The sequence below is a fragment of the Lycorma delicatula genome, chromosome 4 (genome assembly GCF_047948215.1).
Source record: "Lycorma delicatula isolate Av1 chromosome 4, ASM4794821v1, whole genome shotgun sequence".
NCBI classification, from domain to species: Eukaryota; Metazoa; Arthropoda; class Insecta; order Hemiptera; family Fulgoridae; genus Lycorma; species Lycorma delicatula.
Genome location: NC_134458.1, coordinates 100,755,678 through 100,995,326, shown reverse-complemented (window position 1 = coordinate 100,995,326; position 239,649 = coordinate 100,755,678). Strand labels below are relative to the sequence as shown.

General features: G+C 31.4%; 1 protein-coding gene across 1 annotated transcript; it reads right to left on the bottom strand.

Moving 5' to 3' along the window:
- Positions 1–13,238: 13,238 nt before the first annotated feature.
- Positions 13,239–159,276, bottom strand: LOC142323697 (inactive hydroxysteroid dehydrogenase-like protein 1). The gene is made up of 6 exons (XM_075363802.1): positions 158,874–159,276; positions 41,510–41,632; positions 34,518–34,628; positions 31,494–31,714; positions 26,236–26,463; positions 13,239–19,196 (listed from the first exon to the last, which is right to left on the bottom strand). Exons 1-6 carry the CDS (start codon positions 159,037–159,039, stop codon positions 19,068–19,070), a joined length of 978 nt encoding a protein of 325 aa, XP_075219917.1. The 5' UTR covers positions 159,040–159,276; the 3' UTR covers positions 13,239–19,067.
- Between the last annotated feature and the right edge of the window lie 80,373 nt (positions 159,277–239,649).

Below are 239,649 nucleotides of genomic sequence, written 5' to 3'. Positions count from 1 at the left end.
CTTATTATTTTTATGTATATGCTCATCTGAAGTGTAATATTACCTCTTGAGGTTTCCTAAAATAGTAAATCAAATTATGTTTGGTGGCTGTAAGTATGAATCATGTAACTTGTAATTTAGAAAATTAAAAATGTTAACCTATCCATGTGTTTATATTTATCAATATGCAGTTTTTTCTAAAAAGACTAGCCACTTACTCTTTACAAAATATCAATTACATCTGTCAAACCAGTTAACAGAACTGTTTTTGTGTATCTTTATACAATACTTTGACCTACAAGAAAGAGCCTTATTATGCTTCCTTTACTATTTTTAATAAATTGCTAAAACATTTTTTAAAAATTCTACCAGTTTATTTGAAATACAATTAAGGAATATTAATTTACAGAAACATTACTACTTTATCGATTTAAACAATACTAATTTAAAAATTAAAAAAACCCTGAATTATTTTGACCACATTCAAATGTATGTAAATATAAACTCATCATTTTCATTAACGCCTTCTAAATTTGTATCATCTTCAAATTGTTTTTTATATTTAGTATTATTATGCATTTACATTAAGATTATTTTATATTTTTATATTTTAAATAATTAATTAAATCAATAATTAATCACATCTATTTTATACTTTATTATTGTGTACTGTATATTACTCTTTTCAAAGTTTTATCATAGTTTTCCTTGATCCATCTAGGGAAATACTGGAACAATTTTTTTATTTGGGGAATAGCTTATTTAACCATTTTAAACTTTATCTATATAACATTATTATGTACTGATCAGAATAAAAAAATATTTATTTATGCAGGTATAGATTTCATTTAAAATGAGTTATCCCTATCTTCTCTTCCCTTGGAGTCAAGTGCCTTGCAATTTTAACAGAATAAAATGTGTACCCCAAGATTCCTAATTATTCTGCTTTGATAAAATTTCATTGTAAAGATAAAAGTTTATTTTTCAATATATGAGTAGTAGGGCATATTTTGTACGAAGTCGTTGTTCTAGTATGGTGGTTACTGAAAGATTTAGTCAAGCATGATTTTTCATCTGCATTCATATTAAAAAATCTATTCAATAGGACAATGCACAATTGTTTTCATAAATTATCATACTATTTAGTATTTTAAACATACTAATTGTAGGATTGATAAGGTTATTATGTCAATATATATTTTTTTGCTGTATATTACTAAAACAGCTTTCATTATAAAAAATATCAAGTTCTATTTATGGGAAGTTCATGTTATTTTAATATACTGTATTAATAATGTTAGAATATTAATATAATACTTGACATATATATTCATAATACTTGAACTTTCTAATGGTCAAATAATGAAAAACATAATACACATAACTGAGGATGGTTGCAAAATTGACTGAAAACATTTTTAAGTTAGTCTTTAAAAGCATTTTATTATAAAATTTGGTTTAGTTTGTCATTGTTAAAGATTTTATAAGTTTATAATTTTCTATTAATTTGTTACTGACCATCATGGGCAAAAACAGAAAAAAAAGAAAGTATAACATTTGTAGATCAGCATTAATACACAAGGTTAAACATTTTTGAAAGGAAAATTAAGCATACTAACTTATTTTTATATATATATATATATATATATATATATATATATATATATATAAGGAAATGTTCATGCAGAAGATCATGTAGTTCTTTTGCAGTTTTTTTGTCACTGTTGTTGAAGGTAGCGTTATGGACGCTTATTTTTATATTAATAAAGCAAACTTTTTTTCAGTTTTGTAAAAAAAAGATAAAATTTATTTCAAAATTATTACTACTTTTAATTTCATTACTTTAATCTTTTGCATGTATAATCGCAAAATAATAATAATACCAGTAGATAAATTTTTCGGCCTGGGTTGTTTCTTTATAAAAATTAATTCCTTATTAATATATCCTCAAATTATATATATATATATATATATATAATTTTTTTCTTAAATTCAATTAATTTAAACCACCTAGAACAGACAAATTACCTGAAAAACAGATTGTTGGGTAAAGTTAAAAAATAAAAAAAAACACACAGCTAGTATTTGCCAAAAGAAATTGGACTTTAATGAAAACAAATTAATATAAGTTAATTATTATAACCTTAAAAACTACTTAATACATCAGCTGAAATCAGCGTCTGAACAATGATAGTTAAATGAAAAAATACATGAGTACACGCTTCTAAATACAGATTTTGACAATATACGTTTTTGACGAAGCCTGAAAGAGAACATGAAACACCTTAATTTTAATTATAATTTTAGAAAAATATAACATCAATAAACATAGTGTGTCTGAAAAACGATTGCATTGCTGACAAATGCTGTAATATTGAAAAATTAGGAATGAGCGAATGTCATTAACTTAGAAACATCAATTACAGTAAATCTTAATTGGCACTAGCCTTTCCTGATTTGTGAACCGCAAACTTAACATTAAATAACGTAAAAATGTAATTCTAGTTTAACGTAGAAAAGGACACAATAAAATTACAGTACAAAAGAGTTAATTACAATATAATCACACTGAACTTAATTGAGCACATGAAATAGGTTGCAGCTGAACAATGACAGCCTTCTGTAAGTGACCTGTCGTAACTGTACTAAAGTGAAATTGAAACTTGAACGGCATAGGTATGATGAACGGAATGTTCCACAAATTTGAATGATACCATAGTGGTTTAACGTAATGAGTAATGAAAAACTGAACTTGCCTGTAGCACACAAATATGAGCCAGAGATGAACTCGTAACAACAAGTACAGAAGAATACCTATGTAATCCTGGGCGTAGTCCGCACGGTGAATCAGGAATACAGAGGTGTGATGTGGTGTGGTGGTAGCGTGATGTGTAGAATCTCAGATGTGTAGTGATGAGTTTGAGATTCTGCTTGAGTGAGGAATGTTACCACAAAGTTTGCAGGAGAGTATTGCCCTAGGCGACTGCAGTGGTGAGATGTTGGATTTACTCTGCCGAAAAGATGGCGAAAGAAAGCGGGGGTAACCAGATCCAGGTAGTGGACAGGAGAGTGTGTGTATGTATTAGTAAGGGGACGAAAAAATAACGGGTGTATGAAAAGGGTAGTCAGAAATAACTCGATAGAATAATGGGCGCGGTCGCTAAGGATGACGGTGGGAGGGTCGAACACAAAAACAATAATAGACGCAGGTGGACTTTACAGACCCAGCAATACGAAACCAAGTGGGATTTAAACATTCCTTGTAACAAAACAACGGGACCCACCCTAGCTTGGAATTCGTAGAAAATAACGGAAAACTTTATGCCAGAATGGCGTAAACATACTGGGGGGGCGAGCGAGCAGAATCATGAAGAGAAGACCAGAGGATGAATCTTATTTACAGGACGAGTGATGAAACCAGAAGAGAGTTTGATACGGACGACACGGCAGGTACCATCCTTACCAGGAAATGTTTCCGAGATGACACCAATGGGCCAACGCAGAGGAAGAGTATTGGAGGATTTCAACATGACGAGGTCACCAGCAGCAAGATTGGGTTGGGCTTTGTTCCATTTGGAACGAGAGGTGAGCTCATGAAGATACTCCTTGGACCATCGATTCCAGAAATTTTGAATTTTTTGCTGTAAAAGAGTCCAGCGAACACGAAGAGAGAGGTTCGAATTAATGGGGTTTTCGGTAAGAAGATACGGAGTTGAAAGAACGGATTTGAGAAGTCGTTTTCTTGGGCTTAGAAAGAGGTATGCGATTGAAAGGAACGTGGAAGGCGGGTGGATCATTCCACCAGGAATCGCGAGAAGGAAGCTGTGAGGCAGAAGTTCCTTGAAACGCGATGTCAGAGCGTTATTTGAAGATTTTACAGAAGGGGGAGAAGTAGTTTCCAAAGTTCGTTTAACACGGTTAGCCTCGTAGGTCCGTAACCTGTATGATCTGTTGCGGTTGTTAGCCACGGTCGTAGCATCTGAAGAAAGAGTTGAAGCGACAGCGTATCGTTTTTCAGGACTTCGAGTGGTTTTAGAATGAAAAGGATGCTCATATCGTAGATCGTCCGGATTGGGAGGCTGGGCATACATAACTTCCTCGGTTTCCCTACATTTATGAAAAGTGTCACCAACAGAGTCTTCTTGTGAAAATAGGGTGTTGAAAAAGGAAGATGATTCTTCAGACGGCGAAGCGAGAAATTCGGAGGTGTTGCCGAACAGGTCACTGCCAATGAGAAGGTCAATAGGCGAGGAAGAGCAAAACGTCGGGTCAGCGAGATGGAGATGTTGAAATTTGTGGGCGACTGAAGGGGACAAAGAATGCGAAGGAAGGTTACCAGAAATATTAGGAAGAACAAGTGCCTTAGATTGAAAGGTCTTTTTGAATTGAAGTAAGGAGTGAATTTTGATGTTAGCGGTACCAAGAACAGAAGCATGGGTAGAGGAAATACCGGAAAGGCGTATTTGAGAATTTTCCAAAGGAAGGGCAAGACGGGAAAGACAATTTTTGGTAATTAAGGTGCGTTGCGAACCGGAGTCCAAAACAGCACGGACCGTATGCAGTTTACCGAATGAGTCTTCTAAAGAGACGATGGCAGTGCCAAGCAGCACAGTCGAAGACTGTTCACAAGAAGAATGACAGGAAAAACAAGTTGCGTTGGGGTCAGACTGCGGTGAAATTGGAGTAGAACTGATACGAGCGGAATGAGTGACGGGTGAATTATTAGAGAGAAAATTAGGGGCTAGAGTGACGGAAGGTGTCGTGGGAGCAGGTGTGGTTACAGAGGGTGAGGGGCAAGCGTTATGAGCAGAATGACAACCAGATAGAGTGGGGGTATGTGGGCGTAGAGACGAGTGGTGGGACGATTGAAAATTACTGGAAGACTGAGAGGGACAATTCTGTGTAATATTTTGCCGGGAAAAAGTGGGAGATGGAGGAGTGGTACAATGACCTGAAGATGAAAAGCGTTTCAAAGTGCTGTCGTTTGAACTTCCGAAGAGAGCGATGTTACTCTTTTGACACAGTAAAGTATGGTGCGAAGAGTTATTGCAGTTTCTGCAGTTGAATTTTGACATACAAGTTTTCGGCGAATGAGAGCCCAAACAGCGGAAACAACGATCATTTTTTCGTAACCAGGCGATTTTTTGTTCATGTGACAAAGTTTGAAATTGTTTACAGCCATAAATACGATGAGCGTCCGCACATACCGGACAGCGGCCGGACGGAGTGTGATTTTGAACAAAGAAGGATTTTATCGGTTTGGAGAATTTTGATGTTTGAGGACTAGGGTTATTAAAGTACGTAGGAAATTTTTCAGAAAAGGTGACATCGGCGTCAAGGCTTTCGGAAATTTTTTCCTCAACCGTGAGGAATTCAATCAGCTCTTCGTATGTGGGTACGCTTGACGAGGCGATACGATTTTCGAAACGCGTTCGAACATTGGGGGTGAGTTTTTCTAAACCAAGCTGCAGAAGAAGAAAATTTTCTAAGTTTATGTTGAGACTTTTCAACGCATTAATGGAGGAAATGTACGTTGCTTTAAAATTAGAGAGGTAATTTTTACGATCATCGGACTGAAAACATTTAATACGGCTGTAAAAGCTATTTAGAAGAGAACGTTTGTTGTCATATCTAGAAATCAAAATGTCATAAGGGACTTGATAATTTTCCGCAGAAATTGGCAGAGATTCAATGAAGAGATTCAGAATGGCGTAAACACAGATCTTTTTGTATAATCAGTCACAGATTGATGATATTGAAGAAGAAAAAGGATAAATTTTCTGTCAGCTAGATAGCTCTCAACCAGATTACAGCAAGCTTGTTTCTGGTGCATTAAACATGGGTTTAAAACAGGTGGATTGGAAGAGGAGGACTGATTGCATAGCTACCAAGGAGCCTAGCATGATCCTACTAGATTTCTTTTTGTGGGGACATATGAAAAATATTGTTTATTCAGAGAAAATTAGTGTCATCAATTGCCTGTGGGGGAGGATTATTGCAGCGTAGCATCCATTACACCTGACATGCTGGGAAGAGCTGGATTACTGTCTGGTCATATGCAGGCCAACAAATGGTGTACATATTGAAGTGTATTAAACACCAAAAAAAGACTTCAGAATTTACCCTTTTAGAATATATACTTTTGTAAGTAACACTTTAAATATAATGATATTTAAATAATACCTGACCCGCGGAGTTCTTTTATAAACACTTTTTATTTACATAATAATTTAAGTTAGAAAGTTGAATTTATCCATACAAATAAATAAATTGTATGGATAAATATTTATCCATACAAATATATGGAATCATAAATTTGCTTAATCGTCTCCAATGCCGGAGAATAACACATATAATATGTGTATTTAATTTTAATTAGATGAGGTTAGCAAGTGAAGCGAGTGTAGGTTACATTAATTTGACCAAATATAACCTATGCTTGCTTCACTCGTTAACCTTGACTAACTAACAGTAATATTTTGATTATTTGAATAATAAATTCAGTAATTACTGCTTATAGTCATGTTATTTTAATATGTAAAATATGTAACATGACCAATTTAACAATTTCTATATATTTATTAAATTCTCCAATATTAGAGGCAATTAATCCAATTCACCAGTAATTATGCATAATCAACGGATTTTTGAAAAAGATGTAAAAATGCAATAACATGTGGACTACACCAATATTCATAAATAATAGGTGCTACTTCATCCCCGCTGGGTTTGTAAATTTTAAGTTATAAATGAAGAAATATACTGTTAGAAAAAAATATAACGTGTCAACACGGAATATTTACACTAAAAAAATTGCATCGTGTTGAAGCTAGCAACCACAAATAACTAAAAATGTTATGAAAAAACAGATGTTTCTTTTTACTTATTACTTGGTTGCTAAACAATTTATATTATTTATTTTACTAATTTGACAGTGGTCTATCTCCAACATGTTGGCCACCAAAAAATATATTTTTATATTTTTTTGTTATGCTAAAATAATATTAACATTGAGTTCATAAAGATAACAAGATATGCAAAAATAAATAAGATTAGAACAATACAATAAACTGATTAACAAAGATAAAGTACATAATATTATGTCACTGATAACGACAACATGGTTCATGTCACAATAATAAACACTTGTTAGTTAGTAAAGATTTATTCAAGATAGGCTTTCAGGCAGTGGCAGTTTAGACAATTTGGCAATTGGTCTTTTAAAGGTGCCTTGATTGTTATGTAATGTCACTACCCGCACAAGACTGTCAGATCCATCATATGTTTGTTCCATGATACCCAGCTTCCAACGCAGGGGTGACATATTATTTTCTTTTATTAGAACTACATCGCCGAAGTTAAGATTGGCTTCTTCAGTTGTCCATTTTTGGTGCTGCTGAAGAATATTGAGATAATCAGCTGGCCATTTTCGCGAGACATGTTAAGCCATTTGTTGAATTCCGCTGAATTGCTGCCAATATTTAACCTGTTAACAGCTAAGTCAGTTAGGTCAGGATCAGGGATACTGGTTAAAAGTTCATATCTATTTCAGAAACACATAGTTCACCATTGTATCTCTGGTTACAAGAAAATGCATACAATATGAAAGAGTTCTTTGTAATTATAAAAGTTTTGAAAATTTTGAAATAAAATTGTAATCTGTATCCACAGGTATTAAACTAAGCTTATGTGTTTGCTCAGGAGTACCCTCTTCTTCTGATAGTTTTTTGAAGTTGGCCACGTCAATAGGTCATGAGTTAACCATTTGGGGCCATTCCACCAAAGCAAACTATTGATATGATCTTCAGCATCAAGACCTCTTGATAACAAATTGGCTGGATTACATTTCAAGGGTACATGATTTCAGTTCTCTACATGCGTATTTTCTTGAATTTTGCTCATACTATTTGCTACAAAGGTTTTCCATGACAAAGGGCATTTATTTAACCAAGCTAACACGATATTTGAATCTGTCCATAGGTAGATTCAATCAAAAGTGAGACTGATGACGTCAAGAACTTTTGATGTCAATTGCAAAAGTAATACAGCTCTGCACAGTTCTAACTTCAGAAGTGAGATTCATTTCAGAGGAGCTACCCTTAATTTTACACATAATAGTCTGACTGTAAAGTTTTCGCCACTGTCTGTGGAACATATATATATATAAACAAGCACCATATGCCCTTTCAGAGGCAGAAATACGAAAATAATAAATGGATATGCAAATCCCGCATCGAGAAATTAGACTGAGTGGATGCAATTTCTACAGACATTATGTTTAGAGTTTGATGTCAAACTGTTAAAAGATTCAATAGGAACTGGGTTTCTGAAGCGTTTCAGTTTCAAACTTGTACTAAATCTTCAGTAGCAATATTTAGCTGCAAGCCATTATCTAAGATTGCTCAACATATCTGAAAATTACCAGAACTGTCCTGCACTTTTATGAGTGCAGTTGGTAGCAATATTTTGGGTTCCCAACATTTGTTAGCGTAGCAACTCATTTTGCCTTGATAATGGTTTGATTGCTTGTTGTCAGCACTTGGTTGTGAATTTGAATTACATTCGACATGAGCTTCATTAAAATGAAGACTTATGTGATGTTATACATTACATTTAAACCAAACGATAGTTGATTTACATTCCTTGAATTTATGGTTGGATTTCAAACAGTCAGTGCACAAATTGTTACATTTAGCTACGTCATATCATTCATTTGGTTTTAAAGACCAGTATTTCAGACATTTATAAATGGCATGACGTCCCTTGCACACTACACAATTAGTGTCGTGACATGTACAATAACTTAATAGGTTTAGACGGAGACTTAGTTTTGTTAACCTTATATGATGGTATGTGTGAATCGTCATTTATAATAATTTGGTCTGTCTGACATTTCTTTTCTAAAAATTTAATTAATCTATGTAAATTAGGAATTTCCTGATCATCGCAAGAAGATTCATATTGAGTTGGAGTAGATAAATCAACCCTATCAAGAACAATCCTAGCCAAGAGTAGCTCTTCTAGTGGAACTTCTATATCTAATGCTCTTATAGCCTTACAATTGCTAGTTAATTCATTGATTAGTGCCTTAATTTGACTAAATTATATATAATAATTCGTCAAAATGGCTTTGACATGCCTAGAAACAATTAGTTTTTTGTTGTTATAACGACCGCATAATAATTTGTATGCATTATTAAAGGTAGCGTCCGTTAAGGTGTTGTTTTGGTTCTCCTTTGAGTGAAGGAGAAGATAATGAAATTTCTGGATGTTTGATAAAGAATTTATATTTAATATTAAACTTTCAAATGTATCTTTAAAATGGTACCACTGGAATAATTGCCATTAAAACACAGTAACTGTATTGTTGGTAATGAATAGGCAAGTGCTCTTTAATGGCTACTGAATTTGATACACTTAATGACTGATTAGGCTCATGTTTGATTTGTTCTATTCCTAATACGAAATATCCTAATTTCTAACTTAGATGCTACATTATCATAAAGATCTTCAAACTGTGCTCTGTAGTTTGAGTGTTCATCCTCATCATCATCATTCAATTCTAAATAGTTCTGTATGAAGTAAAATTCCTTTTGAGTGTTGGGTAATCTACGATATTTTGTATACAATAACTGAGTGTTTGAGTGATTTTGCAGATTGTTTACAAAGGTAATTATTATTCTTGTTTAATGAGGTTTTTATTTCCATCTTTGTCCATGATTAAAACAAAATTCTATAAATTACAGATTAAATTTTTAAAAATTGATGCATCTCAATTTCATGTTGAAACACTACTGGCAAGCACTGATAGATAAGATGGCAACTCGATGGCTAGTCGATTAGTTATGCATGGTACAGCAATTCACAGAAATACAATCGATAGATTACAACTTGAAACACAATACAGCCTTTCACGATGTGCATAAGAAGTTATTCGATGCATGGTGTTTGCAATTTTCTCACTTATCAAAATCACAAGAACCAGAAGATTTACAAGACCCGGCCTAGGAAGACCAAAAAATGTTAGAGAAATATGTAAAAATTCAATAACATGTGGACTGTATCGATATTGATATATTAATAGTTTCTTTTTATTTATTATTTGGTTGCTAAACAACTTATATTGTTTATTTTACTAATTTGACAGTGGCACTATTTCAAACACCAGATTAATAAAATTTACTGTAACATATACCAAAGATGTGAATAAAGATCTGTTGTCAAACAGATTTAAAAGTTTGAATGCATTTGTTATTTTAATTAAAAAAAGGTGGCCGTTTATTACTAAACAAATAGCAATACCACTTTTTTAAAATCTGACAACAGAAGTGTTTTTTATAACACGGCATAATAATTTGGTGTGTAAGAAAGGAGCTTACCATGCTCCATTTGCATTTGTAATCAGTTACTGACCCTGTCAAAAGATTCCCCCACCAATTTATTTAAAATAAAAATAAAGATGATTTTATTTTACACAAACAAATTTATTTTGGTGCTCAGTTTTTAATTCATTCTAACTAAGAAAAAATCTGAATTCTTCAACCTAGTTTAAAGTACTCAAATGATTTCATTTAACAATTTCTAAATAGTTACTTATTTTTACTGATTTATTTAATTTAATATCCTTCACATATTTGATTGATTGATTATTATTTCTTACATTTCTTACTTTTATCTCTTAATGTAAACTTTAACTTCTTGTATACATAATATATATATATATATATATATATATATATATATATATATATTAAATAATAATAATAATGTTAATTTTATTTTGTGATACTCTCTGATCAAGTATTGTCATAAAATGTGATTTCTCCTTATCTATACAGTGTTACCACATATATGCCTAATTTAATATCAGCGGCCGAACGCGGTGTAGCAACTCAGATGCGAACTGGCGCACAGCATACGGACGCGCTGATACAAGCATCACTACCGCCGCCCAGATGACCGCGCAGTTCTCCCACCATAACGGCGCTACAGCCCCACCACTCTCACGTTCCAATAAAAGAGCGCGCACCACTAGAGTGAATGTAAACCCTCCGCGGACCGTTATATTTTCTAGGGCTAGACCAGCATCTGCATCAAGTCAAAGTTTATATATTTAATGAGGGGGGCGCTTATTCAAAATTGTCACCACCGCGGCGCACTGGCGCTCGAAAACAACCTGCGTTATGTATGTCTCTTCTGCCTGCCCTTACGGCGGGCAGACATCTAATCCTTAATAGAGGTATATCGCGCTCAGACTAGTAAATCCTAATCCATACTCCTACTGACTGAGATTGCTCTGGGCCGCAACGCCTCAGAGCAATCCATCTAACCGCATTTCCTTAATTCAAACCAAGTTAACTTGAATTGAATTAAGTAAATGATTAAGTGTAAGTCCAAAAATCGCCTCCGACGTCCTTTCCTTATGAGAGGACGCCCCCTTAAATGAAGGATTTCAGCCCACTCTTGGCTGAAATGGAGCGGGTCACGGAAGATAAGCTTATTAGCACATCGTTCCGTCGGGCCCCTACTGAAAACCCTCCATTGGATCGGAACGCAATCCAAACTTCACAAAAGGAATAAACGTCAGCCACTATTAATAACCGTCAGTCCATTAGAATCACCCAGCAGCAAAGGACGTCACAAGTCCGTATACTGCGAAAAGTAGGAGGGTATTGCACCCTCCGACATCCTTGCGACATCCATCGTCAACTACTACCTGGAGAAGACGAAGAAGAAGAAAAATATGACAGAAGGAGATTCCTGGCCGGCTCAACGTGGGACCTCCCGGCTGATGCCAACATCCTCGCCGGAGCAGCAGGCCTGGCCGGCCGGCCGAGGGAGTCGCTGGACGCGGACGCTACCTTCCCGCTCCAGCTCCAGCTCGCTGGGCTTCAATCGCCATGGCCGGCGGACTCGGCAGCAGAAGCCAGCCTAGCGTGTGATCGCTCGGGGAGAACCGCCTCAGCCGCGCCGGCGAAGTACGACCGATGCTGACCCGACAGGCTCTGAGGGTCACCACTGCCGCTGAGGGAAAGCCGTTGGACTTCAATGGACGAGTTGCAACTCTCCGACTTGCCGGAAACCAGTTTTCGGACCCAACAGCACTTCTCAGAGCTAACGCAAAAAACGGCCCTTTTCAGGGCCACCACAAGGTTATGAATTACGAACCGTCGAAGCCATTCGACGCCAACAGCCTTTCTCAGGGCTACCCTAAGGTTAGCAATTACAACGAGCTGTCAAAGCCAATCGACGACAAAGAAGGCCTTGAAAAGGGCCACCATAAGGTTAGTATGTGCCACGTGCTGTTGAAGCCATTCAACGACAATAGGAAAATGATCATCCACTTAATTTGTAAATACGTAATAATCTGAATGTAATATTTTTTTTAAAACACATATTTTCTTACTTTATAATGATTGTTGTTAATAATGGAATTATGATTTCAGCCATTGAAGCTTTTGGCTCATTTTTCTCCAAAAAATAATTCTGGAATTTTTAATAAAGTTGGTAGAATTTATCAATTATTGTACTCATGACCTTAATAAAACAATAAATAAACCATCATTGCTTTCTTCCCTTTAAGAAATATTAAAAATTTTTCTACTTTTTGCTAACAAATTACACAGCTATCATAACAAATAATATGCTATCGATTTCTTTATCAATCTGAATATAATTTTATACATCAGCATTCCAAGTCCACTGAATTGCAAATAATATTTAGCTCTAAAAATGATACCTTCATGCTATTTACCACATGGGCTGCCTGTGCACGATTAAGTAACTCTGATTAGTTCCTTTTGCACTTCAGATGCTGTACATGTCATAGTCGTAAGAAATACCAGAACAAGTATTTAAAGTAGATGATTAATGAAACCCTTTATGTAAAGAAACAATAGTAATTGATACAGTACCTTTACTCAGGAGGGGAAGTATTTCACATAATATGCAAATATGCTAATATATATAACTAAGATAAATAAGTAGATCAAATTAATTATTGATAAAGTTCTTTGTTTTTTAAAATTTAAATTTATATAATGTAAAATTTTCAAGCACTAATGGTCGGTTTTGGAAGAATAATAAATGATAGAGTTTCTTTTAATGCTAGAAGAAATAAACAAAATGCATACAACTCACTTTCTGTAGGTTTTCTGGTAGAAAGATTTCTTCAGAGAAATAAGAAGACGAAGAGGGATAAAGAAAGAGATAAAAAAATAATTAAAACTATAACAATTTTTTTTAATTAAAAAGAAAAAATCAGTCACATATTTTTTATTAAAATACAAATTAAAGTTTTATATATTAAGTAATGTATATATTATTATAGATAAGTAAATATTATTATCAATAACAATGGAACAAAGTATTGTTCTATTGTATATTACAGCAAGAATAAACAAAGAAATATAGTTGATAGATAAATTGATTAAGCTATGTATTTTTGAAAAAGTTATTAATTATATTCATAATACTGGTACACTAAAAAATATTTTTATCTGATTTTACAGGTTAAAAGAAAGAAATATTTTACTAAATTTCAGACTTATTCTGAAATTATGAAGTTTCTATTTAGAAACCCTATACAATCATATTTGAATGAAAAACGAAATAAACAAATTAACAAAAAATAATAAAAAAATGTTATTCTATTGATAAGTTTCAATCACTATATTTTTAAAAGCGTAGAACTGCCTGAATTTTCTGTGAAATTAATTTAATTAGAAAGGTAAACTGAGTGTAATTATAATTATCAAAAAGTAATAAATTTGTCATTTTGATTCTGGTATCGCAGGTACTTTGTTGGTACTCTTACAAGATTTGTTCCTGTTTTTTCTGGCAAAAAGAATTTAATTTCAGATTGCGCAATGGAGTACAGATGAAGGGATCTATCTGTAGATCAGCTTTTCATGACTTTACATTGAAAGAAAAAAGATTTCCCAATAAAAACAAAGATGACTGTAACAGCCAGTAGGCCAAATATGGTATAGTTGGTTGGTGTCAGGGCAAATCTAACACAGATTTGTCTGCTGCAGTGGATGTCTTCCCTTTTTAGTTACAGATACGTAATATTAAAATAAAATGTACATTTTAAAATTTCATCAAGACAACTGAGATATGCAGGACACCAGTAACTAATGAAGTACACAGTCACTATTTATGATTCTACAACAGCATGATCCATCCATTATAATTTTACTTTTATTTTACAAAAAATTATTGTGCTTCTTGAATCATAGCACTATACTATTTTTATTACATCCATATAAAATAGTAAATGAACAGGTATAAATTTAATATCACTGGGTTAAGAACCCTGTGCCTTAAAATGGGATCTTGATTGGGTATGGTAATCCCAACAGAATATTCCCTGTTTTCAAATTACAAAGATTGATTTTAATGTTAACAGCTCTACACCAGAAAAATAATCTCTATACTTACAAATCATGGCCATGGGAAATAGGGATAAAGAGAAACAAAATAACATAATTATAGCAATATAAAATGCTTAAACCAGAATATACAAAGAATGTATAGAATGCTTAAACTAGGTAAAATAAAGGAAGAAATAAATGTTATGTTAAATTGTACAAATGTGAGGAAGAACAGAACTGGTACAAGAAACAGAGGTCTCATAACGGGCTGGGAGGAGAAGATGAGAGATGGGTGGTGCTGAAGGCTCATAGTTGAGAATGCCAAGGTTATTCACAACTGTAGTACTAAAAAAAAAAGACGAGTTGCCTGACCAAATATCAGACCATAGTAAAAGATCAATAAATATATATATAATTGATGATATAAATTATTTAGAGAAGTTTTCACTATTTAAATTGTCAGACAGATATTTAATAAAACTATAATTAAATAATAATCTACACTTAAAGTCTATTGTTTTAATTGTTAATGAATAAAACAATTCTAATCATGGCACTAAAAATTAAAATAATATTCAATTGATTTTATAAAGCACAATAAAAAATGAATTTGAAAAATAATGATTAATAAATAATTTCATTCATTATGTCTTATGTTATATAACTCAATTTTTGTTAGTAATATATACATATAATAATTATAAAAGAGTAATGTAAAGACCCATCATGCCAAAAAATTTAAGTGAACATATATGTACAAGAATATTAATTACGTAAATTAAATATAAAGTTAATTGTAATGAAATAATGCATAATGTTAATATGACAACATTATGTAATTAATTATTTATATATTTAACATTTATTTACTTAACTATAATGTTGGATTTTAATTACATTATAACTGACCATAACCTTTATGATATTATATAAAATTATAATATTATTTATTTATTTAAATGTAAATAATATGATGAATTAGAAAGATTTAAAATTTAATTAACATGTCCTCCAGTTTTTTTTATAAAACAAAAATTAGTCATGATACAATGTTAAAAATTTCTTTTAAATTAAAAACAATATAAATTAGAATGATTCATTTATAGTTTTTTGAGGTTGCATACTTGAAGTTCAGAACATCTTTTATATAGCTGAAGTTGCTTATTAGTGGCAGTATTAGCACCACTTTTGAGTGGTTAGCTGTTAGATAGATATATTTATTACGTTGTAAACATCTCCATTAAGTGTGCATAATATAAAAAAATCATTCTTTTGAGAATCTTAATAATAATTTATTTTTTTTTTTAAGGAACTACAGGCAAACTGTCTATTATAGATGCTGATGAGATAAATTTTTATAGCATGTGAACAATGCCAAGCTGAATGGAAATTGAACCCAGGAGCTACTGGATGAAAGGCAGAGGTGCTACCACTCTGCTGTGAACGTAGGCTAATAATAATAATAATAACTATCCATTTAGGCATTTAAAATTTATAATCATCCATAGTTTAATGTAGACTGGATGCTATCAATACAAGACACAACAAAGAAAATAAAATATAAATAAGACACAATTTTAAAGCTTCAAAATATTATGAAGACAGAGTAAATATAATACCAGTACATTACTGGAAGTTCCATGATTGCATGCATATAACTTTGACATGAAACATTTGACAAGAAACATACTTTGACATTATAAAAAGAAAACATTAAAGTAATTTCTAAACAAAATGAGCATTGAATCAAGTAGTTCATCTCTTCACATATTTTCCAGTATATGAATTATATCATATCTGATGCATGCGTAAATCTTACTCTTGCATATCATCTCAGTAAGGAAAAATCTTGTGAATAAATTAAAATTTTGATTATCTGGTTCATTAACATGAAGATTAGTCAGATCCTGGCTGATAACATCAGCTATCCTAAGTATAGGACATGTACTGTTTTATGAGAAAATTAACAAGATTTTAGGCTGTTAGTCATTGAATTCTCCTTTTTTACTAATTTTTTTGATTTCAAATTATTTGATATTACCTTCATTCTTACATAGGAGTTTAATTTTCATCATTACTTAAGGTTTTTTTTTAATATAATCCTCTACAAGTCCTTCAATTAATAAATTACTTTTTGAAATATTAGTTCATCATACGCAAAACAAGGAGAAGACTGAAGAACCATAAATAAAAGTGTAAATTTGTAAACTGTTAAAATTTCACTGTTACTTATAAAAAAATGAAAAATATTTATAATTAATCGAATAAAATTTTGTTTGTTTGTTTATTGATTAAAAACATTTGTAGCTGTTGGTTTTTTCTAAAAAAATCTAATGAATAGTAATAATGACAATGATTAACACAAAAATACAGTCATACATTTAATTTTTTTGAAGTGATAGTTAAGTATCTAGTATTTTATTTCAATAACCATTTACTTTTTTGTACAATATTTTTATCTTAACATATGATTATCTTAATACATGGCCCAATAATATAGTTTTTTTTGTAGGTTATTTTTATGTAATCTACCAACTGGAGCCCCAGCTTGTCTTAATTCTTTTCACTTGTGTCCTTATCAATTCTTAATTTTTAAAGACTTTTATTCTTTCCTTTTTATGTCTTCCTTATTATTTATGAAACATAATCACAACAAAAAGCAGTTAAAACAATACTGACAATACAGGAACTCTCCTGACATTCAATATTTATAGCTGGTGCAGAGGATATTCTAATTCTACAGTGATCTGACTGAAGACAGAGTCCCTGGTTGAATACATCTTATAATTTCATTCCAACTGATCTTGTGTAAATTTTTGCTTCTACAAAGCTATCATTCATACATATAATTTCCAAATGTTAATAGCACCTTTTCATTAAACCATCTGATTCTATCAACAGGTTTATACATAGTTACATTTTAACATATATTTTGGTTAATAAAAAGTAATTTTTTATCAGTTATTGTAGTTATATTATTATCGAAAATTGTAAACGGTTATTATGAATGAAATAGCTAGCAAGATGAAAAAGACCTTTAAGTTACATAAGCAAAAGGAAGGTTGGGATGCAATAATAATTGGGTTGTAGAAATCCAGACTCATTTGCTATACTACAATTTTGAATTGTAAAGTGTGTTAGAATGTATGTGCAATTAATTAATGAAAGTAATGTGAACTCATTAGAGATATGGACTGTTCAGAAAAAGGTTCACTGCATTTTTTGGCATGCCAGATTTGTTTTAGCAATTATAGTGCAGTATTAATATTGTTGCATTTTTAAAGTAGCACCATTGTATGAAAATAATATTTGCCATTGGATATGGTATTTTATGGAGACTGGCGCTTGTTAGGTGCAAAATGTTGTGGCAGGTTATTTATTAGACAAGTTAATTTAAAATATATGGGAAGGATGTATTCCTACAGCCCAAAGAAATCAGCGTGGAGTGTGATCAAAATTTAGATCTTAAAAAATCATTATTCACAAAGTACTGAGAAAAGGTTTCTGTTTTATAGGTTACAAAGTAACCACTCAGTCGTATACTGCTTAGATGATAACAAATTATGTCTTTTTTATGAATATGTTAAATAAGACGGACAAGGGGAAACAAATTTTAAACAGGATAGTTTTAAGCACTGATATTATGTTTTAAGCCTCTAATCATGGTCATCTACATAATTTCTGGCTAGTGAATGACTGCACCAAAGAGAACGTGGGGTATAACCTATCATTATAGAGTAATTGACTCATATTTCTTTTCAGATGCTAGTGTGTAATGAAATTCACTAACTATATTAGTAAATTTCAATTAATGCAGTGTCTCAAATTATAGCTGAAAATGTCGTATTTTAACATGATATACTTCTCTACATTACAGTAACAACATACTTGAGATATAGGATAACAACTTTCTACAGTGAATAATAAGAAAGGAATATGAAGGCATGGTTCTATGGTTGCCACATCTCACATCTTTATAGACTTTCAACTCTGGCATTACATCAAACAAATAGTGAATAATGTTGTTATTGAAAGAGACCCTTATAATGTTAACTATACTATCACACTTTATATGTTTTAATGTATACTGCAAAAACTAAATTATTGGTTTGATATTTTTTAGGGCAAAAGCTGGAAGTTATATCTAATTGTATTAAAAGTGTCAGAAAAATGTTTGGTTAGAAGCTTTTAAATTTACCTTTAATTTGAAAATTTCAGTATGTATGTTTTAAAATAAACAGTTCTGAAACCCCACCACGATATATATTGTACTAATTATTGATATTTTCTTATAATACTATGATTATGAGTACTGTAATTATTTTATTGCATTACTTATTCAACAATAAAACTGGCTGATGGCCAATTACAGTTTCTTTTGATGAATGATAATGAATTTTTGTAGCTTATAAAAAATACTATGTCTAAGTTGGAATTGAACTCAGAACCTTTGGATGAAAGGCAAAGATAATACCATTCTGCCACGAAGGTTGACATGCAGATAATTTTCAACAAACTATGCAGAAATAAAGTATTAGTACACCTCACCCTTTAAAATACCAATAAATGTATTCTAATATTTTCACACTGTGGTGTAAATAGTATATCAAAATCAGTGTCTTATTTTCTAATATTCTATTTACATTTAATTCTGTTTCAGTAATTAATAATAATTCATTATTAATTTATTACTACATAAATATTATTATATAATTATTTAACTGCCAACTCAACACCTTTTTCTGATTTAATTTTATTCAGATAATCCCTCCTGAAGACTTGATTTAACATACCACCTGTATACTTTCTCATCCACATTGGTGACATCATCATAAAAAAATGCTGTAACACAAAAAACCATTTAAAATGAACAGTTGTTATTGATAAACTATGAGACTGAATGACCTAAATTTAATTCCAGTATACAGTATAGTAATTTTTAATAGCTATATGTTATCTATTTACCATTATGTTACCTTTCATAATAATAATAAAATATGTTTAATCATAATAATAATAAAATTATTATTTTAAACATTTTTACAGCATTTTAATAACACTGGGAAATGAAAAAGAATTTTTTTTCATCTCAGTAAGAAAAATAGTGATTGTGATAGTATTTTTTTCTTCTGATTTCAAATATGATATCAGTTTTTCTCCATCATGCAAGGTTTCCGAGAAACAGACATTTATAATTTCAAAAATTTTAATATTTTCTGCATTCTTAACTATACAATATTCAAACATTTGACTCACTAGAAAGTAAGAAATGACGATTTTCTGCTATATTTCACCTGTGGAGCATTCCTCTTAATGGTCCAACAATAATCGGCCAGCATATTAGGATTCCATTTGCCTTGATATCTCTTTTCCATAGCTGAAATCTCCTGATGAAAGTGTTCCTTGTGCTCATCACTCACTGCGCCAAGATTTTCCAGGAAGAAAAATAGGTGAAAGTGCAGGAAGTGTACTTTTAAGGACATGTTAACCCAACCCAAATTTTTATTAGCTGTTATAAGATCGTTGACAACATCACGGTAATTTTCTGCCTTTCGATTTCCCAAAAAACTCTGAGAAACATTTTGAATGCTTCCAAGCTGCTTTCTCCAGTGGCTTTTATAGTTTTTCAAACTTTTCATCATGCATTCGTATTTGTGGACCCATAAATATTACTTCTTTAATTTATGTATCACTAATTTTAGGAAAATTCTTCTGTTTTAAGTACATGAAACCAGGAGTATTGTCCATGGCCTTGATGAAATTCTTCATTAATCCTAGTTTGATATGTAACGGAGATAGATACACATTTATAGGATTACACAATGGGTCATGTTTCACATTTTTCTGTTCAGGAATGAGTGATTTGCGTTTAGGTCATTCTTTTCTAATGAAATGGTTTTTTCTGTCCCTACTATCCCATTCACACAAAAAACAACAGTACTTAGTGTAACCAAGCTGCAGACCAATAATAAGTACAATTACCTTCAAATCACCATAAATATTCCATTCATGCACTGCATATTGAAGCTTTTCCAATATAAATTTAAAGTTTTCATATATTTCTTTTGTACTAGCAGAGTGAGCCACAGGTACTGATGGGAATTTATTGCCATTATGTAAAAGCACAGCTTTTAAACTAACTTTAGAGGAATCAGTGATCAAGTTCTATTCTGTTGGGTTATGTTCATTACAAAGCGTTTCCATAAGAGAAGAAATGTCATTACAAAACACTAAGCCATTTTCTTCAGAAAAATAGTTTTTAAATTCAGAATGACAATTACAATAAGTACATATCTTTGTATTCTTTTGAAGAAGATTCCATCCTTTTAGCTGGGAAGCAAACATTTCAGACTGTTTTTTGGATAACTTTAAATCTTGTAAGAGATTGTTAAGATTTTCTTGAGTCAGTAAATGAGGCTCAGATGAACTGCTTTGTTCAAAAGTTGTATCACCAGAAGCTTTTCTTTTTCTTCCTTACTTCCATCAGAATCTGAGCTCTCTTCATTTAATGTCACATGTACTGGAGGCTTTGATATGGGCAATTCTTTGCAGTGTGGAATTGGTCTCATTGAAACTGCAAGTTAGTGTACATCACTGTATGTTTTGATTTTGACATAATCCCTTTAATGTTTGTTAAGCAGAAATAACAGTCAGAAGAGTGAGTGATCTTTGGGTTCCCTCCAAATCATAAGGATAGCAAATGGCATATGGCGTGTGCCATTTTTCCATGCTGTGAGAAGCCTAGAACACGATAAACAACAGATATGTGGGGCCTATGCCCTTGTTTGGGCCTCGACTTTACACCCAAAATAAGGTTTATAACACTCTTTTATTAATGGAGTAAGGTTTTACCTTTGGGACTTGAGCATCACTTCACCACATTATAACAAAAATTGATAAATGATTTAAACAAACTAGGTATTTTGTAATTAATGACTAATTGAAAGAAATAAAGTTGTAAATATGTATTACACAATAATTCAGACATACAAAGGACTCACAATGACGTGTTTACTGGTTCATTACTATCTCACAACTGGCATCGTTCTGATGAATTTTTGCTACACTAGATCATGTTTGTACATGTCTATACACATCTGAACCTGCACAACAGTAGTAAAACTACCCTTTGAGTTAGCTCATTTGGTTCCATCATATTTACAGTGCTCTAGGAGCGTTCACTTGACAAAAGACAAATGGACAAAAAAATGTTTTAAAATATCTAAAAAATTAAAATTACAAAAAAATTGTGGGTGGTGGAGAAATTCTGAATACATAATTGAAAATAGGATAAAAAACTGCATTAAGTACACCTATTAGTACTCGTGAGACAAGAATCATGTTGACCAGTGTAATCAGTCATTTAATGGTAAATATAAAATTAATCACTATTCTGATTAAATTATTTAAAAAATTTGCTGATGGCATGATCCATCTATTCAAACACAATTTCAATAACAGATATTACTTGAACCAGAACAGCGACTGTTCTCTACTATTAATGTAGGGTAAATATTTTCTACTGAATGAAAAATCAAATTTTTGTGGTTTCCTTTGCTTAAGTCAGTTATTCAGTGGAAGTTGCTATTTTGACAAACTATGTATTTTAAAGGGCTGTTTGGTATGAAAATATTTATAAAGTCATATATTGAAAAAGCACGTACTCATAAGATGATTTATAAAGTCAAAATTTGCAATTTAGGAGATATATAGAAAAAGTTAAAAGAAAGACTGAAACTAGAATAAAGAAGCATTTATTTACTTATTGTAAATGTAGAAGGAAACAAAAATCAACTAAACCCCAATATTGCCTTGAAATTACTCTAAAAATTAGTTTATCACAAAAATGGTTCTAAAAAATATCTGTAATAAACAGGAACTAGATAGTTAGGAAACTTACTTTACTAATAAAATATTGTTGAGAAATATCGTTATTTAAATAAACACAGAACACAAATGTCTAAAATTGAAAGTTTTTTAATTTTTTTGTGAACGTTTTCTATCTTATGAACATTAAATGGTTTTTACTTCCTTAAATTTTATTTATGAAAGGATATTCATTTGATTGGTTTAAGGTTCATGATATCTCCATTGTTATTTAAGTAAATTTTTAACTTATCTCATGAAGGGCTGTGTAATAGGTCATGCTGGACAATCTGAGTTTGAAGTTTAGAAGTTAAAGACTATCCTTAAGCTAACTTTAGGATTGTCTGAAACAATACTGCTTGCTTTATTTTTTGTCAACAGCTAGAGATACTTAGTTTGTAGTATTTCAGTAATATTTATTTGTTAATTACCATTACTATCTGTTATTATCATTTATTAATTTTTTTATAAACTAATCCCTCAATATTTATTGTTATGGTTGTTTAACAATCAAAATGGACATCTATTTTAGGTTTTTGGTAATTTTTTGTCAATTAACAGTTTTTACTATAATTTTCTTGTTTGCAAATTTTGTTTGTTTTTATATAATTTTTTTAATGTTAATTTCTTTTAATGTTAATTTTTTTTATTAATATTCTTTTATAATTTATCTCTAAATTTTTTATGCAATTAATTCATGTTAGCATTTCTTAATTAAATTTATTTCATATAAAATTGTACTTTATTTTAGGAAGATTTGATAATCTAATTTTTTTTCAGTTTTATATCTACAAAATTAATACTTTTTTAAATTTATTTATTTTTTAAATATTTTTATTTATAGTTTCATAAACAATTAAAGACATTAGTGACTTATCAGTGTACCAATAACTGTGTAGTCTTGAACAACCTCAGGCTAGCCATTCCTGAGACATATGGTTAATTGAAACCCAACCACCAAAGAACACCAGTATCCATGATCTAGTATTCAAATCTGAATAAAAGCAAGTACCTTTATTAGGATTTGAACCTGAAAAATTTTGGCTTATTAGCTGATTTATGATAATAAGTTTACCACTAGACCAACTCGATGGGATTAAATTAAATTATTTATTATTTTTTTTTAAATTGAAATAATAATTAATGTTTATTAAATGACTTTTAAAGTAAAGTAGGAGATTTCAATTCAACCTTTATTTTATTTTATATCTTCACTTTTATCAAATAGCTTTTTTATTTTATAGCTTCACTTTTATAAATGATTTTATTTTGTTGAGGATTAGCTGTCATGATTCCATGATAACTTAAGTGAAAGTTATAAAAAGATTTCTGGAGGAAATCTCCAGAATTGTGTGGCCTTACAAAGATGATTTGAAGATACATATATTTTTATTTGCTTCTAATCATTTGCATAAATGTATGTTGTATATTGTACAAGATAAATCAGAAAATTTACTAATTGTGATACAAAGCATTTCACTAATATACCACTTGATAATACTCATAGTTTGTAGCCAACTCTTTCTTTTGATTGTTTGTTTTGTTACGTAACCTCCAGGAAGTAACTTCCATGCATAACTCAATTGGCATGAATGTTGTTCCTCAGAGTTCTTTGATAATCCCTTTGTGTATTATAATACTTGTTAAAATTAAGTTTTTGTTTTATTAGTAAAGTATATTCAATCATATTTTTTTTTACAGAACTATCGTACATCCAGCAATAATAATTTAGTGCTGGATTAGTGATAGTTCTAAAAAAAATAAATAAATATTGTGAATTATCAAATATATTTCAGTAAAAGAACAAAAATTGCTCATTTTGGATGTATGATTGTTCCAGATCAAGAAAGTAATATTAAGTCTCTCATGAGTTACATTATGTCCATGAAAAAATTACATAACAATCTCATTTGATAAATGTGTTTGGATAACACAAAAAATTGAAATGTTAATTTTTGTATCACCTGGTTAGTTAACACAGAATTTACATAATCTAACATTGCAGAGAGTGTTAGTTCACATTCAATGATAACCTCTTTCTACCAATAAATTTGTTTATTTTTGTGAGGATACAGACATCTTAACTTTTGTTTTACTTCTGAACCGTTGTTTTTACATAAGGGCAACATTTTTTGTATTATATCCATATTTAAAATAAAGCAAAAAATGTTAAATAAAATTATTTTAAAAAACTTACAATACACATCACAAATTTAAAAAAATAAATTTTTAAAAATTCTTTAAATTTTGACTGAAATAGACACACTTAACTAATAAAGTTTAAGCGATAACGTTTTTATCAGTTCAGTGTATTTAATTTTAAAAAGAATCATTGTATTAATTAAGTTTACTACACTTTTCTCAGATCTGATCAGAGTTGATTTGTTTTAAAGCATTGGACATACTGAAATTGGGCCAAATGCCTGTAAAGAAATTGAAAAAAAAACAAGTAAATGAGTATGACATTGACAGAAACAGTTCAAGAAAACTGGTTTTATTCTTTAATTCACCAGTTTGTTTATAAAAACCCTAGTATTTACATACTAATTATGTAGAAGGTTATCGATTAAACAAATTGATATAAAAGTAATTAAGATGATTAACTCAAATGTAACAATAAATAATTAATTAGATTTTACCATTTGCAAAATAAAAAAAAATTTATTTGACAGTTTTATATTATTTTGAGAATCAACTTTTCCACCTCCTACGATATTTTAGGATGGAATTCCTTGTTTGAATAACTCTCAGAATTAAAATAAGCTGGATTTAAAATGTTAACCATGTAGAATAAATATATTTTATTTATTGGGTAAAATGCATTTGTTTGAAATTTATTTTTATTAAAATGGTATAAGTTTCTCTTTACTAAATTAGTGCTACCATCTGATTTAAAATAAAATAATATTAATAACAGAATCAGGGAGATTTAAAATAGTATCTACAACGTTAATCACAAGAGTTTGTTAAAAAAGAAACTGAACTTATGAAATAGCATGCTTACTTATTAATACTTGCTATTCTATTACTGCCCATGTGTTTGGAATTCATTAGAAATTCTGTTTGCTGTGTCATTCTATGTTGTTTCATTTCTAATCTATCATTTTGTTAAGTGTTTATTATTTTTCACACTTGTGGTAATTGTTTGATAAAGAAACGAAGATTCTTTCTGAGTAAGATTTTTATGAGAAACTTTGTTTCAAATCAGATATTTACAGAAACTCTAGAAATGTTTTAAGAAGCTTATGGGCAAAAATCTATAAATATAATACTAATTGGATCATCATTTAAAATAAAATAAAGATGCTTAAATATGAAGTCGATGCTGATTGTTTTTTTTTTTTTTTTTAAATGCAGTGGTTCATTATTATTTCCACACAGTAATAACATCAGTAATGATTTTTTATTTAGAAGTAGTATGTGTTGTTTGATGGAGACAGTGAGAAAAAACAGACCTGAAATGTGGTTAAATAAAATATGAATGGTATAACATGACAACATTTTCGTGCATTTGGTGCTCTTTAATAAAACTTTTAGAGGAATTTATGCTTCTCCAAAATACTGTTGTCTCCTAGGCCTTCCTATTTGCCTGATTTAGCACATGCAAAATCTTTTTGTCTCCAAAGATGAAAGCCATCCTTAGTGGATGCTACTAATAGATGATTAAAAAGTTTAAAGAAAGTTAGATATGGGACCAGTAGACTACTCCATGAAATATATATCAAAAAACACTCCAATAATGAAGAAAATTCTGGATTTGATGTATTAAAAGTCAAGAACACTACTTTGGAAGAGAATAAGTTAGATTAAATTGAATAAAAAGTAAAATAAGAATGATTTTAAAAATTTCATTTTTTTGGACAAATACCTTAATAATTTACTGTCAACTACATTTTGTTGATCAGGAATCAGTTTGCTTTGTAAAAATAAAATCAAGAGCAATGTAGCTAAATAGCAACAAATATTGAGAGTTTTAAAAAAGGATCTAGGGAATGTTAAAAAAAACATAAGATACCTGTAATCCATGTGACCAATATCCAGTAGTTTCATTGACTTCACCCAATGTGTTAACTGCATTTTGAGCATAAGTTTCAGCATCAGGAACAAATAAAGTACTTTCTTGTAAACGATGGCTGAAAGCATTCATTTTTGTATTGACAAATAGTGGTGAAAGGTTCTGTATTGTTAAACCTTGACTTTGGTATTCTACACGTAGTGCATCTGTGAAGCTTTTCATGTACACCTGGAATTATAACAACATATTTAAAACAGATTTTAAGTTATTGTTCACAAGATCTCAACCACAAAACAGAGAATATACCTGGGGTAGCCTCTTAAAGAAAATATATGTATTTTATTTCTATTTATACATAATCATGGGTCATATTATGACGGGGGGGGGGGGGGAGGTTCACCCTTGTTATTAATTTCCAATTGGAAACAGTAGTTTGGATAATATAAATTATAATTTATTAGGAGAAGTTTTATTTGTATTCAGTATATGTGTAGAAAGAATACAAGATTATCCATTGTGATGACCAGGTATAGTTATGATTTTAGTGACACTGGAGAAATATTTAACAATATATAAAAACATGTTATTACAGAGACTACCTATGTATGACATCTGTATTATATGTTATATGTTAGCATAACACAACCTGTTAGAATTCAAAACCATGTTAACATTGGTTGTGTGATCGATCACACAACCAAATATACAACTGCAATAATTAATCATTATATAACTGTAATAATAATAATTATTTTTATTATAATGAAGATCTGTTGTTTGCTCGTTAGTAATGTAATTTTCTACAGATAAACTAAATTAGTGAAAATATTTTTTTACTACATTAATAGGCCAATTTCTAAAAAAAATCTAATTAAATTTTTTTATAAATTTCATCCATACACATCAAACAACTTAAATCACATATTATATAAGGCTACATGTATTGTGAAAATTGTTAATTCAAAATGAAAAAATTATGTTAATGTTAAATAAAAAATTTATTACACGATTCAAAATGTGTAACAGCATGGACTTGAGTAAATTTCTTTCACAAAAAAGCCTGTAATGACAAAAAGAATAACATTTGAAAAAAAAACACAAATGAGTAAAGATGAAAAGTGGTATCAACATCCAAGAAAATTGAATGTAATTGGAAAATTTTTTAACATAAGCTGAATTTGTTTTTTTTTTACAGTGAAACTTTAATATAAAACTACTTTTATTATTAATAACAACTTGGATAAGAACAAGTAATGATTTAAATTCTTAACAATTTAGTACCACTTTTTTAGATATAGAATTCAAAAATTGAAATCCAGATGCATCATACATACATTTTTTAAAGTGGTATATAAAATTAAAACTTGTCTCATTCAAATTGCTACTGACTGATTCATTCATATGATACTTCAGAAGTTTCCAGATAAAATACAGGAAAATTAATTTGCAGCTTTATCAATTGATTTATCTATAAGGAACTGTTTCATTTGTTCATATAATGACTACACTTTTAACTTGTTATATTTCTCATTGCCAAATGTAAATTGTGTTATTAATTAAAACCCAACAAGAGAATAGCAACTGAAAACAGTACTGAGAAACTATTAATGCCAAAATAAAAAAAATTCAGTTATTTTGTATCAAACATTTTATTCTATAGAATAAAACAAGGAAAATTATGTCCTATCTTTATTTTATTGGGTTGACAAGAAATAAATTTTAATATTGTACTGGGAATTAAATTAATTTTTTTTTATACAAAGAGTGAACTTTAATCAATTATATAGTTTTCATTTGTCCTAAAATCTTTTGCCATCTTTCTGGCAACTTCAAGAGTATATGCTTATAGAACTTCTGGCCCTTATCAGCATAAAACTAAACCGAGTGCGATTTCAGGTCATCATCAGTAGTAAATGTTTTACCATTCAAATAATTTTGTAAACTACAAAATAAATGGTAATCTGATAGTGCAAAATTATGGGGGGGATGAGACATCACTTCCCAACCAAGTTCCAATAATTCTTTACGAGTTACTACAGATTTGGTGGAACATGACTCCTTTGTGATTTGCCAGTGCTGGCCATTTTTATTTCATTGCTTCTGCCAGTTTCATTTGTTACTGACAGTAAACATCGAAATTGATCGTTTGGTTCCTTAGAAGCAGTTCAAAATAGACAACACCTATGTATTCCCACCAAATTGACAGTGTGATCTTTTTTTGATGCAATTCAGCTTTTGGTGTGGCTTGTGCTGGTTCATCATCTCGCTTCAACCATGATCGTTTTCAGTTGTTGTTATTGTAGACAATCTATTTTTCATAACCAGTGATGATTCTTTTAAAAAAAGAGTAAACTTCATAGTGTTTGAAAAGCACAATTTTATTGGTTTTTATTGGTTCTTTGTGTTGAGTGAATCTCTTTCAATTCATGCAGAACCCAAATATTCTTCTTAACTAGTCTAAGACATTTGATGTGATTTTCAATTGTTGTGTGAGTTACAATTAACCTCTCTGCAATCTCTCGCTTAGTTATATGATGATTCAATCCAATTACGGCTTTTATTTGGTCTTCATTAACTTCAGCAGGTCAACCAGAACCTTGGTCATTTTTTAATGAAAAATTTCTTGAATGGAGTTCTTTAAACTGATTCTGACACATGCATTCTGTTAGGCGATCAGCACCATAAACTTCACATTTCTCTTTGTGAGCCTCAGCAGATTTCTTGCCTTTACAGAAATAAAAAAGTAAAATACGTCAAAAATGTTTGCACTCCATGTTTTGGTCACTTTTAAGTGACCAAACTAACAATTGCAACAAGAATTATGTTCAATCTGCTTCTAAAGTAAGCTAAAAGTGACAGCTATCAAATGCTAAAAGAAAAAACATAAAGCTATTTATTTGTGAAACAGAAATTACTTTCTTGCCAACCCCAATAAAAAAAAGTCTGTATAGTTTATAGGTAACACCCATTTTTTTTATTTTATAAAAGTATGAATGTTAATCAGTAGTTCTATGAACAGTATACAAACTAATCTTGTAGTGAATTTAAAATATAACATGAATATACCTGGCTAACATGAGTACTGTGGGGACAGGGAAGTCCATCCGTGTGGCTAATCAGTGCCCTGTCATGGTGTTACACTCTTAATGGTAGTGGCGCCACCTTAGTATCAGCAGGTCTGTTTCTGTTTGTGCGGGTTTATGCCTTTAAGAATGGGGAAGGCTTGCCTCATCTACAGCTCACCAGTGACTGCTGAAACTTTTGCAGGTTGATCGTTGCTCTTCGGTGGGTGTGTGCCAACTACACTCTTAGTTACAATCAATTGTCATGGGCAGTTTTGTGATTACGGTCAGGGCTTTTATATGCCAAGTACATGCTGACTTGTTGGTATGTGCTGTAAGAAGTTACTTCCAGCTTGAGGTCTGAGTCTGTATGGATTGCGGAGTTGTTCTCCAATGTTTGAACGGGTGGGCTGTTGATCAGCATCTGCAGTGTGAGACGGCTGGGAGGCCTGGCCGGCTTACCAGACTCCTCCCCAGGTGGGAGTAACTATGACTCTCTTAATAGTTATAGTTGTTGTAGAATATCTATAACTCTATGATAAAAAGTAACTTGAAAATAATAAATTATAAAAGTATTCTTTTATTTTTTTTTAAATAGAAATAAAGTAAAAATGGGATTGTCAATCATAATTGATTATATAAGGTTTAGCCACTACCACAAATAATAACCTTACTCTCACTAATTGATGCCTGTTAACAAAATATTTCCACTATATCCCTAAATATGTTTTGTATTTTTAAACTTTTGTGTAAATAAAGTGTCTGAGGAAAAAATAATAAAAAGTATAAGTTTGTCATTAGGAGCAATCATAGAGAAAGTTAAACTTTGAATGTTAAATGAAATGTAACATAGGTGTAGTAATAAATCTACTGCATAGCAGCTAAGTAACTGATTGGAAATTGTGATGTGATTTTTTTTTTAGGGATTAAATCACAGGGTATTCAAATGGATGATTTCAAAATTAAAATTATAGTAATGAGAATAGGAGACAACAAGCTAATGAATGTCTGTGGAAAAGAAGGAAGTAAAACAGAAAAGTAGAACAAGTAATACAGTACAGATATTTAGATAATATTTTAACAGCAGATTGGAAAGGTAAAACCAAAATAAAAACAAGAATATCAACGACTAAGGAAGCACTTAATAGAAAGAAATAGTTATTTTTCATAAAGATTTACTGTTATTTCTAAAGTTGGAGTTAAACTTGTAGAAGTGTCTTGTGATTCATTATATTTGGAGTGTACTTCTCTTTGAATATGGAACACGGACACTAAGCAAAAGGGAAAAGAGATTATGAAAGGGTTTGGCGATTAAATGACCTAGACTGAAAAATGAATTAATAATGAAGAGAATAAAAGAAAACAGAAGCCTAATCAGAACAATTAAAAGTAGAAGAGCTGAATGCATAAGCATATAGTTACTGGGATATATTATGAGGAAAAGGGCAAAATAAAACAGTGGTAGAAAGTGCAATAAAGGGGACTGGAAATAAAGGTAATCTAAAATGAAGTGAGAGCTATCAAGTACTCAAAAGTGTAATTGAAAACAGAAGAGAATGAGATGGACATGGAACAAAGAACCTGCTTAAGGCCAGATAATAGGCATATAATAAGACTGGACTTCAAATTTGGTGGAATTGTTTATTGTCAATTATCAATGTGAATTATCACTGTTGAACAAACAAAAACATTGCTGACAAAGTGGCTGATAGCTATAAATAAATCATCTGAAGCTGTTGTACTTGTGTAATCTTATTCATGATTGTTAATAATTTTTTGTTGGCGACTCAAATATGTCCAAGTATGTTTATGAATCAAAGTATATCATATATCAAAATAAGGTGACTCATATTTTGAGTGTATGTGTGTGCATACATGCTTTTGTGTGTGAAAATGTGCTCACTTGTATCATATATGCATGTAGTTGACTGTAAATTTTTAATGAACCAAAATAATTTCTCCTGTTACACTAAGTTGAGATTATATATATTGTGTGAGTGAGTGAGTGAATGTGTGTATATATATATATATATATATGTGTGTGTGTGTGTGTGTGTGTGTGTGTGTGTGTGTGTGTGTGTGTGTGTGTGTGTGTATGTATCTTTAATGTATCAAATTCTTGATATATGTTCTAAGTTGTAACATGTTAAAAAACTTTATATTTATCGAAGAGTAATTTATAACAAAAACCATTACTTTTGAAGCAGCGTAAACAGTCATGAGTGGTAAAGGTTGAAATTCAGCACTGGATGATACATTGACGATGGCTCCTTTACGACGTTCAACCATCTGTGGTAGGACAAATCTGGTCATTGCTGTTGTAGCACCTACATTTATATTGATTATATCCCATAATTCTGGTTCAGGTACTTCGCTCAAGTACATAGGATAAGTATACTGTTTACCCACATTGTTCACTGTAACAAAAACATAATTACATAAAATAAATGATTTTGTTCAAAATACACAATTATAAATAGTTATCTTCTGTCACAAAGAGAGTTTAATTTACCGTGTAGGTAAACTATGTTCTGCAGAAGTGTAGTAAGTTTAATTATAATAAGGCAGTACAATAGTTACACAAATAATTAAATACAATATTTACATTAAGGTATAGGTTTGTTTAGTGGGATTATTTAATATACAAGTATATACATATATAATTTATATATGTGGGAGTATTTAATAAACACATATATTATTTTGTGTTTTAATCTGTTATGTATCTATCTAGTATTTTCATTTTAAAGTTTTTTTAAGTACTGAGTGTTTAGTAGTAATTAGTAATTTACAGAACACTGATGATTATCATTTATGAAAGCAAATATGAGAATATAGAGTTGTATATTATCATACATTAATTCAGATTTTGGATGTTAGAGATTTTATTTAATGGTTTTTAGTTAACGTAATATATTTATTTACATTTAAATTCGCGCGAATTAAAATATAAATAAATAATAATACAAAATGTAAATGAATAAATTCACACACACACACACACACACACACACACACACCTAATTTAATCGGTATGTGTGTGTGTGGGTCTTTTCAGGGTCACCTCAAGTCTATGAATTACGAACCGTCAAAGACATTCAACGACAATATATATATATTATAATGTAGCATTATAAATATATGCACAAATAATTTTCATTAACACCTGAATTTTTAATTAATTTGTAATTATGTTTTATTTAATATTTTCAAGATTCACCTTAACATGTTTATATTTTAAATTACTAATATGGTTTTAATCATAAAAATAATGCAAGTTGTACCCAGATAACATAAAGTGAAGACTGATGTACAAAGTATTTTGGTTTATTTTTAAACCACTTTAAAAATGATTTAATTTTTAAAATGTCTTTGATATAAATTTTGGTTAAGTGAAACATACTGCTTATAAAATATATTACACACACTATTTTTTTTATAATTATGTATGTAAGTTAAGTACCATGAGTTTCATACCATTTCCAAAACATCATAGCAATTTTCATGAATAACAACCACAGAATGAGGCTTAGTAGGAATAAAAACCTGGAAAGCAAACTAGTTTTCAAATGCTTTTTTCAATGGAACAAATATTTGGTTGTTACATATCAGAATGTCAAACTCACTGAAATACAGATGATATTCAATACTACAAGTAATGCCATCAGTCTGTTCATCACATGGATTTGCTGTGTATATGAACATCATTACTCTCACAGAAAGTGACTCTCTGTTGTCTATGAAGTATGACAAACTATCCTACTGAAGGCCCCTTCCAGGCAATGGTAATCTGACTTCTCCATAATTCCTTAAGAGATCATGGTATATTTAAGCAGGATAGAGAAGCATATTACTGATTAAAGAATTTGTCTTGATAAGATAAAATGTATTTTGTGAAAAATTAGTTTTCTTCCAGTTATTAAAGCTATTTAAGAATGGTCTTCTTAGGAAAAAACCCTTAATTCTTCTTCTTTACTATTTTACAGTACAGTTTAAGGCCATTTATTGCAACCCAAAATGCCTTTGGTTTCTGTTGTAAGTGTCTTCATCTTGCAGTCCTTGATTACCCATAGCGGTCACAACATTACTTACCCAGCGCCTTCTTAGCCAACTCTTTTTTTTCCTTCTGACAGGAATCAAGGACTAAATTTTCTGAGGTATTCTACTCTCATCCATATGTGGAACAACTTTCTATGAAAGAGCTGAAGATCCTCTCCTTTATAATATTTTATATCTGAATATTCCATAAAATAGGATTTAAGAACTTGTTGATCATTCTACCTTTACCAACTTCTAAAATATCAATATCTGCCCTTCCATCTGATGTTTAGAATAAATAATACACAGATATTTAAATTCACTGACTAATTTTATTTTTCCTTTATTTTTAATAATATCCTATTCTCTACCTGCAACTATCATGTATTTTGTTTTTTTTAATACTCACTTCCAGTCTTCATGTGTCATACTCCTTATTAAGAAGCTTTCTTATCATGCATTCCACATCTTGCTCATTCTCAGCCAGCACAATCTTGTCAACTGCAAATAAAGTGTGAGTATTCTCACCATCTCCGATCTGGATTCTCATCTTAACACATTCTTTCGACTGGTCTCAAAGAACAAAATTAATATAAGTTTTAAAGCCGGTTTTAAACTGGAAATAATGAACTTCTTTGTCATACACTTGACTTACACCAAAAAAATCTAAAGGTAGCTCCTATTTTCTTACTCAGATTTTGGCACCCTTATTTATCACAATTGTATAATGATGTATAAACATGCAGATTAATTGTATACATACACTATTATACAGTATGTGAGTCAATGTGTTCAATATCTTAACTATACACAAAAGGATGAACTCTGAAAGGAACGTAGTACCTCATGGGTTCACTTTTAAAAATTATTTGTATTTAACAGAATTAGAAAAAACATATCCTAAAAGTCATTAATATCTACTGAAATCTTAGAACATTAATAACCAACATTATTAATCTTAGCAACTACTGACCACTGATGAAGGCTGACCTGTTGGTTATGTAAAAATGTTTTTAAAAGAGTGAGACTATAAGTTTTAGCATTGGTTTAATTTACTGACAATGATTCCTTTTCACTATTCTTAACTACGTGTCACTATTCAGTGATATAATTTCTAAATTAAGAGACCAATTAAACATACATTGATGGAAATATATGCTAAAAGTTAAATATTTAATTTACCTAATATTCCAATCGGTATATCTCTAAGTTCTTCAGCAATTTTATGGAAAATTTCTTGTCCTTTACTAAAGTCAGCAGTGATAACTTTTATTTTTACTTGGTACTCTATCACTGAAACATTAAAAATAATTAAAAGATTATTGCGAATACTACAATAAAATATTAGTAAAACTTATTCAAAATTCTAATGCCTAGAAGAGTTTTTCTTTTTTATTATCTAAAGTATTTTTTTTTTTTTTTGTCTTCAGTCATTTGACTGGTTTGATGCAGCTCTCCAAGATTCCCTATCTAGTGCTAGTCGTTTCATTTCAGTATACCCTCTACATCCTACATCCCTAACAATTTGTTTTACATATTCCAAACGTGGCCTGCCTACACAATTTTTCCCTTCTACCTGTCCTTCCAATATTAAAGCGACTATTCCAGGATGCCTTAGTATGTGGCCTATAAGTCTGTCTCTTCTTTTAACTATATTTTTCCAAATGCTTCTTTCTTCATCTATTGACACAATACCTCTTCATTTGTCACTTTATCCACCCATCTGATTTTTAACATTCTCCTATAGCACCACATTTCAAAAGCTTCTAATCTTTTCTTCTCAGATACTCCGATTGTCCAAGTTTCACTTCCATATATAGCGACACTCCAAACATACACTTTCAAAAATCTTTTCCTGACATTTAAATTAATTTTTGATGTAAACAAATTATATTTCTTACTGAAGGCTCGTTTAGCTTGTGCTATTCGGCATTTTATATCGCTTCTGCTTCGTCCATCTTTAGTAATTCTACTTCCCAAATAACAAAATTCTTCTACCTCCATAATCTTTTCTCCTCCTATTTTCACATTCAGTAGTCCATCTTTGTTATTTCTACTACATTTCATTACTTTTGTTTTGTTCTTGTTTATTTTCATGCGATAGTTCTTGCGTAGGACTTCATCTATGCTGTTCATTGTTTCTTCTAAATCCTTTTTACTCTCTGCTAGAATTACTATATCATCAGCAAATCGTAGCATCTTTATCTTTTCACCTTGTACTGTTACTCCGAATCTAAATTGTTCTCCATTTTATCTAAAGTATAAAACAAAATGGACAAATAAAGTGAGCAATGAAGAAGTAATAAACAGGATTAAAGAAGAAAGAGTACTTATATGGGAAGTAAACAAAAGAAAAGGAAACCAGTTAGCATATGTGGTTAGAGGAAGTGGAATCTTGACAACTACCTTGGAAGGTCAGTAGAAGGAGAATGGAAGCAAGAAAGAAGAAGGATGAAGTTAATAGATGAGGTGAAGACTGGAAGCTTCAAGGGGATGAAGGAGAAGGCTTGGGACAGAAGTGGATGGCAACAGAGGATGTATGGGACCAGCCAACATGCTGAACACAAGTGATGAAATATAAAACAGCAATCAGTTCTTAACATGAACTGTGCTTATACCACCATGAGAAATGCAGGGATGGAGGAAGAGATATAGTTACAGAGGATGATTCTGTCGATCCTCACATACAGTTGGTTGGACTATAGAAGCTGGGAGGCCAGCTTCTGGGGGTGGGCGGCGGGGGCTCCTCGGAGTCGTCGCTCGTCGATCGTCCCCTGGGGACGCTTTCCGGTCACACGGATTCGGATAGTAGAGTGCCTGGGTGATCATGCAGGGGCTGTACATACCATATGGCTTAGATCCGGCCACTGCATGGTAGGAGGGGAAGTTTTTTAGCGGGTGAGAGCCCCGCACTGCGGGCCTGACGGCGGCTTGCAGAGCTTTTTCCTCTTAAGTAGATAATCGTAAATATTTACAATTTCTGTTATATTACATCATAAATAAATTGTAATGAAGAGTAATGTTGATTTTTAGATAAATTATTAATTTATCGTAATATCGTTATACGTATAGTAATTAATTCAGTTCATCTATACTTTGCGTTAATTATAATTTTTTTTTCATACATTATTCATTTCTCTTCCTTATTAAAATACATGTAACTGAATGTCCGAGGTCGTAACTAATTAAATATTTATTTATTAATTATTATTATACTATTCGTAATATGAGTCTGAAGCTTCGTAACAACATTAAAAAGACGAGCGAATTTTTTATTTTAATACTCTTCCTTTTAATTAATGTAACTTAGTTTCAAAATATTAAAATAGAATTAGAAGTATCCTTTTTACTATTTTTTGGACGATTTGCTTCAAAGTGACCGGCAAATCACCTAGAAACGCATCGCTATTGAGTTAAGCATATCTAATGAGCGAGTAGGCCATATTATCGAGCAATTGGGTTACTGAAAATTCTCTGCACGATGGGTACCGCGCAAACTCTCTGATTGCTCTGCGCAAGCTGAAGTTTGAGCCTATTCCGCATCCGCCATACTCGCCGGATTTGGCACCGTGCGACTTCCACTTTTTTTCTCATCTCAAGAGGGATCTTAAAGATAATCATTACACAATCGACGATGAGGTGAAGGAAGCTGTGGCCACTTGGAACCGAGAAAGACCGCCAGAATTTTTCAGTGACGGAATGCAAAAACTTGTCCCACGTTGGGAAAAGTGTATCAGTGTAAACGGGGATTTTACTGAAAATAAATACTGCATTTTGTAGCTAAGGTATTTAATTGTAATTTTATTAATTATAATTTTAAGGTACGTAATTGTACTTTTATTCATATTTTATTTCATTCCAATATCTCTTTTCATTCCCATGCTACGTATATATGTGCAAAATTTATCAGCTGAGCCTCGTAGTAGTCATTATCGTATGTGTACACAACATAGTCCATTGTTACAATACGTTTTCCTCTCCGTAGCAGTTAAAAGCAATTAAAAAAGTATTTTGATTATTAAATGCATTTACTTTTCTTTTTCGGCTTATTAAAACAAATATATCATTTTTTATTTTTAAAATAACCACTTCTGAAACATTTTTTTGGAAATATCTCGATAACTGGAGAATTTTAAGTATAAGAAATATCCAAATTTGGTGAGGAATTTTCAAAAGAATTACAAAAACGATTTGGTTAATAAATTAATAAAAAAAGATGCATTTTATTATAGCTTTCCTTCAGATTTTTTAAGATAAATTGAAGGTATGAAATGAAATGAAATTTCCTAGGTTAACAGAAAAGGAAATAGATAATATAAGGGCGAGTCAAAAATTATCTACACTTTTCGTTCTACAAATTATTTACACAAGAATAGGGGTTCAACGTGTATATCATTTTTCTACAGAGTGTTCGAGTTAAAAGAGGTCCTATCACTCCAGTAGTTTATACTAAGGGATATTTTTGCTAAAATTCATGTATTGGTGTGAGATGGGTAAAATAATGTGGCCGTTGTTGATACGACTGGTGCTGGAATGAGGAGGACTGTTTATATGAGGAGGCCTGCGCATTTGAGTATTGCCAGTCTGTGCTGAGCTCTGGCTTTTGAACAAGGTTGCGTAATAGTGTGTTTTTGTTTGTTAAAATCTGATTAATTGTTGAAGAACGTGTATTCGTGATGGAAACTTATCTAGAGACAAAATTTCATGTTGTGTGTCGGCAAAAGTTCTAGAAGAAATTTGAAAAGGAAGCAACAGAGAAAAGTTTTATTGTTGTTCAGAAGTTAGTCTAAAACTTTCGTGAAACAGTTTTGGTGTTAGACCAGAAATGTACCCGAACTAGGTCAGTTTTAACAACGCAGGTCGTACAGGACATTAAATAGGCAGTTACAAGATCTCATAAATCTTTGCGGAGACAGACTAAGTCGGGAAAAGAACATCTCACTAGGTTCAATTCACACAGAAGTGAGGTGAATGTTGAAATGTTATCCGTATCGAGTGCAGGTTTTCCATGAGCTATCTAATGCTGTTTGTGCTAAAAGGGATCACTACTATGAATGGTTCAAGAACTTCATTAGAGGCAACACTGGCATTTTAGATCAAATGTGTTTCACAGATGAAGCATGGGAAACCATGCTTCACCTTGATGGGTATGTTAATAGTCAGTACTACCGGACCTGGGATGCTGAAAACCCGCACATTTTCTTTGAATCTTCCCCACACCCACAAAAAATAGGCGTATGGTGTGCGATTTCAAGGCGACGAATAATAAGGCTTCTTTTTTGAAAAAAACTGTGGATGCTGCCAAGAAATTATCCAACGATTCATAGTCTTACTGCAAGAAGATGAGCGTGACTGCTGGTTGCAACGGACAGCGCCACTTACCATATAGCTCGCTCTACATGGAGATTCTACAAGATTTTTTCGGTGGAAGAATAATTTCTAAAGGATTAGTCCAGACTTCTTTCTGATGTTACTTAAAAGAATTGGCTTATAGGAGTATTCTACACTTCCTGCTGGAATTGAAGACAAACACTATCAATGCCATCCAGGAAATAGACAGGGTACAACTAACAAGAGTAACCAGGAGCATAGCCAAACATATTGACAAGTGCACAGAAGTGGATGGACATCATTTTCAACATCTTCTGTAAATTATTATGTAAGCGTTTGCCAATAAACTATTATCTATAGGCTAAACTGAGTGATGGGGCCTCTTTTAAGTTGAAAACTCTGTACACAGACATCTCCCTTGTCAATGCAATTGATTCAGCGGTCCATAAGCTTGCAAGCTTGCGTATTGCTTCCAAGAAGAAGGTTTTCGGTTGGTTGCAAAGCAATTTTTCCATTGCTTCCTGCACTTCTAAGAGTGTGGAAAATCGATAACCTCGCAAAGCATCCTTGAGCGGCCCAAACAAATGAAAGTCGGAGGGAGCAAGATTTGGGCTGTAGGAAGGGTGTTCCAGTACCTAAAAATTCAACTTGTTAATGGTCTGAAGGAGAGGGGGGCGAGCCGTGTGCGGGTGGGCGTTGTCATGCAACAATACTTTCTTCGACATTAGACCTCGGCGTTGGTTGCGAATTGTTGGCTTCAGTTTGTTTTACAATAGTTCACTGTAACTAGCGCTGTTGATCGTAGTTTCCTTCTCCATGAAGTCTTCCAGTTCAGGCCCTTTTGCGTCCTCAAAAAAGGTTAGCATAACATTTCCCACCAATAGCTCAATCTTTAATTTTTTCTTCGTCGGAGATTCCAGGTGTTCCCACTCTTTATCTGCCGTTCGATTCTGGCTAAAAGTGATAACCCAAGTTTCATCACCGGTGACTACTCTGCTCAAAAATGTGTCGCCTTTTTTTGTTGAAGCGATCAAGTAAGCATTGGCAGATGTCAATAAGCTTGAGCTTATGTTCTGCAGTAAGTTATCTTGCACCTTCTTCTTCTTCTTTTTTTTTTTTTTTTGTTTAACCTCTGAGTCCACAGTTAAGCATTACTTCAGAGGATGAGATGAATGATTTGTAGCGTGTGTGAAAATGCCATGCCTGACCGGGATTCGAACCCGGGACCTCTGGGTGAAGTTATCTTGCACCTATCGCGCACAGACTTTACGGAAGCTGAGCTCGCCGTGGATGATTTGATGGGCTGAACCATGACTGATGTTCAAAGAAGACGCTACCTCATCGATGGTAACTTGCCTATTTGCCAGCACCATCTCTCGAGATTGCTGAATCTTGTCGTCCGTGGTGGAGGTTGACGGGCTTTCTGCTCCCGCGTCGTGCGTTACACTCGTCTGACCACTTTAGACTTCTCGACCCACGAAAAACAAAACACTTTACGCGAGTCAGCACTGTCACCGTATTGTGATAAAAGTCTACGATGACTTTCAGTCCCTTTCGCTTCCCACGATCAGAAAAATCGGATCACTGCCTGTTATTTGTCCTTCATGCAAACTGATAGCGGAGCGTACATGATTACACTGTAATAACCGAAAGGCAAATGACGCGATCAGAATCAAATTTCGCACACGTGACCGCAGTCGTACCAACTCTAAGCACGCATTCACAGAAGGCAGTATGACAATCTTGAAGGTGTGTTATGGCGAAAGTGTGAATAATTTTTTTACTCGCACTCATATAATATGATCCACGACAAAATTTTACCATTATAATAAAACAAATTATTAAGTTTCAAACTAATCAGCGAAGATGTTGCTCGAATAGAATATAAAAAGAGTCATTATATATTGATGACCATAAAGGATGGTTTATTTTTCAGTATTTGGGATGTACTTTTGAAACTAACTGTGAAAAATTGAAATTCCCTCGGTTTTAATTAGAGTTACCGTAGCTCGAAGTTTTTGTATATCAAAATTCTTACTTTTCAATGCCTCAAAAGATGGTTTATCACAACCCTACCCTTTCCATTTACAATTTTGTATTTACCGGGTTTGGGGATGTGGTGGTCTCATACCGAAAAATAGATCTTTTCGAGGTTAGAGCATTTACTAAATTTTATTTTTGTAACACGCACACACACACACACCCACACACCCACCCACACGCACGCACACACACACACACACACACACACACACACACAGAGAGAGAGAGAGAGAGAGAGAGAGAGAGAGAGAGAGAGAGAGAGAGAGAGAGAGAGAGAGAGAGAGAGAGAGAGAGAAAATCCTGGAAGGTGTTGGCTGAATCTAATGGACTGATCAGGGAGTAAAGATAAACAATAGAGTCCATGTGGGCAATGCAACATCTGGCTTTATTTTCCCACTGTCCGCCATTTTGTTTTTTCAATAAATTTTATATCTTCAGAATGGATGAAAACATTGTAATGAAATATGGTGTACAAATATGCAACAACATCTTCCACAAAATAAATACGGCTGAAAATTTCAAAATGGCGACTATTTTAATTTCCTCATCTCATTTGGCCGTGGGGGAGGTTGCTTGTTGTTTACTATTGAACAGATTGCAACGTGCAAATTAGACGTATATATATATATATATATATATATATATATGTGTTCGACGGATAACATTTTATCAGCTAAAACATTTTTTTTTGCACAAGCTTAGCCATATATTTATATACAAATCAGGGAATGCAGCAGATTCTTTTACTTTACACATTAATAATTGTCGAACTCATAAGAATAATAATAATAATTTCTTACAAATTTCATTTGCGACTTTTTCAAGCTTCTCTTGGCTGCGGCTGATTAATACTATATTGAGACCTCGTTTTGCTAACTCCTTAGCGTAAGCCTTTCCAATACCATCAGTTGATCCAGTTACGACTGTAAAGAAAAAGAATTGCAATAAGTAAATTTGTTTCGTATAAATTAAATAAATGTGCTAATTACATAAAAAGAAGCTAGATTACTAGTTAAATAAATTCATAAATAGCATAAATAGTTTGTTTTTCTGAAAATAAAAGATTCTTTTAATATAAAAAAAAGAGAAAATATGTAACGAACCGTAGAGCAGGAAAACACGTGAGTTGAATTATTTAAATGTAATGGAAAATATATTAACCCACCGAGTTGGTCTAGTGGTGAACGCGTCTTTGTTAAGGCATTTACTTTTATACGGATTTGAATACTAGATCGTGGATACCGGTGTTCTTTGGTGGTTGGGTTTCAATTAACCACACATCTCAGAAATGGTTGACCTGAGACTGTACAAGACTACACTTCACTTACACTCATACATATGATTCCTCATTCATCCTCTGAAGTAATACTTGACAGTGATTCCCGGAGGCTAAATAGGGGGGAAATGGAAAATATACTATAGTGTTTGATACAAAAGAAAAACTTGTTTTCAAAGAGAAGTATCTTACAACCACTTATAAAAAAGTCAGTTTTAAAAAATATTACATTGTTCTTTTTCTACGGTCATTCTTTAAATTTTTAATTTCTTTGGAGGAAATGTGTAAAATTTACGGTAAATTACACACGAAAAAATACCGATTTTAACGTTTCAGCGTGCATTCTATTATTTCATTAATAGATTATATTCGAGTAAATAAATTAGTATTTAAGTTTATTTAATGAACAAAGCTTTATCTTAGTAGCAGAAATTGATTCTCTCCGCAGACAATAATGTACTAATTATTATTTATATTACTAAAAAAAATATATTAGTAACATGTTAATGGTTACATTTAATTACTATACACATTTCTTATTCAGCTTACCAAAGAGAATATGTAATTTTTACTTTTACCGCTAAACATCGTATTTATTCGCGTACTTCATGCACTTTTTGACCAACTTTTTTATCTAAAAGTAGGCACGTGATTTATGCGAGGAAACGATTTTACATAGGTTTATAATGAAAATAAAATTTGATAATCGGGAGAAAATGAAATTTATTTGATCGGATTTTTTAATATTTGAATATTTAAAAAAAGAAATTAGGTGCATGTATTACACAATGGTGTGAATTAAGCGAGTAAATACGGTAGTTAGACTGTCAACTAAGCAGTATACAATATAAGAGAAAGTATGCTAATCGGATCATATTTTTCATATAGAGCTTTTTACAGATCTTGATATTCCATTATCCCCCTCCCCTTAAAAAAACAGATTATTTTTTGCTTTATATTTCCAGTCTGGATGGATTATTTTTGGTACGATGGACTGACAATAAAGGGGGCAAGGAGATATGGACCTTATTGATCAAAATTTCACTCAAAGTGTAGGTTAAATTTTTCACATAATTTAATGTTCCTTAAATACTTTCTGATTGTTTTTAGACTAATTCAAACACCCATAAAAGTGTGGAACAAAATATCTATTTTCTTTTTTTCGTTTCTGGATTCAGTCATATTCTTGTACTAATCAACTGATTCAATTACATTATTGTCACTTTGGTTATACAGAGTGTCCCAAAACGGAAAAACTTTCAGGACATGTTCTACTGGAAAAAATAATAAAAAAAGTTAATATATACACGAGTTACGACTACCGAAAAATTTCGCCCGGATTTCAGCTCTTCTAGTAAAAAGAAGCCCTACTGTAATTTTTGGGACCCACATTAAGGAGTAAACTCGGTGGTTTCTTATGTAATATGAGCTGAAAAATAGGATAACATAGGTCTCGGAACAGTAAATTCAGTAGTTTTTAAGATATCCAACGTAAAACACAAAATTTGGTGTCGAATTTTTTTTTTAGGTATTTAGTTCAATAGTTTTGTTAAATGCGGAAGATTTAATAACAAGACTTGTAGATAATTTAATTCTGAGAAAATTAATGTAAATACCACTTTTAAAACGTAAATAAAAACTTTTAAAAACCGGTTTTTATTGAAGCAAAACAACCGAAAATTTTATTATTATTATTTTTGTAACTAATAAACAACATTCTTCTAAAAACAAAAACAAAAACTACTGAAAATATTAAAAAATTAAAAAAACTTTATAAAACATTATTTTATCTGTGTATATTCAATAATTTACACAGGTAACAAATTGATTACGTAAAATACTAAATTCAGATGTATGTTACTTTAGAAATATTAAAAAAAATTTATTATATTGGTTGGCAATACTAACAGTTGGTCAACAATGAAAATTGTGTACTCGGTTTGAATTTGTTGTCATAAATTACCATACAGATAAAGAAAGTGTAGTGTTATCATATCGTAGTGTAAAAATGCTTCAATTTTCTAATGAGGAATATGTCGATATAATTTTTGTTTATATTTACCCTGGTAATGCATCATTAAAAAACAAGAATAATTAACAATTTTTAAGTCAATAGATTTGACAGTAAAAGTTATTAAAATTTATCAAAATTAAATTTTTCAAAATAGGGAATGAATGTCCTAAAAATTCTGATAAATATTTTTTTTTTAATAATTTATTTACCAGTCTTGTGACTTGATAAAATTAAAAGTAACTTTTGATGAAAAATATGCACTTTTATCAAAATGTGCTCATAAAAGGCACATTTTGATGAAGGTGATGCATTTCAGAACATATGATTAATCATCGGTCGTATTAAAATTTATGAATAATAGAAATTGAAACATATAAAGTAGCACATATAATGATAAGAGATGCTAACAAATTACTCGATGCCAAGAATGACGTTTTTAAGGTGTGTATTAATAACGTTACCAGTACGTTTAAATATTAAATGAACAATTTGTGTTTATCTAGTAACGATATCCAAGATATAATAAAATTCTTATAAGTCTCTTGTTGGAACATATAATTCTGAAAAGCATAGCTATAATTTAATATTCATCAGACGTTACCAGATTAATAATGAAAATTGGTCTTTTGTAGAATGATAGTAAGCATCTTTGCAGGTTGTGCTATAAAAAATTAACGATCTTATTGAATCTGACAAAGCAACATGTTAGAAAATAAACACAAGAGAGATGAAATGTATAATTCGAGTATAGATTAAAGAAGTTGCCTAAATTTTTCTTAGGAGGGATACCATAAACAACGGTGCCATATTTTAAGTGCTGTCAGTAACTGAGGAAGAGTAGATAATTTTTCCCTAAAGAACTCTGCAACAAAAATAGTTTCGCTATTTTGAAAGACAGTTGTTTAATATTTATTTAATAAGTTTAAATTAATCATATTTAAAAAAAAAAGAATTAATTTATGTCATTTACTCCATAATAACACAATTAATTAAGCGTTAAGATGAAAAAAAAATTATTTAAAGTAACCAAATATGGATGAATGAAAAACTGAATCTGTTATAGTAAGTGGTTAACAAATGCTATATCATCCACATTACACCGTTACGATTCATGTTAAATACAATATCAGTTACATTATATCTTTACCGATGACCTTGAAGATGAAACAAACCGCCATATAATACTAATAAAAATCGAATTGGATTTATTTTATTCTTCAACACATTTCCGTTTATCTGTTCAATTTCAATAAATTCCTTTATTTAGTTTGCTTCTAAATTTTGACTAATTACTTTTTAATTTAATTAATATAAAATATTCCAAAGAGTTCTAAAAAATTACAATACAACAACCTAATAACTTTTCTAACATTCCTTATCAAATTTTAACGGTTTCAAGATTATCGTTCTTTTTTAAATAATAGCTACTCCAATCAGGAATAACTGATATGTATATTCGTTTTGATAAGCTAATTAAAGAAGAAAATTATTCAGTAATGAAAAAATACTATTATTACATGATGGAGGGAGTGATATTTGTAAATAAAAACTTCATTAAATATTTCATTCTTTTAAGTAGCACATTCTCTTCTGAGCAGAAAAAAAGAATGCAGACTATCGATCTAAAGAAATTGCTTACGAGCGTAAACTATGGATCTGTGGAATTCGGGAATTTGTATTATTTTTTAATCAACTAATTTTCTTAAATTTTCATCGAAAAACGATTGAACGTTAGAATGATATTAAATTATTCGAGGGATGAGTCGTTCATAACTCGCAAACGAAAAGATATAGTTAAAGCGAAACAAATGCTGCAAAAAAGTACATTATATTTGGTACAAAAACATATTTATTTTTCCACATAGCACAACTTATCCCAACGGTGAACCGGTTTCCTCATTTCTTTTTGAAGAATACTAGCGATCTCTTCTTGATCCACAACCTCAATGCTTCCGGTTCATTATCAGTGGTGAAATGAATATCCTCTTTAATCGCGAAAAGAAGTGAAAATCGCAGGAGGCAAATTTTAATCGGTATGGAAGGTTCAAATGTCAACTTCACAAGAACCTTCGCGTTACACGCGATGTATATGGACGAGCATTATCATGTTGCAGAATTATCAGATCTGTGTATTGTCATGAACGACACACACGTCTCGTAAGGTGTTTTAACGTCTCTTTTTATCGCACTGAATTTACAGTTAATCCAACTTCCAGGAAGTCGATTACGTACACATGTTTGGAATCCCAGAACACTGTCATAGTGAGTTTTTTTTATTGTGGTGAACTAGAGTGCTTTCGTTCGCCACATGCTCTGACATTTTTCTTCTCGGTCGTAATTATGCACTCGAATTTTGCCACAATATTGAGTAAGAAGTGTCATCTCCTTCGTCACGATAACGTTTCAGAAGTTGTTCACAACATTCCTTTCGCTGTTTGTTATTTTCTGTGAGTCTGCGTGGCACCCACAGTGAGCAGATTTTGCGGTAGCTCAGTTATACAATATGTCCTATTCGTTCTTTCAATATGCCTGTATGGCTAGCGATGGGTTGTTGTATGAAACAACTACCATTTGAATCAATTCATTCATCTCCTTTTGATGGTTCTCATCAGCCATAAAAACCGGTCGACCAATGTAAGGTTCATCCTTAATATTCGGATTACCAGTTCCTGATACATGAAATTTTATTACCCGCCTACTCAAAGTACTTCAATAAACAATTTCATCATTATAAATCGCTTATAGACAACGATAAATGTTAGTCGCGTTCACTTTCTCGCTGTTAAAAATTCAACCACTACACGTTGTTTTAGATGCTTTGAGATATCAGGCATTCTCAGCTCCATAACAATTGCGATTGACAGAAAATCAGAGGACGGGTGATCGACTTTTGGAATGTTAGTAGTAGGGAAATGAAATTATAAAATTGCAAACTTTGTGCGACATTTTATTCTCTTTATGTTCCAGAGTGCATTACATTTTATCTTTCCTATATTATTTACTATAAAAAAATTAGTATTAAGCGATATTAACTACAAAAAAGAAGGAAAATAACTCGTAAATGAAGAAAAAATATTTTTCCTTTTAAAAAATTATTCACTATATTTATTAGGAAAACTTATAATGAAACCACTTGAGAACATTTCCTCGAAAACGTTTTGGTAACCTAATACTATATTTTGCAATCTCAATTCAGTTAGATGCAAGTTTTTGATACTTTAATATTCTTACTAAAAAAAAAAAAATATTTTTCTTTTGTTTTGTAAAAAAAAGAAAAATTTATGGTTCTTAATATGTTAAAATGAGAATAGTTGCAGGATTTGTGGAGGAAGTAAAAAGAAACACCGTTTTTTACTTTCTTGTACGAAGTAAAGGAAGTAGGTATTTTGATCGCGAAAAAGTTTGGTTTTCAGATTTCAACGGAAATATCCATTTTGACCATCCCTGAATTCATTTTGATTAGTTTCGGCATGACGTCTGTACGTACGTCCGTACGTATGTATCTCGCATAACTAAAAAACGATTAGCCGTAGGATGTTGAAATTTTGGATTTAGGACTATTGTAACATCTAGTTGTACACCTCCCTTTTGATTGAATCGACTGAACCGAAAGCGTCCAAAACAGTCCCAAATCCCAAAAATCTGGATTTTGGACTTTTTCTAAACTACAGTAATAAGCCCTTATTGAATGCTTTTCAAGATATATCATAAGTGGTACTTATTTTCATTGGTTCCAGAGTTATAGTCAAATCAAATTTTAATTAATGAAATATTTGGATCTTACAAGGGTACATCGGTTCTAATTCGACTTCATGTACATTTCTTTTTCAAAATTCTTTTTATTTAATTTAAATACATTGATTTATTAATAATTATTAACTTCTGATTGTAAAAGAAGTTTCACAATAAATAATAATTCAATAATAACAATAATATATATATATATGAAAATTAAATCTGAAGTTATTAGTGAAATATAATTTTATGTACTTCTCATTTTAATTCAACAATTTTTACAGAGGTTAACAATTATTAATAGATCAATATATTTTTTAAAAAAAGTTTAAAAAAATATATGTATATGAAATCGGATTCGAAGCGATGTGTGCATGGTTACGGATCCGATACCTTCTCACTTACATCACATAACTACTTGAGCAACGTGAAACAAAATTAATATATAATGCTGATACGGACACCACAAAAAAATGTTATGCAATGTGGTGTCCACCACAATGCAATTGTGTAACTCTCCACTTTATTAAAGAATTGGAGGATCGTATCTCACTTTCAAATGAAATAAGTTTAAATGAAGTGCAACAAAAAATGTGTATATATAATTTAGTAGGCGTACAAGGAAGTCATGCGGTGTCCACATCAGATTTTTATTTTTTAGTTCTATGGATAAATTCACCTTAAAGCAGTTTTTTCTTAGCCGTTTAACGAGGCAGTGAAAAAAAGATGTTAATCCTTCATCTATTAATTGCTGACCGTGTCAGTTAATTTTGAACGAGTATTTACCAAACTATTAACTTAAAATATAATAATTATTACATGCTTTTCTTTAAATTAAAGTGGTTCAACCATATCCTTGAATCTTACAACCTTAATTAAACTAACTTCTCGACGTCATACAATAGTGAAATTTTACACAGCGACGTAAGTCGGGTGACAATAAAATATGCCATTGTTAATTTCATATATTTTTATATTTTATTAAATATGAATATGTCTATATATAATACAAAGGGAATATCTTGAGAAAGGAAGATGAAGATGTTGCTATCGATTCGATTGATTTTAGTATGAGTAGATCATACAGTTGGCTGTTGAAAAGGATTTTAATATAACTGCGTAAACTTACCTTCTAAAATTTATGTATGCTAATCATCTGATTTATAAATAACTGGTATCATTTGTAATAATGGAAATTAATTCTCCAGGTAATATAGAATAAAATTTCATATAAATATTTTTTTGTTTGCTAAAGAATTAAAACAACTAAAAGTAAAACCTTACTTATCAGTTTAAATACATACAAAATTAAAATAAAAAAAAAAAAAAAAAAAAAAAATAGTGTAAAATTAAAAGTTTACGAAAAAATGTTATTACTTAAGAAGATTTAATATGTTCAAATATGATTCCAAGCAACTCAGTCCTATGGAGAAAATAAATTTAAAAAATCTAAAACACACGCTTTTTTAAAAAAAAAAAATAAATAAATAACAAAAAATAATTCGTACAAATTTTGTTTTCAAGAAAATTACTTTAAAAAGAAATTCTTTCAAGAAAATTGGTACGAATTATTTGTTTTTTTGTTTTTCATATCTTTACCATTTATCACCATAGTTTTTTCAATCTTTTTTATGTTATTATTTTTAGCTTTTAATTTTTCCTTTTTATTGTAAAAATTAGTTTTTTGAACAAAAGCATGTCTAAAAGACTTTTTTGTTTATTTTTCATAATCTATACCATTTATCGGCATAGTGCTTTCAATAATTTTTTTTTATATGTTATCACTTTTAGCTTTAATTTTTCCTTTATACTGTAAAAATTTGATGATATATTTCCTTAAGATTCATTGATAATTAAGAATTCTTCCTACCATGATTTTTACTGAACGCAGGCTACAGCTATTGAAGGATATACTTATAACTAATGGAAAAAAAATATGAAAAAAAATAATTACTATTTAAAGTAATATTTAATAAATAATAATGGTTTATAATAAATTATTATGTTTAAATAATATAAAAATAAAACTCTAAAGATTAAAGTAAAAATCTAAATAAATTTACAAAAAACTAATAATAAAAAATCAGCCATCTTGTTAAAGGATAAGGGTTGAGAATATCTAAATAAAAATAAATAAATAAAAAGATATAAGGGATATCATAAATAATCTTCTTCCTTTTGAACTCGGTTAAAAATAAACATAAACATATTCATTCATATATTGTGCTCATGCTCATATATTGCTGTGAATACAACATTTGAAAGTGACACAACAATATAAAAAGTTACAGTTAGATGATTAAGCATTTTATAACAAAACAATAAAATAAAGATAGACATTAATGATCAATTTCAAAATTAGAAAGTGAATGAATAATTTAATAATTAAATATATATATAAAAGATTAATTTCTTAATTTAATGTAAAAATTATTACATAATATTTAAGTTAATAAACTTACAAAAAGATACTGAGTTTAATGCACAGATCAATCATTTGTGCAGCGTGCAGCCACACATGTCACAAATGATTAATTATTATAATTATTAAAAAAGAGATACTATCGAAGGTCATATGACAAAGAGTAACAGTAAAAGTAATGGTTAAAAATTAAAATGTAAGACTTGGAAAAATAAAACTATTTTACTTTTTATTAAAGAATATATACTTCCTTGTTACCACAGACAAATTAAACTTAAAAAGGACGAGTCATACATTAACTAAGTTTATATCCGTGCATTTACAGAAAAAAGAGAAAGTCAACCTTTACACTCCCACAGTTACAGTCTACTTATCTATAAATTGAAGTAAAGGAAAAAAATTAAATAAAACAAAGCCAATAATTTCTTATACTAAGGTAGCCTTTCTACTTTGTTAATTCTTAATAAAAAGTCGCTTTTATTTAAGGGAAAAAGAATTAAAGTCAATGATAGCTATCTGCGTTATCTACTTAATATTAATTTATCATAATCTATACACTACAGCAGTCAAGTTATTGATTCGTATGACATGCAAATCTCCGGATATATAATGCAGCTTTATTAATTCGAAGCCTACAGGCAGGTGCGTCTCTTGTTCATGCATTTTAAATTTGTCCTAGAATGTGTACAATATGTTAAAACTCTTGATCTCATGATTGCCATATCACCAAGTACTATTAATTAGAACCCAAAAATATATTGGTGATCTAATACAGAATAGCCGTTACTAATCCTTAACTATAACCGTCTAACCACAACAAGAAGTGTAAATTTAAAAACATACGTAAATGGTTATCATTTTCTTTCTTCCAACATACAATACAACAGTTTATATATATTATATAATTATAAATAAACTTAACTACCAGTGTTGACCGGGTGTTACATCTTATTTATTACTTGAAGAGAACCCTTTGTCCAAATTATAAAAAATATTTCGTGTGAATATTATTTCAAATTTTATATCTTTTAATTATCCTCCCCCCCCCCCGAAATTTTTCACTAAACGTTTTCCGCAGCATGTAAATAACAAAAAAAATTCTTCAAGACAGGAAAAGGAACCTTTGTTTGAAATTTAAAAAAAAATCAGAAAAATCCGGAAAAATGCTTTAATCTTTATCGCTTGAAGTATTTTGTTAAAATACGTGATAAGTTTCACGAAAAAAGAAGTGGGTTTCATTTTCTATTATTTATTTCTTTATTTCTATAAATATTTTTTTTACTTTTCGTAAAGTCCGTTCTGAGCGAATAAAAAAAATATTTTTCTTCAACAGTGGCGGCTTATTAGTAACTTTTTAACTAAAGAAATATCATACCTCACTAAAACTTCAATCACCGAAATTATCTTATCTTTTTAAAACAAGCTTATTCGACAAGTTTGTTTAACAATCTATGAACTCTATTAACATAATTAACCTGGGACAAACTCAAAAAAAAAAAAAAAAATACATAAATTGATAATAAAGCCATTGAAGAAAAATATAATTTGCTTTATTTTCATATGGAATGCAAAAATAATAATTTTTTTGACGCAATTTAAATATCTGCAATTTATTCCTCCGGAAAATGAATAGGGTGTATTGAATAGCTATGAATAACTTGAAGGAGAGAAAGCTCAACAGTATTTAACTCTTCTACCTTCTGCTTTATTCTGGTTGGCACCCTGTAATAGTTGCCGTAAGGTAATGAAATGAATTTTTTAAAAATGTCATGCCTGACAGGGGCTCGAACCCAGAACCTTCTGATAAAAGGCAAAGACGCTAATACTCGGTCAAGTTCTATGTTTAACGACTGAGAAATTACTTAAGGGTTTTCATATTTTATTAAAATGTTGAAAAGGTTTCAAAAGAAAAAATATAAATCTATATCACGATGTTAAGTACGTAATTTGATAGATGATAACTTATGTTAACAGAAAAGATACTACTTTATAAATGGATGTTATAAAATGTTAGTATTTTTTTTTTAAATTTGTATTAATATTAGGAGAAAAAAGATAAAATCCGGGAAAATTAATTCAAGAAATACATAGATAAGAAGAGTACGATTGGATCAAAAATTAAACGGGAAAATATGAAATTTCTGACCTGGAGTATAAGTTATATTCAGATTTAAAAGGGTAGTGACTGAAAAATCTTACACCGAAAGAAAGGTATAAAGTAACTGAAAACTGGATATAAAGAAAAATAATTAAATTACGGCTGAATTTTGTTGCAATAATGATGTAATAATTACACACGAGACAATTACAAGAATATTTTCAACCGAACAAATGAGAGAAAGGGTTTCACTTGTACTGTAAGTTAGAAAGAGATGAAAGTATAAAAGGGAAATTTTAAATGAAATAATATTACCAACGTCTATTTACTAATGTCATTAAAAAGGGAAAAGTGGAATAAAGATCGGGGGAAGAAGAATAGAATGTATTTTGGTGATGTCATGGCGGCAGTGGCGAAGAGTTCAAGTAAACTAAATGAAATGTTTGATGACTTAAATGAAGACTGCGAAAGTCAGGGCATGAGGATCAACGAAAAGAAGACAAATGTATGGTATTAGGTGGAAAAAAGAAGAGGATTGAGATTACGGTAGAAAATGAAATTTTACAGCAGGTGAAGAAATTTCAGTCCTTAGAGAGTTTTATAACCAACGACCTGACTTGCACAGTAGAAATTATAATAAGAATATTAAGAGATAAGCAGGCATTTAATAAGAAGAGAAGACTACTGTGTGGAAAGGTAAACTTAGCGTTAAGGAAAAAATTAATGAAATCCTTTATTTGTAGTGTGAGGCTCTATGGAGCTGAAACGTGGGCGATGAGAAAGGCAGACGCTAAACGAATTCAGAGTTTTGAGATGCGGGTGTGGCGTAGATTGATAAATATCAGATGGCAAGACCGTGTAACAAATGAAGAAGTATTAAGGAGAGTTGGAGAGAAAAGGAAAACGCTAACCGAGTTTGAATATAGGAAAAAGAACTGGCCAGAACATTGTATGAGAAGACGATGTTTATTAGTGGATGCGATGGAAGGCTTGGTGAATGGAAGGAAAGGAAGAGATTTAGAATGTCGGATGGGAATATGGAAAATATGCGGAAAGAAAGAAGTTACCAAAGGATAGAACAAGGTGGAGAGCAGCAGCCGTGATGGACCTGCCCTAATGGCAGAACACTATGAATGAATGAATATTAAAAAGATCATACAATATAATTCAATGTTGTACTTTCAGTATTGTAAACATAGTATTAAAGGTTTGCTCGTTTTCTCCTACCAGTTTTCCAGCTACTGCTGGGTCTGGGTGTGTTGTGTATAGGCATATGCAATTACCACTATCGGCTTATCAGGCCTGAGAAGAGAGCTTAGTGTAAGTGAAAATTTACCGGTGAACATGTAGTCTGGAATAAACTCAGATCAGACACTCCTGAGACGTGTGGTTAATTGAAACCCGACCACCAAAGAACACCGGTATCCACAGTCTAGCATTCAAATCCATATAAAAACAACTGCCTTTTTGAGGACTTTAACCTTATAGCTTTCGACTTCGAAAATCAACTGATTTTGCGGTGACGATAATGGCCTAAAATTCATAGAAAATTGTACTTTTCAAATCTCAACACAAGAATTTGTTAAAAATGGCAAATAAAGCGTAATAAGCCTCTTCCTTTCTTATAATGGTGAGTAAAAGATTAAAACTGTTCTTTATTGTCTGATTCGATAGGAGAGGATTTTTGTAAAAAATTTTATTATTAATACAAATGCAAGAAAATATTAGATTCTTTTAATTTATAAGATAATCTTGCATAAATTATATATAACAGTACCAAAAAATGAACAACAATCCACTTTTGTATCTGGAAAACTCGTTAATTCGTATTAACTTCAAAAAGAAACATCTAAACAGGAATATACCACTGAATAAAAATAAATGTGTTATATAATATTAATAACATCTTATATAATATGTAATGGATATCAATTATCAACTACCTACTATTATTATTTTAGGTAAAGGAAAGTATGCAAGAATAGACGAGATATAAAATACAGACCAGTTCTATCGTTAAACATACGTTATGTTATGATTAGGCAACAATAATTGTGTAGTATCACAACTAGTATTAAAAAGCTGTAATGATAATATTTAAACGGTAACGAAAATCCGGTGTGGCTCTTCTATCACGTAAGCCCGAGAGTATATCTAAACATAACTCGTGTCATAAAATGAAATATCATGTCAACTAAAGATTAAAAAAAAAAAAAAAAATAGAATAGAAATAAAAACACGACTATTCTCTTAATTATACACTTTATAGGACTCAGAACGTACTTATTAAATAGCGTAAATCATAATACCACACCTTTTCTTTGTTTTTGGTTTTTGCCTTTCAAAATTAATGTGTGTGTGAAATCTTTTTGATAGATTTAAGTAATAATTTTGTATAGAAAATTAAATAATCTGCGCGTAAAATAAAAACAAACCATTTTTATTAAAAAAATCTTTTAATCTTATTTAATAATTTATAAATTATTTTATTTATTAAAAAGTATCGTAACTTATTAAATTAATTTTTTTTAAATTTAGCTTAGCTCAAAATAAGTTTAATTATTAAAAAAAATTAAAAACAAAAATTTAGTAATATATCGCTGACGTTACAAACAATATATTTATTCCTTCCTAGTAAAGTCAAGCTTTATTCAAATAGTTAAATCATTTTTATAAACAAGAGATAAATATTAAAAACGAAAAACACGACTGCCAAAAAATATATATTGCTGACAAACATTGTTTTTTAATATAGGATAATTACTTTTATCCTATGAATGTGAATTGAAGAACGTGCGGTTGACAATTTTGTATATAGTATTTGTTTGCAATATAATTTTTTTTCAAGTTTTATATATATATATATATATATATATATATATATATATGATACTCCCGGTAACGTTAGGATTCCAACGCGGGGTCATACATCTAAATCAGTTCAGCTGTTGAGCTGCTACAGTGGAAAAAATACACATACATAAATACATACATCCTAAATACATTACACTCCTTTTTGGGCAGTCGTGTAATTAAACTCACATGAAATCTGTATAAATTAAATAATTATTATAGCTAAATATTACAGATAACTGAAAAATGGAGAAAAAGTTTTAGAATTTTTATGGAGCCAAACTGGAAATCATAGTTACAGACTTCAGGCTGTATTTTACTGGGGGTACGATTTACCAGGTCGTCAGAAAGTTAATTTCCGTAATTATTAATAAGAGAAAAAAAAATAAAAACGTAAAACAATTTTTTTTTTCGTTATTACATGTTTAATATACACGTTAAAGGGATGCTCGAATTACATTCTTACCGGTATATATTTGTTACAGCATTTCATCAATAAATTACAATTTTCTTATCAAATTAAATTTAATCCCAATTTATAAAAATAAATTAGTTTTTTAAATAAAACCTTTTAGAAGATTCAGGTAGTTTAGAATTGAAGAAAACACCCTCTTTGTCTATTCCCCAGAACGAAAAATCTCAACGTATCATATCACATAAACGCGATGGACATTTTATTCATTGTAGTACAGTAAAATTAGCATAAAATAGTGGTGTAATAAGAAAATAACTAGGGGTATAACGAAACTTAAGAAAAATTTGTTTTGGATTGTAACTTAAGAAACTGAAGTGTCCACAGCATCAGATAGGATTGATTTTCGTGTTGAAGGTTAAAATATAGGATTTTCGTAAATAATTCAAAACTATAAACCATAAGTAATTCAAGTATTTGTTTCTTCGGAAAACTAAATCAAATTCCCGAAAAAACTTTAGAGCTACTTTCTGCCACCAAACTGAACCTTTGGAAAAGTCACATTTTCCAGAGATTTTTCACAGATAATTTTTTAACAAAGCTGCGGTTCAAAGAATATTTCAATGAAAAGTTTTAGGGCTTTCAACTCTTGACAATCTTGTTTTTTTTTTGTTCAGTTGTACGACCAAAATTGATCGAGTTTTGATATTTTGAAGCTTAAATGAGATTTTCATCCTTTTTAAACGGTAGCAGCGCTTGTTTATTAAAAAATAATTTAAAAAAATAAATGTTTGAAATAAAAGTTAAGAGCATTCAGTATTTTCCAAATAATTTTATAAAGTTTACAATAAAATAAACTTTATTAAAACTTTAAGTCGCAAAACATTTAGCGATTACAATTTTTTTTGTAACTATATTATTTTTATATTTACTACGTATAAATGAGAATTGTAGTGAATGGAATGGTCACACGGTGTTTAATTTCCGGATGAGTGTCGATAAAAAAGAAATTAAATATTAAAAAGCAATAAAATGAAAATACAGTAACATAAGATAATGTGATGGATATAATTATAAGATATCAAATTAAAATTTTGCAATCAATTATTTCTCAACCGAACAAGGAAAACTAGAAAAAAAACTCTCACCGTTATCTGTAGCACCTGTGTCTATAAATAGGAACCATATTAATAACAAAAGTAATGTAACTACAAGGAAGGATTTGATTAGCCTATAGTAGTAACTTAGTTTGTTTTTAATTGTTACAGATCACTATTAAGTATTGAACTGAAGCACTCTCTCTCTCTCTTTCTTTCCCACGCGCGCGCGCGCGTATTCCTCGGCAGAAATTTTCAACATTAAGTCTCAACAAATTAAATAAAAAATAAAAATATTATACTTTCTAAACTAAAAGCATTATAAAAATTAAAAACAAATCTTAACTATTGAATATGTGTTTCTAATTTTGCATGAAACAACAGTCATCCTCGAAAATGACAGTCATTATCATAAATAACAAGCATCCCATGCTAGGCTTAATATCTCTTCATTAAACTGAATATTCTGTTACATATCAACAAGCTAAGTACACCAAAATAATGATGATTTTCAAGCTTATAAGTAATATCCTCTCTCTTTTCGTTATATCAACTGGCTGTATAATTAATATGATTACTCTCAGAGAAAGTAGCTTTAGACTAGTACTGACTGTACACCAGATACTTTATAAGCGGTCACCGTCTATAAGAGTGGCCAGGCCAGAGTAGAACAACAAATTAATTTATCCGTCGTTTCGGTGGGAAAATTTATTGTATATTTATTTAATAAGTTTCCGCAATCAGTAGAAAAATCTTAATAAATAAATTATATGAAAATAGTTATAAGATTTAAAAATTACCGAAAAACTTCATTTTTTATAACATCTTTTCCGTCTTGTTTACTAATGATGATCATTTAACAATAAATGGTCATCTTTACCTAGATTTTAAGTAAGATTCTTGTAAACAGATTTTGGAACGTAATCATTTTTTCCAATTAATCCAATATAAAAAATCAAAAGAATCTCAGACACTTTTCTCCTAATTTTCTAAATTTATGACAATATCTGTTTGCTCAATAGTAATTTTAAACATTCCAAAAAAAAAAAAATGGAATAGAAATTATTATTTTTTTCCAGTTTTCAAGTTATAAATTCTAAGATCTAAAAATCTTCATAAAATTACGAACAATTTACTTAATAACCCTTTATGGTATAGATTGAAAAAATCTGAAATTCAAAGTACAAATGAAGAAATTTCTATTATAATTAGATTTTGTAATTTTTTTTAAACGGTTGGTTTTTTTAAATCGGTTTTATATATTCTTTAATGTTTATTTATAAAATATTACATTAAATATGAGTATATGGCTAAAAAAAGGTTGCCAGTAAGAGAAATAAGTCTAACTGCAGGAAACCCGAAAAGAAAATATCTGTATATTCATAAAATAAAAAACTCTATCGCACAGTACGTGCATCAGAAGGGCGGATCTCCGCTTTTAGTTAAGAAAGTTAAGAAAGAAAGGATGTTGCACTGCCGTAATGAATTTTTTAAATAATATTGCTTTCGGTGTTTTTTTTTTGTATTTCACGTTTATCATTGTTCTTTGATATACTGCAAGATACTATATATCGTTTCAATAAATTCATTGCACGTGTATATTTATTATTTTTTTATCCTTCTTTTCAAATACTTGTTGAGTTGTGACTGCATAAATTGCTTAACACTATTACTTGCTAACAATCCACTTTGATACTGTTACCCGTATTTGTGTGGTTTTGGAGTCGTGCTCACAAAAAATAAAAGGTTCAAAACGATTAAAATTTCAAAAGTGATTTTTTTTTTTTTTTGGAAACAACTCCTTTCCTTCATACCAAATCACATTTTTGAGTATTGCGATGCACGCAAAAGTCTGATTTGGGCAACAAACTTGATATCTTGGGAGCACTGATATCACCCCACCAAGTTTTGCCAAAATAGTTATAAGATTTAAGTCCAGTACAGCGGACGAAAAATTCTTATTCATAGGTGAATATATACATATGTATATAAACATTGCAGAATCGTGTTCAGGAGACTCCGAAACGTAAATAAAATTTTGTCCACCTCCCGCCATACCCCTTACAAAATTTGGCCGGACGTAGTAACGATTTCTAAAATATTTTTTTGAAATCCGCTAAAGAGAATGCAAACAAACGATGTAAATCACGGGTTTAATTTGCCTGGATTGCTGAAATATATACTAAATTTTTTAATTAGTATTCTTGAATTTTCTAGTGAGAATAATTTGAATATTAGAATGACATAAAAGTACGTGACATTAAGTACAATACTACAAGCAATGATGATGATGAAAAATGAATCTAATATTTTAGTCATCCATAAATACAACAAAATATTTCTTTTAAAACATATTTCACTTAAGTTGATGAAAGATGACCAAGGGATCATCAAAGGAAATTGCCAAGAAAATGAAAAAAAAGAATCAACAAAACTAGTCTATTTTCAAAAGAATAACCTTCATAAAAAGGGAGAGGGAGAGAGAAACGTGTTAAATTGAGAACTTTTTCGAAATCAATTAAAAACCTTTTACTAAATTCGACTTGAAAGTGTACTTTTTAAAAGTACCTTCAAGTCTTACAACGAAAGGATCGATTTTGAAGAACGTTTTTTTATTTTGTACAGTAAATTCCTTTATTATTCTGTACTCTCTTGCAAATAACAAAATGGAACCTACATTAAGGAAAATGTCTACATGACAAATTTGAATACTTACTTTATCTATTTTTTATAACCATTGCTTAGCGCTGAATCTTTATACACAAATATTTGTGTATAGTCATACACAAATAGCACAATGGATAAATCACCCTGAATTACCGGTTTTCATTATCACGGTAATTTCCACTAAGTAAACTTATTTTTAGTTTGTTATACTTATTGCTAATCTGAATTTAGTTATTTCTGGTATTATTTAATTACTTTTCAATCATTTAAGATATTATCCTCTATGAATATCTGTATAATAATATAGCACTCATATTAAAAATAATTTTTATTTATTACAGTAATTTTGAAGTTGGATTTCTTATTAGTGATTAACGAAAGCCAGCTTTTATTTTATTTCTGACATACAACCAGTTTTATTATGCTCTAACAATTTTTTTAAAATTTGATAATAACACTATCTTTACATTTATGATAAAAAAAAAAATAAAATTTTATTATAATTATTATTACTACTATACATCAGTATAACAAGAAATCCTAAAATTCCAGATGTTTTTATGTAATACTTAAAAAAACGAATTGTTAAAAACATTGGTAAAATGTATGGGTGCGAAACAGGGCTCGAAAAATTGGTTGGGGGGGGGGGGGGGGGGTAAAAATTTGGAGAAGGTGCAGCAGAAACACCTAGATCCGAGAGGAAATAGGTGTACTGCTAGGAGTTAAGGAATGAGAGGAGTAGAAAAATCCCCAATTATATAAGCTGGGATTTAGAAAAATTCTGTGTTCACTCACCAACTTATCGACGATAAAAAAACTCCTTGTTTACTACGTCGCTGTCGATAACGTCACTTGCTAGTATACTGCTTGTTGAAAGACTTAGAAAATTTTGCCAAAAACATTTACATTTATCCAAAAAAACATACGTCCATAAAACGTACGTATCCGAAAAAATAAACCAAAAAACCGATCGAAAACTATAAAAATCGCAGAGAGGAAAAGACAACGGTGTACACCTATTGAGTTCTTCAGCTTGACACGAACACAGAGCTACTGATCCATTAAAATTAATATACTATATATCAAGTGAGTAAATAAAATAATTCATTATTACATCCCATTTCTAATTTCACTTATTACAAATTTTTATTAGTTCTAAGTCTAGCGATACGGTGACTTTTCGGTCACCCGTGTAATTAATCAATCTACGTGAAACCTGAGAAATATTACAAAGCTTTAAAACCCCGATATCCATTTTGAAACACTCTGAATACATATATATATATATTATTTTGCATTTCCTCTTCTGTTGAAAAATATTAAATACTAAATAGCAATTAATGTTTTTCAACATTAAAGTGCTATTATTATGATACTATCTATTGCTACTATTATAATACTATGTATTTAAATAGATACTATTATATCATTTTGAATCACTTTTTTTTTAGTTACAACTGACTATGAAGCATGAGTGAAAAGGCGGTATTTAACAATAAATTGTTTTATACCATTTTTTTGAAACAAAATTCCCCAACAAACATCTTACAAAAAAACAAACAATGAATTTAACACACAAACTCGCACGTGCGCAAGCCCACACACATATAAATAAAGAATTAAATTTTACGTCACAATTATCAATATGTATTTGAAAACGAACTTAGATAGAAAGAATTAGTTATATAGCTAAGTTTTTAACCTTCAATAGAAAATTATTTTGAAGGCTATTAACAAGTAAAGCACGGTCGTCATTCGTCATAAAAAAATTTAATTAAACATTGATCTTTATTTAACACATTAATCGGATAAAATAGATATATTTTTTATACTGACCTTCACGGCAGTGAGGAAATTCTTCGTATATTTAATTCTGAAGGTTCCTCGTTCTAATACCATTAAGATTTGATACTTTTTACACGCTACAAATTTCTATGTTATACCACTCTATTTTAGATTGGCAATTCGTCAGAAATATCAAGCCGTAGCAATTTTTTCAAATTCCACGTCGTTAATAAAAAAATAAGTAAAATATTTAGTAGTTAAAAAGGCAGTGTTTTATAACACAATTACCGGCTTACCTCCAGTTATCAAACATATCATTATATACAAACATATCTTATTTATTACCCAGAAGGAAACCCATAGTTAAAATTACAACAAAAAAAAAAAAAACGCAAAAATATTGATTCAAATTTAAGTTACTTTAATTTAATCGCCTAAAATATTTCAGAAAATTTCCTTGAAAACCATACAAAATTACAAAAGAAAAAAGCCACGTGGTTAAAGGATATTTTGATTATTTATTTTTTCAGATGGCGAGCTCGACTGCTTTGGTCATTTTCCTCTATAAGAATAAAAATTTGAAGCGTATGAAAAATGCTATTGCCTGACCGGGATTTGAATCCAGTACCTCCGGATAAAAGGCTGAGATCCTACCACTGCGCCACGGAGATATTTTTTTATTATTACTACGCATAGATAGGGTATGTTACGAAGAATTTAGGTTACTTACCCATCATCCGTAAAAAGGTGTGTTAAATTATCAAAACAAATAATTCGATTTTAAATAATTCAATTCGATTTTAATAATTGAACATCAAAATAAAAATCTATTATTTAGAACAAAAAAGGAAAAAAGGGACATACTGTAAAATGTGAAATACTGAATTAAGCTTTACTTCTTAACCGATTATGGAGTTATTTTGATAAAAAATTTCTCTGAATTTACATATTAAATTTTCATCTTGAAAACTAAAAGGAAACTTCAATAAAATAATCTTTCAGATTGGTCCAGTGCAGTGGTTCTTGTATTTTATTCGAACATTGATCAAACACGCAAGTAGATACCTTAATTCATAAATAAATCTTACAGAAACACTGTTAAAAATTTTGAAAAAGTTATTTTAAATTGCTCCACACCTGTTATACAGGTGCACAACTTTAAATTAAAAAAAAATAAAAATATGAGTTAATGATTTTCAGTCATATTTTTGATCTTTTTAAACAGTTATACCAGGTATTTATTAATCTGTAACAGTCGTCCCTAGTCTTTTATCGATAAATACAGTCCACAGACTTCCTTAGCGGAATGATAATTCTACATTTAATTCAAAGGTTTGAATCTCGGTCGTGATTAGTATATACGCTAAAAGATCCCGCTCACTTTTTTTTTATGATTAATTCACCATATAAGTATGAAGCTTGTGGATGGGAATATGACATGGAAATTTTGTAATGTATGAAAATTGTCATGCCTGACCAGGATTCGAAGCCGGAACCTCCAAATGAAAGACCGAGATGCTACCACTCAGTCACGAGATCGGCGGATTAAATTATAATCCGGAAATCGGACTAATTTTAAATAAAATTAAAAAATTGGTGGCCTGCAATTTACTTCGTGAATAAAGTATAACGGAATCGGTATAATGGAATCAAATATTTCACCGTCACCAATCAGCCGTTACCACATATAAACTACTCTCTTAAATGACTTAAGAATAAATATAGTTTGGCAGTTGCGCATTGCGGAACTGTCAACATCATGCGGTTCAATCTTGCTCAATATCAGTTATCGGATACGTATCATGATATGGAATACACAGCTGAACTTTAGAAGAAAATTTTTACGAGAAAAAATTCATCGTTCCTTCGGAAAATACGAGTATTTTAAAATATCTATTATTGTGATTACACATAGCCGGCGTTTATTTAAAAAAAAAAGCAATTTTACGCAGCTTAGAGAAAGCATATTACTGATTAACGATTTTATATTTATTAAATTAAATGTGGAGTAAAAAGTATTGATTTTCCTTTAAAAATTAAAGAAATATCCAAAAACTTGTACAGGATTTTTAATCCAAAAAACCTCACCATCTTTGAAATTGTATGACATCTGGAAATATCCATTTGAACTATAAACCGTTTAACCTGATAACCATAATAAGGTCTTAAGAGTGATTGTTTTTTTAAAATAATGCGACAAAAATTGTTCCTGCGTTTCCTTTGCAATATTACGAGTTTGAATTTCGATCTGGGTTGATATTTTAAAAAGCTATAAAATCTGTTTATTATAAAAAAGAAAACAAAGAGGGTAGTTGTAGCTGGGATTTAGGTTTTATTCGGCGATATAAATAAATAAGTAGTTAGAAAGAAAAAAGCGATACAATTTTTGAGCTGTACAGTACATAGCACTGGATTCGTAGCCGGTTTTAGCAGCTACTGTTAGCATAGAAAACATTAAGTACGTCACAATTAGGATACAAGCAGCGTTAACATTATTATCTCTGGAGTAATAATGTTATTTACTCGTAATTTCTCAAGACAAAAAAGTAAATATATAAAATAAAATGAACAAAGATCAGTGAACTTAAACGTGAAGGTTTTGCGGATCTGTTACATTAAGATAAAAACAGAATGAACAATTGTTAGGTATATTAAACACGTTAATTATAAAGTACAGAAATAACACGCAATATGGTTATTCTTTATTAATAATTATTCTGTAGCACTATTGTGGAATTAATTCCTCAATAAATATAATTCCTATCAAACAATTAAATAATGCAACAGAGAAGTCGCATTAAAAACAGTGAAATGCAACAGGAAAATTGCGTTAAGAAAAAAATGCAACAGGAAGATCAAATCTTTTTACTACTATGAAACCAACCTGTGTAATTACTGTACTTTTATACTTGCATTATCAAAGTAACAATCTAAAATTCTTATTACTTTCTTACAATTTCTTTAACTACACTAAATAATTAATCCTTTACCTGAGTACATGCATTTCCTCATACATTAATGCATTTCTGTACTCGAATAATATGCATTTAACAACATAGAAAATTAATTAATTTATGTTTAACTGAGACTTTTACCGCCTTTTTCGTTGAAAAGTTCGGTATTACTTTCGGTCGCATGGTAGAAATGGGGATGAAAATTAACTTCCTTTACATTTTGAGATATGAGAAGTACGAAAATACCGTTTAATTAAATTAGGGTTTCATTTATTTATTTATAACCCCATGTATAAACATTTGTGGCTCGAAAATCTCCAAAACTAGTACAACATTTTCATTGAAATTTAAATATGCTGTAGTAGTGTATCTGAAGTTATGTATGTGAAAACTTTATGAAGATTGGTTGAGTCTTTCTGAGTTACACTAAATTTAAGGGCAAAAAATTCTGAGTTTATTTATATTGATTGTGCAGTGGTGTGTTTTTCATACGCGCTTATACAGTGAGTCACAGTGGTTAGCGAGTTGAAACTTGATGCTTGTGTGCAGGGGTCTACTGGTTAATCAAACAAACGTATATAGTTCGCTACATTCTGAATATCAGTGCGTTTCTGACTGTGAAATAGTGAGGGCGTCGGAAACGAAAAGTCGGCCTTCTTGTGCTGAACTGCGCAGAAGATTTTTACATCTGAATAAGTTAAAATTGTATTTAAGGCAGCAATGTGCCTTGTGCCCTCTAACGGCCCTGAAAATTTATGTCTATGATTTTATAATAGTTTCCTTTAAAAAACAAATCTTTTGAGAAAAGAAATTAAAATGAGACTATACAATAAGAATATAGTAAATGCGGAAGTGGAAAAAAATATCGTCTTAAACGCATCAAAAACAAAAAGATTCATACAGCATAATAGAGATAAAATCACATTACTTAATGCTGATAAAAGTAATAAAACAGTTATCATGGACGATAAAAATTATACATAAAAATGAAAAATATGTTAAATAATAAAACCACATACAGAGAAATCAAAACGAGATCCGACCAATAAATTACAAATAGAAAATAATAAAATAGCCAAAACGTTATCTGCACATGGGTGTATAACAAAAGAAGAAGCGAAAATAATAAGTATCAATAACGCGAGACTGCCAAAAATTTACGGTCTAATAAAATTACATAGAAATGATTATTCTATAAGAACTATAGTAAACTGCATACAAAGTCCGATGTATAAGCTATTCAAATTTTTGGTTAAAATATTAAAACAAATAGTCGGAAAAAATAAATAAAACATCAAAGAATTCCACACATTTATTAATAAGCAAGTAATACCCATACATCACAAGTTAATTTCGTTGGAAGCAATTTCATTATATACCAGCATTTCGAAGAATTTAGTGACTGAAACGATAGAAAGCAAATGGAGTGAAATTGAAAAACTAACTAAAATGAAAAAAAAAACAAAATTTTTAGATTGTAAAATATTTGCATAAGTAATATGTATTTTAAATTAAAAAATAAATTGTATGAACAATGCCGTAGTTTAGCAATGGGGTCACCAATCTCAGCCTGCTTAGCAAACCTAACTAGCATACTTAGGCAATAAATTATTAGAAAAATTAAACACTACGGTCTCATTCTATAAAAGATACGTAGATGACATTCTATTTTGTGCACATGAACCATGAACAGGATATTAATTTAATATTAAAAGAATTTAACCTATTTAATGAACATATACAATTTAAAAAAGGAAGTTGAGATTAACAATGGTATAAACGTTTTGGATTTAACAATAACTCATTTCGAAAAGAAAATATCAACAAAATTGTACATAAATCCAACATTTTCAGGCAGATACCTGAATTTCCTATTAACACAACTAATATCACATAAAAATCAGTAATCAAGAATCCTGCAAGCAGAGTAATAGAATTTACAAACCCCAAAGATAGACCAGAATATATAAAAAAGCAAAAGATTTATTATTAAATAATAATTATCTGGAAAATATCATAAGTAAAATATTTAAAAATACAGTTTACGTACACTATAATAATATATCAGCCGACCACCCTAATAAAAATAATAAGAGCGAGGATTATGTTGCATTACCATATGTCGCAGGTCTGTCTAAAAATATTAAAAAATTGTTACAAAAGGATTTCGCAATAGGCCATAAAAATTACAACAATCTGAATAGTATATTTTCTAAATTAGAATCGCCGATAGAAAAAATTAAGCCAACGTAGTATACAGCAATCCGTGCAAAGATTGTAACGCTGTGTACATTGGACAAACATCTCAGTACCTTAAAAAAAGAACAGAAGCCCATAAATATAAAAAAAGGAACTGACAGCGCTGAAAAAACGTACAATAGAATATGCACACTCGTTTGATTCCAACAGCACCAAAATATTAGACAAAGAACAAAATACACATAAAAGGACCACTCTAGAAATGATATACATAAAAAAAATAAAAATGCTGTCAACAATGGAACGGACATAGGCGGAATAAGCAACATATATATTAATTTAATTTAAAATAAAAAAAATCATATATTTATATTATAGATTTAGTTTTAAGGAAAATAATGTTTAATGTTTGTAATTTTTGAGAAAAATATGTGCATTATACAGATTTCAATACACAGGAAATAGCAATCAGGTTATATAAAAAGACACATATAATTATACTACTGCAATAAGGGTGGGAACAAAATAGGATGGGTAGATCAATTAATTTTTTAGTATATCAAGAGAATTCTGTATGATGTTTGTACGAATGTTTATTGTCACCTGAGGAAGCTTAGAGAATTCTAAGTGAAACGTAGTAAATTTAATGTATAAGTTTATATAGTTGGTTGGTTAACCCAGGAGATTAATAAACATAATATTTTTAAATAAAATATGTCGTAATATTAATAATTAAAATAATTATTATTAATAAAATAATTCTATCCAATCAAGAGGAAAATAAACTTAAATAAATTACATTTAAGTTATATATAAAATTTAAATAGACTTTTCAATTAGTATTTAGAATAAAATAAGGTAACTATTTTAAAATAAAAAAAAAAATTATCTTGGTAAAAATACATCAATAATTTTGTAATAAGTAACAGCTGGTTTACAAAAAATATTTAAAGGAAAATATTTCGACCGAAAAAGGTTTGATTATCTAAGTTAATTTTTATTACCACAAATTATCACTTGTAAAAGATAAAGGAATTTGTTTTGTGAAATGCCACGTTCTAATATCTTAATATGTTATTGTAAGGGAATAACAACCATAGAGAATCAGAGACATTCCGTACTTGGGAAACGGGAATCCATTTCAAGTCTAAAGCCGGCGTGAGACCGTGACGCTGTATTCTAGAGTTAAAGGTAAAGATGATATGACCCGAACACCCCGAGTTTGAAATTAGAACCTTCTTTCATTTATAAAACCGATTAGAAATACCATCGTTCTCACGAACCCAAATCTCAATCGGTTGATCTTGATGTTATCCCAACATACGGTACAGATCAAAATCCTTCCTTGGTACTACATATTCTGGTCAGATTTCGCGTAAGAATAAAAAATAACCGCAGCTAAATCGCATGCCCTTCGAATTTATAATCCTGCAAGGTTCAAGTTTGTTCTTATGGGGCTTACTGACAGTTCTATTTAGTTTAATGTATTTAAAAACTGTTATGTACATAAATTTTTAACCTCCGAAAACAAAAAAAATGAAGTTTATAATTAAAAAGGCCACGACAAATTTGGACAATTCTTGCATTGAAAAGCACAATCTCAGTACAACCTATCATATATACACGGTAAATTGATCAATAAAAGTTTCAGAATAATTATAAAAATTATCCAGTGATTAGGTTTTCCCCCATGGTTTCTTGAAGTCTACAGTTGGAGAAAAAAAAAAACAGGCAAGATTATAAAAATTACTTCTACCGATTTTTCAATGATCATCATATATTATCCCTTTTTTATTAGATAAAAATATGTTTATGGGCTGAATAGATTAAAGAAGATAGTTAGGATCATTGCCGATAGAATTTTATTATGGTTGTTTTACAATTTTAAAGGTCCTTAGTTATAGTCAGTTTGAAAGTACAGCTTACTTTATTTTGAACTTTAATGCTCTCTTTTTCCAGAGCGTACCCCGGACAACGGTGCTCAGTTAAAACCGATAGAAAAACATAAGAGTCTAATTACAATCTGACGTAAAACATGAAATCAAGATTTTAAAATATTAATAATAATAAAAATGATTGGTATTTTTCAGGATAATTATTTAAAAAAAATAAAAGTATTAGTTTATATATATATATATATATATATATACATTCTTTTTTCACGGTCAGCTGTATAATGCAATTTAGGTTACATTAATGAAAATTTAAAAACAATATGTACTCGTATTAAAATTTTGTTTTTAATATAACCTTGCAAATTAATTAAAAAAAGTAATAAAAAGCCAATTAAAAACTTTAAACACTGGCTATGGCTTATTTTTTTCGATAACATACTTGTTTTTAAAAACAGGAATTTTCTAGCAAAAATACATTTATATGTGTATCTACACATCAATTTAACTAATTTATTTTACGTCAAGAAAAACTTGTCTAAATTCGTTGCACATGAACAAATACCCTTGAGAATTAAATTGCTTCATTAGTTGGATCCAGTTTTATGTAAGAAATATAAAAAATACTGCCTATTATAAAGTATACTATTACTGTAATCAATATTTTAATGTTAAAACCTGAAAAATAATACATAAAATCTTAATAAAATTGATGGAGTAGTGATAAAAAAAGTAAGAACCTTATACGTATTGAGTTGTAACTTCTAAATAATTTACTTATTTGTAATCTCATTTATAAAGATATTTTTTATTAACTTTATACTTTTTATATCTATTATAATTTATTTTCCATCATACAACTTTATTATTTAAATAATTAATTTACTTTAAGTATTTCACACACAATATATTACTTACTACGAGTACGTATTCTTATATGAGTTCTTACACCGGAAAGGAACGAATTTTACAGAACTGTACGTTACTGTGACGTCAAAAAGATTAGCTAATTGTCGCCGCATATATTCAAACAGTTAGGAATTAATCGTTAATCATGTAACGAAATGAATTGATTTATATCCAATTTAAAAAAAAAAAATTATGAGTGAAGAATGGGAGTAAATGAATTTTGTATGAAGCGAGAATAAAGTGTGAGAGACATCTCGCGCTCATGATATTAGATTTAAAAAAATTGCTTGTAACCAGAAAATAATCTAAAACTGATATCTCAATGTTATAGCATGAAGTATCCTCTTCTCATGAAATAATAAATTTTCATACAAAATTAAAACGTAAATTTTCTAATTTTCTGGACTGATTTGTGTCCATTTGTCTTTTTGTCCGGGTTACACAATTTAAAATTACTAATTTTTATTCTACCACTACTTTCTGAATGCACTTGAAAACGGTTAACTATATATAACGAAATATTCATCTGGATTTTAACCCTGTTTTAAACACAATTTTCAACACCCTTGAAACCAAATTTACTTGATTAAAATTTTTTTGTATGTGTTTTATTCGTTCCGTATAAATTTCACAAAAAAAAAATAAAAAAAATAAAAATAAGAAAAAACGAAATTGAAATTGAAATACATCACCAAACAGAATTGGGTGCGTGATTGAAAGGAAATGGAATTAGCTACCTAGCCCTTGCCGACGATATTACAATGTTCTCCGAGAGCCTCAAAATGGTAACAGAACAAGTAAATCATCTATAAGAAATTGTAAAGAAAGTAAAGATAAAAATTTCCTTGAAAATAACTAACATAAAAAATTCCTCCAAGTCCCTAAATACGAAATGTGGAAAAATAGATTTAATAATCTGGGAAGAAATGATCCAAATTAATGTTTTAGATTAAAAAAAACAGCTTAATAAGAACGAGAAAAATAGAATTAGCTTATCAACTGTAACAAAAAATATTTAAAACAAAAAACAGCATCTCAATAAAAGACAAAATCAGGTATTGTAATATGGTATTGTATAACCTCCGGGACCACCTTTAGATATTGCTTCAGAGGATGAGATGAATGATTTGTAGCGTGTGTGAAAATGCCATGCCTGACCGGGATTCAAACCCGGGACCTCCGAATGAAAGACTGAGACGCTACCACAGGTAATGAACCTATTTTTTTACTCCTCATTCTTAAACACCCCCAAGGTAACTAGCCTCCGCCTGTTAAGACATAGCACAATCACCTCAGAGTGTCGTGGCAGCAGTCTTTACCCACCCTAGCTGCCTCCTTGTGGGAGGATCTCCCTTCGGGGTCCCTAGAGCCTCATCGGAATGTGCCAACCTCCTCTTCAGGACAGCCAACACACCCGTCTTCTGGAGGGCTATCCTCCCCGTCCCTATCCTAGGTTCCGTATACGCATTGCGCGTATCCGTCACCCCACGCGACCCAGACATACCATGAGAGTCCCTTATGCCATCATCGGGAAGCCCCGACCACCTCACTCTTGCGTGCTAGGAGACCAGAACAACCTAAGCATAATGGCTACCTCTCTGGCCCTACACGTCGCCACGATTTGCACCCGGCTTCCCTTATTTTTTGAAGCCATACCTTTCTTTCCCAATATGCATTATCATGCATCCTACTAAGAGTGATGTCTCTGCACCCTTCCGTACGGACAAATAAACTACAACACACTTCTTGCCCCAGCTCGCACACATAGTTACATATACTCTAACCTAAATAATAAAAACAACCTTATCCTAACATACTAACAAACAAACCCTCCTAGAGACCACTCCATCTCCGCTACCTTCTTATAAGCAGTCACTCGTAGTGCCAATGCCATTCGAGCAAAAAGAAAAAAGAAAATAGTGCCTCCGTCCCCAGCAGAAACATTGCCACTTATGTTTTTTTTTTTTTTCGACTCTACTCCCCTGGGCCGGATCGACTGTGTGGTATTACGCCACCCAGGGGAGTGCCTGTTATACTCTAATGAGCCTTCCCGCCTACCGGCTGTAAGTCCGGCATGGCAGGTCGGCTCACCGGTCAGTTCTTTTGAGTCACAGTATTTTATTTTTTATAATGCCCTTATGTATTTCGCACGCCATACCTTGAGCAGCCGTGACGTGGCGCCTGGGTCTTTTAATGCTTCATTTCCCACATCTTCTTACATCTTCCGACAAACCCTTGGAGTCCCCAGTGGATCATCGGTACTGACAAACCTAGGCATGTCAGCCCTCACCACTGGGGCTGTCCACCCTGCCCTAATTTATAATCAATACCCCAATTGTTTCTCATCTTCACTCTTTTGTATGAGTATTTTTCTGATTATTCTTTCTGTTCTATTCCAATTCTCTTCGCTGGCTATCATATTTAAGGTGGTTCTCTCATTTGCATTGGCTAAGTCCACATCTTGCTTATCCACCTCCCACCTAACGCATTCCGTAAATGTATGCTCAACATCATCATCTATGCCACAATATATACATGTCGGTGTCTGTCTTCTGTTGATTTTATACAGATAATGGTTGAAACAACCATGGCCTGTGAAGAACTGAGCAGTATAAATGCCACATGTTGGGCAGTATAAATGCCACTTATGCCACTTATGTCTAGCGAACCTTTCCATCACGCTCCTCCTGCGCTACCCATGTACCACAATTCCCATGATAGACATGCGCGTGAATTATCCCACCGGAAAGTCCGAGAAAAGTTGCAAGACACAAGAATCCGAGACCCAAAGATACAACATACCTAATCCTAACATATCATATACTTACACTAAAACATTACAAATTAAAATCCTAATCTACTGTTATCACACTTAAATTCACCGAGATATCCTGCCGTCGTCCAGGCAGCCACTGCTCGTCTTTCCTCAGGGGAGCCCACGCCGTCGAGGGGCTTCCTCCTTGGCCTTCGTGTCAAGAATGGTATGAGCCAAGCTCGCCAAGTCCAACCAATCCTGCTGTGTTCTGACCATACGTCTGATCACGTCATCTGGTATGACCAACGCCACAACTCTCCTCCTCGCGTCGGCCCACCGGCACAGTCGAACCAGGTGTGCTCGACAGTGTCCATTTCGTTTCAGTACCTGCACCTCGCTGATGGTCTGCGTTTGAATCTGTGCAGGTAACTGCCGAAATCTCCATGTCCTGTGAGCAGCTGGGTGAGGAAATAATCCACCTCTCCATGACGTTACCCCACCCAAGCTCTCACGTCCGGGATCAGGTACCTGGTCCACCGGCCAACCTGGCTCACCTCTCATCTCGCCTGCCATCGATCCATAATCTGCGCCCTCGCCTCTTCCTTCGAGACCCGGCCAAATGGCATACACCTCTGCTCGACCATCAAGTTGATGGGCGCGGATCCCGCGACGACACAGATTGCATCGTAGGAGACTGTCCGATACGCGCAAGTCGTGCGCAGAAGCAGTCTCCTATGAATCGATTCCAACTTCTTGCGATATTTTCCAACCTTTACGGCTCTGATCCACGCTGGTGCCGCATAAAGCAGAACAGAAGTTACCGTCGTCGCGATGACTTTCCTCTTCTTTTCCTTACGCCCCACCACCGTGTTGGCCATGAGCAGAGAGATTGCCGACAAGAGGCGTTCGCGTTCAGGGTAGCCTCTCCTACGTGGGGTCCGAATGAACGATTACTGTCCAACTAGACCCCTAGGTACTTAGCTCTTCGTACCTGCCCAATCTCCACGTTGTTTATTGTGAACCTCATGTCTCGCAAAGGTCTCCTGCCGGCAAATACGAGGGCCTGCGATTTTTCCGGGGCAATCTTAAGACCATAATTTGCCCCCAGCGCCTCATTTACCCTCCCCTCGACTTCCCTCTCAACTGCTCCATCAATTAGTAGGGCCAGGTCATCCGCAAAACCGATGACTTCCACCCCCTCCGGATACTGTTGCCACAGCACTCTGTCGTACGTTGTATTCCACAGCAGGGGTCCCAACACCGATCCCTGCGGAACCCATGCTCGCATATAAAACTCCCGCTGTCCAGCAACAGTATCCGCGTGCACCCTCCGGTCACTCAGGTATTCCCGCAGAATATTTTGAAGCTGACCGGAGACTCCCCTTGCCACCAACGACTGCCCGATGACCTCCCAAGGCAGGCTGTTGAAGGCATTTCGAACACCAAGCAGTACAAGGGCTGGAATCTTCCTTGTCTTCCAAGTCCCGCTAGCAGCGTTGTCAACGAAGCGCACTACCTCTCATACTGCGTGGACCGTAGATCTCCCTTTCCTAAATCCGTACTGTCGGGGAGAAAGTTCGTCCTCCAGCTCTATTTCCGCCGTCAGCCGTCCCTCATCGACCCTTTCATAAATGTTTCCCAGTGTACTAAGCAAGTACACTGGCCTGAATGCTCCAGGGTCGTCCAGAGCTCGACCCGGCTTTGGTAGCAAGACCAGGCGCGCGACCCTTCAGCAAGTCGGAAAGACGCCCCGCACGAAGGCACTGTTCATACAGTCCAGCACCAACCACGGGAATGCCCCCACAACCATCCGAGCCACTGCCCCGGCATCCCGCCTGGGCTCGGGCTCTTCCGGTTGTTGATTCTGGCAGCGGCTCCCTGTAGTTCAGGTAGGGAGATCCGTCTTACGTCGTCCATCGGCGCCACACGCCACTCCATCTCAGGTAACCTGGGGAAGAGCGAGTCGACGATACCACCGATTATGTCACTGGCGATGACCAGCAGCCTTCTCCCCAGCCTCTTAGTGACAGGCTTATAAGCCTGCCCCCAAGGGTCATCTTGAAGATGATCGAGAAGTTTCTTACACGCCCTTTTCCTTTTGGAAGGAGAAGTTTCACCCTTCTCCTTCCGGATCACCCTTTTCAAATGATTCCTTTCAGCTTTAGGTCACGCGCCAGCTCCTCAACATCTTCTCTCTCTCTCGTCCTGCTTCGATTAAGGGGACGCCGCAGACGCTGCACGTTTGCCCTAATTTCTCCAATCGTAGCGGTCCGCCAGTACACCTTTCTTCTGGGGTTCCTAGCCGCCGTTAGCTCCATTGCACAAGCCTCTTGGACCGCTTCCGCAAGCTCCTCAGGCTCTTGCAGGTAAGCTTCCATGAAGCGGGCCGCAAGCTTCCTCCTGAGCCCTAGTAAATACTGCTCGTCGACGAACCATATAGTCTCTTTCCACAGACCGTGGGCCACCCAGCTCGATCCATACCCCCCTATGGTCGCTGCAGAGCTCAGTCTGCATTACTTCACACACCACCAGACGTAGACCCGCCGTGTCCGTGACGTAAACGTGGTCAAAGACCGATCCCCGATTTCCTCTCCAGAAGGTGGGGGTGTCATCATTCATGTTTATCATCCCGAGCGAGGCAATTAGCTCTGCTAACTCCTCTTCCCGCTCGTCTGTGACGCCTCCCCCAGCCACGGCGTTCTTGGCATTGAAGTCCCCTACGACTGAAGCGGGTACATCAATCCCTCGCAAGTCGTCCCCGAGTTTGTTGAGAAACTCCACATATCCGTTCCAGGACGAGTTGGGGGAGATATAGCAACAGTAAATATAAATCTTCTCCACTCTCGTCCTAACAAACCCCTCTCCAGCGTGCTGCTCGGAGACCGCAAAAATCCCCGTGAGGTCCTTCAATGCCGCGTCCTCTCGTCGGTCGATTAGCCAACCTTTGTCCGTGACCACCCTTTCGTTTGGTTCCGCCACTAGTGCGAAATCGGCGCCGCTCGCTGAGGTACCTTCCCACAGGAGGTCATGGACCAAGTCACTTCTGTTTGCATTGATGTAGAGCAGCTTGATTTTGCGTTGAAAGCCGCTCTTCTACACTGCCGGTCACCAAAGCTGTGACCCGCCGTCCACATTTGCTGCAGTTGGGCTGCTCCTTGCAGTCCCGTCGAAAGTGGCCTACCCCTCTACAGTTGAAACAGGACTTGGAACGGTCCGGCCCTTTGCATCCAGCCGCCATGTGTCCCTGCTCCCAGCAGCGGTAGCATTTAGGCTCGTCTTCCCTTGGAAGCACCCGGCACGACTGCCACCCAATGCGCAGCTCTCCTTGGCCACCAATAATTCGGCTGCCCTTCTAGCGAGGACCACCATGGCGTTCTGCGCCTGTCCATACGCCGGCCGCAGTGAAGCTACTTTGGTTCCCAAGTGGTCCTCCGTAAGCAGAGCGTCTTTTACAGCCTGGAACAGTTCCTCTTTCGTCACTTCACAGTCCAAGCCTTTCTTTGATGTTGACCGTCATGGGTCGCTCCGCGACCTCCCGGGGTAATTATTATCTCCTGTAGCCGTCCCTGAACACATTCGGAGAGGGCCTTGGCTTCACACCAGCCGTGTCTTTGATCTTCAATTCGAGACCCTCTCCCCTGCTTTTCTTTGCTGAGACAACTGCTCCCGCAAGCCCCTCACCGGTCCCCGCCTTGACCTCTCGAAGCAACTGCGCATATGTCAGCCCTTCTTTGTGGATGACAACCGTCTTCGTTGGTGTCGACGGTTTGCTTACCGACTTCCTTCTGACCGCTTCCATCTTAGCCGCAAAGATGACCCGCCTTGATCCATCTCTTCTCGCCAGGTACTCCTGCAGCCTCCTAACCTTGTTCAAGATTTTCCCTGGTAACATACTCACAGGGATCGCTGCACCTACAACACCTTCGATTCTCTGTAGGCCCTCCACAACTTTCCGGGTGATCTCCGCCTCCGGTAACTCGGAATCCACCGCTAGGACTAACGTCTCGCTCGCGCCCTCTGGTGCTTCCCCAAGCAACACCTCAATTTTGGGTTGCTGAATTTAAAACAGTTATCAGAATTTGTATAATACTCACTTTTTTTAGATACATATGATTTATTTACCAACAAATCAGTGTGAAATCAATACTTAAAAAATTATTATTTGTGTTTATTCATTTAATATTTGGTTAAATCACCTAACGTTTTATTTATTCAAACACAGATAAATTAAAATACATTAATCCAATTCTAAAATAACAGTTTCTAAAAATCTAAATCATTGGAAATGCCTTTAAAATAACAGTTTTTAAAAGTTTAAATCATTAAAATTGTCTTACGTTTAATTTTTAAAATATGAAACAAACTTTTACGCTTGTACGATGTTTGATCAGTTTCTTTAATCAAAAACCAACAATAGTCACCCATCATTCACATCTTCCTTGGTACCGATGCTCCACGGTCAGAATATCCTGATCGAAACGCTCTCTTTGGTCATCGCTGATAGAGCTCAAATTTTCGGGAAAAAAGTGTAGGTGGGAGTGTAGGATATGAATTTTTAATGAAATCCTACATTCTTAACGTATGTAGTTTTGTAACGGCTTATTAACCCCCAAAAAATATAGTTTTCATCTTATCTGTTGCCTAAAAACTACTCACATCTTTGAAGGACTTCCATGCAGTTACTTCAGATTCGCTAAGATCGTCGTCAAAAGTTAAGTCCTCAGTTTCTTAATTTGCGGACCGATAAATATACCCTCCTTCAGCTTGCCATCAGTCAATCTAGGTATTTTTAAATGATTAAATCCTGGTTCATCTTTGTCCAGTGTTTTTACAAAATTTTTCATGAGTCCAAGTTTTATGTGAAGTGGCGGCGGTATGTATGATTTTACCACTCTCAATTAATTATAAATAATTTACATTTTTTCACCAGCCACACAGTTCTGCCGCAATGGCCAATTTACTTGATAATGACTTTTTGTATCATGACTATCCCAAAGACAAAGAATACAACAATATTTCGTAAACCCACCTTGTAAACCGCAAAGTAACGCAACAACTTTCAGATCACTGCAAACTTGCCATATATGCTCTTTGTATATTACTGCTTCTAACATTGAGCCATAGTTTCCTATGTTTCTTTCATGTCAACTGCATGAGCTAATGGAGTGGATGGCTATTTGTTACCATTATGTAATAAAACTGTTTTCATGCTAACTTTAGAAAAGTCAATTTAAAGACCCTGTTCTTCAGAAATGTGCTGAATTCCAAGCTCCTTCATCATGCCATCAACATTAGTACAAACGCACAATGAATTTTTCATAGTAAAATAAGTTGAAAGATTTTTATTTCATGTTCTAAACGTAGTAACTTTTGTTTCTAAAATATTTCACTGTCGCAGTTTAGATCTAAGAAGTTCAGCTTGCTGCTTTAATAACTTTAAATCGCGAACTAAATCATTAGTTCATGTTGAATTTAATGACGAGATTTCTAATCTTATACAGGAAGAAATTCTTCAATTCCTCTACATCATCTGCTTCATTTTCAGATTGTTCTTCTAGCAATATCGAATTAGATGGTGGTACCGGCTTTAGAGCTGAAGATACATTTGGGTATTTTATGAGCATTCTATTTTTGAATGAAAATCCAAATATATCTGTCACACAAACGTAGCAGTTGGTGAAGTGGTTCTTAGATTCGAGTCAAACCATCCGTACAAGAAATGGTTTGGCTCAACGTTTCCCTTCAACCATTCAGTTAGAGTTACCAAACACGATATGCAAATAACAAGATGCGTCCAGATTTTATTTTGATCCCCAAGTGCACAATCAAAATGAAATTTATAAGCTGTTTTTATCAATTCAGAAATAGTCTTTCTTTGAGATTTAGACGTAAATTTACCACAGACATAACAAAAATTGTCTGGATGATTTTAACATCCACGAATTTTTGCAGAAGCCATGTAACAAATAAAAAAGAGAAAAATCACTTTTGTATTATAAAAAATTGATGAACATATAGCAAAACACTAATAACTCTCTGAAACACGATACACAATATAGACAAATGAAGCTAGACTGAATGAAGCTCTGTAGTAGGCAACAACATATATCTGTATGTCATACAGACATGTTTGTACGTGTCTAGTTCTCATGATGCAGTGAATATGTATATATAATTTTTTCTTTATTAAGCACGTATGCACATTGTTTAAAATTAAAAATACAGAAATTATTCTTAATTGTTACTAGTATTTGATCAAAATGAGTTTATTATAAAAATATTTTCAAATTTACGATTTACATTAATCCTCTTTACTTGGTAACACAATTTCAATAGCATATTTGAATCAACACATAAATTACAGTGAGAAAATTTGTATAAAATGTTAGATAAAAATTTTCTGGTTATTAGTGAATGATCTTTATAAATAAAATGAGGCTGAGAACATGCCAGATATCATGAGAAAAAGAAGAGCTAAATTTTTCCACCATCTTATGAGAATGAATGACAACAGGTTCACAAAACAAATCTTCATCCATATTTATGACTATAAATAACAGAAATGACAACATGGAAATTTTGAAAACAAAACAAAGGTACTGGCATCTTTTGAAAAATTCACAGTAGGATTTAAAATTGTAAATAATAATCGAAATATTTATTAGATGTTTCATTTTAATTATCTTGGTTGCATCGCACCGTATGAAGAAGATAGATATTTGAGTTTTAATTGAGATAATTTCAAGTTATTTATGCTACAATTCGAAAGAACTATACGTAAAGAAAGTAGAAAAGAGACTAGATGAAGTTTCATAAGTAATGATAATACCATGTACTTTTACTAAACCAAAATCTGTATGCCGAAGAAAAGAAACCCAAATAACATTCCAGCTGCTGAAATGAAATTTTTACGCGCAGTTAAATTTTGCCAATGAAATGACAGGTTGTTTAATAAGGAAATTAGAAATTAATTAAATGTTAAGACTGTACTGCGTACAATTGAGCATAACAAACGACAACTCAACAGAATGACAGATGATAAATTTATGAAAATGGCCACGATTTATAATGCTGAAAAAGCATGGGTAAACCTCACAAACAGTGTTGGAGAATTTTATATTTTGCACAGTTTTTCGGATTGGAACAGGCAACTCGTCTTAACCGCAAATGATGACGACGACGACTAAAAAATATCGAAATTAAAAATCGTACTGAATATTAAAAATAATACAGTTTTAATATTTAAATTTAATTTGTTCAAGTTGGTGCCAAATTATAAAGCTCTTCCTTAGAATTATATTCTTTCATTTAATTTTTCTTTTTTTCTTCTGACCCGCTGTTGGTTTTTCTTCTCATCTCTTGGAAACCCTTATATTTCTTAATTTTTCTTTTAAAGGGTTTCTTTTCATAATGGATTCCTTTTTAATGCCCATTTTATTCTGTCTTTTATTTATTAAGTTCTTCTTAATACCTAATTTACTTTGCGCTTATTTAATTTAATGTTTTAATAATACCATTTATGATAATTAAAAAAAAATTATCGTCAGTTAATATTTATGTATTTTAATCAAAAACACTTAAAAATATATGATTACTTCATTTATTACAATTTTATATTAAGTAATAAATCGTTGAAAAGTTTATAATGACAAATTTTTACTGCTAATTGAATACATTTATTTCTTTTAGTAGCATTTTATTACATCACGTCAAGACAACGTAAAAGATTAATAATAATTAGTTTTAAGCTTTCTAGTTTTAATAGTGACAACAGCTAGGCATTAGTAGTTATGATTGTAAAAAATAACAAAAAATAATTAATAGATTTAGAAAGAGAATTAACCTAACCGAGAATTATGTATATTGTTACTACTGAAAATAATTTTGTTACAAAATTAATTTTTTTTTTATATCAGAAACATTTTATTTGTAACAAACTGAATTATATTTATTTCACTTTTTTGTTTGGTTATACTAATCGCAAAGATGGCTGAACCAACTTCAAGAAAACTGTATATATTGGATGATATAATTTTAAACTAGACTGAAATGTAGAAAATGACTTAAATATATCAGGATTTTATAGAGGAAGAATACTACGTATTTAGTATTTATTTGTTACTTAGAAGCCAGTATGTTACAAAAATATTATTCAAAATATTAATGGGGACTTATATGAATACATTTTAAAACAGATTTTTTACAAGGAAGTATTGTAATCGCGAAAAATTTCGGTTTTCAGATTTCAACGGAAATATCCATTTTGACCATCCCTGAATCTATTTTGACTAGTTTTGGCGTGTCGTCTGTACGTACTTATGTATCTTGCATAAGTAAAAAATGATTGGCCGTAGGATGTTGAAATTTTGGATTTAGAACTGTTGTAACATCTAGTTGTGCACCACCCCTTTTGATTGCAATCTAGTGAACCACAAGTGTCCAAAAAAGCTCAAAATCCAAAAACAATTAGATTTTGGACTTTTTCTTAACTGCAGTAAAAAGCCCTCAGTTGAGTTTGTTAATGGGCAAAATTGGACCATGGGGGTGACGTTTTCGAAAAAAAATATCCCTATAACTTTCTTACTAAGTAAAATATCGTACTCATTTAAAGTTCCTACTATTCCTTGGATAAGGGCTTGAAACTTATCTAATTAAAGTCTTTTGATATCACCAAACATTGGCTCAGGGGTGAAAAAAATGGGGTTTTGAAGACAAAAAAATCATACCTCCCTTAATAAGTAGACATCGAATCGGTTTAAAGTGGTCTTTAGTCCTCTAAACATTACCTAAAACGTTTGTCTGTAACAATTTTTGATATGACCAACCCTTACCGCAAGGGATGACCAAAATCTTGCTGGAATTGTAAGAAGATGGGGCTTGTCGTGTGCTAAACATGTGAAACTTTTTTCACATGTAACCATTGTCGTATTGAGTAAATTTTAAGTTTTTCTTAACTTTAAGGTGGAAATCTTTTTTATCCCCTACTTAACACAGGTAAACTCTACCTCCGCCTTCCGGCGTGCCGAAAGGGATTCTATTATTTATTACAGATGTTTTATAAAGTTTGTAGAGTTTGACTCTAAACAGTTTGTCTTTGATATTCAATAATTCCTAATTAAGTTAAATTATTATTTTGCTTTTATTTAACGTAATATTTTTATTTAATATTATTATTATTAACTGTTTTTATTCAACTATCATCACACCATAGCAACTGCCACTGACATAATTCGTAAATAAAAGTATTTATTTATGTATTGACTATTTACAATGTTGACGATATGTTTGCTTTTAATTTATTCTATGCTAGTTTTATCATTCATCTAGAAAAGCCGGTTTTCGATAGAACGCAACTAACTACTCACCCATATACACACGCCAGAGAAAATATTCAAAGATATTTCATCATAGACATAGCTTATTCACCTTAATATATCCTACTTGTTACAAAATAAATTAGAAATGAAAAAAACATTTATGTTGAAATTTATTTTAATATTACTTTTATTAAAATTGATTTTAAATAATTTTCCTAACAAGAAGTCTTTATAGAAAAAGGATAGAAAAACGTTTTTGATGAATTTTTTCGTAACTGAATTAAATTGAGATTACGCTTTTATATAAATTTTTTTTTGAAAGGGGACCCCTACTAGATAAAAAAAAACGAAAAAAATCATAATCCCTGTTATAATATAATTTAAAATACAACTTACAAATGAAATTAATAGGAAAATAAAATAAAAACCGATAAAATTTTAGGGAAAAATTTCTTTTGTAATAAAAAAAAAAAATTGTTTCATTAGAGTGTTCTGAGCTATTCATTGCGAAACAATAACTTTATCATTTAAGATTGGAATAAATTCACAAAAACATGTTAACAAAACAAATAATAAATGAACAAATTTATTTTTATTATTTTTTATTTATTATTTTATTATTATTTATATTTTAATTTTATTAATTATATTTTATACATATATTTATATTTTATTTATAAAATGTTAAATTTTATTAATTACATTTTATTATTTTTTTTATTATTTGTTATCTTTTCATTAATTTGTATCGACATACACACATTGAGTATTAATAAAACCTCGCAAACTTTAAATAATTTTTTTCAACCTAAAAAATAGATAAATAAAATTTATTTAATGCTCTTGTCTCGAAACAATCTATTTGAATACGGGGGACAATTTAAAACTTCTAAATGAAAAGGGTAGAGTTGTGACAATAATTTTAAAGGGCACTTAAAAACAAAATTTTTGTCGTAAAAACCTTCGGGATATTATAACCTTATAACTACTTTGGGTGTACTATAGGATACTTTTGAAACTAGCTGTGAAATATTTTAAATGACCACTATTTTGGTTAAGGTTGTCGCAGCCCGATGTTTTTTTCGCCAAATAATTTTTTTTTCAATACTATTTAGTGATTTTGATGTTTCAAAATGCCGTTTATGTGTCAAAAAAATACTCTTACAAATAAAATTTTTCCAGTTACCCCTAGATACGGACTTGAGTGTATGGTGGTCTTTTCCAAAAATAGATTGTTTCGAGGTTGGAGCATTTGCTAAATTTCATTTTTCTATATTAAATGGTGGAAAAGTTATTTAAGCGTACACTTTGTTAATGCTCTGCAAGAATGGATGGATGAATACACACACACGCGCCAGCGCGCGCGCACATATATATATATATATATATATATATATATATGCAAGTTAAGTTTATTTTTTAATGAATTACGTTTTTAAAAAAAACAATTTTATTTATATCAAGTAAAATTTATACAATTCATGGGTATTCAATTATACTGTTTAATATTATTATATATGCCTTCTAATTTTAATTAAAACGCTTACTATACATATTAACGAGCGAGCCCCTTTCTTTTCCTGTTTAGCCTCCGGTAACTACCGTTCAGATAATACTTCAGAGGATGAATGGGGATGATATGTATGAGTGTAAATGAAGTGTAGTCTTGTACATTCTCAGTTCGACCATTCCTGAGATGTGTGGTTAATTGAAACCCAACCACCAAAGAACACCGGTATCCACGATCTAGTATTCAAATCGAGTAAAAATAACTGGCTTTACTAGGACTTGAACGCTGGAACTCTGGACTTCCAAATCAGCTGATTTGGGAAGACACGTTCACCACTAGACCACCACTAGACCCGGTGGGTTCGAGTGAGCCCCTAAAAATGTACAAGTAGAAGATTTGTGTGAACTTGATGGACATTCGTGTGGACTGAATAAAAATTATATTAACAAAGGCTTCAACTACAATAACAATTCTAATGAATGATTACTAGGAATGCGTTCCAATGTTAACGCTTACATCCGCTAAGTACAGTAATCTAACTCCTCCATCAACAAATGAAACACCCGGAGGCTGATTAGCAGGCTCAGGTGTTTCTTCTTTAAATATTTTACAGTACATAAACAACAATAATTATTAAAATTTTATACAATAATACAATCCATATTGACATTTGATTCGATACGATATTTTTGTTTTTAATTGGAGACAAATTATTTATATTCATTTATCTAGAAACTGTCCATTGTGTAAACAGGAGGTAGCAATCCAATAGGTTAAAACTATACAAAAGGTGAGCTACGTTGAATCGAAGAAAATCGTCAAAAATAGATCGCCAAGCACAAGCTGCGTCAACTCCAGCCAACCTGCGTCAACCTTCAAAGAAAACGATGTGATTGCAGAGCTAAGTGTATCATAGTTGCGTTAGCAGCTACGGTTGAATGTATTATAAACAACAAACTTGGAAATTTTCCGACCAGAAAAAACAATCAAAACGGGAAAAGAAAACAGCAGCTAATAAAGAAAAGAGCTCATCTCCTTTGAGGAACATTCGACCAGGTCCAAGGCGAAGGATAGTGAATGCAGAATAGAGAAGAAGCCTAAAGCCAAAGTAGAGATTGCAAAAATTCCCATCCAGGTAACTGAGAAGTTAAAGATAAAAATATTAGAAAAAGAAGACTTAGAAAAACATAAATAGAACCCACAAAAGCACGGAGGCTTTTAATTGAGAGGACGAGTTCACCCACCCCACAATCTTTAGCGGGGAATGCAACGAGTCTCTACTCCGATACACTGGTGACGCACCATCTGAGCCAGTGTCATCTGATGCTTGCAGCAGGAGATCCTCCGTGATGTACTGCGGAAGTTCAGAAGAATCCATCTTCGAGGCCTCTGACACCCTGGAATTTGCCATCGAGGCCTTCAGGAAGATGGAAAAAAGAAATAAAAAATGATGGCCTAAGAATAAACCTAGCCGATGGAAAGAGGGAGTTCATAGCCTATTAGAAATTTTAAATTAAATTTGATTTTTTAATATTCGTGTGACATTATTGAAGCATTTGAAAGTTTTGATAACATTTCGTTGGAAATGGTTTGTGTGCATTAAGTGTTTTTAACAGTTTTTCTTTTGTAGTGGTTTTAGTGTTTAAGTTTTAAGTGGCAAGGAGTCTTTACACCCTTGCAGTATTGTGTTTCTTTGGAAATTTTAATATCCCATGACAAATCTTGTTATTAGATGATCTGTATTGACAGGACTAGTCTTCTGATTCCGTCGCTAGTGTTTTTGTCAGGTGGCAGGGAAAACCCACCGGGTTGGTCTATTGGTTAAACTCGTCATTGCAAATCAGCTGATTTTGAAGTCGAGAGTTCTAAGGTTCAAATCCTAGTGAAGGCAGTTACTTTTATACGGATTTTAATTCTAGATCGTGGTTACCGCTGTTCTTTGGTGGTTGGGTTTCAATTAACCACACTTCCCAGGAATGGTCGACCTGAGACTGTACAAGACTATACTTCATTTACATTCATACATATCATCCTCACTCATCCCCTGAAGTAACATCTTACGGTGATTCCGGAAGCTAAACAGAAAAAGAGAGAGGGGACGGGAAATATTTTCATTTCTTTTTTTTTGTGTGGAAAGGCGCTAATAAAATCACAGTAGTGATCCTATACCTCAAAAAAAAAATCCATTATCAACGTTTATAAAGGACGTGGAAATAGTATAAATATGAATCTAATTCTTTAATTAAGCTAACCAGATATATCCTACGAGATATAGTAATTAGCAAATGAGATAAGAACATTTTTAACACTTTTTAAACGCTTACAAATAAAGGTTGGTTATGCTTCAGAAAATCTTACTGGACCGTAAAAATTTAATAGGTATTAGGTTCAAAATTACGCTAAGTATTTAAACAAACCAATAATTAATTAATCCATAAAGTAAATAAAAATTAATTTAATAAAATAATTCATTTGTTTTATATTTTACTCCAGTAAACTTATTTTATTGGCTGGGATCTGGGTTTTTTTACAGTTTATAGAAATAAATCACTTTATTTGAATAAAGATTTGTCACAATTTACTAATCAATAAGTCAAAAGATTACCTAATAATAGTATATCTTTTTAAAATTGCTCCAAAGCCATTATTGATTTTTCCATTATCGATTTTTAACATGAATAAATTTAAATAGCGGAAATAATTAATTAAACCCAACGATTTAGATAAAGAATCAAATAAAATTAGAGCTAGTAAAATGGATGTTGCATATCATTTAACAAAACATTTATACAATAAAACATCAATTTTCAGAATAACAAAACTTATAATACAGTTATTAGACCTGATTGTTTGCATGCCTCGGAGTGTTTATATATGAATAAGACAAGCGAAATTGAAGAGCTAGAGAAGAAAGAGAGGAAAATATTAGGGCCAGTGAAAATTGAAGAGAATAAGAGGAGGATTAGAAAAATGAAGAGCTTTATAAATTTATGACAGATTTTCAGATGTTATAAGGAAATGAAGACTCATATTTTTTTAACATCTTTTCAAAATGGCAAAAAACTATTATTTTAGAAAACAAGGAATTCAAGGAAAAACCAAAAAAAGAAATATGACAACAGATATTGTGGAGAGAGAAAGCGAACCCATGGAGAAAGCATGAAGAAATATTGGGAAGAAAGGAAATCGTAAGAGAAAAAATGAATATTTATTGTGGTGCTACTTTAGCTAATTCAACAAGAAGTATATTTTTTGACGCCTTTAATCTTCACTTGTAGATAATCCTTACCATCTTTGACTGAGGGGTGGAAAGAGAACCCGAACGGGAAAGGAGGAGAGGCACAGTAGAATGATCTCGAAAAAGATTCTGTGTTTAAAATACTCTCAGAAAAAAATTTGAAAACAAATAAAAATACAAATAAAAGTAGGGATTAGCTATAACAATTAACGAGTCAAAACTAATAAAATCAGATACAAGATATAAATGATAAAGAGAATCCTTCCGGGTGTGTGTCAAGAGGAAAACAAGAAATTATTACCATTAAGTGAAATAGGTACAGTACCGTGACCAGAAAGTATTACACCGCATGAAATAAGCCTTGTGCCTAGAACAATCCGAACTGGAACTGTCCGTCAAAAACAAAACAACAATAATAAAATTAAAAATTTTAAAAAAGAAATGTTCTACGAAAAATTTAAATAATAATAGAATAACAAATATAAATAATTTAAAATTAATAAATTCCAGTAATTTTTATTGAAAATTAACTGTTTTAAAGAAATTTTCCATTTTTTTTATCATAGAATTATTATTAGGCACTACGGACTGTCATCCATGACAATAAAAAAATACTTTTTTTTTAATAAGAAAGCGTTAACACCTTCACTTTTTAATACAATAAAATAAAATAAGACATAATTATAAAACTACTAACACATAAATTCGTTTAAATGATTATTATGAAGAGCTCATCTTACTGTTAGAGAAAGTTCTCTATTCGAGGCCAACAGAGGAAAGTTAGGTCGTCGACACCGGCCGGCTTGTTAATACAATATTATGCTAGTCGTCTCAATTGTGTGCCGCAATACCTTTAACCGACTGAAATGAAATCCTGCTTCCCTATAATGTTAACTGTCTGCAGGCCAACCTACATCGAATATTTCGAAAATAAACCCGCAACCGGCCGCGGAATTTAAATAAAACCTACAACCAACAACCGCTTCATTGATCTTGTTTTTTTTAACATTTTTATCCGTTCTACAATAGTTTTTATTTCTTTACTCTAATAAAAATATACAACATATAATCCTGTACTAAATATGAAAACAATAATAATAATAACTCTTGAAATATAGCCTATATTTTCGAAATATATATAGAGTTCCGTAACCCGTAATTGTTGCTGACATATCACAAATCACTGTTGAAAATGATACATAATCATTTGACATATGACAGGCATCCCAAGCCAGGATTTTTAAGGCAGTTCACTTACAGACAACATAGATTTCAATTACGCATCGATAAAATTAATCTAAGTATCTTTTATTTCTAAAATTAGTTAATTCATTTTTAATTATTTGTCAGCAAACAGGGACAAATTGTGATAGTTTGATTCAATTTAATGTAAAATGTAAAGATACTAAACGAATTAAAGACGTAGTGACATAAATAAAATTTAAAACATTATAATATTTCTTCGGAATACAAAGGATTCTAGGATTAAACTTGTCGATACTACAATATATGTATATTGTGTGTGTGCGCACGCGCGCGCGCGGTTACCTAACTTTTCAACAGTTATACATAAAAAAATTAATTTAGCAAATGCTTCTCCATCTCGAACAAATTTATTTTTTCGCTATTTTGAGATCACCACACCCCAGGCCCCAATGGAAAGAAACTCAAAGATTTTAATTTAAATAGACAATATTGTAAAATATTAGTATAAACAGCATTGAAAAATAAACACTTGATGTAATCAACGTGTCATCAGGCTATGACGCTGTCTTTTTCTGTTTAGCCTCCGGACCCACCATAAGATATTACTTCAAATGATGAATGAGGATGATATGTATGATTGTAAATGAAGTGCAGTCGGTGCAGACTGAGATTGACCATTACTGAAATCTGTGATTAATTGAAATTCAACCACCAAAGAACACAGGTATCCGCGATCTAGTTTTTAGATCCGTATAAAAGTAACTGCCTTTACTAGGATTTGAACCTTAGAACTCTCGACTTCGAAATCAGCTGATTTGCGATGCGTTCTCCACTAGACTGACGCTGTGGATCATCGGGCTATGACAACCCCAACCAAAATGTCAATTATTTAATATCTTTCACAACTAGTTTCTGAAATTGCTTACAGAAAATCCTAAATAATGGTCTTGCCCAAAAAATAGATTATTTTGAGTTAGAAGCTCATAAAATTTGCTAATTATTTGTGAAATTTATTAAATGTCCAACGTTTTGGTTAGGGTTGTCCTAGCCCGATGTTTATTAGTTACATTTTTGTTTTCCAACACTACTTAAAATTATACGTCACAATCCTGCTCTTTTAATTTATAAGTTTTGTGTTACTCCCCATGGGGGTCTTCTTGCCAACTGAGATGTGGTGGCCTTATACCGAAAAATAGATCTTTACTGTACACACACACACACACACACACACACACACACACACACACACACACACACACACACACACACACACACACACACACACACACACACACACACACACACACACACACACACACACACACACACACACACACACAAAGAGAGAGAGAGAACGAGAGAGAGAGAGAGAGAGAGAGAGAGAGAGAGAGAGAGAGAGAGAGAGAGAGAGAGAGAGAGAGAGAGAGAGTGAGAGAGAGAGATCTTGATTGCGTAATTTTTTAATAAATTTTTGTAAACTCTAAAAATATAAAATGTGATGGAGATTTGAATAAAAAGTTTTTAATAGATGACAGATATTTTTTATCGCAATGAAAGTCGGGAGATTAATGATTGATCGCTTAATTTCATAACCTTTTTTACACAGTTTAAAAAAAACTTTTTTATAATATCAAAATATTATTACTTCATACATCGTTATCTTCCATTACATTATGTAATTGCATAATATAACAGACAGATGGCATTCAACAAGGAGATGCTATTAAATTTCACCCATGTAAATTATACCTTATGCCACTACATTAGTACTAACAGTATAATGTTTTACGTAATAACGTAAAATATTTTATTATGTAGGTTTATCACTTTAATTTGACTCATTATAACAAATAAAATTAAAAATTAAAATAAAGAAAAAATGACTAAAAAAAACTGTATAAAAAAATCAAACGGTAAGATAATTATAAAAAAGGAGAGGTATATTTTTGTTTTATACAACGTCAAACTACATATTTTGTTTTTGCCAAACGGACCGGTATTTTTTATTATTATTTATCTTTATTTTGTTGAAGTTATTCCTCTAGTGTTCTCTTGTAAAATTATTCGTAGTAACTTAAATGTAAGGTATTTTAAAACCAAAATTTAAATGATGTACGTACACGATTTAAAGAAATCCTTTTTGTCATTTTCATTGCATAGTATTGGATTTTTGTACAGTGTGTTCAGAAAGTGACGCAACTTAATGGAAGAATGATTCCTTCTTTTGTTGCCGGTTTAATTAAGGAATAGGTTACACAATTCAGCAGAGAAGATTCATTGTCTCCTAATAAATTAGATGTGCCAGTTATGCCCAGACCCAGAATGCCTTCACAGAAAAGTATGGTGTTGATGTACCAAACAAGTTCTCCATCAAGCGGCTCTACGACAAGTTCCAAGAGACAGGGAATGTGTCAGATGCAGTCAAAAGCGGTCGACTGAAAGTGCTAACACCAGAAAGGTTGATTGACGCGTAAGTTGCGTTTTCTGTTAATCCCTGGAAGTCTGTGCGATGCCTATCTAGCCAGTCTGGTCTCTCCGTCGGTAGTGTCCACACAGCATCTATCGAGCAACTGTTTAAAGATGAATCCGTGCAGAATTCGTGTTGTTCACGAGCTATTACCTGGAGTCACTGGAAAACGTGTAGCTTTCTGTCAGCGGTTAATGTCATCTGTAACGCCAGATGAGGAAGAACTCGATGATCGGTTTTGGTCTGACGAGGCCGTCAGACCAAAACCATCTTGATGGATACGTGAATGCACAGAATTCACGCATTTGGTGTTCGGAAAGTCCACATCAGCTTCAAGAACAAAAAGTGGGTGTTTGGTGTGCAATGTCGCATGTTCATGATATTCTTTCACGGCACAGAGAACAGTGAGCGCTACATACAGATTGCGCAAAAATTTGTAAACACTATAACTACAGACCGGCTAGAGTACACTGGTTTCAGCAGGGCAATGCTACGGCTCATTTATTAACTTCAGCCTCTTCCTTCCTCTTATTTTTTCACCTTCAACGGAGCCTTCAAGAACTGTATTTATTATTCAACTTCCCCTAATTGTATGCCCGATCCAGAGTCCTTTCCTTCTTCTGTTAACTCCAATATTTTTCTGTCTTCATTTATTCTTCTTAATATTTCTTCGTTACTTACTCCTTCCATCCATTTTATCCATCCTCCTGCAGACCCAAATCTCAAAAGCCTGGATCTTATTTTTTCCTTTCCCCAGTGTTGATGTTTCACAACCGTGCAAAAGTATACTCCAAACGTAGCATTTTACTAATCTCTTCCTCTGGTTCAGATCCATGTTGCCACAGAGTAGGTCTTTCTTCCTAAAAAAAAAAGGCTTCCTTTACCTTAATAATAATTTTTCTGTTTCTCTTTAAATTTGTATGACATCTTTGAATTTGGCACAAGATTAAAGATTACTAATTTACAGGTTTGTTTTTATTTTGAAGTCAGCTTAATAAATTAAAGAGAAAATAAAATAAATTACAGTGGAACGCCGATTATCCAGATTAATGTTTGGAAGGAGAAATTCAAAAAATTGTAAAATTAAAAATTGTATTTTATCATACGTACTAGACATATCATTCTTATTTTTTAGCGAATATCAAACTTCATAAAAAGGCAAGTATTTAAAAAAACAAATGCATTTCAGTAAAATTAAAAAGTTACTCAAAACAACAGTTACAATAATACGTTACAAAAAATCCAACGAGTGGTAATTTGCTAATAAAGGAATCAGAATTTGAAAAAAAATTATATGAGAGAAATTAAAAATTTCCTACCCTATTATCTAAAAAATAATGTAATTAAAAAAAGATTATAAGAATAAAACACACTAAGGAGAAATTGATTTAAATTGCTGTATGTTATAAAAAAGTTATATTTGTTAAAAATTACAGTATATTTAATAAAATAAAACTTAATGACAGTCAATAATCAAAACATATTTAAAAAAATACTATTTCTTCTTAAAAATATCCGCAATCTGTACTCGCTTTAATGATGATCTTCGTTTTAAACAAAAAATCAGTGTAGAATCGCATTCTTTTTGTCACTCCAACCGGTCCACAATGACAGACGTTGACGGTCATGTAACGGCCCTGGACGTAAATCTTCACCTTCTTCCTTAGCTGTCAGCTGAAGACTGTACTGCCCCTCGGTCGTAATTATCTTCTCATGAGGGTGTAGAGCAAGGTTATCTAGAGATATCGCCTAATTAAGGAGATATTTTTTAGATACATTTATTAACGGTTAAAAAATATAAATATTTGCAAAAAGAAATTTTTGCAAAATCACACTCCTACTTCAAAAAATGGTGTTGTAGTCGGCTGCTATGTTGTGACGTCACAGGTAAGCGGTAGAATTAAATAAATTAATGATATTTAAAGTGTAAAATAGTAGCTGGGTCTGGTTGGGTCTCGAACTCGACCCCCCAGGTGTCTCCATACGTGGTGCGTTAATCCTCAAGGTTACACCCCTTTGCCGAACGTAAGAGCAAAATTTGTTCTATGTGTTGTAAAATTACATTAGTTAAGTTAGTGTTGCCTGTCGCCGCTAGTATCGCGTAACAGGAAAGTCCTACAACTGTGTTGTCAGCTTTTTACAAACAGTGTATTGTATTAATTATTTTTAAATTACCTAGTGCGATTGCAAGCAGTTCAGATAGTTGGATATCAGGAAAATCGGCGTTCCACTCTATTATGTTTTACGTTTTAGTGAATTTTCTCGAATTTTTTTTACTATTTTATAATTTGTATTGTAATAAAATTAGGTCACTATTTTATTTGAAGCAATCTTTAAATAAATAATTTATTGCCTAAGAGGAGAGAAAATTCCAGATATAGAATCCCTCCTTAATATCTTTCCACTCCGTTCAATTTTAAAAAAAATCAATAGAATCATTCTGTATACGATACACAAGGAGGTACTAACTACTAAATTTCATGAAACAGATTTAGGCGTTCCTACATTTGGAAGAAAACTGGCAAAAATACATGACCACACACATATACGCATACTTTGTAACAAAGTTTTAACATTTTTTTAGACTTACGGACCTCAACAAAACGTGCAGAAAAGTGAAAACCCCAGGGTACGCTCATTTTTTAACCAATTTATTGCTATATGCAATAAAATAAAGAGAATAACAAAAATATATATTTAATTTACAATTGTATATCCTTATTTGTTTTTTCTTCTTTTCTTCACGGATTACGTCAGACTGGTCTATTACGGCGTTCACGTTTTCCTCGATCGATTTATGCCTCTTCTTCCTTTACGTGCATAATATGTAGTGGCAGACTATGCAGAGACCTTCGAAAAAGTTGTTCTTCATATTGCTTGATGAAATCATTGGTAGAAGATAACTAGTTCTTCCCGGATTCATTTCTTATACGGTCTTTCCTATAAAAATCCATCGCAAATTTTAAAAAACGCAGTTCAGTTGTTTGGATTCGAGGGTCATCCTTTCTATTTATTATTCATATCTCTCATCCGAATGTTAAGGAGGTACGGCCATCAATTTATAAAAACTTTAATCTCGTCTTTTTTTTTCTAAATCTTTACGCACAAGGAAAATAAATAAAATTTATATCTATTCTATTTTTTTAATCTTTTTATTTAAGTGACTATTCTGAAGGATAACCTGGCTTGAACACTGAGAAAAATTACCGTCCGATCGTTTAACGTTCAGATTCACAACAATCAATATAAAAAATAAAAACTACTATATATATATTATTGACTATTTTACAATAAACACATACATTCATTAACTTTCTCTTGGCAAAGGTGCATATTATGTTCTCTATATTATAAATGAAAGTAGGTAATGAAAACAAAACAGGAATAATATAGTAAATAACTACTGAATAACTATAACAACGAAATCAACTTTTTTTTTTTAATTCTCTATAAAATATAGTAACTTGTATAGAAAAATCAAAAAAATCTATATAAATATAAAAATGAATACAACATATTCTTCAGTTAAAAAAGTATTTCTAAAGGTAAAAAATATTACACAACCAAATTTTAATTCGGCTATATGTTTTATGTCAAAACGTAAAACGTTTTGTAATCAGAAGAGTCCAAAACCATTAGAATCTATGATAAAAAATCCTGTGTGGGGTGTGTGTGTGTGTGTGTGTGTATATATATATATATATATATATATATATAATAGTATATTTATTATGTAGGTTGTTCGTATGAGCTTTTCAGTACAATGTAAATTGACGCAAGGGACTGTTTAAATTATTCTACTCGTGATTTAAGGATTAGTCTGCAACTTAAAAATCTAGTTTTAAGTCTAGCTTCATTTTTAATTTTCCAGCTATAGCTCTATTTCTGTTGCAGCAGCATAGCTGTAGAGAGAAAGTGTAGCGATCGGCCAAGATTGTGAGTATCGAAGTTTTTTGCCAATATCGACATTTCAAAACCCCCTACAAAAAAACAAAAAAAAAAGAATGTTGACTGTATTTTGATTAATGTCTTCATACTTGTCAAAATAAATTCTTTGAAAATAGCTAATCAAATTTTTATGTATAAGGGGGCATTGATGGCATTAAATTTTGGACAAAATTTAAAAAAATGAGAGGGATAGTTTTTGCCATTTTTAAGTATAATGATAGATCATTTTAGCACGGTGAAATTTCTTATTAAATTATTAAGTATTCCAGAAAATACTATGCCAACTAAATTTTTCACTCACGCAAATGCATCTTCATGCTATTCAAACTGTGGTGAATAATAGTATCTTCTTCATCCGAATATTTCTCAATATAGTCGTAATTGAGTGGAAACATCAAAAGTTTTGCTTTGAAGGTGAATAATTCAGATATCAAGTTTCGTAATGAAAGCGTGAACTTTGTCTGTCATTAATAAAACGTTTATTATCACGTCCTTGTAAATTCACATTCAAGTCACTTAAAAGCGAAAATACCTGAGCTAAGTAACGAAACAGCAACATAAACTCATTATTCTGTAAAAAAAAATTGAGAAGGGCGTTTGTTTATCCTGGAAAAATATTATTAATTCATCTCGCAATTCCAATAACCTGCTTGACACTTTCCCCGCGATAACTATCTGATTTCTGTATGGAAAAGAAGATATATTTTTTTTCGCCCATTTCATCGCGTATATTAGCAAATATCTTATCCTGTAAAGGTGGTCTTTTCATAAAATTAACCATTTTTACAACTTTACAAAGAATTTGTTTGATATTTTCCGGCATGAGCACGTCTCATTTTTGTGTCAAGAGCATGTCTCTGAAGGAAGTAGTGCATATATCCGCCCTTGGAATAAGGCGATCTTTAATTTTTTAATCACATCATTCTGCAACACATTTTGTCCAATCTATGCTATAATCTTTAGTAGGTTCATAAAAAACATCAAAAATAAATTGTCCTGTTGCGTGACCAGGTTGTGATTTGCAAAACAACACATTTTCTTTGACTGATCTGTCCCTATCGCATTTATATCTCACAAAACATAATAACTGAGAAATGTTTGCCACATCTGTTAATTAATCAAATTGAATACTAAAACATTCAATTGAACTCACTTGCTGAATTATCTATTGCAAACGTCGGCAGCCATGTCATCTATTCGCCTTGACACTATGTTGTTCTTTTTTCAATTTTTTTTCCTTCCACGCCTACTAAAACACTAGTCATATCAACTGCAGCAGGTAATATAAGGTTTTCTGCGATTATATGGGGTTTGAACATCTTAGCTACCCTTAATGCTACGAGATAAGATGCTTCAAGTGTATTATTATCTGTACGGCTTGATTTACAAATAGAAGCTTGTTGATTTCTATGTAATTTTACATAGTATGTAATTTTCTTTCGAAAAATTCTAAGGCTTTGCTTTAATGATCCGGATGTTTAGTTTCCAAGTATCGAATTAATTTTGATGGCGTCATGCTTTCACAATAGAGGACTTGAAAGCAAACATCGTACTGTGAATTTCCATCCAGTGATGTAAAACCATAATTTAAATAACTTTCATTGTACAATCTTGTCTTTTTACCAATCGATTCACTGGATGTAGATGGCTCATTTCGTTTTTTCATAAATTTATCCATTTTTCATCAGAATCTAATTGAAAAAAAATAGTTACACCGTTTGGTCGCACACTACAAAAATGAAACGTCAATTATTATTATTTTCAGTGTAACTAAGCTTTTAAAAACTTAAATAAAGGAACCAGAGGCACGCTTCGCATTCAAAATTAAATTATCGTTCTGCAAACCTTTACGCCTATTTTATACTGCTGGTAGCAATACGTGTTCAAACGTACCATATGCATGTTTGAACATGGCGCTCTCACAGCGAATATTATGCAAGCAGACCAGTTACAAAGAGAACTTACACATCAAGTTGGAACCTGTAAATCGCTCATGTTTGTACACTTCATACATGCATGTTCATACTCGTCGCTAACAACGCAGCTAAATAATTTCAAGTAGGTTTCACTAGGTTGTCGTTGGGAGGCCGCAAAATATTCATTATATATTTTTTTCTTTACTTTTTGGGGGTCGTGGAGCTAAAACGGTTGTGAATCACTGCTCTAACGGAATCATCCACTAATGGTAGATGACTCCGTTTTCTGATACCGACCAAATTATACTTACACAAATTTTAATTAGAAAAGTTAACTTAATTTTAACAACAAAAAATTAAGTTAAATATTTTATCTTTTTGATTAGTTACAGCAAATATTTTTCAATATTACATCTTAATCCTTATTGGCAAAAAAAAAAAAAAAAAATCGACGATCGAAATACCTACCACTATACAAGAATGCTGTTTTTATTTAAAACTATAAAATTTTGCGTGTAGTTTATATATCTATATATAATGAAAACATTATGACAATTGTGGAGTCAAAAGAAAAAGTTAAAAAAAAATCCTTAATCCACTTTTGTTGATGTTAATAAAATGAGAAAATCAACTGCTAGTTATAAACCTAACAGAATTTAGAATGGGAATTCACTCTCCTCATAGAAAAGAGGATGCTAGAAAAGACGGTACATTACATTACCTAAGAATCAATAATTTATATTACACCTGAAATTCTCATAAAATAGTTTCTTGGAAACTGAAGAGTTTGAAACAAGAAGATATCCCAACGGCCTTCAATACCAATCAGTTCCTTTAAATCATCAAAGTTGGACAATGCACTACATCATCCAGAGATTTCCTTGAAAGGTATCTTTTTATTGGTAGTAAATCATCATAGTAATGTATGAAATTTGTGTTTACCTTCAATGAAGAAAAAGTAACGGTTCGAGGTTAGAGTCACCATTAGATAGATTCACCTTTCATTGGATTTTATTTAAAACTGATCCTATTTTCCAGGAAAAATGAAGAGGTAAACCAGAGGTGAGACTTTTTGCGTTATATCCTCGTAAGTTAAAACTACCGTAATGTATTTGCAAATGGTTTTGTATTTTGTAAAAAAACCACAGCAAATATATTTTCTTCTGTAATAGACAATTAGAGATAACAAAAAAAAAAAAAAAATTATTTCGTCATTAGTCCTTATCAAACTCTTCTGATATGTGTTAAATAGTTGTGTATTGTTCTCTTATCTAGGTAAATTTACTTATGTAATGATGTTAACATCTCGATATAATAAAAGGTTTTCTACACCGTCCATTATGCTTTTCTATCGGCCGATTCGTTACATAATAAATTTTCCAATTAAAGCGTGACGTGAATACTATAACATCTATCAATTTCTACAAAACCAGAGAGTATCATATCAATATATATTTTGCGCGAACGATCATCCGATAGGTTCGTCTAATGCATATCGAACTGTGCGTTGGCGGCGCAATAGATTACCGTGTAGAAAAAAATTGGTATTACAAAATGTACGCAGTTATAAGGAAAACTATTATTACCTTTCAATAAAATAATCTTGTTTATTTACTCGTGGTTTAATAATTTTTTACGAAAAGAAATTATAGTCGTCGACCAACTGGAAAAATTATTTTATGGAGGTGTGCGTTAATAATTTCTTTCAGAACGCTATTAAAATATAGCAGAAAGGACAGACTGTTGAATTAGATAAATCGTGTTTCATATATGGGAAATACAATATATGGAAATTTTTTCCATAACTATGGATTTTCGGACTCATATGTCGCAAAATCAAAGAAACATTCCTGTACGCTGCAGTTGATCACAGTGCGGTAACCATAAAACAGTGTATAATACGATATATTAAAGATACAACTTTATTAAAAATAACCATAATTTCTGATTTATTGAAAGGATGCCGCGATATTGTGATGAGGACATACAGTATATCCACCTCGCTGTTAAACTATACTAAACGTTTTGTTGACCCTACCATGCGCTTATATCAAAACGATAAAATCGATGAGCCAGCCTAAAAAGAGTAGAAAGGGGTTTTCAGTCCTTATTTGTACGAGTTTATATGTAGACTTTGGTTCAAAGGCTCTCCCAATAGACTTAGTAGTGAAAGTTCGGGCGGCCATGTGGAGATTGCGAAGAACAACGAGTGCCCAGGTGTTCACCAACCATGTTAATTTGAACCAATATCTGTTTCGGTTCCTCCTGGCAGCTGATGAGCAGTGCGTCTGCGGGGAGGTGCAGTCAAATAAACACCTGATGTTTGACTGCCCTGCTCTTTGGGGAGCCAGACACCGGGCCACCCTGGAACTTAGAGGTCAAGGGGAAAATTGGCCACTCACAAGCGGCGAGTCAATGTGGCGAGAGCCTCATTGTCGGAGCGTGTGAGAGTTCCTAGATGCGGTTGCTTTGTTCAACCGACATCAGTAGTTCACTTAAGGGAAAGACTTCCACCGCACTGCTGTGTGAAGCTAACCTAGAGATGTATGGATGCCCACCAGCTAATTAAGGCTCCAAGCGCTGTCATATGGTGGACAGGTGCTGGCATTCAGTGACCTGGGCGTAGCAGCGAATTGCTGTCTAGACGAAGTAAATTTAAATTTATGGATATGATATATATTTTTAGTGGTTGACTGGTGCGCCTATCCATTTCAGCAAATATATGACAAGTGAACGGTTGGGACACGCAAGCCGGTAATGTATGGCACCGCGCTTAGTCCGTTCACGCTGTTAGGGAAGCTCTAGGAGCTATTTAGACTGATTCGCTAAACTTGAGCTAAACTGATTCGAGCCTCAATAGCAGTTTGTGGCACAGACATTCGGTCTTATGCTTTAGGGCAACCGAATGGAGTGGTGGCGGGAGAAATGCCAAGCAAACCAAAAGACTTTGGTTCAGAAAATATTTTAAGATATGTTGAATTCTAGTCACCGCAGTGACTAAAAAAGAAAGTTATAGACAGGAATAAAACTACTTACTAGTAAGTAACTTATAAACAATATATCTTATAGTTTAAAATTCGACATTAAAAATTACTTTTAAAAAGGCATATGCGAGGATATAATGCTAAAGATTCCCAAAGGTGAAACAAGTTATGGATATATACTACACCAGAAAGAAACTAAGCTGTCTATGAATTCCGATTCAAGTTACACAAAATTTCTAGATACTTACAGAATATCATTCGAATCAATCAACCGAAATAGTTATTTTCTCTTAATAATAAAAAAAGAAAGCAGGAGTATGCTGATTAATTAATTTAGTAAAATATAAACAGAATTAAATATGAAACTAAAAATAAACCGAAAAAACAAACAACTTAAAAGATAACAAACACTGAAAAAGAAATTAAATTAAATAATAGACGTGATTAAATTAGCGATTAAGTTACACACAATAGAAATAATTAAATGTTCATATGTTTGTTATAATTGAAGACTTGTTTGTTAAGAACATACGCACTTTACTACATGCAATATATACATATATATATATATATACACACTGTATGCATGGGAATGCGAACGTATCGTGGCTCATAAACCAAGAACGCAGAGCTCCACGACCCACATTATGAAAACCGGCTTCCGCTCTGTTGTTAGTGTTATATAACATAACATAGTAACTGACAACTTAAACATCGTGAACGGTGAACGACGATTAACTAGTAGAGATAATTCATTAAATTAAACTATCCGGTTAAGATTCATTCGTAATACTTTATTATGAATCGTAGAAAAAAAGGAAAAACAAAGGAAAGGAAATGAATCCGGGTATTGCAACCTATGAACGGGTGAAAGGTGAGACTATGTTACCCAATCTTGAAAGTTGACGCACTTGCGCTCGCGCGCACATACACAAATATAATTATTAGTATTTATTTACGATACTAAAATGATTATTTTTAACCATTTGTATGACAAATTAGTCATACCGGAAAATCATTATTTTTGTTTTGTTTTGAGAAAATATCCGAGTACCTTCTTTATCAGAGAGAAAAATTAATTATTTACTTTTTTTTCAACAAACCTCTTTTTATTACAGTTCTCCAATATTTTCTATAATGTGATCTTTCACTGTAAAAAATATTTAATAACTCCGTTCTGTTACATCTATTCTAATCTTTGTTTTTGTTTCCTTAAGTATTTTACCCTCTATTTATTTTTAGTATTAAAAATAAATGCCTTAATTGGTTTATATCCAGCCAATGAACTTAGATTTAATTTTAACAATATTTTGCCAGAAACTTCTCATTTCACCGATTAACCGGTTAAAAGCCGTCCCTTTACTTCGAAATTGTTAAAATTATCTAAATTTTTGATAATGGGAAGGTAATCACCAGGAAGTTACATACAATTTTAGTCAAACGTTAGTTATATTGGAGTGAAAATACAGACCTTCCTGGCAAAAATTTTGATTTTAAATGAAAAAAATGAAAAGTACACAATTTTCTATGAAGATGAATTACCGGAGAGAAGATGAATTTACCATCTTTAAACTAACTTTCTAAGAGATACAGTAACGAAAGAAAGGACATCGGTATTCCATACACCTATGATGAAATATAACCACTTACTATTTACCTCCAATACTCAGATCTTTCATAGTTCTGTACTGAATTTATCGATGTATCGTTTTCTTCCTGTGATTTTTTTATATAAATGTTTCCTTTTTTGTTTGAGTTTTGTGTCTGCTTAACGTTTTTTTTTAATCTACTATGTTTTTGAGTGATTAAAAATATGTTGGAACCAGAAGAAATTTCTTCTCTTGACGTTATCATGGCGAATTACTTTAATAAATAACTCCGTGTGAAATTTTCAAGTGGAATTTTGTTCTTCAAATTAGTACCGATTTGTTTTTTTTTGTTTAAAATTTTTTGAAATAAGTATGTCTACAAACAATAAATAAACTAAATACAATAAAAAAATTTCTTGAACTTGTAGTTGTTTTTTATTGGGTCACTTTAGATCAATCTTTCACAATTAATTTATCTACAAGTTTTGATAATAAATTTGTCGCGTTTATTAGCCATTTAATAAAGTTTTTTTATTACAAACTTAAATAAACGTGTTTTTAAACCAATGTTTCTGTTTTACGTCACATATTATAAAAACTACTAGAGATAACCATTTAACACTAGAGAATAAAGTCTCCAGAAAAAGAATGAAAAATGTACATTAAATTTGGTTTACGGATCAACGACGAGAGAAAGCAGTTTCAGTATTATGGTAATTTAAGAAGTATGAAATCTCGACCGGTCTATAGACAGATTAGAGTCTACGAGTGGGTGCCAGAAGAAAAACAAAGAAGAAGAACGCACAGAACATTTTGAAAAAACTCAATTTTGAAATGTGAAGAAGTGGAATAGACGAAGATATCTGAAAAGACTAAAATGAGTGAATTGTAGAGTGCGGGAAACAGCTTATGATGCTGTTAATGCCTGGATATAATGTAAGGTACCTAATTAATATCTTTTTGTAATCTTATTTCAAAAGGTTTTATTCTTTTCCTTTCTATTTAAAATAGTGCCTTTGTATAAAGAGAATATAACTACGTAATATTGCAAAAATGTTTTAAAAAATTTATTTCTAAATAAAAAATACATATATGCAGTAGTCGCCCTCTGCATGTTGGCGATTCACATTACACTAGTATAGCTTAGTGTTACCTCTTCGACACTGGCTTACGATACACGTGACCTCATTTCTTTTTTATGATACGTGATTAAGGTGCATATTCTTGTACTACTTAAGAGAACCTTATTCAATATTCCTTTGTTAAATTAAATAATATAACTTTTATTTTTTACCTTTCTAACTTTTATTTATTTAATTTTTTCCATAGTCAGATAAAAAAATTCTATAAGTAATTATAAATTGATGATAATTAAAAATAAATGTAAAATTAATTGTACATGATACAATGAAATGACAAAAAACATTTAAATACGGAAATTAGGCACCAAAATAAGCCAAACAAGTGTTGAGGTTACGATCATAATGATTTGATGAATTAAATGAGATAGAAGATAAAGCACCCGTGCTAATTAACATTAAAATTTTTTAATTGTTATAGTCTTTGAAATTATGTTTCAGTTTTATCTTTACTAATTATAAATATAATATAAAAAATATATATATAAAAGCGAATAGAATAATCTATATTTATTTTACAGTTCAATTCGTAATATTTTGCTGTTTGTTAATTTGTATACAAATAATTTGTGGGTTAGAAGAATAAAAAATATAATTAAGAAATAAATAGACTAGAAATCGTCAAAAATAAATACTTGTACAATAACTATAACTTTATTATACATTACTTAATATCTACATGAACTTTTAATGTTCTAATATTTATTGATACTGTTACGGGTAGAGAAGATTCCAGAAAGAAGAAAGAGAAAAAAGATAAAGAAAGAAATAGCTAGAAAGAAAGTCAAAGGAATTTTTTCTAGAAGTTATAGAAAAGCGTAGAACGTGTGGAACAAAAGCGTAGAACAATGGAGATTATTACATGTCCTTTTGAACAATCAAAAGGATCTAGATGAAATCAGGTTTTGTAACTTGAGTAATGAGCACCAGGGGCGGACACAAAAATTTACTTTCGAAAGTGCATTTAGGGTAGTATATCCGAGGTAATTTCCTTTTTTTCATCTGATTCTACGGATTACTTTTTATCTATATTTTCAACTAAATAATTTTTCAGTTAATTTTGACATATTTAATACATTTATAAGAGAGTTTAATAACTAATCTGTCGAGATTAAACTGACCATTCCTGAGTTAATGCAATTTATTAAAACCCAGTAACATAAAATACACTTAAAAAAAATAAAAGTAACAAAACATTACCTGGATTTGAACAAGAATTACTTGCCCCAAAAAATTACACTGTAAAATCCACAGGTGCATTTTCATTTGCATCAATACATAAAAAATGTTTTCCAGATTTTGAAGGGGATTTATTTCCAAGCTACTTCAATCCTTCTTGGCGCGAACAAATCATTTCTATAAACATTATCGAATGTAAAAACATCCTTTTTTTGAAAGATATAGCTAATTTAAAGAATTCTTACAATCTTAGCTTTATTTTTATGGATAGATTCCAATTTAACCTAAAAACTAAAGTTAAACGGTTATTAAAAAAAAATATATATATAAAATTAACATTAGATAAAATATTGAAAGAAATATAAAGAAAAAAAACACAAAAGTACCGTTAATATTGTATACTACTTATAACGCCGTGACATAATAGAGGTTAACCAACCGATGGATTAGTAGAAATCTTATGGCATTACATGCCTGTTGCAAGGAGTACCTGGTAAAAAGCAACTACCCGTAACTTAACAACTACTCTTTTCCAATAGAGTAAACGTCATATGGTAAAAGTAGGTAAACTCAATGTAATTTTAAGTTTAAAGGTTTTGAAATAAAATAACTATTATCTTTTATTTTTATTCTATTAAATTTTGTTAACAAATAAAGCACAAGTTGTTCAGATATATATTAGATAACAAGAAAACAATTTACAAAACACTTTTCTTAAAATTTAAAATTAGGTCATTTCATTATTAAACAATCATCATATCAGAAAATCTATACTATTATGTAAAGAGGAAGAGGGGTTTTGTTTGTTCGGGATAAACAAAAAAACTAGTCAATCATTCGCAACCAAACTTTTACCCATGTTTCTTGGTATAACTGAGAAGATTTTTAGACACATTTCATCTCGAAAATATATATATGTAGTAGTGGAGGTTTGCTGGTTGAAGCACAAATTTTAATGAACGGTGAACTGGAAGCCTTTATCACCGTGTTAACTGGGTTTAAACTAAATGATTAAAATTAATCCAACAAATGATAATACAAAAATAATAGAATTAAATTTATGTTAAATAAAATAAAACAATATTAAATAAATTTAGAAAATCTCTGTTTAATAATAATGGTATTCCCGTGAGGACTGCGTGTTAGGCTAAGAGTGGTGAGGCGATGCAAGCACCTCGTGCCGAGGCTAGACTAATCATCACCAACAACTGAAACAAACGGGTCGCCCCTCAGACAATGTTTTGGGAGGTGCATTGGGGTGCTCTTATGATATCTCTACAAATAATCGTACGATTTTCAAAATTCAAACGGAGTATTTGTTGGTAGGTTGAAGGTTAATTTTTGCATGTATCAGGTACACTCTCGATCTAAAAGATCACTTTTATTCGGAAATGTTGTATCTTCACAACCAGTCTTCCGATTTTCAAAATTCAAACGGGGTATTTGCTACATATTTTTCAATAGATATGTGTGTATATGTAAAGTTTGTCTGTTTGTTCTCGCATCTTACGAGAACCAATCGACCGATTTCTTTCAAATTTTCAGGATACATTTGTGTTATTTCAGGGAAGGTTTTAATCATAGACCGAGGGTCTAGGTTAAGATGTTAAAAATATTATTTCTTACCCTCCAAGGAGGGCGAAGTTATGAATTAAAAATATTCATTAAGAAAAAAATATTAATCATTTTATTTCATTATTATAGTTTTGCCACCACGGCAAAGTTATAAGTTATGAATTTTCGTCGTCTAAGGTGTGTGTACTTTATTTACCATAGTTGCTTATTCCGTCTTTTATAATTTAGTTTCTTTTTCAGGTTTCTATAAAGCCTGAATAGTTTAATTGTTATTTATCAGTATTATTCTCACAATCATGTGGGTTACGAACACTGAGAAGGTCCAGGGGGCGGAGCTCTCTGAGTAGACGGGAATGGCGACAGAAGCAGGTGCGGGTGTCCAGGACACCGGTCCCCCTGGCAGTTATTCCCCCCTGCATTGCAGGGGGCATTCATTTTAAAATTATTCATTTTAATGGCGAGTGAAGCGAGCTTTGTGGCCCTGGGTAAACCCTGTGGCTCCGTGAGGCCCCGAGGAGCCCCTGAGCTGTCTCCGGGGTTCACCTGGGCCCCGAGGATCCAGATTTTGGGTAGACTGATCAGAAACTAGTACATAAAAACAATATATAAATAAATAATGTTTTTAAATAAATAAGAAAAATACTTTCAAAAAAGTTCTGTGAGTATTTTTTAAGGTAATGCTTAATAATTAATAAGTTAAATTATAAAATCGAAATTTAAAAAATAAGAGGAAAGTAATTTTTATTACAGTAGTTAAGAGTTATACTTTGGTTATAGCTCTACTGCTGTTTTTTAACTTCCGGGACCACCGTTAAGTATTGCTTCAGAGGATGAGATGAATGATTTGTAGCGTGTGTAAAAATGCCATGCCTGACCGGGATTCGAATCCGGTGTCTCTTCCTTCCACCGGATGAAAGGAAGAGACGCTACCACTCACGCCACGGAGGCCGGCAGCTCTACTGCTGATGAGCATAACCATAAATGCGAAGGCGACCATAAATAGTAGGTTGTGTAAATACACTGACGGAAATGTCAGGCATTTACATCGGTGGAAAACATTTTCTTCAAGTTATTTTTGAAAATTTTGTAAAGGTAAAATCTGGTTCGGTTTTAAAGTAGTCAAAATCGATACTTTTCTTTAATTACTTTCCCGATAAGTATTTTTTAGAATCCTACCGTAACGGAAAACTATTTTAATGATACAAAATTTTATGTGCTCCGTTTTTTCATATCCTTCTATTTTAAGGTTTCAAAGGTTCAATAAAAGTAGAGAAAGATGCTGTACGTAACGATATATGTATATAATCATTGATTTTATTTTAAGAAAGTCAATCAGCTGTAAAAAAGAAAATATTATCTTTTAATCTCTCGTAGAGCTAAAATTAATAGAGAATGTTTGGAAACCATGCTTCCATCTTATTTTTTCAATTTATTACACTATTTTACTACTACGGTGACTTGCCACAAATTATTTTTTCAGATTATAAATATAATCAATTATTTATCTTTATTATGTGCGAATTATTAATAATGAATTTAATCGGCAAATACATAAAAAGAATAATAAACGTTTTATAAAATTATCGTCGAAGTTAAACGTTAATTTTCGGTTAAAATTACTGTAATAAAAATTACTTAACACTGTTATTACTACTCACTCCGTCATACCACGGTTAATAATGATTTAATGTTCAACATGTATAATTAATTTAATGTTTTGATAATAATTTTAATATTATAATTTTTATTTCTTCCTTTCTATCTTATTTCCTTTTTACTTTTAAATTTTAACCTTGATGTGTTGGTTTTTTTTTATGTTATATTATTCCGGAAGAGTAGACGAACCGGTTAGTTCTGCGGTTACATCTTTTAAAATAGTAGTTTACCTATCTTATAAGTGTACCTGTTTTAAAGTGAACAAAAAAGTACAATCGTGTCATATAAAAATATAGCCGACATATTCACAAAAAGAATATACTGAATTTATAATTAAATGTATTATTCTTATTAATATTAGATGTACTAAACTATAATACTGAATTTAAAAAATAAGGAATTTAAAAAAATCGCTTTAATCTCTTAAAGATGTAAGTTTTAAAGAGTTTTAAGTAAGTAAGTACAGTAAGTAAGTTTTAAGTTTTAATCTGTTAAATTTTGAAGATTTAACGCCTTTAAATGTTAAACATCTTATTAAATCATTAAGATAAAAATAATTAATTTCATATAAAACTATAATCATAATTTTAAAACTATCCTGTAGTATTACTTTTATCCAATATATAATATTTCTGGGTTTTGAGGGTTGTATTGGGGGAGGTGCTGTCTGAAAAACTACTATTCATCGTAGTTAAAAAAAATATAAACTTATTGGCAACTATTTAAGGTATCTACATTACTTTTTCTTGAAATGTTTTACTAATTAGGTTTTATAAAAAAGAAAAACCTATAATCACATTAATAATTAAACCTAAAAAAATTATTAATTTACAACTATTGATTTTTAGTATCTCAAATCACTTTTTAAAAATGCTGAAAAAGAGTTGCATAATTATACTGATCCGTCCTTGATTATGGCGCATTTATTTTAAATGCGTTAATGACTTACTTACAATCGATTAACGTAAATAAAAAATACAAAGTGGAAAACGATTTTGGAATTCAATTTTAGAAAATGACTTTATAAATCTATTTCTATTGAGAGTTTCTACATTTTCTGGAGAAATGTTTTACCTCAGATAATTTTTTTTCGGTCTTGACTTCCAAACTATGTGCAATTTTTTTTCGAAAAATACTCGTATAAATAATGATGTTACAGATACAATAAAGTAAAATTGAATTGAGTCCGTATCCCCATTCTCTTATAAGGCTTACCCCCTTGAGGGAGTTTAGACAAGATTTAGCAGAGATTAGAAGTTACGTAGATGAATATTTTTTCCCAAGTTTCATAGATTTTATTAATCAGTTTTGAAAATATAAAACAAACACTCTACTCGTAAAACTATTAAGCTAATTACATGGAAATCCCTTACTCCGATCGATTTAAAGTTTTAGTACTACTAACAGCTCATATAATACTGTCACACAACCGAATTTCAAGTTCCTACGATTTCAATGTACAAAAAGTTGAAATTTTGATAAATTCCCTTATAACCCGTTGTAAGGTCAGGTTTACGGTTCTGGAACTTATTTTATTCTATTTTCTGATTACAAACCAAAATAAATCATTAACTGTGTTCCTTAAAATTTTAATACAAACTCATTTCGTCGGGGTAGCTGAAATCCGAGCGAAACTTTTCACTAGCCGTAACTCGCAAACAAAGGATTTTAGGAAAGATTTTTATATGAGTTTTTTCCATTATTTTCCCGAGCAGAATAGTTTATGAAAGTCCCGGGAGAACGTAGCGATACATTCTGTATGTAGCGACGTAAAGACTTTAATATTGAACAACACATTAAGAATCCAATAACTAAAGAGTCTTTTAAAATTTATTAAAATTCGTTTTGTTAAAGTTTCCAATGATAAGAACATTAAATGGTTGTTTCTTTCCTTTAATTTTTGTTTATTTGTGGGGTTCTTTTTCATTGGTCTAAGATTCATGCTTTATCTTTCTAGAGATAAATTAAATCTACTGTAGTAGCCATCTGAATTTTAGATTTAGATGTTTTTAAAATGGCGAAAATTCGTTTCTAAATAATGAGTAAAGGGAGTCCTATAAATTGTTGACATTTTAATTACATAGCCAATGTTTGGTTTCAGCTGAAACCAAATTAAGCTTCTTGTTTCATTAAAAAATCGTTAGCTAGTTTTGGAATGATGTTCCTGACAATCAACACACTTTAATTAAATAAAAGTCTAATAAGTAAGTTAAAAAAGGAGTATAATAAATAAGTAACCGTGACGGTATTGTAATGTTAATATGAAAATAAAAAATTCAATACAAAAAAAAAACAGTTTTTGTCGATTTTAAATGCGTACTCTACTAGTACTTATTCCATTATCGCAAACGTTTATTAATATAATATTTATGTTAATGCACCTTTAATTTTATACAATTATTAATTAAGTCAAAATTTACATTTACTTTCAAACCAGTTTCCTTTTTTATTAAAAAAAACCACATTCTTTTCATCGAAAAAAGTGAAATCTATTAATAAAATATAACTTATTTTTAATCGATTTCGCAATAAAAGAAGGAGGTTCTCAATTCGACACGTGCTCTTTTTAGATAAATGTAAAGTCTTACTCTGTAAAGACTAAATTCAAGGATTCTTTTTTTATTTTGTGTACATATATATAAAATTATAAATACAAAAACCAAAGAAGGTTGGAAAACAACCCTTTCAAAAATTATATGAACAAACTGAAAACTTTACTAATAATAATTAAAAGGAAAAGACGGCCACGGAATTTTACGGCCACATTTGTGGAATGAATAATAAATAGATTAACAGCGAAATTATTCGACCGACATCTTGTCAAATAAAAAAATGGAACTAAAATTATTTGTAAAAACCTTAAAATTTAAAAGATTAACGTGTTTGCTTTTTAAGGTTTTAATTTTTTAAATGTTTAAATTTAAATATTTTAAAGAAGATATTAAAATAAAGAGAAATTTAGAAAAATGATAAAAAATATGTACAGATTCCCAAATAAATTACCTTTCAAAAAAGGAGGAGCAAAATGAACATAAGAAAAAAGAAACAGAAACTCAGAAAGAACGAAAAAATGTGGTAAAACATTAAAAGAAAAAAGAAAGCTAAATGAAAGAAAGTTATTGTTTGGTCCTTTAGCAATCTAAAATCGAAAAAAGAAATTTAGATTATTTCGACGAAAAATAAAATTAAAATTGTCTACATATTCGATTTCTATGATTCTTAATATTTTTCGTATGATTCTTAGTACTGGATTTTTTTAGTTTAAAATTAATCAATTTTTATAGTTTAGCGTAGCCAGATTTCAAAAATCAAATAATCTTTACGCAAAATTTCAAGGAAGTTAGGCGGAAAATTTAGGGAAAACAGTTACCGTTATTTAGTGGAAACCGTTAGAGATATGTTACCGTGAAAGACGGTTAACTGGCAAATGTCGATATTTTTCGGTGAAAGTCGACAAATTTTTTGTAAGTCTAACCTTATTTTCATTAAAATATATATAAAATAAACGTAAAAAAACGTTTTAAAAAGTAAAAAAAAATACAATTTTTTAGTCTTAATTAAATTTTTATTATTTAAAGTTGTGCCATTTTAAGGGGTTAGAAAGATATTTTTAATTGGTACTGACTTCAAACAGTTGAATTTTTTTTTTTAAATTGAAAAGTATAATTTATCAATACGGTTTTTTTTAAATTCATTTTATTTTACATTTAATTATCTGCATTAATTGTTTATTGTAGTCATGTCACCTTTATTCTAGTTTATTCACTTCCTTTTATGAAATCTAATTTTATGCATTTCCTTTATGCACTTCCTTCTAGAAATCGATTATTATTCATGTTTCTATGAATAATAATTAAGGTTTCTCTTTAAGTACGAACAACCATATTTTCTACTTATTTATAACATTTTATAATAAAGTTATACGAAATAATTGCTTCAATTTATTATTAAAAAAAATCATGACTTATCGGCTCAGTTGATTTTTAAGATACTTCATTTTTTTTAAATTTAACGACCACCTTTCAAATTACGTGCTACAAATCAAATTATTTAATTTAAATATAATACCAATAGCTTACCAATAGATTAATTAAACTGTTTGAAAAATTTAAATCAAATTATGCTCTAAAATCCGAGTGCCTATATTGCGGAGACTATGACTCTCCTTAACATGTGTTCAGGTGTCGACGGTGGATGGTTAAAAGAGGCATCTGCGAATAGATAACTGGACCCCTCGATGTAGACACGATTGTACCAAACACTCTATCTGGAGTGGACAAATTCAGGGCTGTGTCAAAATATATAAAAACGATACTACAGCACAAAGGCTAGGACGACGAGGTAGTGAGGGAGATGATGGACAGCCTCCTGTGGAGTCGTCGTTCGTTCGGGCTTGCCGGATGGGCGACGATGATGAGACACAAGGAGTCCGTCGCCCTCGAGCTGTTAAAATCGAGACCCTGGTGGGGCCCCTTCGGGAGACCCGGTTAGAGGCAGGCAACTGTTACGAACAAGACCCGGATGGATCTTGGTTAGGTTGAGTTGGCGACGACACCTAACGGAGCTGATTTATGCTTAATTGCGGGTCCAGCTCCGAGTAGGGTGTATATAAAACCAAAGAAAAAAAAACTTTTTATCTGTTTGCTTTTTAATAAATTTTAAATGTTTATATATAGCCATTATATCCAACTTTAAGAAGTGAATGGGAAACCATTTTACTTCTCACTTTTCCTCAAGAAGCTTGCCATGAGATTCTGGTTATTGTAGAAACTATTTGTTTTTTGAGGTTAAATTTTGTTTTATATCAGATAGCTTATAAATGTTAATATTTATGGTACCGAAAAACATAAAACAAATACATATTTATCACAGTAAGTTGATTTATCGGAGTTACTTGATACGGGCTCTTAATTTAGGGGTTGATTTACTTTGACAAAAATCTGATAATACCCCTCATTAATAGAAATAAGTACCCGAAACAGTAAGGCAGAATGAAATGCAATAATTAGCTTAAAAGTTTCGGTTGATATGAACCATATACATAAAAAAATTTGATTAGAAAGTTCTTTAAATTAGATGCTGTAAATTAAAAACCTCAAATAAATTATACAAATCCTTATATAGTACATTATTTAGAAATCTTAATTAAAATTTTTAATTAAACTTACTTAATCGACACGAATAAACATACAATCAAAGATAATAGCTTAATTAAATAATTGTGTATTCATTTAATTTTAATAAAAACAGATGTAATTTAAGGCTTCTAATGACAACCATGACGAGATTAAAGTATTGCTTACAAATGTCTTCCTTCTCATTTAATATTTAATTTATTCTGAATCTAATTAAATTATACCCTATTATTAGAGTATTTTGTATTCTCTAATTTGCATAATACTTTTTCATTAATTCTATTCGTAGCAAACAATAAGAGGACATTTGAATAAACTTCAGTAAAAATATGCAACACTTTTTAAAATATAAATGAATGTTTTTCTTGTTTTTTTCAGTTGGTTTTTCAAAAAGGGCAAAGTTTAGAAAAACAATATTTTTTTTTTTACTTCTCAAGGCGTTTTTTTAAATTAAAATTTTTAATTTTTTTAAACTTTTTTCATTAATCTAAAATAAAATTTTAAAACTGGGTTACAAAAAAAAATTTGGTTGTAACATAGACAGTACTTACCAATGTGTAAAAAAAAAGTTCTAAATTAGTAAAATTTTGGGGCCATCTAACTTAACAAGAAACCGTCATGATGCATACGGTCAAATGAAAAAAATAAATTTAATACTTTATTGAATCCTAGTTTTGTCCGTTTCACCTTAATAGAGTAAACAAATCTAATGAAATGGATTATAAAACCCTCTACAAACCAGAAAAAAAATCTTAATGAGTACGAAACGTAAATAAGTGTATGTAAGTATTAATTACGTGCCTTTGTAACACAGACCGAGTATCCTTTAACGACACTAAAAATGAAACTAAATTCATTTATTCACAATAATTTATGATGGAATTGTGCTACTGCGTATAACTGTGCTACACAGTGTGTGTGTGTGTGCGCGCGTTTTAAAATAAATCTAAAAAATAGAAAAAAAATATATACTATATCTAAAATTGGCACCCACACACTCTTTAGTCATCATATATTAAAGAGCAATGTTTTTTTGGCAGCCGTGTAATAGTTATCTCTTGTTTCAGTCATAGAATAAATAACTTGTTTACCGTAATAAACAGATACTGAAAATATTTTCAATAAAAATAAGACTTAAGAAAAAGAATATTTTTGAGTTTAATATCTTAGTTTACAGTAAAGACAACTTAGAAGAAACGAGAGGTTAAAAAACAGTTAAATACATAAGTTAATAGTACGATCACACTAGACATACGCGTAATACGTCCACAATACGTCACCAATATAAATATGAAATGGTTAAAAACAAATCGCTAAAAAAAAATAAAATAAAACTACCTGCATAAACTGCAGAGAAAACCAACTAGACTACTTTATTAACAAAAAAGGTAGTAGTAGCTTAGTAATAAATATTCGTTGAACTCTTATAAAAGTATTTCCTAATTCATCATCGGAAATTCCACCACTACTAAAAATGTTCATCTTAAAAATAAAATCAATTTCACCAGCAGCTCAAAGCTACTACATTCTCAGTTACAGGTCTTTTTAAAAATTTTTATTCATAACAGACTGTACTGAAATACATTGAAAATTTGTTTGTTAATCATTTGTTTGTTAATGGTTTTGCTGATATTCACTTGTATAATCTTTCGTTCATAATCACACCACGTATTGGTAAAGGGGCCAATCCAGCTATACTTAATTAAATTTATATACTTAGAAAACAACCTCTCCTCCAGCCCTTTTAAATTCTTATCGCACAACATACAAACAACTGAAGTATTAACTAATAAAAAATGAAACTGTCTTTTTTACCTAATTATTATATTACTGAAGCGGCACCTTCGGGTTGCTAGATGATCTATTTACTTACGTCATTCATGTCAAGTTTTTGTATAAATTTCTTAACTATCCGATTTACCATCGTATGATTGCATCAGGAATAAATAGCGAAGTACAAAGAAACATTGTTCACAAGTTTTGTCTTTTTACGAATTATAACAATATATAATATTTTAAGTTCTTAGCGATTCAATTAAAATTTATTTTAAATTAAATTATTACATTTAATATTTAAATATATTAAATCCTTAATTATCCTAAAATTTATGTTAATTTTATTATTTTTATAAATTTTTTAATTTTTAAATTGCCAGATTTCTTAAACTCTTCTTTGTGTTCAATTGATATAACATTAGTTTTCTTGGAATTAAATTATTTAAAAATGTTTTGTTTAATGAAAATTTATTGTAAGTCAAAAATTGTGCTTTGCGATACCAATTTTTTGGGTTTTACAATCATTTTCTCAAAGATTATTAGAGATGAGGTTTTGTGATCTGTTTTACTAATTTTCAAATCAGAAACCAGAAGGCTTTTATTCAAAGTACCAGGTGGAAGATGTACTCAAAAATTTTAAATGAAAAGAGCAGGGTTATGACATATCATTTTGAAAAGGCATTAAAAAACAAAATCTTTGATGTAAAAAATTTCTGGCTATGACAACCCTCACCAGAATAGAAGCCATTTAATTTTTATCACAGCTAGTTTTAATAGTTATGAGCATAATACAGTATTTTTCTGCCACGTTTTGTTACTTTCCTGAGTGTAGCGATATATACTACTATAACTATAACGGGAAAGTGTTCATCGCGCAAAAAAATTAAGAAAAAATTGGTCTTTATTTAAGTTTTGTGGCTAAAGGAGATATTATTAAAAATTTAACAAAACAAATAAATATTTTGTAAATAATCTGCGAAAAGATTTTTTTAATCGAATGATTCCAAGTCAGAAGGACGTTTGTGCGTATGTTGGCCTGCATTTGCATGTATTTGGTCTGCAACTCTGAACCCAATTGACCGATTATCTTCAAACTTGGTAGACAGGTACTATATTCGGGGGCAAAGAATGTATTAAATATTTTTTATAAATTTGAAAAAGGGGTGAATCCGAAATAAAATTTCAAATCTTTACTGGGGCACTTTAACGAAAAAATGTTCTCACAAAAGTTGAAGTTTTTTTATCAAGAACACAAGTTACCAAAAATTTTTATTTAGTATTCATCGCCCTCCCAAAAAAATGACTATATATTTTTCTTTTTTAACCTTTATATTGGTTCAGAAAAGGAGTTAACGGGATTTTTTTCATTATATTTTCTACATCAATAGGCCATCAAACCACTATAAAAATGTTTTGCCCATCCAATGTTCTATGGTAACAAAAAATATTTTTTAATCAAAAAACTTTAAAATATTTATTTAAATCCATCTCGCAAGTTATTCATTCCATTTAAAATGCAAAAATCGTAAATTTTTGACAGCCATTATTCTTTAATATTTATCGAAAAAAAGATTAGCCAAAAATGGTCACTCCCTTCCTAGAAAATTATAACTTTGTTTATTTAGAATTATAGTTGTATTTTTGTAGTTTTTAAACAATTTTAAAAAGTTATTTTTTTACATTTATTATCACCTGTTAGGGATTATTCTCTTAAAAATTAAATTTTTCGGAATGATACCGCTTCAGTATGAGAGCCTCCAAAATGAAACAAAAACTTTTTTCAAAATTTCAAATCTTTAATGCTCAAAACGTATTTTGTTAAACAATAGTCACTAAGACAACTTAATACCCTTCTCTTTATGGGAAGCTCTCAAATTAAAAAAAAAAAAAAATCAAAACGGTCCATAAGTGCATAACATTCCTGGCTACGCCAGTCAAGTTATGCAAATTTCTTGGAAAAGTAAATATTAAATATTATATAATATTAAATAAATATATAAAATGAAAGAAAAATATTTTTGCAATTTCACATTTTTAATGCTCAAAACTTATTTTGTTAAAATTCAGTAGTATAATTTAATACCCCTCCGCTGTTGGGTGGGGAACTCCAAAAATAAAAAATAAAAAAAAAGTTTTTTTAACACGATTTTAATTTATTTAAAATCAATTTTAGTGAATATTTTAATCAATAAAAGCTCCTGAATTTTAAAAAAGTAATTTTTTTTCGAAATTGTGATGCTAATACTTGTATAGCAATATTAGAAATGTTGGTTGTTGCTTTATTTTGTTGAACATCTTGGCTTCAAAGATTAAAATTAAATATAATCAGATAAGTAAATTAATAAAGATTTTTTAAAAAAAAATATCAATAACTGGTTTTTTAAATCGATAACAACAATAAAAAATCAATTAAAAAAAAACAATAGTCTTTTTTTAAAAATTAAAAAAATCAATTTAAAAAAAAATCAGTAAGATTTAAAAAAAAATAAAAAATCATTGTAAATCAGGCTTACAATTTTAGTTTTTTTTTTTTTAAGAAAAAGTGATTATTTTATCATAATAGAGCTTAAAATAATTGATTTAAAGCCAGAAATTATTTTCAAAAATGAATTCCGTTCATTGCCGGCTTTTTATTTTTTTAATAGAAATCAAATTTCTTAAATTCTCCTTAATGTTCAGTTGAGGGTACTTTTATAAATTTTCTCAGAATTAAATTCTGTACAATTTTATTTGCTTACTTGCAATTTAACACAGTTATTGTACGTTAAACCTAATAAATTGTGTATTGCAATCCCAATTTTTTATATTTTTCAAATATTACACGAGATGTAATTCTAGGACCTATTTTATTCAATTTTTCAGGTCATATGCTATATTAAACCATCAAATTTACTAAGTTCCAAGAATTTCAGTATGGTCTCATTTTATCCTTTTTATGTATTTTTTCTTATAGAACATGTCATGAAAGTTTTTCGGGTTTTTCGTATGACACCTGCACATTCATGTAAATAAATGCATTATTTATTTAAAATATATATATATATATATATATATATATATATATATATATATACATTTTTTTTTCTTAAGTGAAAATATTGGTATCGGTTAAGGCCGTTAGGCAAAATTGAGATCTCACTGCTATACTGCCTTTCTATTTATACTATTATTTGTATCTAACTGCATTCATATATCTATAATTTCGTTCTGATGTCCACACAGAAATGATACAGATGTCCTTTGCTGCAAAATTTCACTCTTATCCTAAACAGTCGTGCTTTGTTTGAAAATACCAGATCTTTTGATGGACCGCTCGCTACCTTTTCTGATACAGCAGACAGCCCGCGGCAACCTGTTGCCATTCATTACAGCTGAATACGAGTTTTCCTTAGTAATAATACATAAAGTATAAAAATTACAATAAATAAATAAAATAAACTTTTAAGAAAAATTAACCATTAAAAATTACAAGCAAAGATATGAAATAATAATTTTAAAAATCTTTCTTTAAATTTTATATTTTGAATTTGATATTTAATTAAAAACAGCTTATTAATCGTTACTTAACTGACATGGACTTCAAAATGTTATAATATTAAAAAAATATTAAATAAGTTTTATTTTTAAATTTTTACTGCTTTTTTACGTTAATTAATTTAAAAAAATTATTTTAATTTTATAATTTTTTTTTACGAATGAAACTTAAAAAAAAACAAACTGTATACATAAATTTCTTTCTTCTGAATTTATGTTAAAATAATTCATTGATATTTTTTATGATTAACTCTCGTTGTTAAAAATGAATTAAAAATAAAAAAGCGTATTTATGAATAAAAAAAGCCAAGTTATTCCAGTAGTAGGAAGTTTTTATATATTTTACAGACATTCTTTCTAGAATCTATTATTATTATTATTAATACCTTCTTTTAAAAGAAGGCTAATATAATAATAGTAATAACAAAATTACCAATAAACAATAGTATTTTTTAAAAACATGACTTGCAAATTAATTCTAAGTATGTTTACATGTGTTTCTTTGTGCAAGGCATTAATTTGCAAAATGCATTCAAACATACATGTGTACGTGTGTGTATGTTTTTAAAAGATAAGTATGAATTTATATATATATATATATATATATATACATCTTTAGGTAATATCTCAAAAGAAAACATCCTTAACCTTTTCAACTGCATAATAAATGAGAGATTGAATTAAGTTTCACTTATATAAATTCAAATAATATTAAAGTGTTTATTCTATTACATATGAAGGTCTTCTTCGCGTTACCAAGGAATCTGTCTACGAAAATGTTGGCTTACAATAGATTAGAATAAATAGATTAATATTTATAATCCAGCAAACCGTGGTTGGCTGAATCATTTTATAGCTCAATCAAATGCTTGTACACATCCACACAATTGTAAGGATGAGCCCCCGCTCGACCTTGATTCCATTTAGAACCTGTTTTCGGGCGGCTCTTCGTTCCAGGAAGAAAATAAATTTTTGTTGGGATTATTAAACACAAAATAGTTTCTCTATAATGTGCTGGAATAAATACGTTCCAGTCTCCTGAAGGATTTTGATGATGAGATGAGCGCCCGTACCCGGGAGAGTCTTGAGGTTTCCTCTTAACAGGGCATTTATTTTATTTGCAGCTCCCCTTAAGGTTAAATTATTCTTTTTCCATATTGTTCCCCATTATTGACTCTGTGGGCGTAGGTCAGTATCTCCACTTGATCCACGGTGAAGTTCGGCATATTTTTAAAACCAGTAGTACATACACGGTGTCATCTGAAAAATGGAGAACGTCTGCTGACCAATCGAAAACATAATTACTATTTAAAAAATTTATCGGCAAAGAAACCTTCCTCTTATACCTATTATTCTATATCTTCTAAATAACTGAATAAATAATATTAATGAAAAAATTTCCATTTCTTTATACTGATGTTTAATACTTTTTAAACTTCCCTTACCTAAAAAATAAACGATTTTAAAATATTAGTAGATTTATCAAGATCTGTAGAAAAAATCTCACTGTTTCTGAAAGCTAAGCTATTTGATAGAGTAACCAATTTTTTTTTTTTAATTTTGTAGTACAAATAAGAGGTCAAGTAGTCCCTTTTTACACTAGCATTATCAATAATAAACTCTTTAAATCAGAATTTCATTTCTCAATCAAGATTAAACATTTTTTTAAAAAGACTTAAAAAGAAATCAAACGCCAAAGAATTATATAACTTACCCGGCATATCCGGAAACTCTGATTTCCGAGTTACTTTAAAATTATTAATAAGCCATTACCTTTAATAAATTCGGCGATTCGGTTCGGAATAGAGCTATACTGAGCGTATCTCTTCCTAAGATATAATGGATTATGTAAAATGTTGACAACATAGTTGTAAAACTTTTCCATCACGCAGCTAAAGCCGCGTTCTGGGAAAATTCTAAAACTGTACGTTATTTCTAATGCACGGCTTATACACACATACTTGTACACAGACAACCTAATTTAAAATATTTATCATTTTATTTAAATATAATGTTTTTTCTTTTATTTAATTCAATCGTTCTAATTAAAGCGCGCGCGCAAACCGTATTTAATTCGAACGGGTGTAGTGGTACTAGCGGCGACGGTCAGCACTAACTAAAAAAATGTAATTTCACAACTTACATAGGATAAATTTTGCTTGTACGGTCAGCAGACTGGTGTAGCCGCGAGGCTTAACGCGCCATATATCGAGTCAACCGGGCGATCGAGTTCGAGATCTTGCTCTAAAGACTCAACCCCCTTGAATTTTAAAAATTTAATGGCATCAATTTAATGACCACACATAAAAAAGTAATTTGAGCAAGTTTTGTCAAAATCGGTCCATTATTTCTGGGGATATTAGGTGATTTAGAGGCCAACATTGAACACATACACACACGCGCGCGCGTACATTTGAACATTATCATTCCGAAAATTTCCATCCGATTTTTTGGGTTCCTTAGGTGTCAAAACGTCAAGATCCGGTGAAAACCCCATAAACACAAATTGAACCGATTACAATACTTTCCCTTCTAGAGCTAGCTATAGCTCTGCTACAAGGCTACCTTGACGGAAAAGTAAAAAAAAAAAATTATTTTACTCCGAGTAAAATTTTAAGATACGGGACCCATGGTGACCGTACCTCCCCCCACCCTTGACTAATTGTAACTAAAATTAAATCAATGACTGCCATATTCAGGAGTTACCGTACAAAAGTTCATGCCAATCATTTAATCCAATCCGAAGATTTCTAGAAAAACAGTAACTGACGAAAAAAATTAAGCTTATTTTCCTTCATCCCTGAATGAAATTGCCCAAATATCAAATAGGAATATCATGAAATACACAATTAATTGCAAAATAAAAAAATTATGCCATTAATTTTTATTAATTATTTAAAATAAAGGTTCATAAAATAATGTAAAAAATAATACATGGATATAACTAAATATAAATCAGTTATCCATGAAAATTCTAATAAGATTTTCTGGAACGAACACTCCTATTATTATTACTGTTCTCTCAATTATTACTAATTCATTTCTAACAATGTTATTATCTAACGTCTAATTTTCTCAGATTGTTACATATTGGATGTCGTATAATATATTTTAGTATTATTGTTTGATTTAATGGAATTGCAATTTATAGATTTTACATATATGTATAGTATATCCGAATAAATATATTTCAAAGCTAAAAGTTGTACCTTTTAGTTAGAGGTGTTGATATTTATCATGACCACCTTTATACATATGATGATATATATGTACAAACCAAGGGTATAAAAAATTTTGGATTTAGTTCATATCTAATTCTATATATAATATATACATACATATATATATCATCACATATATACGGTATATGACGGAGTTCTCCTTTTCTTTCTTTTTCCTGTTTAGCCTCCGGTAACTACCGTTTAGATAATTCTTCAGAGGATGAATGAGGATGATATGTATGAGTGTAAATGAAGTGTAGTCTTGTACATTCTCAGTTCGACCATTCCTGAGATGTGTGGTTAATTGAAACCCAACCACCAAAGAACACCGGTATCCACGATCTAGTATTCAAATCCGTGTAAAAATAACTGGCTTTACTAGGACTTGAACGCTGTAACTCTTGACTCCCAAATCAGCTGATTTGGGAAGACGCGTTAACCACTAGACCAACCCGGTGGGTTAACAGAGTTCTCCTGGGACTTTCATAGTCTATTCTACTCCTGAGAATAATTGAAAAAAGTTCAAATAAACATATCCTAAAATGATCCGATTGCGAACTACGACTAGTGAAAAATTTCGCTCGGATTTCAGCTAACCCGGTTTAATGAGGTTGTACTGAAATTTTTACGACTTTAATTAAGGAACAGAATTAGTTATTTCTTATGGTTTTTAACCTGAAAAATCAAAAAAAAAAATAATAATAATTCCCAGAACCGTATCTGCAGGAGTTTTTGAGAAATCTGGGATGAAAACCAATAAAATTGGGTAAAAACCCTTGTTTTTTATGTCTGACGTACAATAACTTTGTTAAATGGGCAATTAACAAGTAAAACTTTTAAATAAAAATTGTAGAAAATTTAATTTAATTTTTAGAAACAATACACTAGACCAAAGTGAAGTGTCAACTTATAATAATGTTCAAAAATTAGCCTGCCATTTTCAACACATTTCTTGGTACGCTTTTGTATTGCTTTTGTTGCTTTTTTTAGTTCTTCAGGGCTGTCCTTAAGTTGCTCAGCTACATCCATAAAGCGGGAAATTAATTCCTTACGAGAATGTATTTTTATTTTTATACAATAATTCTCATCCATTCCCAGACGCAGAAAACTAAAGGTGTTAGATTAGGCGATCTTGGTGGCCAGGAAGGTGGAACTCCACGACCGATTCATTTCTCGGGGAATTAATTTAAGTGAGTGAAAACAGCTCAAGAGAAGTGGGGAGGCGCGTCATGTTACTGGAAGTATGCTTTGTATCTCAGCGCTACAGTAACAACTTCAAGCAGCTGCGGCACTTCTTATTGAAGAAAATGTAAGTAGACTTCAGCATTTAAGCGGCCAGGTAATATGAACGATCCAAACAGATGATTGTGAGAAAGGCCGTATCATACAATGAGGTTAAATCGGTGTTGAAACTTTCCTTCCACCGTTTAAAGACGATTTAATTATGCCCAAATATGCTCATTGCGTAAGTTGTTGACACCATCCTGAGTAAAATTTGCCACGTCGGTAAACAAACCATACTTGTAGAGTTTTCGATTTGTATTTCACCAGTTGGAGAACTCCAAGCGAAGCGAACCGCCTCCAGGGTGTAGTTTTACCCGTTAATTAACGTCCTAAAAATTTCAGTACAACCTCATTTCACCGGGGTAGATAAAATCCGAGCGAAATCTTTCACCAACTGTAATTCGCAAACAAAGCATTTTAGGATATATATTTATATGAACTTTTTCCATTATTTTCATGAATAGAGTAGGTTAAGAGAGATACTACTCATATTACTCTCTCTCTCTCTCTCTCTCTCTCTATATATATATATATATATATATACAGTGTTTATAAAAAACGTTTCATTCAAGGGATGGACCTACACAGAAAAAACTTTATATCAAGATATGTCCCTAAACGCTTAGTTTACTGGCTATCCTCCATTTTGTATTTTTAACATAAAAATTTGTTTCTCAGAAATAGTTAATCGTATCGAGCTGAAATTTACTATACTGCTAGGGTACTTAGCGATAGTTTTCTTTGTAATCCGATTGAAAGATTTTGTGAAGTAGTGATAAAAAATGTTATTTGAATTTCAAGAACCCTACTGACATCACACCGTAAATAATGTGGTATATTATTATTATACAGTTAGAAAGTACGTTTATTTAGCTCTATAATGGAAACAGGAAACATTCTTCTTGCAATTTATTTTGAGGTTAAGGTTAAGTCACTCTTTCAGTTATGTGGTAAATAACCTGATTTAAACCACCGCTTTTTGTCTGGAGTGGACCGATCCATTACAAAAAACCGACGCATTACTTGAAAAATTACTTTTTTTTGCTTTGTTTTATAAATAATGTCAGATAATTGAAACTAATATTTTCCTTCCAGATAATATATATAGTTTTTTGAACTAGTGCGTGGCGAAGTCTTGGACACGTTAGGCAGGAGGGATACGTTCTTAGCTGAAAACTTCGAGCAGCTTATGTTAGCGAAAGAAGAGAACTGGAACGCAGTGGCGAGATTTGGCAAAGTAGTTGTAGACAAACTGCGTGTCGCTGAAGAAGGCTGATTGGGGCTACAAGCCGAAGGGTTGCTGTGCGGCGGACAGGGCTGCGGTCGAGTGTCTAGGGGGTTCCCCGACCTTGTGGGGGTCGACTGGATGCAATGAAGCTGCGGTCACTCCGCTGGCTCGGGCTCGTAGGTAAGTTCCCCTCTTCCGAAGCTTAGACTGTGGACGTTCTGGTAAGTTCTGTGTAAGTATGGTAAGTAACTGAGAGTGTGCATGATGTTGGGTGAGTGTGTGCGTGTGCGTGTATGTGTGTCGCAATTTTTTTGGCTGTTCTGTGTGTTTGGTGTTTGCCTGTGAGGACCGACTGTGTGTGTGGGTGTAATTGTGCTTTGTGTTGCTTGTGTTTTGTATCTTTGTGTTGAGTGTGTGATTTTATTGGTGTTTTTTTGTGTATTACTGTTCCTTTGATTGCAGTGTCCGACTGTGTGATCGGGCGTTTTCCCCTTCCTGAAGTAATGCTGCATAAGCGGTTTTCAGGAGGGGTGGAGCTTTAGTCGGTAGTGCGCAGGAACACATACGCACCTAATAATATCTTGCGGAACCTGTTAGCGAGCCCGATACTGCCTAGGCACCCATAAATGGTGTTCCTCCACCTCTATAAAAAAATAATAAAAAAAAGATTATATATATAGTTGGAAGAGAGCGTTATGGGCGCTGGTCCAAAAATGACCTTCTTTTATCCGTAGCAGCCTACAGAGATCGTGATTATGGACTTAACGAATCTATATGGAGTCCCAAAAACTACAATTAAGAGGCATACTGACAGCAAAAAACACTTTCGTCAATGACACAAAGGCATTAAGAAAGCAACCACCATTTTCAAAAGATGTGGAGAAAATGTTGGTTGACCACATTCTTAAATTTGAAGAATGCTTTTACGGCCTGAACAGTATTGATATAAGAAAATTTGCTTTTGACATCACAGATAAGTACTCGCTGCCTGACATGTTTAATAATAAAAAAAAAAAAAAAAAAAAATTAAAAAAAAGGACTGGCAGGAAAAAATAATTATTTTATTCATTTATGCCAAGAAATAAAACCTTGTTTCTTCGCGAGCTTGAAAATTCGTCACTTGTAAGTGTGAAAGGATTTAACAGAGAAAATTTAAACCATTTTTTTATCTTTCAGAAAAAATTGTAAACGAATATACAATAACTGCGAATACCATTTTCAATGTAGATGAAACTGAGTGTTCTATAGTACAAAAACGCCCTCAAATAATAGTTGGGCTGAAAGGTAAACGGAAAATCGTTAAAACTACTATGGTTGTTTATTGCCAGTGCTTCGAGAGTTTTCATTCCACCTATGAAAATTTTTAAGAGGAAAATATGGAAAGACGATTTAAAAGTTGTGTTCCATAAGGCAGCTGTTACCATTTCGGAAACAGTGTACATTAACACAGAGTTATTTCTGAAGTGGTTGAAGCCCTTTTGTACGCACATTAATTGTAGCAAGAATAATAAGGCTGAGTTTGCTCGGGAACACACAATCATATTGCTGCAATTACCTGGGCACATAATTTACCGGTTACAACCTAGGTGTTGTCGCCGTGTTTGGGTCATTGGAGGTATATTTTATTCAGGGACAAGAGGGATTTCTACGATCATAGAAACAATTTATGAATTAATCGTCGATTAAATTATTATTTAGAATGACACTTGTTATATTTCTCCTTAATCCTGAAATAAGAATCTAGATCTCTTCTGATCCTGAGATGTCTTCTTCAGAGAAAAACAATTCAAGTAATTATATAAAGATTTATAAAAATCAAATTAACAAAATAAAAACAACTGAGTAACAATACGTAAATTACAATTAAATCTGCTCTTAAAAGAAACTTGTGCTGAGAACAGGGACAACAGAGGATAGTACAAATATTAAATTTTTCAAAACAGGAGAAATGATTAAAATTAAAATACATTTTGAAAAAAAAAACTGCAAGTAAAGATATTTAAAGTTTAAACGACCTCAAATCAAAAAGTGAATCTACATTCATAGCAGCAGAAAACAACAGCAAAAAATTAATACTTTTAAAATTAGAAAAACAAATAGTAACACTATCACAGTGCTGTACTACTTAATGATCAACCTGCCATTACCGAAAATAAATAAACTTTCGTTGCTATTTCCGATAATATAATATTTAGATGACAAAGATGAATTTTATTAATTTTTCGTTGTTCTTTATTCTGTATATTGCAATATCACATTACGCAGTATTGTTATTCGACGTTTCATTGAATTCTGAGATTGTGTATTAATTATTCAAACCATCATCATATTTTCAATGATTTATTTACACAATTAAAATTAAACTCCTCTCTCTCTTTTACATGACATGCATATTCCTCTGTTTATTTAGTCCAAGATGCATAGATTTCATTAGATTAGCTGTCACTTAGAATTAGTTTTGGTAATTTTTACTGAAGATTATTTCAGCCCAACAACTCTTTCATTTATTATTGTATTAATATAAATAATCTTCCAGCAGTTTTTTAGCATTTCCAGTTTAAATATTATTACTTTATTTCTGTCAACAATTTTCTCTCATTTATTTCATTTTTGGTCTTTATTTAATAAAAAAATAAAATATTGGAAATTGAATGAATGAAGATAGTAGTAAGTTTTTGTGAATAAGATTCACAATCTTATTCACGAATAACCTACCTTAGATTAAGGAAATATCCTTGTAAATAAATAAATGGATAAAGCCAAAATCCTCTTACAGATTTATCATTTGCTCAATATTACCCCACACCATATAACATTCTTTTTCCAAAAATTAATAAAATTTATTCCTTATAACACCCAAATTATTGTACTAAATTCCATGGTTTTAGAATAAACCTGAAGATTTCATATGTCCAGAATTCAAGAATTCTGGAGGGAGGAGTTAATTTTCTGATTAATAATTTCCTCTCACAAAATGTTTATTTTACAAAATTTAAAATATCAGGCGATTTTTTAAGTAACTTTTTTATCAAGGCAATCTTCTACTTATATTTTATAATTTCATAAGATAAATTACAGTCTAATATTCAACATCATTTGAATAAATAGAAAAAATCGTGAGTGACTGTTACCTTCAGTAAGAAACACATTACGAATAATGAACTGCGAAAAGATTTCATTCGATTTACTTCAGATGAAAAGGAATCCTTTTAATGAAGAATTATAAATTACAATTTAAACCTACGTAATTAAATATGAGTAAAGTTACACAACATATGAAAAAAGAATTCAAATAACGTAAGCAATTTCATCCTTCAACGAGTGACTAAATTTCTTGTTAAAAGTTTTGCCAACATCGTAAAATAAAAATATTAAAAGATCTAAAAAAAAATTTGAAATGCTATAAATAAATATTTTATAAAACTTCGTTTTCCGTCTGTCTACAAGTTTATTCTTTTTTGAAATAAATATTCATATCACAAAAACGAATAGAAATATTCTCAATAAAATTCGTTATAAATATTTAATCCAAATATTTTTACGAAATACTGGAAAATAAAAAGATATATGATACTTGCAAATATATTTTTAAACAGATCTAGAATGCTTAATCTTAGTAAAATATCAAAATAGCGGCCACTTCAATTTTTGAATGATTAATATTCTAATAAGTATTAATACAGCCAGATTATGTTATATTGGATAAAATCTAGGGTATTTTATTTTGAACAAAATCACATTTTAATTACTAAAATATGATTTGAATAAAAAAAATTACGATGGAAGTTGAAAAGGAACAAGTCGATTTTCAATCGATGAAAAGTCAAACGAAATTCTGGGCCAGATTTCAGTTCTTTCACTACAAAAAAGAAAATACTTACTTCATTTTTAGATGCTTTTCTTTAACTTACAATGGTTCAATGTTTCCTCAAATCTTGCAACCATAACTAAGCTAATTTCCCGACGTCATGCAACGGTGAAATTTTACACAGCGACTTAAATCGGGTAAAAGTACAATTCGGTTGTTAATTTCATATATTTCTATATTTTGTTTATAAAATAAATTATTAAAATATTATGTATATAATTTCAGTTATATATAAGTTGTCGGAGATACAAGGTGAACATCTTGAGAAAGGGAACTGATCGATAATAATCAAGCTTTAAATCTACCTATTATACACTAGCTCCATTAAGACTGGAAGGATATTTCCAATCAAATATAAATCATAAAAAATTGAGGGTTCTTTCACAAATCTCCACGGCTATCGGTTTTCTAAAACTAACTAGTTTACAACTGACATGATCATGGAAAATCTTCCAACACCTCCAGAATTATGAAATTTTATGTTTAGTTTACAAAAATATTGATCGGTCGGTAGTGGAGCATTTAGAAATCTTTCAAGGCATTCTTCAAGTACAACAGCTTTAATACTTATTTTTATTACTACAATGACCTGAAATGCCTTTATTCTCAATAAACATACAAAAATGAACTGAACAACAATTAAATACTAAGTACATCAGCTGATTACTACCAACTGCAATAGAAAAATTAACCACCTTTTTCAGAATAATACACAATTAAACTTACAAGCAGATTTACCTCACTATATAACCTTGTACGACTTTTATCCTACCACGTATATAATATTTATAATGTTCGTTTTTCAGATTTTGTTTTTACATTTAATAATTCACTTTTTTATTGAGAATGCTCAGAAAGTGAGAATACTCACTTGAAAGTTAAATGTTTTCGTCCAGCAACGGTTAATCAGTTGAGTGAAAATGAACTGATCGAAGTGTTTATGCGTGTCAATTACTGATTGAACGCTTTCCGAAAGGAAACAATAAAAAAAAGTCATGTTCTCAGACAAGTGTATGCGATTTATCGACTCCTTGTAACCGAAATGTTTTTTTCTGGGCGAAAGACAATTTCACGTTTTTAAGGAAATCGAAAACCATCCGCCTCAAGTTAAAATTTTTGCTGGGATGACAGCTGAACATCCTGGTCCTTATTATTTCAATGGCAAAGTTAATCAACACAATAATCTGAGAATGATCAACGAGTAGTTTGTTCAAAAATTAACGACCAAAGGGATCGCTGACATCATTACGTTTCAGGAAGACGGTGATCCAGCGCATTTTGCTTTGAATGACCGCAGACGCCTCAATGAAATTTTTCCGAATCGCTGGATCGGACGCAGGTCAGAAGAGTTACCTGCTCCATTGCCTTAGCCAGGAAGAAGACTTGACCATACCGCCCTTCAAGAAAAAAATGACATCTCCAGACCTGACAATGCACTCTGGGGTTTTGTAAAAGAAGAAATCCGAAAATGCATATACGTCAACAATGGGCAACTCTGAGACGCTGTTCGGTCAGTATTTGAAATGATCATTCTGATATGCTGTTGTGGATGAATTACCGGACATGGAGGTGCATAAATTTGTGTTTTGAACATGGTGGAACCCACACAAAAATTTTAGATCCATAGAAGGTAATTCCATAACTGGCGTAAAGGGATTTCCCGCCCACTCCGTAGATATAATTGGTTAAATTATAATTTCAATTAATAGTTGAAAACTGATAAATTATCTAGATTTTAAACGTTCAAGATTTTAATATCTCAATTAATTCTTCATTAGAGACTGTACAAATACATTCTACTGGCTCGGTCTGAAGAGATTCTATATTACGTTGTATATTTTACTTTAACCTTCTTAGTTAAATAATGTTTAAGATAAGAAAAGTTTAAATGTTTGAAGTTTTTTAAATGTTTATTTAAAAGCAGTTTACAATATTTTAATTATTTCTAAAAATTTATGACGTAGTTTTCTAAAAGAAAAAAATCATCAGTATTACAACGTAATTTGTTTTATTTATTATTAAAATAAAATTATTTTAGTTTTATTATCTCTTAATACTGGTTTAAATATAAGAATGCTAATAAAATAGATAACTTGCTAACTCTGTATTCGTATGCTAAACTCACTCTTACAACATATAAAAGAAAAACTTGTTTTCTAACATTCAAATGTTTAACATCTATCGAACCAATTAATCTTTCTTTTCTTTTTTCTGTTTAGCCTCCCGGAATTACCGTTCAGGTTTTACTTCAGAGGATGATATAAGTGTAAATGAAGTGTAGTCTTGTACAGTCTCGGTTCGACCATTCCTGAGATGTGTGGTTAATTGAAACTCAACCACCAAAGAACACCGGTATCCACGATCTAGTATTCAAATCCGTATGAAAGTAACTAACTGCCTTTAGTAGGACTTGAACGCTGGAATTCTCGACTTCCAAATCAGCTGATTTGGGAAGACGCGTTCATCATTAGACCAACCCGGTGGGTGAACCATTAAATCTAATCGTATTCAATAAAACTGTTTTCTATAGTCATAAAACAACACTGAAAAAATGTCAACCTACTTTACCAACAAGAGTGTTTTTTTAGTAACCTTGCTTATAATCCCGATTACACCTTACAGTATGAAAACTTTTCCTGTATCTGTAAATCCTTGACCTGTCCCAAAATCGACCTCTACTTGTACACCAATTTCTGATATTTCTTATTAATATTTAAACATGATGTAATAACAACTATAACTTCTCCTAGTGCAATAGAGGTGGTATAACGTATAATTTTTCAACGAAAATGGGTACGTTATAATTTGCTGCTTTTTTAAAATAAATGTTTTATATTTATTTGCCGAAGTACATACAAAAATGTAAAACATGTTAATATATTATAATAAACAATACAGTTTTACACTATCGTTCCAATACTTATTACGGGTGTGATGCGTATAAAGCACCAGAGATACAAGTATAAAGCAGGTAAGATACAAAAGGCACTTATCATGGTAACAAAGATTTCTTTTTGTACAATGACGTTATGATGTATACAACATAATCAGTCCGAGACGAAGGTGTCATGCTTATGGTTGAATATTACATAAATTTTATTGTCACACGAATGTGCTACAGTATATTGTCTCACAAAAAAGAAAAAAATTTCAGAACATATTCTACAAATGAAAATAAAAAATGTTCATACAAAAATGGATTTAGAAACGATTCGTTTTCAAGTCATATCTTGCACAAATTTCGTCTTGATTTAGTTTCAAGTGTAAAATGAAGCGATACTGAAAGATTTTTGATACTTAAATTATGGTTTCGATGTAGTTTTTCACCTGAAAAATTGAATAAAATAGGTCTCAGAACTATATCTCTAATAATTTTCGAGAAAATTATTGTAAAATATAAAAAAGAATGGTACCGCAAAACATAGTTTTAGGTAACATAATTTTTAGGTTTGACGTAAAAAATCTTTTTAATTACCAGTAAACAAATAATATTTTTGCAACAGAATTTGTAGAGAATTAATTTTTTTAGGAAATTATTTAAATAACACTAACTGAATATGAATAAGAGTTTTTTTTTAACAAATCGAAACACGACAAAGACACTTTACTATAATTTTAAATTTTAAAACTAGATGTGAAAAAATGAAATGACTCTCATTTTGGTTAGAGTTGTTACAGGAGTTTTTTGTTTTTCAATTAAAATTTAAAATGATAAATCACAACTCTACTATTTAAAATTTAAAAAAATTAAAAATTTTTGAAGTGTTCTACATGGCGGTCTCATGGGGCTTAAGGTGTGGTGGTCTCATAACGAAAAAATACATCTTTTTGTTGTAGAAGCATTTACTAAATATCATACTTCTAATTTCACGGTTGAAAAGTGTTATTTAAAAATTACTATAATATTTACGAACATCCGGTAAATACATATGACTCAATTAAGAAATCACTGAGGAATAAATTTATGTATTTTTCCTTCATAAACTTAAGATGAGAAGCTTTTTGAACTGAAGAATCAAAAAACTTTTCTTAGAAAAGCTTTCTTCAGGACTGAAAATGGCTTCTTATTCTCAAATGAAAATATTATCATGAAATATCTGAAACATCATTTCCGATATATATATATATATATATATATATATAGAGTGATATTTAAGTATGGAAATATATTTGTACTGTATATTTGAGAGGTATTTGATGGCAGAAAGAAATGGGTTTCTACATAATTAAACAATTTTGCATTATGGTGCGTTTTTCATTTTTGTCCGCCATATTGAATCAAACTTAATTTTTTTTAGTAGGAAGGTGGACTTATAAACATGATCGCGATTTAAAATTTTACTAGGAAAACCATGGTGAAACCCACTTTTCTGTTAATTTCTTTGTTATCGAGTTGTAAGCATTCAAAGTTGCAATGACGGAAAGTCGTGTTAACAATAAAACGAGGTAAAACAAGCTTCATGAACAATTTTATTGCATTCTACATTCATAATGCATACAATAATGAACTTTAAACAGCGCTATAATATTGATAATACGTAATAAACTATTAACAAATTAAATGGCTATATCAACTGATGTTATTTTCTAAATAAAAATTAACTTCCAGTGTTAATATCAGCTGATATTTGTAACTTATCGTAAATGAAACAAATCAGCTGAAAATACTTACTTAAAAAATGTATTACAAATATAGTTGAGTAAATCAGCGTTTAATTTACAACAATGTGGTTTATATTACGTTGAAATAATAAAACTTATTAACTCCTCATTTCACCTTTTTACTTCAACATCCTTGTAACTGTAAAATTTGATAGTGCTAGTAAAAATTAAGTTGTAGGCCTAGCAGTTCAAATTTTTATTTTTGGTGAATTTTTGTTATTAGTTTCCTCATTCATTTATTTAGTTTTATTAAATATTAAATCGTCAAATAAAAATGCCTTCTTTAACTGAAACCGAAAGAATAACTCTATTGTTGATGTGCGGGTATGGTGTCACAGTTCAGCCTTTACAAGAGGTATGTAATTTATTTAATACTAGATTTCCAAACAGAGAACCGATAAGCAAATCTATTGTGATCAAAACAGTACAGCGATTTGAAGAAACCGATACTGTAAAGAATCGTCCTCGCACCGGTAGACCGAGAACTGCCACAACCGTTGCAAAGTCATTAGATGTATTGCAGACCTTTGTTGAAGACCCTCATTAATAAGATTTGGAAAGCTGTTGTCCAAAATGACATCAATTACATTTCAGTTCAAAAAATTCTTAAAGCAAATAAATGTCACCTTTATAAACTACACCTGGCGCAAGAACTTTTGGAAGATGATTTTGATCGCCGAGTTGTATAGGGATAGACATTACGAGTATAATGCAAAAGTTATACATAGACGAATATTTTTCTAATTCAATAATATTTACTGATGAAGCGACTTTTATTTTAAATGGCCATGTGAATAAGCGAAACTGTCGATATTGAAGCGATAATAATCCCGGATGGATGTCGGAAGCACATACACCGCACCCTCAAAAAGTAAACCTTTGGACGGGAATTATCGTTCATTGTATTGTAGGGCCTTTTATTTTAGACGACAATCTTACAGGAGATACTTACTGCAACTTGTAGCCGATAGGACTTTACCAAATATCCGCGAAAATGTTGGGCAAGAGTTAAATAACGTATGGTTTCAGCAAAACGGGGCACTACCTCATTATTATATAAGGGCAAGGAAAGTTTTAAATGAACAATTTCCAAATTGCTGGATAGGTCATAAAGAAGCTATAGAATGATCTGCAGGTTCTCAGACCTGAATCCTCTGGATTACTTTTTTGAGGTACTTGAAACATAATGTTCACAAAACAAAACCTGTAGACATTGACGAATCGAAAAGAAGAATATGTGACGAATCTGTTCGTGTACGACCAGACATAATACAAGATATAAACGGATATTATTTGAGATTTGCACACTGCCAAGTTTTAGAGGGGAAGCATTTTGAATGTTTATTGTAGAATGGTATGCTTTCAACACTTATTTCATTAGTAATTTATAATTTATTTAAAATTTTAAAATAAATATTGTAATATTATAAGTAAATAATATTAGTTGATATAGACGTTTAATTTGTTGTATTGTAATTATTCGTAATTGTTTATTATTATAAATATTATAGCACTGTTTAAAGTTCATTGTTGTATGCATTAAGAATATAAAATGCAATAAAATTGTTCATACAGCACGTTTTCCCCCGTTTTATTGTTAACAAGATTTTCCGTCATTGCAAATTTGAATGCTTATAACTCGATAACGAAGAAATTAACAGAAAAGCGGGTTTCACGATTGCTTTTGTGGTAAAATTTTAAATCAAAACCATGTGTCCTTCCTTCCTTCCTATTAAAAAAAATTAAGTTTGATTCAATATGGCAGATCCAAGATGGCGGACAAAAATTAAAAACCCACCATAATGGGCAAATTTTAACTATGTAGGATAGCTATACATCTATATAAAGCGTCTGTAAAAAAACTCAAATCTAGATTCTGAGGTATATCAAGTAAGTTTTTTAATCTATGAATTCATACAACTGATTAAGTTACCGGTAAAACCCACAAAGATTTCTCATGAGTTAAAAAAAATAACAGTAAAAAATAAATTCCATAGTATTTACAATTATTCCGTTTATCTCTAAAATTAGTTTTATTTTTGTTTTATCCTTATGAAAATCAAGATTGTTTAATATAATTAATAAACAAATTAAATTAAAAAATTTATTTCTATTTTCAAAAACCAGTTTGTTTTAGCATGTATATTTATATACATACGCACACGTTAATAGCAATACCCTTACTGCTTACGGGCAATTTCTTACAAACATATAAAATGTATCTTAGTTATATAACCGAAACCATGTGTTTTTAAGTTACAATCTAATAAGATACGGGCGGCGACCGCACATACTAATCTATTACGTAAACCAAACTAACGCTATAATACATGACAAGATCATATTTCCAGGTTCTTTCATTACATCACAGATTGATTCCATAATATTTTTTATGACTAATGTTTGCTGGAAACCCTTAGCAAGGAAATTATAAATTTAAAATGGCGATAATAAACAGCATTTCAAATAAATTTTAATGACTGAGAAATTAGATTTATTACTTATGTAATGGGACCCCCTTATCATTATTAAATATCGTTTGTTTATATATTTTCGTTATATCTATTGAAAATTTATTTTAACCGAAAATATTGAATTTTTTCGGTATATCAGTTTTTTGTCAGTTTATCGGGAAAGGAATTCTTTATACAAATTCCGATTAATATTACATACCAAGTATGTTAAAAGTTTTATTTCCTTTTTTTATCTTTTATTATATCTTTCTTGATATCTTTATTTTATCTTTTCTTATCTATTTTTTCTTTCTCATTGAAAGCAAGTTAAAGAAAAAACAAAAACATATTTCTACCAAAAAAAGTAGCCTCAATTTGCAATTTTAAAAATAAGATTAAAAATTCAACTTTTGAAGTCTATTATATAAATATAATTTACTTAAACGCGTTGTAGTTGGAGAAAAAAACATTTTCATTCTAACACTTTTTATTTCCCCGGGTCATATATAGGGTAACGTATGGTAATCAGTCAAAAAATCACCCTTTGATCCTTTTTTATTTGTTAAAATATGCATCAATTAGTGAATAACTGATTTTGGAATTATATATATTTAAATCAATTTATATTTAATTTGCTATTTCTATTATCTGTTTTGAATGCAGTTTTATATTATACAGAGTGTTCCACCGTAAAAGAACACTATTTCAGGAAGTGATTTTAGAGTTAAAAATCAGAAGGAAAAAGTATAAGTATAAACATAGGTCTTGTTTTCGAGCAGTCGAAAGATTTTACCCTGAATTTTCCTTTATACGTAATATAATCCAATAATATAATTTTTGTAAAACTGCAATTACGGTAAAAAAAAATTTAGTGAACTTTTATCTGAACAAAAAATTATTTGAAAAATCATATAACAGCTCCCATAACTGAATTTTCAAACATTTTTTAAGATATTTACGTAAAACTCAAAAAATTCAAGTAGAACTTTTTTTAAGTTTGGCCCTAAATAATTTTATTAAATTGCCAATTAAAAAATAAAACGTCTAACAAGTTATGTATAGAATGTGAAAGTGAGAAAAAAAAGTCATATAAACATGAACATAATTGTATTTTGTGCATTAAATAAATTGCTTTTGTGTATTGGCTTGATTTTTATTTTGCTTTTAATCGAAACAGATTTTTTTTTAAAATGAAAAGTACATAAAATTTTATTTCATTAATAACTTCCGATATTTTTTCATATATATTTTTATTGTTATTATTGAATTATTATTTATCATAAAAATGTTTTTACAATCAGAGGTTAACAATTATTAATAAAGCAATATATTTAAATTTAAAAAAAGGAGATGAAGTCTGATTCGAACCGATGTGTTTTCCCCTTGTAAGATCCAAATATTTCATTAATTCAAATTTTATTTGACTATAACTCTGGAACCAATGAAAATAAGCACCAATTATGATGTATAGTTTATAGTTCTATAGATCTGTAGAAAAGCTCTCAATGAGGGCTTATTACTAATGTTAAGTAAAAGTCCAAAATTTAAATTTTTTTGGATATTGGGCTTTTTGGACACTTTTGCTTCAGTCGATTGCAATCAAAAGGGAAGGTGTGTAACTTAATAGTCCTAAATCCAAAATTTCAACATCCTACGGCTGATCGTTGTTTGTTTTGCGAGACACATACGTACGTGCGTACGTACGTACATACATATTTACGTACAGACGTCACGCCGAAACTAATCAAAATGGATTCAGGGTTGGTCAATATGGATATATGGTCAATATGGATATTTCTGTCAAAATCTGAAAACCGAAATTTTTCGCGATTCGTACAAGGAAGTAAAAAGCATTAAAAGGATGAGCACTGCTCATGCAAAGGGTTCTATGAGAGCCACTACAGGCTAGTAGAACAATTGATTACTATAACATCAATCCGTAATTACAGAGACATAATTTCATTTGTTGTTTCCTGTGTATTATGAAAGTAGATATCAACAATAATTATTAAAGTAAAAATGAAAGGTTTCCAATTTTAAAAGACAGTTAAACAAGGAAGTGAGACAGAATTATTAATCAAAATTCTTCTTTAAAAAAAATTGTTATTATTTTCAAGGATTTTGAGGTTAATTTAAAAAATTATTATTTATTTTTATTTTTTTAAAAATGATTATTTAACTACTCATCTTAAAATTCATTTTTAAAAAACGAAATTATACTTTTATTTTATAGTTATTTGAATGGAAAAAAATAAATTTAAAAAAGCGATGCTTTTTACTTCCTTGTACGAAGTAAAGGAAGTATTGTGATCGCGAAAAATTTCGGTTTTCAAATTTCAACGGAAATATCCATTTTGACTATTCCTAAATCCCTTTTGACTAGTTTCGGCGTTTCATCTATATGTGCGTACATATGTATGTAACTCAAAAACGATTAGCCGTAGCATGTTGAAATTTTGGATTTAGGACTATTGTAACATCTGCTTGTGCACCTTCCTTTTAGATTGTAATCGACTTAACCAAAAATGTCCGAAAAAGCCCATAATCCAAAAAAAATTTGGATTTTGGATTTTTTCTTAACTCCAATAATAAGCTTTCATTGAGAGCTTTTCAATGTTGTATCGTAAGTGGTACTTATTTTAATCGGTTTCACAGTTATAGCCAAATAAAATTTTAATTAATGAAATATTTAGATCGTACAGGGGGAAGGCACATCGGTTCGAATCCGACTTCATTTCTTTTTTTCCTAATTTAAATATATTGATTTATTAACAATTATTAACCTGTGATTGTAAAAACAGTTTTACAAAAAGTAATAATTTAATAACAATAAAAAAATTTAAAAAAATATGAAAAAAATCAGAAGTTATTAGCGAAATAAAATTACAAATATAAATTATAAATCCGCTTACCAAAAAATATTGGATGTAAATCTATACAAATATTTGTTGATAGCGGATTTATAATTTTATAATTTATAATTTTTTTATATAATACATATACCAACGAGATGTGTTAAATAAAATTAATCTGAAATAAGATTTTATGAACTTTTAAAAATGTGTATATGTAATTTAATACGCGTACAAGGAAGTCATGTGGTGTCCACGTCAGATTTTTTGAATTTGGTTACTTACCAGGCATATATAATACAGAAGATTTGAACGCTATAAAGAGTAAAATTTAGTATTCGTATCATAATTTATCTTTTGGGAGTTTATCTCGGGTGGGGTTGGACTTTTATTAGTATGCGTTTTAAGTGTTTTTAAACGGATGGAAATTTTTTTTTACATGCAAAATTAAATATAAAGGTTTTAATTAATATTTTCAATTTTCCCAAATTTAAGTTTTTCGTTCAAAATTTAAACATTCACTGTGGAAGTTTTTTCCGACCTTTTAAATGATTTTTCTTGATTTTAAAGCTTTTATTTTTATTTTATATATTCTATTTTATTTCAACTAAAAATATAAACATGTTTAAAAAAACTGCTCGTTTGAAAACAGCCGTAATCAAGAAAAACATTTCTTTATAAAAAGAGAAATAAAAAGTAATGTAATGGAAAGAGGTTCCGTTTTAGAAATAATATTACTGCTGATCTGGATAATGGAAATGAAGAAAATATAGTTGCATTTTTACACGCCAGTGGACTTCTTAAAAGTCTATAAAAATGAAAGTTTAAAGCTGTGACAAAAGAAACTCTAAGCGGTAGTTTACATATATATAAAGAAAAAATGGTATTGATAAGTTTAATTTTAATTTTAAATGTATGCATATATACATAAGGGAGTCCTGAATCGTGGCACGTATAGTGACGGGAGGTAGCCCTCTTGCCTAGGCCATTTTGGCTCACCTGCATTCAAGAGCAGTGAGTCGGGGTGTGTCCGATGATGGCATGGGGGACCCTCAAGGGTGGATTGAGGGCGCGAGGCTGCGGGTGTACGCTGTGCATGCCTATAGCCTGTTTATAAGAAGGATTCAACTGCCACGGCACCCTGGTGCGACTGATATACTGCTCAACGGCGGTTCTGGTCGCCCCGAGGGTGCTTAAACAAACTATAAATGAGACTCGTAGAAGAAAGAAAGAAAGATATGGTAGGATAAGTTTTAATTTAATTTTAATTTAATGGTCTTTTGGGAACCTATCTCAAATTTTAATATTGGGGCCCTTTACACCCCATAAGTGTTTGTGATTGTCCTTGTCTTTATGTCTTAAATGTTTTGTGTAGTTTGTGCTTTTAAATAAAATGTAAGGGCCCTTTACACCCTTACATATGACGATCCAGATGGTGATAGTAGTTTCTTTTAAAGATTGTGACGAGGGCTAATGACCTTAGCAGTCGATGCCCATAAAAATTCAGAAAAAAAAAAAAAAAAAAAAAGTAATGTAAGAAATTACATACATCAGGCTGTCTAAAACGTAGTGAGCCTTTGGAAGCCAAAATTCAGAATACATTTATTGTTATTGGAAAATAAAGTTATGAGACCACATATGCACCATCTTTTTCAATGACCGTCTGCCATTTTTACGGCAACACTACAATCCCGTTGCTATAGAACTTTTGTGGTTTCTGGTTTAAACATTTTGACACCTGGTTTTTACAGACTTCTTTTCAAACTAATTTAACACCATTCAGGGAGTTCTGCAGAGACCGAGACTAAAAACAATCTGATAGTACCAGGTCCGGGCTATACGGTGGGTGCATTAAAACCACCCAGTCAAGTTCTCATAATTTCTGACGGGTCGTTAAAGATGTATTCGGTCTGGCGTTGTCAGCATGGAATATGACTCTCTTTCTGTTGACCAGTCAGGCCGTTTTCTTTTGAAATGCTTGGTGCAATCACGCTAACTGTCGACAGTACAGATCTGAGTCTATCGTTCTGCCTAGCGGCTGCAGCTCGTGATGCACGACGCCCTTCCATTCCCTCCAAACGCACAGCATAACCTTCCTGGGTGTCAGCGTAGGGTTTACCACAGACTGTGGGCTTCTCCTCGTTTTGATCACGATATTTTTCGCACATTGTTGTCGTAGGTTATCCACTTTTCATCACTCGTGATCAACCGCTTTAGAAACGGCACGATTTCGTTACGTTTCCGTAGAAATTCCCAGATAGATATTCGATCGAGTAAATGTTTCTGAGTCAGATCATGCGGCACCCAAACGTCGAGCTTCTTTTTGTAGCCGGCTTTCTCCAAATGGTTTAACACTGTTTGATGATGGATGTTTAGATCATTAGCGGTCATGACTACTTACATGCCGGTCTTTTTCGACTTTTTCCAGAATACGCTAACACTACCTCGTGCTGTAATTCCTCGTAATGTTTTAGTCTACAAAAACTTTTACAAAAGTTGGAATAAAGCTGTATAAAAAACATAAATAACCAAACAAATTTTCAAAATAAAGTACATATAATTTTTAAATATATAAGGAATAAATATAAATGCAATATACTGAACTCATTACACAACAATCAGATCACGTAGGAATTGTAAAGGCATTACCAGTAACGAGAAAGTTTTTTTAAAGCGAAACCGAATTATGAAAAAAATAAAATAGCATAAGATAAAGCCTTCAAAAATAAATAAAACTAATAACTAGATAATATATAAGCTTAGTTCCTATTCCTCTATGTTCTTTTATGAAACCTACCAATTTACTCTGCCTTGAAAGTTATTGAGGTCCGTAATGACGACAGCTTCCTGATAATAACTGACTCTATTAATGTACTCGAGAGCTTGAGCTGCAGACGATCTGAATCTATCATCCAAATTATCTATGACATCCTCTCAAGAGTAAACAAAACAGTAGTGTTTGTACGGGTCCCGGGTCATTGCAAAATTCTCGGGAAAGAACGCGCGGATGAGGCTGCCAAGAAAACGGCAACAAATGGCCTCCAATTAGAACTAACATGTAAGAGGGACTTCACGAAGATAGTCCGTGTCAAACTACGTACTCAATCGAATAAGTTCTCCCTGCTGAGTCCTCCCACGCTCTTAAATGGCATCCGGGAAAACGTCTTCGAGAAATATTTTATCCCAAGCATCAGAAGAGACCAAGTAGGAGTTAGAGACTAACTCGGCTGAGGATTGGGCACACAAAGCTAACCCACGCCCTTAAATTTGGCTTCTCTCCTCACCAGAACTGTGAGGCGTGCATTGTGAAAACCACTTACAATAGATTGCCCAATGTTCGGGTCTATTCGTCGACAATTAAACCTGGGTTCAGATACGAAGGGTTTACTCAACCGGAAGAAATACATGAAAAAACTGTTCCGGTTTCTTTGTGATAGTGGGATGACGAACTTAATTTAGCGGTTTTGCTTACGTGAGATCCCTTACGGAATACTGTATGCGCAGTGAAAATAGCCTATCGGTCATGTTCCAATATTTGTTATCCATGTTCCAGTTTGTTATCCAATGTTTGATTTTTATTATCTAATTATTTATGATTACTTAGTTTTATTTAAGTTGCTAATGGCTGTTATCATTGATACACTATAAACAAATTATGGGCAAAAAAAATTCACATCAAGAATGATTCGTTTCACATCAAGAATTTAAAACGTTTCTTAATTTCGGCCACAATATTACGCAAAAAGAAGCCAGAACTTGAACTTTTTTTTAAATCTATGACACAATTTCGCATTACGTTTAAAACCGATAAAATGATCCACCGTTACGCTTAAGTACCCAAAGGGAATATTTTTAGCATCATCAGATGATATGAACTCTCAAATCTACTATACCCAAACTCCACATGCGCACACTAAAAAAATAGAAGTAGTCGAATTGACAACATGCTCATTTTTTAAAGACGATTTTCACATATATTAGGGATATGGAGCTTATTTTAACGATATTTTAATTTATTAGAAATTAAATTTTGTAAATCACTTGATTTTTAAAATATTTATATTTACCAAATATGTACTGATTAAAAGTTTTTATCTAAAAGCTACAAGAAGTATGTTCTGGTAACAACAATTTTTTTAATAGTTAAAAATCCAAATTAACGGTTTTATGTTATAAAAATTTATAAAATTAATACACATTCAGGTATTAAATACTACTTTTAAAACATATAATTATTTTTTATTTTGTCAAATCATGCTGGCTTTCACTCTTGTTAATGTTTTTTATGGGTGTGTGCACACAAGTTTAATGTATTAGGAATATAGAAATAAAGATATAAAATTCATACGTAAAAGGTCAGGTTGAGGGTTAAAATAATCTGTATACTAATTAACTTAATAGTAGGCAATCAAACACATTTATACTAACACATATACACGTCGTTTTAAATTGCTAACGTTTTTAATAATACATATTTTCATTTTATACTAATATTAGACTTATACCGCAAACACACACACACTGTATAAGATGTTCACAATTGTGCCACAAATAGCTTTATTTTGCAATACATGTACCATAATTTAAACCGCAAATTTATGTAATGTAATAATAATAATAATAAACACAGTAAGATTACTTTATTCTATTTTCTTAGTTATAAAAATAATAGCTGTTTAGATACTAAGTCGTCCATTACCGTTTTAAATCAGTAAAATCTTTATTATATCACATTGAAACGGTTTTTTATTCTATTTTTATTTTATTATTACAATACGGTTACATTAAACTACCCAGCTCGTCTAGCCAGAACCTGGACCCTCGGGACTCAGGTTAGCTCAGGCGAATCCCGGAGTCAACTCAGGGGCTCCTCGGGGCCTACCCCATGGGCGCAGAGCTTGCTTTACTCGCCATTCCCAATTTTTCAGGGGGACCGATGCCCTGGACACCCGCAGAGCTTGTTTCGGTAGCCAATTCCCATCTACCCACAGGGCTCTACCCCCTAGATCCCCGCACTGTACGTTATTCTCATGGTTGTGAGAATATACTGACAAATAATAATAAAAGTATTCAGGCTTTACAGAAACCTGAAAAAAGAACTAAAATACAAAAGAAAGATAGCTTTATTACAGAAATATAACAAATATGAAAACAATTTGTTGTTTTCTAATTTTCATTCAATTTATTTAAATGGCTCGGCTTAATTTTATTAAACAGAAAAAGGTAAAAATCAAGCTAATTATAATGTTATTGTAGATTAACATATGCATCATTTGTCAAAGTTTAGAAAGGTCAATTGACATGTTAACTAGGCGATACATACTTCAAGTAGAAATAGTGCGCATCCATTTCTTTACGCTTTTTAAACTTTGACGAGTAATACTAACTGTGATTTTTGAAAAACTTTAATTATAAATGTCTCACAGATATAATTTAATAGTAAATTATGAAACGAGCCTTGGTGAGTGTCGTAAACTTCGCAACAATGCATTAATGACCGTTATAGTGTTGCGTATCGTAGTTTTTCTGAGAAAATACTGGGATTACTGATTTAAATCAATGATAAATACATTGTTTACGGAATAAAATATTACAGATATAAAATACCGTCAATTTAAGGATAAACCGAAAATTTCAAATTAAAATATTCAATAAAAATGTGAAAACCAATAAGAATTCATTCGAATTTCTATTGTTGAAATTTTTTGAGCAATAGACAGTTTTTTGAAAAAAATTATTTTCAATTTATCGAAAATCTAACAAATAACAAGAAAGATGATGATTTTCAGCCCAGAGAAAACCACAATGATGTTGCTGAAGGGCCGATTGGCTGCTACACGACGAATCTGGGTCCGGATGGCTGGTCTCCTCAATTGGTACGTTACGACTCAAAAAACCCTGGGTGATATCCTTGATGACAATTTTCAGTTCAAGGACATCTACAGTATGTAGCAAAAAAGGCCGCCGATGCTTTTTACGGAATCCTCATCGCGATTGAGGATTGAATTACCGTACCATGCGTATCCTTTACAAAGATGTCAGCGAAGCTATTATGCTGTATGCTGCGCCTGCTTGGGCTTACCGCATGGCTTTTAGGTATTGCACGGACATTTTGTTGCGGGCCCAGCGACTCCTCTTGCTTGCTGTTATAGGCGGTTATAGAACAGTCTCGCGAGAGGCAGTCTGTGTTATAGCCGCAGTCAAACCAATAGATGATATCTTGGCTAATGAGTGTAAGGAACGCTACATTTCCAAGGTAAGCCGGTGAGGGACTAAGTGAATACCAATTCGGTTTCCGCAAGGGCCGTACTGCAGTGCAGGCTGTTGAGAGAGTAATACGGGTGGTTGATGAGGCAACTACTGGTACCTGGAGAACCCGGGCTATTCCGGCGGTAGTGTTGCTGGATGTAACGAATGCGTTTAATTCGTTACCGTTCGGGTGGGTTCTCCAGGAACTAAAAAGGAGGAAGATCAGTCCGTATTTGCACAGGCTTGTGCAGGATTACTTTAATGTTAGGGCAGTGGTAGGCAGTGCGAAGGGGCACCAATTGAGATTGGAATGGAGGCAGGAGTGCTGCAAGGGTCGGTCATTGGCCCGCTCTTGTGATGTATCGCTTATGATGGGCTGCTGCGGTAAAGTTTTCCAGACGGGCTGTCGCCAACTGGTTTTGCGGATGATCTCTCCCTGGTCATTGCGGTTAAAACGGAGGAGGAGGTTATGGCCCGGGGGAACGAGGCGGTGAAGATGGTTCTCGATTGGTTACGGGAGCGACAGCTCCATATAGCGTTGGAAAAAACGCAGTTGGTAGTAATGACTGGAAGACGACGGCTCCTGACGATTAGTTTGTCAGTAGGAGGCACGGATATTGTACCTGCGCCCAGGCCTAAATACCTGGGAGTAACGCTAGATGACAAGCGTTCTTTTCTGCCGCATGTAGTGGAAGCGATGAAGAAGGGCGGTAAGACTGTGGAGGCGATTAACAGGTTGTTGAGTAGGATGGGTGGGCCTAGCACAGCGAAGAGGAGATTATTAGCATCGGTGGCTAGGTCCGTCGTCTTGTATGGCCGTTCCAGCCTGGAGGAGAGCGTTAGATAAGAAGACTGTGAGAACGAAACTGCTCTCATTGCAGAGGCCGTTGGCAATGGGGGTGGCGCGGTCGTACCGAACTGTGTCGACGGAAGCAATGTTAGTAATACCGGCCGTGCCACCTTTTGATCTGATAGCGGAGGAGGTAGTGGAGAGATCGTTGGGTGTGCCAAAAGGTCAAGCTAAGCGAGATACGCTGATGAAGTGGCAGCACCGTTGCGAAAGTGCGCAGGTAGGAAGCTGGGCGAGAAAGCTGATCCCACAGATCAAGCCATGGTTGAGCACAAGGTATTGCGAGTTAACCTATGAGATGACGCAGTTCCTGTCCGGTCATGGCTGCTTCAACAAGTATCTGTGGGACAGAAAGAGGAGGAGTCCAGATGGATGCTTCTACTGCGGAGAGAGTGATACATTGGAGCACACGGTGTTCCACTGTGTCAGATGGGTAATGGAGAATAGAGAGGTGGATAATGTTATCGGTGAGATCACCCCAGATAACATGGTGGAAACGATGTTGTTTAATCGGCGGAATTGGGACGCCATTAGCAATGTGGTCATTCGTATAATGAGAGCTAAGGCTAGGGTGGAAGTAGAAGAGGAGGACGATAGGGGGGACTTCGAAAACGGAGATTTGAGGTTTCTAGATTAGGGGTTGGGTGGACAGCCCCTTTCAGGAGGCGTGTGATGCCAAGGTGTCTCACGGCTGATGAGTGAAAGGGGACTCCAGGGGATTTTTTAGAGGGGTTAAAATGTAAAGACCAGAGTCCCGGGTGGTGGGTCCTCTAGGGGCCCCTCCACTTAGAGGCAAGGGTGCATGGGAACGGCATAGCCGTGTCCAGCATGGTCACTCGGGAGGTTAGAGGCAAAGGCATCCTTGGGATTGAGTCTTGCTTCGCCGGTCTAGGTCCGGTCCCAAAGGGAAGGGGATTAAAAGAGAAAAAAAAAGATACCCCACTTTTGAAATGATCACCATAGTTTTCCCTTTATTATAGCTATTTTAGCTGTATTTTCCGGGAAAGTAGAAACTGAGCTAATTTTTTCACAAATGTTATCTACGTAAAAAAGATGAAGCAGTTTCCTTACGAATCGTTTTAGGAATATTAATGAGGCTTCCCTTCCGGATAATAGATAAGATCTGCTACTCGGACAAACACCGGATGGTTCAGCTTATATGTGTTATGTATGTATGCACGTACCCACGTACCCGTGTGTGTGTGTGTGTGTGTATGTGTGTGTATATATATATATATATATATGTACACACAGAAACACTTAATACATGTATGTATGACCTGATACGGTTTCATACGACCGGATTCCTTCCTTACGCAAAACGACAAACGCTAGTCAACAGTACATAATGTAAATAACGATTACCGCTACGTTTATTTATCCATGCCGGATGTTACCTAATTTCATTGCACATGTAGGAACCGGTTACAAACATGGTTAAGGCCACTGCATAAAATTAGTCAATAATTAAATTAAATGCTAAACATTAACTTTTTTCACAATATTTTTAGAAATGGCTCCCACTGGTCTCCTATTTTAGACTATTGTACTAAATACAAATTAAATTTTAATGTTTACTTATACAGAAAATTATTTCTACCATTAATTAAATAAATTCAATTAAATGTATTGAATTAAAAGTTGATATACCCTTTTAAAGATTTCAATTAATTATTACGGTTGTATTAACAGTTCCTTAATTTTCTATTAAAATAAATTACCATTAATATATACAGTTTTATTAAGTTTAATGTATCTTAATAACGGGCTATGGATTTATTAAACTAAACAAGTATTTAATATCTAAAATCGGATCAAGTACATTATTTATTATTACTAATTATTTACAGCCTATTGAGCTTAATATAAAGATATTGAATAACATTTAATCTTAATGTTGACGTATGGGATCAAGTTTCGAGATTATTTCTAAAAAAAAGAAGCAATAATGATACTGAGATCTCTTGATAAATGTGCGTTGTTCGTTAAGTAATTCAGAAGAGAAAGAGGATATTTTTCACTTTGTTGCTCTACGTCCTGTTATCGCCGGTGGAGGAGTCGCTGGCTAGGGTCAATCGAGCTGTCACATGATTTATATAAAGATTTTACTTTCCCTCCTAGATAGCGCTATAGCAGAGTTATAGTTCTATAAGGGAAAGTATTGTAATCAGTTCAATTTTGGTATATGAAGTTTTCACCGGATCTTGACGTTTTGACACTTAAGGAATCTAAAACACCGGATCGAAATTTTCCGGATGATAATGTTCGTATGTACGTGTGTGTGTGTTCGGCGTCGGCCTCTAAACCACCTTATATCTCCAGAACTACTGGACCGATTTTGACAAAACTTGATGAGATTACTTTTACGTATGGGGCATTGATGCCATTAAATGTTCAACTTAAAAAGTCAAGGGGCTGAAGCTGTAGAGCAAGGTCACCTTCAGAATCTCGAGATTTCGCCTAATTAAGATCGTATTTTTTTGAACGGAAAGGACTGGGATAAGCCGCCAGTCTATTGCAGAAATGCGTGTCATTACAGATGGGAACTAATTTGTTTTTTTTTCTGGGCGCACAACGAAGTATCGTCATTCGTGCCCGAAAACGATATTTATATAGTAAACAAATAAATATTAAAAATTAACTTAAAAACTAAAACCCGGTAATATAAAATTACAGCATTAATGGAAAAAGTCTATGCCATATGCTAAAAGCGAAATAAAGCCACAATGAAAGATTATATTAATAATCTAAGTTGAAACAATAAAATTACCATACGCCAAATGGCTTGAATAGATGAAACATACTACAGTAAAAATAAAACATTTGAATATAAACGGATGGCCCTAAGAAATCGTAAAACATTCGATAACATCGTCTCATATTTCGGAAATAAGATATTTCGGAAATCAGCCTCTAGTTTAAACTTCCGACGCAATGTCGCGTAATAAACCACAATCCACAAGTATATGGTGTACAATTAGTTGGCAGTCGCAGGGAACACAAACGGGTGCATCGGTCTGAGTCATGAGTTATGCATGAGTGAGCCTATTTGTGTCCTATTCGTAAACGGCAAATAATAACCTCCTGTCAATGGTTATTCCTGTATGAGGAGCTCCTCGGTGATAATGTTCTTAACTGTACGAAGTTTATTGTCGATTGTAACATTCTATTCACTTTGTCACTCGTCATAGACCAACGTCTTCAGAAAACAGACAAGATCATCAAAAACAACTCGATTAGTGAAAGGAGGTTGGAAACAAGCCTCTTTTGCCTGAAATTCCAATATGTCTGGGGATTCAGCAGAAGCTCACAGTGTTGTGTGACGTTGAATTACTTGAGAAATTATACACTGAATCTCACCACAGACAACAAGGTGTTCGAACTAGATGTCACTAATCGCCTATAAGCTACTCGTGGAATCTGAACTAAAAAGTACGTGTCAAAATTTTAGGCTAATTATAATTAAGGCTTTCAATTAATAGCATACAGCTCCGCAACGGAAATATTGACGATACTAGGAAGTCAAATATGTATATCTCATTGCCAACCACAAAAGCACAACAGAATTAATGTTTTTACAGCCGTCCGTTTAAACTACTGATCACGATTCACACTTTCATAATATTTTTTTACGAAAAAGTTCGAAAGTTTAATTATTAATCCCTTACGATTTCAATTGAAAATTATTATGTTATGTATGGCGGCGTAGCAATATTTCACCTTTGAAGTTTCAATATTAATATTCATGTTTCAAATTGCTTTCTGCCTGAGTTCCGGTTGTTTTAAGTTAAAGTGGATGTACTTCAATTTATTAAAACATTATTTTGAAAGATTAAAGAGGAAATGTAATTTGTAAATTGTAAATGAAAAGTAGAAGGAAATGTAATCTGTTTTTATGTACTCAGTTCATACTTAATCTATGGTATAATAATGGCAATTATGTTAAACATGAATACTTGATTAAGTTAATTTACCGATACATCATACAACTTTTTGAAATTTATTCTAATAATTGTTGGTTTTTGTTTATTAAATTGTATTATGTTATGTATAATAAATTGGATCTTTTCTATATTACAGAGAACTGTTTCTTTCTACGAAGATAATTATAGTATGATAATATTGGCAGTAACAATATTATTATTTTTGTATTTAATAATATTATATCTCTGTTAATCAATTAAGATTACAAAGTAGTTTTCTTTTTCATTGATATTATTATTTTTTCTTATCTTAATGTTATAACTTTCCAGCTGGCGATTTTAAAATTAAACTGTAGAACGTGTGCTAATTACATGTTATGAATTATACAGAATGTTTATTAGGTATAGAAAGAATAATGCGATTTTCTATTTTCATCTGTTTTGCTTCAATAAAAAAACCGATTTAAAAAATTTTTCATTTACTTTTTATTGGCTGTATTTACAATAACTTTCTCAAAATTAAATTCTCTACAAGTTATGTTACTAAATCTTCCGTTACTCATTTAAAGTTATTGTACTACAAACCTAAGAAACATTTGTTTTCGGCACCGAATTTTTTGTTTTACGTCAGATATCTTAAAAATTACTGGAGTTACAGTTCTGAAAACTGTTTTATCCTATTTCTCAGCTTAAACAACATAAGAAACCACTGACTTTACTCCTTAATTTGGGTCCCAAAAATTACAGTAGGCTTCTTTTTAGTAGAAGATCTGAAATCCGAGTGAAATCTTTCGCTAGCCGTAAGTCGAAAACAAAACGTTTCCAGATCTAAGTTTATACGTACTTTTTTCATTATTTTCACTAGTAGAACATGTCCTGAAAATTTATTTATTTTTTCGTGGGACATCTGTATACTGTAATTATTTTTTTTTTAAGTAATGTATTTTAAAACGAAATACTGAAAATAAAACATCATCATTCCAGAGACTTGAAAATTAAATTGAATTTCTTTTTTGGGGAAAAGAGATAAATCCATGTTTTCTAAATTCATTTTTAAATTAGTAAATTAAAATAAAGATTCAATAATTTTCTAAAGTAACTTAATCCGAAGAAATTATAAATCTAAAAAAAAACAAAAACAGACATAAATAAATATAGAAAATTGAACTTAAAAAAATCGCACTAAGAAGTAATATATATATATATATACATAAATTTTGTTCAACTCTAATCAAAATTTCGACAAACAAAATCTTTTTCTTGTTTTTCAAAGCATCTTTTTAAAACTTTATTTGTTTTAAAACGTTATATATTTCAATTTGTTTTTAATTTAAAATATGAATAACCATAATAAATCTGTTATCTGAATTAAGAACAACCTCTCCCAAAAAATGCAAAAGCAAGAAATCTTTGATTTGATAAAAAAAAATACGCAATCCAAATGAACTATGCAAAGAGATTACTATCGAGTTTAAGCTAAGGCTTTCTGGAACGCAGTATATATATATTAATAATACTTTTTATCTCAAGTTTTCCAAATCATTTTTTTTTAAAAATAGTTTAAATATTAAAATGAATATATTATTGTTATATTTAAAAACCCAATACTAAGAAATGGTGACTATATACATGAAAAACCAAAAATAATAATAATAATTAAAAATATACTTAAATCGTCTATGTAAGCAATGTAATTTTCTTTAAAAAATATTTTTCACCTCATTGAATCTAAAATCTTTAATACATTATTAGCAGAGGAGTAACATAAAAATAAATTAAAAAAAGGATGAGAAAGTGGAAAGCTGTTGAAGAGGTATTATATATGTCGAAAAAGTTGGACTTTACATATTTGTACATACGAGTATCTTCAATTTATATATATATATATAAACTGGAAATAAGCGTACTAAATTAAAAAAAGTCTTGTAAAAATAAATTATAATTTAATACATAAATGGGAAAGTTTATGGAGGTTCTGTCTATCCGTTTGCAACAGCATCACACAAGAACCAACCGATGGATTTCTTTCAAATTTTCAGGATACATTTGTATTATCCTAGGGAAGATTTTTAGCCATAAATTGAGTCCCTAGACCCCCTTCGGGGGGAAGTTCTCGTCAAACGTCTGTATACTTAGTTACTATACTTTTCTACCGATTTTTTTTTGTTATTTAGTTTCTCGTTCAGGTATTTGTAAAGTCTATATACTTTAATTGTTATTTGTCAGTATTATTTTCACTACTATAAGGTTAACGAACACAATCGGGGGTCCAGGGGGCGGTAATATTGTAATCATTATTTCTGTAACAAATCTTAAGCAATAAAATGTGAATTGCTGGTGTGGATTACAATTGAACGTTAAGAAGACTAAATAAATGATAAGTAGATAAAGAATCGATAATGGGTTTCTTGTTAGTAAAATTCCTTTTTTGAAGAAATATTAAATTTTATGCAATTAGGATTTTGCTTATATGAAGATTCATTCCTAATATATAAAGAATAGAACAGAAAACACCAAATCAACTTTTCAGTGAATGAGGAATTTCCTACGCAGAAACAATTTAAGTCTAATTTTTAGGAAGAGATTAATTAATTGGTCCGTTTTCTATGAAATTTGAACGATGTTGAGCCACGGATTTTAGCAAAGGTATCATCGAATAGAGTTGAGTCCTTTGAGATATGGATCTACCAACGATATGATTAGTTAAGAGATATAAGGCTCGCAATGAAAATATACTCAAAAGGCTGGATAAATAGCACAGAAATAGTTAAGAGGAAAAAGCTGGAGCACTTTACACAAGAGATGAGATATGCAAAGAAATGTTACTACAATATTTCATTCTTTAAAAAAAAGAAGGGAAACCAAAATTCAGAACGAAGGAGAAATTAATGATTGAAGAATTAAAGGCAGTAGTTTTCTGAGTCTAGCTCTTTATTACGATAAGCTATAGACAAATGTTATAATTCCCTTGATAGTTGCTAAAGTTCAATGACGGACATGGGTCACGAAAAGTACTAAAAATAATCCAATATGTAATAACTAAATATGTATTAAGCCACACAAAAAAAAACAACATAAAATAAACAAAAAACAAACAAAACATTGTGGCTCTCTTTTAACAAGTTTAAAAAGAAATGTTTTTATTTACCTTTTTTTAATATCTCTAAATGAGACGTTACTGGAAAGAGTTTTTCACACTGACAAAACCTCCAAATTTAAAATACATTGAGTACTTGTAGACGTAAAAAAAAAAAAAAACGTTTTGAATCGTTTAAATAAAATGGTTATCAAAGTACATACTTCCTTTGATAACGTATCAGAGAGTAAGATGTATTCAGAAAATTTATATAAGAAAATGAACATAAATGCCAAATCGATAAGAGTAATTAATTACTCGTAATAATTTAGTTAAAACATTAAATTCTTGAAGAAAATTTAATTTAAGATTTTTATTTCTACTATATCAAAAGGTTTTATTCCTATTAGTATTAAAATTAAACTAAGGTACTAGTTAAATGGATTACGTAATATAAATGAGTGTAAATACAAAGAAAAAGAAATAACCTATTAACAAAAAACAAAGAATCAATACTTTTTACAACATGAACGCCATTAAACACTCATGGACAAGTTCTTATTACGAATTATATTTACTCTACATTTCAATTTCACAATTTATCAATTATCATCAAATTCTGTTCATTGTAAAAAACAAAAAAAATAAAATAGGGTATTGTACACACCTTTAAATTACTCAATGTAAGTGATTTGTATGTTTTAATAAATAGACCTACAGGTCAAACTATCATTTAACAATTACACACTAATAGTTCACCACAATCCCAGCTTCAGGCTGGGGTAGACCAGTTAAATTCAACGCTAACACAACTTTTCGAAACTCTCCTGGCCAAAGTTCTATTTTTTTAACTTTTAATTAACACATATTTTTGGTGATTTCTGTTAATTACATCAAGCTACAATAAATTCTCAATTTTTAAATTTTCTAGACTTTAACGATTAATATTAAAAAGGATACGGTAATTATAATAATTGGTAAATACAAAATAAATTTTAAAAAATGATTGTAAATTAAAAAGAAAATTAAATTTCAATTCTTCTTTAAATATTGATTATTTTTTAAGTCGGCAAAAAATTGAAAACAACCACAAACTAAACTGACGAAACTTTAAACTAAGGCCGACTTAAAAAAATTAAAGTTGAAAAAAAATTATGGACATTCTATTTTACAAAAATCTGCTGCAAATATAAAAACAGCAGTTCACAAAATATAAAGGAGAGAAAGTTGCATTTTTTTTTTTAAATATAAGACTATACTGAGATACGATGTACAGAAACTGTTGCCGAACTTTAGCTAAGACTGTTTGGAATGCAAGAAATATTTTTTATATTTTACCTTAAGTTATCCAACCAATTCTATGCTATTTTTGCATAAAAATACTTTAATATTTGAATGACATCAAATATATATTATTACATTAATTCAATACTAAATAATAATGACGAAAAAATGAAAATTTTTTTAAATCTATACAGGTAATGTAATTTTTTATTTAAAAAAAAAATCTTACGCAAATTATCTGGTAAAATAACGAAAAAATAGCCAAACAAAATTACAACTGGAATTTTATAGAAATTTTTTTTTCTGTTTAGCTTCCGGAACCACCGTAAGGTATTAATTCAGAGAATGAACGAGGATGATATGTAAGAATGTAAATGAAGTGTAGTCTTGTACAGTCTCAGATCGAACATTCCTGAGAGAAACTATATTTTACCTACATTAAAGAGCGGTGGTAGACAAAACACGGTATTAATAATTACTGACCTATATCATTATTACCTACGGTCTCACGAATTGTAGAAAAAATTATAAAAATTATGTTAATAGATTTCCTTGAAAAAAGAAAAACTTTTTGGTAAATATCAATATGGTTTCGTAAAGGAAAAATACTAAAGATGCCCTTCTGAATTGTATGTCCAATATAGTAGAAGGTAAAAACAAAGGTCGACAAGTAGCGGGTTTGTTCTTAGATTTGAAAAACGCCTTCGACGTTGTTTATCACAATATTTTACTTGAAAAACTATGGAAAGTTGGAATAAGAAGTCAATGGAATAAATGATTAGAGATGTATTTGAGAGGAAGATTTCAACAAATTAGAATAAGAAATTAATTCTCAAGGTAATGTTAAGTATGGTAAACCATAGGGTTCTGTACTTGGAAATGTATCATTTATTATATAAATAAATGACTTATCAGTGGAAAATTGAATGGTAGAAGATGACATAGTATTAGATTATGAAGTTGAAAGTGTATATGAAATAAGGAAAAATATTGAAGAAGACCTTATGAGAATTAGGTGATGGTTAATCAAAAACGGCTTAAGTGAATCCAAAACAACTTAATGAAGGCAAATTACATAATTTTTCATTTAAATATCTACTAGAAATGTTATACGGCATAAAATATCACAATTTAAATTTATAAGTAATACAAACATAAAATGTATATGCTAAACCATTCCGCAAGTAAATACGGTTAGGTATCTGGAGTAACTGAGGTTGTGAATCTGTCTTAGAAGGAACGTATAAATAAGATAAAAAAAGAAATCGGATTAAATATATATAAATTTTATTTCTTGAACTATATACTATAATTTACTGTTATTGTTACACTTATTTACACTTATGCTATAATTTTTATATAACAAAATTACTGAAGATGTTGTATCACACCTTGATAGAATCGAGATTAATGTATGGTACTTTTTGGGGAGGTATGTATTATTCTAATACAAAGCCAATATTGGTAACACAAAAATATATAATTAGAATGATTTCAAATGAAAATAGATTTGGCGAGTCTTTTACACTTTTCAAAAAACTTAGCATATTTCCCTTAAGACATTTATATGTCTTTAGAGTCCTAAAATGTTTTTATAAAAGGTGTAATATGTACAGAGTAACGCACACACATGTAAACTCAAGAGTAATTTAAGTAGGAAAGATAAATTTGTGTTTGCCAAAAATGGAACTATATAGACATTTTTATCCATTTGTGGCCCCGAAGGTGTACAATTTGTAACCTAATAATATAAAAGACTTTAGATAATATAATATAAAACTTTAGAGTCAAGAGACTTTAGAATATACAATGTTGTGTTATCTGCATGGTTTCTAGAAATCGATGAAATTGAAAAGTTATTGTTGTAATCTAATTACTGAAGAAATTGTTAAAAGAAATTATAATCTTAAAATTACAACATTTATAAATTGTTATTGTTATTTTAAGTTGCTGGCGGTGTATCTTAGAATTTCTATTTCACTTTATAAAATGTTATTCCGATGGTAACACAGATTTATCTACAGAAATTGTTTTATTGAATTTTCTTTTTATTATTATTATTAAAAATAAAATATGTAATTGTGTTAATGTTTATAATTGTGTGCGAAAATAATAAATAAATATAATAAAACTTCCTGTACAAAATAAAAATAAAAAAATCATCGAAATAAGATGAAGAGTAAGGCTTGTACAAATGTTTAGAAAAAATTTAAATACAAAAAGTCAGAGTAAGAATCTCCTTCTTTTCTTTAAAGTAGGTTAAAAATAGTGAATTATTTTTATTTAACGAAATGGCGTTTGTTTACAATCTTGTCACACAACAAATTAAAATCGTAAGTAACTAAAATCAAACATTTTTTAAGAAAATATCATAAACTGTGAAATTTATTTTATATTCAGTTCATGTGTACAGGTGCATACAAGTTATTCTCTACAACCTGGCAGGTAACAGAAAAGAACTAATAGAAAAAAATATATACTAGCTTATTATTTCCATTTTTGGACCCAAAAGTCCCAAAATGTAATTAAAAGAAACAACAATAATAACTTAAAAAATTGGGGGAACATAAACTGGCCTATTACCTAACACAAAACATTTACAATAAAAAATTTATCTCAATAATTACAAAATTAAGGTACTTGAATTCAGTGAATTAGTCAAAAGCGTTGTACGCAGCAGAAAGTTTGGCAATGAAAGGCTTTTTAAAAGAAATCAAAAAGAAATTTTAAAGAAAAATATTTCTTCCTGAAAAGGACAAAACAATATATATATATATATCTCTGTATATAACATGTCGTAACTGATTCATAATCAACGCCTAAAAAACTACTTTTTTTTGGAAACTAAAAAAGGATTTTTTTGAAATTCCGACTTTAAATGGTTGAAATAGGAGTAACAATGAAATTTATTATTTTTTTTTCTAATTTCTCGGTAAAGAATGAAAACATCAGCTTTATTTCTGGTATGTGTAATCTTCCGTGAGTATCTAAAAACAAATTTCTAAATCTTTCTGAAATTCAACCTTGAAGAGGTGAAGAAAGATAAAGAATTTTGAAAAGTGATTGCAAATTTTCCCCATTTCCGACTGTAATAAATGAAATATTCAGTACATTTGGTCTTGCAAATACTCTTTAGATAAACATAAAAAAAAAATTTCCGGTTTTTTTTAATTTCGATTTTTTAAGGGATGCAACGATTTTTTAAAGAGGGGGCTGTGTTGGTTGAGCTAACCAACATAGCCACTGCCTCTATTACTGTATGTGCGATGCGATTGGCTGCATCTGTCTCCTGTTATTTGACAAAAAAAAAAAATTTTTTTTAAATGTAAAATTTAAAAAAAATTATACTAAGTACGGTCACCTCTAGTGATATTTGTTAGAAAAAGTTAAGAACCGGGCAAAATACATTTTTATCCGCACGAAGAACGGGTAATCAACTGTAACTAATATTTTTAAGAGGGAGGCCAACTATTTGAAACCCGCATTCTTCAGATCACTCAAAGTTTCGGGTCCTGTACTGACCACCTGTTTCTAATACACTGATAACTTTAATAAACCGAACAGGGTTTAATCATATCATTTATTCAGGGTTTTATTTATCATTATTATTCTCTCATGTATAAGTTAAATGAACACAGGGTTTGTGCAGGTGGCAGAACCCCTGACCTGTTAAATCAACCACGAAGGGAAACGAAACTAACTATAGAGTGCAGGCGAAGCCGCGACGTGGATACTAGTATATATATGTATAAACTCTATTTCTGCAAAATGATATATCAGAATTTAAAGAAATAATACTTGAGAGGAAATCAGCTTTCATAAACCACATTTTAAGGATGAGTGATAATACAATACTCAAGAAAACCCTACTCTTTTATTCAGAAAGAAAACTAAAAGCGTATATTGCGATTAAAGTTGAAACAAGCTGGATAGCAGGAGTTCTGGAATAACAAAATCGAGAATAATTCAAGAAAAAATTAAAAGAAATCACGAGAAAGAGGGTTTAAGAAGTACTAGCAGAGATGAAGTAGAGGAATGTAAAAAAAAAGTTCAAACGTGTTTTCCATTGTTTGCCGAAACGAGAGGGCAAAATAATACATTAAAACCGACGGTATACTACATACCTCACTGTCAAAAAAGGGTAGTTTTGGTCTATTTCATAAATTAAAAAAGAGCAATTCCAGCATTTGCTCAACGGGTCAATACAAACAGTCGTCAAAATCATAAGAGTAGTGTCACAAAATAAACAGTTAAAAAAAAAATGGTTAAAATTGATGTTAATTGTAAAAATAATAAATAATACTAAAGCAAATGGAGGACACTTAAAATATTAATACGTAAAATCAACACGGACACAAAAACACAACAATAAAAGAAAATTATTAGATCACATATATCATTTACACATTTTAAATGAGAATGCAGAAAATCCCAGGATATATTTCCTTTTATTTATGTTTTTTAATTAGAATTATTTAAAAACTCATTATCATAGTTACTGTAAAAAAGTTTTTTTTTCATTTTATTTAAAATAATTTGGTAGAAACATTTTTTAAATAGACTCAAATTTAAAAACAAATTGATCCGTGTTTCACTCATTAAAAAAAATTTTTAAGTTCCCAATATCTAGTAAATTTAAAACCACAAAAAAATTCTGGACACTACATAACTTCCTTGTACGCCTATTAAATTGCATATAAACATTTTTTTTTTTAAATGAAAAGTAAATAAAATTTTATTTCATAATAACTTCTGATAATTTTCATAATTTTTTTTTTACTGTTATTACTAAATTATTATTTATCGTAATTTTTTTACAATCAGAGGTTAATATTTATTAATAAATCAATATATTTAAATTTAAAAAAGAGTTAGAGAAAAAAAAATGAAGTCTGATTCGACCGATGTGCCTTTTCCTTATAGTATCCAAGTAATTCATTAATTAAAATTTTATTTGGCTATAACTCTGGAGCCAATGAAAATAAGTAACACTTACGATACAACATTGAAAAGCTCTCAATAAAAGCTTATTACTGCAGTTAAGAACTCCAAAATCCTATTTTTTTGGCTATTGGACTTTTTTGGACACTTTTGGTTCAGTCGATTGCAATCGAAAGGGGAGGTGCACAACTAGATGTTACAACAGTCCTAAATCCAATATTTCAAGATCCTACAGCTAATCGTTTTTTAGTTATGCGAGATACATACGTACGTACATACATATGTACGTACTGACGTCACACCGAACTAGTAAAAATGGATTCAGGGATGGCAAAATAGATATTTTCGTTGAAATCTGAAAACCGACATTTTTCACGATCGCAATCCTTTAGTTCGTACCAGAAAGTAAAAAATAATTAATGGTTTTTTCTTTGTAGGTCATAAAAAACAATGGGAAATTTCAATCAATAATGTCGGAAATAAGAATATTATTATTATTATTGATGAGTTAAACAATCGGTCACAGGTTTTGCTTTTACATAAATATTTACTGATTAAAATAATCTTTGTGTAACTTAATAACGTATAAAGTTAAAAGGTTAAATTAAAAAAAAAAAAAAACTTGACGTAATTGATAATTTTAAGCAAAATAAAGTTATCTTTTAATGAATTGTTTAATATTTATTTATAAATAAATAATTAAAGTTTTCCGTTTATTAATCATAATAACTTTCTATTACAAAATGTTTGTTACAAACAAAATTTAAGTGTTTTTCCCATTCTTGTTCTTACTTATTTATAGCTTGTGTAAGAATAGCAGAACTGACTTTATAAAGACTGGAAGATGAATATATTTTAAAACCAGATTTATATATACTACGAGTAAAAAAGTTAATACAAAGTATTTAATTTAAAATACAGTATTTTTAAATACACCTAATTCAGTTGAACGAGATTTTGTTTAATTAAATAAAAATTACAGATCATGCAATGGCTAAATAAGTTTTATATTAATTGCCTTTTTTTTTACAAAGAATTTATTATTTCATTTTTCATCAGATTTTCTTATAAGGAAAACTATTTATTTTTATTTATTTATTTTTTTTGGAGGGGGGGAATTATTTTGATACTTGTTTAGCTAACCACTAGTTGATTACACGAGGAAATCTGAAATAATATAAATAATTACAAATAAACAAACTAGATTCGAAAAAATAAAAAGCAATAGTAAGAAAAAAAGTCAAAAAAATTTAATTTAGGAGAGAAGATTAAATAAAACGTCTTAGAAAAGATTGCGATCTATGAAAAGAATTTAGAAAATGAAGAAAGGGATCTACATCAAAAAGTTCCTGTGACATAATATAGTCAATAAACCTAAAAGTCTTTACTTATTAGAATGTTTAAACCTAAACAATAAAGGAAAGATAGAAAAGAGAGTAAAATATTAAGACCCACAAAGAACGAAACGTGTAGAATAAAAAAAAATAATAATTCTGAAAAAATCGAAAATCGTTCAGATTCGATACCAAAGAAAGGATTAATATTTTACGGGCATCAAATATTTCAATTCTTACAAAAAAAAAAAAAAAATTAATTAATTTACTTGCTTCTCAAAAGTCAAAGATGATTTGATGAAGGAAAGATCTCTGAAAAGTAAATCCAGAAGAGAGAAATTTTAGGGAAAAAGATAAAAAAAATATTGGAACATTCGAAGCCAAAATGAATAATTATTGAAAAAAAAATCTGATATGGACACACCACATGACATCCTTGTACGCCTATTAAATTATACATACACATTTTTTTGAAATGAAAAGTACATAAAATTTTATTTCACAAATAACTTATGATATTTTTATTGCTATTATTGAATTATTATGTACTGTATTTTTTTTTTTTTACAATCAGAAGTTAATAATTAAAAATAAATCAATATATTAAAATTAAAAAAAAGGAGATGAAGTCGGATTTGAACCGATATGCCTTCTGCTTGTAAGATCCAAATATGTCATTAGTATAATTTTATTTGACTATAACTCTGGAACCAATGAAAATAAGTACCACTTAGGATATATCGTTGAAAAGCTCTCAGTGAGGGCATATTACTACAGTTAAGAAAAAGTCCAAAATCCGAATTTTTTTGGATTTTTATCTTTTTTTGGACATTTTTGGTACAGTCGATTCCAATCAAAAAGGGGGGGGGGGGTGCACAAATAGATTTTATAACAGTCCTAAATCCAAAATTTCAACATCCTACCGCTAATCGTTTTTCAGTTATGCGGAATACATACACACATATGTACGACAGACGTCACGCCGAAACCAGTCAGAATGGATATTTCCGTTGAAATCTGAAAGCTGAAATTTTTCGCGATCACAGTACTTCCTTTACTTCGTACAAGGAAGTAAAAAGAATGGATCTGACATCAAGACCATGTGATGTGCTGCGCTTAAGTAGAATTATAAGATTCCCACTGTCCCTAACGATACTGTGTATTATATATAATGGTTCGAAAGGTTTAAGACGAGATATCTCGATATTTTTATGATTTTATTAACGTTGTTTCATACCTTGTGCAGAAATTCGCATTACCTACAGAAGACGACATAACATCATCTAACGTGACGCATACATATAGAATATCAGGATTCGCATTGTCTCACCTACCCGCCGGACGGCGAAAAAGATTTTTTAGTCAATTTTCAGACCAATTTTTTGTGTATGAAAAGCTTTTTTAACATTATGGTACCATCGCCAAAGCAGTTGCATTGATTGCAACAAAATTTATTTGAATCGGATCAATAGGAAAAATTTTATGCGCGAAAAAACATTTAAAAAAATATATACGGGTCGAATGCACCTTTTTTGAAGTCGATTAAAAAAACACGAATTTAGTTCCACTGATCGGAAGAAAGAAAGAAACGTTACATGAAATGATTAAGGAATACTGAAAAGAAAACAAACAGTAGAATCCGGGAAATAGAATTATAACAGCCGATAGTGGTTAAATAGAACAAAAAATTTTAATTACTTACCAGCCCAAGAACCAAATTTTTCTGTAAAATCAACTTTATTCTTGTCCCGAAATCTAGGTACAATATGCGCTTTTATTCCATTAATAATATTCCAAAGAATTTCTGTAATAACACAAAAAATGAAAATACCCCCAGCTATTGTAATTAAACCTAAACAAAATGCCATTACGGTTAATTTATTTTTTAAATATTATAATAATTAATTCTTAAACGCAAAACTACTTATTTTAAAACGACTGCTATTTAATAAAAGAAAGAAATAACACAACACTTTTAGATACAAACAAAACACGTGCAGTTAACGAAACTTGTGCAGAGAACGAACAGCTGCTATCAACGCTCTCTTAGCGACAACTGACTAACTGGTTGTGCTACACAACTCGTAGTTCGTTATAAGATATCTATCGGTGGATAGTAAGAATGCTTTGGTTATAATAACTGGGACAGTTGGAAAAGAAGAATACATACAGCGTCAACAGCTGATACGAACGTATTGTATGTGTACACACAAGTCGTAGTTACTATACTTGTACACAAAGAGCGTTCGCACGCACCACTTCTTCAAAACAACTTATACACGCAATCCTATAGACAATTTGATATTTATAATAAAAAAAATTAAATCGTTCTTTTTACAATTGTTAAAAAAATAATTTAATTAATCTCAAAAGAATGAAATATTTTTTTTTTTTTAATTAACAAATAATGTTAATTTTTAAAATGTTCAAATTTTATTATTCATTCAAACTTATAGAATATAATTTTTTTTTTTTTTTTATTTAAATAATAAAATGTATAAACAGTAAATAAATAAATAAGCTTTTTTTGGGGGAACCATTTGAAGAACAGATTCTGAAATTACCAATTAAAATTCCAGTGGGTGATTTCTAATGAAATATTAGTTAAATTATGTCAAAATGTAAATTTAACATTTTAAAACATTACTCCAGAGAAAAGGACATTGATATCTCCAAATCCAATGTTGGGTGAATTTCAACTGAATCATGAGCAATCTCAAACCATTGTTACAAGGAGATAAATAATCTATTAAAGAAAAAAAAAGTAAATTCAGGGCACTACCGCTCTCAAATCAAAATGAACTTCATCCCTAATAAAAAAGACAATTTAACAAAAAGAAAAAAATCAAAAAAGGTTTGATACTGAAGTTTTGAAAATTAAACGAGAAGAATTCAGAAATAATCTTTACAGTCCAAATTCTTGGAATGGAAGCAACAAACAGTTTAATTCAAAATATTCTAAAGTTAGCTATTAAAATTATTCATAAAATCGTTCATGGCGGTCAGAAAAATGGATAACAGATAAATGGATAATCTGATTTAACCATTGGATATTATGGAATTCATATAAAACAGAATAAAATTTGAATTATATACCGGTAATAAAAGTAAAAAAGAAACAAAATTATCAGAAATGAAAAAAGGGAATCAAAAAAGTTTTTATAAGTCAAACAAGGATCTCAAATTACAGTGACCCAAGTTTCTTCTTTAAGAAGAAATGGGACATTGTGCATTAAAACAATCATGAGAATTGTGAAATTCTGACTTTTAATTTTTTTAATTTTTGTAATGTATACTTTGCAATCTGTTCAGCTAGTGAACAATTAGCAACCCCTTCCACGGGCGAATGATATGAGGACTCGTAAACGAGATGCAGTCTTGTACAGGGATTCAGGCTTACCATTCCTGAGACGTGTGGTTAATTGAACTCCAACCACCAAAGTAAACCCGTATCCAGTCTAGTATTTTAATTTAATAAAACAATTATTTTATTTTAATAGAATTTTAAATTGTAAAACTCCTAAAGAAATAATAACTTTGATTAAAAATCTTCGAAATTTAATCTCTCAACCTCCAACCAAAGAAGAAATCAATCAATCAATGAGAAATAATAAAACTTCCGGGAAGATGGAATTATTAAAGATTTATGGAAACACACAGATGTTAAATCTGGTATTACCAGATGTTAAATCATCAGGTATTACCAAACTTTTTAAGAAAATTTGGCAAGATGAAGTCATACCATGTTTAAACCATCCTCTATATATATATTTTTTTTGTTATAGAGGTGGAGGAACCCCATTTACGGGCGCCGAAGCAGTATCGGACTCGCTAACAGGTTCCTCAAGATGTTATTTAGTGCGTATGTGTACCTGCGCACTACCGACTAAACCTCCACCCATGGTTTCCGCCCCTCCTGGGAATCGCTTTGTAGCATTATTTCAGGAAGGGGGAAACGCCCGCAAACACAATCGGTTACCGCAGTCACAACTGAACATCCAAACACACACTCACGCAATACAACTAATGCAACACTAAGGATAACACCAACACAAGGAGTAACAAATCACTCATACATCACAACAAGAAAACCATCCTCTACATAAAAAATTTGATGTGAACACCACATGACATTCTTGTACGCCTATTAAATTACATATACACATTTTTAAAAGTACATAAAATTTTATTTCTCTAATAACTTCTCATATTTTTTAATTTTTCTTTTTTGTTATTAAATTATTATTTATCGTAAACATTTTTTTATAATCAGAGAATAATAATTACTAATAAATCAATATATTTAAATTAAAAAAAAAGAGTTAAAAACAGGAGATAAAGTTGGATTTGAAATGATGTGCCTTCCCCTTGTAAGATCCAAATATTTCATTAATTAAAATCTCACTTGGCTATAACTTTGGAACCAATGAAAATAAGTATTGCTTACGATATATCGTTGAAATCTCTCATGAGGACTTATTACTGCAATTAAGAAAAAGTCCAAAATCAAAAAAAGTAAAAATAAAATTTTTGCTGATACTATTTATAAATTACTTTAAAAAGCTACGCCGATTGTGTGTGCGGGCGTTTCCCCCCTTCCTGAAGTAATACTGCAAAGCGAATTATTTTAATTTAGTAATATGAATTCTTTTGTTTTATTTTTACAAATTGTTTCGCCCGCGCGAAGTTTCACGGTTTTGACTTTTTTCTTATACTGGTCTCGTATGTGACCAGCGTTAATTTGTTGTGTCTTCTCATGTATTTTTGTATTTTGTATTTGTAATGTTTTCTTATGTATGACTTGTGACAGTTTTTTTTATACTCAATTGCTTGTTCTGTTTTGTTAACCGTTTAATTTTATCGTTCTCAGTACCTTTTCTTCTTTCTTTTATCCTGTTTAGCCTCCGGGAATTACCGTTCAAGTATTACTTCAGAGGATGAATGAGGATGATATGTATGAGTGTAAATGAATTGTAGTCTTTTACAGTCTCAGTTTGACCATTCCTGAGATGTGTGCTTAATTGAAACCCAACCACCAAAGAAAACCGGTATCCAAGATCTAGTATTCAAATCCGTATAAAAGTGACTAACTGTCTTTACTAGGACGTGAACGCTGGAACTCTCGACTTCCAAATCAACTGATTTGGGAAGACGTGTTCACCACTAGACTAACCCGGTGGGTTCGTTCAGAATACCTATGTGAAATTATGTTACCATTTAACTTTTTTTGTTCTTAACAGTTAATTTTCGAATTGTTTGTAGTTTGTTACGCTTAGTTATTTTTATTCGTTGTACTTTTTATTGTGTTGCACTTTAGTTCGGTGGAAATTGATAGCGTATGAAAAGAAGACATGCCTGACCGGGATTCGAACCCAGGACTTCCGCACGAAATGCCGAGAGCTACCTACTCAGCAACGGAGGTATATATTTCTTTTTTATATTTTTATGAAATTCCTGAGTAAGAAAATATGGAAATTAAATCAATATTTGTATACATTATTAGGGTATAGAATAACAAGACCGTATCTAGACTTGGTATTAAGAAAATAGTTAAGGTATTTCAGATGTTCTACTGCGCCGGCCTCCGTGGCGTGAGTGGTAGTGTCTCGGCCTTTCTTCCGGAGGTCCCGGTCAGGCATGGCTTTTTCACACACGCTACAAATCATTCATCTTATCCTCTGAAGCAATACCTAACGGTGGACCCGGAAGTTAAACAAAAAAAAGATATTCTATTGCAAATTGCACGATCACCACTTGATAACTTGTTGCTTCATTGTATGGGAACCTATGGCAAAAAGCAGGGATGAATTACACAATACGCAATTTCACCTACTGAATTCAAGTAATTAAATAATTAAATACAAGTATCTGGATGGATCGATCTTTTGTTAGGGATTATAGTTAAAATGTTCGATTTATATCATTTGCTATTTGTTTTAAATAAACCATAATTTTTTTCCAGTCAAGTGGATGCCAGTTATTCGTGGCCTAATTCAATGTCATTACAAAAATTGAAATCAATTAATTAATTATTTCTTAGTTGGCAATCGATTGTCCTGGTTTAATTAACTGAGTTAATTTTCGTAAAACGTGAGAGTGGAAAAAATTGACTATGAAATGTAACCTCTGTCACTGGAATTCACGTATAAACGAAAGTTAATTAATTAATTAATTTACGGTTATAAGTGATACAAGTTTAATTTAAATCATTAAGCAAGTTTCTTTTTTTGGATAAACCAGTTTTTTAAAATTATTTTTGAAATGAGTTGCTTAATATTACGTCATATATAATAATCAATAATAAATCATCATGTTCAAATCCTTTAGAACATGATGATTTATTACCATGATTTATATTATTATTATGAAATATATAAAGACTAGGTAATTACTTATCCTTCTTCAAGATACTGAATATATTTACACAGAAAATACTATGAGGTACTATTTAAAGGAACCCCTTACACATCTTAATCAACTTTTTTTTCTTTTAACCTCCGTGACCACCGTTAGGCATTGCTTCAGAGGATGAGATAAATGATTTGTAGCGTGTGTGAAAATGCCATGCCTGACCGGAATTCGAACCCGGGACTTCCGGATGAAAGGCCGAGACGCTAACACTCGCGCTACGGAGGCCGGGGTTTTAGTCAACTTACGCATTATATACATCTTCTATTCTCAACCCCTCTCACCATTTTAGGAGTGATTTAAGATCATTTTGTTGTAAATACTTACACAAAAGTTTAGGATGGTATTTCAACGAATTTTACTACTGTGCGAGGGCCGCTAATTACTGAGAAATCGCTTGTCACTTTATTATCCTTGGCGATTACCCTTGCCCGTGGTTGTCGCGCGAAGCAAGTTCGAAAGGTTTGCCGCGGATAACGGAGAGATAATTGCTTCGCTCGGCAAAGCGAACATTGTCTCGCTCGAACATGTGTTAGGGTGAACTAATTGTTGTCAGGTTTTACGTAAGTCAAAGGGAGTTCAGTTCGAATAGTTGTATTATCGGTGTGGTGTGGACGGTTGTAATCTGATTATCTTGATCAACGAGCGGCAGAAAATGGATAACGAGGTGTAATATGTTAATTCAGTTCAGGGAACACCAGATCGGTGTTTTCGTTTATTTTTTTCATTATTACACGATGAATTAAAATAATTACAGCCGCGGCATTCGAACTGTCTTTTGTGACTGTTGTCGAATGGCTGACAAACAAATTCGATCCCTTGCCGAGCGTGACATTTGCGCTCCTCCTAACTTGTGTGCCGCAGAAGGCAGTTCAATTTACTGCGACGTTCGAATCTGCCTCACGAGTAAGTTGCGGGCATCGATATTTCCCTGAAAAATCGAACGAGACAAAACTTCCTTCTTGGTGATTAGTAAGATGAACTGGTTTCGTTACAAACTCATAACACCCATTTCCTATAAAACGTTTTTTTAATCTTGTATGTTTAAATGGTCCCAAATGATCTTTTTTTTGTCAAACGCTTGTAAATTTAAGTTCGAGTTTTGAGAATAATATTAACTCCAGTAATTTAGTTACTTAATAGTTACAGTAGAGGTAGTCCAGTGACTTAGATTTATTAAAAAACTTAGTAGTTAATACAATAATTTTTGGAAGAAATTTGGAAGAAATCCAGTGGTCCACTGGAAAATTTTTTTTTTAATTAATTTTTTATTTATAAGTAGTTGTTGATTTTGGAATGTTTTACATTGGATCCGGCAGATTGCGCTACCATCGCAGTATCGAATATTCAATAAATATTCTATTTTAATTTTAGTTTGTTCCGACAGTTGGTGCTGCGATCAAATTGAGAAAAATATTTCGTAATTTTGTGTTATTATTGTTACAAAACATCGCGAGAAAACAGTTTTTTAATAAATAAGAGGCTAATAAATCAGATGGAAATGTAAACAAAGTAAAACGATTCAGATCAATGCAAGATGGCCGCTGTCAAACACAACGACCAATCACAAAGAGCCCGTACGGCCGTTGCCAATGTAAAAAAAATCACAACTGATTAAGTAACAAATTTCTTTGAATTATATTTAACAGCTAAAACATCTGTATTTTATTAATAAAAAAAAACACCAAAACAAAAAGAAAAGCCACTAAGAAGGATGACTTACAGTAAATAAATTAAAACACCCAACTTTCTTATAGCCCAGATAGACTTAAGACTATGCAAACAAAAAAAGTCGAAATAACCAAATACACAGAAAATAATATCCCTACATAATGACCAAAAAATCCTTTGTTAGGTTATTTTTTTACATATATATGACCATACAATCGTTTTTTGGTCATTTAGCGTTCATTGCTATGTAAAAGCAAAGAACAAAATTCACAAATAGTAACACTGAAACCACACAACGAAGTATTCGTTTTTTTTTTGTTTTTTCTAACCTCCGAAACCACCGTTATGCGGTGCTTCAGATGATTATATGAATGATTTGTAGCGTATGAAAATGCCATGCCTGACCGGGATTCCAACTCGGAACCACCGGATTAAAAGTCCGAGACGTTACCACTCGCGCCACGGAGGCCGGCAAACATATTCGTTAGGAGCCGAATAAAAACACGACTTACCAACATGGCGTTGTGTGTCAAACCAGTTTTATACGGACTATAGTTACTTTTAATACACGAAACCCTTTGCAATGATTGAACATTAACTTAAACCTCTTCAAAAATTATTCCTTTTGAACTAAGCACATTTTGATATCATTGTTTTTCTATAACACTGCTGGAATTCTTTTCGTTTAATGATAAGAAGCGTTGTCGAAGACAATAACCGAATTCTCTTCCAAAGGACATAATACACCGCTAAACTATTTCTAAATAATTCAAATTATGTATTCGTAATTTTTTTACAATCGCGTTTTTATCAAAATCTCACCTTTTTCTCAATTGACCTGCGGGGTTTTGTTTTCTTTGGAGACCGTAATTCATTAGTAGATTCATACTCGAGAATCACGTTGTACACTGAAGCAGCGCAACTTCTACTTACGTTAGCAGTTTATTAACAGCTGAAATCAACGCCGTTTGATTATTCTGTAATTTGTAAGCATTACTCTGCTTTTGTAAGCATTTAAAATGATGTGTTTTTCGCACGACTTAAGGGCTTTTGTCGCAGCCCACAAATATTTATATATAAAAATGTTAAGTTCGTTTGTGTGCGCTTCAAAAACTCAAAATGTTGTGCACCGATTAAGTTCGTTTGTGTACGCTTCAAAAACTCAAAATGTTCTGCACCGATTGAGCTCAAATTTTAGCACGATATATAACCCGCATCAAAGATTGTTTTCATCTATTTTTCGCATCGGTCACATACCCGCAACCGCAAGAAAACAGTTTTTTTAACGGTCAGCTGTGTACCAGTGACCGCGCCATCTGCCGGAAGCGAGGGGAACACTCGCCATACTATCTAACGACAACCGCAGTCACATGTGAAACAATACCTGTTCCCAATTACATTGTTTATTAACAAAAAAAAAAACAAAAAAACGTATCCACTTGGATCTGATTCAGATTATTATACAATCTGAATTAAATATTCACTTTAATCGAGGTATTTTTGTGTGAACGTGTCGTGATTGAGCTGCGCCTTTCACCAAATCGTAAGAAGAGGTTATGTTTTATATGAGAGATGGTCAGAAAAAGTATTAATTTTTTATAATTATTATTATTATTTAACTATTTCATTTAACTAATATTTTCCTTATTTATTTAAATTCATGTATTTAGTTAATATTATTAATTTTTAGCCACTTTTCAATACTGTCTATCCTGTGTCTCATTGTTGTCGAGCTGCAGCTATGAGAACCATGAGAGATATGTGAAAAAAGTTTAAATAAATTTTTTTTGCCTTTTCAAAGTGAAAATATTTCGTTATAACTTTTTTGTCCTTTCTGTAATGGTTTTCAACCTAGAGCTGTGAGAGCCATAAGAGGTTATAATCTTATCCCTTCCTTCTATTCCAGTGAAAGCCGAAATAATGCCTCGCGGAAAATCGAATTTGGGCCGTCGCACTCGTCACAGAGAAGGATCAACAAGACGGCTTTCGAATATGACTGAGGAAGAGAGGGCATCCGTACGAGAGAGGAACAGACTAAGCACCATCCAGATACGTATCGTGGAACCGGCAGAAAGACGAGCAGCCAGGCTTGAGGATGCACGATTGCGAGCACGTCAGTCGCGTTCTGCAGCAACAGATTTGGTTCCTTTTCAACGGAATGAACGCGACAGGGTGAGGATAGCTGAAACACGAACCCAAAGAACAGCTGATCTGAATCTGCAATACAATCGTCTTGCGTTCTGGTACAATCCAGCTGTTGATTATAGTTCAAGTCGGCATGTTGTCATTGGCCAGATGAGTCATGTCTGTACCTACTGCCAGGCTCTAAAGTTGAATAATGAAACTAAAGGGATGTGTTGTGCTGGCGGAAAAATCAAATTGCCTCAACTTGATGCACCACCAGAGCCATTGAAAACTCTACTTACTGGATCTACCGCTGAATCGAAGCATTTCCTATCGAACATCAGGAAATATAACTCTTGCTTCCAAATGACGTCATTTGGTGCGGAAATCGTGACGACTTAATTCATGCCAACTTTTAAAATTGAAGGGCAAATATATCGCAAAGCTGGTTCCCTGCTCCCGTTCCCAAATAGTGACCATACATTCCTTCAAATATACGTTGATTCCACAACGTGCATCGACGTAAAGTCGATGCACGTTGTGGAATACATACCTCGCTAAGAAGATCCATTATTTCCCAGCTACAGAAGCTCCTTCACGAAAGGAACAATTTGGTGCGTTTGTTCAAAACGGCAATTGATATGATGCCATCAGATACCCACAAGATTGTCATTCACGCAGACAAAACACGCGCTGGAGAACATGTCCGGAGATATAATGCTCCAACTATAGACGAAGTAGCAATTGTCATAGTCGGAGATCAGTTCCAACCTACAGATATTGTTCTCCATCAAAGAAACGATCAATTGATAAATGTCGCAGAAACTTCGCTGTGCCACAGCGTGGCGTGGCAGGGTACAGCTAGTATTATATATATTTACTCCAAATAGGTTTTTGTAAAACATGTACTAAATAAAATGATAAATTTTCTGTGGTTAAATATGATTTTTGTTTTGCATTGAACACTTTATGTTACTTTCAGTAATTTTACTTTCTAAGTAGGTTGAAAATGTTAGTTACTTTATTTGGATACTATTTATTGAAAAATCATGGTATTTTGTAATTTAGAACTTACGTTTTTTGGAGTGAGATGTCTACGTTATTATTTTATTTTCTTACTTTTTCTCAGTTTTATGTTTATATTATGTTTAAATAAGTCTTACTAAACGATTTTACCTTAAATCGTTACATAATATAAGTAGTTATTAGTTATTAATTAACAATAAGTATAGAAGAGAACAGTAAGCTAAATTAAAGAACTTTTATATTGTCATAAAGTATTGTCATGCACTTTATATTTGCTACGCTTGTTTATAGCTAACATATTGTGCTTATTGTAAAAATATATTATTCATACAAATTTTTCAATCGATAATGTCAAAATTAAGCCGGGATTTATTGCTTAAGCGCGAATATTAAATCCTCTTAAGATAAATATATAGGTCGAGCAAAATAATCGAATGTATTGATCGAGTGCAAGATTTCTCACAAAAGCTTCTTATCCATTAGCTGTACAACTAATACTGATTGAAATAATTTCTATAACTGATAACAATTTTTAGTAATTGTAATTTTTATTTTAAACGGTTGTTTACGTAGACGTATTAGTTTAAATGAATTAATTGCCAACAAAATAAAGACACACAGGTGAGAGAGAGAGAACGAGGGAGAAAGTGATACTAGTATTTTAATTATTATTACAAAATGTCTGCTGGTATCTAAGCATAACGACTTGATATAAAATAACAAGGATCTAACAGGAGTTATTTATCCTTAAATAGAAAATACAAGAATTATAAACCATTCCTTTATAAATTCTCGTAATTACCATTTATAAATAATTAATTAACTTTTCACACACAAAAGCGAGCACGCACCCATTCTTTCAATAAAATTTGATCATGTTTTATCATTTTATGTAACTATTAAGAGGAATTAGGAGCAATTAATCAGTTAGCAGTTCAGTATGTTCTAATTGCCTGAGCTCAGTATGTCCTTCATTGTACTATGTAATACGATTATTACAGAATTTCTTGTCACTTAGGTTATAAATCCGGTTACTTTCATGATAACCATCTTTGTATTAAAAAAATTCACAATAATGCAATATAAGTGGGCAGGAGCTAATTAACTTACTAACAAAATAAACTTTAAAAAAAAATTAAAATAAGGTAACTGCTCTAAAAAAGTATTTAATGTAATTCTCGACGTTTAGAATTAATAGAATATAAATCTTTAGAAAATCTTAGAATACAAATTTTGACATTATTTAGGTTATAAATGGTGAACATTATTTGGAATTATTATATTCTAATAATTCCAAATTAGAAACAACTTCTAACAAACTAAATCTTAATTTTAGGAGAAATAAAAAATTCTAAATTTAAGAAACTAAATAAATAACATCTTTCACTTTAGAGAGCTTTATTTTGAAATCAGATTTTTCAAGTTATTTTACTTTATATTTTTTAATCATATTATTTAAAATATTAACAAAAAAAAAATTGAGAGGGATTTCCTAAATAAAATTTTTACATTAGTAAAAGGCGGTGAAAAGTGAAGACTACAGATAGATGTTGAATTTAAGATCTTAATTAATGGAGGAACAGAATAGAATTTATAAAATCTCAAAGAATTAAATGAATAGGACACGTCTATAGAATGGAAAAAATAAAAACCTTGAAGATAGTTTTGAAAGAAAGACTAAAGAAAAGTAAAGAAAGAGATAAACTGAGAAGGAGATGAATGGATTAGATTCTGATATTGATGGAGTACGGAGGATGGAGAAGATTTGTTTATGATACAGAAACACGGAAGAATGTTATGAAAGAAGCCGAAATTCATAACAAAACTGTAGATGACTATTTAAGAAATTTATAAACGTACAAAAAAAGAAGAAAACGCTACCCAAATAAAAACAAAAACATAATTTTGTAAGAAACGAGAAGGCGAAAAACTGCATTCATCTTGATAAAGATTAGAAAAGAAGTTCAGGAAAATTATATTAAAAAACCACCATGGATCGTGTACTAAGGGTCTATGGAAAATGTGGGGATATGTGTTGTTTTTACCCGAAGATTTCCAACAAATTTTTGTTGAAAATAATTCAAATATTAGAAAGATATTAAGCTACACATCGATATACTATAATAATAAGATATTATACAAGGGTCCTATTATTGAAACAGCACACCATACGGCTATTTTTTGTGGGTGTAGGGGAAATTCAAAGAAAATGTGTGGGTTTTCAGTAACCCAGGTCTGGTAGTTCAACCCACCGGGTTGGTCTAGTGGTGAACGCGTCTTCCCAAATCAGGTGATTTGGAAGTCGAGAGTGCCAGCGTTCAAGTCCTAGTAAAGCCAGCTATTTTTACACGGACTTGAATACTATATCGTGGATACCGGTGTTCTTTGGTGGTTGGGTTTCAATTAACCACACATCTCAGGAATAGTCGAACTGAGAATGTACAAGACTACACTTCATTACACTCATTCATCCTCTGAAGAATTATCTTAATGGTAGTTAACGGTGGCTAAACAGAAAAAAAAAAAAAGGTCTGGTAGTTCAAGTAAGTGTACTTGTACCGTACGGACTTTTTCTTGCAGACGGACAATAGGTATTGTTAGGTGAGTGTTTACTGGATGTGTTTTGAAATTTTTACGATTTTTAGTTAACGGACGGATTTTTTATTGTGAATTTTGTCGTTTCGACCTTATTGTCACAGGCAATAAGGATTATAGTGGAGCGTCTCTTCGCTGTACGTGATTATTCAGTTATCTCTAGCTCATAACAGATAACATATCAGTAAACGGTAATATAATTTCCCTACTATGTACATATATATTTTATTTTTTATTTTTGAACAGAAAGGATGGAACAAAATACTTTGGGCACTCAGAGTGGGCCTGGCGCCCCACAACGTAAGATCTCGTACCTAAATGGAAAAAACGTATCAGACAGTCATCTTCTGAGGAGGAGATGGCGCCAAATGGCCTCAAAGAGATTACAGACTGCTTGGGAGCGGCCATGATGAAATATAAACAACATTTCTGGAAGGTCATGTTAAATTACATGCATTTACATGAAAGGGAGCTTAAGAGCATTTACATGTCTCTTAAGAAATTACAAGAAGTGTCGACACCGTTACAGATGTGTTCACAGTCCACCCAGACTGACCCAGTACCGGTCTTGGACTATGGCGATATTCTGAATCAGGACTTAACAGATGACGAACTACTTGAGTCACTGCCTAAGAGATGGTCTACCTGGGCGACGGGCAGGGCTAAAATTGTCACCCTTCCCGCGGAGGGGGCGGTTGATATATGTAATTTTGTCGAAGTTTCCAAGTCCAGGAAAGCTGCACTGGAACAGATCAAGGCGGGCATGATCTCGCAAGACACTGCCTCGTTTATTGAAAATCAAGAAAAGAAGACGATCCAGAGACGTTTATTTACCGTATTCTACGACTCATCTGAGGGCGCTAAGCTGACAGCCAAGTGTGCTCTAGGCTCTATAAGGAAGGTCCTAAAGAGATCACCTAGTGTGATTTTTGTTCTGCCCACTGGTCCTTTCGGGAATATCATTCGAAAGATAGTGATATACTTGCACAAGACTAGCGATGAGCCTATTACCTTGGTAGTATCCAGGAGCGCGGACGCGAGTAGGACGCGTTCCCGCTCAGCTTTGGTGCGTCGTGCGAAACCTCCTGTGGAAGAAAGTGGAGTTGTAGTCGTAAAGGTGCAAGGGAAGTCATATGCTGACTTACTCCGGACCTTGAAGTCCGATGTAACAAGAGAAGAGGCTGGGGAGATTCTATCCCTAAGACGGGGTAGAAATGAGGAGCTAGAAGTCCGCATAAAAGGAACGTAACAGGCGGAGAAGTTTACAACTACCCTGAAGGATAAGGCGGCCGAATTACAAGTTGGCGTTCGTACCCTAGGTGATAGGCAGGCGGTGGTCCACATCCAGGACTTGGATGTGGACACCACTGAGAGTGAGGTCAGTGACACCATCGCTGAGGTGATTGATTGAGGGGAATCGTTCCAAATCTCCTCATTACGAAAAGCGTACGGTGACACGCAAAATATTACGGCTACGACTAGTTACCGCGCCTCTAACAAGCTGATAGCCAATAGAATTAAGATAGGGTGGGTCCATTGTCGGGCCTACATTCGAACAAAATCTATCAGGTGTTATAAATGCTGGTCAACGGGGCACAGAAGTGCTGACTGTAAGGGTCGGAAACATTATGTTACAACTGTGGAGGTGTTGGATACGTTATTAAAGATTGTAGAGAGGCCACAAGGTGCCTCGATTGTATCTCAACCGAACATCGCACCGACGGCAGGACGTGTGTTAAAAATCAACATGACTAAAATCATGTTAACAAACACTAATAGTAGTATTCTCTCACACGATTTGGTGGGGGAGGTTGCGAGAAGGCATGACGTCGATATTGTGGTCACGTCGGAGCCTAATCGATACACGGTAGCCTGACATGATTGGTGTGCCGATGCAACTGGGGATGTCGCTCTGTACAACGTTAGTGTTCGGCACCGTTGGCAGCTCCTTCACCGGGAAGAAGACATAATTGCGGTGGAAACGAGACATTTCACAATCATTGCAGTGTATGTGAGTCCCAACATTCCTCTTGAGGACTACGTAACCTGACAGACAGATCTGGTCAGGGTTCTCCAAGACTATTTTATTGACAGGAGGATTGTGGATCATGCCGAGGAGAAGGAGATTATGGTGGATATGGAGTTTGGGTCCCACAGGGCTTGGTGGTGGGTTCGACCATCTGGAACCTGGCGTAGGATGACATCCTCAGGTTGAAATACCCGGAGGGGGTATCGGTGACTGGTTTCGCCGACGATGTGTCGCTAGTCATAGTGGCCAGAACAGAGGAAGACGTATCCAGGAAAGGTGACGAGGCGATCAACCTCCTTCATAACTGGTTGGCTGGTCACAGTTTGAATCTCGCAGCGGAGAAAACTAAGCTGCTGGTAATGGCTGGGAGAAGGCGAGTTGCTCCCATCAGGCTGCATGTGAAGGTGGTCGTGATGGATTCGTTTAATAGAGCCAAATATCTGGGGATATAGCTATATAGCAGGAGAGCGTTTCAGGAGCATGTCAAGGAGACAGTAAACAAGACAGGTAGAACAATTTCGACTGTTTCTAGGCTTATGAGCAGGGTTCGTGGGCCGAGCTTATCCAAGAGGAGGATGCTAGCGACGTTGGCTCGGTCCGTCGCCTTGTACGCTGTGTCTGTGTGAAGGAGGGCGCTTGGCAGGAGGTGGCTGTTCGGAGGCTCGAGGAGTTGCAACGTCGACTGGCAATCGGGGTTGCAAGAGTCTACCAAACAGTCTCCATGGAGGTAGCCCTGGTAATCGCTTCGCTCCCTCCCCCACCGGGGGGGGGGGCTTCTGGTGGAGGAGCGGTGAGGAGGAAGGAAGGGTGCCGAAGGGTATGGCCAAAAGAGAATTGTTAGAGCGCTGGCAGGAGAGATGGTCCAGAACAGAGGTGGGCCAATGGACAAAGAGGTTGATTCCGGACATCAGGCCTTGACTCAGACGTGAGCACGGAGAGCTAACGTTTGAGCTAACCCAGTTTTTGTAGGGCATGGTAGCTTCAATAGCTACCTACGCGGCAGGAAGAGACGTCTGACAGAGCAGTGTCTCTACTGTGCAGAGCAGGACACTGCACAGCATACGATCTTCCAGTGCCCAAGGTGGGAAGAAGAGAGGAGGGCGATGCGGGCGCTGGTGGAAGATGTGTCAGCGGACAATGTTGTTGAGGCGATGCTCCACGGCTAGAAAAACTGGAAGCTAATAAGTGGGGTGATCGGGAGCTTCATACGGAGAAGATATTGTGAGTGGTAGATATATGAAGAGGGCTTAATCGTAAAGCAAGACGGACAGCCCCGTTCAGGGGGTTGGGATGCTTTAGTGTCCCACTTCCAATGATTGAACGGGGTCTCCAGGAGACTATAAGGTGGCAATCAAAAGACCGCAGTCCCGGTCTGAGGACCCCTTCGTTGGACCTCAGATTAAGGCATGGCGTTGGGAAAGACCGAGTCCCAGCCTTTGGATGGTGCTGTCAGAAACGGCATAGCCGGGCCTGGCATGGTCGCCTGGAGGTTAGAGGCAACTGGCACCCTCAAGGCTGCGTAATACGGGAACGTGAGTCCGGCCTTTGGGGAAAAAAATGGTCATATTAACTTTACTTATCGTGATCGATAAAATGGTATTATCTACCATAATAAAAGTTTCATAAATCTATATTCGTAACCGTTGGTGGAGAAAAACATAGGAGTTAATACTAATTTTCGAATAAATTATGTAGAATCTATTATAGGAATTAGTTAATTTATTTACAGTCAAATGAAGTAGACGATTTATTTCCATTCGATTTCATGCCCCTAGCAACCTAAAAACCCGGATACTGGAAAATAATATCATTATATATAATTAAAAACTAATTCACAAATAATTTGTTTTTACCTAAAAGTAACAACTAGCCTATGTGGGCTGAGATATGACGAACGGCTACAAATCCTTTTCATTTCTGCTTTAATTGATAGTAATATATTCTCTATTTCATGTATTTTTTTTTTATACAGGAATTTAAATCTTTTTATAATGAAATTAATATAAAATTACTATTAATTTAAAAGTAAAAGTTTTGTTATTAATTTAAAGATTTATATCATATTCAAATGTAAATTTCTGCTTCAGAGCAAAATTAAATTGATTAACTTATATTTATGACTTATCTCATGATATTCATTACTTATTTAAAATGTAAAACAGATTTTTTACCTTTCTAAATGCGGTTGTAGTGTTGCTTTTATCTACAGTTCGTAACAAAACAAATTAATAGCAACGGAACAGTTGTACAGTATTTCTGTGCACTTTACAGATGTTATCTAATAAATAGTTTCATTATAATCGACTTATCACTTATAATGGGTATAAATGGGAACTACTAATGGTCCCCATTTATACTTAACTTATAACCAATAGTATTTACAATGTGGTTGATGGTGGCCTTTAAATATCAGTCTCCAAGAATCTGATTCAATTATTATGAATCTAATTTAGAATAATATGACCGCGAATCAAATAATATCATTAAACCATGCAGTTGACTGACCGATAATGGTAAATGGTGATTGATTGATGTTTTAAAAAAAAAAAATTAAATATATATGTATATGAATGAAATATTTCCTTTACATCGATCATCGTTCTTCCGAACATCAAAATTTATCTATTTGGAGAAAAGTAAGACGAACATACACTAAAAAATGCAGTTGATTCACGAAGAATGTAACAAAATTTTAGGACATATTCTATGGTGAAAATAAAGAAGAAAGTTCATATAAACATAGGTACGGAAATGCTTCGTTGGCGTGTGTCAGCTGGTGGAAGATTTCGCCCTGATTTCTACGCCTTCGGTAAAATTAACACGGACTGTAATTCTTGGGACCCAAATAAAGGGGTCAATTTAGCAATTGAAATCTGACCTGAATAATTGAACAAATAGGTCCCATAACTATATTTTTAGTAGTTTTTGAGGAATTTGACGTAAATTACAAAAGATTGGGGTCGAAAAACACACTACTTTATGTTTGGCGGACAGTAGCTTTCATAAATGAATAATAAACACAAAGATTTTAAAGAAAACTTGTAGAGAATTTGATTCTAAGTAAATTGTTGTGAGTAAAGGCCACAGAAACAAATGATATAACAGGCCACAAATACAAACGATATAACAGTATATATTATTAAAAACGTGCGTGACATACACAAACAATTTCATTTTCTTATTTAAATGTTTGTTGCGGTTCAAATATAATACAAAATATTTAGTCGTTGCAATCAGCTGTTAGCATTGCTAAATTATAAAGTAAATTTTTCAAACAAATTTAAACAAAATTAATTTTTAATTTGCTTTAAAGATGTCTAAAAATTGCTTTATTCGTGCATTTCTTTTATTTGATTTTCTTTTTTTTATTTTGATTACTTTTCTAAAATATTTAATTCTTTTGTTTTGTATTATTTATAATTTTTTTTTAAAGATCTAATTAAATTCTCCCACATTTTGTTTTGTTTTGTTTTTAAGACAATTAGAAGTGTATTTAGTTTCTGGGGACCTTTTTGAGCCGACTCGAATCGAACATTGTAACTAACATTAACGTTCTTACATTCTTCGTGAATCACTCTGTATAACAAATACAAAAGAGTCGAATTGAACCTCTCCTGTTCAGGAACGCTTAATGGTTTCCGTTAATACTTAACTTACAATCTGCAGAATTTACAATGTGGTCGTTGATGCCCTTTAAATATGGAACCTCTAAATATCTAATTCCATTATTAGAAATCTAATTTAAGATTACCTACACGTATTTAATGTAGCAGTATTATTTGTATGAAGGTTATGAGACAGCAAATCGAATAATCACATTAGACCATACAGTTGGTTGACTGATAACGGTAAATCATGATTGATTGATGTCTTTAAAATTTTGTTATGCTAATAATAATAATATATTAGCGTATGTAGAGGCGTTACAACTACCTTTCTTTTTTTGACATAAATATTAATTATAAGTAAAACTAAAATGGTGTTCCTTGTTTTTTAACGCACAAGATCTGATGATATATACTCAAAAGAGGAAAAGAAGAACCAGTTCTTCGTAAATCTAGGCTTATTACTCGTCATCAGTAGGTTAAGGCTTTGCATAGCAATTGAACGAAACATTGGTTAGAATTAAACTAAAATTGGACATATAAGAAATATATATTTCAAAAATACATATATATATATATATTTCTTTACCTGTGAATATATCTGGAATAGCTAAATTAAAGGGGAAATTATGGTGATCATGTTAAAAACGGGGTATCGGGTTTTTGAAAATCTTTACGTTTTAAGATCAAACAGTACATCTAGACCAAACAAAAACGTATATATGTAAGTGCTTACGTACATACGTATGTGTGTCGCACTGCCTTACATCTCAGAATTGGCCGAACCGATTTTCTTTATATTTGGCGAAAAATAATTATTTTTCTCTAAATAAGGGATTTAGAGAAAAAATTTCTAAAGTAAATTTTTCAGCTACAATGCATATATAAATAATTAAACAGATTTGTTTTTAAATCAACCTTTACCTCTTAAAATAATTGAAATATATGATTTTCTGTTCTTTTGTTCTATCTCTTTTCGGTTTAAATATTATTCAAAAATTTGTTGAAAGTTTATACTTCATGTGAAGAGCTATCAAGAAGTATCTACAATTTTTTTTTTAATTTAGATCCCGGAGATAGAATGCTGAAAATTTTTTAAAATTCCCTTTTTCTTATTTTAGCCTTTATTGAAGACATCCCCTTCAGATTTAGAGAAAAATCTGCTTAAGTAAATTTGTTAAGCTTAACCTAAATATGAATATTTTTAGAAAAAGTTTTCTTAAAATTTATTCCCCACCTCTAAAAATATATATATATTCTCTTTTATTTTAGTCTCTTAATTTTTATTGTTAAAAATATTTTTTAATCTTTTTTTTCATCACTCAGGACTATTAAAATGAAAGTTGCTTCAGCACCTATATAATATTACGGATCCAAAATGAGAAGCAGTTTTTTTCATTTCTTCCGTAAAATATACTTTATTTTTTCAAAATTTTTAAACAATTCACTTAAATTTTTTTTAATATTTATTTATTGGTCTAGATTTTTGAACTCTAGATTTTTTGATATTATCAATTTTTAAAAGTTAACAATAAAACCGTATAAAGTGTTAAAGTATATTATTTTAAGGCACAAATTTCATATAACAGCAAATCAAACAAAAATTTTAAAAAGTAAAATTTTAAATATAATAAAAAATTACTTATGAGTTTATGTATTTTATTATTTTATCTTTAATATTTTATTATTGTTAATCTTTAATTTTATATTATTATAATAATTAAAATATTAAAAAAATTTAAGACTATTAAAATATTTTGTAATACAAAAACGTTTCCTAATTGTGTTCTACATTTTTGTTATTCTTCTGTAAAAAGATAAAATTACTTTTTTATAAAAATAGATGTCAGACCATTAATGTTTGAATTGCAACGAAGAAGCTCTGCAAGGTATCGCCTGACGACCGGCGCAGCCAGGAAAATTATGCAATAATTTGTCCGCTTTTTGTAGCGGGAATTTGACTTCTGTAGAGAGCCGCAGTGGATTTTTTTTGATATTTTACAATTATTATTTCGTTTTGATTACGTCTTTTATTTTAATTTCAATATTATTATGTCTTTCGTAAGTTACAATTAATTAAACTTATTTTTCCATTTACAATTACTAGCACGCAATGAAACTTATAATATTTATTGTTTAGTTTAACAGGCAATTGGAAAATATATAATCCTACCTTATTAATCCTTTTTCTACTTTTAAACTGGATAACTGCAACCACATGATTATGCTTGACCAGTTTGTATTGGCTATACAACATTACCGGATGGTTCAAAAAGGATCTCACAACTTTAAAGCATATAAAAATTTATTGAGATACCTTACAGATGAGACCTCAACCGAGGTCTCATTTCATAAAAAAACACATCAAGTTTGTCAGCCAACATCCACATTGGTTCGATATGGCTTCCGTTTATAATGTGACATACATTCCACCTGTAGTCGATTTCATTCCAGATTTTAGTCAGCAAGTCGGGCGTTACCTCTGCAGCTGCGGCGTTAATTCGAAGTCTTAGCCAGACAGGTTCGGCAAGAAAAGGCGGTTCATAAACCTGATCTTTAATGAAATCCCACAAGAAAAAATCTAGCGGGATCAAATCGGGGGAGCGAGATTGCCGTGCAACTAGACCTTCACTATCGATCCACCTACCTGGGAATCGAGTATCAAGAAAATGCCAGACTTCAAGGCGGTAGAAAAGTGGTGCCCCGTCTTTCTGATGGTAATGGCGTCCATCTTGATCATCATCATCATCTAACTGAGGAATTAAAAAATGTTGAATCACATCCAGATAAACAATACCATTTACGGTTGCCTCCTGGAAGAAGAACGTATACTCTTTATTTGCTTAGTGCACAAAAAATGTTGACCTTAGGGCTATCAAGAATGAACTCTAAAGTTTCACGACAGTTTTCGCTACTCCATATTATGGGTGTTAACCTTGCCAGTGGTGTGAAAAGTTGACTCATCACTAAAAATTAATTGTTTAAAAATGTATCGTCGTCTACAATTCTATCTATCATTTCCACAACAAAAAAAAAAAACTACAGATGGCCAACTTTTTCGTTATCTGTAATGTGTTGAACCACGGTTAGTTTTTATGGCTTTAATGCAATCGTTTACGTAATATGCGCCAAACAGTTTGTGGAATGACAGTCTCACGTGATACACGTCGAATTGATTTCTTCGGACTACGTGCAAAGCTTTCTCTGAGTTGTTTCACAGCAGCTTCAGGGACACGTGGTCGTCCTGGTGATTTTGATAATGATAAAAAAATTACCCGTGGCCTTATTTTATTCCACACTCAGTTATTTAATAAAACATTGATCGTTGTTTTATTACAAAAATTTATCATCAAAGAAATACAGAAAATGTGACTACTTTTTAACCTAGTATTATTATTGTGTGAAATATGCAAAAATAAATATTGACAAAATATACTCAATTAACTGCTAAATTTTTTCCCATTTGGCCGTATTTTGACCAACAATTTTAAAATTATCAACCATTATTTCAAAATAACAGCTACTTTTGTCACAACACACGAGAGACTTTCTGCTGGATCCCTAGCCGTGCGGATTCCGCTGCTAAAGATGCATGTAGCTAACCGTCCTTCACCGCTCGTGTTATTACTACCGATTTTATTAATTCTATTAAACATACTTTTCGAAGAAGGTGGCGAGGTGACTGGACTGCTACAGCGGATAATGAATCCGACACATCAAAGATACGGTTTCGCCATGGGACTCTTCATGCAGAAAAATTTGCCGAGGGGAAGCGGTTCTCTGCCGATTGCGATTAGGACATACCAGAGCTATTCACGAATACCTGACGTCAGCAGAAACGCACCACTGTGTGTACTATGCGACTGCCGCTTGACTGTGCGCCAAATCCATATGTGGACTGCAAATCCTTGTGGACTGCATATTGCAGTCCACAAATGCTTGTGGACTGCAATATGCAACTTAAGGCCGCATATGCGGCCTTAAGTTGCAAATTTAAATTACCGAGGCACATTCGTTGCATCCTAGGAAACCAACCATAAATTTTAATTTGTTATTCCAGTTGCATATTTTTTCCTAGTGGTTACATTTATTTTATTATTTTAGTTTTATTCTTGATATTATCTTAGTTTTAACCTTATTTTAATAACCGAAAAGGGGCTTTTTTGTTAATTTTTTGACCTGGGCGATGATAACGTGAAGCGTGTTTCGCTCAAAAAAAAACAAAAAAGTAAACTTTTTTTGATAACAGTAACGTGTCAGGAGACCATCCAAAGGTAGCCAAAATCAAGGGCCTTCCCCAAGTACTTCAATCTATCTTTTCTTTTCTTTTTTCTGTTTAGCCTCCGGGAATTACCGTTCAGGTATTACTTCAGAGGATGAATGAGGATGATATGTATGAGTGCAAATGAAGTGTAGTCTTGTACAGTCTCAGTTCGACCATTCCTGAGATGTGTGCTTAATTCAAATCCAGCCACCTAAGAACACCGGTATCCAAGATCTAGTATTCAAATCCGTATAAACGTTTACTAGGATTTCTTTACTAGGATTTGAACGCTGGAACTCTCGACTTCCAAATTAACTGATTTGGGAAGGCGCGTTCACTACTAGACCAACCCGGTGGGTTAGTTCAATCTTCCTATCTCTTGCGATACTTATGCAGCCGTTACCGGTCTCAACGGAAAGCATAGAGGAAGCGGGCTATCCAGAAACCCAAAGATCTCTTTATCAACATCTTTCCGGCTATAAATATTCTTTACTTATACAGTACACCACATAAGGGAAAGTATGCAACTTGCAACAAATTTGCAGAATATTTTTTATTGTGTTTTTAGACTCAGTAGCATTCTTCTACTTATTAGATGATTCCAATACAATTAGTATGTCACTTTGGTTACGTATTTGGGCGATTTCATTCAGAGGTTATGGGATAAGAAAGATAATTTTTTCCGTCAATTATCGTTTTGACTGACATTTTCAGGCTATATTAACAGATTTTTATGAATTTGTATGATACTTCTGAATATGGGTCATGTTGGTAACATTTAATTTTGGTTACAATTGGTCGATGAGGTAAGGAGATACTGTCATTATTGGTCCTGTAACTCAAAATTTTATTCAGAGTAGAATAATTTTTTTTTTTCATTTACATATTTACGTACTTTAATGTTCTAATAATTTTTTTTCTTAAGTATTTAGCTAAGTTACATAACTCTCCCGGTTTTTTAAATGTACATTTTGGTAATGAAATAAAATTATGTATATTAAAAAGAAAGCTGACCACACAGTTGTTTCTGATGGATGGCTTACACAAACAATTTAATTTTTTTTTAAATTATCGTTTTATTTAAATATAATATATTTTCGTTATTTAATTCATTGATTGCAATTAATTCGCGCGAGTGTGGCGGTACTAGCGGCGACGGTCAGCACTAACTAAACTAATGTAATTTCACAACTTATATATAATAAATTTTGCTTGTACGGTCGGTTGGCTGGTGTAGCCGCGAGGCTTAACGCACCATGTATCGAGTCAACCGGGCGATCGAGTTCGAGATCTAGCCAGATCAATTTTATTTTTTACACTTTAAATATTATTCACTTATTTAATTTTACCTCTCACTTGTGATGTCACAACATAACAGTAGTTTAGAGCATTTTCTGGGGTGGAGATGCGATTTTGAAAAATTTATTTTTGCAAACATTGTTATTTTTTAATTGTTAACAAATGTGCTTAAGAAAAATATGACTTTAATTAGGTGAAATCTTGATATACTGAGAGTGACGTTGCTCTACAGCTTCACCCATTGACCTTTAAAGTTGATAATTTAACGGCATCAATGCCTCCATATATAGAAGTAATCTGACCAATTTTGACCAGAATCGTTCCAATAGTTGTGGAGATATAGGGTGATTTAGAGGTCAACACCCGACACACGTGCATAAGAAGATTAACATCCAGAAAATTTCCATCAGGTTTTTTGGGTTCCTTAGGTGTCAAAACGTCAAGATCCGGTGAAAAATTGATATGACCAAATTGGATCTATTCAATACTTACCTTTCTAGAGCTGTAGCTCTGCTATAGCAGTATCTAGACTGTAAGACAAAAATTGTGGTCGGATAATAAAATGAAACTAACTTTTTTTTTAAAGAGGTGGAGGAACTCCATTTACGGGCGCCTAAGCAGTGTCGGGTTCGCTAACAAGTTCCGCCAGTTATAACCAAGGGCGTATGTATACCTGCGCACTACCGACTAAACCTCCACCCCTGGCTCCCCCCTTCCTGGGACTGCTTATAAAAACTTTTTATCAGAAGAAGGGGAAATTGCCCACACGGAAAATGAACTAACTACATTTTTTTTTTTTTTTAATGTTGTTACGAAGTGATTTATTATAAGATTCAATCAAACTCATCGTTAAAGACATAATGCGACTATTATAGAATAGATGAGTATTTATAAACCTCCATCTCAACAGCTTTACATTATATAGCTAGAATATTTTAAAACAAATTAATTTATAAAATATATTTGTATATATTTCTGGTAGTTAAAAAGATTAAAAAAAATAGGTTACTGCTAGTACATTCCTACATTATACGTAAAAAGAGAGAATTTATAAATACATATTATGGAAAAGAAGTTTAACAATTAAATTAAGTTTTCTCTACATGTCAACGACTGTCGTCGTATATAGCATTAACAAAAAAGTTGAATCGAAAGAATATAAAGATAATAATATACAATTAATTATTATGTAACGTATTTGCAAATGTCGGTTGAACGAGTACGTTGCGTTAACTCTTATGTTGTTTCTATATAACGTAATATAAATAAAGATAAAAGCTATTATGCCTTTTTTTCGTGTTCCGAAGAAAATAACAAGACAGCCCTGTGTGTATTCTCTCTATTACGAAATACTGTATGCAAAACTTAAGTAAGAGGTGATACTGGGCTCTCGTGTGGGGGGGAAAGGAATAACATATCACCAGGAAATCTTGTCTCAAAAAAAAATCAAAAAAAATCATAAATTAAACAGTTTTACCGTTATATGTCTTACCATATTCGTTACTTTTGCTTTATATTCTCCGCCTACTGATATCGATACAAAAAACGATATAATCAATAACAATGAATTTTATTTATTTATTCAATATAACAAAATTAAAAAAATATATGTCTGTTTTAATAATAATCAATGGTTTATGAAATTTTTTAATAGAAAATTTATAAAATATTTACAAATGGATCACTAAATTCAGCCGAACAAGAATCCAAATAATTTGTACGTTTCCTCATCTTTTTGTTACGCCCTATTTTGTAATCGATCCCACAAACAAGTCTATCATTGAATGCTCGTATTCGCAAACTTAAGGTTATAGCTGACTAGTGTATGTGTACTTTTCCACAAATTTCGATATAATTTCCAACAAGCAGGTATAAAAATTATACAGAGATTGATTTTTCCTTGATTATTGGTGACAGGTTATTACGTTCGAGCCGAAACTTGTATCAAAAAACAGCTTTATATTACCAAAAACCCATTGTTAGAACAATATTATGCCAGTGTTAATTTTTTGTAAATTTCAAAATATCAACCAACTTCACCGATGAAATTTTCCATCTGTGGATTTGGAAACATTTAATTTTCCAACTACATTCTTTTATCATGTAACTTTTATAATTAGAACATGAATAAATGATAAATCCAGATTTTTTTTGGAAAAGTTAGTTAATTCTTTTTACTAATAATAAATAAATTGAACCTTTTCAATTTCATTATATTACCACTTTATACCACTGTTCTACGAAACTTTTATCACTTCCCCGAAAAATATTTTCATTTCATTCCTCTTTCTTCATTTTTTCTTTAATTGAAAAAGCAAATTTCAAATTGTTCGAAAAATTTAACATCAATTTCCTCATTGTTTATATTTTTTAAACTGATGTAAACTACCATTTCATCCATTTTTTTTTTTTTTTAATAAAGATATAAATGAAAAAAAGAATAGAGTATAAAAGAGTGTTCGTAACAAACGCGAATTGTATTTCTTATTTATTATTCATTGTATGTGTAATTCGTTTACTCTACATCTGAAATAATGCATATGAATGATCGATATCGGTGGATGAAATTATTATGCATAATTATATAATTTATACACTTTTAGTATTTATATTTTTGTTTATAGATTTAAAAAAATAAATAAATAAAGACTTCGAATAAAAATTTCGTAACAAAATTGTTAGTACAGTTACCAGTACAATTACCAGTTAGGACTGTAGATAAGAAAAAATACAACCAACTTTAGAATTTCTCTTTATTCCAAGATGATAGTTGGTAAAGTTGTCGGACCCACCCGTCGACCAAATTCATACAGTATTGTAACCTCAGTGTGTTCACGTGATTTGTGAAATATGTTTTTTTTTTTTTTAATTTGAAATTCTCAATATTAATCTGTTTTTTAGATACTATTAGTTTTAAAATTACTAATGGTGTAGGAAAGCGATGAAATAAATGTGATAACTACATTATTTTGCAACTTTTGAAATCTTATAAACTTTATGCATGTCTGTGGAATAGACTTTTACATCAGTACAGAGAGAGATGTAAGGGAAGAGGTTATCAAGGTTTAATAAAGTAAAGAATAATGGTAATAAAAACGTCATTCCATTATATCCTTAAGAAAAAACTTAAAATTTTAAATATTATTGCATGTCTCCGGTGTTATCAAAGATATCAGCTGTGGTGCTATATAGCAGAACTATGTTTATTTAAAATGTAATTCATGATTTTTTTTTATAAAATAAGATACTTTCAAAAAATATTGTAATTTTTTATTGATTTACCATTCTTAAATATAAATCTTTCGGTATCCTAATGGCATATTATATATTTAGTAGTTCAGTGTACGCTATTGATCTGTAATTCATATGAGTTTTATATTAAAAAAAATTGAGAACCGCTGCTACAGAAAATAGAAATAATCGTACCCAATTTCATCCAAATCAGTTCATCCATTCTAAAGATATCAATAAAAAAATAGGCTATCATACATACGTACATCCTTCTGGAATTTTTCAGTACTCAAATTTTGTTTTTGAATATAGAGAGTCATGAAAATTCAAGTTCTGCATACCGATGAGGATACATTCCCTTAACCTGCTGATTCAAAAAATACTTCAAACATTTAAAAGCATATAAAATTTGATTTAGATAACTTACAGATTCATTTGAAATCTGATTTTATAGAGAAACACATCAAGTTTTGACTAAGGTAGTTCATTAACACCGAATTTGACCACCAGTGTTGTTAAAAATGGAAACATTTACTGATACGTGCTCGCTGTGTTTCGGTTTCACGTTTTGCAGTCAGCAACTGCGGTTCTACGTAATTTTCGTAGGGAGTACGGTAGGGTGCCTCCCAGTAAGCGTACAATTTACTCTTGGCACCAAATCTTCGTTGAGACAGGTTGTTTTCTTAAACGTACAAATTCACCAGGACACCCACGCGTCCCTGAAACTGCTGTGGAACAACTAAGAGAATGCTTTGCAACTAGTCCGAAGAAATCAATTCGACGTGTTTCACGTGAGACTGTCATTCCACAAACGACTGTTTGGCGCGTATTACGTAAACGGTTGTACTTAAAGCCATAGAAATTATTCGTGGTTCAACACATTACAGATGACGACGAAATTGGTCAGCTGCAGCGTTTTTCTTTTTTTGTGAAAATGATAGAAGGATTACAGACAACGATACATCTTTAGACAAAAAATATTTTCTAATCTTTTAGAAAAAATATTTTCTAATTACTTTCAATATTATTCAAATTATATATACCCAATTAACGAGGTGCTCGATGTAAATGTGTTCTACAACCTTTTTAAGTAATTAAATAAAGATATTACGATTAATGTACGGATTAAAATTTAATTACTTTTACAGTAATATGTATATACGTATTAAAGAATTACAAAGATTATTATGAAATCATCTCCTACTTATTGTAAAATAGGCCTTAAGTTTTGTAATATCAACTTTAACGTTGTCATGTGAATGCCTTAAAAGAAAAAAAAACCAGTTTATCCGTGAGTTTTAATTTTTTTTTTCATCGTTGCGTCATATTATTAAATAAAAATTTCATTCAACTTCGTGACTTTTAACTGAAAAGAATATGCTATATATATATATATAGATAGATAAAATTAACTGATGTAAACAGGTATTTCAGCTTTTACTTGAACAATAAGTTGTTATAAAGAAAAAATAAATAAATTAAAAAATACTTTACTTTCATTTTTATAACTGGTAATATAAACAGCTGGTTAGTTTATTAATTATTCATATAATGTTTATACGACTGGATATTATAATCAAAATCAATTGAACTTGTTGTAAAGTAATATGGTATATGTTATATAAAACTGGATGAATTACGTTAAACAAATTGAACAAGAAAAATAAATAAATAGCGTGTGAGAAATTCACGTAGCATAACACGATATAGCTATTAACAAAACACAGAATATGACCTGATAATAACAGTTGATTTTAATTGTTTTCTTAAGTTTTTTTCTTTATTTTGTAATATAATTATTTAAATTAGTTTTGTTTAAAACATAAATTACACACAAAAAAATATCAATATATACCGAAATATTTACGCTACAAAAACTTGTATTGTTATACTCGATCGTTAAAAAATTACCTAATTTCAACTTACTCTATATTATTAAGAATGTAACTTCTTAACGATTGGAAAGCTAAACTATCAAAAGACATGAGAAGCTATTATGACAGCTGAAACGTATAACAGTTGCATTGATTAAAAGACGTTATTTTCTTTCATATAATTACAATTAGAATTAACTTAAATTTTCTAAATGTTTATCTTTAATTACATTTTTATTAATTACTAACAGACCCGGCCATGATTCGCTACTGCTAGATTTAAGTATATATATATATAAATTTAATCTATATATATATATATATATAGATTAAATTAACACAATTGAAAATTTGATAAAACATTAACAAATTGAACATTACGGAACTTCTCAAAATTTAACCTTTCCTTTTTTCCCTTTCTTTTTTCCCCATTTCATTTTTCCTCATTTTTATTTTTACCATATTCTCTTTCCCTTTCCCCCATTTCACCCTTTTCTCCCCTTTCTCTTTCCTTTCTCCGTCTCTATTTTCCTTATTTCCCTTTCCCCGTTCTCTTTCGCCCTTTCCCCTTCTTTTCTCCTTTCCCGTTTCCATTTCCTTTCCCCTGTTTTCCCCTTTTTTCTTTTTCTCATTTTCCCCTTCTTCCTTTTTAACTTTTTCGATTTTTCCCTTTACCGATTTGTCCCTTTCTCCCATTTTCCCCGAGCGTAAATCGGTCCAGTAGTTTTTTAGTCTATAACGGACACACATATCGGAAATATTGAAATGGTATCGTAAAATATGTAGTATAGCGTGTTTTGATTTTACGTCCAACAGATAGCGCTGTTTTTCAAAAAAGCATGTTTTTACCTGTTACAGGTGTGACATCTTAGGTATATAAATAGTAAGTATATAAAAACACGCGCGTATTCGAATGCAACGTTGTGTCAAAATTTCAAAGCAATCGGTGAAGAACTTTCGAAGATTTAAGATTTTGAACAAACGAACATTTACATTTTTATTTATATAGATTAAAATGTATTTTATCTAGTCTCACAGAAGCATAATAACTTATAATTTTATACCGTTCTGTTAATTACTTTAAGGTCTTTTAAAGTATTATTTTTTAAATATTTTCTTACCGTATTTCTACATCGGAGTACTTGTCTATTATTTCGACCCTCCTCTCTATTTTAGTAAATTAGTAGTTGTTATTTTTTGATTTCAACACTTACGGAAAATTGGACATTTTTTAACTAGGTTATTCTAATGAACATATAGTTTCTCGATAAATTACAATCTGTAAAAGATTATTTCCAGATGACGGGCACGTGGGAGGGGGAGTCGAAATAATTGGCATGTTACCTAACGCATCATGTCTATTATCTCGACCACCCTGGATATTTGGGAATCAGGTTCCTTTTATCTTCCCGTTATATCATTACTGCCAAAAACAATGCTTTTGCATCTCGAATCCAAGAACAGTAAATTTATTTTACTGTATACTGCACGAGAGGACAGAGAAATAGACACGTTAGCTGAGGAGCATGTCTATTATCTTGACTCCCCCCACACAAGAATGCAGTTTATGTTCGTAGATTATTTATGGGAAAATAGCGCTCAAATTACTGGATAATATACAGTTAGCATATTGCCCGTTTGTTTTCTTCAGGGAAATAAATTCCAATAAAATAATGAGTTACTATAGATCGCTTAATTACTTTATGCATTGAAATATCAGTTGTCTTATGTATTGCTACTGAACTGTACGCTACCCTATCAGTATACTTCTTTCCATTTGTTTATGTATTCAGACTTTGGGATCTTTAACTCTCCTATTTTTCCAAGAGCGTGGGAGTCTACTTAGGAATCGGACTTGCAAAAACCATCATGAAATAAATTATTTACTTCGGCGAATTACAGTTTTGGTGAAGTGTCAAATAGAACAAGAAAAAACTGGGATGCGAGTGGAGAACCGGTCGGATGGTTCGCGGATTCGATTTGTCTCAGTCGTACGTATTAGTTACTGTTGAGATTACTGGTATAAATTTTTGCCTGTTAAATATGTATAAGGGTACCGCTGTTGACTGGAATGTAGATTTGCGCGAAGTTTGTTCGTACCTTATGAAAAATAATAGGTGATGGGAAAATTGGCGATCCTGGATGCGTTGTCATACTGGAGGAGAGTACTCGTTCGCCGAAATCAAATGCAGCAAGAGTAATGCCTCAAAAGGGCCTCTTCAGAGGAACGTGTAAAGAAAAAACTAATTATTTATTTTTCAGGTCGCTAACGGATCGGCTAATATCTTACGTTAAACTGTAAAAGAAAGGATAAAGAGGGTACTATAATTTACTCCAACTTGTGGAAGACGTACAAACACGAAGAACTGCAGGCGGCAAGTTTCAAGAATCAGTCAGTTAACCTAACGTACAATTTTGTAGATCCCGAGAACGGAGCACGTGGATTGCATGTAGAACATTTGTGGGACTCCATTAAATAGTGAAATATATAAAAAAATCATCACCGTGGCACGGCAGGGTACAATACTGAATTGTATCTAGCTGACTCATGTTTCGCATTATACATTCTAAGCGATAATACATTCAAAAGCATCACACAGTTCATTAAAATTTATGTATTTATATACTTCAATTATTTTAAACTGTTTTTTATGTTAATATTTATTTCTTTAATCATTTATTTGATAATCTTTTAATAATTAGATAACTTTTTTTTCATAACGAATATTTAGGTGTTTTAATAAACAATTTATTCTTTAATATTTAACAATATTAACTCATCCACTTACAGAAATTCGCTGAGTAACAAGAAAAAAGCTGACAAGCCGTATGGCAGAAAATTCTACAACTGTGGGTTGTTTTTGATGCACGTCTTACACACACATACAAACACACAATTTAAATTAAAATAGTTATCATTTTATTTAAATAATTTTTTTTCGTTTATTTAATTCAATGATTCTAACTACAGCGCGCGCGCATACGGTATTTGATTCGCGCGGGTGTAACGGTACCAGTGACGACAGTCGGCACTAATTAAACTAATGACATTTCGCTTGTACAGCCGGCAGACTGGTGTAGCCGCGAGGCTTAAACGCTGCTGCTTACTCACCGAGTTAACCGGGCGATCGAGTTCGAGACCCAGGCAGATCAAGTTACTTTTTTACACTTTAAATCATATTCTTTTATTTAACTCTACCGCTCTCCTGTGAAATCACAAAATAGCAAAAGGGAATATTTTGAGGTGGAAGGGGCGATTTTGAAAAATAATTTTTTTGGAAATATTGTTATTTTTTAATTGTTAACTAATTGTGCCTAAGAAAAATGAGATCTTAATTAGGCGAAATCTCGAGATACTGAGGGTGACCTTGCTCTACAGTCTCACCCACTTGACCTTTTAAGTTGAAAATTTAACGGCATCAATGCCCTACTTATAGAAGTAATCTGACAAAGTTTTGTCAAAATCGGTCCAGTAGTTCTGGATATATTAGGTGATGTAGAGGCCAACACCGAACACTTATACTTACATATGAACATTAACATCCGGAAAACTTCCATTCGCTTTTTTGGGTTCCTTAGGTGTCAAAACGTCAAGATCCGGTGAAAACCGCATATGCCCAAATTGGACCGATTACAATATTTTTCCTTCTAGAGCTATAACGCTATGTAGACGGGAAAGTAAGAATGGTGACCTTTATCCATTCAGTAAAATAAATCAATTAAAAACTTTTAGGTATTTACAAAGAACCTTCATGCGGGGAAGCGGGTTGGAAGAATATTTCCCTAATGTTTCTTTTGCCTGTCTGAAAGGTGAGTAAAAAATACTTGAAGATGTTTAGAGAAATATTTATCTGTCCAGAAGAGTAATTAATACTTTGGTAATTGGTTTTTTGTCTATGGCTAGGTATGTCCGTGACATTTGTTTTCTTTAATATTTTGCATTATTAACACACCACTTACAGAAATGCGCTAATAACAAGAAAAAAAGCTAACAAGCCACGTGACGGGAAAGCCCTACAACTGTAGGTAGTTTCTGATGCACACGCACCATGATGCTATATTTCGGGAACGCACGTGGTGTTAGATTTATAAGGACACATGGGTAATCAAACTGACCTATGATGCCACAAAAAATTATTTATTACCTACTACAAAAAAAAGGAGAAACCTATGCGAAAAAATTAAATTTGTTTTATTTTTTCGCATAACTATAACTATACAGGAATTACCCACATACCTATGACAAAATCTTCCAAATTCACTTCAAAATAGAACTGAACCAATCGTATTCAAACAACTGGCAGAATACCAAGGAGAATTTATAAAAGGAGGGTCATGTGCAGAACAAATTTGGAACCTTAAAAAATAAGAAATAGAATGAAAACTTATACAAAACATGTAATCGTCTTTGTAGATTTAAAAAAAAAAAACATAAGACTCAATTGATAGAACTTTCTTATTTAACACCCTATTAACAACGATCATTATTACGATAAAACTCTACTTCTTAAGGATTTATTTCTTACTTTTGATCTATATTTATTTGATATTAGCAGATTTTTTACACGACTGTCCAAAAAGGAGTGTAATGTATTTAGGGTGTATGAATGTATGTATGTCTATACATATGTTTGTTCTACCATAGCAGCTCAACGACAGAACTGATTTAGATGTATGACCCCTGGTTGGAATCCTTACGTTACTGGGTGTGTCGAAGGATATATATCCTTTAAAAAAAAAAGTATAAATATATATACACATACATGTGTATACACATACACATTTTAAATTAAAAAAAAATTATACAAATTGTCACCCGCACCCTCTTTAATTATCCTATATTAAAGTGCAATGTTTCTTTTTTGGCAGTCGTGTTTTTTAATTTTCAATATTTATCTCTTGTTTTCTGCGTGAAATCTTGCAGCTACACGAAATCTCTTTCTGCTTTTGGTATCTGTATTGCACAGTTCGTACCTTGTTACTTTGTAAGCCCGCCGCGAAAATAGTTTTGGTGGTGGGGGGGCGCCGTCTTCTATGTTTAGTCTTGTATGTGTACGTTTGAGGTTGTTTAGTTGCCTGGCCAGCTGCTGCTCCTTACTCTGCTGCCATTGGGGCAGAGCGGACCACCTAGTGCCCAGGGCGGCTGCGTGTAGCCAACTCTCTCCCGCCTCCTGTGCTCTCTTAGCCTTTCTTTTTCACAGTCCGTTGCAACGTACTTTTAAATAATTCGTTAAATAAAGAATCCTTTGTTTTGCTGCTAAATATTAACTTCTAATCCATTTCTTTTATTATAAGCTTGAATAATAATCATATAAATAATTAATTAAAATACTAATAAGAATTGTTAATCTTCGATTTAAATTTAATAATAAATTATAAAATATACATAATAATTACCTAATAAAGTACAAATAAAACAATAAATTACATTAATAAAATTAAAATAATTATAAATTAAAAAAATACAAATACAAAATATAAATAAATATGATCTACGCTTAGAAATTAAATTAAATTATCTGTAAATTAATTGACAACGGATTGCTTAGCCTGTCAAATTTAGCTGTTTCTTCAGTTGTGAGTTTTTAACACACGAAGCGCTTCATTCAAAAGGGTGCGGAAAGAGTCGCCTAGGCGCAGCCGCCCGGCGCACCACGTGGTCGCTCTGCGCCAATAGAAGCTAAATTAAAAATGTGAGCGCATGCAACATACAAACAAACCAACGAACTATTCTTTTTATTGGAGAGACTTAAATAAAAAAATTCTCTCATTCTAGTATATTATGATTTCCTCTATCGTAATTCGTCATTATTCTTTTTAATATTTTTTTTTTGTCTTCAGTCATTTGACTGGTTTGATGCAGCTCTCCAAGATTCCCTATCTAGTGCTAGTCGTTTCATTTCAGTATACCCTCTACATCCTACATCCCTAACAATTTGTTTTACATATTCCAAACGTGGCCTGCCTACACAATTTTTCCCTTTTACCTGTCCTTCCAATATTAAAGCGACTATTCCAGGATGCCTTAGTATGTGGCCTATAAGTCTGTCTCTTCTTTTAACTATATTTTTCCAAATGCTTCTTTCTTCATCTATTTGCCGCAATACCTCTTCATTTGTTACTTTATCCACCCATCTGATTTTTAAAATTCTCCTATAGCACCACATTTCAAAAGCTTCTAATCTTTTCTTCCCAGATACTCCGATTGTCCAAGTTTCACTTCCATATAAAGCGACACTCCAAACATACACTTTCAAAAATCTTTTCCTGACATTTAAATTAATTTTTGATGTAAACAAATTATATTTCTTATTGAAGGCTCGTTTAGCTTGTGCTATTCGGCATTTTATATCGCTCCTGCTTCGTCCATCTTTAGTTATTCTACTTCCCAAATAACAAAATTCTTCTACCTCCATAATCTTTTCTCCTCCTATTTTCACATTCAGTGGTCCATCTTTGTTATTTCTACTACATTTCATTACATTCGTTTTGTTCTTGTTTATTTTCATGCGATAGTTCTTGCGTAGGACTTCATCTATGCCGTTCATTGTTTCTTCTAAATCCTTTTTACTCTCGGCTAGAATTACTATATCATCAGCAAATCATAGCATCTTTATCTTTTCACCTTGTACTGTTACTCCGAATCTAAATTGTTCTTTAACATCATTAACTGCTAGTTCCATGTAAAGATTAAAAAGTAACGGAGATAGGGAACATCCTTGTCGGACTCCCATTCTTATTACGGCTTCTTTCTTATGTTCTTCAATTGTTACTGTTGCTGTTTGGTTCCTGCACATGTTAACAATTGTTCTTCTATCTCTGTATTTGAACCCTAATTTTTTTAAAATGCTGAACATTTTATTCCAGTCTACGTTATCGAATGCCTTTTCAAGGTCTATAAACGCCAAGTATGTTGGTTTGTTTTTTTTTAATCTTCCTTCTACTATTAATCTGAGGCCTAAAATTGCTTTTTAATATAAGTTGAGGAAAATCTTAGAAATAATAAGAGTGGAGAGAAATTTTTAACAAAATCTGCTTATCAAAACATCCAGATTTAGTTGAATTGAAGATGGAATTGTCCATAAAGTTTCATGTAAAATTAGTAAAAAGGTCTATATTGAAATGAAAAAAAAAATTATGTAGTAGGCAAATTATCGAATGAAATATGCTTAATCCACAAAGTAGTGCGGACCATAAAGTCATACTTGCTCCTAAATAATTTTTTCTGTAAACAAAAGAATGATTACTTATTTAAAAATAAATTTGGAGACAAATTGTTGCTTTGAAAAAGCTTCGTTTTATGCGTGAATAGTGTCCAATATAAATATTAAATCATGAAAAATACTTGATGGGATGTGTTTATATATATATATATGTGCTATTATATAAAGAGGAAGAGGTTTTGTTTGTTCGGGATAAACAAAAAAAACTACTAGATCAATCGCAACCAAATTTTCACCCATGTTTCTTGACATAACTGAGAAGTCTCTTAGGTATATTTCATTTCAAAAAACTTCGAAAAAAAAAAAATATATATATATATATTTATATGTCATATTAATGAAGATTTGCCGGTTGAAGCACAAACTTTAATGAAGTGGATTAATGAACTGTTAACAGGATTTGAACTGAATGATTCGAATCAATCGAATGTTTAGTATAAACATTCGATTTATACTAATCATTCGATATAAATATAATTTTTGGATATATTTCACCTCTAAATATATATATATATTTAGAGATTTATATCAATTTTTGAAAACTTGATATATATATATATATGTCGGAGAATAAAGTACAGTGGAGTATCTTCCGACAAAACGATGAGAATATTCTTTAGAATATCTGTATTTTTAGTAGTTTTAAGAAATGTACTATTACTTGTAATATTTTGTAAAATAAGGTTTAAATTGTTTTATTGCGGTAGGCTTAGGCCTAGGTAGGCACATGGTTGTCAACGTAGTCGGGATCCCAGGACGATAGGGGTATCATAAAATTAATAAGGAAAAGGAAACATGCAGTAGGCATATTATTTGAGAATATTGAGAAAAGGCAGTCTTGCTTTGGAACCCAGATCGAACAGACGTCCTGGTGATCGCGAATTCGTTATTTCCCTGAGCCTCGGTCTGTCGCAAGTTGTTTTAATATTATTTGAATTCTAAATTAAATTAATCTTATGTTATAATTCGTGTACTACTGAGTTATTGATAAGTGATAATTATCATTTGTAATTATTTCATTGTACGAGTTATCTACTCATTTTTATTAATTGAACTTTATTATGATCTTATATATTCTCCACTTGTAATAATAAAAATGAGTGAGACACAAAACGTTAAATCCCTGACAAATCTCCTCGCCTCTCCGACATCAGAAGTGGGATCGTCTCCATCTGGTCCATCACCTGATCAGTGGAATACATTGTTTGAGTTTATGAAGTGTTGTATGCAAAAGCCATTATCGACAAAGAAAAGTGTTGCGTTACCACGATTTAATCCAGAGAGTGCGGGATTGGATTCTGTTGCTTGGTGCTCTGCAGCAGAACTGTGTCTATTAGAAAATCCTCTTCAAGGCAGTGAATTGATATCTGCGCTTAGCAAAGCTTTGGAAGGCTCAGCAGCTCAGTGGCTATCCCAAGTGGCAATTCCGGGTATACAGTGGCCTCAATTAAAAGAACTTTTTGTGTCACGCTTCGGGGGACAAGAAACTGCGACAGCGGTTGTGCTGAAAATTCATCAGGAGGCACCAACCAAGGATGAAAGTGTCGGCGCCTTTGGCATTCGACTTCGATCATCGCTAAAGGCCCGCTGGAGGTCTTTAACAGTTGACGAAATAGTTAATGCGGTTGTGCTTGCGCGATTGACCCATATTGATAATCGAGTGGAGCGCGTAGCATTAACTAGCGACATCAAAACGGAAGCCGAATTTTTGAGCGAAATGCGAGGCTTTTCCTACACCCGAAAAAGACCAATATCAGCTTCAGATAACTCATCTACATCCGATTTGAAGCGTTTTAAGCCAGCAGCTTCAGGGAAGTGCCATTTCTGTGGGGAAATAGGTCACAAAAAGTTTGAGTGTCCTAAACTTAAGAAGAAGCAAGCGGAGCAAAGCAGTAACCATCGTGGCTCCAAAGGATCATCCTCTTCATCGCGCAATGTGACGTGTTTCAAATGTGGGGTAGCTGGTCATATTGCGCCAAACTGTACGGCTCCAGGTAGCAGCCGTAGCGGTCCAGGGAACAACAAGGAGAATGGTAGCGTCGAACGCCGTGTGAATCTTTGCACAGTTGCAGCTCCTACTGGTATTCTAAACCATCTTGGTGAGTCGTTTCCATATTGTTTTGATTCAGGAGCGGAATGCTCATTAATAAAGGAATCGATAGCGATTAAGTTTTCTGGACGTAGAATTAATGAATTAATAATTTTGAAAGGCATCGGAAATGTTGTAGTAAATTGTAGCATGCAAATTTTATCTATTGTAATTATGGATTTGTTTACATTAGAGATCCTTTTTCACGTTGTCCCAGATGAATATTTGAGTTATAATATTTTAATTGGTCGAGAAATTTTGAGCTTGGGTTTTGAAGTAAATATTTCTCAAAATAATTTTAAAATCTGTAAATCTAAAGTAGTAAATGAATGTAGTAAATTCGAAATTATAAATTTTGATAATGTTGATACAGATGTTGATAAAAATGATAAAATAAGATTAGTTTCAATCTTAAAAGAGTATGAAAGTTCTTTTATTACGGGTTTTCCTCGTACTCGCGTCAACAGTGGTGAACTTGACATACGTTTAATAGATACAAACGTTACGGTACAGAGAAGACCATATAGACTTAGTGTAGAAGAGAGACAAATAGTTAGAGAAAGAATAAATGAGTTACTTGAAGCTAATGTTATTCGTCCTAGCAATTCACCGTTTGCTAGTCCTATCTTACTAGTCAAGAAAAAGGACGGATCGGATCGTTTATGTGTCGATTATCGTGAATTAAATAAAAATACAGTTGCAGACAAATTTCCTTTGCCACTTATTTTAGATCAAAACCGAGACTTAGAAAGGCTAAATTCTACATTAGTTTAGATATGGCCAGTGGTTTCCATCAAATTCCTATACATTCGGAATCTATAGAACGTACGGCATTTGTTACTCCTGATGGTCAATTTGAATTTTTAACAATGCCATTCGGCTTGAAAAATGCTCCTTCGGTTTTTCAAAGAGCAATTTTAAAGGCATTGGGTGAGCTCGCGTACACTTTCGTTGTAGTTTATCTAGACGATGTACTGATAATTGCAGATACGATAGAAGAAGCGTTTGAAAGACTTCGAGTGGTATTAAAAATTCTTATAGATGCGGGATTCTCATTTAATTTTTCAAAGTGTTCTTTTCTCAAAACATCTGTTTCATACCTTGGGTATGAGATTCAAGAAGGACAAGTTCGTCCAAACCCTCGTAAAATAAACTCTTTAACAATGTTACCCGCTCCAAGGACCGTTACTCAGCTTAGACAGTTTATTGGCCTTGCATCTTATTTCCGACGGTTTGTCCCTAAGTTTTCACAAATCATGAAACCATTATATGCTCTTACCTCAGGTAAAAAATATATTGAGTGGACTGAGACACATGAAAACGCCCGACAAAAAGTAATTCATACTTTGACCAACGAACCCGTCTTAATTATCTTTGACCCGGATTATTCTATAGAACTGCATACCGATGCTAGTTCCGATGGGTACGGAGCAATACTCATGCATAAAGTAGACGGTAAAAATAAAGTTATTGAATACTTTAGTAAAAGGACAAGCCCAGCCGAGTCCAGCTATCATTCTTACGAACTCGAAACTATGGCCGTTGTTAAATCTATTAAACATTTTCGGCATTACTTGCATGGACGACAATTTACTGTTGTAACTGATTGTAATTCATTGAAATCTTCTCAAAATAAGATTGATCTTAATGATAGAGTCCATAGGTGGTGGGCTTATTTACAGGCTTTTCAGTTCGATATAGTTTATAGAGAAGGCAAACGTATGTCGCACGCGGATTTCTTCTCTCGAAACCCTTTGTCCGATTTACCAAAACAGGTTAATAAAATTGAAGAGAAACGCGTTAACCTCGCGGAAATATCGGTTGATTGGCTTCTTGCTGAACAACAGCGTGACTCGGAAATTTCGGAAATAGTCACCAAATTGCAAAGCGATGAGCTATCGGAAGATCTCTTAAAATCTTATGAAATTAAAGCCGGTACGCTATACCGGAAAATACAGAGAAAAGGCGAAACCCTTTGTTTGCCGATTGTACCCAGAGCATTTCGGTGGTCCGTCATTAACCATGTACATGAGTCTGTTATGCACTTAGGTTGGGATAAAACACTCGATAAGGTTTATGAGTATTACTGGTTTGAAGGTATGTCTAAATACGTACGTAAATTTGTTGACAATTGTATTACTTGTAAACTCTCTAAAGCTCAGTCAGGTAAAATTCAAGCTGAATTACATCCCATCCCTAAGACCCGCATACCTTGGCATACTGTGCATATAGATATTACAGGTAAATTGAGCGGTAAAAATAATACTAAAGAATACATTATTGTTATTATAGATGGTTTTACCAAATATGTTTATTTACATCACACCAGAAAAATTGACTGTAATAGTGTTATTAAAGCTTTAAAGGCTTCAATATTTATATTGGGAGTTCCCGCTCGTGTGATTGCCGATCAAGGTAGATGTTTTACTGGGAAAGATTTTAAAGACTTTTGTAAATCTTTAAATATTAATTTACATTTAATAGCTACAGGTACTAGTAGGGCAAATGGTCAAGTAGAGCGTGTAATGAGTACGTTAAAAAATATGTTCACTGCTGTTGAGTCTAATAATCGTCCATGGCAAGACGCCATTGGTGAAGTTCAGCTAGCTTTAAACTCAACCGCGAATCGTATTACCAAATCTAGTGCGTTAGAATTATTAATTGGTAAGAAGGCAAGACCTTACGGGTTGTTAGTTGATGAGAACGAAAATGAAATTGATATCTCTAATGTAAGACAACGAGCGATTGAAAGTATAGAGGAAAATGCTAATTATGAGAAGATTAGATTTGATAAAAATAAAGCGAAGGTTAATAAGTTTAAAATAGGAGATCACGTTTTGATTAAGAACGAAGAACGTAATCAAACGAAACTCGATAGGAAATTTAGAGGTCCATTCGTAGTAACAGAATTACTTGATAACGACAGGTACACACTAAAATCTTTAAGTAGTAGTAGAAGTTATAAGTATAGTCATGATAAGTTGAGAGAAATGCCTGAGAATTATATTCCTAATGAGTTGGATGTTTCCTCGGACAATGAAAGTTGTGCCGAGGAGACTGTTGATGTTGGTCCTGAAACAGGGACTATGGTTTAAAAAGAGACCACCAATGACGCAATGCACTAATGGCTGGCAGCAGGTCGTGGACCTGGCATTTTTATTTTTCGCACATGCATCAGTGTGTAGTCGTAACTGCAAACTAAATTAGTGGCTAATGTTAGTTTGATCAGGGCGCGATGGGCACCTGATGATGTGTCGGGCAGGTAGTTGTGGCAACTACAGAATATGTATGATACTGTATGTGGCATACAGGGTAGCCTAGAGATAGTGCAGAGGTCTATTGGTGGAGGAAATAAAATCTTATTTGACAGTTAAATGATAAGGAATAATGATTGATGGCTTTTCGATCTCTTTGAGTACTGTACGATGACTATTTAGGATAATGAATAATTAATGGATTTCTGTTACTCGAGAGGACTTCCGAATCTATCTTTTGTACTTTAACTATTGTAAAATGCTTTATAATGACCGAGGTCAGTTGAAAACAAAAATTAAAATACCACTGTAACTCAATGTTTTAGATACACCCGAGGGCGTGTGATTGTCAGAATGGCCGTGTCGGAGAATAAAGTACAGTGGAGTATCTTCCGACAAAACGATGAGAATATTCTTTAGAATATCTGTATTTTTAGTAGTTTTAAGAAATGTACTATTACTTGTAATATTTTGTAAAATAAGGTTTAAATTGTTTTATTGCGGTAGGCTTAGGCCTAGGTAGGCACATGGTTGTCAACGTAGTCGGGATCCCAGGACGATAGGGGTATCATAAAATTAATAAGGAAAAGGAAATATGCAGTAGGCATATTATTTGAGAATATTGAGAAAAGGCAGTCTTGCTTTGGAACCCAGATCGAACAGACGTCCTGGTGATCGCGAATTCGTTATTTCCCTGACCTCGGTCTGTCGCAAGTTGTTTTAATATTATTTGAATTCTAAATTAAATTAATCTTATGTTATAATTCGTGTACTACTGAGTTATTGATAAGTGATAATTATCATTTGTAATTATTTCATTGTACGAGTTATCTACTCATTTTTATTAATTGAACTTTATTATGATCTTATATATTCTCCACTTGTAATAATAAAAATGAGTGAGACACAAAACGTTGAATCCCTGACAAATCTCCTCGCCTCTCCGACATATATATATATATATATCAAGTTTTGCCTGTTGAAGCACAAACTTTAATAAATTGTTAACTGTGAGTGTCTATCACAGTGTGAGCTGGGTTTGGACTGAATGATTATCAATATCTAAAACCCAACTTCTAGATTTTTTGGAAATTCCGAGTTTCAAGGGTTAAAATGGATTTTTGAATCTCTGTTGCATTTTTAATTTCTCAGTAACAAATGAAGAAATCAACGTGATATTCTGTGAGTGTAATCTTCAAGTCAAAAAAACAAATTTCTAGATTTTTGAAATTCGATCTTGAAAGGGGATAAAGAAAAGTAAAAAATATTTTGATCAATGATTGTAAATTTTCCCAATATAGTAAATTTTCCCCGACTATAGTAAACAAGATATTCAGTAGATTTGGGCTTGCAAATACTCTTCAGACAAAAACATAAATTTAACACACGTGTTTTTTTTTAATTCCGATTTTTTTAAGTGATGCGACGGTACACGGCGCTGTGGCTCAACCAACACAGCCACTGCCACCGTTTCTGTATGTGTGACTGGCGGCACCTGCCTCCAATTACTTGACTAAAAAACATAAAATAAAAAGATTAATCGCTACGAGAAACGCATGTAACCATGTAGCACGGGCGAAGCTGCGACGGAGAGCTAGTGTGTATGTGTGTATATATATATATGCCTATGTATAACATTTTGAAGATAAAACCCTTCAAACTACTACTTCAGTTTCATTGAAATTTTAATTTTCCTCTTAAAATTTGATGTGGATTGGTTGAATCGTTCCTCATTATAAACGGTATATTTCCCTTTCCAAATAATTCTATAATGACATATAAATACAGCGAGTATTTTTGTTCGTGTACATATCTATTTTAATAAAAAAAAAGTAAAAGTAATGATATTATATTTTAAATACAGAAGTTATTTTTTATAAATAATTGGACGTGTTATGTTGTCAGCCAATTAACACTGTTATGTAAGAGACAAATCAATCACATGTAGTTATTATTATTATTATTAATACTGACTGTACTTCAAATTATTTTGAATCAAGACCTTCAATGTAATTACAACAGCTATTTAGCTGTTAATTTATTACAAACATATCCGTAGATTTTATATAATAATAAGGAAGGATAAGTATAGAATTAAAGTAATATTTTGTTTCAAATTTTTCAATTATAATGTTGTTACGATGAGAAATTACTTTGGCATCAATTTAAGAACAGGTAAACTGTAGAAATTTTTACAATCAAAGGCAATATCTATTATATATTATAAAAGTCATTTAAAACCGGTATTTGTTTACAAATACAACCTACTTAACACACTGGGTTGGTCTAGTGGTAAACTCGTCGTCGTAAATCAGCTGATTTCGAAGTCGAAGTTCTGAGGTTCAAATCCTAATAAAGGTAGTTTCTTTTATTTGGATTTGAATACTAGATCGTGGATACAGGTGTTCTTTGGCGATTGGGTTTCAATTAACCACACGTCTCAGTAGTAGTCGAACTGAGTTTGTTCAAGACTACAAATTTACCGGTACAGTTACATTACACTGATAAGTCGCTAATGACTATAATTGTTGATGTACTATAAAAAAAGTATTTAAAGAAAAAGAAAGCAACCTATTTATAAAGAAGTTTTAATATGAAAATCTTTACTTTCTGCAAGCGCAGAATTCATTCTCTCATCGTGTGTGTGTGTGTGTGTGTGTGTGTGTGTGTGTGTGTGCGCGCGCGCGCGCGCGCGCGTGTATTTACATTATATGCAAAAGGATATAGGACTAAAACTTATTTTTTACTTCCCCGGCTACAGCTCCGTAGGTGTTGCAACAGCATAGCTATGAAATTTAGTGAACCAATTTTTTTTCTGTTAAACCATTTCAAAGATATCAGTCGAAATACAGGCCAGTAGCCTATGTACTTACACACATCGTTCGGAAATTTCAATAACTTTTTTTTGTGTTTTTTTGACTAAGGGATTTTGAAACGTTGAAATTTTTGGTATCGAGATACCCAAAATTTCCGAACGATGTATGTAAGTACGTGCGGCTGTTGCCTTCTATTTAGATTAATATTTTTGGAATGGATAAAAAAAAAAAAATGGCTCAAAAAATTTATATATAATTAAGTTCCGGACAAAATTAACAGGAAGAGGGGATAGTTTTTGCCATTTATACTTTTTGTAAATTGGTTGAAGAAAATTGACCTTTAGTACGATAAATGTATTATTCATTACGTTATTAAAATACAAGAATTTTAACCCGATCGGATTTAAGAGAGGAAGATATTCAACATTGTTTCTAAATACTTCTTGCTTCATATCTTGAAAACCCGTTGACTAAAAAGGTTAAAAAATAAATTTAAAATGCCAGCTTTGGCCTGATTTTCGAACCTATCAGACAAGGGGCGTAACGTACCCATTATTTTGTTTTCTAGTAGTAAAGTATAATTTTTGTTAGCCTTTTGAATAGCATTTCACCAAATTGGACAAATTGAAGTAAATAAATACTTCATCAGTAAATAACCCACATTTTAAGTCTCAAGAAACAAGGATGCTGAATAAGACCCGTACTTAAAATATTTTTTTCTACTTAAATTTTCAATATTAAAAAGTCAACACACTCTCTCTCTCTCTCTCTCTCTCTCTCTCTCTCTCTCTCTCTCTTCCGAAATTGGTTTTAAATATTTAAGATTAAGATTATTATAATTAAGGTTATTATAATTAAGAACATAACGATGATGGTTAGGATTATATATTGATTTTGTAAAATTTACGTTTCAGTTCATAATTAAACATTAAAAAATGATTGTTATGTACACAAATTTTCATCATCGTACTTGTGAGTAGTAAAATTATTATTATTATACAATAATATTGTTATTACGTATGAATTAGTAATTAACAACAATTAGTTATTAAGTATGAATTAGTAATGTACAAATGAAGTTCAATTAATATCCTGACTTTATTTCACCAAAAGGGTTTTATTATTTATATTATGAGTTTAGTTGATCAATTTATTTTAATATCTAAGGAAGGAGTATTGCATGATTGACTTTTTTCTTGTAAATGTGTTGTTACTTAACCAAGTTTCTTTGACAGTGAAAGGTAAAACACTACCATTTTTATGCGTTTTTCTCATCTTTTGAAAAAGCTATTGATTGCTAAAAAAAAAGTGTTAAAACAAAAAAAAAACATTGTAAAACATTGAAAGACAAACAAAATTTTTTCTCATCCGACATACATTTCTCGATATATAAGGGAAAAACAAATTTTTTGCAACTTCACCGCTGCCCAGGGGCCTCACCTACATGTCTACCCTTCTGGATTTCGTATTTTCAATGGACAAATAATAGAAGAAATGATGAGGGTACCGAGAGTATATCAAATCCCAACTGGCAGACACGTAACTGGGGACCAAAGCCCCCTGGACAGGTAAAGTTGCAAAAAATCAGTTTTTTCCATATATCTCTAGAAATATGTGTCTGATGAAAAAGGGTTTACCAAATTTTGTTTCTCTTACCAAGCTCTAGAATGTTTTCTTTTAACACTTTTTTTTATAAATCAATAGGTTTGCAAAAAATTAGAAAAACGCATAAAAAACAGTAGTTCTTTGCTTTTAATTGCCAAAAAAATTGTTTTTCCAAAAATGTTTAATTGGAAATCACTTCCAATCTGTCTGGAGGTTCTATGCGATTCCCTGATACAAAATCCTTAAGGGCGGATACGTAACCGGGGACCAAGGGTTTCAAGACAGCGGTAAAGTTGCAAAAAATCAGTTTTATTCGTATTTCTCGGCAAAATGCGTTGGATGAAAAAATGTTCACAACAAATTTTGTTTGTCTTTTCAATATTTTTTTCAAAATTTTATTCCATAAGAAAGTAATTTTTATTTCATAGTTGGCAAAGTCATAGCTGATCAACAATTAAACAAATGTAAGTTATATTTTTCAAAATTTATATTCATTGTTGATTTTGTAATAAGTAGCTGACAGATGTTGAAGTATATCTGTATTAGTGTTATTTTTGGATGAGTTCTGTATCTTTTTATTAGTAAGCTTAAAAAGTTAAAATAATAAATATCAAACAATAAAAAATGTAAAACAATAAAAGTAATCAAGATTAAAAAAGTTTAATCTGACTTAAAAACCTGGTTTCGGTGCAAGAAAGAATGCCGCAAACCGCATTCAGTTTTTTTAACTATAAAAAAGTTAGTGGGATTATTTTTCAGCGACCCGGTATATATACACTCTCATATTTATATCTTTGTGTGAGTGTGTTTATTCAACTTAAAGTAAAAAGAAAATGGCCTGCTTACTACTAAGTCTTCAGATCTATTCCAATAGATTGTTTTTCTTTAAAGTAGCTGTATATACATAATGTTTACAAAAATAGACTAGAAACCGTTAATGACCTGAGAAGACGTACTGACAAAGCAGCTCGTACACCATTCTATATGATATAATAAGTTCTAAACGGATATCATATGGCCCCAAACTGCAGAATGAAATTATAAATACTTCGAAAGATTTATACAGAAAAATGAACTTCAAAAATCTGCTTCAAATATATATCTATATAAAACCAAAAACTGGTTTCACTACTGTTTTTCTAATCAAATTTTTTCATCGTATCACATGATCATCTTGCTATTTAAACAATAAAATTTTGAGCAAGATGCCGAACAAAAGTTTAAAACTTTTTATAAAATAGTATCTTTTTATCTTGATAATTATAAAACTTATTTTTATCATTTCGTTACGCAAAGTTTTATAATACTAAGTCATTTCTAAACTTTTGTAACAATTTATAAATGTATTAAAAAGAGTTTATCAATTTTACAAATCACACTAAATGCCAAAAGTCTTTCAAATATTATAGCTGGGATGGATGGAAAACATCTGAGGTATAATTGTACTAGCTACATTGGTTAATTGGAATCCCAGATTTTTTGAGTAATACTGTAAAAAAAAAGAAACGGACAGAGTCGTCTAATTTTTCTGATACCAATTTTTTATGAAAAAAGCAGAAAGAAAGGTTTATTAACTTTAACCTCTGAATAAAATTGCAAAAAATACACAACCAAAGTTACATACTAATCTAATGGAACTAACTAATTAACATAAAGATTTGGCTTTGAATCCAGAAAAGAGGAAAAAACAAAGGTTATTTACCTAAACGTCTTTATGGGGGTTTGAATAATACCAAATACCATCAAAATGTATCTTAGCTACCTAAGGTTTATCAACCAAAAATATCTACCTACCCTTTGAGGGAAATTTTTGAAATACACCTACTTGGCTCATGGATTTCTTGTCCTCTTGACCGATTGTGACAAACTAAATTACATAAAGACAACATATAAAGAAACCATCGTACCATAAAGTGTCATTCGTGTATAAAGAATGTATACGTACGTATTTATCCTTTCGGAATTTTTCTTAGCTAAAATTATGTTTTTTTGGTTAGAAGGGATCATGAAACGTTAAGATCTGAAAAACTTTTGACATGAAAAAATGTGACCCGATTAGTATATTTTCCCTTATATAGGATACTACACAGCTATACGAAGACCTATAACTATCTAGCGGGAATGTGAAAGTATGATTTACATTTATTCATTTTTCTTTATCTGGGAGAATGCCAACAGAAAAAATAATAGCAAAATTAAGATCACGGACCATTTTAAATATCTTGGAGAGATAATTAGTAGAAACATAACAGATAAACGAGTGACTGTGATCAAAAAACTCAAATTAGAACAACTAAACTTTTAAATACACAAAAAATATTTAAAATAAAAAGAACCTTTCTGTAAATACCTATAAATACTCGTAATAATTAAGGCATTAGAGCACAGTTGTAAGACCAGTAATCTTGTACGACATGGAAACTGAAAATATAACTGGAATAGAAAATCTACTTAAGAAATTAAATAAATGATTTCGACAGGTGTGTTATTAGAATAAAATCTCTTAAATATTTCAAATTCTATAAAGAAATACCTACTATAGAGGAAAATTAAAACTTAAACTAAAACGAAAACTTTTATTACAAGGAAGTGAATTTTACCGCTAGTAGGGAAACACTAAGGAAAATTATAAAATCTACAGGTTTTCAATTCAGGAAGTGTAAAAACAATAGACTGGTTTTGTGAGAATGAGATGATGTAATCGCGAAACGTACAGTTTTTCTTGACTATCTGAGAAAAAATGCAACTTCTGAGCAAAAGAGACCGGTCATATATTTAGATGAAACTTGTGTGCACGTACGTTAAACAGTAAAAAATTGCTGGCAAAGTGACGACATACCAGGTGTTTTTGTTAACAGTAGTGCCGGTGACCGTTTAATTGTGGCTCATGCGAGTGGTAACACGGGATTCATAAATGGTGTTTTTTAAAGTACGATTCCAAGAGTAAAACAGAAGATTATTATCATAAATATCTAGTCGATACTTTTAATTTGAAATCAATAAAAACAAATAGTGTGTGTGGGGGGGGGGAAGTGCGCGCGCATTTGTATGTGTGAACGATGTAAAGTATCCTTTATACATAAATTAGAAAGATATCTCCATTTTTAATAGGAGTATTTCCAAGATGAACAATGAAATTTTTTTGAAGTATATTGAAAAATAATTATCCCAGGACTACTGACAAATTATATTTTAGTCAAACAACAAAAAAATAAACCTCCATCATCAAATTCATTGAAAAAAATTCAAGAATGGCTCCAAAAATAAAATTAACTACGACGTTTAGAAATTGTTAAACTACACCGCCCAGAACCACAATATGAATTAGACGAGATACTAAATAAGAAAGGAATTACAGTGCTTTTATTCTACCTTACCATTCAGATTTTAATCCAATTGAATTTATTTGGAATCTAGTTAAAAAAGAAATTCGAGACCGCAGTATGTCTCACATGTCATTAACAGAACCGAGAGCCGTTACATTAGATGCAATTTCGTCAATTAATGTAAAAGACTGGAAAAGATCAGTGTCGAAAGTTCAGGAGATAATAGATTCTGATTAGAAAACAGATGCGTTAATGGAAGATGCCATTGAAAGCATAACTGTAAATATAGGGATGGACGATGATGAGACACGAAGTAGTGAAGACGAACTGGAGATTAATTACAGTGGAAGTGAATCTGATTCAAGCTCAGAAATCGAGGGTTATCCATCACAGAAGATAGTTCTACGGAACTGGTTAAGGACTGTATTAGGGTAGTATTGATCGTTTAATTATTTAGTAAATATAAAAATATTGTTATATTTTTTATTCCGCAGCTATATACAACTAACTTATTGCGAATCCATAGGCCTATATATCCAAACTATTACTATCAGCTTTGAATATAATACTGTGAATTATGATACCGTTTTAGTGAAAACGTTTACTTAATTAAATTATTGTAATGAATTGCAGGTTAAATTTATTTCATTTATGAATACAATAATGTAAATTAATATTTTTAATTGTGTTATCGTAATCAGAAAGAAGTTACAGGTTCAAAAAATATAGTAACCTATTTTAAACGGACAAAATTTCTTGTTTAGAACGGATTGACAAGCATGTCACTTTCTTCTGGAGCCCAGACTATACCGTTGTATTATATATCTATCTCTGTCTATATCCAAAGAAAACAAGAGTACTGCGGAACTCCTCGAATATGAACTTCGCCTTGTCGATTTGTATATATATCCCTAACATTATTTTTAACTTGATTAGTCGATACTTTTAATTTGAAACCAATAAAAACAAATTGTCTGTGTGTGGGGGGTGCGCGCGCGCATTTGTGTGTGTGAACTATATAAAGTATCCTTTATACATAACTTAGAAAGATATCTCCATTTTTAATAGGAGTATTTCCAAGATGTGTTAATGTGTTAAACAAAGATGGTACACCTATATATAATACGAAAGGTAAAGTCGATAGATGGGTGGAATATATTGAAGAGTTATACGAAGGAAATGAATTAGAAAATGGTTTTATAGAGGAAGAAGAGGAAGTTGAGGAGGATGAAATGGGAGAAACAATACTGAGATCTGAATTTAAGAGAGCATTAAAAGATTTAAATGGCAGAAAGGCTCCTGGAATAGACGGAATACCTGTAGAATTACTGCGCAGTGCAGGGGAGGAGGCGATTGATAGATTATACAAACTGGTGTGTAATATTTATGAAAAAGGGGAATTTCCGTCAGACTTCAAAAAAAGTGTTATAGTAATGATACCAAAGAAATCAGGGGCAGATAAATGTGAAGAATACAGAACAATTAGTTTAACTAGTCATGCATCAAAAATCTTAACTAGAATTCTATACAGAAGAATTGAGAGGAGAGTGGAGGAAGTGTTAGGAGAAGACCAATTTGGTTTCAGGAAAAGTATAGGGACAAGGGAAGCAATTTTAGGCCTCAGATTAATAGTAGAAGGAAGATTAAAGAAAAACAAACCAACATACTTGGCGTTTATAGACCTAGAAAAGGCATTCGATAACGTAGACTGGAATAAAATGTTCAGCATTTTAAAGAAATTAGGGTTCAAATACAAAGATAGAAGAACAATTGCTAACATGTACAGGAACCAAACAGCAACAGTAGCAATTGAAGAACATAAGAAAGAAGCCATAATAAGAAAGGGAGTCCGACAAGGATGTTCTCTATCTCCGTTACTTTTTAATCTTTACATGGAACTAGCAGTTAATGATGTTAAAGAACAATTTAGATTCGGAGTAACAGTACAAGGTGAAAAGAAAAAGATGCTACGATTTGCTGATGATATAGTAATTCTAGCCGAGAATAAAAAGGATTTAGAAGAAACAATGAACGGCATAGATGAAGTCCTACGCAAGAACTATCGCATGAAAATAAACAAGAACAAAACAAAAGTAATGAAATGTAGTAGAAATAACAAAGATGGACCACTGAATGTGAAAATAGGAGGAGAAAAGATTATGGAGGTAGAAGAATTTTGTTATTTGGGAAGTAGAATTACTAAAGATGGACGAAGCAGGAGCGATATAAAATGCCGAATAGCACAAGCTAAACGAGCCTTCAGTAAGAAATATAAGTTGTTTACATCAAAAATTAATTTAAATGTCAGGAAAAGATTTTTGAAAGTGTATGTTTGGAGTGTCGCTTTATATGGAAGTGAAACTTGGACAATCGGAGTATCTGAGAAGAAAAGGTTAGAAGCTTTTGAAATGTGGTGCTATAGGAGAATGTTAAAAATCAGATGGGTGGATAAAGTGACAAATGAGGAGGTATTGCGGCAAATAGATGAAGAAAGAAGCATTTGGAAAAATATAGTTAAAAGAAGAGACAGACTTATAGGCCACATACTAAGGCATCCTGGAATAGTCGCTTTAATTTTGGAAGGACAGGTAGAAGGGAAAAATTGTGTAGGCAGGCCACGTTTGGAATATGTAAAACAAATTGTTAGGGATGTAGGATGTAGAGGGTATACTGAAATGAAACGACTAGCACTAGATAGGGAATCTTGGAGAGCTGCATCAAACCAGTCAAATGACTGAAGACAAAAAAAAAAAAATTTCCAAGATTTGATAAAATTGTGTAGTTTTTATGGACGCAGCAAGTTATTTCAATCTTGTCAAGTAACATTCCATATTATTTTATAACTCGCGTTTATTACCTTTTATTTATCTATTACGACAAACCGTTCATTAAATGATCTCTCAACCTAATTTTTAAAAATTTTAATATTACTGAACTGAATCTCCTATCTTTAAATTAGCTAATAGAATCTTTTTTACTTTACAACTTTTTTTACACAATGTTTAAAACTTGAATACTTCCTGAACATTTAAGAATTTTTTTTAATGATTTACTTAAGTAAATAATAATAATAATAACTTGAGATCATAATTATCATTCCTTATGTGTAATGGTTGCGTGAATGGTTGATGTTTCTTTGCTAATAAGCTATTATGTAATGTTTCAAGACCCTGAATCAAACCCAATTGAGAGGAAATATAATTACACCAGTCAACAAAGAAAACGTTTTTTTTTGTGTATCCGAAATCGTACATGGTGATTTTAACTAAATTTGGGGTGCTGAATTCAAAACTGTTAAACATGTCTACTTCTCAAGATGCAGAGTATATATGAATCGTTTAGTTTCATAACCAGACACATCACAATAGGAAACTTTATCAGGAAACATTTTTTTTCATTATCTTGCGAACTCAAAATTTGGAAATATGTTACCTTATTGAGTCTTGTGATCACTATTATTTGGCTAAATTTTAAGGATTAAAATTATTAAAGACAATTATTTTTCCAGAAAACTGAAATCTTGTGTTTGACGTGTCTGGTCTTGAACCTAAATAATTGATGTGTCTTGTTACGAAACTTAATATGTGGACTTGTCTGGTTATGAAAGTAAAACACTGTTCACAAAAAGAAAATGTTGTAATATTATTACCATTGAAAACATTATAAAACATTACAGAAAAGTGAAAAGTTTTAACTGAAATATCTTAAATGTATTATCATGAATTAGTCGTTTTTGAAAAGCTTCAAAAATACAATATAAGTATTATAAAAATACAAAAAAAATTACAAAATATATTTGATTACATATAAAAAATTATTTTTTAAAAAGCTTTTATTTAACTAATATTAATATTAACATTAATAAAAACAGGAAACAAATTATAAAAACTCTTTAAAAAGTAAAAAATAAGAATTAAATCAAATTGAGAATTTAAACAAAAAAATATAATATATTATCAAATATAAAAATGCGCTAAAAGTAAAAAATAAATTATATAAATATCTAGTAAATAACCAATAAATAAATGTAATTATTATTAAATTTTTAAATTAAACGTAATGAAAATATTTAGTTAAATATTACTATTAAATATTAATATTTAATAGTAATATTAATATTACTTTTAATTTAAAAATTTAATAATTATTACATTTATTTATTTTTTATTTATTGGTTATTTTTAGTTTATAATAATAAATCACTTTATCTGAATAAAGATTTGTCACAATTTACTTATAAAATAAATCTGGTCAACTAAAGAAAATCAATAACCAGACATAAATATTGATTTTTAAGCAATTATTATTATTATATGCAAAGAAAATAAATAATTAAAAAGAATGTAAATAAAGTCAAATATTATGACTTTTTAAAAATGCTTCAAAACTTTAAAATTCGTTTATGGAAAAATAAGTGATTAAATTTAAATAAGGGAAGTAATTAAATCCAACGCTTTAGATAAAGAATCTAATAAAGTTAGAGCTAGTAGAATGGAACTTCCATTTTCTTTAATAAAGCATTTATACAATAAAAAATCAATTTCCAGAAAAACAAAAATTAGTCATTATAATACAGCTATTAGACCTGAGTATTTGCATGCCTCGATAGAACAAATTCGCACAATTCGACCGGGAGCCGGTGTGGCCCATGAGAACTAAAGCACTAATATATCCCGCCCTCTGCGCCATCCAGTTTAAAACTTAGACAGACCGAGTTTTTTACACTTCAATTCTCCCGCTCACCTGTGACGCCACGATCTAGCGGAAGACTACAACAGCTCTACATCAGTGCTACCAACCTTTGAAATTTACATTAATTAAACCAAATAAAAATAATTAATATTTAAAGTGTAAAAAGTAATTACGCTGGCAACCCACCAAGAGAAAAGGAAAATTCCAAGATAGTGGTGGAGTCATGTGACCTAAATCCTACAACGAGATTGGCTATTGATCCTGTACTCCTTTTATTGTGTTTCTGTTCAAATACTTGGACTAGATCAACCACAACTAATACCTGATAATTTCAAATGTGGTTACCACTGAAATTATCAAGTATTTCATGTGAATACAAGTAAAAACTGTACACTATTTGTAAAAATAACAAAAAAAATTATAATTTAAAGTATGAAAAATTAAGTACAATAAAATTATTATAAATACTGTTTCATAGCAACCATTCAAAATGTGTGACTAAAATAAAATTCATGTTTATTTTAAAATTTTGAAAGTAGAAGACATGAATTATATATCCTTCTTTATAAAATTGTATCTAAAATTTATATCAAATTTATATCTATAATTTTGGATATTTAGATTTTTAGGTTTTTTTTTATTTGGGTTTTTAGGTTATTATATCATTCTTCTCGCCATCGCTTAGCTTGTTTAACGGCAAAGACCATGGCAGTGGTAGGCCAACAGGTGGCAAGAAGAATTATATGTGTTTAAGGCTTGTCATTGGATGGCTTGTGCCATGGCATGCCAATGGGTGCTGAGCACCCGTTGATTCGGCTCATTGAGCCAATGGGTGACAAGCAGCATCTTGCCAGTTGGCGACAAACTGTTGTTTGCGAAGTGGGTGAGCCATTGGCGAAACGCAGAGCATATATTTTAAAAAGCAAGATAAAATGATAGGTAAAATAATATCGAACCCTCATCAGGGATTAAACCTAAAAAAAGAAAATTAAATTAAATCTAAGACCGGCTGTCCTAGAAGCCACTACAATGTTGTATGAACATCTTTCCTTATTTCAAGCTCTAGGATCAGTTTCCAAATTATGTTCTCTTCTTCTAAATCACTCTATATATATATAGTAAACCACAGAATTATAGACACATAAATTAGTTTACTTTTTTTGTAAAAAAGTTCTTCATGATACTTTGGCGTAAATGCATTTGCCAACGAATCAACATCTTTGACTAGGAATCACAGTCCATTTTAGAGCACCCGAGTGATACCGGGTGTATTGTTAGTCTATTACAAAATAAAGAAATAATTTTATGAATTAATGGAAAGAATAAGTGTAATTTAAGTGAAAGTGAGTTGTTTATTAAAGCAGCTATGTTATTCTATTAAATAACAACGAAATTATATTGTGTGTTCAATTCTCGTTCTTTATAATTTCTTCAATCATCTCAAAATCTATTTTTATTTTCTTTAAGCTTTCAATTTATTTCTGCTTCTTTATTTTTTTCGTTTTTCATTTCCTTTTTTCCTCTCACTTTTACGTCTTGATAGACTTTTCTAGAATTTTCATTTTTTTTTTTTATTAAAAAGAAATAAAAAAAATTTCTTATTTTTAGCCATTTATATATATATATATATATATATATATATATATATATATATATATTATAGTGATCATTTATTATTTTTATAAAAAGTTTTTATTCATTCCGGTTTTTGTTCTGTAATTCATAATTTACACGTATTTTCTTCTTGGATAAAACACTATGATTCATTAAATATCTTATCTAATTAAAGATAAGGTTTTTAAAATTAAATTTCAAAAACCATTGTCTCGTAAATATTAAAAAATGGTAATATACAATATATTATATAAATAATTATAATTATTATTAATTATTGTACCAACTTCAAAACTAAAAAAAATAAAAACTAAAAAGAAAAAAAGAAAAATCGGGTTTTTTACAAAGCTCGACATTTCGCACGTTATGGAATTTATTACGACAAAAGAAGATACACACATTCGCGCGCGCGCACGCACATACACACACATTATTTCCGGATGTATGTATGTCGCGCAGTTCAGAATTGGGTTAACCTTTTTAGTTCTAACTTGGTCAATAGTTATGGAAAATTTATCACGTTAAAATTTGTTCAAACTTTCCGAAGGAGTGGAGAAAATCTTCGAATTTTTCATTTTTATTAAATTTTACTTAGGTGTTTTAAAATACTTATCGCAATGTAGTAATGTACATTTTTTTCTTTTTAATAAAAGAAATCTTTTAATTTAATTTTATATAAATTAATCAGACGTTCTATTTTTAATCGTTGGGTAATTTATTAAAAACAAAAACACTATTATAAGTAAATCAATCCACATAGGCATAAGCATCAGATATATTACGCGAAAATAATTTTTTGTATTATTACTATTTCTATTATCATTTTTTTTTTTTTTTTTTAAAGGTTTAGGGACATCGACTCTATGGTAATTAGCCCCTTTTCACATCAAAAAAAGAAAAAAAAAGAAAATATTTCTTTCATACCCAAATCAAAACACTAGCGATATCGTCAGAAGACTAGTCTTGTCAGAAAAGATCACCTAGAAAAAGACCTGTAGAATATTAAAACCCTAAATATACACAATATGAAAAGGCTGTAAAGTAATACATTAAAATATTATTGTCAGTTCACTTCAAAACATGTTAAAAACACTACACCACACACATACTGTTTCTATTGATATGTTTTCACTAATTATCAGAAACTAAATTAAGATAATAAATCAATAATTATGTCAAACACACATACTCGTAAATACTAACTTCTTTTTAAAATCTATCGCCTGGTTTTACACTTAGACCATCCTATCTTCTTTCTTTTTTCCATTTTCCGGAAGGCCTCGATGTCAAATTCCAGGGTGTTTGAGGCCTAGGAGATGGATTCTTCTGATCCTCCGCAACACATCACGGAGGTTCTCTTGCTGCCGGCATCAAATGACACCGGTTCCGATGGCGTGGTCAGAAGTACATCACAGTCGACAGTCGATGCACTGACCGCTAGAATATGAGCGGCGGTCGAAATGTTCGCCCTCTCGTTTATAGGCCTCCGTACCTTCGGGGGCTCCATCGATGGACGTTCAAAGTCCTCTTTTTCTAATATTTTTATTTTCGGTTTCGCTGTTGCCTGATTGGGCATTTTCGGTACTGTGAACCAAACTTGCTCTGATTGACCTTCGAACTTCTCTTTTCTAACCTCATTATCACTATTCTTGCAACTGGTTGCTGGCTGATTGTTAGGTCCATTCCTGAGATGTGAGATTAATTGAAACCCAGCCACCAAAGAACACCGATATCCATGATCTAGTATTCAAATCCGTATAAAAGTAACTGTCTTTATATGAATAGTTACCGTTTAATAACTATCATTATTATTATTATTATATTTATTTTGTTTGAATAAAGGTTGAAACTACACTGTCTAAAATAAATGTATATACTCTTTTAATGATTATAACTAGAAAGTGAATAGGGATAGAAATAAAAAAGCCATATCAGTTGAGTTCAAAATATCTTTTTGTCACTCATTCCTAGATTGTATGTTATTTATTCCATAATATACAGGGCTAAAATTCAGTTGTCTTTTTACCAAAATAAGTGGCTTTTAAAGTGTTATTTAAAAACTGAGATCGTTAAAAAAGTTCAAAGACGTTGGACAATGGGATTTGATCACTATTATTAACGAGAGCAACAATTTCAAGAATTCGTGTCAAGTTTGAAGCTAATGGAACAAGGGAAAATGTAAACCAAGGGGTGATCTGGACGAAGAAAAACCTCTACGGGTAATAAAGATGCCGCTTTAGTAGTTAAATCTTTACGACACGATCTTTAAAAAAAAATTTCTCAGGTAAAATATTTTCATGAAACCGGTATTAAAAAAGAGAGCGTCATAGAATTTTACGCGGTAAAAAACTGGATATCATACATCCCAAGACTTCTACATAAAATGAAGATGTCTAGACAGGCGAAAACAGTTTTGTAAATGATACCGGGGCAACTTTGAAACAAATGAACGGTTTGAAGGTTTAATTGTTCGGTCGGATGAAATCACTTTTAAGGTTAATTAAACGATTAATAGAGTAACAACGTTTACTGGAATAACGAAATCGATACATAATTGAATAGAAATCTGTGGATTTATCAAGCTTAATGGTATTGTGTGTTTTATCTTCTAGAGGGATTGAGACATCTCTTTTTTACAAATCGTACAAAACAACATTATTTCAGCTTTGCATAACCTTTCTTCTGATGAAGAAGTGCACTGCTTTCAACAAGATGGGACTCCACTCCGCTATCATCGTGACGTGATGGAATCTCTTGACAGCACTGTTCCTGAGCGATGGATATGATGAGGAAGTGTTTCGGAGTTCCCGGTTTGATCTCCAGATTTAACCCTCGCGGATTTCTACCTTTGGGCTGTTTCAAGACACTACATATGCTACAAAACTAAAGACACTACAGCACCTGAGATAAATAAAAAATGCAGTTAACACCATACCATTGGCTACAGTACAGTTAGCAGCATATCGCTGTGTATTAAACCGTTGCCGTAGGTGTATTGATGTTAAAGGTGGTCATTTTTAATACTTATAAGTTCAAGTTAAAATAAACAACACAAGCATTACGTATCTGTTTTCTTTAATAAAGTATAACTGTTCAAACTTCTTTCTTTTTCTTGTTTAGCCTCTGGGAATTACCATTCACGTATTACTTTAGAGGATGAATGAGGATGATATGTATGAGTATAAATGAAGTGTAGTCTTGTACAGTCTCAGTTCGACCATTCCTGAGATGTATGATTAATTGAAATCCAACCACCAAAGAACACCGGTATCCACGATCTAGTATTCAAATCCGTATAACTGTTCAAGCAGAGTGTACATTTTTTTTTGAGATACTGTATTTTAACCTTTTTGTTGCAGGTAAATTAATTTGCTCTTTGTTTTTTAATAATCAAATTAAAGGTAAATGATCTGGAAAAAAAATAGTTTAATAAAAGAAAAACAAATCTGTTAGTTAAATCCATGATGCTGACAGAGCCCGTTGCCGTATACAGCAAAATATGTTTGATCAATACAAAGCGATATCGCTAAAAAGGCGGCAGTCATTTTTTTACTATTACATTATTGCAGGAATCCACTTCGACAAAAAATCAAAGTGATTGTGTTACACGATTCAATTGTATTGAACTATATATACAAAGTTAAAATTATTGTGTTTTTTATAATTAATTAGTTCTTTTATGAAATATTTAAAAATATTACCTTCTAAAAGATGCTTGTAGAATAAATATCAACTGAAAAACACGGTAAGATAAAGTAATATATTAATTTCTTAATTTTTTTATTTTAGCCGAATTATTTTGCATTGACACCAAAATATATTTAAAATGATGTTTTCAAATTTAATAAAAAACAGTTAAAAATTTAGTGCTTTATAATTTTGAGATATAATTTATGGAAATTGGTTACTTTTTTAAAGAAAGAATTAATTTCGGGATATCTAGAACCTTATTTAAGTAAGTCTACTCTACGGAGAATGCTACTTATTTAAAGTGAATGTATTCATTCGTCTATAACAATTTAAAAATATTATTAAAAAAATAATAAATTAAATAAAAAATTACATTTCTTCAGAGCTTTCTTGATAAATATTTATAAAACTATAGCCGATAACTATGAAGTATTTTTATTTATAAAATATTAATATCCTTCATTAATTCTTCGAAATTTATTTATTAATGCTTAATTTATTATAAACGTAGTAGTAAACATAAAAATTCATACATAAATACCTCCCGTTTGTACCGGGAGGTGTTATGCAAACCTAAGGAACTGATTAAGAACATCAAAATATACAAAAACCTTCATGCAGACAAATGCCTTATCTCTCATAATTTTTTATCTGCCCGCTATTTCGCGTTTTTTTTTTCAATAAAAATTTATATATAAGAAGTGACCGAGATATTTTAATGAGACAACTTCGACAAATAAATAAATTTGAACATTTTATTTAAGAAAATTAAAAAATTGCTACAATTAAAATTGTTTAATCTATTTTTCAATAGATCAGTAAATATTTGTTTTATTAGATAAAATGTTATTGACTTTTATTTTGAACAAAATAACAGCTTATTTGTTAAAATCGATTGTTAAACAACTGAAATGTGGCTGAAAGTGTCCAAGTGAGTTGTAGAAATTATGCAGTTAGCCATTTTTTTTGCCATTTTGTTTTTCAAAAGTTTTTGCCATTTTGTAATTTTCAAAGGTAACATTTTCAAACTTACTTATCTTTTAGAAGATGTTGGATAAATGTTCACCAAATCTCATTTAAATATCTCAAAAATATATATTTTTATTTAAAAAAAAAAAATACAAAATTGAGGATACAAGGGAAAATGAAGCATGATAGGGCATTTGTCCACTTAAATTTTTTTGTTCATTTTGGTAACCTGAATTACTTCCTTAAGTTTGCCCAACATCTCCCAGTATATTCTATATATTTAAATTTTATTAAAATTATATAAATAATTTTTTAAACTCATTTTTTTTTTTAATTTAGCATTTTAGAGAATAATTTTTCACTGATGTTGAAACATTGTACAAGTTTTGTTTCACAACAGAAAGAAGTACATTTTAAATTATCTGTACCAGTCATTCTTATGGTTGCAATATATGTAAAGAACCTGAAGTACAAACAAGAACATTGTGAACAAAAGAAAATAAAACTATGCAAAGATAAAAATACAAACAACTTAAAACACGGAAAAAAGATAAATACCAGCCAGACCGAGTTACTTTATTGCACCTTAAATATTGTTCATTTATTTAATTCTATTTAATTATCCTGTGATGTCGCAACATAAGAGGCGACTACAACAGCATTTTTTTGTGTGATTGTGTGATTTTGCAAAACTTTATTTGCAATTATTCCCATTTTTTAATTGTTAACAAATGTGCCTAAGAAAAATATGACCTTAATTAGGCGAAACTTTGAGATACTGAGGGTGACCTTGCTCTACAGCCCCCCCCCCCCTTGACCTTTTAAGTTAAAAATTTATGCCCCATATACAGAAGTAATATGACCAAATTTGATCAAAATCAGTTCAGTAGTTCTGGAGATATAAGGTGATTTAGAGGCCAACACTTAATACACACACACACGTATATATATATATATATATATACACACACACACACACACACACACACACATACATATCAACATTAACATCCAGAAAATTTCCATCTGGGTTTTTGGTTTTTTGGGTTCCTTAGGTGTCTCAAAGATGGTGTCAAGATTTTTGAGAAGGACATAGCGACAGGTCTGAGTAAAATAGAAAATATAGAAGAAGAATGGGAGTCATACACAAAAACAAAAGTAATGAAATGTAGTACAAATAAAGTATAAAAATAGGATGAGAAAAAACTATGTAGGTAGAAGAATTTTTTTATTTGGAAAGTAGAATTACTTAAGAGCTTTCAGTCATAAATACAATTTGCTTACATCAAAAATTAATTTAAACATCAGGAAAACATTTTTGAAAGTATATGTTTGGAGCGTAAAATATGTTTGTAAAATTTTAATTTTATAAAATATTAAAATAATTAATTTTTTAGTTTATATTTAAAGTAGCTTTTTAGGTAGATTTCATTAAAAAAGCTACCTATTCTAATGCGTACCGTGATTCGACTTCGGGAAAATTCGACGTATCTTCACGTTTAACATCCTCCAGACCCCAAAAGCACCGTCAGTTCAAAAGTTTATATATATTTCACTTTCTTGTGGACACGATAACTGCCGTAATTTTGCGCCGATTACTTTCAAACTGATACATAAAATATAACGATCAAAATCTTTGTCTAGTTCGTTAATGGACAAAATCGGACCATGGGGATGGAAATGGGGGGAGGCTTTACTGAAAAACAAAATATCGCTATAACTTTCTTATTAAGTAATTCGTTTAGTTTCTACTATTCGTTGGATAAGCCTAAAACTTATATAAGTAAAGTTTTTTGATATCACCAACCTTTGACCCAGGGGGTGGAAAAAATGGGGTTTTGAAGACAAAAAAATCATACCTCCGTTAACAGACACAGCATCGAATCGATTTAAAGTGGTCATTAGTCCTCTAAACATTACCTAAAACATTTCTCTGAAACAATTTTTGATATGACCAACCCTTACGACAAAGGATAACTAAAGTGTTGTTGAAATTGTAAGAAGATGGGGCTTGTCATATGCTAAACATGTGAAACTTTTTTCACATGCAACCGTTGTCGTATTGAGTTAATTTTCTTTAGTGAAGTTTTTCTTAACTTTAAGGTGGAAATTTTTTTTATCTCCAATTTAGCACCGGTGAAATCTACCTCCGTCTTCTGACGTGCCAAAAGGGATTTTTTTTATTTACACTATCTTTACAAAATTTATATTTACATAGTTCTGATTTCAATGACAATGCATGGTCAGATCTCTTATATCGATGTACACTTAAATATATGTGCAAAATTATCGTATAATTATCCATCCAATCGTCAGGCTGTTCAAAATCGAGAGGTTTCTTAATAACTCAAATTCATTTTATTTAATTTAAAAAAAAAATTAATAGATTGTCTATTTAAAAAAAAGTCATTTATTTGTTTATGAAAAGAAAGCAAAAAGTTAAAAAAGATATTACCCGAGCAAAGGTATCAATTTTTTTATGAACATTATGACAGTTTTCATCGCTCCAACATTTTTATTCCTTTGTTAAAAAACTGGAAATGTTTTCACTGAATTGGATGCGACTTAAAAATAAAAACAATTGAATATAATTTTTAAATTTTTAGGTACAAAGTTCACAACCAAGATTATTAATATATTTGTTTTGCAGTTATTTTTGTTTTACTTCATCCTTTTTTTACGTTCTATGTTTTTATGTTAACTTTAATATAATCATTATCATCATTTCAGCCGTTATCGATCCGCTGCAGGATGAAGGCCTCTTCAGCACATTTCCAACTAATACGCGGTCTTGTGCGATCTTCTGCTAATTCGGTCCGATGTAGTTCATAATATCATCAATCCAACGACCCTTTGATCTTTTTCGTGGGCGTTTAACAGGTAATGGTATCCAATCATGTGCTAATTTTGTCCATCTTCCATTAGTTCTTCTTGCTACACATGGCCTGCCCACCGCCATTTTAATCCTTTAACTTTCATGATGGTATTTTTTTCCTGTTTAGCCTCCGGGAATCACCATCAGGAATTACTTCAGAGGATGATGTGTATGAGTGTAAGTGAAATGTAGTATTGTACATTTTCAGGTCGACCATTTCTGAGATGTGTGGTTAATTGAAACCCAACCACCAAAGAACACCGGTATCCACGATCTAGTATTGAAATCAGTATAAAAGTAACTGCCTTTACTAGGATCTGAACGTTGGAACTTTCGACTTATAGACGCGTGCACCGTTATACCAAGCCGGTGGGTTTTCATGAATGTATGTACTTTCGTCTGTTCTCTGACCAATTTACAAATCTTCCTACCCCGACTGGTAACTCCAATCATACATCGTTCCATATTTCTTTGTGCTATCCTCAGCATCTGTAATGATTGAACGGTTAATCCAAGTTTCGCTTCCATAGTTAAGGACGGACAAGTCCCTGATCGAAAAATCTTTTTTAAGGAAAAAAGGTAGTTTGTTGTTGAAAACGATGTAAAGTTTCCCGAATGCCTGCCATCCAAGCTCAACTCGTCGTTCAACTTCTTTGACTACATCCCCCTCAGTTGACATCCGTTGGCCAAGATATATATAATGATCGAAATTCTCCAGAAACAAAAATTTTTCTTTCCTCGCAAATTTATTGAACATGACCTGGCTCTTTTCAAAGTTCATTCTTAGTCCATAGGTTCGCCAGCCACCTGCAGTATATGTATGTGTCTTAAAAAACTGTTAATGATAAAAACTTTAATGATAAATATGTATATATATATATATATATATATAAATGGATTTTGTATGTGCATATTCAAAAAATAGCAATTTAGCCAGCAAAAGACAGTAACAGAAAAGCCTAAAAAACCGATACTAATAATAGACTTTCGCGGTATCCCGTATCATCAGTCGGTACACAATTCTATAACATCAAACAAACAAAAAATAAATAAAAATAAAAACTTAAAAATTTAGAAAAATAAACACACTAACAACCACACAATTTGTAACAAAACTTCACTGCCATTACTGGAATGATGTAAATTTAAATCGTCACTCATCTACGTTGGTAATCATTGTTACCAATTGCTACGACCCACTGTGTCTTTAAGCAAAACATCATCTTCAAATACGATCTTGTCGTTCATCATTTCATACTTTTGTTTAAATTTATAAATATAATATTTTTCAAGTATATTAATTTTTTTTTGTCGTTATTTCAAATTTCCAAAATGTGTGATGTTCCATCTTGCAACACCATATCGAACCACACTTCTAAATTTCCACGCTCAAATTTTATCCACTTTAAATTGAGTATAAATAAAGAACGATTGAGCCAATCTTCATCAACTTTTCATATGCAAAACTTTATTTACACTAACATGGAATATCTAAATTTCAATGAGATTGATGAATGGTTTTGGAGATTTTCGAGCCACAAAGTTTTATACATGTGCCTATAAATTATAAGGAAACCTCAATTTACGTGAATGGTATTTTCATATCAGAAAACGCGAAGAAAGTTCATTTTCACCCTCCATTCACACCATGCGACCAAACGTAATACAGTACTCTTCTTCAAAAAGTCGGTACAAAATCATATGTTATGTAATACTGTAATGTTAGGTTAATTTCTCATTTTTATAAAGAAAATTAAGATAATGTACTCTCAGTTTTTTATTTTTTTATTTATATGATCCAGTTTTGTAACTCACAATGTTAAAAGTTATTAAACTGCATTAGAATAAATAACAATTAAAAATTTTATTTCAAGCAAAAAAAATAATAAGCTTTTATTTAGTTCAAGCAAATAATTTTTCCATCTCTGCTTGAGCAAAACCAAGCGTGTCCAAATTTCATTTTTCATTTACTAAATAAATACCTATGTAATTTTAATAATTCATATGAAATAGTTATTATATTACATTATTTAAAGTACATAAATAATTTATGTATTTAAAGTATATAAATATGGAAACAAAAAAATCTGGTACGCTTATTAAATTACATACTCGTATACACATTTTTTTTTTTTAGATGAAAAGTACATAAAATTTTATTTCATTAATAACTTCTGATATTTTTTCAATTTTTTTTTTAATGTTATTATTGAATTATTATTTATTGTAAATTTTTTTGTACAATCAGAGGTTAATAATTAATAAATCAATATATTTAAATTAAAAAAAAGTAGATGAAGTCGGATTTGAACCGATGTGCCTTCCTCTTGCAATATCCAAATATTTTAATAAATAATTAAAATATAAAGCCCACTTACCAACAAATCTTTTTATGCGTTCAAGCACTTTCGGAAACGAATTCCAACTTCAGGAACTTAATTTTTTTTATATATTATTTTTACAAAAAATAAAACTTTGTTGTCATAGGTAGAATTGTTATGTGCAAAATATATAACTGTCATAGGTAGAATTGTTATGTAAAGTGTGTAAAATATATAACAGTGGTCTCGTCATGTGTTTAAAATTGTATCGACTTAACGTGCTATCATAATGAATGTCTGCACCGTTACTCAATGACAGGACGTTAAGTCGACACAATTTTAAACACATGACAACCACTGTTATATATTTTACACACTTTACATAACAATTGTACCTATGACAACAAAGTTTTATTTCTTGTAAAAATAATATATAAAAAAAAAATTAAGTTCCTGAAGATGGAATTCGTTTCCGAAAGTGCTTGAACGTATAAAAAGATTTGTTGGTAAGTGGGTTCTATATTTTAATTATTTGTTGTATAATCATACCAACGGGCCATGTTTGATAAAATTACTATAAATTCAAATATTTCATTAATTAAAATTATATTTCGCTATAATTCTGGAACCAATTAAAATACGTACCACTTATGATATATCGTTGAAAAGCTCTCAATGACAGCTGAGAAAAAGTGCTAAATTCATTTTTTTTTATTTTGGGCTTTTTTGGACACTTTTGGCCCAGTCGATTGCAATCAAAAGAAAAGGTGCAAAACTAGATGTTACAACAGTCCTAAATCCAAAATTTCAACATCCTACGGCTAATCGTTTTTGAGTTATGCGAGATACATGCGTACAGATATCACGTCGAAACTAGTCAAAATGGATTCAGGGATGGTCAAAATGGATATTTCCGTTGAAATCTGAAATTTTTTGCCATCACAATCTTCCTTTACTTTGTACAAGGTAGTAAAAATGTAGATGCATATTTATTTACTCTGTCTGATTAAAGTTTTTTGGCAACTTTCAAAATCCATTTGGGTTGGATATGTTTGCTTCTGCATGATACCTTCTCAGATAACTTTTTTTTTGAATTACTAATTTGTTTTTTTATGCTTTCAGGAATAACTTATTTTCATAGAATATGAAAGAGTACATTAGTTTTATAAATGATAAATAACTTTATAGAACTTTTACATTAACTAAAATAATTTTTTTCAAAAACAGTAAATGTTATGTGTTAACATCATATACATACAAGAAAGGTTTTAAATGTTATTTCTGTATAAAACTATTTCACTACAACATATAAATAAAGGAAAATAAGCATTTTATATAAACTAGTAATAAAAATATATTTTTTGCATCATAACTGAAGAGAAAATGAAATTTTAAAAATAATAAGTAAAATAATAATGGAAACCCGAAGATCCATTATCAGAGAAATAAGTGATTTAAGTCCTAGTGAAATAAGTGTTGTTGAAGGATGTGGTAGTAGTGATTCCAGCAATGATAATTCAAGTGATAAACCTTTACTGGAAAGAATGCTATGTTATAGGAAATCTGATGATGATATATTTAAACTGGATGATAAAGACATCGATCAAATATCAATTCTTAGTTTACCGTTTAGTGATGAAGACATTACAGTGGCTTCCACTTCTATTTCATTAACAGAATTAAAAAAGAAACTGGATGATGAAAGTAATCAATTTCCAAAAGAACATTTTGAAATATTACAAGAAATGGAAGAAGAGAAGGGATTACTTTCACCGCCTTGTTCCACATGCTCTCTTTGTTCTTCATGCACAAATGACACTTGGGAATTATTAAAAATTGATGAAGATAGTCTTCTTCATTGTAGATCAGAAACGCTTGATCTAGAAATGATTGAAGATTTGAAAAAGTTAAATAATGAACATTCCCATATTTTAGATAAATTACTCGCAGAAGGAAAAAAGTACAAAAAAGTAAAAGATGATGATGAAGAAGAAGAAGAAATCATGACTGAATATGATAAAAGAAAATTATCACTAAAGAGTGTAGATAAAAGAAAAATTAGCAAAGAGTATGATAAAGATTCGGATACGATGTCTGGAATATGGAAGATGCTTTCAACTTATGATGATTTTTTAGTGACACCACCAGATTATGATTATTTTAGAGATGAGAAATTTCAACGGTTGTGTAATAATGATACAATACCATGGGAAATAACTGAAAGATCAAGATCAAAGTGTACAAAATGGTTAAATAAATATCACTGAAAACGTTTTTTGAAAGAGAAGAGGATTTTTAAAATTTTATTGTTTTAGTTAGTTCCTTGCCTTAAATTTATATCGGTAAACTTTCCTACAAAAGAGGAAAAATTAGGTGGGTAACTTTTTTCAAATCTCCTCGGTAGAAGCAGAAACTTTTATGAAAGTAAAATATCTCTTAATTATTCTCTCCCTCTATTCCCTTTCCTTACCCTTGATAAGGAAGATACATGAATTCACACCAATTGACCTATGAGAATTGTGTCAGCCACTTTTATCGCCTTATTGATAAAGTTGAGAGCATGTTGAAAGGTTGATAAACGTAGGAAGATAGCAGCTCTGTTGTGGGCCATTACTATTTACTCTATTGGTTTACAAAAAAAGTACCAAAAATTGACATGTTCACAAAATAATGGTTTTACTCTTTTTCCTTAAAGCTCTTAATAAGATTTTCTCAATTAAGAGCAGAAGGAAGATGATATGGTTACTGGGAATCAGTAACATTTAAGTTCTGTGTTATGACCCCTTTTTAATGATCAACTATTAATATCACACCATGCAACACTTTATCCTTATATAATTACTCTTTATTTGCAATCATATATACTAAACCTCAGTTTAGCATATATCACTGCAAATTTTTCAAGATATTTCTGTTTGATATAATCATTCAGGATCGTTTTTTGGGTCTTTTTTGCGAGTAGATTAGGTCAGTTTTACCAGACAGGCACTTCAGCTATTAGGCTTAACGTGCATGCAGTTAAAGGGTTCGTGAATCAGTCCACAGGCAGCTTTGCCTTACCAGATACTATGGATATACTGGTTTCTTCAGGTCCTAGCATCCTCAACATAGAAAAGCTAATAGGATCAGAGCTACAGTCTCAAAAAACAATAATGGGAGGAAAAAATTAGGTAAAGTAAAAGAATTAGTAGTAAGAAAGATGATTATCCATCAGTAGAGCAGTTTTTAATCTTGCCCAAACCCAGAAAATAGGGTTATATAAAAATTTTAAATTATTTACGTATAAAAAAAAATATTCCAACTACTCATCATAATAAGTGAAGGTACGTCAGTGAAGCAAGAAAAGATAAAAGCTTTGTTATTTGTTTGACGTTTTGGTCAACTTTATAAAAAAAAATATAAAACTTTATATGACGAGTTTGAACTTTATATGCTATCAGTTATTTAATGCCATTTAGTAAACATGAAGCACTGGTCAGGTGCACATTTTGCTTTCAGTTTTATGAAAATGGTAACTTCATGTCAACTGTGCAAAGGTTACTTTGCAATCAGTTCATAATTCCACATCATAGGCATAACATCTTTTCATGCAGTAAACTTATGTGTTAAAAAGTTTGAGGAAACTAGGTCTATATTAAATTTAAAACATAAAGGAGCAGCAAAAAGTGCTAGAATGCCAGAAAACATTGATTAGAGTTCAAACTGCCATAATGCGCAGTCCAAAAATTCTTGATTAATTAGCATTGAATCTCAGTGAACCAATGATCCACTGAATCTTACATCAGAAATTAAATTTAATAATTACTGAAAATTCAAACTGTTCAATAATTAAAAGATGCTGATTTGGTGTTGTGTGTATAAATTCTTGTCAAGAAATATTGCAGCATTTGCATTATGAAACTTAATCCACTGTATGTTTATGTCCAATGAAGCTCATTTCATTTGAACAGCTATGAAAATAAGCAAAAGAGAAGATACTGGAGTGCCGAAAACCCACTTCAGTTACATGAGAAAATGGGTGGAAACACAAGATTGCAATCATAATTTGTATTTTACATTTTAGCTATTTAATGAAAAATTTCAGTTACTTGTTCAACTTTCAAAATTTTAGCAGATCTTTTCTTGTATACTTTTAAGGTTTATTTAAAATAATGTAATACTTTTTCAAATTTTATTTTATTATTTTTTGGAGTTTTCACCTTAATTGTATTTCAGATATTTTGTGATTCATCCACAACTTCTGCATTGCATAACAACACTAATTTTTTTTTTTGTATCACCAACTATAAATAAAAGCTTTGTCATTAAAATAAGTTTATCATTATTTATAGACATACAAAATTACAACTAATATTTCAGTTTTAAGATTCAAGTAAAAAAAAAAATGTTTTACCCTGTGGTATAAACAAAAGTAATAAAATAGTCACAGTGGTGGATTATATCAACAGTCTGCTTAATAATTGCTGGCTGTAAATGATAGTGAAATAACATATTTTCAATTTCACTACCATTTATGTAAGTTAATAAATTATAATATAAGATAAAAAAAAATTACAACTAAATCAAAAAAAAAAATATTTTTGATTATGAATCTACCATGACAACTTAAATATAACTAAAAAAGAAACCGACTTCATAAAAAATACTAAAATAAACACGAATCTATATAATATTCATCTAAATACCACAAACAAATGAACACGGGCTACATTCAAAGAACAAACAGCTAATGAGCTAACGATATGGCTTCTGAACTTAGACATACTCTCCCATTTGCATTTTTTTTTTTTTTTTTAGTGAGGCTAACCTAATATGTACCTTAATTAGATCATAATTAATTATTCTGTAAATCACATCACTAATGGTGGGTTTGCAATTTTACAGTTTAAAAAAAAAGTAGTTATCTATGCATAAAAAAAACTTATTTTTTGAAATTATTTATGTAACAAATTGCGTTAGATATAATTTAATAATGCAAAGATAACTATAAGTTTTATAATATTATATAAACTGGTTGAAAGCTATTTTAGTTATGTAATTCACTAAAAATAGATACTGAAATGTAGTAAAGTCTATAATTGCAGAGAAAGAACTATATTATGCTTCAATAAGTGTATCACATCACACTGAATGGTGATATCTTTAAGTACTATGAAAGCAAGGGATTGAGGACTTCTACAAGGGCTTTGTATTCAATAATTTTTAAAGATTCATTCAATTTATTGTGGGTGAAATAATATAGTCATGATCTAAAGCAAACTTCCACCACCAAGACAAAATTCTCTCAAATCAACTATACTCAGTTTAGGCAAAGGATTAAAAATAAAAAAAAACATATTCAAAGATACTTGTCTGAAAAGCTTTGTTAGTTATGAATAAATAATATACTTAAAAATTTGTCACATAATGTACCATATCGCTTAAAAATTGTGATATTTAATAAAAAAAAACCCCATTCAAAGTTTGTAAAAGAGGTTATCTTTTAAAAATGACAGTATTTGTCAAATTAAATATTTTACTTGATTAGTACACAATAAAAGATAAAAAGAGAATTGCCCCAGAAGTTACAAAAAAAATAATCATGAGAGCAATGGCTAAACCTTGATCAGAGCACCAAGAATTCACAATATAAAATTTTAAAATGCGCTAAATACATATCAAAATTTAAAAAAAATAGATTTTTTTTTCTGATCATTAGATAATCAAAGCAGATTATACACATTGCATCATGAATATATAGGTGTGCTAATCCATAGATAAAAAATCTGATGTGAACACCACATGACTTCCTTGTACGCCTATTAAATTACATACACATTTTTTTAAAATGAAAAGTACATAAAATTTTATTTCACTAATAACTTCTGACTTTTTTAATGCTATTATTGAATTGCTATTTATTGTAAACATTTTTTTTACAATCAGAGGTTAATAATTAATAATAAATCAATATATTTAAAATAAAAAAAAGTTAAATAAAAAGGAAATTAAGTCACATTTTAATCAATGTTCCTTTCTCTTGTAAGATCCAAATACTTCATTAATTAATATTTTATTTGGCTATAATTCTGGAACCAATGAAACTAAGTACCACTTATGATATATCCAAATATAAGCAGTAATAAGCTCTCAATGAGGGCTTATTACTGCAGTTAAGAAAGAGTCCAAAATGCAATTTTTTTGGATTTTGTGCTTTTTTGGACACTTTTGGTCAAGTCGATTGCAACCAAAAGAGGAGGTACACAACTAGATGTTACAACAGTTCTAAATCCAAAATTTCAACATCCAATCATTTTTGAGTTATACGAGAGACATACACATATACATATGTATGTACAGACCTCACGTTGAAAATAGTCAAAATGGATTCAGAGATGGTCAAATTGATATTTCCGTCGAAATTTGAAACTGATATTTTTTGCGATTACAATTCTTCCTTTACTTCATACAAGGAAGTAAAAATGTGAAAACACAATAAAACCCTTTTCATAGTAGTATCATCGCAAAATGCACAACTTCGCAAGTTGTAAAATAAAATATAAATGGGTTGAGTCCATATTAATTATTTAAAATAAGAACACAATAAATATTATTAAAGTATATATGTAAAGACACTAAATATATAAAACAACCCAAAATAAATAATAATTCAGAAGTCATTAATGAAAATTATTTGAATGTATCTGTTGAATGAAAATGTAGAAAATTAAGCGATTTTATTTTTTAATTTTTAAAAATTCATCAACAATAATATTATTTCAATAAAAAGAATCTTTTAATTTTATTTTTAATAAATTGGTGGGAAGATCTTCCCACCAAACATTTATAAATGTGTTAAATAATAAGTAAAATAAGAAACAAAGGTAATAATTTATAGTACATTAATAGAATCAAAAGTAAATAGAACTAAGGCTTTCAGAGCAGACATTTCATTTCAATTTGTACTAAAATAAGGTCTGCATTGTTCTTTGCTGATGATAAATTAAAAAAAAAAAAATTTTTGTTAATAATTAATCCTTGCATCTCTCCTTCTGAGTAGATAATGTATCAAAAAAAAATTACAATGAAATTGTAAACCGTACAGTAAGAGTCTCACAGATATCATTTCTTTCGCTCAAAAAAGAAAAATTTTTGTAATATATATAAAACTGTTTTTAACAAAATGATACTAATATTAAAAAAGGTATGACGACACTACATTTCTATTACCAAAATCTGTTATTAATTTAGAATTTTCTTTAAACAAATAATACATGTTAAATATATGTAATAGACAATAGATATACAATAATAGATAATAGTGTTTAAGCAATCCACATAAGAAAAAAAAAATTGTTACAAAACTCATACCGGCTCGATTTCATTTATTAAACAATGAATATTTCTGTAAATGTGATGTGTATTATTCATTGTTAAATAAATGAAATCGAGCCGGTAGGTTTTGTAACAAATTTTTCTTTTTTTTTATTATATGGAACACTTAAACATTGTTTATTTCTATTGTCTATTACATATATTTAATATGTATTTTTTTAAAGAAAATTCTAAATTAAAAACAGATTTATGTATATTACAGAAATTTTTGTTTTTTGACCAGAAAAATTATATCTGCGAGACTCTTGCTGTACGGTTTACAATTTCATTGCAATTTTTTTGAATATCACTGCATTTTGTTATTCTTTTTATTTTTTTAATGATTTACTGATTGTTATCTTATGGATTTATTATTAAAATTTATTGCCTTTCTAGAACAAACAAATTGAATTTCATGGCCAATTTTGTTTGTTGATAGTCATATCATTCACTTCATACCTTATTTTTCCTTTTTTAATAAAACTAGTAGAACGACCTTTACGAATTGAAGATTCGTGATGTAATATTGCTCTTATTACTTTGTACGTGTATCCCTTGATTTTTATCGTCAAATTTGATTTTACCAATTGAATTTATTTCTGTTTTATTTATTCCTTTTTTTAAAAATAAAATTAGTGTATCTGTTGTAAACCAATACTTTTTTTTTTAAAGATGTGATGTGAATTAAAAAAATTGTTTCACCTTCAATAATTTCACTTATATAACAGCATTTACTATCAAAACAAGCTCTACTAAATTTCCTTTTAAATTTTATTATTTCAAGTACATTATCAAGTTTTTGTAAGCTACCTATTACTATCAGTACTGCTATCTAGCGGCACGTTTTTGTAAAGGTACATTACAAAAAAATTAAAAAAATGAATAAAATGACATTCAAGTTGCATGATTCATCAAGTGGAAAAAAGTCTAACAAAATTTGAGGTATTTTTTGAAAGTATTATTTATTACAAATCTAATTGAACAGAAAAATAATGCTTTCACCTTATTATTTTTTCCCCCCCATTTTCATTTCACTGTTAGGGTAAGTCATGTTTAGAACTCGTAGTTTGTTGACGTTATCACCTCTTACTGACAAAGTTTTAATGAACTCCTTGACATGAGTTATTTCTTGACAGAAGGATTGTGTGTATTAACTTATTGATTTACACTATCTGTCCCATTGTTTCTTACAGCTGTAATGTACGTAAAACACATGGATACAATATTTCTCTGGTAATAATGCTGTTCATTGTATATCAGTCCTTGTGATGAAGAAAGTTAAGGTATCATTTGCAGATCTGAAAATATCATTTTGATGGGTTTGGCATGACAAGATCCAACAGCACACAGATTTAGTAACAAAAACAAGGGGAAGCCAATTTACTTCTCACTTTTCTTGGCATGAAAATGGCAATTCATACCATCTTGAGAAAAGGTATACCTGTTATAGTGAATTATGTCTTTTGTCAGATAGCTTACAATCTTTGTAGTTATGAAAAGTAACATACATTCAACATAATTATGTATTTTAATATAAAGAAAACTGTTTAAAACACTCTACATTTGTATGAGATTTATTGCAAAATTTAATAACATTTTTATTAAAAAAAGAAACTCTCAGAAACTACTATTTGTAGGAAAGGATGCAAATAATTAGTTAGGCAATAAAATTTGATCATTATTAAATTTATCACAAAAAATCAAATTTATTTCTAGATTTTAATCCTATTCTATAACCAATTCTTGAGAGGTTAAAGGTCAGCAGTTGAGTCCAGAAAGGTTTTACTGCTGCATTTATTTATTCTGTTTATCAATAATAGTGAATAATAATTCACTCAGTAATATATTCATTCTTCACTCTTACCCTATGCTGAGGCCATAATTTCACTCCTCTTAGTCATCATAACAATATTATCTTTTAATTTTTGTTCTTCAAACCAGATCATAACTGAGGTGATGATACTTCAATGATTTTTCTTTCTTTGTCATTGAATTTTCTCCTTTTGCAGCTTGTTAAAATGGGCTCGCAGTTGTATTGGCATCTACAGTTTTAGTCATAAATTATAATCAGCAGCAATCTATAGTTGCAATATGTGTTCTAAGTTAATGTAATAGCATATTGCTTATTTCTTGTAAGTACTATCAATATAGTCAATTCAGTGACATCCATAGATGTTAAGGTAAGCAAAACCTTCAGGTTGATAAGTCACTGGCTTAACTACATAGTTAGTTGCCCTTATTAGGGTTTTCTTGATGTCTAGTGTGTCACCCATGATTTGTCCAGCAGAAATTGAGGTGCTTGCCAGTTCTCCAATCAGGTCTTCAGGATCTGTTTTCCATGGTAATGATTCTAGATGTATTCACATATAGGGAGTTAAGATTGGCTCCACTTCCTCCCGTTTATAAAGTAAAATTTTGTACCAAACAACAGTAGGAGCTGTATAGTTAAAGACCATATCATCATACTATTATACTTAATACCAAAATGAAAACGGTTTATTTTTTACAACTTTCATTACAAACAAAAACCTACAGAGATAAACAGGTAGCAAATAAGGGTCTCAATAAAACAAATTCTGAATATCTCTCCTCCAAGTAAGACTGTATCCAATTAACAGCACTACTGCTAAAGCCAAGTAAAAGCAGTTTATGCAATAAAAGATGGTGAGATATTGTCTCCCAACAGTAGGACCAGCAAATGAAAGAAAATGATTAAAGCTGGAATTACACCTGAACTAAAATCATGTTTAAGAGGCAAAATGATTTGGAAATATATGTTTATTATAACTTTTTTAAAAATTCTGGTTGTTTACACTAACAATATAGTTTGAAAATTAGAAATCCAACTATCACTCTTTTTTAGAATGAGAAAACAACCACTGTCTTCCAGACTATAGGGAAACAATCAAAATATACACCAATAGCAAACTCCATTTAAAGAGGGATGTTAGGACAAGTGTCACTCTATTATCAACACATCTGATGAAAGAACTAATATCATCTAAACCATTGATTCCCAAAGTGGTCCAGGTGGGTCCCCAGGAGACTCGACGGGGGTCTACGTTGGCGTGACAAAAAAATGGGGGTTCACAATTCGTAAGCGGGGTCCACGAAAATTCATCTGGTTTCGATAGTGAAGAACTAAAATGTTGGCTTGACTTTGCGTATCAATCTAGGCAGATAATGTTTTGAGTAGCTCAGCGACTGTTACTTGTAAAAACTTGCATATTCCATATTCAGTACAACGAACGTGTCAAGACTTGCAAAGGGCCGCCGCAACGCTTGTTCAGACGTGCAAAGGGACGAAATACGACTTGTGGTGTGTGTGCTAGCAATCTTGCATGAACTTGTTTGATTCTTCACTAATATAAATACGATTGCCAAGGATAAACGTTACTCATTTGTTTCCGGAATTTCGAAAAGAAAAGTAAAGTGAATAGATGTTAGCGTTTGCCAGTGTCGGAAAAAGTAGTAAGTACTTACCTGCTTTTTTGTTATACTTACTTTTATTTTATTTATTGTTTATTTATTCATTTGACAATTTATTGTACACGTCAGTAAAGAAAAAATGCACTAATTACAAAAAATACGTAGGTACAAAAGGCGAGGCTTATTCCTAAAAGAAATCTCTTCCAACCCACCTGCGATAAAGATATATTTATGTTGTAATAAGTATATTTGTAATGTTTGCGTGTAGTAGGTATGTATTAAAAATTAAATAATGAACAGAGCCATTATTAGAGACTTCCCTAAAAGAACAGAAAGCCGAGAAAGGTTGAACTTTTTGTCACTACTTTATTAGTAATATTTTTTTTACCCGACTGTGTGGTGGTTCACTAATAATTATATACATTTACATTTATACAACGTGTTACAGAATAAGGGTTAGAACCGGGAAATGTTATGGTCAGGATCAGTTTTTAAGTCGATTCTAATAGTTAGTTTTTATTTATTTGAAAAAAAATTTAGACCAAAAATTAATAAAAACTCAGTAATAAGTGGTCAAATCACAATATTTAAACATCGCGCGTGGCGCGGTCAAAGCCACGGGGGCTACGCTACCTACGCGACATCACAATATTGTAATGTGACCACTTTTTACTGTCTCCGTTTAAGGATTTATTAATTTTTGGTCTAAATTTTTTTTCAGATATATAAAAAAATTATTGGAATCGACTTAAAAACTGATCCTGAACATACCATTTCCTGGTTGTAACCCTTATTCTGTAACACGTTGTATATTTTCATAAATTGTACCTGTCTTTACATACTTGTAATGTGCATCAAAGTAATAAATAAATGATGAAAATCGCAGAGTTGCGATATCAAAATATTGGTTATTTAAAAGTATTTTCTATAGAATTTACAGAAATATATCAAAATATAATTAATGAAAAAATGTTTTACATCACATTAAAATCGGTCCAGCCATTTTCATAAAACTTTATTATGGATCTTACCGAATTATTTGCTTTTAATATTTAGAATCAGTTTGCCACTGGTACTTTATTTCATTGCAATAATTAATTAATCCTATTCTGTTAAAATAGTCATATCCTGTTAAGTAAGACTGCCTTGAGATTACTAAAACAAAGTATTTTTTTTATTTACCGGTAGGTAACTGATATGAAACATGGCTGAATCTAAGAAGAAATGTCGACTGTATAGTGTTGATTATTTAAAATTTGGATTTCTTCCGTCAAAGGCAGACAAGCGATTGCCTATATGCCTTTTGTGCAGCAAAATTTTGAGCAATGACTCTATGAAACCATCGAAGCTCATCTAAGAAGGTGTCATCCTGATAAAATAGGTAAAGATTTGAAATATTTTCAAACATTGAAGGAAAAATATGAAAAGAGACCTACTGTGCACAGTATGTTCGCTTAAACGTCTGAAAGTAATGATGATGGCTTGCGGGCATCGTACAATATTTCATTACTTATAGCGTAATCTGGAAAACCGCACACCATTGGAGAACAGTTAATTTTACCCGCTGTTGAAGACATTTTAAAAACTATTCTGCACAAATCTCCATTTGACATACTCAAAAGAATTCCTTTGAGTAACAACGCTGTACAAAGACATATTGATGAATTGAGCTCTGATATTGAAAGTTTCTTGTGTAATTATCTGCAAACAACTCATTTTTCTATTCAACTGGACTAGTCAACTTTACCTGGTAATGAAGCATTATTATTGGCATATGTTCGATTTGTTATGCACGAAGAAATTCATAAAGAGCTTCTATTCGCGAAAACTTTGGAGACAGACACTAAAGGTGAATCAATATTTAATGTTCAGAGTGATTTTTTTAACGAAAAATCAATTCCATTCACAAACGTCATTTCGGTGGCAATAGATGGAGCTCCTGTCATGGTCAGGCGATATTGTGGGTTTATAAGACATCTTAAAAGAATTATACCAGAGGTAACTGCAATTCACTGTGTCATCCACCGACAACACCTAGGAGCGAAAAATCTGAGTGATAGATTGCAGCAATCGCTTCAACTTGTAATTAATGCTGTTAACAAGATAAGAAACAATGCATTGAATACGCGTTTATTTGCCCAATTGTGCGATGAAAATGATGAAGACTTCCAACGATTGCTCTTACATACTGAAGTACGCTGGTTGTCGAAAGGTGCATGTTTAACAAGATTTTACTCACTTTTTGAATCAGTTTTAGAGTTTCTGGAAGATAAAGATTCAGATTTAAAAAACCTGATCACTTTGAAAGCTGACATCGCGTATTTGACAGATTTGTTCAAAAAATTTAATAACATTTAACTTACAATTACAAGGGGACAGTCTCAATTTAATAAAAACAAAGGGTGTAATTTCAGCTTTTCTTGGAAAATTGAAATTTATGAAGCAAAAGATTAGTCGGCGCGTATTTTCCCAGTTTTCAAACTTGTCACAGGTAGAATGTCTTGATGAGGATATTCAGACATACGTTCAACATTTAATTGCCCTGCATGATGACTTCAAAATCAGATTTGAAGATATTCTGACGATGGAAATACCACCATGGATCATAAATCCATTTGATGAAACGGAAGTGGAGAATGTGATATTACAAGAGGAGCTACTCAAGCTTAGTATTAATGAGGAGCTGAAGGTGACATTTAGAAGAGGGTATCAAAGATTTTGGCTGCAGGTAGAAATACCAGAAAAATATCCTGGACTGTGGGGAATTGCGAGAAAGCTTTTGATAGCGTTTCCCTCGTCATATCTTGTCGAAAAAAGTTTTAGTGTCTTTACAAACGTTTTATCAAAAAAAAGGAGCAGATTCAATATCACAGAACAGGGAGATTTACGCTTATTCCTAACAAAACTGAAGCCAAATGTTGATAATTTGCTGTCAATCCATCAAGTACATCCCTCCCATTAAAATTGTAACTATTTTGTGATTGTCATTGTAGAAGTTACATTACATTATTAATGTTAATTATATTACGACAATTTTATTATATTACATTGCAATATGATAACAATAATAATTAATAGTGTAATGATTACATATTTGAATAAATGCAACACAAAAAATATACTATTTTTCGTTTGCTTTTTACCACTCTGAATTGGAAGTTTTCTAAATAAAATAAGTGAGAATTGATTGCTTTCTTGTGCTGTGAGTAGATGTCAAAAATGTAAAGTTGGATGGAAGCATTTTTTTTGATTGGCCAACTTTACTTTTTTGACATCCACTCACAGCAGTCAATCAAAAATTAACCAATCAATTCTCACTTTTTTTTCGGAAGCTTTTAGTTCGTGGAACTCAGCCATAATGCAAATTTTCATAGTTAGATCTAATCTTCACATTTTCCATAGACTGGAAATATGGTAGAAATGTAGCTTGCAGGGGGTCCACTGGAACCAGCAAAATGTTGAAAGTGGTCTATGAGAAAAATAAGTTTGGGAACCTCTGATGATCTAAACCTACTGGCTGAGTTGATTTAAGTTCCAAAATTGTGAACAAACTTCATTGAGCTTTATTTCAGATAAACTGAACTTGTCATCTCTAAAATAATTATGAACATTGTTAGGAAAATAAGCATTGACAAAATCAAATTTTTGATAAATAGATTCAACACATCTTCCACAGAGATCACATAATTTAATTGAATCTGAAACTACCTTACACCATAAACAATTAAAATATTAGCATTAAAAGAGTTGTAGTGAAATTTTCTTTATAAATTTCCAGAATTTGGCCAGACTGGTTGGTAGATCCTGTTCAACACTTCATCATATATACTATCACATTAAGACCAACTTTTCATTTTCCCCAAAACCTTGAAAACATATCAAAATCATAAGCAAGTTTTTTTGTAAACTTTTGATGAGCAGTGAATAAGTTAGAAAGAGAACAACCGATCTGAATATTTATCTGATTTAGATGTTTTCATTATCTATCCTTCATAGTGCAAATGATAACTTCCTGCAAGCCATTACTGCTTCATCCAAGGTGTATGACAAAAGAATGCTACTCCATTTTAACTCTGGTAATTGATTATACAAGCCAAAATAATTCTCTTTTTAAAATCAAATCTATGGGTTGGTAATTCTAATTAATCTCTGTTCAGCTTATGACCATTAGACTTCTGGTGAAACTATGTCTGGTCTCTACCTGCATACACATTGATTTGATCAAGTCCCATGAAATAAAAGTGGTCTTTTTTCTAGCATAGTTAACAACATTAACTGGTGATTAATTCCATCAGAATTAAAATCCTCATCATAACCACACCATACATTTCACAGATTATGTTACTAATTACATATATGAATGGTGATGATGGAAGCACATTCAGATGTAATTTAAAGTAAATTTTTATGTGTAAAATAATAAATAAAGTAACTATAAATAATTCATGTTTATTTCTTTATATGTAAAAGGACTTAGTGGCCATAATATATATATATGTGTGTGTTGCCACCACAATTTAAACAATATAAAATCTGATTAAAAAAGATAAATCAGATTTTACAGAATTATTTACTAAAATATAACTCCAGTAAATAGTGAGGGATTAGGGTTATAAATCATAATAAGAGGGACCAAGCAAAATCACTTGGGAAATATAATTATCTTGGATTAATTCAACAGCTGGTGGAGTAGAAGTACAAGATCATTGGATCATTGTTGGCTAGGTAGATATAATGTCAATGAATATCTTAGATTTAAGTTAAAACTCAATTAACATTTTTTCTGTTAATTGTATTGTTGTATTCCTATCATTGTCCTAGAGAGACAGGTTAAGCTGTGCATAGTTTGGATGATTATTTTGTAATTTAACAACCAAAACCTACTATTATAACATTATGAGATCATCATCAGTCATCCCTCCTGTCATGTCTCGAGAGCTGCTTAATTCAAACCCGCTTAATTCATACCCTGCTGACAATTTCCCACCATATCTCATGGTCTGCCATTCGAATCAATGTGCCTAATGTTTCTCCTGTTGCCTCTTTAATTTGATCCAGCCATCTTTTTAGCGGTCTTCTGTGTGACCTGCTGTCCT

Coding starts and splice junctions, on each gene's coding strand:
- LOC142323697 (XM_075363802.1), bottom strand. CDS start 159,039: ATGGCATTTTGTTTAGGTTTAATTACAATAGCTGGGGGTATTTTCATT. Junction 34,629..41,509: donor AAAAGTCGCAAATGAAATTT/GTAAGAAATTAT, acceptor TTAATGTTTCAG/TGATAGAGTACCAAGTAAAA. Junction 19,197..26,235: donor ATTGGTCACATGGATTACAG/GTATCTTATGTT, acceptor TTTGTGTTACAG/CATTTTTTTATGATGATGTC.